General features: G+C 36.0%; 1 protein-coding gene and 1 long non-coding RNA gene across 26 annotated transcripts; one reads left to right on the top strand and one right to left on the bottom strand.

The window, feature by feature from the left end:
* Window positions 1–57,068: 57,068 nt before the first annotated feature.
* On the bottom strand, window positions 57,069–70,646 carry LOC309869504. Of its 4 annotated transcripts, none has more exons than XR_014314210.1 (7): window positions 70,344–70,646; window positions 66,477–66,628; window positions 66,165–66,349; window positions 63,956–64,052; window positions 63,101–63,251; window positions 61,402–61,562; window positions 57,069–59,185 (listed from the first exon to the last, which is right to left on the bottom strand). It is a non-coding gene; the product is annotated as an uncharacterized lncRNA (long non-coding RNA). The 4 variants fall into 4 exon arrangements; XR_014314211.1 differs by lacking the exon at window positions 70,344–70,646 and adding an exon at window positions 69,724–69,811; XR_014314212.1 differs by lacking the exons at window positions 63,956–64,052; window positions 70,344–70,646 and adding an exon at window positions 69,724–69,811.
* Window positions 69,736–265,678, top strand: ZEB1 (zinc finger E-box binding homeobox 1). Of its 22 annotated transcripts, none has more exons than XM_082740771.1 (11): window positions 70,028–70,120; window positions 111,619–111,778; window positions 127,668–127,810; window positions 198,512–198,712; window positions 225,898–225,957; window positions 240,491–240,652; window positions 247,981–248,183; window positions 252,235–252,340; window positions 258,717–260,524; window positions 262,858–263,038; window positions 263,156–265,678. In XM_082740771.1, exons 7-11 carry the CDS (start codon window positions 248,154–248,156, stop codon window positions 263,749–263,751), a joined length of 2,721 nt encoding a protein of 906 aa, XP_082596897.1. In that variant the 5' UTR covers window positions 70,028–70,120; window positions 111,619–111,778; window positions 127,668–127,810; window positions 198,512–198,712; window positions 225,898–225,957; window positions 240,491–240,652; window positions 247,981–248,153; the 3' UTR covers window positions 263,752–265,678. The 22 variants fall into 22 exon arrangements, with proteins under 22 accessions (XP_082596895.1, XP_082596906.1, XP_082596904.1 ...); XM_082740767.1 differs by having other exon boundaries at window positions 70,033–70,120; window positions 225,895–225,957; XM_082740778.1 differs by lacking the exons at window positions 70,028–70,120; window positions 247,981–248,183 and adding an exon at window positions 69,946–69,961 and having other exon boundaries at window positions 225,895–225,957; window positions 240,515–240,652.
* Window positions 265,679–288,358: the final 22,680 nt, after the last annotated feature.

Raw genomic sequence — 288,358 nt, 5'->3', positions numbered from 1 at the left:
GATGTCTTTTTGGTGGGGAAGAGAGCTTTGATTACTAATTTAGTCTTTTTAATGACTATCAGAATATTCATGTTGTAAAATTTTTCATTCTGTTAATTTTTGTGATTCTTTATTTTTTTTTTAAAGATTTTATTTATTTCACAGAGAGAAATTACAAGTACACTGAGAGGCAGGCAGAGAGAGAGAGAGAAGGAAGCAGGCTCCCTGCTGAGCAGAGAGCCCGATGTGGGACTCGATCCCAGGACCCTGAGATCATGACCTGAGCCGAAGGCAGCGGCTTAACCCACTGAGCCACCCAGGCGCCCCTGTGATTCTTTATTTTAAAGAAGTTTTTAATCTAAATATTTAAATTTGGAGCATAAACCTGTTCATAATAAACATTTATGTTTTTTAAAAAATCTTGATCTGTCATTAGTGTTTTAAGTGAGCTGGGGGAAATCAGAGGAGGAGACAAACCATGAGGGACTGTAGACTCTGAGAAACAAACTGAGGGTTTTGGAGGGGTGGGGGGGTGGGGGTTTGAGTGAGCCTGGTGGTGAGTATTAAGGAGGGCACATATTGCATGGAGCACTGGGTGAGGTGCATAAACAATGAACTTTGGAATGCACACACACACATACAAAAATAAAATAAAATTAAATTAAACAAAAAAATAAAGTTAGAGAGAAATCTTTAAAAAATCAGTTTTTTATTGTTTATCTTCTCTAATATTCCCTTATTTTTCACTTAATTAATTTTTATAAAATTACTTCTATTTCTTGCCTTCATTTTACATCTCTCTTCTAGCTTCTTAATCCAATCACTAGCTTATTTAAAAGAATATATATGTGTATAAATATATGTATTTTTTTAATAAAGGTATTTTGATGCTATACATTCAACTTTAAGTGCCATAACTTTAGTGGTTTATCATGTAGTACATTCTTTGTTGCTTAGTGCTACCTGTAATTTCTAGTGTGATTTCCTCTTCAACTTATGTTATTTAAGTTTCCAAGCATATTTTCTCTATCTTTATGTTGCTGATTTCTAACTTAATTTCATTCAGGTTAGAGAATTTCTATGTCAACAATTCTTTAAAAAGCATTATTTCCTTTGTTATTTGGTACATAATTAGTATTTGGAAATACTCTAAAGTTTTTGAAAAGAAAATAAATCTCCTACGGGAAGGGATGTGTAGCCCTCTCTATAAAACTATTAGATCAAGCATATTAATTTTGTGTTTTATGATAGAAAAATGACTCGTCCACACTATTTGTAAGCAAAGGTACACTGTAGTATTGTAGGTGAGAACAAATCATGTAGTGAATATCGAGTAAGTTATGAATGAGGTTGCAGAGCAACAACTCTTAGATGCAACTTATAGGTTTTATTATTTTGTACTATGGTTGGTTACACTTAACAATTTATCTAAACCTTATCTTGAAACTTACACTAAAGCACTAAAACAGAATTCCAAAAGCCATCCGAAGAAAAAATGTGGTTTGAAGTTTCTGAATCTAAATCAGCCTTGGAAATATGTCTCTTCATCTCTAGTATACACAGTGCAAAACTTTATATAGCTTGTGTGGTGGGCAGAAGGAGGACCACCTTGGAGATGTCCATGTGCTAGTCCTAGAAGCTGTGAATATGTTACCTTACATGGCAAAAGGGACTTGGCCGACATGATTAAGTTAAGGATTCTGAGATGAGGAGATTATCCTGATTATCTGGACCAACCCAACGTAATCACAAGTGTTCTTAGAAGTGAAAAAGAAAGACAAGAAAGTCAGAAAGTTTTATAGATGCAGACAGCTGGCTCTGAAGATAGAGGAAGGTGCCACGAACCAAGCAAGGCATGTGGCCTCTAGAAGCAGAAAAATGCATAGAAATGGATTTTCTCCTAGAGTCCATGGCCCTTGATTTTAGCCCAGTGGGAACCATTTTGGTCAGAAATGATTGCTTCCCATTTTCATTCTTATTATAGGTCATCTCAACTTAATATTTTCCACCATATCTTTTGTTTTCCTTAACAATTTTTGTTTGCTCTATTCATTTCTTCTAATGGTTCATTAAAATCTTCAACGAGGATTATAAATTTGTCAATTTATCCATGTGATTTTGTCAATTTTTGGCTTTACATATTTTGATGCTATGTCTTGAGCTAATTCATGATTGGTTTGTTTTTTTGGTGATTATTCCTCTATTATTATGTAATTTCCCATTTTATCCCTTCCAGTGCCTTTTGCCCTAAATTCAATTTGACCTCTATTAATATTGTACTAATATAGTAAATACAGTAGAATTCACTCTTGCCCAGCACACGCTCCTTCAGCATTCATCTCTATGTGTAAAAACCGCTTTCTACAAGAACCTGTGATTTTCTGCTTGAGGGCTTTTTTCCCCGGCCATGGTAGAAAACTTATCCATAAGGCAAGCCGAGAAAGCCAAAGAGCTAATGTCCCCAGAGCCACTGCTCAGCAATGATGGTTACAGAGTTGGTCAATAAACACTCAAGCTTCCTTGTTCCTCAGGTGAGTCGGCTCTGAGGCACATTTTCTCTGTCTCCCAGAGTCCCTCAGGAGACTGTTCTCCAGTTGCCTAAAGTGGTAAGTGGCTGACAACACCTCTTTGATCAATCAGCTTCTTCTTTCCCCTTTCTCATGTCTCCACTTCTCTGCAGATGTTTCTTGAGATGCCCTTTCGGTTAACTACCTTCACTTGAACCCTTGCCTCCAGGCCTGCCATTTAGCTTCCTTTGGCTTATTATGCTTCTAAGTATACATTTTCTCGCTCTTCATTATAAATCCTTTATGTGTTTTAAGGTTCTTTTCTTATGAGAAGCATATAGCTGGCTTAAAAAAAGGAAAGCCCAATCTGGAAATTTTTGTCTGTTAAAATTTTGATCTGGAGGTTGACCAGCTCCTCTCATTGGCTAAATATGGCCTGGAATCTGTTTTTGCATGGCTTGCAAGCTAGGATTTTTTTTTTTTTTTTTTAGGTCTTTAAAAGATTTAAAAGATTGAAGAAACTGTATGTGACCCACAACACCAAATATATTTATTATTTGGTCCTTTACAGAAAAATGTTGCCAGCTGCTGGTTTAATCCACTCATATTTTTTGTGACTGTTGGTATATTGCATGTTATTTCCAACACTGGTAATTTTATTTTATTTTATTTTATTTTAAGATTTTATTTATTTTTAAGAGACAGAGAGAGAAGTGTGAGAGAGATCATGAACTGGGGGAGAGGCAGATAGAGAGAGAGAGGCAGGCTCCCTGATGGGCAGGGAGCCCGATGAGGGGCTCCATTCCAGAACCCTGGGATCACTACCTGAGCTGAAGGCAGATGCTTAACTGACTGGGCCACCCAGGCGCCCCAACAGTGTTAATTTTAATTTATTCTCATTCCCTTTGTAGTTTCCTTTTTTCTTTCTTCTGTTGGATTGATAAAGTTTTCATCTTCCTATTTCTCCCTTCCACTTGTTCAGAATTCTATTCTTTCAGAGATCACCATTAAAATTTAAAAATACGTTCCTACCTCGAATTTCTTTTTAAAGCTAAGTCTAAAGCTGTTCAGCATTTTAACCTTCTCCCACTGAATACTTCATATTGTTATTTAAAGTTTCAATTTTGGGTGTGTGGATGGCTCAGACAGTTGACTGTCAGATTCTTGATTTGAGCTCAGGTCATGATCTCAGGGTTGTGAGATTGAGCCCCACATCAGGCTTTCCACTCAGCACTCTCTCCCTCTCCCTCTGTCCCTCCCTGCTCATACACTCTCTCTTTGTGTCAAAATACACACACACACACACACACACACACACACATTCTTTAATTTAATCTTTTATAACTCTAAAAACTTTTCAAGTAGTCAGTACTTAATAAACTATCTTATTTCTACTGACATCTGTGTTCATCATTATCTTGTATCCATACCTTCCCTCTGGGTTCATTTTTTTCTTTTTAAGTGTATCTTGCAGTGACAGTCTATGATTGGTTGATTCTTTAAATCTTTGTGATTATAAAAATGTCTATTTATCTATTTTTAATAGTTTTGTTAAGGATAAAGTGTTAGATTGATAGTTAATTTCTCTCCGGGTCATAAAGACATTACTGCCTTTTCACATCTATTGTAGTAATGACAATCTTCCATTAGTGCATCCAGTGATCCTCTGCATGGAATCTTTTATTCCTGACAGCTTTTAAGGTTTTTCTCTTTACTCTTGATGTTCTTCAATTTCATTGTTTTATACTTATTTTCATCTTGCCTGCTACTAGTGTGCTTTAAAAAAAAATGATTTATTATAGAGAGAAAGAGAGAGAGAGCCTGTGTCGGGGTGGGAGAGGGAGATTCCACACTGAGCATGGAGCTTGAAGCCAGGTTCAACCCCACAACCCTGAGATCATGACCTGAGTCAAAACCAAGACTCAGACATTTACCAGACTGAGCCACCCAGGCACCCCAACTACCAGTGTACTCTTTTTAAAAAAATTAACATACAATATATTATTTGTTTCATGGTACAGGTCTGTGAATCATCAGTCTTCCACAATTCACAGCACTCACCATAGCACACACCCTCTCCAGTGCCCATCCCCCAGCTGCCCCACCCTTCCAAGCCCCCTCCCCTCCAGAAACCCTCAGTTTGTTTCCTGAGATTAAGAGTCTCTTATGGTTTGTCTCCCTCTCTGGTTTCCTCTTGTTTCTTTTTTCATGAGCGTTCATGCTGTCTTCCAATCCAGGAGGGTCACAGAAATGAAGGAGGAGAGTGTGTGATAAGGAAGGTGGAAGTCGGGCAGGGCCACCAGTCAGAGGACACAAACAGTGCACTTGCTCTGGTCACAGGGGCGGCTAACTGTGGAAAGTCAGGGGAGTAAGAGAACTAGCCAAATGGCTGAGAGCTTATTAACTTGCTCAGATGGATGCTTCGATACCAGCACGTCAGGGTCAGTAAACGGCTATTCCAACGGGAACATGGTACAGAGCACGCATCCCTTTGCTCCCAGTTATATTTGGGTGCCCTAACTTGGCAGAAAAAGGCCTTCACAGTCATCACTCCATTGCTGTCTTACTCCCTGCTCCCTCCAATGAGAACTGATCACGCTTCTCTTTGAATTGGATCTTCCTGTTTCTCATAGGCTGTGGCCAGTCCTCTTCTCCTGTACAGAATGTTTTCCCTCTCTTCCCCTTATGTCTCCTGCCTTTCTCCTACTTTTCCTTTAGGTCTTTGCTTAAACAGGGAAACTCATAGGAAGTGAGATCAGACAGAGACAGCACCTTTCTGATGTGTCTGCACAGCACCTGTTTACCCCCATGTAGCACCTGTCATACAGTTTTGAAACTATCACTTTTCATGGTTATCTCCCCCAACAAGACTATACGGTCCTCAAAGACAAGGGCTGAATATCATTCACAGATGTACCCCAGCACCTAGCACAACGACTGACACACAGAGGGTAGTTTGTAGATGGTTCCGGATGCATGATGAGTAAATGGCTGCAGAATGGATGAATGTGAACAGGTCCAAGAAGGCAGCTGAGTCACGGACAGCCTAAGCAGGCATGGTTATGCAGCTGGTTAAGTCCCAAATGCACCAAAGAAGAGTATGTGTTTGGCTCCAAAGTCAAGCAACTTCGGAGGAGACCAGGAGGTCTTGCTATCACAGCTGAGTTGTATTAAGCAAGGTGAGGTCAAAGGCAAGGTAAAACCATCAAGTAGACAGAGTTGGTCTATGGGAATTCCAGCCTTTTCTTTCTGATGCTTTCACCGATTCCTGCTGTAGCAGTTCCTTATTTAAGCTGACTCCAGACAACAAACTCCTGTCACCTTTTTCCTCCTTTCTACACCACCAGCTCTCTAGACATCTTATCTGTGAAATCCCAGGCACTGATTGGTGAAAGACGCAATCATGAGTATGTTAACCGCAAGATGTTCTCAGAAACACAGGCAGCTACCCATTCTGCTGCTAGTCAGATGGGCGAGAACCTCTGCATTCACTTCACGGAAGATCAGAGAACCTCCTAGGGGGACACAAAATCAGCCTGAGAGAGGCACTGAGGTGTTACGGACAAAGTGCCTGCTCTAATTTCAGTGGTCTGGACCTGATCTTTAATGATGCACAAACCATATGTATACATTTTCGACCAACTGGAATCTATCATTTCTCTTAAGTCAGCTATTCTCTGGGCTTTGTTCCCTGTAAGGGAAGGAAACCTTGAGATATTCTCTCTTTTCAAACCTACATCCTCAGAAATCTATACCAATACTTTAATGAAGGGACTCGATTCTCCTCCAAGAACCACTCTGTGACAAAAGTATGTTTGGGTATAGCCTAATGTACTCATAATATATACAGCCACACAACAGAGCTAGAGTCCTGGTAGCCTGTTATTTACAGTAATTGTAGATTGTGAGTGGACATTTTAAAGAGAAGCTTACAAGTTAGTTGTACTTTCTGGTAGTAATTACCTCCCACAAACATGACTCACTTCGGCAGTTTAAATGCAAGAGTTGGGTGTCCCAAAATCAACAGTCTTATAAATAAATCTCTGAATCATGCACTGAATGCATAAATGCTTAAATATTTCTCCCTGATCTCAAAGACAGCTTTAGATTTAAGATTTTATGCCTTAAAATTCCTGAAGGGGGGAGAAGCACAAAGTTTAGGGAAGTCTCTGCTGTACTGTACCAAAGTTTCTGCACTTTGGAAGTCAAAGTCATCGTCTTTGCAGGAAGAGACAGAAACTCCAGCAACCACAATGTTGGGTGTACGGTTTCTTCAATCCAGGAGAGGAGGCTGCTTTTTGTGCTAATGCAGCCCATTTGTTTCACTCACAGGATAGACTTTTATGGTAATACAGCAACCTTCAAGCTGTTGGGTGGGACAGCCCAGAAGTCTCGGGGGTAATAGAACACGTAACTGAAGAAACGTGGCTGTGTCAACGAGGAATGGCAAAGAAAGAACAATCCGTGCCAGAATGACATATTCCCTTTTTTGGAATGCTCCCTCAAAGGCATTGTGTATCTCAACAAGCTTTGGCTTTCCAATCCATGAAACATATTTTTTTACATTAAAAAAAAAAGCACACTTTGAAAGTATTAGCAGAAATTTCGGCACTGATGTCATCCACCTACTAGATTCATTTTTCGGTTAAGTCCTAAAGTTTTCTTTGGGTCTGTTGGAAATGGAGCTATCTCAGAATTCTCCATCTTTTTCTCACTCTATCCATGTATTTAGCACGTAATGTTAATCACCCACACAGGCCGAAGAGTAAAATCTAGATTCTGAACTCTTACCGCCTGCCTTACTCGTGTCGCTATAGATCCTGTTCTTTATCCCTGTTCAAAACTGCCACGCGGCAGCCGGCCGAGCACTAAATCCTACAGAATGTGCAGTGTCAGAAGAGAACTGCTGCTGTTGAAATTCTTTTTCAGGGTTTTCCTGAACTTGATGTCTATTTTGTTCCTGTTTTCCTCTCTCCAGCTGCTTCTGTTGCATTCCCATCTCTTGGAAAGATTCAGAGAATTACAAGGTTCCTCTGTGGCCAAGGGGAGAGACGCCTGCCAGGATGCTGAACTTCTGGTGAAGGTTACTGAATGCGACAAAATGAACTAAGTACAGTAAATTATAATGTTGGCGCACACAGATGAATAGCCAATGGCGATGGCATTTTGTAGAGAGATCTGATATCACATAATAACACGACTACATCTAGACAGAGAGGAGCAGGGTGAAATACCTCTGGGGCATGCAGCAATTCCGTGGTTATGCAAGGAACAACCCAAAGCTCAGATCATCCCAGAATAATCCTCATGACAAAGAACTGGCATGGGCTGCACGTATTAGAAACACCAGGTATAGCTCAGCATCACAGGCCAGAAACTTACCACCCAGCTCTCATTAAAAGCCCTTTGAACAAGAGGGAAAAACCAGGCCCACACAGTTTATTCTTTTGAATGCAAAAAATGATCACCTTTAATTGACTCTGGATTCATAGCATGACCAAATATGGGGCAAATTCCCTTTATATATCCATAGGGATTCTTACAGTATCCAGGATATTATTTCTGGTACAAGAAAAGTTTAAGTTTGAATGGAAAAAACCTATTTTGGAGGACATTCATCCCATGTCCATTCACAAATCATTTTTTAAAAAAGAGTAATTTACTGCTAAGGACAGAGCTCCAAGGGACCTTAAAAGGCATCTGGGCAGAAGAGATGTGGTCTTGAGGCAAATCATAAAAGACTTGGGGTGAGGGCACAGGATATTCACTGACCCTCCGATCCGAGGCTCCTTGGCCAGAGAACAAGTGAGGTCTTATCCCCATAGACAGTAGTAAATCCTTCATTTTTTAAAAATCACTTTCAAAATAGTACCAAACTGTATGAATTTTCCCTGTAACTAAGAGAATGTACCTTACAAGGATTTGTAATTACATCATTAATATAAAAAAATGTGTTAATCTGATCCTAACAAATAGAAGAGAATGTAAGAACATGCTTCCAGGAATAAGTGGGGTAACTCTTTTTTGCAAATGTTATTGCTACGTTCCGGAATTGGAAAACTGGTTCAGACAAAGATGTTAACTTTTCCCAAATTTTCTTTCTCTCAGGATCTCCTCAAATGCTCTCAGCTTCACCTGCCTGCCTTTGCTTCACTGACCGTCCTGTGTGGGCTTTGCCTGGGCTCTCTCTGGGGTTTCTCTCTGATATGTAGACATGACACGCCGTGGGACTCACTGGGCATTGCTGGGTCATTTTCAAGCTTGAAGTGTATGGAATAGGCTCCCGGGGAGGTGATATTTTAACCAAAGACACATGAGGGCCGGCAGGAAAAAATCTCTCTTCCTCCCCCTGGATTGACTGGTTTGAAGTCCAACTTCCCAGAAGGCAGTACCAATGAGGTTGCACAGTGAGCTGCTCAGAGCAGCAGTGAACTAGGTGACTGACACCTTCTTGCATAGGCTTCCTCTTCTTCCTTGCATCACTGCCTTGTCCCTCACAGTGTCCCTTGCAGTTGCACATCCTAATATGCTTAAGTCCTTTGTCTTGGCTTCTACTTTTTGGAGAAGCTGGATGAAGACAGGCTTTTCCAGGGAAAATACTACTGTGCAATTCATTTGGAAGAATAAACCATTACAAATAGTGTTCAGTTGCTTTATTAAATATAAACAGGATAAAGGACTAGCCTAACAAATATTAATATGTATTATAAATCTGCAATGACTAAATCCGTATGCTTTTCATGTAAGGAGAGCTAGGCAGAAACCTCAGCTAGGTAGAGCAACTCAGAATCAGATGCCTACTGTGTGTCTAGCCTATACCATGCACTGTAAATGAATGATCTCAGTCCTCACCAGGGCCCTGTGTAATAGGTATCATTTAGTCATCATTTGCAAATTAAAAGAAACTCGAGGCCTAAGTACTGTCCCGTACTCACCCAACCAATCACCCAACCAGTATATTGTAGAGATAGGATTTGAAGTTTTTTATAATAGGTACATAGTAATATTTAGTGAAAAAATAAGTATATATATGTATATATATATGTGTGTGTATATATATATATATATATGTAAAATTCATAAATAATAAAAGTTAAAATACATAGATTAAAAAGTTTAGGAGGAAAGCAGTACATATTCTGTTTTGTTTGTTTCCAGCTTGGGATTAAAGACAACTTTTTTCTCTCTATAACTTTTTGTACTGTGGTAGACTCAATGCTACATGATCACACAAAGCATTTTACTCCTGCTGTGGACACACCGGAGGACTACATTTCCCAGCATCCTGCCAGGTATGGTCATGTGACCCATTCTGGCCACTGGGATATGGGCGTTAGGTGTCAACTATTGTCAGGCCTGGCCCTGACAGGCTGCACAGACTCAGGCTCATGGTTCCAAGATCCCAAAGGACTCCAGACCCCCAGAAGGCAGTGGAGCCTCTAAAGGAAAGAGGTTAGATCCTGGTTGCTGCTAGAAGAGTAACCCAACCAGCAGGAATGTGAGATGAAGGAGAAGTCTTCTATTGTGTTCATTTCTCAGAGAGGCTACCAAGCTTCAGGGTTATTTGTGTTAGAGTCATTTTACTTATTATTTTTTGGGGGGTAGCAGCAGAGGGAAAGGGAAAGAGACTATCTTAAAGGGGCTCCCCACTCAGCACGGAGCACAAGTGGGCCTCAGTTGCACAACTCTGAGATCATGACCCGAGCCCAAATCAAGAATTGGAGGCTCAAGTCAGTGAGCCACCCAGGGGTCCCTGTGTAACAGTCATTTTAATTATCTTCATAAATATACATACTTGTCATTTTTAAAAAATTGAAAGTAATTCAAACAAAATACAGCAACATTAGTTATTTTGCCCAAGAATTCCAAATTTAGCTGGTGATTTTTTTTAACTCCCTTAAAATTGTAAGAATTGAATTGCCCATTCAAGGTAGTAATGACAGAAGCACTAGAAACAACAATAATTAACTCACTTTAGATGTAAAACTTCACAAATTTTCATAATTGTACATAGTCATGTAACCACAATCAATATCTGGAAGTTTCAATCACTCCTAAAAGTTCCCCTGTGGTGATCACCTCCCCCAGGATCCTGCCCCTAGGCAACCAGGGACCTATAACACTGTATTTTGCTTAGAGTTTCACACAAATGGAATCACACAGACCTAACATTTTGTGATTGATGTTTTAAAAGATTTAATTTATTTATTTGAGAGAGAGAGTATGAGCAGGGGAAGGGGCAGAGGGAGAGGGAGAAGCAAACTATCTTCCCAGCAACCTGAGGTGGGGGGAGGTCCCAGGATCCTAAGCTGAAAGCAGATGCCTAACCGACTGAGCCACCCAGGCAACCCCATGATTGACGTTCACTTAACCTAATGTTTTTGAGATTCAACCATGTTGTTGCATATATTAATATTCTAACTCCTTTAATTGCTGAGTAATAGCAATTAAATATATTATAAATAATATTATAAATAATAGCAATTATAATTGCTATTATAATATAATATATAATATAATATATTATAAATATATTATATATTAAATATATTATAAATATATTATATATATTAAAATATATAATTAAATATATTATAAATAAATAATATATTAATGTTCTGACCCCTTCTTCCTGCCAGTAATAGAGTGCTCTAAGTTCTAGTTGTGTGCCCACAGCCCAGTTCAAGACTACCTTCTATAGGTGTGGCTGCATAACTAAATTCACTCCAGGGAGAGGTGGGCAGGAAGAGTAAACAGTATATCCAATTTCCAGGCAAGCTGCTCCCAAATGGCAAGTTGCTCATCCTGAATTTCTCCTTCCTGCAAGCTGGAAAATTTGATAACCACAGCAACCTTGGAAGCAACACGGTCAGGGTGGCGGAGCACCCCTATCGCCCTGACTCACCCACCTATGGATTGCTATCAGGGAAATAAATAAATTTCTATCTTACCTAAGCCACCGTAGTTTGGATCTCTTAGTTACAGCAGCCAAGTAATTATTAGTCTGACAAATGTGCTCCCCATGAAGCAGGGGCTATATTTTATTTCTCTTTGTAACCTCATCATGATCTAGCTCAGTGGCTTATATTGAATAAGCTTTCAGTAGCTGTTTACTAGAATAAATATTGAATAAATGAGCAAATGAATTCCATGTTTGTGTAATGTTAGCACTGAGAGAAATATTTAAAATTTCAAAATCCCACATTGCTTTTATTTTTTAAACAACATCAAATGAAAGTATGTTCTGCAAGATTTGGCCTTGACACATCACAATATGCCTAAAGCTAAAGTTGGTAATGTCAAAAGTACAGAAAACAAGATGATTTTCAAAAATGGTACATATATCATAACACTTCAGAGTTTTTTCAGGTTTTAAAGTATTATAGAATTATAAAATAATACAATCAAGGATAAATTATTATGTATCAACCATTTAAAGTAATTTTACATACAAATTTACATTTTCCAAGTGTAATTTTGTTCTCTCCAAGAAAAGCGATCAATTTCCAAATCAGTTGAAACATTGCTATAACAATTAACTAGAAATATGTTTCATAAAGGGTAATCAGTATGAATCTAAGGGCTTGATCTCCCACTGAAACAAAAGTGGCACCTTGCTGACAAAATCTGGTCAAAACAATTCATAAATTTATCCTGCATTTCTTGGAAAAATTAGCTGTGTGAAAAACTATAAATGGTTTAAAATGTTATTTAATTCATCTCTAGTTACTATAATTAACTTAAAGACCTAGGTCAATTTTTTCTTTGTGTTATTTCACAAATACAATTTTTAAAAGACCGTTGCTGTTCATGACTAACCTATTTAGCACCAGTCATTCTTTCTGCTATTAAAGCTTTAGTGAAAAGCTCTCTCTTGCTCTCTTTTTTAAAGATTTATTTATTTGAGAGAGAGAGAACACACACATGAGTAGGGGGAGGGGCAGAAGAGAAGGAGAGAATCTCAGGCAGACTCTCCGCTGAGTTTGGAGCCCAATGGAGGGCTCAGTCCCACACCCTGAGATCATGACCTGAGCCAAAATCAATGTCAGAGGCTTAAGCAACTGAGGCACCCAGGCACCCCCAGGAGCTCTCTTTTTAATGTGAAAGCAACAAAATTTAGTGTAGAGGCTAGATGTTGATATAGAAATACCGAGTTTTAGGGCTTATACTATTGTCAAATGTCAGTGTCTTGTTTATACCAGAGAAGCTAAGCCCGTCCAGCTCTTAGGAAATCCTACAAAGGGTTCCCTTTGCTCTTACTCCACTGGGCTCCAAGGGTGAAGTTTTTCTTAAGGTCAAACTAATCCTTAGCAACTATAATTGTATGTTATTACCATCAATTTACTTAGTAAAATTAAGCACTTGTTAGAGTACATTCTAACCCTAAAAAACAGCAAATCAATCTCCATCCCCAGTAAATAGTGTTTTAAATGTAATGATTGATTAGCATCCTTTTAATCTAATAAACTGTAAATGGTATGTTCTCATTGAACTCACATTGATATCTCAAACTACTTACCCTTCTTTCATTTAGGATAATGAAAAATCACTTAAGGTTATTTACATGGCTGGCATGTAAAGTTAAAGTAGCTATTCATCACTAAAACATTATGTGCAATTAATAAAATGGCATTTCATTGTGCAGGCATATGTCACTTTATTGTGCTTCACACATATTGCTTTTGCTTTTTTTTTTTTTTTTTTTTTTTTAACAAATTGAAGGTCTGTGGAAACCCTGAGAAGAACAAATCTACTGGCGCCATTTTTCCAATACCATCGGCCCACTTTGGAATATTGCAGGAACTACCAAAATGTGTAGTTCCTGCAGTATTCCAAGATTTTTCATTTTTATTCATTTGTTATGGTGATTAGGGATCATATCTTTGTTGTTACTATTGTACTTTTTTTTCGGTGTCACAAAATGTACCCATGGATGATGGCAAAGTAATAACAGTTGTGTGTTCTGGCTGCTCCACCCACTGGCCATCCCCACTCCTCTTTTCCCCTCTCCTCAGGCCTCCCTATTCCCTGAGACACAATAATATTGAAATTTGGCCAATTAATAACCCTACAATGGCTTCTAAGTGTTCAGGTGAAAGGAAGTATCACATGTCTGTCACTTTAAAACTAAAGCTAGAAATGATTACATTTAGTGAGGAAGGCATTATAAAAAAAACTGAGATAGATGGAGAGGAGAAGGGAGTTGGGGGAAATTGGAGGGGAGACAAACCATGAGAGACTGTGGGCTCTAAAAAACAATCTGAGGGTTTTGGAGGGGTGGGGGATGGGAGGTTGGGTGAGCCTGGTGGTGGGTATTAAGGAGGGCATGTATTGCATGGACCACTGGGTGTGGTGCATAAACAATAAATTCTGGAGCACTGAAAAGAAATTTAAAAAATTAAAATTTAAAAAATAACTGAGCTAGGCCAAAATCTAGGCACCAGTTAGTCAAATTGCATGCAAAGGAAAAGTTCTTGATGGGAATTAGAAGTGCTACTCCAGTGAACACCTGAATGAACGATAAGACAGTGAACTAGCTTGATTGTTGACATGGAGAAAATTTGAGTGGCCTGGATAGAAGATCAAACCTCCATAACATTGGGGGGAGGAGTCAAGATGGCGGAGAAGTAGCAGGCCGAGACCACTTCAGCTAGCCGGAGATCAGCTAGATAGCTTATCTAAAGATTGCAAACACCTGCAAATCCATCAGCAGATCAAAGAGAAGAAGAACAGCAATTCTGGAAACAGAAAAAAAACCACTTTCTGAAAGGTAGGACCGGCGGAGAAGTGAATCCAAAGCGACGGGAAGATAGACCCTGGGGGGAGGGGCCGGCTCCCGGCAAGCGGCGGAGCAACCGCGCACAAAATCAGGACTTTTAAAAGTCTGTTCCGCTGAGGGACATCGCTCCAGAGGCTACCCGGGGCAAAGCCCACACGGGGTCAGCGTGGCCTCAGGTCCCGCAGGGTCACAGAAGGATCGGGGGTGTCTGAGTGTCGCAGAGCTTGCGGGTATTGGAACAGGAAAGCCGGCTACAGAGAGCCGACAGTAAGCTCGCAGCTCGGGGTGACCTTGAACCGGTCGCAGGCTCGGTGAGCTCGGAGCGCGGCCGGAGGTCAGCAGACGGGAGTAACTGAGCGCGGTTCTCTGGGCGCGAACTGAGGAGTGCGGCCCTGGGCTCTCGGCTCCTCCGGGCCGGAGACCAGGAGGCCGCCATTTGTATTCCCGTCCTCCGGAACTCTACGGAAAGCGTTCAGGGAACAAAAGCTCTTGAAAGCAAACCCAAGCGGATTACTCACCCCGGCCCCGGGTAAAAGCGGTGCAATCCCGCCTGGGGCAAAGACACTTGAGAATCACTACAACAGGCCCCTCCCCCAGAAGATCAACAAGAAATCCAGCCGAGACCAAGTTCACCTACCAAAGAGTGCGGTTTCAATACCAAGGAGAGCAGCAGAATTCTAGAGGAGGAGAAAGCAAAGCACGGACTCATGGCTTTTTCCCTGTGATTTTTTTTAGTCTTGCGGTTAATTTAATTTTTTTTTTTTTTTTTTTTTTTTTTGCCTTCGGGTAAAATTTTTTTTTTTAACTGTTACCTTTTTCTTTTTTAACGATTTTTTACTAGTTTATCTAATACATATATTTTTTTTCTTTTTTATATTTTTCTTAGGTGTTTTCTTTTTTTAAAAAATTCTTTTTTTTTTCTTTCTCTTTTTTCATTTTTTTTTTATTGTTTCCTTTTTGAACCACTTTTTATCCCCTTTCTCCCCCCTCACGATTTTGGATCTCTTCTAATTTGGTTAAAGCATATTTTCCTGGGGTTGTTGCCACCCTTTTAGTATTTTACTTGCCCCTTCATATACTCTTATCTGGACAAAATGACAAGACGGAAAAATTCACCACAAAAAAAAGAACAAGAGGCAGTACCGAAGGCTAGGGACCTAATCAATACAGACATTGGTAATATGTCAGACCTAGAGTTCAGAATGACAATTCTCAAGGTTCTAGCCGGGCTCGAAAAAGGCATGGAAGATATTAGAGAAACCCTCTCGAGAGATATAAAAGCCCTTTCTGGAGAAATAAAAGAACTAAAATCTAACCAAGTTGAAATCAAAAAAGCTATTAATGAGGTGCAATCAAAAATGGAGGCTCTCACTGCTAGGATAAATGAGGCAGAAGAAAGAATTAGTGATATAGAAGACCAAATGACAGAGAATAAAGAAGCTGAGCAAAAGAGGGACAAACAGCTACTGGACCACGAGGGGAGAATTCGAGAGATAAGTGACACCATAAGACGAAACAACATTAGAATAATTGGGATTCCAGAAGAAGAAGAAAAAGAGAGGGGAGCAGAAGGTATACTAGAGAGAATTATTGGGGAGAATTTCCCCAATATGGCAAAGGGAATAAGCATCAAAATTCAGGAGGTTCAGAGAACGCCCCTCAAAATCAATAAGAATAGGCCCACACCCCGTCACCTAATAGTAAAATTTACAAGTCTCAGTGACAAAGAGAAAATCCTGAAAGCAGCCCGGGAAAAGAAGTCTGTAACATACAATGGTAAAAATATTAGATTGGCAGCTGACTTATCCACAGAGACCTGACAGGCCAGAAAGAGCTGGCATGATATTTTCAGAGCACTAAATGAGAAAAACATGCAGCCCAGAATACTATATCCAGCTAGGCTATCATTGAAAATAGAAGGAGAGATTAAAAGCTTCCAGGACAAACAACAACTGAAAGAATTTGCAAACACCAAACCAGCTCTACAGGAAATCTTGAAAGGGGTCCTCTAAACAAAGAGAGATCCTACAAGTGGTAGATCAGAAAGGAACAGAGACCATATACAGTAACAGCCACCTTACAGGCAATACAATGGCCCTAAATTCATATCTCTCAATAGTTACCCTGAATGTTAATGGGCTAAATGCCCCTGTCAAAAGACACAGGGTATCAGAATGGATAAAAAAACAAAACCCATCTATATGTTGCCTCCAAGAAACTCATTTTAAGCCCGAAGACACCTCCAGATTTAAAGTGAGGGGGTGGAAAAGAATTTACCATGCTAATGGACATCAGAAGAAAGCAGGAGTGGCAATCCTTATATCAGATCAATTAGATTTTAAGCCAAAAACTATAATAAGAGATGAGGAAGGACACTATATCATACTCAAAGGGTCTGTCCAACAAGAAGATTTAACAATTTTAAATATCTATGCCCCCAACGTGGGAGCAGCCAACTATATAAACCAATTAATAACAAAATCAAAGAAACACATCAACAATAATACAATAATAGTAGGGGACTTTAACACTCCCCTCACTGAAATGGACAGATCATCCAAGCAAAAGATCAGCAAGGAAATAAAGGCCTTAAATGACACACTGGACCAGATGGACATCACAGATATATTCAGAACATTTCATCCCAATGCAACAGAATACACATTCTTCTCTAGTGCACATGGAACATTCTCCAGAATAGATCACATCCTCGGTCCTAAATCAGGACTCAACCGGTATCAAAAGATTGGGATCATTCCCTGCATATTTTCAGACCACAATGCTCTAAAGCTAGAACTCAACCACAAAAGGAAGTTTGAAAAGAACCAAAATACATGGAGACTAAACAGCATCCTTCTAAAGAATGAATGGGTCAACCGGGAAATTAAAGAAGAATTGAAAAAAATCATGGAAACAAATGATAATGAAAATACAATGGTTCAAAATCTGTGGGACACAACAAAGGCAGTCCTGAGAGGAAAATATATAGCGGTACAAGCATTTCTCAATAAACAAGAAAGGTCTCAGGTACACAATCTAACCCTACACCTAAAGGAGCTGGAAAAAGAACAAGAAAGAAACCCTAAGCCTAGCAGGAGAAGAGAAATCATAAAGATCAGAGCAGAAATCAATGAAATAGAAACCAAAAAAACAATAGAACAAATCAACGAAAGTAGGAGCTGGTTCTTTGAAAGAATTAATAAAATTGATAAACCCCTGGCCCGACTTATCAAAAATTAAAGAGAAAGGACCCAAATAAATAAAATCATGAATGAAAGAGGAGAGATCACAACTAACACCAAAGAAATACAAACTATTATAAGAACATACTATGAGCAACTCTACGGCAATAAATTTGACAATCTGGAAGAAATGGATGCATTCCTAGAAACATATAAACTACCACAACTGAACCAGGAAGAAATAGAAAGCCTGAACAGACCCATAACCAGTAAGGAGATTGAAACAGTCATTAAAAATCTCCAAACAAACAAAAGCCCAGGGCCAGACGGCTTCCCGGGGGAATTCTACCAAACATTTAAAGAAGAACTAATTCCTATTCTCCTGAAACTGTTCCAAAAAATAGAAATGGAAGGAAAACTTCCAAACTCATTTTATGAGGCCAGCATCACCTTGATCCCAAAACCAGGCAAGGATCCCACCAAAAAAGAGAGCTATAGACCGATATCCTTGATGAACACAGATGCGAAAATACTCAACAAAATACTAGCCAATAGGATTCAACAGTACATTAAAAGGATTATTCACCACGACCAAGTGGGATTTATTCCAGGGCTGCAAGGTTGGTTCAACATCCGCAAATCAGTCAATGTGATACAACACATCAATAAAAGAAAGAACAAGAACCATATGATACTCTCAATAGATGCTGAAAAAGCATTTGACAAAGTACAGCATCCCTTCCTGATCAAAACTCTTCAAAGTGTAGGGACAGAGAGCACATACCTCAATATCATCAAAGCCATCTATGAAAAACCCACCGCAAATATCATTCTCAATGGAGAAAAACTGAAAGCTTTTCCGCTAAGGTCAGGAACACGGCAGGGATGTCCATTATCACCACTGCTATTCAACATAGTACTAGAGGTCCTAGCCTCAGCAATCAGACAACAAAAGGAAATTAAAGGCATCTAAATCGGCAAAGAAGAAGTCAAATTATCACTCTTCACAGATGATATGATACTATATGTGGAAAACCCAAAAGACTCCACTCCAAAACTGCTAGAACTTATACAGGAATTCAGTAAAGTGTCAGGATATAAAATCAATGCACAGAAATCAGTTGCATTTCTCTACACCAACAGCAAGACAGAAGAAATGGAAATTAAGGAGTCAATCCCATTTACAATTGCACCCAAAACCATAAGATACCTAGGAATAAACCTAACCAAAGAGACACAGAATCTATACTCAGGAAACTATAAAGTACTCATGAAAGAAATTGAGGTTAACACAAAGAAATGGAAAAATGTTCCATGCTCCTGGATTGGAAGAATAAATATTGTGAAAATGTCTATGCTACCTAAAGCAATCTACACATTTAGTGCAATTCCTATCAAAGTACCATCCATCTTTTTCAAAGAAATGGAACAAATAATTCTAAAATTTATATGGAACCAGAAAAGACCTCGAATAGCTAAAGGGATATTGAAAAAGAAAGCCAACATTGGTGGCATCACAATCCCGGACTTCAAGCTCTATTACAAAGCTGTCATCATCAAGACAGCATGGTACTGGCACAAAAACAGACCCATAGATCAATGGAACAGAATAGAGAGCCCAGAAATAGACCCTCAAATCTATGGTCAACTCATCTTCGACAAAGCAGGAAAGAATGTCCAATGGAAAAAAGACAGCCTCTTCAATAAATGGTGCTGGGAAAATTGGACAGCCACATGCAGAAAAATGAAATTGGACCATTTCCTTACACCACACACAAAAATAGACTCAAAATGGATGAAGGACCTCAATGTGCGAAAGGAATCCATCAAAATCCTTGAGGAGAACACAGGCAGCAACCTCTTCGACCTCAGCCGCAGCAACATCTTCCTAGGAACAACGCAAAAGGCAAGGGAAGCAAGGGAAAAAATGAACTATTGGGATTTCATCAAGATCAAAAGCTTTTGCACAGCAAAGGAAACAGTTAACAAAATCAAAAGACAACTGACAGAATGGGAGAAGATATTTGCAAACGACATATCAGATAAAGGACTAGTGTCCAGAATCTATAAAGAACTTAGCAAACTGAACACCCAAAGAACAAATAATCCAATCAAGAAATGGGCAGAGGACATGAACAGACATTTCTGCAAAGAAGACATCCAGATGGCCAACAGACACATGAAAAAGTGCTCCATATCACTCGGCATCAGGGAAATACAAATCAAAACCACAATGAGATATCACCTCACACCAGTCAGAATGGCTAAAATCAACAAGTCAGGAAATGACAGATGCTGGCGAGGATGCGGAGAAAGGGGAACCCTCCTACACTGTTGGTGGGAATGCAAGCTGGTGCAACCTCTCTGGAAAACAGCATGGATGTTCCTCAAAATGTTGAAAATAGAACTGCCCTATGACCCAGCAATTGCACTATTGGGTATTTACCCTAAAGATACAAACGTAGTGATCCAAAGGGGCACGTGTATTCGAATGTTTATAGCAGCAATGTCCACAATAGCCAAACTATGGAAAGAACCTAGATGTCCATCAACAGATGAATGGATCAAGAAGATGTGGTATATATACACAATGGAATACTATGCAGCCATCAAAAGAAATGAAATCTTGCCATTTGCGACAACATGGATGGAACTAGAGCGTATCATGCTTAGCGAAATAAGTCAAGCGGAGAAAGACAACTATCATATGATCTCCCTGATATGAGGAAGTGGTGATGCAACATGGGGTCTTAAGTGGGTACGAGAAGAATAAATGAAAGAAGATGGGATTGGGAGGGAGACAAACCATAAGTGACTCTTAATCTCACAAAACAAACTGAGGGTTGCTGGGGGGAGGGGGTTTGGGAGAAGGGGGTGGGATTATGGACATTGGGGAGGGTATGTGTTTTGGTGAGTGCTGTGAAGTGTGTAAACCTGGTGATTCACAGACCTGTACCCCTGGGGATAAAAATATATGTTTATAAAAAATAAAAAATTATATTAAAAAAAAAAAAACCTCCATAACATTAAGCCAAAACCTAATCCAGAGCAAGGGCCCGACTTTATTTAATTCTATGAAGGCTTAGAAAGGTGAAGAAGCTACAGAAGAGAAGTCTGAAGCTAGCAGAGATTGGCTCATGAGGTATAAGGAAAGAAGCCATCTCCATAAAAGAATAGAGCAAGAGGAAGCAGCATGTGCTGATGTAGAAGCTGCAGCAGTTCTCCAGATCTAGCTCAGATCGTTAGTGAGGGGGGCTACACTAAACAACAGATCTTCAATGTAGGTGAAACAGCCTTCTGTTGGGAGACGATGCCAACATAGTACATTACGAGCAAGAGAGAAGTCAATGCCTGACTTCAAACCTTCAAAGGGCAGGCTGCCTCTCTTAGTAGGGTCTAATGTAGCTGGTTGAGGCTAATGCTCATTAATTGTTCTGAAAATCCTAGAGCCCTTAAGGATTACATTAAATCTACTCTGCCTGTGTTCTATAAATGGAACAACAAAGCCTGAATGACAGCACATTTGTTTACAACATGGTTTACTAAATATTTTAAGGCCACTATTGAGACCTTCTGCTCAAAAAAGAAGATTCCTTTCAAAATATTAGTGCTCACTGACAATGCACCTGGTCATCCAAGAACTCTGATGGAGATGGACAAGATTAATGTCTTCATGCTTGCTAACACAACATCCATTCTGCAGTCCATGGATTAAGAAGTAATTTTGATTTCAAGTCTTATTAAGAAATACTTTTCATAAGGCTATAGCTGTCATACATAGTGCTTCCTCTGATGGATTTTGGCAAAGTAAACTGGAAACTGAGTCATGGAAAGAAAACTTTCCTTCTGGAAAGGAGTCCCATTCTAAATGCCATTAAGAATATCTATGGTTCATGGAAATAGGTAAAATATTAACATTAACAGGAATTTGGAAGGAGTTGATTCCAGCCCTCATGGAGGACTATGAGGGATTCAAGACGTCAGTGGAGGCAGTCACCGCAGGTGTGGTGGAAGCAGCAAGAGAACTATGATGAGCAGAAAAGCCTAAAGATGGGACTAAACTGCTCATGATAAAACTTGAACAGATGAGCTGTTGCTTCTTATGGCTGATCCAAAAAAGTGGTTTCTTGAGATGGAATCTGCTCGTGGTAAGGATTCTGTGAAGATGGTTGAAATAACAACAAAAGATTTAGAATATTACGTAAACTAAGTTGATAACGCAGTAGCAGGGTCTGAGAGGATCAACTCTAATTCTGAAAGAAGTTCTACCGTAAATAAAATGCTATCAAACAGCGTCACATGCTATAGAGAACTAGTTCATGAAAGAAAGAGTCAATAATGGGCAAAATTCACTGTTGTTCACCCCTGCCTTCAGCAACCACCACCCTGATCAGTCAGTAGCCATCTACCTCAAGACAAGACCCTCCATGAGCAAAAACATTATGACTTGCTAAAATCTCAGATGATAGTCAGCAATAAATTTTAGCAATTTAGCAATAAATTTAGCCATAAATTTTAGCAATAAATTTAGCAATAAATTTTTAAATTACAGCATGTTCATCAGCTTTTTAGACATATGACTATTGTACACTTAATAGACCACCATCCAGTGTACATGTAACCTTTATATGCACCGGCAAACCAAAAATCTCATTTGACTCACTTTATTGTGACACTAGCTTTATTGCAGAGGTCTGGAACCAAAACCACAGCATCTCCGAGGTATGCCTGGATTCAAAACTAGTTGTTCTAATGTGAATTTTAAGTAGGAACTGAGCTAAATATATTCCCCCATGTAATTTCTCCTCAAAAGCCTTAACAAACTGTTATTTGCAGAAGAATTTCAACAAATAATGATTATTTGCCCTACAATTAAAACTAGAATGGCTGCTTGACATTTAGAACTCAAAGTGGAAAGTTCTTTTTATCCACCCTGCCTACCTTTGGGATTGCACTTATCTTGCTATTTGCCTGTGAGGGACTCAGCTCATTTTCCGACTTAGGGTCACAGAGCCTTGGAAAACTATTGTGTAATTTGAAAAATTACCATTTTACCAAAAGGGGTTTGCCTAAGGACCTCCCTCTATTTGCCTTTGATTCTATTTGCCTCTTGGGTGGGGATGAGGAAGAGGAGTAGTGGCTGGAAGGGATGGGAACAGTGAAGATATGCTGGGAAGGGAGTTATATAAGGTCAAGGTGAAAGCATCTGTCTCCTACATCTTCTAAGACAGTGCTACTCTTGAGCTGGCTGAGAGGGACAGATTGCCCCAGGGGTAGTACACACCACCTGGAACTGACAAAAGAGATTAAGAATGATGATGGGTGGCTGCTGGCTCTCTGACTGCCACTTGCGTATTTTACACAACCAGATGCTTTCTTGGATTGACCAGATTAATTCCAGGCCCAAAGAGCAAAAGAATCATAAAACAGAGTCATAGAATGTGAGAAGTGAAATGAATTGTGGATATTACTGTCCTGATATGTAGAAAACCAAATATTTCCCATGACTTGACCAGATAGCACACAGGGCAGGAATCTGAGCTGAGAATCCAAATGCCAGGCCCCTCAGTCCATATCCTCATATTCTACACACTGTGGTGGTCCCAATCTTCAGACCCTGTCTTCCGTCTGCAATCATGCCTAAAGCAACAGGGCTAGTGGGGAGGTGAGAATGAGACTCACTTTTCTGCCTGGCTCAAGCCTTCTGAGAAAGTTTGTTTTGGACTTTGAAGCATTCTCTTCCTCTTAGCCAAATCTCTTACTTCCTTTCCTCTTTACTGTGCCTTATCTGGGCAACCAAGGGTATGGAGTAGAGAAATCTTGGAGTCCATGAAAAGATGATGCAGAGATTACTGCCACTAAGGGGACTCAAATCAGTCACTGAGGCATGCTATAAAGACTGATAATAAAGTAAGTTAATAAATCTAGGCATTTTTTCATCCCCAAACTCCTCCCCTCAGGAGGGTAAATTCTCACGCCATCACTATGATAGGTCTTTATAAATGGGGCACTGCTGAGGAGCCTGGGTGACTCAGTCAGTTAAGTATCCCACTTCTAACTTCAGCTCAGTTCATGATCTCAGGGTTATAAGACCGAGCCCCGCATCTGCCTCCTCAATGGGCATGAAGCCTGCTTAAGATTCTCTCTCTCTAGGGGCCCCTGGGTGGCTCAGTCAGTTCTGCATATACTTTTAGTTTCAGCTCAGGTCGTGAACTCGTAGTTGTGAGACTGAGCCTTGCAAAGGCCTCTGCACTTAGTGCTGAGTCTGTTTCAGATTCTCTCTCTGCCTCTCTCCCCCTCTCCCCGCCTTGCTTGCTCTCTCCTTAAAATAAATGAACAAATAAAATCTTAAAAAAGAGATTCTCCCTCCGCTTCTGCCATTCCATCCTCCCTCTCTAAAAACATAAAAAATAAATAAATGGTGGGAATGCAAGTTGGTGCAGCTCTTTGAAGAACAGTGTGGAGATTCCTTGAGAAATTAAAAATAGAACTTCCCTATGACCCTGCCATTGCACTCCTGGGTATTTACCCCAAAGATACAGATGTCGTGAAAAGAAGGGCCATTTGTACCCCAATGTTTATAGCAACAATGGTCACGGTCACCAAACTGTGGAAAGAAGCAAGTTGCCCTTCAACGGACGAATGGATAAGGAAGATGTGGTCCATATACACTATGGGGTATTATGCCTCCATCAGAAAGGATGAATACCCAACTTTTGTAGCAACATGGACGGGACTGGAAGAGATTATGCTGAGTGAAATAAGTCAAGCAGAGAGAGTCAATTATCATATGGTTTCACTTATTTGTGGAGCATAACAAATAGCATGGAGGACATAGGGAGATAGGAGAAGGAAGTTGGGGCAAATTGGAAGGGGAGGTGAACCGTGAGAGACTATGGACTCTGAAAAACAGTCTGAGGGGTTTGAAGCGGCGGGGTGTGAGAGGTTGGGGGAACCAGGTGGTGGGTATTATAGAGGTCACGGATTGCATGGAGCACTGGGTGTGGTGCAAAAATAATGAATACTGTTATCCTAAAAATAAAAAATAAATTTAAATAAATAAATAAATAAATAGGGGCACTTCAGGAGCCTCCCTCCTTTTTTTTTTTTTCCTTCACAATTCCCACTGCAGAGTGTTTTCTTGTTGACACCTGCACTGGCCTTACTACCAATAAGTCTGCCCATATTTATCAGTTTGTAAATCATATGAAATATGTCTTTTCTTATTAATAAACGTGCATGGCAGTCAGTCATACTAAAAATGAAATTGTCTTAAAAAATGACATTCTTTGGGACACCTGGGTAGCTCAGTTGGTTAAGCATCTGCCTTTGGCTCAGGTCATGATCCCAGGATGCTAGGATTGAGTCCCGCATCAGGCTCCTTGCTCAGCGGGGAGCCTGCTTCTCTCTCTATCTCTCCCTGCCACTCTACCTGCTTGTGCTCTCTCTCTCTCTCTCTCTCTCTCTCTCTCTCTCTCTCTGACAAATAAATAAATAAAATCTTTTTAAAAAATTAGATTCTTTAGTACCAGTGTTCCAATGACCCACTCAACCTGGTTCATCTATAGTACTCTTCTCCCCTTATGAAATTTTTAGCACTAACTTTTATCTATTGAATGCTTCCTCTGTGCAAGCATGATTTAAAATATTTTTCATGCTGGACTTATTTATATCTTGTAATAAGTGTATGGGGTAGGTTCTGATATTATCTCATTTTACAGATGAGGAAACTGACTTACAGAGTTTAAGTATAATCATTTGTCAAGGGCCACACCTACTAACGAACAGAGCCAGGATCTGAACCAAGGCAGCCTGGTTCCATGCTGTTTCCTATTACCCATGTTACACTACTTCTCTAGAGGTCAGCTAGTCTTCAATAGCTGTGTGTGTGTGTGTGTGTGTGTGTGTATGTGATATGATATAGTCGAAAAGAGCACAGATTTTAAAGCCAACGAAACACTGAGCTTAATTCCAGCTCCTCCTCTATATGTTATTTGCTTTAAACAAGTTCTAAATGACTTCGCTTTCTCACCTATAAAATGAGAATAGAAATGACTACCTCACTGAGTTAAGGAATTAAATAGGACATGCACAGAAAGGGTCTAGGTGTGCATGACTCCTAGCAGGGGCCCAACATAAGTTAGCACCCTCCTTTCCCTCTGGTTCTGACCCAGTTATTTAATCTGATTGTTCTGGTCAGTCTATTCTCATTAATGTAAACCTTAAGACAAGAAGGGTTAGATCACATTATGGACATTATATACAGTACTTCCTTTCAGCCTGATTCTTTGGCTTTCCAGACTCTTACGTGTTTCATTACAGTCAGAAGCATGAAAGCAATCCTCGGGAATTGGATTTTCAATCAGAAAAAGATGATGTAGAATAAGGAAACAGACTAACTGTTATGTAAAATTTGGTACATATTTTTGATTCTTATATTTCTATAGTCTCAGTATCTTAAGCTGTTTTTCCTTTCTAAAACATACGTTCAGGATCACAAGAATAACACAGCCCATCACCTCCTTCAGTGTTCATTCTTTTTTTCATCTGTTTAAAATGTTAAGAGGTTTGACTGGTAAGAAAGGCAATGATCCCTTTCAACCCAAGCTAATTTATATAATTTCTAGTTAAAAAATTGTCTAGTGTAAAGGACTTGTCCAAATGTAACCAGATTTATCAAAAACATACATTTTCCAGCTCCTAAATGAGATGTGAAACCTTTATAGCCAGCTCGGCAGAGCATTCCACACCCCTTGGCACAGGACAGAGCAAGCTCGGTCAGGGTGAGGGCTGGGATCTGGAAGGTGTTCAGCTCTCGCAGCTCTTGACCACAATGTGGGGATATATCAGGAGAGCTTCAAGGGACTGAACTTCATGTGATTGACTGGGGAAAGGTACTTATTGCCTGTACAATCACCAACGGAAACTTTACTTTGGGAAAGTGTCATAGGGAAGATGGATGGTCAACCTGTTTACTTCTTCTAGAGAGGACACCTAGTGTCCTCTCTAGACGGATGCTGCATGTATCCGTTAGCAATGCTCTCAGTGCACTACTGAGTGAGAATCATCAGAGCTTTGATTGAGAAAAACCCTAACCTTTGTATGTTGTCACAGAATTGCATACGTGGAAAATGCCTCATCCCAGTCCCTGCCTCCTTCTAAATGGTATTTAATGTATTGGGGGCAGAGTATTGTCAGTGTGCTTCTCCAGTGTCTCCAAGCAAATACCCTCTACTGTTTGGTGACCCAACACTGATCTTGCACACTATTATGCTTTAGAATGGGTGACTGTATGTAACTGTATCCATAGGAAGAAAAAGAGGACATGGAAGGAAAGATGAAAAGCCTTGACTGAAGTAGAAAACAAAGAGCATGAATTTTAAACCCAGAGAGGGTGGTTGCAGCTCGGTCACTTGCTAGTGTGTCACCTTGTACAAGTAATTTAACCTCTGAGCCTCAATTTCTTCAGCTGTAAAATGGGGATAATACATAAATTGGATCATAAATAGTGCTAAAAATAGTCATCTATTATTACTGCGTGCTTCCTATGTACAGCATTTGGTTCCAGCACTTTATGTATTCATTTAGTATTCAGAACACTTCTAAAGAATAGATTTTATTGCAATCTTGACTTTACAAGGGGGAACTGAGGCACAGTAATTGACCTAGTCATAGCCATTACTATGAATAATCATGGTGTCATACTGTTGGGATTTAAAAGCATTAACCTCTAATAAAGGCAAGTAAAACCAACAGGAATTTCTTCACTTAAAAATATTATATAATCAAGACATACATGGAAAAAACTGAGTAGGAGGTAAGATAAATCACTCTTTAGATTTGTACTTGATTTCCTCCCCCTTTCTTTCTTTCTCCAAAATGGTAGGTCATCATGAAAACCATTTGCAATAAAGGAGAGTTATGAATTAAAGAGCTCTGTAAAAAAAAAAAAAGTGATTAGAATGTGAAATTATTTTCAAGTCCTAGTGAGAACAGAGAAAATGGATGCGGGCAGGAGTAGCCAAAATAATTTTCCAAAATGTTCTCAAACTCAAAAAGAAGAGTTTCTGAATTGAAAGGAGACTAGCACAATGAACAAGAAAACACCAACACCAAGTCACATCATCACGGAAATGTAAGAACATCAGAAGGAAGAGAAGACCCTAAAATCTTCCCAAAAGGACAAACAAGCAAACAGACTGCCTGCAAAGGTGTCAAATCTGACATCAGATTTGGGGAAGCATCAAACTCCCCAACAACACAGAATGGTGAAATCTCTTCAAAAGTTTGAGGCAAAATTATTCCCAATCTAAAACATTACACCAAAATTACCATTTTTTTCAGATATGTTATGAAATTCAAAGAATCACAAATTTTATCTCCTCTTGGGGCACCTGGGTGGCTCAGTCGTTAAGTGTCTGCCTCTGGATCAGGTCATGATCCCAGGGTCCTGGGATCGAGCCCTGCATCGGAATCTCTGCTGGGCAGGAAGCCAGCTTCTCCCTCTCCTACTCTCCCTGCTTGTGTTTCCTCTCTCACTGTGTCTCTTTCTGTCAAATAAATAAATAAAATCTTAAAAAAAAAAAGAATTTTACCTCCTCTCCATATTCTTTTTCAGGAAACTACTAGAGAATCTGTTCAACAAAAAAGAGGAAGTAAATGAAGAAAAAAGAAAACTTGAGATACAGGAAAGAGAGGATGCAGGAGACTAAGGAATTCCCAGGACTTAGTGAAAGAATGTTCCAGAATGACAGCTGTGCAACAGCCCTGGACAGCAGGGCTATATTTCAGCAGGAGGACTGAAAAGCCATTGGAGAGAAATCTCCAGAGAGGGGAAAATGGACTTGATTGATTTGCTGCTGTAAGTTATCTTTTAGTTGTTTGGAAGGTATGTTACAGCACTAGAGAAAAATATATAGTGATAGATACACAGAAACTAAACAAATAACAATATAAGCAAGGTAATTATTAATTCTAGGAAGAATAAAAAGTGCTACAAAAAAGGAAACAAAGTATACTACCCGAATGAGCACAGAAACAATTTATGTAGTTCTATTCATGTAAACAGTAACTATTGATTTAGCCAAAAATTGAAATTTCACTCCATCAGTAAGATGGGAGAGGGGGTATGGAGAGTGTTGGGCACTATAACTATAGCCCCACTTATCAAAGTATCCAGTTGATATTGTCTAGAATTCATAAACCAAGAACTGGATTCAAGTATATTACTTACAATGTTGAGAGCAGATAAAAGAATTTTATCTGCCTCTGCATCATCAGTTTGGTAAGTTGAGGGATAGTGACATTGGGGAGGGTATGTGCTTTGGTGAGTGCTGTGAAGTGTGTAAACCTCGTGATTCACAGACCTGTACCCCTGGGGATAAAAATATATGTTTATAAAAAATAAAAAAATAATAATAATTAAAAAAAAGGTAGAAAAAAAAAGAGGGATAGTGAGAGAGGAGTGTTGTTTTTCAACAAGGCTTTTATTTTATTTTTTTTTAACTGAGATGTAATTGATATATAACATTATATTAGTTCCAAGTGTACGGACTTCAGGTTTTTTAATCCCAAATATGTAAATATGCTCATGTACTACTCACAGATGAAAAAATATTCATTTAAAAAGGACTAATTGTGAGTTGTTAACCTTCATCAAAAATGCTATATTAACTTAAAGAAGCTGCCTTTAGAACCATATTAAATGATTCCAATCTGATGGGTAAAGATTATAATTTTGTTCTTGTAAAAAACAATAAATCCTGAATTTAAGAAGTTAATTTTAGTGCCTCAAACTGATGGAAAAGAAGGAGAAAAATTAAGGATGAGACATATTCAGTAAGAGAAAGAGAAATAAAGAGGAGAAAATGAGAGAAGAGAAAATAAGTTAGGAAAAAAAAAACTTGAAGAGGAAATAACACTGAAAGCCGAGGAACTGTGGAAACGTTTATGTACTTAGTATAAAGTGGGAAAGAAAACAGACTCACAGAGACCTGTGCTGGTCATCCACAAGCACAAACAGAAAGCAATGGGAAGGAAAATATTTAATGAGGGCAAATAAAGCATTTTAAAATTTATTGGTAACTTGATTTGAAACTAATTCCTAGAAAGGTTTATCTTTTTTACTTTTGAGCTTAAGAAAGGAGACTCGTGAAATTACATGAATATTAACAATCCATTAAATACATGAATTATATATTTAATTATAATTAAAGAGAATAGAACCAACACATTTTGAGAGGGAAAAAGAGCATTTCTAAAGTGGCTGAAAGCTCTTCCTTGGTGTGTATGTAACTGGGGATTCCAATGCTGAAGAACAGTCTTCTCTGGAACAGAGGACCATGTAGGGCAAATGAAGATTTGGAAAAGATCTCAGAAGTGTAGGGTTGTTTTTTTCTTCTCTAATTGAAAACAGCTTTAACTTTGAATTAATACCCCTTTCCTTGTATACTTTAATAACTATTTATGCTACATAAATTTCCAAACATTCGGAGTTTCTGGGTAAAGTGATATTTAAAGCCTCATTTCCATGCATCCAATGCATTGTAAAATCTGAATGCCTGTCCAACACTATGGAAACTACAGGTCCCAGGTAGATGGTTCTAAAGCCAAAGTTGCCATTTTGAGGTCACCATTATTTATCATACCAGAATATTGAAGCTCTATCAACTGTGTGGAGAAAAGGAAGAAAAATGCTTTATGTTTTTTGTAAGGGAAATGTAAACATGATCTGCTTATTTTATAATAATTTATACTTATTTATTTTGTAATCATTTCTAGGTATATTCACAAGAATTCTAGGAATAAAAGTAGCCCAGGTCTGCACTATGCGTATCCCTCTTATGTTCTGGGCCTGTCTTCTGAAGAGGAGGAGTAAGGCAAGCCTTATTTAGAGATCTTACTGGCTTCCTACATGCAACTTTTATCTCATCATTGTTCTTTGTCTGCCAGCCAAGTGGCTCATAATTTGTCTCTAAGCAACACCCTTCTGGGGACAAATTACTGCAAAAGGTGCCACATAGATTAATTGTCTTTTGAATATGACTGTAAATGAACATGAATATAGAAAATATATAATTGTTTTTCCTATACCAACAACAAAACAGAAGAAAGGGAAATTAAGGAGTCGATCCCATCTACAATTACACTCTAAAACCATAAGATACCTAGGAATAAACCTAACCAAGGAGGCAAAGAATCTGTACTCAGGAAACTATAAAGTACTCATGAAAGAAATTGAAGAAGACACAAAGAAATGGAAAAACGTTCCATGTTGTTGGATTGGAAGAACAAATATTGTGAAAATGTCTATGCTACCTAAAGCAATCTACACATTTAATGCAATCCCTATCAAAATACCATCAACTTTTTTTAAAGAAATGTAACAAATAACCCTAAAATTTATGTGGACCCAGAAAAAAACCCAAATAGCCAGAGGAATGTTGAAAAAGAAAGCCAAAGTTGGTGGCATCACAATTCCAGACTTCAAGCTCTATTACAAAGTTGTCATCATCAAGGCAGTATGGTACTGGCACAAATACAGACACATAGATCAATGGAACAGAAGAGAGAGCCCAGAAATGGACCCTCATCTCTAGGGTTAACTAATCTTCGACAAAGTAGGAAAGAATGTCCAATGGAAAAATGTGTCTTCAACAAATGGTGTTGGGAAAATTGGACAGCCACGTGCAGAAAAATGAAACTGGACCATTTAATTACACCACACACAAAAATAGACTCAAAATGGATGAAAGACCTCCATGTGAGACAGGAATCCATCATAATCCTTGAGTAGAACACAGGCAGCAACCTCTTTGACCTAAGCCACAGCAACGTCTTCCCAGAAACATCGCCAAGGCAAGGGAAGCAAGGGCAAAAATGAACTATTGGGATTTCATCAAGATCAAAAGCTTTTGCACAGCAAAGGAAACAGTTAACAAAACCAAAAGACAACTGACAGAATGGGAGAAGATATTTTCAAACAACATATCAAAGGGCTAGTATCCAAAATCTATAAAGAACTTACTAACTCAACATCCAAAGAACAACTAATCCAATCAAGAAAATGGGCAGAGGACATGAACAGACATTTATGCAAAGAAGACCAACAGATGGCCAACAGACACATGAAAAAATGCTCAACATCACTCGGCATCAGGGAAATACAAATCAAAATCACAACGAGACACCAGTCAGAATGGCTAAAATTAACAAGTTGGGAAACAACAGATGTTGTAGAGGGTATGGAGAAAAGGGAACCCTCTTACACTGTTGATGTCTATCATCTGTCTATCTATCTATCTACATGTGATGAAATATTACTCAGCCATAAAATATGAAATATTGCCATTTACAATGACAAGGATGGAGCTAGGATATATTACACTAAGTGAATTAAGTCAATCAGAGAAAAACAAATACCATATGATTTCACTCATATGTGGAATTTAAGAAACAAAACAGATGAACATGGGGGGGTTAGGCAAACCAGAAAATACACTCTTAACTATAGAGAACAAACTGAGGGTGGCTGGAGGGGTGGTGGTGGGGGATGGGTTTAATTGGTGATGGGTATTAAGGAGAGCACTTTTGTGGAGCACTGGGTGTTATACATAAGTGATGAATCACTAAATTTTACTCTTTAAACTAACATTACACTATATGTTAGCCAACTGGAATTTAAACAAAAACTTGAAACTACAAAAAAAAAAAAAAAGAGAGGGAAAGAGGGGGCACCTGGGGGGCTCAGTGGGTTAAAGCCTCTGCCTTTGACTCAGGTCATGATCTCAGGGTCCTGGGATCGAGTCCTGCATTGGGCTTTCTGCTCACCAGGGAGCCTGCTTCCTCCTCTCTCTCTCTCTGCCTGCCTCTGCCTACTCGTGATCTCTGTCAAATAAATAAAATCTTTTTAAAAAAGAAGAGACAGAGAGAGAAGTGATATACATACACACACTCATACAATGGAATAGTGAAAAAAGAATGAAATCTTGCCATTTGCAACAACGTGTATGGAGCTAGAAAGTATAATGCTAAGCAAAATAAGTCAGTAGAGAGACAAATACCATGATTTCACTCTTATGTGGAATTTAAGAAACAAATCAAACAAGGAAAGGGAAAAAAAGAGAGAGAAATCAGTAAATATATTCTTCTTCTTCTTCTCCTTCTCCTTCTTCTTCTTCTTCTTCTTTTTTCATAGAGAGAACTTAAGCAGGCTCCATGCCCAGTGCAGAGTCCTACACATGGCTTGATGTCAGGAGTCTGAGATCATGACCTGAGCCGAAGCCAAGAGTTGGACACTTACTGACTGAGCCACCCACATGCCCCAAGGAACAGATTCTTAATTATAGAAAACAAACTGACGGTCACCAGAGGGAGATGGGTGACATAGGTGACGGAGACTAAGGAGTGCAGTTGCTGTGATGAGCACAAGGTGCTGTATGGAAGTTGAATCACTATATTATCTACCTAAAACTAATAAAATACTGAATGTTAAAAAAAAAGTTTTCCTTTAGATAGACAAGTATATACGTATACTCCATGGAATACCTTTCCACATTAGAAAAGTCTCTGATTATAATCAAAAAGCTTGAATTAAATTTTGTAAATTTCAGTTAGCATATAATTTACATTGTTATGACTAAAACCCAAGCCATATTCTTGCTGGAAGTTGGTTCTTACTAAAATACCATTGGTCCTCACGTTCCTAGAGGACTTTCAAGAAATTCAGTCAATCTTATTTTTCCATCATGGAAAACTTCCTTAATAAAATGACAGAAAAAGTAAATTTATTCCACAAATATTTGTTAAGCACCATCTCCTAGGTGCTGGGGATTCAGTAGTAGGCCAAAACATACAGAAAGCCCTACACTAATTAAAAGTACTTTGGGAAAGATGAAAGCACGGAAGGAAAGTCAATGTAAAAGTAAACTTCTTTTTACAGAAATGTGCTGGATTTGGAAAACAGGTTGAAGACTGGTTAATTTATGTGGTTAAAATTCACTAAAGTATAATGAAAGAAATTAAATTATTCAGTAACAACTAAAGTACACATTTAGTTATGGAGGGAACATATATAGTCTTTAGATTTCACTTCCTATATCATGGAGAGCCTACACATAAAGGATTATATTATATCTTAATTCCTATATCATCTCATGGCTCCACTTCAATGTGGCAAAAATCTGTATTTCTGTAACGTGTTTTTTATATACTTTCACTGCTGATGTCTGAGATTAATCAACTACTATTAGCCTCAGGAAGTGCCATATCTATTATATGAGAATTCTCCACTTATTCCCACATAACAGTAGCAACAATAACAACAAAAGGGACAATAGACTCAGAGTTATGACAATTACTCAGATTTTTAAAAGGGGGTAAAGGGGTGGAAAGGGATGAGTAAAGAACTGCGCAATTAACCAGTGAGCTCATATACAGAATTCCTCTTCAGTCTCCCCCTGCTAGGCAGATGACAACAAGGAGAGGGAACAGGTAGGCAGTCAGAGAGTCAAGGTCAGCATGGGAGAAACCCTGACACCATGGCTTTGGGAATCAATATTCCTTCTAAACTCTTCATTAAATGAGAAATAAGACAGCTAATAAAATAAGTTACGCTGTTCTTTTTTTTAAAAGATTTTATTTACTTATTTGACAGACAGAGATCACAAGTAGGCAGAGAAAGAGAGAGAGGGAAGCAGACTCCCTGCTGAACAGAGAGCCCAATGCAGGGCTCGATCCCAGGACCCGAGATCATGACCTGAGCTGAAGGCAGAGGCTTAACCCACTGAGCCACTGAGGCACCCCAAGTTAGGCTGTTCTTAATCAAGGCAGAGAACAGAGGGAATTCTAAATGGCCTACCACTTAAATAAAAGGCCAGTGAGTGAAACACTGGTTCTCAAACTTGAGTGTGCATCAACATCTCCACAAGGGCTTGTTTCTGACACAGATGGGACATGAGGATTTACATTTCCAAGTGATACTGATGCTGAGAGTCCAGGGATCAGACTTTGACCACCATTCTCAAGAGATACACACACAAAAAAGATACAGAAAAGGAGCATCACCTAGTGCCTGGGTGGCTCAGTTGTTAGGTGTCTGCCTTCAGCTCAGGTCATGATCTCAGGGTCCTGGGATCCAGCCCTGCATTGGGCTCTCTGCTCAGCAGGGAGCCTGCTTCTCCCCCACCCCGCCTGCCTCTCTGCCTACTTGTGATCTCTGTCTGTCAAATAAATAAATCTTAAAAAAAAAAAAAAAGAAAGAAACAAAAGGAGGGGCATATGACGGGAAAAATGCTACAATGGCTCCCATTATTTTTGTGCCCCCCTCCTTGAGTACAGGTGGAATCTACACATGTGACAGTGTCACTCTGATGATTCAATTAATAATAAGTTAACTATGAGTAATCAAATAAAAGATTGTCCTGGGTAGGTTTTACCTAATTAGGTAAGCCTTTAAAGAAAAGTGAAGAGTCAGAGACACACGTTTCAGCTGGCCCAGAAGAAAACAACATCTGTACTGTGAACCACCTATGGAGGCCACATATCCCCTATATTTAACTGGATGAGTATTTATTAACTATTATTTGTAAGACCCTAGTGGACTCTTCTATGAATTTTTTAAAAAATCACAGTTCTGTTACTCAACGGGTTCAGTGTCTAATAAGAGGGAATACAAACAATTTTTCTTCAAGGCAGACTATAGTAAAAGTCCTAAGAGATACATAAGCAAAGTGTTAGAGCAGTTTAAAGGAAGAACAAGTCACATCTGTCTGGGAATAGAAATATTTACTAGAGAAAGAGGCATGGGAGAGAGTATTAGGAAATAAGGAAGATTACCATAAACAGAGATATTGGGGGGAAAAAAAGAGCAAAGAGAGGATCTATTCCAAGGAGATGGGCCAAATAAACAAAAGCTTAGAGGTATAAAAAAATACAGGGCATATTTACAGAATTGCAGGTGGTCTACTAGGAGTATAGTATAAGTATCAACAAGGAAGGAGAGGAAGATGAGGCCAGAAAATTAAGTTATAAGGGCTTCTAAATGTTTAAAAGGATCAGTAATGGGAAGAATCAAAATGGGAATCAGTGATGCGAGCCATCTGTAGAAGTCAGTGGGACAAGAATTAACTGGTGACATAGTAAGTCGATGATGTATCAACTTTAAATTCCTTCTTTTCTGCTAAAAGTTTCAAAATTGTTCCAGGGAATTATATTACCTTAATTTTAAATATAAGTATGTGTCTGGGGATATTAAGAATAGAAGTGATATGAGGCTCAGAATTCCATTACACTTAGAAAGATAACCTTCATGACAAACTGGAAATCTCTCATATATTTCTCTAGCTGTTTATATGTACTACAAACAGCTTACCCTAACTTTCATTACTTACTCTTAATGCTAGTTGCGTATCTATATCCCAATATTTTATCCTTTGCCAATCTGGTCTTCATTTAGAGGGATTTTATCTCCTTGGATTTTCCTTTCTAAGGACAGAAAATTCTCATTCTGCTTTTCCAAACAGTCATTAGAAATGTAGCTATCCCTATGAGTCAGTAGAATTCTTTATCTTTCTGATATTGGTCACATGTGTCCCTGTTCTCAATCTCTAGGAGGTATCACATGGAAGAAAAGAGATAATATCCCCTTCCTATAACATACAGAAATTTTCTTACCTTATTTTTAATTTTTAAAAAAGTATTTGAAAGGCCTTGTTTGGATTACAAACACTTTTTTCTTTAAGTAAGAAATTTTTTAGGTATGAATTACTTAAAATATTTTTTTCTTTAAGTAATGTTTATTCTTTATGTAAGAATTACTTCCAGACTCCTTCTAGATTATATATAACTTATCTGACATAAAATGTTTAGTATTTAAATAGTAGTGTTAGTAACTAAACGGCTCAGCAACACACAGAAAATTTGGATCTTGTAAATCATGGATCAATTGAAAAGTTTAATGTGAAAAAATCAACTTCCATTTTAAGGGATACACCTTGGAGTACACCAATGCTCCTCCTGAGGGGAAAAAAAATAGACAAATAGAAAATGAGATGCATAAAACATCTATTTAAATGCATCAGTGACCTACTGAAGCAATGAAAAGGAAGGGAGGCCAAGATTCTGAAGTCTTGAGAAGAAACCACCATGGAAAGAAAAGCTGAGAATCCTTCGCTGCTCTTTCCCCAGGGAAATTTGGCAGTGCTGGATCCTAGAATCAGAACTGGCTACTAACGAGACATACCAGCAGAGTTTTGGGTGGCCTTGCAGTACTGGAGATACAAACTTAGAGATTTATAGGGCTAGTACTCAAGGGAAAAGGACTGCTAAGAGAGTAGCTGAGCTACCCCACAGTATTGCTGCTTCAGCACACATTTTGTTTAGCCAAGTGACCTGCAGGGGCTTCAAACTGACACTAGCCCCTCATGTAACAGCTTTTGATAGTCACAAGCAAATTGTGATCAATTTGATAGACAGATAACAGCTTTTGCAGTCACAAGGAAATAGTGACCCATAATCTCCCCTGCTTCATGGGGACTTCTTCTTTGTGCACCCCATCAGCCTACCAAAACCCCATTCTTTTTGGTTTGAATTGACCAATGTGACCTTAGCTTGGGAACCCCAAAGCACTTGGCCTATAGACCCTAATAAAGACATGTGCCCATGTCCTGCCTCTTTCTTTGCCTGCACCTTTCTTTGACCTCTTGATGTTGCCTATTGATGTGCCATGCACTTTCTCCAAGATCTGTAGATAATAAACTTCTCTATTTCTATTTCAGCTTCTCTTATGGACTTTTGTTGAACCATGGCCCACCATCTGGTACCCTGTGCTCCACTTAACAAATGTTAACTTAACAGAGTCAAAAGAGGGACAGATGAAGCACTGGAATTGGCACATGGTATTTTCCCCAAGATATCTGTTGAATTCTAAAGCTGAATGAGGTGGGGAACTAAGAACTTAAAAACAAAGACCACAAAAATCAGATCTGGGTTTCTGGCTGAGTAGAAAAAAGTAATAAATGTAAGGATTAAACAGAAGAAGATGCACTAGTGAACACATCAGGTCTCCTACTGAGAGCTCAAGAGAGCTATACCCTGGAGAGGTAAATGGAGCCCTATCTCATGTGAACAAAGCTTACTTCAATTGGATTTAGGTGATCAGTCTTCACTCCTGCCTAGCAGAAGAAAAGGTCAAACTGGAGAAAGATTACATGACCTGGAGCCTCTATGATTTTTTTAATACCCAATGTCCAAAATTAATTTAAAAAATTATTTAGCATGCCAAGAAAAGGATCATATAAACAAAACTTAAGAGACGAAAAAGACCTCTATATGACTTGGTGATTGGGTTTAGCAGATAACAACTTTGGAATGACTATGATTAACATGTTCAATGAAATAGAGGAAAAGGAAAAATTACATTAAAATAGTGAAAAGGGCAAGAATTAAAATTAAAAATTCAACACATGGATTTAATAACAGATTATATACAAGGGATTAAAAAGGTAAGTAAACTCAAAGACACATGATTGTGAAATAGCAATACTAAAGAATAAAAAATGAGTGGTGAATACAAAAAGGAATATGAAATATATGTGAAGCATAGTAGAAAAGTCTAACAAAAATGTAATTAGAGTCTTGTGAGGAGTGGAGAGAGAGAGTGAAACTGAAGAAATATTTGAAGAAATAAAGATGACTAGTCCAAAAGATGAAAGACATCAAAATACAGATTAATAAGCTCTGTAAACCTCAAGAAGGATAAAATACAAAGGATAAATATTCCTAGCACATCAGAATAAAACTTCTAAAAAAAAGTTCAAAGCAGCCAGAGAAAATTTTTACTTGAAAAGAATCCACATATTTGTTGGTAACTTGTCCACAATAATAGAAACCATAAAACAATGATATGACTCCTCAAAGTCTTTCAAAATGATAGTAATACACTTTTCCAAAAAACAAAAACTGACACTGAAATAATTTGTTGCCAATAGACCAAAAGAAGGAAAATAATCATAGATAAAAAACCCAATATATTAAAATCATGAAGAGTTAGAGGAAAACTAGACATTTAATTGAATACTGACTCCACAGCATGATGATGGTGGTGATGTCATCATATAGGGTTCAAACTACAGAAAATCTATAATGCATATAATAAAGAAGGCATAAGGGTGTAAACTGAATTAAGAACTTATTAGAGCTAAGGATTATCTGGGAACTGTTAAAAGTAATCATTTATATCAGCTTGTTAGAAATCAAGAACATAAATTATAATCTCTAAGATAATCACTAAAGTTAAACAATGACTAACAAGTAACATATGAAAACAAAATAATAAAAAGCATTAATATAAAGGAGGAAAAAAACCCCATAATATTGGCGGGTCAAATAGAAAACAACAGAAGACAGATTTAAACCCAACAGTGTCAGTAATCACAATAAATGTAAGTGGGTTAAATATTTTAAGAAACTAAGACTGTCACACCAGATAAAAACAATTCAACTACATTCCAAATCTAAGAAACACATTTTGAATATAAAGATACAAACTGAAACTGAAAGTATGAGAAAAGTTGCTTTAGTTATAGTAACACCAGATGAATAGATTTTAAAACAAGAATGATTATCAGAGATAAAGAGGAATTTTAATAACAATAAAGGGATTAATCCCCAGGAAATATACATTTCTAAATCTGTATGCACTCCAAGACAAAGATTCAAAATATATAAGGGAGAAATTAATAGTACTAAAAGAAAAAATGGCCCAAATATAATCATAGCAGGGAGACTAATAAGTTCATCCAAGTAGTTCATAGAGCAAACATGCCAAATCTTAGAAAGGCTATAGAAAATCTGAACACTACAATTAGCAAAGTTGGTCTAATTTATGCATCAAGAAGAAAAGAATTCACATTCTTTTCCAATGTATATGAAATATTTAATAAGCTCTACTATTTTGGGGTCACAAAAATGTCTCAACAAATTTTAAAAGAAAAAATTATTTAGAGTATATTTTTGATCACATTGGAATCCAGCTAGAAATTGATACTAAACCCAACTCCCTGCAAAACAACAACAACAACAATAACACATTATAATCCATTAAACAGCTGTGAAAAGGAGCATTTTATGAGGTGCAATCTCTTCAAAAAATGGATCAAACTTTTTAACTCAACATACTCATGTTTGTAAATAAACTTATAGCATGAAAAACATACATTACAAAACAATTCATGGGGAAAAAAGGAAAATTAGAAAGAAATAGAAAATATTTTGACCTGAATTGTAATGAAAAAATAACATATCAAAACTCAAGGATGCAGTTAAAGCCTTACTTAGTGAAAAATTATGTCTTTAAAAACAGTAATGAGAAGAAAAAATGCTAAAAAGCAATTTTTAAAGTTTCTATATCAAAAGATAGAAAAAGAAGAAGTATACAGACCCTAAGGAAAAATAACAAACACAATGGCAGACATCAACCAAAACTGATGAAAATCTACCAAGACCAAGCTTTGGAAAAAAAAAAAAAAGCATACACAAATTACAATATCAGGAACAAAAAAATAAGCATCACTACAGATCTTACAGACATAAAGAGTATATTAAAGGACTAGCTGGAACAAGTTTATGTCATAAAATTTGACAGTTTTGATGAAATGAACAAATTCTTCTTTAAAAATATAATTTAGCAAAGCTGACCAAAGAATAAATATAAAATCTGAATAGTCATACATGTGAGCACACATGTACATGCACACACATTAAATAATTAAATATATTATTGAACACCTTACCCTGAAGAAAACTCCAAGCCCAGATGGTTTCATTGGTGAAGAATTCCACTAATTGTAAGAAAGACATATCACTAATTAACAAATTCTTCTAAAGACAGAAAAAGTCAGAACGAATCACAACTCTTCAATGACATCAGAATAATCTTTTTTTTTTTTTTTGTATGCATTACAATTCAGGTAACTGTTCATTTAGACACCTTTTTTTTGTAATCACAGAATAACATTTAATTGCAAATCAAGACATGGCATGATATAATGGCCATGTATGTTCCCAAACAGGTTTTACTATTGGGAGAATGGAAATATGACCAGAATAATCTTGATACAAAAACAAGGACATTACAGGAAAATTACAAGTCAATCTCTCTTAAAGATAGATGCAAAATTCCTAAACCACATAATAGCAAGTCAAATCTAGCTGTGTATAAAAATAATAATAGATTATGAATAAGTGGAGTTTTTTACAGGCACAAAAGGGTAATATGACATTTGAAAATCAGTTAATATAATTTACCTCACTAACAGAGAAAAAATGAGGAAAAAGATGGTATGGTCAAAAAAAAATGGTATGGTCATTTCAATAGACACAAAAAAGAACATGATAACATTGAGCAATGCAAGAATTTCACCATGTACCCAGAACAGGGAAAAAGTTTCTCTAATAATGAAGAAGAAAATGGGAAGAAATGACAGTTTGGAACTCAGCTTCCAGATAGAGATATGTTCCAGGGCACTGATTGGGCAATCCAGGATACAGATATCCAGGTGCAGTAATGGCTGCTTCCCCAACAGAAAGGTATTCATTTCCCAAAGTTAACACTCATTAGTGATATAAATTTTTAGCAACAAGGAAAAGAGAATTTCATTAATCTAATAAATGATTATTTACAAAAGCAAAACAAAACTTACAGCAGGTGTAATACTTCATGGTGAATTACTGAAAGCCATCTCCCTGAGACAGAATGAGACAAGCACATCCAAAACTAGCATTTCTACTCAAAACTGTATCAGAGATCCTAGTTAGTACAATATGGCAAGACAAACTTAAAGATATTTGCAACACTATATATGACTAAAAACTAGAATAAAATAAGAACTATGGATTAAAAATAACAAGGCAACTGGTGGAAGCTTACTTAAATAATAATATTTAGAGGATTGAAAAGAAGTAGTTAAGCTTCAGGGTGGCCTTGATCCAGTGGCTCAGTTTCCTTTAGTTTCACCACTCCTACCTTCAGCAGTGTCAACTTTATTTCCAAAGGCTGGCTCTCACTATGGTCAAAAGATGGTTGTCAAGAACTCCATAGCCATATTCTTTCTCACTCAAAGACAGAGAGAGGAGATTAAAACTGAGATTGTTCAAGTATTTTAAGCAAGGGACCTGAGATTTACTCTGACTGGGCTGATGTGGGACACATGTTCATCTCTTATCAAAACCTAGAGAGTGCACTGCATTGATGAATTTAGTTTGATCATATACTCCATCCCTTGGATTTGGGGGTAAATTCAATGTCTCAGATCCATGTGGATTCTCAAAGAGAAATAAGTTGTTCGGAAGGGGGTAATGCAGAGGTGCCCAAACTTCCTCTGTTCACAGTGCCCTTAGTGCCCCACTAATTTTTTCATGGTGTCAAATAACCAACAGGTCTTTTTTATTCCTTTTATTAAGTAGTCAGGAACAAACAACTTAATAATAGTAGTTCATGTAACATCCAACTGTTACAGTGCTTCTCTTGAGAATTTAAAAGATCTCACAGTGCTTCTTTGAGTTCTCCATGGAACAGAACACAGCAGGGCAGTTTGGGAACTATGGTAATAACAGCTGATGGAAAGGCAATCACACATAACCACTGACTTCCTAAGTCAACAATCACCAATTGTTTGGGAACAAAGTATAGAAACTTCCACACAGGAGAAATTTAGAAAGCATAGTTGGTGACACTATCTTAATGAGACAGAACATAAGGAAGAATGATGTAGTTTAGAGAAGGGGGGGGGGGAAGATGATAAAAACATCCCTTCCTGCTCACCACTGGGCCAAGAGCTTTGAAAGATCATGAGAATTGAAACTTCTAGTTGAGTATCTTTAGCTCTCTTCTACACTGGCTTCTTTGCTCTGAACCAAAACAGTTAAACAACTTTGTAGATTTGTGATCAAAGGACAGGCTTAAGCAAGTAAGGATTTTTAGATAGCAAAAACATAGAGGCAAAAATAAGAGAACTTTAATAATCTTTATTATAAAGGCTATGAGTTTAAAAATTAAAGTTAAAAACTTACCTATAACTAACTAGCATAATTCTTACTTTACTGGATCTTTCTGTCACTTGCAAATACATCTTAGATCTCTAAAAACCTGCTCCAAGTGTTTCTGGGCGTTCCTGAGGACTGTCTCACATGAGCTCATTAACAAATGTGGTTAATTTTCACCAAGCAGTTAGAATAAATAAAGGTAATTCATAATTGTGTAGAGTTCTAATCCCTTTTTTCTCTCTGTGTCCCCTCCACGGATTATCACTACATCCTCTGGGCACTGTGGCATCCACTGGGTCTAGCCAGGCCTGCCATGCACCACCACATTTTATGTGCATGACTGGACACTGTTGTGGATGCCTCCTTCTCTAAAGTACATATCTGTATGGTTTTCCATGAGAAAAAGCAGAGATTTAATATTACAAAACAGCCTCCCCCACCGACCTCCGAAAACCTTACAACCACATCAACAGGGCTCCGGTATAACAAGCATGGAATACAACCGAGAGAACTGCAAGACACAGACTCTATTTAAGAAGGAGTTCTTAGGGAAACCTAAAGTCAAGGGAAGAAAAAAATGCATCCAACCAACCAACCAACCAAACTTACACATGAAACCAAAAAACCCCAGAGGCAACTGAAGCCTCTGACACAACTACAGCAAACATAAAACACGGCCCAGCTCCTGGCTAGATTAACGTAACACCTCATACTTCAAACCTGATTACCTCAGTTCCTATTCTCAGACATATCATATATAGCTTTCAGCAAAAAAATTACAAGTCATCTTTTAGGGCATAAGGTTAAGATGACCATTTCACAAGGGATACATGCATAGAAATGTGTGCCCTTGTCTAGTCCCTCTGCCCCAAAGCAGGAGATATCTCCTGACCAAATGACACTGTGTGCTCTTAAGTGGGTGAAGACAAAAAAGATGTGGACACTCAGGCTTCGCAAATTCAGAATCCAGTGAAACTCCACTTCTAGTGAAATAATGAAGGGTATGAACTCTGTAGCCATATTACCGGTTTGAATACTGGTTCTGCTTCATTCCAGTGTCTACTTTGCTTAGCATTTGTACACTTCCTATTCCTACTCTGTGCAATGGTGCTTTTTGTAACATCCAAGTTATAGGGTTGTAAATTAAGTACTTACAAGTGCACCAGAAACTTGCTATGATTGTTCCCGAAATCTAAGTCATTCAGATACCAAATTTCCACCATATCTCCTGTTCTTTCACTATTAACAATCTTGTATTACAGTGAAGAAACATTGTATTTTGATGAATAGTATAGGTAAACAACAGAGAGCTAGAGCACCAATTGTCTGGCTATAAAGAAGAAATTGTATCTGTTCCTTTCTAAATTCAACTTTATTAGAGCACATTAATACAAATAGTGTCCACTGCTTCATTTCTAAGAGGTTTTGATGTCTTCATTTCCTGGTGTTAAACTAAGGATCCCTATCAGCAGTAGGTACAGACTTAAATGATCAACAGTTCTCCAGCAGAAGAAAAACTCAATTCTTAGAACAGCATGACTCAAGGATGATCTCCTTTTAGAGTAAATGTGGCCTCATCCTGAGAAGACAATTTCTAATATAAGGAATCTAAATAAAATATTTTACTTGATTATTACTATTATAAATTTGTGATTTAATTATATTAGAATTCTTGTTTGTGAATAGAGACTATACTTTTAAGTTTTGTTTGTTCATTCTACATTTGACATTCAAATGGTTCTTGTGACTATGGGCTTGGAGTTGGGGAAAATTATCTCCTGTATGTCTTTCCTTCTACTAAAACCCTATACCATTAATGGTTTAGTATATCCTATCTGTCTTGAAAGATTCATTGGTTCCCATTTTGGTGTTTTACCTGAAATTAGTTTTCTTGATATGATGCTCTATCAAGTTCTCAATGACTATTCACAAAAATAAAGTTTGGTTGCATTATTTTCAATGTCAAAAAATATTTATACTCTTGACTCAGCAATTCCTATACATATACTCTCTCAAATAGACACACACACACACACATGCACACACATACACATGCTCTCACACACACACGCATAGTGTTGTAACATTTTTGTAATGACAGAAAAAAATGGGAACAATCTATATATTACAAGAAAGGCCAAGTAATGAATTTTCTCTGTTGGAATATTATGCAACCATTAAAAAGAATTATATAACCAGGTGATGGGTATTAGAGAGGGCACAGATTGCATGGAGCACTGGGTGTGGTGCAAAAACAATGAATACTGTTACACTGAAAAGAAAAAATATTGGATATATATTACACAGATTTAAAAGAATGATGTAGATATTTATGTAATGACATGCAAATATGCAAATATGCTCAAACTATATTGATGAAAAACAAAGTTGCTGAAGAGTATGACCTCAAAGTCTATTAAAAAATCACATTAACATATACATAGAGAATTTATGGAAGGATGCAGAAAACAATGTATTAACATGCTTAATTTTAGGAGACAGGATGGAGGAGGGGAGGAATAAAGGGGAATTTAATTTTCACTCTATAGTCTTTTTAGTTTGAATAACTTAATTTTATAGAAATAAATGAAAGGATTTCAAACATTCATTTTAGGTATAAAAATAAATCACTCAGCATAATCTCTTCCAGTCCCATCCATGTTGCTACAAAAGTTGGAGGCATAATACTGATGGAGGCATAATACTCGTATTCGTCCTTTCTGATGGAGGCATAATACTCCAGTGTCATATGGTTTCACTTTTGTGGAGTGTAACAAAAAGCATGGAGGACATGGGGAGTTAGAGAGAAGGGGGTTGGGGTAAATTGGAAGGGGAGGTGAATCATGAGAGACTATGGACTCTGAAAAACAACTGAGGAGTTTGAAGTGGTGGTGGGGGGGTGGGAGGTCGGGGTACCAGGTGGTGGGTATTATAGAGGGCACGGATTGCATGGAGCACTGGGTGTGGTGAAAAAATAATGATATTGTTATGCTGAAAATAAATAAATGAAAAAAAAAAAGAAAAAAGAATGTAAGCACTAGTTCAATGTATAAATAAAATGTTTTACATAGAAAAAATCACAAAATAACATGTAATTTATGAATACATTTTATATTTTTAAAAACTATATATTTTTCATGTGTTGATAAATGCAGGCATGAACTAATGTCTGAAACCATAGACTATATCTTAATTTGGAATTAAATATTATTTAAAAAGGTATATACTGGGTGCCTGGGTGGCTCAGTGGGTTAAAGCCTCTGTCTTCAGCTCAGGTCATGATCCCAGGGTCCTGGGATCGTGCCCCACATTGGGCTCTCTGCTCAGCAGGGAGCCTGCTTCACCCCCCACCCCCCTGCCTGCCTCTCTGCCTACTTGTGATCTTTGTCTGTCAAATAAATAAATAAAATCTTTAAAAATAAAAAATAAAAAGGTATTTACTTGCTAAAGTGCTCTTGAGATTTTGTCCTCATGCTTACTATCTGAAAATATCCAGTCATTTTTCATGCCAAGATTATGATTTCCCAAGGTGCTATTATATGTATTAGTTCACCTAGTACCTTTCCCCACAACAATAAGGCACTATACAAAAATAAATGATTGACAAACTGGTAAAAATGGCACTTAGGAAGTAATAGTTGCTATACTGCAATGGGTATTTTAAAAAAATCTTTTAAAAATTTATTAAGTATAGGGGCGCCTTGGTGGCTCAGTAGCTTAAAGCCTCTGCCTTTGGCTCAGGTCATGATCCCAGGGTGCTGGGATCGAGTCCCACATCGGGCTCTCCACTCAGCGGGGAGCCTGCTTCCTCCTCTCTCTGTCTCTGCCTGTCTCTTTCCTACTTGTTATCACTGTCTGTCAAATAAAATCTTTAAAAAAAAATTTATTAAGTATAAGGGTGCCTCTGCAGCTCAGTCAGTTAAGCATCCAACTTTTGGTTTGGGTTCAGGTCATGATCTCAGTGTCATGAGATTGAGCCCTGAGTTGGGCTCTGCATTCAGTTGAGAGTCTGCTTGAAAAATTGTCTCCCTCTTCCCCTCCCCACAATTCATTCTCAAATAAAATTTTAAAAAATTAAGTTTAAAAGACATATTAAAGTGAACACAACAAACTCAATGAATTATCACAAAGTGAACACTGCTTTTTGTTTATTTTATTTTATTTTTGTTTTTACCATCACACAGGTCAAGAAATAGAGCATTACTAAACATTCCAAATACCTCTTTTGGTCCTTCTCCATTTAGAAATCCTGCCCCCTCCTAAAAAAATAATCAACGTTCTCATTCTTATCACCATAGTTTTATCTATTTTTGAACTTCATATAAATGGAATAGCAGTGGTTACTTTATTTTCATTGGTTGAATGGGCATTTTACGATGACATTTGTTTATATGCTGGTATGACCATTCTTGTACATGTCTTCTGGTATCTGTGCACATATGTATGCATTTCCAACAAGGAGCAGAATTACAGGTATTTTTTTTTAAAGATTTTGTTTATTTATTTGATAGAGATCACAAGTAGGCAGAGAGGCAGGCAGGCAGGGGGTGGGTGGAAGCAGTCTCCCCCCCTGAGCAGAGAGCGCTATGCAGGGATCGATTCTGGGACCCTGAGATCATGACCTGAGCCGAAGGCAGAGGCTTAACCCACTGAGCCACCCAGGCGCCCTGGAACCTGTTCAGTTTTGGTAGGTAATACAAAACAATTTCTAAATTACCAATACCAATTTACATCCCTACCAGCAGCAATGTGAGTACCCATTGCTCTACATCCTCCCCATCGAGTACTGTCAGGCTCTTCTATTTTAGCCATTCTGCTGGATTTGAAATGCTATCTCCTTGTGGTTTTAATTTCCATTTCTCTGAAGAGTAAAGATGTCACCTTTTCATATCTTTATTGGCCATCTGGATATCCTCTTTTATGAAGTGTCTGTTCTTGTCTCCTGCCCACTTTTCTTTTGGTTATCTTTTTCTTATTGACCTGTAAGAGTTCTTCACATGTTTTGGATATGAGTTCTTTCTTGGTTATACAATTGACAAATACTGTCTTTGACTCTAGTTTTCACTTTTACTCTCTAAATGGTTTCTATGAGTGGAAGTTCTTAATTTTAATGTAGTCTACTGAGTGTGATGTATCAATCATTTCCCCTTTTTAGGTAGTGCCTTCTGTGTTCTATTTAGGAAACCTTTGCCTATCCTAATGCCCTAAAGATAATCTACTATTTTATTTTCTGCAAGATTTAATTTTTATTTCATATTTATGTCTACAATCTACTTGTAGTGGATTTTTGTAAACAAAGGCTCCTGTTTCATCTTTTATCATATAGCCAGTTGACTCACACCAATTATTTTTTTAAATATTTTATTAATTTATTTGACAGAGAGAGATCACAAGTAGGCAGAGAGGCAGGCAGAGAGAGAGGAGGAAGCAGGCTCCCTGCTGAGCAGAGCGCCCCATGCGGGGCTCAAGTCCAGGACCCTGAGATCATGACTTGAGCTGAAGGCAGAGGCTTTAACACACTGAGCCACCCAGGCATCCCGGCTCACTCCAATTATTGAAGATGTCACCTATCATAAACCAAGAGTCCATAGATATATATGCATATATATATGCATGGATACATATGCATAGATACATATTCTCAATTTTTGGTCTTTTTCTCAATCCTTTTGCCAATTCACACTCTTAACTCTTCTATTTTATTAAAAAAGTCATGATATTTGATAAAGGAATTTTTTCATTCTTTTTGTAAAGATTCTTTGCTATTCTTGGTCCTTTTCATTTCAATATAAATTTTAGAATCAGCAGATCTGTTTTCATAAAAACCTGGAATTTTTATTTGGTTTGGTTGAATATATTCATTACATCAAAATCACTGAATTTAGGGAGAATGAACATCTTCACAATAGCAAGTTTTCCAATACATATATATTTATTAAGGTGTTCTATGCTTTCAATAATGTTTTATGGTTGTCTGGGTATGAAAAGCTTTTTATTAAGCTTTTATTAAGTTTATTCCAGGCATTTGGTGCAGAAAGCAATATTCTATATGGTGTCTTCAAATTTTTTTCTTTTTCTAAGTCCTACTTATTTCAGCTATTATTTGTATATCGTATAGTCAGCCTTCTAATACTCTAATTCTAATTAATCCTAAAAATTACCTGAAGATTCTTTTGAATTTTCTTTGACCCAATCGTATAATCTGTAAACAAAGAACTTCACATTTTACTTTCAGATTCTTTGTTTCATGTCTTTTTCTTGCCTATTGCACTAGAAGACAATCATTGATTGGAGGACAGTCATTATAATATTGACGTGCTGATATAGGGCATCATTATCTCCTCGATCTTAAGTGAGAATGTTTCCACCATTTCATTGATAAACATAACGTTTAAGTTTTTGTTTAGGTACTCTTTGTCAGATTAAGTAAACATCCTTCTATTCTTAGTTTGAGGTTTATTTTTTTAAAAGATTTTATTTATTTATTTGACAGACAGAGATCACAAGTAGGTGAGAGGCAGGCAGAGAGAGAGGAGGAAGCAGGCTCCCCGCCAAGCAGAGAGCCCGATGCGGGGTTCGATCCCAGGACCCTGAGATCTCAGGACCCTGAGCTGAAAGCAGAGGCTCAACCCACTGAGCCACCCAGGCGCCCCATTTTGAGTTTTTTTTTTAAATGAAGTTGAATTTTATCAAGTGGTTTTTCTGCATCTATTCAGATACTTTTCTTATTAATATAATTCACTAGCTGATATAATGTTCAGTAAGACTTGCATTCATTTAACAGTCATGTCTTACTACCTATTGGACAAAGACATCTGATAATCCTTGTTACAAAATCACTTGGGCCTTCTCCAGTTTCTTTCTCTTCTCTAAGATTCTGTTTTTCTCACTCACCACTGTATCCCTCCCTAATGTGAGATTTGACATTCGTGTGGTCAAGGTAGATGCCAGCACTTAGTTGGTACTGAGTTAACATTTGTAGACATTAGATGCCTCTAGCTTAGATAATCTGTTATACATCACAGAACTCTGTTAACCTCTTCTTTTTAGTTCCATAATAGTTTAGATTAGATTTTAGGAAATAGCCAAGCAACATGAAGTAATATGTTCAGCATTCCTTTTAATGGGGCATTTAAAAATCAGCATATGATTTAGGTACTATATTTCTATGAAAATATTCTGATTAGGATTTCTGGAGAGTCTCTATAAACTGTTTAGATTCAGGAACAGCATGTGGAATCTGAGAGATCTTGTTTCCAAACCTTGCTCTAGGGCCCAAAACATGCCTGGCATATTCAAGGAACATTGAGGAGGCAGATGTGATTGAACTGGGTGAAGGATGGGGACTGTAGTAGGTAAGGTTGGAGAGCTGGGTGTGGGCAGTTCATGTAGACCTTAAAAACCTTGTAAGGACTTTGGCTTTAATTTATTGAGAAGGGAAGCCATTGGAGGGTTTGAGCAAAGACCACAATCTGACTAGTGTTTTAACAGGAAAACTGTGGCTGGTCCACTGAAACAAGCCAAAGGGTGACAAAGGCAGAAAGAATACTCCGTGAGGGAGAGAATAACAAAAAAACTGATGAAAAGTGGTCAAATTCTGGATGTATTTTAAAAGTAGAAGATACGAAAAGTAGAAGATACGGGGGGAAAAAAAGAGTTCAAGGAGTTTAAAGGAGAGTTATGAAGAACTCCAAGGTTTTCACCTGAGCCTTTAGAAGTATGGAGTTACTCTTGTGTGAAATAAGAAGTTGAGATTGCAGATGACACAGGTTGGGGACACCAGGAGCACAGTTTGGGGCAGTGTTTGCAACGTCTATTGGCCATCCAAATACAGAGGCCAAATAAGCCTGGAGTTCATGGGTTAGGTCCAGGCTAAAGATATTTATTTGGAAACCATTAGCATATAGATAAGAATTAAAGCCAAGAAGAGGGATAAGATCATTTAGGGAAGACATGTAGACTGAGGGAAAGACTTCCATGGACTGACCCTAGCATTTTAATATTTAGAGATTGGGAAGAGGAGAACAAGAAAGACTGAAAAGGACTAGCTCAAGAAGAATTAGAGAAACCAGGCAAGTCCTAAAGCTAAGGACAGGGGATCAACTATGAGTATTTGCTTATCACAAGGTATATAAAGACTAAAAATGAACCACTGGGTGTAATAATATTATAGCACATTGTACTACTGAAGAGAATACGGACACAGAAGAAGGGAGGTAACTTCGTCCCTGAGTAGATGAGAAGTTGTGGGATTCAGTGTGTACATCAAAGGGCTCACTTTGTCTTATTACCAGTTAAAGAGAAAAACAGAAGAAAATCCCAAATTGCAAAAGTGGTATGCTGTCTGAGCAATAAAAAGGTTATCTTCCAGTCCCGTCCATGTCGAATTGCATGGAGCACTGGGTGTGGTGAAAAATAATGAATACTGTTATGCTGAAAATAAAAAATAAATTAAAAAAAAAAAAAAAAAAAAAAAAAAAAAAGGTTATCTTAATAAACCTGTAAAAATCTGGAATGAGATTCTAAATCTCCTTACCTGGGGAATCACTTCAGTCTTTAGGGACACTTGATAAACAATACAGTGATTTTCACCTGGGAATGGGGTAGGACACTTCTGCTGGATAATGTTACATTTCATCCCATTCATTATTCAACATGCAGTTAAACTTGTTTACCAATCCCTTAATAGAGTGCATGCACACGTGCCCACACCAACACCTACCCACCCACCCACCCCAACACCTCCCCCCACTCCAAGAATATTTTTGAACAAGGGAAAAAAACCTTTAAATTTCAAGAATAGTAATTTTTTATTGTCAGTTTCATAAAACAAAATGTGATATGTTATTCTTTTGCAAGCTTAATGACCAACTTGAGAGACCTGAGGCAAAGCCTATGGCAGTTAATGTTCTAGACACTAATATACAGCAAAAGACTAAATGTTTAGCATTTCTAGTTCTGTAATTATTTGAGTATTGAGACTAGAAATTTTCACAAACTTGATTGCTAAAATTTTGGCTTGATCCATAAATTATGTATAAAGTAGTAAAAAGTAGGCTTTGAAATATTAATTTTTACAATACCCATTTTGAGTTTTCAGTCTTAAAAAATCATGAATTATTAAGAATGATTGTTCAAGAGATATGGTTTCACTCAAAAAATTTTTACAGTCCATAGCCTCAGTAAGCGTAACATTAAAAATAAGCCAACTAAAATTTCTGTGCATCCTTTGTCACTTACTTTATTGGAGATCACTGTTTCTGCCCTGGGAGCTGAGGTGAGCTGTGCTATTGGCTGGGGCAGAGAAAGGAACAGTGGAAAAAAGATGCTTTGTCATTTAATGACAAGCATTTACCTAGACAATGCAATGTTTAGATTTGGTAAACTCTATTAAATACTCTTCCAGTTTTCACAACAAAACCAGGTCACTTAACATAGCTTAGAATATGTTGTTTTTTTAAAGAACTGTAGATTCATCTCAGCCCCTTGCACCGTGCTCTCCACCCCACCCCTACTAGTTAGTGACCTTGGTAAAATAACCCTCTCTGAGCCTCAGTCTGGAAAGAAGCTTCCTGACATCGTGTAATAATGAGGATTGAGATTTTAAGCAGTAAAGAGCACAAAGCTCTTTGAACTACTATTGTAGTTTAATAGTAATACATTAGCTTCCTATTTCTAATGATCTTCCAAGAATTGAGAAAAGGAGGCAGAAGTTCCTATATTCATGTGGTCTATGAACTTACATGTCATTGATAACATTGCTGCAATAAACTAAAAAAGCTAAGCAAAAGGTACACGAAGCCTGAGGTCTTTGCCTGCTCCTAACTTAGTAAATCCCTGTGCAAACAGAGGAGATGGATATATTCACCTGTGGTAAAGAAATTATTCCTTTTTTAAAGCATACTCAACTCAAAAAATTATATTATCATTAACAATGATGGAAAGAGTAGAATGTAAATGTTTTGTGACTAATAGTGCACATATGTTCAGTTATTTTGTTTTAAAACAGTAGTGAAATGGTACTTAACAAAATGAAAAACAAAAGTAAGGTAAATGAAGAGAACAGGTGTTAGGGATTCAATTAATGGGACACATCACAGATTTTGTTTATTATAGCACTCATTTAAAAAACTATATATTTCTTTTAGGAGAATTCCACAACTTAATTTCTGCTATGACACCTGCTGTGAACCAAACAAGAATTACTGAGCAGTTAAAATCAAATGGTCATTTACTGGACATATCTTAATGCTTATCTCCACTGACATCCTCAATATACTCACGTGCATCTTTCTGAGAATCCATTACATAGTCCTGGAATTTTATGTTTTGTAATTTAAAAGAGCAACCATGATGTTTTTGCATCTCCAGTCATTCTTATCCTGCTCTATTTTTCCAGAGCAGTAAAACCTCTTCTAACATATAATTTGCTTATTTATTATATTTGTTATTTGTCTCATTTTACTAGAATACAGGTTCTGCTAGGCAGGGATTTTTATCTCTCTGGTTCCTTATCGTAGCCCCAAGAACTTAGACCTGTACCTTGTACAGAGAAGCAAGCAGATCAACAAATATTTGTCAAATAAATGAATAAACAAATTTGTAAGTGTCCCCCTTTAAAAAGATAGGGCACTCTCCCTTGGTTTCAGGCTAGGTTTTTTTTTTTTTTAAAGATTTTATTTATTTATTTGACAGAGAGAGATCTCAAGTAGACAGAGAGGCAGGCAGAGAGAGAGAGAGATAGAGGGAAGCAGGCTCCTTGCTGAGCAGAGAGCCTGATGCGGGACTCGATCCCAGGACCCTGAGATCATGACCTGAGCCGAAGGCAGCGGCTTAACCCACTGAGCCACCCAGGCGCCCCTCAGGCTAGGTTTTTAAGATTAAATAGCACGTTTTGATATCTTTGGTTCAATATTTTATCTCAGTTTTAACAAACCCACACACAGAGTTTTCTAAAAATAATCCAGCAATATTTTCTGTAATGATCTTACCACATTGACCTTCCCCACCAATGAAAGAACAATAATTCTTGCGCCTTAAATTAATAGCTGGTTCCATCCAGAAATTATTTAAAAAATCCTTCTGTTTCTACTGATTTCTTTTGATCTTTCTTAATGACTTAATTCTTTTAAAAAATATTTTATTTACTCATTTGACAGGGAGAGAGAGCACAAGCAAGGGGAGCGGCAAGCAGAGGGAGAAGCAGGCTCCCCGCTGAGCAGGGAGCATGATGAGGGGCTCAGTCCCAGGTCCTCAGGAACATGACCTGAGCCAAAGGCAGACACTTATTAACCCATTGAGCCACTCAGACACCCCATAACTTGAATGATTCTTAAAAGGCATTCCTTCCCTGTTGACATTTTTTGTGGAAAATTATTACCTGTATCTATATTCTTTCCTGTTTTTTTTCTTGAATATTAGATTTTCTCCCAGCTCTCACGTCTATTATCGTTTTCCTCAGATATACAGTTAATATATTTATTTCATTTCATTCTCTAAAATTCTCAATCACTACATTTTGCATGATTCTGTGTAACACTATCTTTATTCTTGTAGAATCAGTCTTGGTTCCGAAACACAACTTAAAACTTTTTAACTTCTAAATTTTTACTTCACTTTAAAAACCATTTTTTGGTAGGCTTCTGAGATTTCTTCCTATTCTGGATTTATTTGTTTTGACTATAGATAGTCTTAGTTTTGAAAAAAAATAGATTGCTAAGATATGAGTGATACATTTTTTTGAAATCTTGCCCTGCTACTTATGTTTCATTCCATGATAACTAGTGACAACTAGAACATCTGTGTTATCTTTAAAAAACATTTCCTCCCCTTACCTCTATTTCTACCATTTGTTAATTTTTCCACTGGTTAATATAAAATGTGCATATTGAAGGAAGGCTACCCTGAGAGTTCTACCAATTAATATTATATCTGGTTGGCAATTTTTTCTGTGCCAGGAGGAACTACGATGGCTATGGGGTCTTGGCTCCATATATTATATTAATGCAAGAACTTCAAAATTATATTTTAAGAGAATCTGTTTGTGGGTAACACGAACAACAATGTAGTATTAGTTTTCTAACTCTTAGCTTTCCCCACTAGAGGTATTCACTCCTCTAGATATATTTTCTTTCCTGTCCCTATAACTCTAAAGAGGTATTGTCATGTGTCCTCACATCCATTAACAATGTAGATTCCTTTCTATCCCAGAGCAACTAAATTCTAATTCAGAATTTGAGTTGTTTTGGAGGGTGGATATCAACTTCTGAGTGCTGTCTTCCTTTTTAGTTTTTGCCTAGTTATGTTAAAGGTGTTTGCTTCAAGAATCAGTCTTTTCTTCTTTGGCTCTCAGAACTCAGGTATACTAATATCATAACACCATATATAATGGTACTAAAATGTGATGGTTAATCCCTGGCAGCTCATTTAAAAAGGGGTACTACTTTTTCAGCTCTTTTGTTTCCTATTGGGTTAAGTTCAGGTTATCAAGTACACTGAAGAAGACTGTCGTCTCTTTCCATATTAGCATCCAATTAGGATTGTCGCCTTTTTTTTGAGAGATTTATTTTAGAGAGAGAGCACATGTGCCCAAGAGAGTGGGGCGAGGGGCAGAAGGCAAGGAAAAGAGAATCCCCAAGCAGATTCTTTGCTGAGTGCAGAGCCTGAACTAGGACTAGATCCCAGGACTCTTGAGATCATGACCTGAGCTGAAATCAAGTCAGCTGCTTAATCAACTGAGCCACGCAGGCCTCCCAGGATCCTCTTCTTATACCAGCCATGGCTGGTAGTTATCTATCATAAAAGATATTTAAAATATATATTTTTTCCAGATATGGCCATCACTATAGCAGGAATTATTAGCCATGGTCTCTATCATAAATGAGTTTATAATATGGAATGAGAGACAAGACACAGAGTAACTGATTATGAAATAAAGCTGGTAAAATTTGTGGTGGGTCATCAGGGCAAATGGGGAGGGATGGCGACTGGGGAATAAGGAAAAAGATGGGAGGGAAAGAGACTGGGAAGTAAGGAAAAAGATCTTCTGAAAGGGTGCAGGAGGGCATGTTTTATGTTCAATAAACAGAGAAAATGAAGTATAGAAAGAATTATATGCCACTCAAAAGTTTTGCATGAGAAAATTTATAGACATATTGAACATATAACAGAATATTCACTAAAAGGAATATTCACAATTCTTTTTCTGAATATTAATTTTATGCTTTAGAATAAAGGTTTATGCTTTAGAATCTTGTCTTTGGACAGCCCTGGATATTTTATGTTTACTGAGCACAACAGAATTTACACATGGAATCTAAATTTGAGTCCCAGTCTATATGAACTGGCTGACTGTAGCCTCTCTATACATAAGAGATGGAAATAATATCTACTAATGTCATAATAAAGCTCAAATAAAACCATAGGTAGTAATTATAAAGGCTCTAAAAGAGTACATTCTCTATTAAAATTGGTGTGTATTAACATACGCAAACTATTTCCTTCTTTTACTTTTTTATCCTAGAATCTAAACAGGGGATATGTGATTCAACATTTTATTCTGAGAAGAGATTTCATTCTTTATCTGGAACATGACAGCAATCATTCTCTAGTTAGATCTAAATGACTGAATTGCAAGGTGAACCGTATTGGTGACTAACTCATTTTCCCTCACCTCCAGCACCCTCTTTTTCCAAGATCAAGCAATTTTCCTGTGTAATGAACTGTATCTGCTATCAAGTGGCCTGAAAATTAAGAGGTCCGAAGCATCTCCCAAGTCCTCATTTCCTATTTGGTATCATGATGTCTTTTACTGCTACATCACTGATCTATGCTTCCCAAGGCTATACAAAGCAGGAATGCAAAAAATGAAGGGAATGACAGAACAATTTTACATATGGGGGGAAAAGCTTCAATCGATTTTGAATTATTCAGGTGATGGTTTTCTAGCTAATGGGTTGTCAAATTCTTTGCATCAAATGCTTTTGTGGGGTTGATAGTCTTTTGGTCAGTCCGCGCTGTCTAGCACTGAAAGGAGAGCAGATGCAACAAGGGCAGGATTTGAAACCAACGTCAACCACCAAAAGTGGATTTTAGTAGTGTGATGCATGACCATAACATACCCGAAGACTGAAGAACTTGATTTCAAGGGAGGACAAAAATATAAGTAAATTAAGTAATAAGGAAAAAAAAAAATCAGGTTGCATTTTCCTCTATAAACACAAAAAATAAAGTAAAATAGGGAAGAACTATAATCAATTTATTCAATCATCTCAAAAAACTAGTATTTTTCTCATAGAGTCAATGTTTTTAGTTTTTTTCTTTAGCAGACAATATCTGAGTAATATCTTCTACTATTCATTTCTGCTATTTATAAAGTTGATGCTGAACATATGATGTTTTATAATCATACATTACTTTTGGCATTTACTAAAAATGTTACCAGTTAGCTAATGAAAATACCCACCAGAAAATTCTTCATCCTACTACGACATTATTTGAAAAACAGTAACATATTTATTGGTGACTTTAACAGATCAAAAGCACAATATCATATGGGTAGATTCAGGAAATAAGTAGAGCTACTAAAGAGAAAAGATATTTATTTAATGACAGTAAAGAATTCACAAAATGACTAGATTCCACAGCTATTTACAACATTAAAATAATGTAAATCGTTAGTTGTAATAGCAAAACACACAGAATAATGTTGACTCTAAATGTGCATGCTTTATATACTATTTTAACTAGGAATAAATTCATCTATAACTATTAAAATATCGTTTCTGAGGGTGAAACAACATAATTATCTATACATATACAGCAACAATGTAAAGCAATATCAAATGTAAGGAATAAAGCAATAATTTGGCTCTTTGTGGACATTTTTATGATCTGTAAAAACACTTCATGAAGCTACCTACAAAGAAAAACTTGCTTAAATTCAATTGCATTTGACAGTTGTTCAAAATCTAAGTAGATAATTTCAAAGACAAAACTGGTCATAAAACCAAAACCAGTCCTTTGCAAACACCTTAAGAAATAAAAAGCAAATATTTTTAAAAACTGTATCAAGGCAGATTTAATGTAATAGTCAAGTATTTGATATACCATGTCAATTCAGACCTGTTTTTGACATTTTAACTCCATCATGGTGTGAACAAGAGGAAGAAGTAAAAAAAAAAAAATTCGTTATTTCTTAAAAAATAATTCATGTTACTCAAATGAGTTATTATCATAGTGGCCGTCATAAAATACAAAAGAGTCAATTATTCAAAATTCATGAGTATTTGACTCCAGAGAGAATTATGTTGATCTAGCAGGTTTGTACAATAAAAATTCAAAATTCTATGTCTTACAGTTTTTAAAATAACTTTCCCATACATGATCTCATGTGACACTCACCAAAACCCTATCAATATGTAGGGAATTTTTGGTGTATGTAGAGAAATTAGATTTGATTTTGCAGAAAAGGAACTCAGGTTCAGAGTCAGAGATGTTAGGGAGGTATATCCAAGGTTATTCCCATAGGAAAGAGTTGAGTGTGGACCCTCAAATCCCATTCATTCATTCATTCTTTTGTTAATAGTGAAAGTATTCTTCCATTCCCTAAGTGCCCTTTGCTACTTGAAGGCAATCTTGATAGAGGAGAGCAAGAAAAGCCACCTGAGATTAAGAACTTACCATAGAAAATCAGCAAAATAGAAAATTGGCCAGAATTGTAAGGTTTAGATATGAATTAAAAGTATAAATATTGGCTAACAGAGATCTGTGATTTTGTCAGACCATGCTATGCCTCTGCCTGTTAGCAGGGCTAAGAATTGACTATGTCTCTACAGCTTTAAATGGAATCACTTTAATATAGAGAGAAATAAACATATCTTTTTTAAGTCACCATTATCTTAGATTTTCTTTTGTAGGCAGCCAAAGTTAATCCTGTTTGATATAGGTATATATAGGAGTTTCTTAATGTTACTGCAAAAAATTATCACAAACTTAGTGGCTTAAAATAACACAGTTATCTTATAGTTCTTAGAAGTCAAAAGTCGAAAATGGGTCTTACCAGGCTAAACTCAAGGTTTTGGTAGGATTAGGTTCCTCCAGAAGGGTCTGGGGGGGATCTTTCTTGGTCTTCTTTGGGGCCACCTACATTCCTTGGGTCATGGCCCCTTCTTCTATCTTCAAAGCCAGCAACACTGGACAGAGAGCGCAACACTGGACAGAGAGAGTCCTTCTCCTGCTGTCAGCTCACTAATTGTATTTCTGCCTCCCTCTTCTCTTTTTAAGGGCATTTTTGATTGAATTAAGTCCACCCATATAATTCAGGGTATCTCCCCATTTCAAGATCAGCAAGATTAATTCCACTTGTTTATCCACTTCTGCAGCCTCATTTGGAATAGGTATTCCTTTTATTTGATGCTCTTATTCTATTGGATCCTCTGTCCCCAAAACACTGTACTTTCATCTGGAGGGGTCTGCATATGCTATAATTTCTGCATTTAACATTCTTCCCTCATTTTCCTGACAAATTCTATCCTTCTCCAAGAAAGACTTACTTGACTCCAGGTTAGTTTAGACGTATCTCCTTTGTATAGTAGATCTCCTGGACATTTATTTAAACAGTATTTTTGTTAATCTGTTTCTTTCTGAACTTCTTGAGGTCAAAAAGTGTATGAAGCATTTATAGCCCCACAAAGCATCTGTCACATAGAATATGCATAAGAGTAGTAGTTGAATAAATGAAGTAGTCAATGGGATCATAATTTTGAGTACTGCAGTCTTTCTACTTTACAACTATCGCCCCTTAGGGAATAACCTTATGCCCAAAAAAAGTTTTAGAAGGATTCTCTAGCCCTTTGTATCCATTATTAAAAATTACCATTATCTATAGTTTTGGATGTGTTCACAATACAAAATTCAAAAAATATGAAGATATGTATGAAGTAAATTTCTCTTTCTTGTGGTTTAGTCTCCCAGAACTCCTCTCTAGAGGCAAACACTGCTATATGTGCCCTCCCACAGAAAATCTATGCACTTACACGTTTGGGTATGCATAATTGTGTGTTTGTGTGTGCACGTAGTAAATGGTAGAAAACTATATACACACTGTTCTTTACCTTTCCTTTCTACCAGACTTTATTTTTAATCTTTAAGAGCTTTTCAGATTAGCTGTTTCATCCTTCCTAAATGATTGCATAGCATTCCTAGAAATTCCTTTGAATTACTTTCCAATTTATTTTGCAGTCAATTACACTTACCCAAGAATTCTAAAATGGTTAACTTTTGCCAGCATATAACAGGAATCTTTGCAGTTAACTGATTACTGCATAAGAGCTAGCAGGAATTTAAAACTTAGAACAATTCTAAGGATGGTTATTTTGTTAGACATTTCTTTAATTTAAAAATCTAGTGATAAACTTAGAAGCTAAATGAAATACAAACTCTTCTTTCAGCAAGGGTATTTTAAATAAACAAATATACAGGGTTTTTTGTTTATTTTTATAATACTAGGCATAAAAGAGCTTGAAGAGGTTGCAAGATCCAGAACTGAAATGATTATTGGTTAAATCCAGTATGGAATTTAATACACACTTATGTGTTTTCCTATGTACATATTCTAAACCATTAGGCAATTCATGTTTACAATCAGTGTAAATAAACTACCAATATCTTTTCTTTTCAAAATTTTAAGTTCTAGTTAGTAACATACAGCACAACACTAGTTTTAGGTGTAGAGTTTAGTGATTCATCACTTCAATATAACACTGGGTACTCATCACAAGTGCCCTCCTTAATACCCAGCACCCATTTAACTCATACTTCAACCTCCCCCCAGCATTCAGTTTGTTCTCAATAATTAAGAGTCTGTTTGCTGGTTTGCCTTATTTTTCTTCCCCTATGCTCATCTCTTCTGTTTCTTAAATTCTACACATGAATGAAATCATATGGTGTTTGTCTTTCTCTGAACAACTTACTTCATTTAGTATAATACTCTCTTAGATCCAACCATGCTGTGCAAATGGCAAGATTTCATTCTTTTTTAATGGGTGAGTAGTATTCCATGACATATACAGATATAGATATATATGCACCCCTTCCACATCTTTATCCATTCATCAGTCAATGGCCATTTAGGCTCTTTCTATAATTTGGCTATTGTTGATAAATTGTTTCTATCAACACTGGGTACACGTATCCCTTAGAATCAGTATTGTGTCCTTTGGGTAAATACCTAGTAGTACAATTGCTGGATTTCAGAGTAGTTCTATTTTTAACTTTTTGAGGAACCTCCCTACTGTGGGAATGCAAAGTTCATCCATTCTAGAAAATAAGCTACAAATTTCGAAAACTTTTTAATCATGGTGAGACAAGCTCATGTATTTCCAGTGGCATCATACATTGGTATGATCCTTTGCAAAAACAAGCTGACAATAGGCTTAAAAAGATACAACCATATTTATTCCTGTTGACTAAATAATTCCAGTTCTGAGACTCTTTCCCCAGGAAATGATCAAAAAACCAAACAAAAACTATACTACAACAGTGTTCATTATTCATAAAACAAAAAATGGAAGTGATTCAAATGTTCAATAATATGTAACTGGTTTAGTAAATTATAGTAAATTTAGTAAATTCCAATTCGAGGAATATTCTAGCCAAGTAAAAAAAATTCAAGTGTAAGGTTATGTGCCTATATAGGAAAAGGTGTGTGGTATGTTAAGTGAAAAGGCAGAATACTAAAATTTAATGTAGTTCTCATACGTGTATGAGAACTAAGCATCACTGCAACTATATAAACTATATAAGTGAAAAAAGCACTGAATAATACTAGTCTTAGGGCAGGAATAGGGACGATTTCTTTTCCTCTAAGTATTGTGTAATTTTATAGTGGGCACATTTAGGTGTCTTTTCATACCTCTTTTGAGTCGATACCACCTTCGTGCACAGTGGTAAGTCCTGAAAGAAAGTTAAGCAGAAGTGTGGAGATGCAGAGGTAAGAGGTGGAGAGGTTCTGTCTATCTAAAGGTAATTCAACTCTTTACTTAGGAGACCTGATTGTTCTCCTATTCTTGGATGCTGTGGGAAAAAAAAAATATCATGAACTTCTATCTGAATTGGTGTCTGCTCCACACAAACCAGGAAATAAAACTAAGACAGATTTTATAGTTCTTCTATAATAATCTTTAACTTGTATTTTAAAAAATGTTCTTGCTATCTAATTACATTGAAAATAGTGTTATTTATGCTAGGGTAATAAGTTTACTTACCATGCAGACAATTCCTTAGATAATATAGTTAATGGAAGCCAACAGTATCTCTACATGATATAACAAATATTCCAACTAATGCTAAACAACAAGTTAATCTCACCTCTTCCTTTTGTCCTTTATTAGAATCGTTCCACCTATGCCTGAACTGACATTTTCAGGGATAAAAATTATATTTTAGCCTTGTGGAACAGAAAGGTGTGGTGAGGGTTATGCTCCAAATATCTGGCTCTGATCTTTGTCTAAAAATTTGCTTTTGCTGTATTACCTATTGTTTACGATTTATCATGTGCCAGGCACCATGTAAAAACACATCACATACAAGATCTCATTTGCTCTTCACAAAAGTGCTTGTGCCAGAATGATTCACAGACGGCAGAAACTTCTGCTCTATTCCATAGTTACTGAGTGTGCTTCCTGTTTGACAGGCATTGTTTTTGGTATCAGAAATACAAAGATGAAAATTTCAGGCTAGGAGAGAAGACAGATGTAAAACATAGTAAAAGTGGTAAATGCTACCATAGTGGTGCATACAAGGTACTCTGAAGGATGTGAGAGAAAGAAAATGAAGTCTGCTTTCTTGGAAGTATATAAGGTAATTTGGAAGACAGCAGAATCGGAACGGGGTGGTGTTAACTTTAGTGCATTAGGGTGTTGTAAACATAATAGAGGGAAAACAGTATTAAAGGATATACTGAAGTCTTTTAAAACATTCACTTATCATATAATTTTGAGGACCTGGCATGTAGCAAGACAGTTTTAGAAGTCCAACCTGAAACAATTTATTACTTAAACATTACAAATATTAAGTATGGTATATGTTGCTTACAATTTAACAATAGTATTATCTATTTGTTAATATAATCTAAAAATGTTATTCTTCACCTGTGCTTCATTTCAGACAGCCTCATCTTGTATGGCTTTTAGTTACGGCTAAGTTATTCCTTTATAAATGATTATAGGAAAAAAACTTGAATTAAAGTTCCCTTGATGAATGCTGTTCTGTTCACTTTTCCTCTGCTCCTCTTGCTATCCCCCCACCATCAGAACACTTATATAATTTGGACACTCTTGACTTTTTAAAAACCCTTTCATGGATTACAATTGCTTTCTGTACAGGGTCCCCAATCCTTAAAATCTTTATGTGATCTGTTTCCTGTTTACCCACTTCTGTAGCCTCATCTGGAATCAGTATTCCTTTTATTTGATGCTCTTCTTCTCTTGGATCTTCTGCCCCCAAAACATCACACTTTCATCTGGAGGGGTCTGCATATGTTGTAACTTCTGCCTTTAACAGCCTTCCCTCATTTTCCCAATAAATTCTATCCTTCTCTAAGAAAGACTTACTTGACTTCAGGCTGGTTGTCTCTCCTTTGTATACTAGATCTCCTGGTATTTATTTAAACAGTCTTTTTGTCGATCTTTTTGTCGATCTGTTTCTTCCTGCACTTCTTGAGGTCAAGAAGTGTATGAAGCATTTATAGCCCCCACATAGCATCTGTCACATAGAATATGCACGAGAACAGCAATTAAATAAATGAACTAATGAATAATTATTAAAACTTCTACATGGCACAATGCTAAATGTTACATTAAAAGTAATGACCAATTACCATAATGTTTTAAAGCTGTTTATAAATTAAAGATGAACAAATAAATCAATAAAAATATTTATCATGAAACTTAAAGCCTGCATACTTTGGTAGGCAGAACAGTGGCCTCCAAAGATGTCTATGCCCTAATTCCCAGAACCTGTGAATATGTTAGATTATGTGGGAATTAAGGTTGCACATGCAATTAAGTTTGTCGATCAGCTGATCCTGAAATGTGGAGATATCCTGAATTATCTGGGTGGATCTAATTTAATCACAAATGCCCTTAAAAATAGAAAGGGGAGACAGAAATATAAAGAACTAGTAAGCTGACAGCAGAAGAACTTGGCCCAATGTTGCTGGCTTTGAAGACAGAGGAAGGAACCATAAGCCAAGGAATGTGGGTAGCCCCTAGAAGCTGGAAAAGGTAAAGAAAGAGCCCCTCCTAGAGCCTTCTGGAGGAAACTAATCCTACCAAAACCTTGAGTTTAGCCTGGTGAAACCCATTTTGGACTTCTGACTTCAAGAACTGTAAGATAATGGATGTTATTTTAAGCCACTAACTTTGTGATAATTTTTTGTCATAACAATAGGAAACTCATATACATACCAGTATCAAACAGGATTAACTTGGGCTGCCTACAACAGGAAATCCAAGATAATGGTGGCTTAAAGAAGATGTTTATTTCTCTCTAAATAAAAGAGATCTGGAAGTAATAAGAAGTCTAGAGTTAGTTATGGTATTCTATCCTGTCAAGGACTCAGGCCCCTTCAATCTTGTTTCTTTACCTTTCTTTATCTTAAGAATCTCTAGCTAGCAGTTCTGATTCAAACCAGCAAGAAGAGAAAGAATGATGAACCATCTCCTTTCGAAGGACAGACTTCCTCGACATTGCACACATCACCTCCACTTATATCTCACTGGCCAGAACTGAGTAGCACAGTAACACCTAGATCTGTGAAAAGACCATTCAAGTGGCCATGGGTAGGAGGGGAGGGTTAATAATGGTATTAAGAAGAAACATACTGGAGACAACCAGCTATCTCTACCTTAATACTGTGGTATTAAGATTTTCTTTTCCCCTTCATGTTTTAATTATATAAAAGCAGTCTCTCTTAGATTTCTTATCACTAGCACAGAGGCCTTCATTCTACAAATAGTTACTGAATAATTATGATGTAATAGACTCGGGAATATTTCTAAGTATTTGTCAGATTTTGCATGTACACACAGTACATGAGTATATACTTAGTCACTGAATGATATATTTATATCATATTCAAACTTTGGTGTTGTGATCAATAGAAATAAAATTCTGGATTGATAAATAAGGGTAAATGTATTTTATTTCTCTATGTATAGTATTGAGGGGCCTGGCAGGAAGCAAATTGCACACTCAAAGGGTAAACAGAAGAGAGTTTGATGAAGAGACTATTTACAGAGATGTGGGCAGGCTTTAGGGGAACCAATAGGGAATAAAGTCCCCAAGGACTCATAATATGAGGACACCATTGCCATCCCTAGGCCTGAAGGGACAAGGGAAGCAGTTGCTGGAACTTGCCAAGACCTGTTGCCATGAGATAGGGTTGTATGACTAGAACCATGGCCTTGGTTCTAGAGGAATGAAGTTACTGCCAAAAGCCACAAACAGGCGGGGGGCAGTATGGGGAAAGGTGAAATAAATATCCTGACCTCTCTCTTTCCTTCCTGTGATCATTTGCCAAGGCCTCCAAATTGGTTGAAACCAAACAGAAACCAGAAGGCAAAGGATCCGTGGTGGTGTGGTCCATAAAAATTAGCCTCTAAGAACATAGAAATGCAGAGAATAGACTTTGAGGGACAAAGAAAAACCAGAATATGAAAAATCAAAGCATTTTACAGAGTTGGGATGACTCAAAATACTTCGAACAAAGTAAGAAAGGAATTGATCCAAATAGGTATGTTAGACCTGGCACAAAGAAAGATGAAGAGAATGATTAAAACATAAACCAGTGGAGAGGGGCAGAGTCTGTGATCTATTTATGTAATTAGGATAAAGAGACTGAGCTAGAAATAGAGGCATATGAAAGAATGAGAAGGGTCTGACCAAGGATCTTAAAGTTGTGGATATATTTCAACACAGGGTGTTTCTTATTGCCAACTTTTTCATGTGAGCTTAACACAATTGTGGGACATTGAAAACCTTTTACTGACTGCTAATATTTAAAAATATATATATACCCCAAGGAATGAAAAGTGGCAGTGACTGTAACTGAGGATCTGTGGACTATAGGTCAATGATATAGCTATACTCTGTCAGAGAACCAGTCAAATGCTTTGAAAAAAAAAAATCAAGATGCCAAGGAAAGACATACATGGAGACAAGAGGGGGGAAAATCAGCAGTAGAAACCAGGTATCAGATCCCTGATAAGGTAAATTCACTGAAATCCAGAATATGCATGTAGCTCTTTAATTTACCTATAGTTGTCAAGTATACAAAAAAAGTGTTAAACATGTTCTAAAAGAAACTATCTTCCATGAAGGCAGCCTTTGAAAACAATCATATTAATTACTGTGATTTTATGGAAAGATTAGTTTTAGTTTTTGGATGTTCATTAACACCCTCCAAACATTTTTTTCTACATTTATTTATACTTACATCTGTCCATATTAGACATGTTCCTGAAAAAAATGCCCCCAAAATAAGAAGCTCTGTGTGTTAACATTTCATTGACTTATCTTAATTGAGTTATACCCAAAAGGAAAAAAACATTTTATGGTGAAATATATAATAAAACCACATGGAGATTTGGGGAAACCATTTGTCCCTATTATTACCTCCTGGAAGACTTTATTAGAAGAGTTGGTGTGGGTCCCAAAGGCAGCTGTTGGTTCTGGATCACTTTGTTGTCATGTTTCCTTCCTGACTCAGCGACTGTAGAATTTGGTCAAACTGCAGCAGTTAAATTACCATTGCCCTCTTTGGTCTCATTGTGAACTCCATGTCCAGAGTCACTTTTGAGCTAAGGAATGAAGGAAAACATTATGGGAGTTCTAAATTCTATACTTTGATGGGTAACCTATGTCAAATTTATTCTTTTTCTTTCAAAGCTCTAAAATTAAAATTACAAGGTAATAGAATTAATTTACCTGATGCAATTAATGTTATCTTCTGATGAAAACAACCAACTTCTTATTTTGATGGAGATTATAAAATCATATTATAAGTTATATTTCCCAAATGTGTTCAGGAAGTGAGGTATGAGAAAATCATATGCTTGATGTAGAACACCATGAAATATCTACATTTTAAATTCAAAAGAATTTTATGTCAAATTTTATCCTAACATACATGAACCGTACTTGGAAAGCAAATAGTAGGTGCAAAGGGTTTATGAAAAATTTATAGAAAAAAATCAGTATTGAATATTCTATCCATTTATTTCCTTATAAATTTTAAAAAGATTGTAATAATTCATTTTTACCAGAATACCTCTTTCAGCACATGTGCACACTAGAATTTCAATCCCAGTGCACACTAGAGGCAGAATATAAACATTTCATTTACACTTAAATTAGAAGTACATATATTGAATAAATATTGTATATGGACACTATAACAACTAAAATCAATGATAAAAGATACATGTTAAACTCTTAATAGTATGCCCGCCATGGTGATGTAAATGAACCTAAATTTTTTACTGAGGTATAATTGACTAAATAAAGGTAAACTTTAATAAAGTTTAATAAATTCTCCCTTTTCTAAACTTATTCTAAAGATTTTTTCCAATTATTTAGTTATATTTAAGAGATAAGAAGCAACCATCACATATGCATAAGGCAAGAATTTATTCTGAGATTTACTTTCATCTGCTTTCCTTTCAGTCTAGATTTCAACAATTTTGGGAATGTTACAGTGAACAAAATGTATTAATCAAATATTCAATTTGTAATATATATCATTAGTCCAGAATTTTACAAAACTGAAATTTTGTATTATAATATTTAGAATATCAATATTTCCTATGTATATTTAAAACACAGGAGTGAGCAGAGTTAATCATTTGGGGACCATTATGGAGACACTAAAATCAAAATCAATTAGTTTCAAAATAAGGCAAGATAAAAATGACAGTATTTAGCTTTTACATCCATGACTTCAACTTTTCCTAGCAACTAATGTGACGAAGGCAGATAAACAATCCTCACTTATATAGGAAAGATCAAGAATATTAATTTAAGAAATATTTCCCTATTGAGCATCTACTATGTAACTAGGTACTCCACTAGGTTCTGAGGGCACAGAAATGAAAAACAAAAAAAGTCTAGCCCAAGCTAACTAAACCAGTAACCATTAAAGCAAGGACGACAGTAACTACCTACTTGTCCCTTTCTCTCTTTGATTTTAAGAGAGGATGAATATTAAAGAAAACTTAGTAGGGAGGTATAGGACAGGCACTTCAGAAAGAGAAAAGGACAGGAAGGACAGGAGCAATACTGCCTAAGTTTAAGAGCAGATAGAATGTGTGCTACACACTTTCTACTTAGAAAGTATTTTTTTTCCCTTTCTGACTGGAAATTAGGGTAGCGATAAAAAAAAAAAGTTGTGTGTGGTGGGAGGAATTGCTGGATTCAGAAGGCAACTGAAGAACACTGTACAGCTTTTAGGAGGTAGGAAAAAATTACTGCTTGAACCAAGCAAAACATGGGCATGGTTCTGGTTCTGACATACACAAATGCAGTTAACATGATATTAAGGAAATTGAGGACTGCCTGTTCTTAAAATGATCATTAAGAGTAATGATTCTGGTTTTGGCATGAGGATGAGTAGATATATAGACATAGTGTATAGCAAAGAATATTTACAGTCACATTTCATGCACTAATAAATAATGCATTCACTTCTCTAAATGCCAAAGAAAATGTGGGAGAGAAAATTTTCATCTATATTCAGGATTAAACTTTCTAATTTTAAATTACCAGACTTCAGATGTAAATTTATTTCAGTTGAAAGGTTTGAAGAGATTATTAATGGATCTTCTAAACTTCTAGAGTGTTTAAAAGATAATTTTAATATAATAATCTTGCCATAGGCATGGCAAAAATTACAAATTTATTGAGCACCTACAATGTGACAGCACTGTGCTGGGTGACTTATTTCTAATACTCTAAGTCACATTTCAGTTTTCTCAATTTCTCTATCAGTAACTTTTAAAAAATATTTTACTTATATATTTTACTGAGACAGGGCGAGAGAGGAAGAAGCACAAGCAGGCTTCCCGCTGAGCGCGGAGCCTTGTGAGGGGCTCAACCCCAGGACCCTAAGATCAGGGCCCCAGCTGAAGGTAGACGCTTAACAACTGAGCCACCCAGGCTTCCCTCCATCAGTAACTTTTACATTGTTAATTTACAGCTAAATTACTTGAAATACAGCTCGTTTATTCTATAAAGCTGGTACCAAAGACATGGCCTCATCTGAACGGGGCAGAGGGATGGCTGGGAGGGAAAGCTAAATCCTACTGAATACGGAAGACCTGACTTTCTTGTTATTTGTAGTGTTATCTATATGGTCTTTCAGAAATCCCCAAACTTGTATAAAGTGAGAGACTTGAGATAAGATCAGCAATCTATCAATTTCAAAGACATTTGTCAGCCCTTGTCTCTTGCCTTAAGGCCCTATTCAGCGATAACTGCCCATTTAGGTAGTAAATCATGGCCCCTTAGTACCTTAACTCTACGTCTCAGCGCCTCCGCTCTCCGTCTACTCTAAGGGGAAAGCAGGGAGGAGGGCCCACAGCTCGGCGGCGGGGCGGGGGAGGCCGAGGTGACAGCAGGTGAGAGCCTGGTGCGGATGAGGAAGTGAGACAGGGGCCGTGTGGGGATTACTCATTCTGCTTCACCGCCGGTGCTGCCTGCAAGAGGAACTTCTCGCCTCTCTTTCGGTCCAGCTGAAGTTTTATCTAATTGAAGCCACTTCCCATCCCTGTTCGCTTGGGGGAAAACCGTGCGTCCGTGTCAGGCAAGGGAGTCAGAACTGCGGGGTCAGGTAGTCTCTCCGTGACGCCGCGTGTCCTCGCCATCAGAGGCCGAGCTTCCCAAATCAGCCCCTACGGTTCCCCGAACCTGCCCTCCCTCTACGCTTGGGAACACTCCCGGGTAGCCCAGAGCACGACCCTCTCCCGCGCCCCAAGATGCGCTGAGAGAACACACGCTGCGTGGGAGCGGAGCCCAACCTTGACCAAGCCGGAGGACAGGTTGCTCCGGTCACTGCGAGGGGGCAGCTCTGAGAGCACCCGGTCCTGAGAGCGATCAGCCAGACCCGTCCGCGCCCCAGGCAGCCGCGGCGGGTGTGGCCAGTTCGAGAAGCACAACGCTGCTGAGCCTCCTACTTTACCTTTCTCACTCCAACTGCCTGCCGCCCTTCAGACCGCGTCTCCACAGTTACCCAACACCCCCCTCCCCCATCCCACGACACCTGAGGGAAACTTTTCCCTCTCCCCTCAATTCAAACTCAGCTGCTTCTACGGTTGCCGCAAACCGTCCTCTCCCTAGCAACGAGGTTCCGGCCGTAGAGCGAGCGGCTCTAGGTGTAAGGAAGGTGATGTCGTAAAGCCGCGAGTGTCGTAAACCAGGTGCGGTGGGGAGGGGGGAGGGGTGGAGGCGGAGGGGTGGGGGGGAAGGGGGAGGGAGGGGGAGGAGGTGACTCGAGCATTTAGACACAAGCGAGAGGATCATGGCGGATGGCCCCAGGTGTAAGCGCAGAAAGCAGGCGAACCCGCGGCGCAATAACGGTGAGTGGCGGAGGGGACCGGGGAGCGGCGGAGTCAGGGGGAGCCGGGCAGCCGGGGCGCCCCCGGGGGTGAGGGGGGCGAGCCGGGCTGGGGGCGGCCGGGGCAGAGACGGGCAAAGTGGAGTGGGAAAGTAGAAAGTAGTGCTCTCTGCCCCCCTCCGCTGCTGCCGCTGCCGGAGCCGCGCCGCGGCCGCTCGCTCTCCCTGAACCGTTATGTCTCTTACCTGGTCTCTCTCCGCCTAGCGGCTCCTGCCGCCCCTGCCGCCTCCTTGGACCGTTAGCCGCCGCATCCCCGGCGCAGGGCGGGCGGCCGGGACGCGGCCGGCCACTTTTCTGGTCCCGGGTGGAGCGGCTGTTGCTTCTTTTCGCACTTTTCCCCACTCTTTTGCCCCTCGGCGCCTCCCCTCTCCCCCTCCTCTCAGCCCCCTCCGCGTTATTCTCCCTCAGCGCGGAGGCCCCCGGGAGCCGAGGAACAAACTTGTGGCCGGCGCTGACCGTGCAAAGTGGCTTCCGCGCGCCGCGGCCCCGGCCGGCGCCGTCGCTCGGGCCCCGCGGCTCCAGCCGGGCCGGGCTGCGGGCGCGCGGCGGGCGGCGGCGGCGGCGGGACGCGGCGGCCGCGGGCTGCGTGTCGTCCGTGCGCGCGTGTGCGCGGGCGCCGGCGGTGCGCGCCGCTGGCGGACCGGGCTCGGCCGGCGGCGGTAAAGTTGTGACCGGCCGGCGAGGCGCGCTCGCGGAATGGGGATTAGCGGAGCGGAGGCGCGGGTCCCTAAGCGCCCCTCCTCCCCCGCGCCTCGGGCCACCGTACCGCGGGCCCCCGGCTGGGGACGCCGAGGCGAGCCCCGCGAGTGAGGTCCACGTTCGGTGGGGAGCTGGTGGGGCGGCAGAGGAGATGGGTCAGGAGCGGGCACCTACTTGCTGCTGTGGGAGATCTGTGGATGGCGGCGAGCTGGGCAGCGGGTGTGTTTGTGGAGTTGTTACCTGGTCTTAGAGACAGGGAAGCACCACAGACAGATCCCCCCTCCCCGGGGGACACTCCTTCTCCGCGCTGGGATGGGGTTCTGTGCGTACACCTCTCATTTTTCTCTTTCGGTTTTTGGGGAAGTTGTTACCTGGGCCGGACGCACGGAGCGCTGAAGCCGGATAATGGAGCTTGGATGGCGCTCTTGGTCTCGGGTGGAAGGAGGGTGGGGGAGGGGGCAGACGGACCGACGGACGCACGGGTCTGCTGCTGTCGCTGCAGCTGCAGTGTTTATTGATTTGTGCTGAAGTGCCGGGGCAATACACACCCCTCTGCCTGGCATGAGAGTTAAAAATAAATAAATAAATAAATAAATAAATAAATAAGAGAAAGAGAGAGACAGCAAGAGAGAGCGAGACCCGAACATGTGGTTGTTGTTGCACAGTCGCCTTTTCCAGTTTGGAGAGACGTTGTAAGTTGATTGTATTTCTGCTTATCTTGGGGGCGATTCTGTGCTTTCTCTCCCTCTTGTTCAGCAGCGAAATGTCTGCTGATTGTTATTGTCTGGACAGTTCCTGTGGCGAGAGGGGCGAGACTTCTCCGCCCGGGGGCGGCGGTAGCGCGGGGCGAGGTCCCCCGCCCGCGCCGGCCCGGTACCTGTTTGTATAATAATGGGCGGCAACGGCCCTGCCGCTGGCTGCAGCCGAGTCTATATAAGGAATTACACGTACATTTCGGACCGAGGGGCTCATTTTGGTTCCTACGTTATTTTTGAAACGAGTTTTTAACTGTAGGGAAATAAATGCACCTATAATGGGAACGCTGTTTCTTCCAGAAAATGAGGAAATGCGTGTTTAAGTAAAAACTCTCTCGCGCTGCCCCCGCCCCACCCCCAGCTCCTGGGCTCCCTTTCTCCCTCCCCTCTGGGATGCGAAACGCGAGGTTTTGTAACCTTTCCTGGCAATTTTAGATTTTGTGTGGGATTTCCTGTCTAGAAGCAGATACGAAGATTTTTAGCTGTTTCAAGATGTTTCCTTCCAGTCGTAAAAATATTTTTAATATATTTGAGCCGACATTAAAATCACTGCCTTCATGATGATTTTAGCAATACAAATAAACATTTGCGTTTTAAAGACGTCTGTTATGATTGATAACTAATATTTGGTATCGTCATTGTGGAGAGATGACTTGTTACAGCAAGGAGCAGAGCATAGGCTATTGCAATTTTAATTTCCTGTTTTAGCGTCAAATAGTGTGCTATATTGAGCTGTTGCCACTGTTGCTGATGTGGCTTTATGAAAGGTAAGTTGCTTCGGAAAGGGCTGCTCGCTTTTTACCTTATTTAAAATGTTCATCGCCAGAGAAAGGGGCTTTTCTTGTTGCTGACGACATGTGTGTGACATGTGAGTCTGAACCACCCAGCGTCTGTGCAGCTGCTGTAAACATGTTTACCTGAACGGGAAAGAATGGATTTTTCTCCTAAAGATCCTGTGATATGATTATTACACTCATAAGGCATATCAACAGATGACTTAAGGGGGAAAAAGCTTTCCTGAAAGGTACTTGAAATCAACAGGAAAAAGAGGTTCTCGATCGCTGCAGCAAATGGCAACTTGTGCAGGTAGAAAAAAGATGGTGTTTAGTTTTCTCCTGCATGTATGTCAGCCCCCTCCTGTCTGCTGCTTTCATTCTCAAGGGAGGGATTTATTTACCATGCTTGCTGTCAGTGTTTTTCCTTTGTGTTTAATATTAGAAAAACAGATTTGGGCTGTTTAGCACAAAATGTCTTGTCTGCAGTATGCATTACTCTCAGAAAACAAAAGGTGTTTAAGATAGCACCGTACTACTACAGGTATCTTCCATTTTCATCACTTTTGGCTCTGTCCTTGTATTTCTTTTTGTTCTCAAATGCATTTCATGCATTGCCGATGATTACAGCCATGCTATTTGATTAAGCCTTATAATTTACAGATTAAAAATGAAGTTATATGCCATTGTGTTGGGAAACCTCAGAATCGGTGCTGGTTAATATTTCTTAGCAACGCAGTCATATTTAAGTTGCAGTTGGTTATTGGAGAGAATTGCATGAAAGATAACTCTTAAATCTTTTTAATGAGGGAATAAATGATGTGTACAGTGGATGATAGCATTAGAGATAGTTTATGTTGTTATTTATATGTAAATAATTTTTTGTTCATTTAAAAATAAGATATGCAGATTTTACTGCTAAGCCTCTAGTGAAACATTTTAATTTCCTTTCTGGAATATATCTGCAGAATAGGATATTAATGAGAGAATCAAGTAATGTAACTTGACAGGGGTAAACCAACTGAGCAAGGCTTGGCCAAAGCATCAAACATTAGGTAGTAACTTCACGGTGATGATGTTAGTTGTGTATAAAGGAGTGGCATTAGAATTACGTAGAATTGATTTTTACCATTTGTAATGTCATGCTTTATTTGTTGTATTTTAAAAATATGTCTTCTAATTTTCCACTTCTGCGTGGTTTTCGTATGTCAGTATGTATGCATTTTGGAGGGGGAGAGAAATGTGTTCTAGTTACTAATGACCACATGCTGATTAATTCACTTTAGATGAAATAGCAGGTACATATTTTTCTGTCATTTGCACCATTTCCACTTGCTGTCTTTGGAAACCACCAGTAGAGGATGCTAACAAAAAATGATTATTGGTATAGTAGCACCGTAAGTCTCTCTATCTCCTGTTGATTGGGACCTCTACATTAATAGGGACCTTTGGTGTAATTCTGGGTCTTCGTGTTGCTTAAAACTAGCATTGGGTAAATCAGGCATAAACATTTTCTGGTTTGCTAAGATGGAAAGAAGTAGAAATGTTTTAACTTGAACGATTTATATATTTGAGCTTTTTGAATACTGAGATTGGTATTGCTATCAATTTAGTCTTGCTTTAGACCACTTATATTACTACTCTTTGTGTTTGTTTTTATGTTGTTAGATTTGGAAAAGAATATGTGATGATTGGCCTGTATTTATCTTGCATATTTACTGTATTTTTAATGTTTTTATTCATTAGAAGATTCCCTGAAAACATGTATTTTAGATATTTAAAGATGTAAACTGTTAAATATGGTTAAGAAAATTGCAATTAATTGTTAATACTTTCTAATTATCTTCCCATAACTTAAACTGTATACATGGATGGGCAAACAACAACTAAAGAAGGTGTTAACCAGCAGCCACTCAGATGTTAATGATTTTTAGATTTTATCTTTTCCTTTCCCTTTTAATTAAGAATAGGTAGTGTAGACATTTTACATTTGTCAATTGTAAATTAAGAAATATGTTAGCTTTGATGTTTTAAATGCAGCAAAAAATTATCTGTGGTTTGATAATTATTGTATATTTGTATTCATGAATTCTTTTCAAAGTGTGTAAATTGGTATTATAACTTTCATGTATAAAAAATTGCATGAGACTTGGTGTATTTAGTAATATTTTTGGTGTGTGTCTACAATTAATATAACTGTAAACTTTTGGAAGACGTTCCTTAGGTCAAATGTTAGAAATATTTCTTTGCCTAATTATTTTTAATGGTGTTTCTAAAAATGCATCAACAGTAGTATCATAATGCAATAGTAATACTGTTTATCTTGAATTAAGTAGGAATTACCTGAATTACCAGGTAAGCCTGTGTGATTTCTTATTTTAGAATGTCATGGTTTTTCAAGAGTGTGTGTGTGTGTGTATGTATGTATAAATATAGTTTTACATTTCCTGACAGATGTTTCTTGAATTTGGTGTTCATTTAATTCTTAGAGCTCCGTAGTAGTAGGTGTGATTCACTCACTACTTTTATGAAATGGGGAAGTTTACCACAAAGCCATAATGTATATGATGGTGACACGGAGCAAACTTGAAGTATCTTATAAACTGAGAGCATCCATCATTTGTTAAGATGAGCTTGTTGTAAAAGCACATGGAATATTACATTATTTTTTCTTTCTTTAGTTTGTAGTATTTTTGAAAGTTTGTACCCTCTGTTTGCAATTTTAGTTGCTTTGAAGCATTTGGTGAGAAGTGAGAAAGTTCTACCAAATTGGAAATGATACTTTAAAAATAACATAATTATATCCCATAATTGTTTTTATTGTTTTTTTCCTCCTTTTTTTTTTTTTTGCTTTCTCCTGTATAAATTACCTTTAAGCATGTGATTAGAGCCATATGTAAACACAGATGCAACATCATGTGGAATTCTATTAACTATTCTCAACTACCTGTATTGAATTGTAGTAGAGAAGAAGAAAAATCTTGTGGATGTTGGAAGAAGATATGCATTAATATGTAAAAGTGCAATTAAAGTTTAGAGGCCTTGATGAAATTGTGGAATAGTATTTGGGATTGGAAAAGGTTTCTTAATGTTTGCAGCATGATCATTAATTTATGGGGAAATGTCTGTTCTTCTCTAATTGAGACAGGAGCTAGAATAAAAGTTCATTGTTAAAAGAAAATCTTAAAAATCTTAAACTAGAAAAGTGCCTGATTAGGAAATAAAAAGTTTTTGAAAACACTTTTTAGAAGCCTATATTTTGTGCATATTACTAGTAAAATATTTAACTGGATGTCAGTTGAAAGAAAATTAATGGATATATATACCTAAAAAACAAGTTTTTAGTAACCCAAGTTAAAATGTAATCTATTAGACATACATTACTTTAGGAAATAAACTTTCCTTTGGATGGGATAGGGTTTTCAGAATTGTATTCCTAGAGGAAGCCTTCTTAAGACATCATTTTTAACTAATACAAATTTTCAGTGTGGTGTATAAGATCATGTCCGGACTTTTAACCTTGAGGTGATTGAACTTGGGCTGAAATACTCTGCCTTACATACTTGTAAAGGCTGTGAATGAAAATCACTGTATCTCTTTACAGTGGGAGGTGGGTTATACTGCTTGTTAACATGGAACTGGGTTGCTTAAAAGATGGCACTATTCTATAACACTTAAGTATAACTGTGTTCTCTAATAAGTAGAATGTCTATTATGATTGTTTTCAGAGAAAAAAATTTTAATATTTAGAACTCAATTCATTAATTTCATTAAAACATATTTTGAAGTATATCATTTAGGTATAGATAAATTGAAAGATTCACTTTTAAAAAGCAAAACAGCCAAATGTAAGTCTACGCTTGTATTATAGCTATAAAATGTTATTATTTTTTCATTCTCTTAAAATTTATCTTTATCTCATTTATTTCTTCAAACACCTTCCTGTTATTTAATCCATGCCTACTATATTTATAGGGATTGTACATATCTGTCCATGTAGACAATTTTATATATTTATTGAGACTTAATACATCGAGTTTGAGTATAAACTATGGCTGTTGGTAGGAGACAATATAGTATGGCAGCCTGCGAACAACTTCATCATCTCTTTTGCAGGAACAGCTACATCTGTGCTGGAATTATTAGTAACAGATGTTTTGTGACCTCTTAATTCCCACCCCCGCTTCCCCATCCATATTTAAAATTAAATGTGAATGGGAGATAAATAAGGGAATGATGTCAATTTCTCATACTTATTGTTGTATTCTAAGAATATTGCAAGTCTTCTGTTTTCCCCTTTAAAATGTAATTTCAAATTTTTAGGTATCTAACTATCTTAATTTGGTTTTTAGATATCTTTAATATTCTCGTTTCAATTTTCTTTTTATACTATTATTTTTTAGATATCTCAGTTACCATTCATGGTTACCAACCTCTGATATATTCTAATTTTCCTTATTCTTAAGGAAAATTATCCCCATTTATCCCCATTTAATCCTCACTTCTAATTGAATGCTTGGCTTTTTGTTAAATGCTCAGAGTATGACTGGTCTGTTAATTTAAAAATTCATTTTTCTCCTGGAATGTTACATGTTTAGCATGGAAGGGATCTTTAGAGACCATATTTTTTTAACTGAAAACTGATACAGATCAGTTGAAGTTTAGGGCCTTCAAGTAGAAATTCTACTAGAGACTTTAACTTACATTTTAGAAGAGGTAATAGTGACTTGTGGTAAATCCTTCAGAAAGTAGATTGAACTTGGGCTGAAATACTCTGCCATACATACTTGTAAAGGCTGTGAATGAAAATCACTGTATCTCTTTAGTGTTTTCTCCTTCCTACCTTGAGAAGCTAAGTTGCTATTCATACTTATTGCTATACCACTTTTCTAAATCTCTTTTGATCTTGTTTTGTTGTTGTTGTTTTTGTGGGGGCAGGGGTAAACAGTTGGGAGAGAGAGAGAGAATAATTCCAATAATTCCATAAGTAAGTATTAGGAAAATAATAATTTTAGAGCTGGAGAGATTTGAAGAATCATTCAAATTTGATTTTGCAGATAAGCAAACCTTCAAGGAGGTAGAATGACTTTGCCAAGCTCCTTCTACTAGTTAGCTTGGACTAGGTTCATAGCTCAGTATTCCTTTTATTAGGCCATTTGAACATGTTTATCTATGATGGCAACAAGGAAGAACTAAATGCCATCAATTTTCAATATCATGGTTAAAACCAAGAGGTATTGTAAAGAATGCTCAATCATCCCAGGAAAAGGAATTTCTTAACCATTTGCATAAATTTACCAAATTTAATAGTTGACATTACTATATCACTTAAAACATTTCAGACAACAAAGTTAGGTTTATATTGTTTTAAAGGCATTCTCTCATTATTTGGATTTATAGTTTTTCCTCTTTATTCTCAATCTCAACTCCTTCCCAACCCTTACTTGCACCCAATCTAGTATGTTTTATATATGTTCCTGGTTATGTCTCTGTCCTTGAAAATAATGTGTGTTTTACATTTGTATAGCTGCTATTTTGCTATGTATTTTATTTTCTTCACTAAGCATTGTTTGATATTTGTTCATGTTGCTCTGTGCCCATCTACTTCTCTGGTTCTGTCTAATATTTCATGGTTTGCATGTAGCACAAATTATCAGTTCGCCTAATGATGGATGCTCAGGTTGGTTCCAACTCTTGAGTAAAATAATGTGATAAACATATTCATACATGTTGCTAATGGCTGTGGAAGAGTTTTTCTGGATATACATATCCAGGTGTGGTATTGCTGTGTAATAGGTTAGTCACATATTTAATATCACCAAATTATGCCAGATTATTTCTGAAATGGCTACAATTTTTACCCTTACCAACATTGTATATGAATTTTTACTTTTTCCCAGTTTTGTCAGCATTTGGTATTGTAGAATGTCTTACATCTTGCTAATTTAACTGTTGTTAAGTGGAATCCTATGGTTTTGTGCTGTGATATGTTTCTCTGTTTACCAGGGTGGTTGATTATGTCTTCATATCCTTGCTAGCTGTTTGAGTTTGCCTTCTCATGTCTGGCCTATTCATACCCTTTGCCCTTCTTTTTGGTTGGGTTTCCATTTTTTCTTGGTTTCCCAGAATCCTCTATCTGAGGTCGTAATCCCTTGGTGGTTTTAGATATGGCAAATATTTTCCCAGTGTGTCAGCATGTGTTGAATTTGAAAGTGGTACACAAATCCTTAATTTTAATGTACTTAAAATTTTTTATTTGTGGGTGGTAGAAGTCCTTCCTGATCCACAAACTGCAAAGATATTTTCCTATGTTTTCTTCTAATAGTACTATAATTTTACCTTTCATATTTAAGACTTTAATGCATCTGGAGTTCATCTTTCTAATATAGAGTTTCTTTCTCTCTCTCTCTCTCGTTCATTCTTATTTCTTTCTTAAGAAAAACAGAGTGGTGAAGAGTGTAGGTTATCCTGTCATTTATTAGCTGAGTCACCTTGACCAAGTTGTTTAGTCTCCCTTTGAATTTCCACATGTGTAAAGTGGGCAGGATAATCTCAGAGCTGGGAATGTTAAATGAGGAGTATAAAGCACTGTGCTTCATATCTGTTTGTTTAAATTTTTATTTACATTATTAGATTAAGTTTGTTTTAAATATATCTTCCATCAGTTGACAATTTCTTATTCTTTTTGTCCAATATTAACTCTGATGTAACTTCAGTCTAAAAGGATGTGGTTATAAAATTTATTCTTTGTTTCTATAGCTTTGACTAGATATTGCTTAGTTGTTCTGGCCTTAAGGACAAGGCTCTTTGTTAAGTCAGTAGTAGAACAATATCCTAATGCTATTTGTGATACGGCTTCTTTCAGCCTGAGGAAGGCTGCCTTGGTGTCTTTAAGGGGCATTATATTGAAGGAGACCTTACCGTATTACTTTTATATGTAGTAAGGAAAATTTCCCCCATGCTGTTCTTTCGAATAACATAAAGAACCCAACCCCAAGGAAGCTAAACTTTATATTCTATATTTGAATACCATAAGCAATGTGCAGTCCACAGATTTTCATACAGATTCATTCATTTAGTTGGGAATATTTTTAAGAAGATGGTGTATGTATTCTTAATACATAATATGTTCTTGTGGCATAGATTGGGGCAATCCTAAGACAAAAGTTGAAATTATACCATTTTGTGTGTGTGTGAATGAACTTTATTGAGGTATAATTTATGTTCATCATTATGCATATACATTTTAATGAGTTTTCACATACTTACATGCATGTGTAACCACCACCACAGTTAAGCTATAGAACATTTCCAACATCCCAGAAAGTTCTCTTGCTCCTCATCTCAGTCAGTCCTCCTCTAGTCTAACCCAAGCAACTAATGATCTGTTTTTGATAAGTAGAGATTAGATTTACTCTTTCTAGAGTTTCTTATAAATGGAATAATACAGTATTTACTCTTTTGCCTGCCTTCTTTTACTCATGTGATGTTTTTAAGATTAATCCCTGTTATTGCTTGTATCAGTAGCTCATTCCTTTTATATTGTTAAGTGGTATTCCGTTGCTTGAATATATCACAATTAGTTTTTCCATTCACCTATAATGGGCAAAATATTTGGGTTGTTTCTGGGTTTGGGTATAGAATAGAGCTGCTATGAATATTAACATACAAACTTTTATGTGGATATATGCTTACATTTCTTTTGGGTAAATACCCAAGATTCAAATTGCCAGGTCATATAATAAGTTCAGGCTTTACTTTGTAAGAAACTGCTGAACTAGTTTCTAAAGTGCTTGTAACATTTTACATTTTACAAGGTATGAAAGTTCTAGTTGTTCCAATCCTTATAAACATTTGTCCATGTTTTTAATTTTAGCTATTCTAATAGTTACATCATGGTATTTTGGTTTTAGTCTGGACTTCACTGTAATGTTGTTTGAGTATATTTTTTATGTACTTACTAGCTATTTGTGTATTTTCTTTTATGAAATGACTGTTCTAATCATTTTCTCATTTTTAATTAGGTTGCTTATATTTTTAATATCAAGATATAAGACTCTTTATTCTGGGTCCAGATTCTTTTTTGGATATAGGTATTTAAAGTATTTTCTTCCTTTCTGTGGCTTATCTTCTGATTTTTTTAATGGTATCTTCAAAGCACAAATGTTTTAAATTTTGGAGAAGTCCAATTTATAATTTTATTCTCTTAGACTTTGTGCTTTTTGTGTTTTAAGAAATCTTTGCCCATCCCAAGATTTTCTTCCCTTGTATTTTTAGAAGTGTATAGCTTTAACATTTAGGCCTGTGATCCATTTCAGGTTAATTTTTTGTCTGTTACCCTGTTTTGATACTTTATCTAGAGGCATGCCTGAGGTAGCCCTGAGTAGTTTGCAAGAGGCTAAAACTTGGTCTTAACTAATCAAAATTCTCTGTGAGAATTTCTGTTGAGTATTTAAAAAAAATATTTTTCAGGACCCAACTAAGAACCAGAGCTCAAGATTGCAGAGAAACACAAATCCTACTTTCCTGGTTTTATACATTTTTTAAAAACTGAGAGCAGTGAAGTGTGTAAACCTGGTGATTCACAGACCTGTACCCCTGGGGTTCAAAATATATGTTTATAAAAAATAAAAAATTAAAATATTAAAAAAAAAACTGAGAGCAGTGGTGTTGTGCTTAGTGTTTTCGGAATTCTTCATGTTTTTGACACATTTTTAATTCACAGAGCCAGATTTGAGTGAAGCTAGAGTTTAAGAAAAAGATGCCCAAAGAGTGTCCAAAGTAAAGTTATCTTCATGATCTCTTATTTCCTACACAGTTTTAATGGGTTTAGCATCATACCAGTTCTTTTTTTACATTCCATAGCTTTTATCTTTATATGGGAATTTGTTCAAACCTGACATTTATCTTGAATTCATTAAGGGACATAATTTTATCCCTTTGAAATGAACATTTCTTTAGCCATCTCTGAGTTTCTTGTATAAGGATTCCATCTTACTGTTCCGCTGAAGCTGCAGTATGAGTAAAGGTCTCCAGTGACCTCCAATCCTGCCAACCTTTCTCAACCTTTATCTTACTTGACTTTTCTACATTTGTTGTTGTTAAATCTCCTGAAATATTTTGCTTCCTTAGCTTCTGTATTTTTACTCTTTTCTTAAATTTTCATTTTTCCATTCTTGTTTCTTAGAGCCTCTTTCTCTTTGACATTGCCCATGGCTGTGTCATTGCCATGGCTCTTCTCACTCAATATACCCTACCTAGAAATCTGACCCAATTCTTATAGTTTTAGCTCCCACCTATATGCTGATGTTTTCAAAGTTTTTATCTCTTGCCCAGAACTAGATTGAGTTCCAGATATGTATACACTTGTCTGTGCAACTTTTCCACATATATATCCCTCAGGACTGTCAAATTCCACAAGCCCAAAGTTGAACTAATTTATTTCCCAGGTCTCACTTTCCTTCTAATTCATGATCTTGTTAGCGCCACTGCCAATATATTACATTTAAGTTAAAACCTAGGATTAACCTTCCCTCTCATAACCTGACATCATCAAATCTGCCAGTCCTATATTCTGAATGTCTTTCAAGTCAGTCTTTTCCTTTCCATTTCTATTTCTGTTGCTTTAGGACCTTCATTTCTCATGCAAACTCTTATACTGGCCTATTGTTTGTCCCTACTCTTTGCCATGCAGGCTGCTGCCAAAATTATCTTTGTGCAAAACAGCTGATTTAATAATTCTTCCAATCAGATGCCTTCCCTGGGTCTTATTAACTTAATGGATGAAACCAGGATTCTTTCCATGACATACAAGATCCAGATTTATTATCATTTCCCTGCTATTTCTTCTGTCTGCTGACCACTTCCCTCCTCCTCCTTTTAACTATAGGTACTTACATCCACAGGCTGTTTTTCCCTCCATGCATTTGAATATTACTTTTGGTCCTTCTACCAGAAATGTATTTCCCCTTTTCCCTACTTCATATTTTCTGCTGTATTTTGAAAGGTGGACAGGAATTTATCTCAGATATTTCTTCTTCAGAAATGCTTTCTCTGATCCCATTCATTCTTCTTAAGTTGGTGATTTTTCATTTAAGTTAAAATATTATCTCCCTCTACCTTTTTTATTCAATAAAAGGTAACTTATGTAACCAAATAAAGCCACTCACCTTAGCCCCCTTTTTACCTTGGCATAAATTATTACTATGCCAATTACCTTGGCATAAATGCTTGATCTTACAGGTTTTTAGCTAAATACTTTACCCCTCATTTTGTTATGGTTAAAGAAAAAAATGTTTATTTCCTTTAAATGATGAGTTGATTACAGATACATTCATTTACTTACTCATATTTATGAGTAAAATGTATATGTCACTGAAATGCTCCCTCATAATTCTTACTTTTAAGATAATATTTTTTCTGATGATTCTATTTCTTTTTATCACCTATTCCTATTCCTTGAAAATCCATCATAACTATCTTGTGTTTTATTTTTGTTTTTAAAGCACTTACTTTTTTATACTCCATTTAGCTCTGTATCTGCCTTGAACATTCTAGATGTTAGTGACATAATTCCTTCTGATCTGGTATCTGTAGGTGTATTTATGGAAAGAGAATTGAACTAGGGGAAAGAAGTCTTACATAAAAGTCTTAGTCTAATATTAAATCTGCCATTAATTGGCCTATGAAATTGGTAAAATAATTTATTTGGCCTAGGTCTGTTCATCTGTAGAATGAATATGATGGATTAATGTGTGCTAGGCAGTGAGACTCTGAAGATAAGAAATGTAGCTTCTTTCTTTAAAGAGCTTACAGTATGCTAAAGGGGGAAGAAAGGAAAACAAAACTTTAGAATATAGTTTGGTAACTGATTCTATCCCAAATGTAGAGGGGATGGCCAAATCTTAAAGGATGTGTGTAGGTTATCTTAGTAAAAATGTGGAATGTATTACTCCAGGTAGGGAAACAGAATGTACAGAAGCATATGAGAGACACATGCACACACACATACATGTGCACATATACATATATTATGGGATCCACAAGTCATAGGTTTGGTTGAACTCTAGGGTGAGTAGAGGAATGGCTAAACATGAGGCTAGAGAATTCGATAGGAAGCAAATGAAAACAACAACAACAAAACAGCTTTATACTGCCATGATTGGATTCTGTCTTGAAAGTGTTGAGGAACTGCCAAAGATCTTAAAGCAGGGAATGACTTGAATATAACTGTATAGTTCATTATCTTATTTTCTTTATGTATTCTAAATGATTAAAAATTCAATAATATACATGTTTTACTAAAAGTAAAAAAAAATAAAAGTAAAAGCTGATTTGTCTTGTTTTCCTGAGTTTTTGCTTATATATACTATAATGCGAATAGGTTCACATAATAATTGCCCTAAAATGGTGCTGCCACCATACTACCATCATCATCAATATAAATAAAAAGCATCCTTTACTAGAAACAAAAGTGGCCTTGGTTAGAGTTGGTTGCTAAAATTTTTGACTTTGGGGAGTATATGTGTTGTAATGAGCACTGGGTATTAGATAAAACTGATGAATCATAGTCCTGTACTCCTGAAACAAACAATATATAATATGTTAATTAATTGAACTTAAATTTATTAAAAATTAACAAAACAAAAAACAAATTCATACATCAAGTTGGCTATGCATTTCTGAACTCTGCACTATTGTGAGGGAATTATGTTTTCATTTTGTTTTTTCTTTCCAAATCGTTAAATCACCACTTATGTGGATGTGTTGTGTACTTATAGTCCCTATGGAATAAGATGGTTCTCTAAATGTGTAAAATTCTTTGAGTTTATTATTTCTTCATAAAATTTTGCGTTATTTCTGATACTTGTTAATGGTTCTGTGTAGAACTCCATCTTATGAACCTGTTATATATATTTTGATATCCATTCTCTATAATGGATATTTAATAAAATACAGTTAGACAGTCCTTGCCATTCTTTTGACTAGCATGATCCCAGTACCTGATTATGATATATGAGGCTAATGAGTAAGCTGGCTATTTTGTTGTTTGCATTGAAATAACTGGACATCCGTGAAACTTCAGATTCCAAATAAAATAAAACTTTATTTTCCTGAGTGTTTCTTGGTGAGTGAGGGAAAATAGCCATAGGCCTGATATATGTTTTTATTATTGAACAAAAAAATTTGAGATTTTGAGGGGAGTTACACTATATGCAACAAGACACACAGATTGAAGGCAGTGCCGTTTTTTAGTCCAAGTGCTGAGGAAATACACTATCATGTTTCAACCTGTAAGTTAATAATTTTATGTAAAAAATAGTGTCTTATTTATACACCATTTCTCTCAGTATTTTACATATGACCTCATTTGTATGTTAAGGGGCTTTTGTGCTGATGTTTTATATGAAATGTTTTTAACCTAAACTGTAAAACTTATCCTAATTCTTCTAGTATCCTTTATACTTATTATACATTATTTATATGCTTAACTTGTCTTATGTATTATGTGTTATAATAGTCAAACTTAATGGTCATAAAGTTCTATGTAATTTCAATTCTATCACATCAAGCTGATTTTTTTTTTTTTTTTTGGTGGGAGGCATCATCCTTTTTTGTTGTTGTTCTCATTAGAGATAGATTTATAGTCTTACTGTACCAATGCAAGAATAGTTCAGGACAGTAAGACAGATTTTGAGTGTTTATTATATTGAGAGTCTTAATATATTAAGCATATGGGGAGGGAAGCAAGGTGCTCGCTATTTTAAGGTCTCATGGCCACACTAACATCCATCTTGTTCATGTTCACCTGGGTTATACAGAGCTTGGGGATTTCCATCTACCCTTACTGTATTTGGTTGAGTCAGCAGTCAGGTAACAGTAATGGTCATACTTCTGCCGTTATTTTATCTGAGTTTCTGATCACCATAGTCTCACAGATGAGAAAAGTGGTTTCGTACTTAGTATTGATAATTACTGACAGGAATGATATTTAATGATAATAATTAATTGAAAATAGTAACTAGAAAAAGAAAAGTGAATCATTTTAGGGAGATGCTGTGTATTTCCGATGTATCTACATTTAGTCTGTGAATTCTCATATATAGTCAATTTTTTGGCTTTTTTTTTAAAAGTAAATTTTGTACTATTTTTGTATTTTATAGAGCATAATAATTTCTGTCCCTGGTTGTGAGACACTGCAAATGTATTCATTTATCTCAATTTTAGTTCTTTTACATTTTTCTAAGCACTAAAGACATGACGTTATAATCGAACATGTTTTCTGCCTCATGTATTTCCTGAGTTTTTTAAGAAGATTTTATTTATTTATTTATTTGAGTGTGTGTGTGTGTGTGTGTTCATGAATGGGGGTTGGGGAGGACAGTGGGTAAAAGTGGGGGACAGAGGGACAAGCAGAAGCTGGGCTGGATCCCAGGAGGCTGAGATTCTGACCTGAACTGAAATCAGATGCTTATTAACTGGCTGAGCCACCCAGGTTCCCCTCCTACATTTCTTGTTTATTGCCCACATTTTAAGACAGTTGAGAAATACATTGCCTTACCTTATATTTTTCTTTTTCTTTTTCTTTCATTCTTTTCTTTTCTTTTTTTTTTTTTTTTTTTTTTTTTGTAGAGAGAGAGTGAGCATGTGAATGGGGCTGGCAGGGATGGGGGCAGAGGGAGAGGAGAAAGAGAATGTTAAGTGGACTCCACTCTCAGTGAGGAGCTCTATGGGAGCTTGATCTCAAGATCGTGAGCTCAATCTCAAGACTGCGAGCTCATGACCTGAGATGAAACCAAGAGTCCCAAGAGTTGGATGCTTAACCTATAGACTGAGTCAGCCAGGTGCCCCTTAAAGTATTTTTAAAATTTTTTTGTTTTTTAAAGTAAGCTCTATACCTAACATGGGACTTGAACTCATAGCCTTGAGATCAAGAGTTGCATGCTTTACCAACTGAACCAGACAAGTACCCCTTATATTTGTCTAACTTCTATGTCTTTTTTTCTTCTACATTTGTAGGTATAACATTTTGTTTCAGAATATTACCCTTTTGTTTATTTATGAGACTTTATCATGTTTATATGTCAGACACTGTTCTAAGCAGCTTAAAAATACTAACTCATTTCATCTGCAATAAAATCCTATGAGGAAGATACTGTTATCCTTACTGTAATGGTGAGGAAATGGAGGCACAGAGAGATTGTTGTCTTGGGTCACGTAGCTAGTAGGTGGAGCCTATATTCAGATGTAGGCATCCTGGCTCCATATCGTGCACTTAACCTCTAAGCTGTAAAAAACCATAGGAAGTATATTGCTAAGAAGAATATGCCATCTTTTTCAATATTCTTTAATAAATAAGGTACTATTTTTAAAGCTTGTTAGCATATATTGCATACAATGATGAAAAGATTATGCAATTCCCTTTCTTTTATCCAAGAATATATATCAACAATTGGTATTTTCAGATACTGCTTTAAAATGAAATTTATATCCATAGATCCATGGGATGAGAAAAGTATATAGGTAAAAGGAGCTGTTAGTCTAATTGCAGATATGACCATATGCATAAATGGTGATAACAGCCTCTCTTTTTTATTCTGAAGGTAAGTTCATAGAGTCATAATTTAAAATCAGAAAATTTAATATATATATATGTATATATATATATATATTTAACAAAGCAATATTCAGGGATGTTGACATGGTATTTTTGGAAAATTCTTATGGTAAATTAGAGTTAAACTGTGAACAGAGAAAGTTAGGCAGTTGTGATTTGTAAAGCTAGTAGTAGTATTCGAAAGTGACACACCAAGGGTAAAGAGAAAAGAATCAGACAAATTCTTGCAACCGTTCTTTACCACTGAGAATATGATGTTAGCTTACAGAAATTTCTTTGTTAAGTTCAAGGGTTTTATAACTACATGAAAGTCTTTTCATGGGTCAACCCCTAACCCTATTCCGAATTGGAGCCTTTACTTCAGAGGCTTTTGAGAGAACTCATCCTATAGCTATATGCTTGTGATACTATGTTGTCTCTAAAAAGTTCACCTTTTTTGTGTATGGCTTTTTGTCAGCCACTTCAGATAACTTAACTTTCAGCAACACGTGGTTTTACCAGTCAATACACATGACTGTTACTGATTTTTCCTTTAGAGTTGAAACTGTATATGTGGCCTAAATATACTTTCAGAGATTCTTCAAAGAGACAGTATTTCCTACTTAATTTACTTTAGCGGCCTGTTTTTATTTTGTAAGATCAAGCACATATATAGCATACTTTAAGCATTAATTTACATTTAAATAAAGAAACCTCTTGCAGTTGAATAAAGGCATTTATTTATTTATTTATATTAACATATAGTGTATTGTTTGTTTCATGGGTACAGGTCTGTGATTCATCAGTCTTACATAATTCACAGCACTCACCATAGCACATACTTCCCCAATGCCCATCACCCACTGCCTCATCCCTCCCTTCTCCCTCCCCTCTAGCAACCCTCAGTTTGTTTCCTGAGATTAAGTCATTTGTTTTTTAAGAACACATATGAATGTACAGCAATTTATAGCTCCAACCATTAGGTAATTTGAGATGCTCACATAGGATTCTGAGTGATTATGACAATGTCCCAACTGCGTCTGTATTTGTTTTGTCCGCTTCTCTACTAGGAAGACAAATATCATATAATATGCGGTATTTTCAGTTATTTTAGATTAATCCATCTTAACATAGTGAGGGAAAGTATATTATATATGATACTACATGAAATAGCCTTTAAGAATTTGGATGATAACTGCCACAAAATGTTTCTCAGAAAGTGAGAAGTATCTTTTGGTTATAACTTTTATAATTCAAACTTGCTGTGTTACTCCATAATTTAATGTAAGAACTATAGGAATTTGTATTCATTTTTTACCTTTAAAAATGGAGTCAGTTTGGTTCTCTAGGATGGGTACATTGTTTAATCCGTGGCTTCAAGTCTCCATGTTGTTACTCCCTTCTCCTACCAAGTATATCCTGCTTTTGGCACAAGAGATCTTCCTTTCAGATGTCAAAACACTTAGGAATACATTTTTCTAAAGATATTTTTTATTTATTTGACAGAGAGAGAGAGAGAGGTCACAAGTAGGCAGAGAGACAGGCAGAGAGAGGGGGGAAGCAGGCTCCCCGCTGAGCAGAGAGCCAGATGCGGGGCTCAAACCCAGGACCCTGGGATCATGACCTGAGCCACAGGCAGAGGCTTTCACCCACTGAGCCACCCAGGTGCCCCAGGAATACACTCTACAAATTATTAACTTATTCTTTTAGTGCATACTTGAAACCATTTGGAGGATAAACTATAGCAATTGAAAAGTCTAGTTTCTGTTGAATGGAGCTGCAGCTAATCTTGAAAACCCACTGATAACATAGCACTTAACATTCAGAAAAGATAAATAAGTCACCTAACTTTTCATTTTCAGTTTTATGTAACTTTACAGTGTGGTACTTGATATTTATTGTTGGTAAGAGGTAAGGTTATATGATGTAACAAACATTTAATAATTGCCTACTGTGTTTCACTATGCTAATTGCTAGGGATACAATGTGGGTAAAACTGAGGTTCTGCACTTACAGAACTTGGAAATGATGGATAGAATCACAAAAACAGATATTTGTAGTACAGTGCAGCCACTGTAATATAGAGAAATGGAAAGAATGGCCAATGAAAAGCAGTACTGGAGGGGCACCTGGGTGGCTCAGTGGGTTAAAGCCTCTGCCTTCAGCTCAGGTCATGATCCCAGGGTCCTGGGTTTGAGCCCCACATCTGGCTCTCTGCTCAGTGGGGAGCCTGCTTCCCCCCTCTCTCTCTGCCTGCCTCTCTGCCTACTTGTGATTTCTGCCTGTCAAATAAATAAATAAATAAATAGAAAAAGAAAAAGAAAGAAAAGCAGTACTGGAAAAGTTAATGTCTGATCTGAATATTAAAGGATCAGAGAAAGAGAAAATAGAAGTGAAGGAAATGTGGGAATGGGACTAGAGGACCAACTGGTGGAGAACAGAAGCAAAGTCACATTGGTAAGAAATAGCATGATTTGTTCTGGAGGTACAAGCATATATGTGTGGGAAGAGTATAAATAAGGGACAGAGAATGATGAAGGGTATGGAACCAAATACTGAAGGGTTTTTAATGCTGTATTTATGAGCTTGAACTTATCTTTCTTTCTAGGCTTGAGGAAGTCATTGAAGACTTTGAAGCAGGGACCTGGTTTGCTCTTAGTTAGGTTTAAATAGAACACTCTGGTAGCTGTTTTGAATGACAAATTTTAAAGGGAAATAATTGGAGACAGGGAAGGCATTTGTGAAGCAGTTGGCTTGACAAGATCTGATGGGGGCTTAAGCTAGGGCTGTGATAATAGAAATGGAGAAAAGGGAACAGATTTCAGACTGTTTACTTTTGTTGTTAGTAAATCATACATTCATTTGGACTTGATACTTGGAAATGGCCAATGAGGGAGAAGCAGACAAATTTAAATCCAGAGTTTCTAGCTGGGGCGACTGCTTGGATGGGGATGTTGCCAAACAGAGAACAAATACATGAGTAAGGGTCAATTTAGAAGCTAAGAAAATCAGGTTTAGATATTTTGAGTTTGAGATGGTAATAAGATAACCTGTGTGGGTGGTCTAACAAGGCAACTGATCTTTTGAATCCAGTGCTGTGGGATGTGACTGGGGGCCCTGGGCTGGAAACCGTGGGGCCATTTATGGAGGGTATATGGGCTGAGAAGAAAATAAAGAAGGCAGTAGATAGGATCTTGGGGAGCATCAGTGTTTTAGAGACCAGCAGAGAGAAAGAAGCCCCATAAAGGAGAGAAGAACCTAACCAGAAACAAATGAAATAATTAGTGAGCCAACCTGTGGATCCAGTTGAGACTAGAAACTATGCATTTTTAATGGAACAAAGTGATAAAGTTGTAATTCACTTAGATGCCCTCTGTAGTAAGTGATGGGAGATTAGAATGTAACATTAGTCTAGGATTGAGATTTTACCAGAGTGTTACAGTGACAAGTTATGAGCCTTGGGAAATTTAAGATGTTGTAGTTAAAGAGCAGTTTAGATGATGAGCTATGACAAATGTTGCATATTACGTGCTGTGCATTATTCTTTATAAACATTAACTCATTTGATCCTGACAACCAGCCTGGTAAAACCTCTGTCCTAGAATATAAATTCCATGAAGGAAGGGAGTTTATTTTATTGTCTCTCTGTATCCTCAGTGCCTGACCTGCAAAATGGGATCAAATACCTGTTGAATAATGAATGAAGATGACATGCATTATTATTTCCATTATACAGATGTGGAAACTGGGTAAGGAGAGGTTAAATAATTTATGCTATTTAGTAACAGTGCTAATGGAAGAGAGTATGAGCCAAGGAGAATGATCTGGTAAAAAACTGGGGGATTCTAGGACACAAAATCTCTATGTGATACAGTAGAAGAGAAGGCATGAGTGATACGGAAGAGGAAGTCTAGTCAGAGAGTAACGTGTTAAAAATTATAATTTGTTGAGGTGGAATTCTGAATGACAACAAATGGTATGGTCCTAGGAATGGAATGGAGTAGATGTTTATTATGGAAATTCTATGGGTATATATATATATAGGTAATAGAAATTTTGACATAGAGGAAGATTATGATACAGTCTTCAACAAATGAAGAGTTATTATATGGAGTTATTATATTATAAATGAAGAGTTATTATATAAATATATAATGAGAAAAGATAGTGGAATGGGTGAATATCACTTGGATAATCTTGTTGGAAAACTTCAAAAAGTACTCAGAACGTAAATATGAATGTTTAAAATTTTGCCTTGTTCTTGCAGCCATACTTAAGGTTGAATTCTGAATGTTACATTTCTCCCTGCAAAAAAAACTGCTTACACTTTTTTGTGGAAAAAGCAGGGGTAAAGAACATAATTTTGTTTGAGTTCCTAGCAGCATGGCTTACTTTTTTTGTTTGGTAGTTGAGTACCCATCTCAAGGATGGTGAAAATAAAATGCACTTATTCTTCTGAATCTCCAGCAACTGCCCAGTGTCTTGTCAATCATTGCCAGTTCCCTTGCTGATCCTTTACCCTCTTCCCCCAAGTCTCTTTTTGAATGCTTTTGTTTCAAGAAGCCCTTGAGAGCTTTCTTTCTATATTATCCTTGTGGCAGAGAAAAAAGTAAAATTTATTTTAGCACTAAATTATAGTTAACATTTTAAGTTGAACATTTTAAGCATGTTTCAATAACCTAAGCAATCAATTCAGGTTCACTTTAAAAAGATTACTCAGTCTCATATTTTGTTTGTTTTAAAAGACTCAAATTTCTTTTTCATATGTTTTAATAGCATTGTAATTTCTGCCCTGAATATTTTCCTTCAAAAAATATGAAAATCCTGTAATTTATTATAAGAGGATATTAAACCTAAAATTGAATTATTTATATCAGTTTAAAGCATAGACTTTGAGTTACAGAATTTTTCATTTTGCAGTTGCATAGTTATATGCTCACCTATCCTCTTGTGTGTGTGTGTGTGTGTGTTTCCCACAAATAAATATCTGAATAGCTATGAGGAAATTCAGCTCTTAGGAAATTCAGAGTTAATCAAACGTTTATATAATGAAAAGGTTGGAAGAGATGATTTCCAGGGTGTCTTCTAGAGCAGATATTCTGTGATTTTGTGGTTCTCTATGCTCTGCCCACTTCAGATCTTAGTAAATAGTCATTGAAATACTGCTAAATGACCTTTGACACAGAACCCATGAATGCCCTAGGTATGATTTCACTTTCACCTACTTTGTAAACTTAAATGCTTGTCAAATTAAATGTGTGTTTAGATCTTTTTGTTGAACATGCCTTGAGGAGGAGAACAAAGCGTGGGGTCAACTTGCCATAATTCCCATGTTTATCTTTTTCTGTTACAGAGATTTGTTGGGGGATGGGGTGACAGTCCTTTCTGAGGAGAAAGTACGAGTGTAGGTGGGCTTGCTGTCTTCTTCATATTTTTCCCTGCAGCCTCACTGGGCCTTGTTGATTTCCATAGGTTCATAAAAGCAGACTAGGTGGGTTACTGGTTGGTACTTGTTTTCATTTGATCCAAGTGGTCTATTATAGACACACTAACTGACAAATTAAATCAAGGTGCTATATTTGGAAGTATCTCACTTTTCCATTGTCAGTAAACTAGATTAGATTATCTCATAGGAGTTAATACCATACGAGGTTTTTCATGTGTTCATGTGCATACTATATATTAAAATATTATTTTTATGTTTTTCTGTATAAATTTTGTAAGTGCCAACTTGTCAACTCTGAAGTATAAAATACTGAAATGTAAGTATACTTAAGTAAATATTTGTATTAAATTTATATTTTAACTATAGTAATAAAAACTGAAAATTCTTGGATTTTACTCTTTTAAACTTTCTCATTTAGGTTCTGATAATCTGTTTGAAAATTAGGAAGATGCTCAGCCTCACATGACTTTTAGTAGCAGACACTACTACATCTCACTGGTTATAATTGATTAGAAGCTGTGAATAGTCCTTAGTTGTTTGAATATAAGAAGGTTGTAGGAGACCATATTACAAAAGAACTAGTTACCTTTACAGTTTCTGTGTTACACCTCAGGCACTTTGTTTCAGAAGAAAAGCTCTATTCAGTGCCTTGGGTGAAAAGACCCTTACCTCCTCGTAGATGAGAGGGCTGTAGGAAATTTCTTGCTAAATTGGACATTTCACCTTATTCAGAGTTATTTTGTACACACTGAGCAGGAGTCATGAAATGGTTGAGAACTTAGCTAATTCCTTTTTTGGGTTACTTTGCTGAATGAATGTTTAGTGATTAAAGCTTATGGCGTTTTCACAGGTTTAATAAAGAAATGTTGAAATTTAAATTAATGAAATGTAATTAAATTACATGGAGGTGATGTCCAGTAGTTTTGATATTTTAGAACATAGAAAGTCATAGTATTTAAAGATTTGACAAGGAGAAGATGTTTTCTACCAGAACTTGTTTTGATCTTAATAATTTGAGGGAGGAGGAAATGAGTTGTGAAGGTGGTTAAGCCCAGATTAACCACTAACATGCTAACTGTACAAGTCCATAGACATTTCACTAAGCCATTTAGTCATTTTTGTTGACCACTCTTTTCATTTACGGAGCTCTGAAGTCACTCTATTTATCTATAAATTCATTTAGCTAAAGTTTAAAGCATACATTATGATAAATGAAAACAATTTTAGGGATTTATATTATAAAATATAAGTTCCATTAAAGCTACTGTAATTAGTAACATTAATTTCACCTTTAGAATTGTTTAAGTCATAGGAAAGTAGAGTGATAGCCTAAAATTTTTTTTTTCTCTTAAGTTTATCACATTCTTTAGCTAATATGGTAGATATGAACCTCGTGTGCTCTAAGTTGTCCAGCTTACAAAACTAATGTACAAAACAACTTTCTGGAAGACTTGAGGTTCCCCAAAAATGTATAAAGGCAAACAAAACAAAATCTTAACACCTTTTATGGGAGATAAACTCTGTCATGCGTTTTGGCACTCATCTGGACTAAGCAGAAGGCTGTAGGAACTAGTAGTCTAAGAGGAAAGTGACCAAAAGGAGGCTGTTAGCAGAGACCTCATTCATTCATAGGAGTCATCGTAACCAGGCTAATCAACTTCCCTAGGTCTTAAGGAGGGTTTTGAAATGCTGGGAAATACAGACTGTCAGAGAAAGATGAAAATGTTTTCTTTTGCTCTAAGTGTCTTATTACTTTTGAAAAGAATTTGAAAAAGACTGAGAGAAATTAAATAAAGATTTTTAAATTGGAGAGGGACTTAAATTCATTAGGTCTAGCCATTTTATAGGAAGGAACTGAGCCTCTCAGTAATGTGATTTGGTATAGATCACATAGTTTGAGTTGAAAGCTACAATTTTCTCACTGGGTTTATTTGGTTCAAAGTGTAAGGGGTTTATAAGAGACCCTGTGACAGAAGAACTACTACTTTACAGTTTGTTCACTGCACCCCATCCACTTTGTTTCTGAAGAAAAAGTGTTCAGTGACTTGTGAGAGAGACTCTGACCTTCCTACAAATGGGAGTTATCAGAAATTTCTTGCCAACTTGGGTGTTTCATCTACTTCAGGGTTATTTTTAGGAACTAGATTTCAGAATCCTAGTTAGACTTAATAACAAGAGAGTATAAGATTTGTTGATACATGGAAACCTTAGGCAAAATAAAGATAGAATGATGGGAATTTATTACTTAAAATTTGAATGGAATAATGCATTTTAAAAAAGATTTTATTTATTTATTTGACAGAGACTACAAGTAGGCAGAGAGGCAGGCAGAGAGAGAGAGAGAGGAGGAAGCAGGCTCCCTGCCAAGGAGAGAACCTGATGTGGGGCTTGATCCCAGGACCCTGGGATCATGAACCGAGCTAAAGGCAGAGGCTTTAGCCCACTGAGCCACCCAGGTGTCCCTGGAATGGTGCATTTTTGAGATGTTTTTCCAGTTGCCCTTAACAATTTATCTTAAACAGGTCTGAGAGTAATGCTGTTTCTTTTGACAAAAAATAAATATATGAAGGAACTTTTGTGTATTTGTTTTCTTTTCTCTTTTTGAGGTAGATAAGTCATTTGAATGTATGTCTTAGTAAGTTGAGAACAAACCACTTGTTGAAGAAATTAATGAATAATAACTAAAAGAAAAAAATCCCCTTAGGGAAAAAAATAGACATTTTTCACTGTCTTTTTGTCTGGTTATAAAAAGAAGCTTTTATAAGCTAAATGAATCTTGTCAACTTTCACAGAAGTCCCATTTGTGTCTTATTTCTGCCACTTATTTATTTATTACAGAATAAATAAATGTGTTATCAGATCTTTGAGTCTTAGATATGAATATCCTTTGCACTTTTTTTTTGCACTGCCTAGTGTGTGATAGATACACAAAATATTTTTCTCTCCTCAGACTGTGCCTCTGCTAGTTCAGCCCCTAAACTCAGGGTTAGATTAGTCAAGATTTATAGACCTTTTAGAATGAGATTTTTGAAAATCCTCTATTGAGGATAATTAGAAGCTTTGGTATTTAGTGCTTTAATAGCTAATACTGCTTTACTAACTTTAAAAACATTTCTCAAATCACTTGGAAAATATTTATTCCAGTTCTTCTAAGTAAAATGCACTTCAGCTTTAGATAAGGAGACTCTTGAAGTTTTATTTGGGGTTTAGGAAATTCATTTTTTTTAAAGATTTTATTTATTTATTTTACAGAGAGAAATCACAAGTAGATGGATAGGCAGGCAGAGAGAGAGAGAGAGAGGGAAGCAGGCTCCCTGCCGAGCAGAGAGCCCGATGCAGGACTCGATCCCAGGACCCTGAGATCATGACCCGAGCCGAAGGCAGCGGCTTAACCCACTGAGCCACCCAGGCGCCCCGGAAATTCATTTTATTTCTAGTCCAAAGTGATAATCAGTGCAAGTTTTTGTTCCCTGTTAAAGCTCTAGAGAAAGAAAATGAATTGTGCACTGCCAATTAAAAAAATAAGGCAAATGTATTTCATAGAGAAAGACCATTTTCTCTCCCTTATAAATATACTCCTTATAAATAAGATTCCTCTCTTATTTCTGTCCATTTTAATGTAATTGAATGAATGTCACTCAATGAAGAGCTAAGGATTTTTTCCTAAGATTTTATTTGGTTATTTGAGAGAAAGCGAGAGACAGAACATGAGCGGGGCAGGCGGCAGAGGGACGGGGACAAGCAGACACTCCCTGCTGAGCAGGGATCTGGTCTCCGGGCTCAGCCCCAGAACCCTAGGATCATGACCTGGGCTGAAGGCAGCTGCTTAACCGACTGAGCCACCCAGGCTCCTGGGAAGGTTTTGCTTAAGAACATTTGCTTTGTATACATTCATAAGTTTTGTAAGTTATCCCCTTCCCCAAACACATAGCACCACTTAACATGGGAAAGTGCCTTTTATAATAGTACTCTAAAATTTTAATAAACATTTCAAATTGTTCCATTATATTTCTTTTAGTGGATATACCATCTCCTCTTATTATTGGATATATATAGATATATATTTATTTATTTGTTTATTTTAAATGTTCTTATTACAAATACCTGACATGAATATTTGTATATAAAACTTACCTGACAATTTATCCTAAGATAGTCCCAGGAGTGGAATTACTGGGCAAACCCTCTAAGCTTCACAGTAGATATTGCTAAAGTGTTTTCCACAAGGCTTTATTAGTTACTCTTCATTATGAATTCCAGGATCCATTTGGGAAGTTGGTGAAGACTGTAGCAAAGAGTACCAGATGGTGTCTGGAGACTTGGTTTCTGATCTCTGCTATGCCACATACTAATTGTGGGTTTCTGATTAATAACATCGTTCCTATAGATCTCAGCCACATTATAAACCTAAATGAATTTTAAGTACTCTCCCAGCTCTGATTCTCATTCTGTGGGAAAAAAAACCAAAAACGAGTTTAAACACGGATCAGTGCTGACATCTGACCAGGTGATTTGTCTGAAAGGAAAACAGAAACAAGGTGAATCAGATGTACCTGGACCAGGGAGGGAGGGAGCTAGGCCAAATGGATGAGACATTTGGTTTACTATTTGGGTATTTTATCTGAAGAAGAATGCAGTCCAGTCAAATTATAGACACTTCTGTTGAGATTTAGGGATTTTCAAACAATTTTAGATGAGAACGAATGTATAAGGAGATTTGTATGTAACTTTTCAAAAGAAGTTATGTTCTATGTGGGTTATAGGTTACAAAATGCCTTAATTCAAGCCTAAAAAAGAAAGGGAGATTGTTAAAGATTCAGACATTCACACAAAAGGCAAAATATTTTAATATTTCTAGAGTATTTTCTTTTGTGGTGAGAAAAGAGCAAAAATTCTACATCATCTTGAATACATGGAGAAAGGTGACAGGTATAAACCTGCTTATTTTTCTTTTCACGAAACAAGTACTTGATCTGTGCCTTTAGTCAAAGACTTAATCTCTATTAATAATTTAGGCAACCAAACATTGTTAATGTTGTGAGGGAAATCCAACTCTAGCTTGGCTATCCTTATCAAGAGCCAGATTACCTTCCAGAGATTTCTATAAAACAGGTCTCAGTGACATTAGCACCAGCAAAAGCAACGGTTCCTTGAACCAGCTTCAGATACTTAATTATTAAGCAGACACGAATAGAAGTAATAATAAAAAGTTTCACAGATGAGAATTTTTGTAATTAGCTTCCTAAATTAAGAATAACAAAAAAGTTTATTAATTCTTAATATCTTATGATGAAAGTTATTAGCTGATTTTTGCTTGTTTTCAAAATTGACACTTCTCATTTGATCTATAAACCTTATGAATTAGAAATATAAATTATTCTGTAAAAACACTATTTATTCAGTTAAAAATGTTTTTAGGTGGAAAAAATTAGCTAAGTTGTGATAGTTTTTAAACCTTTAATTAGTCTTTGAGTTCACTCTTTACAGTTCCCTGATAGATTGTTAGAGTTAGAAATAGTGAGTTCATTGCTTGAGTGAACAAATAATTCATATGGCACAAAAGCAGCTTTTCCTTCATCCCCTGTTCCTTTCTCCCCCATTATATTCACTTTCTCTCTTTTAAAAGGATCCTTTGCTGCCAAAGAGTAACTTTGTGTGAATGTGCAAGGGCTTCGGCATCATTGTAGACTTAGTGTTAGCTGAATATCTGGGATCAATCTAAGAAAATGAAGAATCTGTTTTAAATGTATATTCTGTAGTAGCAAAGATATATAGTAATTATAAATCATTAAACCTTACCCTTATGGTGGAGTTGTCTTGGAAATTTCTTTTAGCAAAAGACAGTTTTCTTTTTGGATATAGTATCTTTCGTAGTGTCTGCCTTAAAATCAAATTGAGTTTTAAAATTGAGTAAATCATTGAATTTCTTCTAGTTTTTCGGAAACCTTTTTAGTAGATTAAATGATATGGAGTTAGCAAAATATGAGTTAATAAAATACGAGTTTTTAAAAAAATTTTTACATGATATTTTAGAATTCTTTATTTTCTAAGGATTATAAGATTATATTAAATATTTATATGAAATTATATTTATTCTACCTTTTATTGTAGCACCAGAGTATGAATCATGCCAGATTATTTTGTCTCTGCTGTTTAAATCATAAGAGACTCAGTGTTATATTGAATCAGAGCAGTTGTCTATCCTAATAATCTCTTTGACAATGACACTGCTGGAGATGATGGTTGTTTTTCATAAATCAACTTCATTCTGATTTTTTGTAAAAAATTCGCATTTGATATCCTTAAGAGATATCTAAAAATATTTCTTGAAATTTGTCTATATTCAACATATTTCATGGTATACCAATACTTTCATATAATAGAAATTTAATGTAAGCTAGTCAAGACTTCTATCCACTGGAAATATTTATAAATATTTGATATTTTGCGACTTCTCCAGTGTGCTAATACTTTAGTTCTTCTTTGAAGAAGTTTCTGAATAAGATAAAATATTATGTTTAGCATAATTCAGTGCTGTATATTTTATTGTATGCTGTTCTTCATATGATGGTAATCTATAATACATAGGCTAATAAATCTGATCTGGATTATCTATTTTGATATAACCAAACTTTGTTGCCTATTTGCCTTTCTTTTCTTTAATTTAAAGTGATGCCATCTTATTTTCTTATTTTAAGACTTAGTAATTCAGTCAATGTTAACTTTATCTGTAAATAGGCATTGTGATTTTACCAAACTTTGTGATTTTAAGCACTGAACCACATCTTTTTTTTTAATTTAAACTAGGTGTAACCCTTAGTAATTCTTTTTTTTTTTAAGATTTCATTTATTTGACAGACAGAGATCACAAATAGGCAGAGAGGCAGATAGAGAGGGAAGCAGGCTCCCCGCTGAGCAGAGAGCCTAATGCGGGGCTTGATCCTGGGACCCTGGGACCCTGGGACCATGACCTGACCTGAAAGCAGAGGCTTTTACCCACTGAGCCACCCAGGTGTCCCACTCTTAGTAATTCTTAAAACTTGGGCTTTACCATTGCTTTTCACGATTTTATTTCATTAGTCACAGAAACCAAATATTATTGGTTTTTATTGGCCACTTAAGTGTTGACACTGGTGGTGTTGAAACATATTTCTAAGGAGAATAGTATTTCACTTATCAATTACTGCATAACAAACCACCCCAAGGTTTAGTGGCTTAAACACCAGTAATATATATTTCTTACCATTTTCAGTGTTGACTGAGTGAATCTTCTGCCTTGTATGGTCTTTGTTGGGATGCTAGGAAAGCAGGGTAGTCTCAAATGGCCCCCACACATGACTGGCAATGGATGCTGGTTGCTGGGCCCTAGTCCTTAGTTCTCCTTAAGGGTACGTCTCTGTGATGTTAATTGGGCTTCCTCACAGTAAGATAGCGGGATTCTATAAAGGAATGTACTGAAACATAAAGGCTGAGATTCTGGAGTTACCCAGAATTACTTCTGTCCATTCTGTTGGTCAAAACAGGTCACAAGACCAGCCCAGATCAAGTAGAGGGGCAATAGGTTTTATTTCTTTGTGGACGAAATCACACTATAAAAGAGCAAATGGGATGGGATATATTGTTGTAGCCAATTTTGGAAACTCAGACTCTATCACAGGGAATATAATTTTTCTTCTGGATTTAGTTGTTTGCCATTCCACATTTCACAAACTGGTATGGTCAGGCATATAGTAATATAAGCTGACTTATATTAGAACTCACTATTTTCTCAGGTAAACATGATAATGTTAACATCACATGATAATTCAGCAGTTAAATGAGATGATTTGTTTGGAAGTACACTGCATAGAAATGGAAATTCAGTTACTCCTCTCCCACCCTTTTTCCATGTTTTCATGTTTGATTAATATACGTATATATTTGTGATGAGAGTACTTAAAAGTATGTTTTTAATGACAAGTAATAATTTAAAGTCTTACCAGTCCTATCAAGGCATATTGATAGCTGGACTCTGAATAAAATTCATAAAGATCATATAATTTATAGGTCTTCTAAGTATCTATTTAATGCAAAATTCTTTATAAGCTGTCTATATGGCCTGTTTTTAGCATAAGGAACTGTTGTCTGTAGAAAAGTTTAAACAAATTGGCTGTCCTTATTTGCCATAGTTCTACATTCTATTCTGCCTTGCAACTTTTCCTAAGCAGTTTTTTTAGGACATCTTCCAGAATTTGTTTATGACCTATGTATAATAAGTCCTTCACATAGGGATTAACAAACTGAATCAGAGAAAGAAGTCTGAAGAGATACATAATTTTCCAGTGGTCATTTATAAGAAGGGCATAGGGATACTATACTTTCTTTGCTCAAGAAAGCGAAGAATTGTTCTTAGTACTAATGGTCAAAAGTTTGATTCTGTTTGAGTCAGCTATTGTTTGTCCCCATCTCAGTAGTCACCAGTGCCATGAACCTGTCATATTGTCAGTACATAGTTTTGGTCACCAGGTGAGCAAGTCCTAGAAAACCAGTACTGCTTGTATAAAAATAAGTGAAAGCCAGTGTCCTGTTTTGCTCTTAAAGACCAGAGTGAAGGGCGCCTGGGTGGCTCAGTGGGTTACGCTGCTGCCTTCAGCTCAGGTCATGATCTCAGGGTCCTGGGATCGAGTCCCGCATGGGGCTCTCTGCTCAGCAGGGAGCCTGCTTCCCTCTATCTCCTTCTCTGCCTGCCTCTCCATCTACTTGTGATCTCTCTCTGTCAAATAAATAAATAAAATCTTAAAAAAAAAAAGACCAGAGTAAAGAGGATATTGATTTGGCTTAAAAAAATATCTACAAAGATACAAATTAAATATCATATTTAATATAACAGGCAATTGAAAGAATGGAGATAAAAAAAGGAAGAAGTTTTGGACAGTAGTAATGTTAGATATTAGAACAGAATTCCAAGGAGAATATTTGAAAGAATTGAGCATATGACCGTATTATGGATTGTGTGGGAAGCACTGAAGGTGAGAATAAGACAAAAGAAATGGAGTCAGTTTTGTCAAGTCTGCCTACTAAAATGGGGAATGTTTCATTTCCTCTAAGAAATTAGTAACATTTAAATCTTGCTTCATCCTAATTTTGAGCACTGACTTTATAAGTGCTTTTTGGGAGACGCTTTTAAGTTTTATGTAAAGTATTATCTTCTGTACGCAACACACAATGGGCACCTTTAAAACTACCTATTTGTGTAACCCTTAATTTGCAGAATATGTTCATGTATATTACTGTATTTGCTTAATTCAAAGAAATCAACAATTGAAAGGCACATTTTTTAACTTAATAACTTTGCCTCTTGTTTTTGGAAAACTGAAATACTTTTGTTGGGGGATGGAGGAGCATTGTATCTAGGGATTATTCTAAATTACTTTTAGCCACAAGCAATGTAGCCACATGCTACTCTTGACCCCTAAAATCTTTAGGATTGATAGCATACTTCTGAGGCACATCTAGCAATTACTTTGGCTTGGCTTGGTTTCCATTTCCTATTTAAACTGGTAGTTTTTTTTTTAAACTAATTATATTATCTATTACTAGAAGTTAAATATCATCCAGAAGAATTTAACATTATGTTAAAACTCAACTGTATATGGTTCTATCAATGCAGATAACTGAGGTGACAGATAAAAGGTATATTCTTGGTTCTGGCAGGGCTCTTCTGATATCTACTCTAGGACTCCTCCTGGTCTAAAAAAAGTTAAATTGAAAAAAATACACATTTTGGAGTTGAAAAAATATAGAGTACTTATTTTTTTCCCTCCTGAAACCTACATAAGGAAGACAGAACAGGTATTGGATAGTGTTATTAAGGTAAAGAATCGGAGTGTTTGAGACTTAAAGTCGCATAATAAGTAGTAGATCTTGGACAGATCTTCAATATTCCTGGGTAAGTGTACTGTCAACTGTACTGTGCTGCCTTTTCAACAAGTTATCAATTAACTTCAATTTCAGGAGATTCACTATTCAACAAATATTTATTAAAAGCTGTTTTTGTATGTCTGACATTATGTTAAATTATATTGTGAGACAGTTGATAAAACAATAAAGATCTGTGGGCTCACAAAACCAAAAACGTTGAAAAAGACTGAAACTCAACAAATAATTACAAGGACATGAATGTTAAGAGAGAGACTAGGGTGATGTGAGAGTACATCAAGAGCAAACCGAACGGCCTGGAATGAGGGCAGTGTTGATGGTCAAGTCAGGCAAGGACAAGAGAAATAACTTTTTGGCTGAAATGCAAAGAATCAGCATGAGTCAAAGAGCATTGCAGGTAGCAGAAATAGTGTCTGCAAAAGCAAAAGAACTGAAAGGATTCCGCTGTTAGCTGAGCATTGAGAAGAAGGAGGAATAAAGATAGAAAATAATGCAGTAAAGAGATGATGTGATCTTGTTCAGGATTTTAGCCTTTATCCTAGAGGCTACTGAGAAGCCTTGAAAGGGTCTTAAGCAGAGGCGTAACATGATTAAATTTTCATTCAAAAAAACATGAATCTGACTGCAGTGAATGTAGAAGCCTCTTGTTATAAGCTATTTCTGCACATGAGGTTGGAGATGATGGATACAGCTGTTGAGTGGAGAGAAGGTGATAGATTTAAAATTTTTGAGATGGATAAAACCTAAGGATTTGACAGAGATACAAAACCAGTATTATTATTGTTTCATTTGTAGAGTTTGAGTGCAAGATCATCTCTAAAGTCCTTTCAATAACTTGTGCTTGATGTTAGGAAGTGATTATATTATATAATTTAGAAAGCATTATTCCTTAAATAATTTGTGAGTTGAGGTAATTCCTATTGTTTATTTAATTCCATTAAATAGTATAGGGAGAGCTTAATTTCAAAAGAGAATTTGGCATCTTAATATATATGGCAAAGCATATAAGTAATTTTGTATATACATGGTGTGTGTGCACATATAAAGCATGTTATTTTGTTTATACCACTCGTTAGTCTACATCAGATTTGAAAGTCAACTAATATTTAGGATTCTTCTATTTGTTGATTGGTTGAAACTCAGATGAAGAATTTAAACCATTCTCTTTCAAGTAACATTCTATTAAGAAACACTTTTTCTGGGGCGCCTGGGTGGCTCACTGGGTTAAAGCCTCTGCCTTCAGCTCAGCTCTATGATCCCGGGGTCCTGGGATTGAGCCCCGCATCGAGCCCCACATCGGGCTCTCTGCTCAGCGGAGAGCCTCCTTCCTCCTCCCTCTCTGCCTGCCTCTCTGCCTACTTGTGATCTCTGTCTGTCAAATAAATAAATTAATTAATTTTAAAAAAAGCTTTTTCTTTATTATGAATAAAAGTTATTGCTGGATCATTTTGTTTTAGAAACAGACTCCTAGTTAAATTAGAAGATTCAAGAAGACAAAGTTTTAGAAACATATTTCCCTGAATGCCTTTAAGAGCTGCTTTATTTTCTTAACTAACAGTTTCTTTTGTATACTTCTGGCTGTTATTAGCTGTTATATCAGGAGTAGTGTAATCAAATACCTATAAGCATTTTTGACTATGAAGAATTAGGCCATTTAGGGAAATATATGGAGACTGGATTTCTAGAAAGTCTGTGCTCATCTCAGTGGGGCAGGGAACAGCTAGTATTCTATTCTGCTTGATTGTGGCCATGTAAGTATTCACACTGATTGTTGCCAAGTTTTTCAGTTTTTCAGCAAGATCCTAAAATACATATCTTTATGCAAATTAGTTGGTAACTAATTCAGATGTTTTAAAAATACTTTAGCTCTGCTGTGCAAAATATGCCTGTGGAATATATTTGGTCCACAGGTCTCTGTTTTAAATCCTCTGCTTTATGGAGGTCTTCTGTATATAGGTAAAAGATCAAATTATTCCTAGGCAAAGTAAATGTCAAATATAAGGGAGGAAAAGAAAGGGAAGAAAAGAAAGAGAAGATACTTTTTATAAAAAGGACGAAACTAACTATCTAGGTATTTTTAGTTTAAACTAAGTTCAAAGAGAAATTCATTGTCCCCAGAATAATTTTATATGCTCAGAACATATTTCTAACAGGTTCAACTATCTGAATATGGATAACTGGGATGGGAGTATGTAGCATATAGGAAGCCAGTGAACTAGAGCGAAGTCTAGTGGTTCTCTCTTAAGCAGTTAAGAGTAAATTACAGCAAAAATAAGAGATGTGACATCAGAAATCAGACTATAGCAATCTGAGTAGATGATGGACCCATAAAAGCATATTTGACTTTTATATTAATGATCAAAAAAAGGCCCAATTGTTTGGCGCACTCTGATGTTTTAAATACTGCCCTCCCAATAACATATATGATACATGATCATTGTAGGCAATTAAGAAAATACACAAAAGTCACATAGAGCACTTTTCTTTAAAATCCAGGAAAGGTAAAAATAGGTTTCATAATTTCCTGAAATAATTTAGAACTTGGTGGTTTTTTTTTTTTTCTAAAAGTTAGTTTCCAAATTCTTCTGATTTTGGCTTAAATAAAAATATTAATTGCCTCATGTAAGAAAACACCTTAAGTAAGACATACGTTGTTAGTTAAGCCAGTGGCTCCTTGACTTCTTCAGGGACACAGTTTGTCTTTCTTTTCTACTCTGTCTCCACAGTATTGCCTTTCTCCCAATGCTGTGGTTATAGAATGGCTACCAGTTGCAGTCAGGATTATGTGTTTCTTCTTTCAGATCCAGAGAGAGAAGATAACTTCACTTTCAAGGGCAATATAGCTTTTTTTTCATTCCCCTAAGCAGTTACCCTTTACCTTCACCCCTGATTGCTTCTCATTGTCCTAAATTTGTCTAATCGAGAAATACCTAAACTAATCACTGGGAAGGGGAGATGGGCTTACCATAATAATGGGTTAAACTCATTGTGGTGTAGGCTCCTAGCTCAGGGTCAGTCAGCTTTCCCTGAGGTGCATTGAACTAGTAGAGAGACTTGGACACTGAATCAAATCATAGATCATTAGGAAGGGGAAAGCAAGGGAAGGGAAGGGGAAAGCAAGGGAAGGCTGGATAAGCCCTCTGCATGGTCCATGGTAGGTACTTTAAGAAGTATGTGTTATCTGGAACTTTAGAAGCACCCCCGGGAAGCCCCACCAATACTGGGTAGAATGAGGTGGGTCTGTGGTGAGTGTGTGCTGTCTCCTGTTCCAGCACCCTCATTAGCTAAACTTTTATAGCTACTGAGGACTTTTTTCTCAAAAATTTTCTTGTCACTTAAGAGACAGTTTTGTAGAATAAACGGTATGGGCCACAAACAGAATAAACAGTTTCTTAAATAAGCTTTCCTTTGAAAAAAATGTATATTCTCCTTCTGCTCTTCAAAGGATTTTTATACCATGGTTTCTGAAATAGGTAGTGTTATCCTTACAAAACAAAAATATGTGTTTTTAACATTTTAAAAATCTTTGTGTAGAAAATGCTAATTATATATTTTTAAGCACCTATCATTTTGGCTAAAGTATTTTTTTTTACTAAAATGTGTAACCAGCTGACCATGTATTTCATTTCTCTCAGTTTTCAGATTTCTAAATATTAGCCAAATATTTAGTATCTGGGTCACATTGTCATTACAAACAAATCTAGGCCAAATGGGTTATGCTTCTCAGTTGCCAGCTTTAGTTTCTCTGTTTGACCAGGCCTGACTTTCTGTTATTTGTTTCCCTTTCAACTACACTTGATTTGTTTCATGGAGTGCTATGTTAGTTCCTTGTGTGGAACTGGGTCTCTTTTGGCTCCCCCAGCCCCAAATCAAGGTAACGGAGCAAATAAATAACTGCGATGTTTTAGAATTATGACAGTGCAGAGAGGGTCACACCTGTTAAATGACCTACTGCAGTGCTAATGATTGTGTGTGACCTTGTTTAAGATGCTAAGGAAACTGTGTCTGAGCATAGAAGCTGTAACATTTCTTAAAGATTCGACCTGTATGCAGATATTGAGAACATCAAAACTCATAAAGACCCTGTGAAAATCTTCAATGTAAATTTGTTCCACTTGTCATACTAGATGTGACAGCATCTTTCTTCAAGTTAAAATGAGAAGTCTTAAGTGTTATGGTATCAGAGATAAGGGAAGAGAGAAGGAAAGTATATTAGAACAACAAATATTTCACCTGCATTTTTAAAGAAGTAAAGGCTGTAAAAGACTATTTTGAAATATTTTTAACTTTGAAAGTAGTATAGTTTATGGCAGTTTTTGTGTTAATTCAGGGCCCATAGTTTTGCTGAAGTTAAGAACTTTGTACCTTTTGGGATTTTTAATGCTGTTTTTCCCTCTAAATTAGTAATGCTTGATTTCACAACTGCTGTATCCTGTTGTGAAAATATAAAATGATAGCATGTATACTTCTTGAAGGTTTCTAGATAAAATAAATTTGTTATGATTAGATACTCAATTAGTATATTTTCCAGATGATAGATGCTTAACTTCTTTTTTTTTTTTTTTGATGCTTAACTTCTTTGATTGTGAAAACATTTCATCTGAACCATTCTTACTGTACAGTATCTTAGAAAGACTAACATATCTTAATGACTCTGGATTGTTGAGGGATATTTGTTAACACAGTGTCTTCAGGGGTACTGAGGTATGTCATAGGGCCATTTGTCTTTAACAATAAGCAATTTTCAGTAACTATTCTTTTGAGTTTTGTTAAATGGTGTTTCTATTTTTCAAAGCTGGATATTGATTCATATGGCTACTAGAATGCAGAGAAGGGTATTTGTGAATTAAGTAAGAGAAAGAAGGTTCTTAATAGGCTTGAAGAGCACTTCAGTGAGGGAATTACTTGGACTTCATGATGTTTACTTTTATTTCACTTGGTGCCTCCCCTCTGTTTAATGAGACTACTCCCTTATAGCCAGCCCCCACCACTTTTTTTTCCCAAAAAGCATGGTACTTGGTATGTGTTCCAGTTATTATAAGAAGATTAGGCTTAGATTTTGGAGCTAGACAAACAATGATGGGGATTGTAATTGGATCATTTAATAGCACCAGAATCTTAGACAAGTTCATAGCTCTAAAATGGGTATGTTATACCAATCTCTCAGGGTTGTGAGGATTTAAAAATAATGGATTTTGAATCTATTGTTGGAGGTACTTTAACAAATGCTAGTTCCCTTTCCTCATGTTTTAAAATAAGTGACCCACTTACTTTGGAAATGATACTTGCTTGGTTTAGTATGATACTATAATGATTAATGAGTCAGTGTCCCTAAAATATGGTAGTTTTTAATATCTTTTAAATTAGAAATAAATGGTATGTGACAATGTATTGTTGATTAATTTGGTTGGTCATATGAATGAAATGAGGTGGAATTTTTTGAAGACAAATGCAAATTCAGAAGCAAGAAATTTTTTAAAATAAAACGTGGGAAACATTTTTTTTTTCAGCTAGTAAGATTAATCATATTGGAATATTTTTCTGGTATCTTCAGAGAGTTCGTAAACTAATGTAATGAGTGCTATTTCTTTAGTGAAAAGGTGAATGTTAACCTGGAAACCATGTAGATAAGTTAAAAACCCCATAGAGTTCTCAAGGCTGTTTTGTATTTACTAGGCCACATCAATGATGTACCCTATTGCAGCATGCTTCAGTAATCTGAAACAATCCTGCCTGGGTGCTCCAGTAAATCATGTATTTACTGTTACGAAGTTTTATAATAATCCATAGCTTTTAGCTAATCCATTTACAGATCAGATCCTGAGGATATCATGCACTTAATAAATATACATCTAGTGCCATTAAGTTTCGATAGTATGGGAGGGGAAAAAAACAAAAAAGCATATAAGGAGCTGTCTCACAATAAATCAAAGATGTGATTTAAAATTTTCTTATGTTCAAGAATGATGTATGAAATTTAAGGTGAGTTCAGGGTAACAAAGCAAGGATTCTCACTTCCAAAGGAAATAAATAAGCTTTATTTTTGAGTTTTGTTCCAAAATACAGTCCTGTGATTGTTTTGGTAGTGGTAGGGTAGAATTAATTTGTTTAGCATCATTGCCTGTTTGAAAGAGTTTTGGTGAGTGGTGAATGATTTTTTAGGTGTTGCCTAACGAGTCCTCTGACTTTTGAGACCAGTTCAACTAAAAGCATGTTGTTTCACTAGAAACATGACTTATGACTTGAGAGACAATGAAATCTCATGAGAGTTAGTAGCCAAATTTTATTCATACAACGAAATCAAAGCAGCCTTTTGACTATTTCTTTTTATATTTCCCATTTATAAATATTCTGAATCTCTCTTTTTGCCCATTTTTACACCGTTGGGATTCATTACATCACCTGAAGCAGTCAAAATAAGACTTTTTATGAGATTAAGAGTCACTTATGGTTTGTCTCCCTCCCAATCCCAAACTGAGGATTGCTGGGGGGAGGGGGTTTGGGAGAAGGGGGTGGGATTATGGACATTGGGGAGGGTATGTGCTTTGGTGAGTGCTGTGAAGTGTGTAAACCTGGTGATTCACAGACCTGTACCCCTGGGGATAAAAATATATGTTTATAAAAAATAAAAATTAAAAATTAAAAAAATAAGACTTTTTATTTCTAATGTTATCTGTGTAGGTGCTTGAATTGCTAGACAGTCCTATGAAAAACTGAATAAAATTGGTTGCCAGTGAAAGAAAAATAGAAGTGATGTCATGGCAAATTCTCAGAAATAGTCTTTTCTATAAAAAGATTTGATATAATTGTATATATTCCTCAAACCCGTGTCCTTAGTCTATAAGTTTGATATAAAACTGAATCTATGCCTTAAAGCTTAATAAAAGGGTTTAATTTAGTCATACAGCTTTACTTCTCTAACTTTATGAATTGGTTCTTTGTGTTTGCTGGGGCTGATGACTTGGATGTTTGAGATTTACTTTGGAGGTTAAAAAGTTGAAATCTTTCTAACAAAATTATATCTCTTGCTGAGTTGCTACTATTTCTTTCCCTGATTATAGTAAAAAAAAATAAAAAGGTATTTGTTCTTGAGAGGTCTTAATTTTGCTCCTGACTACCTATGTGACTTTGCACAAATAATGTCATATTCCTGGAACTGTTTCTTTGTTTATAAAATTAGAGGTAGTGTTAAAATTTAAAACTCTTCTAAATAGATTAGTAGGATATATTTAAGATCTATACAAACACATAAACACATTGACAGGTCCCTTGCTGCTCATGATTACTAGAATATGAAACTTGTTTTTTTTATGTTAGGTGCATTATTGATAATGTTACTCACACTGAGGATATCATTGTGTGCATTTTTGTTTCATGATTTTGTTAATCTGATAGTACTCTTCAGGATTATGTATCTTGTATTAAAAATTAACTTACTTCCATTATGATTGGAATTATTAGGGTGAGTGACATACATAAGCAAGTTGAGAATTGTTTCACTTGAAGACCCATTTTTAAAAAAAATATATCCAGTATTCTGTAATTTCATTTGGCTAAATAATAGATCTTTGACCTTCTTCCAGAGTAAGGACATGACAATGTCTATAGTTGTATTCTGAATTAGTTTTTGCTTTGTGGGTTTCATCGGGCTATATAAGAATAAAGTGGTTGTCTATTTTCTGCTTTAAAAATGTTCTTGTTATAAAGTCTTCTCAGATCAGCATCACATATCACAAACCTATTCAAACAATTTAAGCTGCCCCAGTATGCTTGTTTCTTTCATGGAAATCAAACCATTTATATGCCTTTGTGAGCTGTTTCTCTCCTCCTTACACCTGCATGTTGAGTTGTAGATGATAAACTTGCTGAGAAAGGAATTTAATCTTTTCCTTGTATCTCTTAGTAGCCAGGAAAGAATTCTGTTAGTCACTGAATAGTTTATAAATGTTATTACTATTGAGAATTTTGGATTAAAATTACTGGATAAAATGAGCCTTTTCTAGGATATCAAATTTGGGTCAGTGTGAATAACTCAAAGACGTAGCAATTTTGTTAAATGACGTAAGTCAGTTTACCTTGATTTAACCATAAGTTGATTATTCACCTTATATACTCTCATATACTATTTAGTATCAGGTTATTGGTAGTGGAAAGACTGTCAGGGGGTAGGTTGGATAGATGTGCACATGCTCATACACATGTGCTCTTGTATGTGTATGAGAGATAGTGTGGGCACATGGAATATATGGGAATTAGGGGTACATGTTAAATTTGGCATTCTAATCTGAGTATTACAGAGTTATCTAGTTATGTGCACCTAATTTTAGACTACTGCCATTCAGTAACAACTTCTGATCAATGGTAAATGTGATAATTCAGGAAGATAAGGACGTTTTCCATTCCTTTCAGATTTTCTTTTTAGCTTTATTCTGTTGTATATTTTCCAAATACCTAACTTGTCAAAGATAAAGAATTACTAAAATGGGTCAACTTCTGTTGCTGGCAGAGTTGATTGGAGCTCTGCAGCATATCTTAACAACGTATAGGGACAATTTAATATGCCTAATGTTTGAGAAGCATTAAAATAAACTATAAAACTTAACAATCATAAAGTTTAGTGGTCAAAAGTCATTATAATTAACAGGCTGTATACAAAGATTAGCTATAATAATTGAGAGAAAAAGAGACTAAATTTGGTACAGAAAAGGAGCTGAGTTGTTTTGATACTATAATTAGAAGTTTGTATCCATAAATTTTTTTTTTGTATCCATAGATTTTTGTCTTCTCAGTACAAAGAATGATATTTGTAGGCAGGGTATAACCTTTAACTTCTTGTGGTATGTACTCCTACAAGTAGTTGATGATTTAGTAAATATTTTATGAATGTAGATGATACTATTAAAATGTTTCCAAATATTACAATTAGTTTTAAGGTAGAGTCAGTGTTTGACAGAATATAAATTTTGAGACTCTATAATTTATAGATATATCATTGAATACATGCCATCTTTATTGTGTGTTAATTTGGATTACAAAATAATTGGGGGAATTTTATTTAAAAAAACTGAAGTTCACTTAAAACTGTTCTCTAAAGAGATTAGAATTTTAGAGGGTTTTTTCTTTCTTTTGTCCTAGCATTTCTTCTTAAACATAATGTTTGACTACTTGAAAGGAGATAAATCAAAGTCACTCACTTTATATTCCAGTTTAGAATCATTGCTCATTTTCAGTTGGTGGGTATGGAAACAACTTAATAAAGTTTGGGTAATTTAGTTTCAGTTTAAATTCTCAACTGGCAATTGGCCGAAAACTCCCATCAGAAGACGTGAGCATCCAAATGTCCTTTTGTGATTTGGCTACTGTCTGCTTGACATAGGAAGGCCCTATCAAGAAAAAACTAATGGAGTGATTAACTATCAAAAGAAAATCAATGGTAAGAGTTTTCATTTAAATTATAATATGTGTGTGTATGTGTGTATATAAAACATACCAACATTATTTGAATTAAAATTTTAGAACTTTAAAAATCTAGGACAAATATTTGAATTTATATGTCTGTGACTTACATTTGTAATAAAATAAATGCAAAGAATGGTTTTATAGATGTTTTATATGCTTAATGTTGATAAGAAAAATTAAAATTATGAAAAATCAGTTATATAACTCATATAGTTTAACAGATTCAGATTTTTTGCAGTTCTGTAAAAAACATGCTATTAAAAAATAGCATATTATAAATATTATAAATATTGTTTGAGTGAAGCTTAACATTTTTCAAAAACAAATTTATACCAAACTGAATTAGATGCTTCTTACTAAAGTAAATGTCATAAGTTTTGCAGTAGAATAGTCTGTTGATCTTTGTTTTGTTTTTTACTTCCACTGTAAAATGATTGGGGGGAGCAGGAGGAGAAAAAACACATCATGTAATGAAATTCACTTTAACATTAGGTCTTTAAAACTGTATCATTGCTACTATATCTCTGGAAAATAATAAATGGACAGGATTAGATGTCTGTATAGCTAAAATGAAGTGGAATATCTATCCATAATATAGCACAGTATCAAATTTCGGTGATAAAACCAGACCTTTCACACCTGCCTTACACGGGTTTGCATTGAGAAAATAATTTAAGTTAGATGCTTCAAGTGACCTTAAACCCAATATTTTTATTCTCTTTGTATTGCTTCCTTTATATCCCTTTATTTGGACATCTGTGTCCTATCAGATTTGTGATTAATAATGTTCACTTTGGACAGGAGTGGAAGTAGTAGCTTACAAAGGTTGAAATAAAAAATTGCTGTTTATCAGAGCTTATTTTAGTATCCTCATGGACATAGTAGCTTTGTGATAACTGGATAATGGGTGATAAAGCTCAGATATTAATAATATACTGTGATCCTTGTCAAACTTAAAATCTTTGAGATTGACATAGTTTGAGTAATTTTTCTGCTCAATTAGAGATGTCAAAATGATGGTAACTGAATGTGACCATGTTTTTAACTATTTTCTAGAGCTTAAGTAATAACCATATCAGGAATTGCACATGTGGCAAACACCTAGCACAGCATCTATCATTATGTAAGCATTCAAATATTGACAGTGAACTAAGTACTCTAGACGGCAACATCTGTCCTTCAATCCATCTACCTCGTAATTCCAATTTTTATAGATTGTCTGTTATGTGTCATTCATTCAGCTAGGTACTGAGGATAAAATGGCACTGTTAAAAACAGAGATACTTTCTAACTGCTCTTGAACTTCCACTGTAGATAGTAATTACAGTGTAGAAAAAATTATACAGACAAATGTAAAATTGCAACTGGAACCAGTACTTTGGAAAAGCAGAAGTTGCTATGAGCTATAATTCTTACAGGAGGCTTTAACATTTCAGGATTGAATGCAATGAATGAGGGACCCTGATTTCTTCAGCGGAATTTAAGCTAATTAAAAGATCTCAACCATAAAATAACTGCTCTCCTCTCTTAGCAACTGTTCCATTCTGTTATCAAGCTAGTACAGGGATTTATTTATCACTCCTTTTACATCATTGACTTGTTACATGTGGACATTTCTTAATGGCAGTATGTTTTTTCTTTAATCAACTTTTATCCCTTTTAGAAAGAAAATGTAAAATTTATATTTCTCTTATATATTCTAACACACACATTTACTAAATTTTTGGAAATAAAATGGGAGAACATTTGGAGGCCAAAATGTGTACACTTTTCTCTATGGGACACATGGAATCTCATCTAAGGGAAAGACCCTAGTGATGTTTGAGGAATTATAAAATTGGTTGTTTTTTGTGTTCAATCTGTCAACATTTTTAAAAGCTCTCATTGAAGACTAGCTGTTTTCTAATCATCTGATAGTATAAACAAATTGAATCAGAGAATACAATCTAGTATGCAACTAAAATTTGAAAAACTTAGTTTTACAAAAGCAATGATCTTTCCCTAACTTACTACTAAAATATGTAAGCTATTTAAAATATTGTAAAAATGTCTTTTTCATTGATCTATATGTCTGTTTTTATGCCAGTACCATGCTGTCTTGATGATGACAGCTTTGTAATATAGCAAAATCAAAGTTAAGTCCATTGTTAACTTTTAACTTAAAATTATCATGTTGAATTTCATCTCTACATTGATGTCTAAATTTAGTTTTTTGATTTGATTTGTATTCTCAGTATTCTGATTTGAAGTTCTTCGCTCAAATACCTAGGGAGGTCTGCTTATCAGTGCCGGACACAAGATGTCCTTTCCATACCACCCAGGAGAGTCTTGAGGGAAATGTTCCTTGCTGGGTAATATGCCTTGCAATGCCCATGACATTCCATTTTTTTTTTACAACTCTTTTTTGCTTCTGTGCAGTTTGCTTTGATTGGTCTGTGATGTCAGCCGGACAATTGGGCATTAGCCACACAACAGTATTTTAAAGATGTAGATATTTAAGCATCACAGTTGGAAGATGATACATAACATTTCTTTTACTGAAATGAACGAAAAATAAACCTTGTTTCTAAGCAAACAAAGGTCTACCAGACATTATCAGTTTTTAATTATATAACTTTTAAATATAACAATGTATTATCTGATTGGGTACATTATATAATGGCTTCTGTTTGGAATTTTGGGGCTACTACTGACAAAAGAGGTGATGATTAATGAAGGTGTTTAATTGGAAAGGAAAATTTTAATAAAAGTTAGTGTTTACATTTGTTGGAAGGAAAAGAACATTTTCAGTTCATTATATAAGGAAGAACCTTTTAACTGTGAAAAATAAAATAGAATGCCTTCTAGAATCTATTCTTTTAAGAATCTATGACAGAAATGTATGAAGTAGGAATTCTTGCTGATCTAAGAATCATTAATATTAATATTAATCATTATATAATAATCCATAAGGATTATTATTATTGTTATAGTCCATAAAGATTATTTGGAGAAAATTTGTGGCACCTTAAAATTAACAGTCAGATAATAAATATATAAAATACTATATGAAACAGATGTCACTAGCAATATGCTACTATTTTTGATGGAATCTTTACTAAATAAACTTAAGAGATAAAAGAGCAAATCCAGTTCATTCATTCTATAAATTCTTACTGACAACCTGCTTTATGTCAGGCATGGCACTAGACCTTGCAGGTGTAGTCATGAATAAGACTGATATGACTCTCTTATTTATAGTCTCTCAGGGAAGATAGAAATTAAACAAATAATTATAATAAAGTTTAGTGGCTTGTGACATTATAAAAACAAAACAGTCCTTTTTTAAGGATACCTTGAGAATTCATCTCTAGATGCTAATCATTTAATCAGCTTACTTTCTTCATGAAATGTATTTATTCATTTTGACAGAAAAATTGGATGAAAATTATTTGGGAGTCAGTAGAGACTGAAATAGTCTTGGCTTTTCTGTGGCTTATTTAAAACAAGAAACGATTGTGGAAAGATGAGTACAAAGAAATGTGAATATATATAGAATAAACTTCACATTGTCTCATATATATTATACTATACAGATCATTTAATAAAATTATTAAAGCAGTTTTACATGAAAAATTTCAAAGTTGCAGTGGCTAAGGAGTTGCCCTCTAATCAGACTGGCTGGTTTGAGTAATAACTCTGACACAAGTTTTGCAGTTTAAAGTTGTATAGCTCCTCTGATCTTCAGTTTCCTTTTCCATAAAATGGGGATAATAAAAGTACTTGTCTTATTAAATAATTATTTGATGTGTATAAAATGTCTAGAACAGTGTCTGGTCCGTAGGAAGTGGTTAAGACCCTATATGTTGTTGCACTTAACAATGACAATAACAATAATGAAATAATTTCCTCATGTCAAAATGTCTTACCTAAGTTATGAAGTTGGGCCAACTATAGTAATTTCAAAATGTTGCTTCAAATATATAGGTATTGCACTACAAAGAGCTGTTATTTTTTTTTTACTGCTAAACAAAATCTCAGTAAATTCTCACCCAAGTTTCGGGCTCTCTTTAGCAGCAATACAACAGTCATCCAAACGTCTCCAGAGAGGGCCATCTCCAGGGCCTAGGTTATCTCAGCATTTAACCCAGGAGACTAGGTCCATCCCAAGCATCATGGATCTGATCCTTCTTGTCTAAGAAAGGAAGTAGCAGAGACCTTATTTACCCCATGGGAGATAAGTCCAAACCAGATTAGAGTAAGTTTGGGAAGGAAGTGACTATGTTGATATTAAGTATTTTTTTTTTTCCTGCAGAAATCTAAACAAAGGATTTCTTCCTATAATAGGTCTACAATGTATTTGTAACATTTGTACACTCAGTCATACACTCAAACAAGTAGCACTACTTGTTACTTTGCTTATATTAGAAAACAAATTTTCTGCCATAAAATAGTCCTATATTACATTACTACATCCATATATAATTCGTGAAACTATTTTTTAAATTCATAAAAATATTTTTATGTAGTTTTTACTATATCTTAGTTAGATAACCTAGAAAAATGTTTGTAAGAGTTAAATAATTTTTGCTAAGTAATTCTTGTGGAAAAACAATTTCAGGATAAGATTTACCATGACATTTTCAAGTCTATATATGTAAAATGGAAATTTATATATTTATAAATATAAATGGATTAATTCAACTTATTTATCATAATAAGTGCAAGCAAGTACTCTAATGAATTGTTTTCAGATTGAATGTTTCATTTAAATCTAAAGTATTTCATAACCTAGTTGTTTTCATTTGTAATGAAAATGTTTCTTTCATTGTAAGACACTGAGAGAAAATTCTTTGAATACAAATGTGGTTTCCCTTGACCACAATGAGTTTGAATAGGATCAATCATTAGGTGTCTATTGAAAACTTACTAGCTATCTAGCACTTGCTAGTAATAGTGACATGGTAGTCTAAAAGAATTATTCCACTGCTCTGTTTAGGCTCTAGGAACCATGAAAAGAATAATTAGACATGGAGCAGAAAATCTAAGACCTAGTTCCTGTTCTGCTACTAATGAATAGAGGGATCTTAGATATAGAACCTTTTAAAATTATGAAGCCATCTTAGCATCTCAGTCTCCTCATTATATATGTTATGTGTGTGTATATATATATATATGTATGTGTGTGTTCTGCCTCTATATGTACACATATGTATATATTCATCCTAAATTATTGCACTAAATTGGAATAAAGGGCTAAGACTTTAAGTTTTTTAATGTCCAAATATATAAAGAATTCTGTACTTTTATAAAATATTTCACATGATTCCTTCAAGTGAAATACATTATTGATTTTTACATATACTATTTTAGGGCTTATCAAATATTTTCATATAAATTATGTACTGTTCCAAAAGTTCACAAAGGGAATGTAGAATTTCTTTAGTCTGCCTAATTTCATTTTTTAAAAGATTTTATTTATTTGAGAGAGAATGAGAGAGAGAACGAACAGAGGGAGAGACGGAGAAGCAGACTCCCCACTGAGCAGGGAGCCCGACCTGGGGTTCTTTCCCAGGACTATTGGATCATGACCTGAGCCAAAGCCAGACACTTAACATACTGAGCCATCCAGGTGCCCCAGTCAGCCTGATTTCAAACTGGATTTCCTTGTTAAGTGATTCAGTTTTTTCCTAATAAACAATTTTCAGTACATACCGAATTAATTTTTTATGCCATGATTCATTTTTTTCTTAATAAACATTTTCAGTAGATACCAAATTGTTTTTTTATGCTGTTGACTTACTTTTTATAAGCCAGTTTTAAATAGCTACATCAATCATTATGAACTCTACTATTTGCTATATTGTTAAGGCTTCCCTAGTTTTATAGCATTGTGAATTCTCAGATTAATTTTACTAATTCATTAAAAGAAATACTGAAGCATCTAAAGAGAAAAAGCAAGCATTTCTTATGTGTACACACACACACACACACACACACACTTGCCTACTTTACTGAGTAATCTCACTGACTTCACTCAAACACCATTCACTGCTGCTAAAGAGAAGAGGACTAGTTGAGAGCTGTTCATTGAAGCACAACATTTTTAGGGTTGTAGAGATATATGCCCTGACTGGTTTTGAGTCAGGTGAATGTTGGGTGTAAAATGTTATATGTATATATATCTACTAACCACGAGAACTTATTTAGTGTTTTATGGAACTAATAGATGCTACTATAGTCAGAGTAATTTTTCATATAAGAATAAAAGAATTAAAATTGATACCTTTTTAAGCCTAATAGATTTAGGAACACCTGTATTGTGAGCTATTGCATTTTAAATGTTAAAATGTTATGAGGGTATTGAATGCAAACATTTTTGGGACAAGAATAACATTTAAATTTATGAGTTATTTGGAGGAAATATGAAAGCAATCATATAAAAGCAGACTAGAGTTTTTAAGAAAATAAAATTAACAGAAAAACTTTTCTTTGGAGGATTTGCTTTGGTGTTGTGTGAAAAAAAATTTTATGCATCATTAAGCAATCATTAACACTGTAGAAATGAAATGAAGAACCAGGAAAAATAATCTAATTGCTATTAAAATGACACGTAGACAATCCCATCTTAGGCTGTAGAATTCTTTTTATGAGGGGAAGAGTACCTGACGACTGCAGCTCTTTGATGGAAATGGTGGCTCATGGAAGTCTTTCAGGCTTAAATGTATTTCTGCCACAAACTTTATGCATTAGAAACTCATTTAAATTTTTAAGAAAAGCATATAAGTCCAAATACCCTTATGGATGTTAAACTTTTATCTGTCATTCACTTGACTACCTGAGTACCTGCTTACTAAATGTAAAATATTGTGCTTTTCTACTTTGCACAGCGAGGCTGCGACACACTACCTCCTGTTACTTAGCTGAGACCAGTAAGTCTCATTCAGAGAAGGTCCTATCCCCAAAGGGGTCCTTTGAATATTGGAACAGTTTTTGAAAATGTAGACCCAACTAATATGTACCATTAAATATAAAGCAGCAGCATGAATTTATTGAGGTTTAAAGGAGATAGGAAGATATCAAAATAAAATAATTAACCTTGCATTGACTCACTGTGCCCTACAAATTTAATTTAATTTTAATTGTTTTTTTAGTTAGTTCATGTGCAATGTTACAGTAGTTTCAAGTGTCCAATATAGCGATTCAACAAGTTTATACTATGCTATGCTCAACTCAAGTGTAGTTACCCTCTGTCACCATACAGAGCTGTTGTAATACCATCTACTATAATTATTTCAAATGACAGAAAAATTTTTTTTTTTTTAATGACTGAATGAATTACCTGGGCAGTTACCCTTTCTAGAGACCAAAATGCTAGTATTAGCCAAGGCAAATCCTTTCTGGTTGTAGGGAAACCAGGAAAACAAATTCAGTGAGTTAGAACTTAATCTTAGTTTAATGTCTTTTGTGTATAACAGTGGATTATTTTTTAAGTGTTATTTTATTAAATCCCTCAATAGTTATGTCAGAAATATGCTGTGATCTCTCTTTTACTGATGAGATTTACAGATTCAGAGAGGCTGAGTGACTTTCCCAAGGTCACACAACTAGTGTTCAAAGTAGTTTGTAGGCCAAATAAGGCAAAGTCTAGAGAGTATTCATTGCATTTTACAGTTAGAAGACCATTTGAGCCATTAAAGAGGGCACTTATTGCATGGAGCACTGGGTGTGGTGCAAAAACAATGAATACTGTTACACTGAAAAGAATTTAAAAAAAAGAAAAAAGAAAAAAAAGACCATTTGATGATTCAGTGAAGGCATTAGGCTAACTACAGTTGGTTTAAGGGTGGATAAGGACCTAGAAAATGAATAGAACAGGTATGGGCTAGTTCTGGAGAATTCTGGCTGAGAGGAAGTAGAGGAGGGGACTAGTAGGTAATTTGAGGTGCAAAAGAAAGGTAGAAGGTTTGGATGACAAGGTGGAGATTTTGCAGAAAAACAAAAGCGAAAAAATAATTTTAAAATGAATCTTTTAAAATGTGGTTGTATCTCTTGCCAGTCACAGAATAGTCTGTCCTATCTTTTGCATTCTTGCTTTGTATCGATTGTTAATGTTTGGTATGCAGTATGGTAGTAAACAACAGTTCCATTTTTACATTGACTAAAATATATTTGGCTTATTAGATGATGTTCCCAGGGCCTGGATTTTAAAAACTTACATTGTAAAAATTTCAAACATACACAGGAGAGACTGGTGTAATAAATCCACCCTGTCTGTGGCCCAAATTTAACATTAGCCAAATTTGTCCACATTTGTTTCATCCACTTCCTCCTTTTTTCTTAACTATTTTTTTTAACTATTTTAAAGCAGACCCCATATTTCAACTCTTTTTACTCCTACATTCTTCAGTGCGCATTTCTTTTTTTTTCTTAAAAAAAGACAGTTTTCTTATGTAAACAGAACACCTTTCTGACATCAAACAAAATAACAATAATTGTTTCTCACCTGATATTATCTCCCTATTCAGTTTCCCCTACCTTTGACTCAAAAACATCATGTACCGTCTCATCTGGGTTGTTCATGCAGATTGCACCCAAGATCCATATAGCATTTTGTTGTTAGGACTCTTCTATAATTAAAATGACTTTTCTTCTCCTCCGTCTGTTTACCTCCCTACATCCTTTACCTCCCTCACCTCTTTTCTTCTCTCCTTCTTGTCTTCCTCTTTCTTTCCTTCCTGTTCATGCCTTATTAAAGAAATTGAGTAGCTCTTCCACGTAATATTCCCATTCTGGATTTTTCTGTCAGCTTCCCCAGTTAACTTATTTCCCTAACCTCTAAACTGCCTGCAAAATAGAAGTTAGCTCAAAATACTTAGCTTGAGTTTCAGCTTTTATTTTGGTGAGTAGGGAGGGTAGACAGATAATGTCTACTTGTCATGCTCTTAGTGACGCTGAAATTGGTCTGGTGACAGTCCAGTCTCTCCATTGAGAGGTTTCCATCAACCTCTCCTTTCACTGTTTCATCTCTTGCTGATGGTTCTCTGAATCAATTCTATCATTAGGGTTTACAGGATAATAAATTTTTACACTGCCACCCATTCCACATTTATTGGCGGAAATAAAGAAGAAAATTCTCTGTTAAGAAGAGATTCTATAAAGAAGAAATTCTATAGGAAGAAATTTGTCTCATGAACTATGACTTTTGAATTTCCCTGACATAGTTCATGCTAGAAAGAAACCTGGTGCTTTTGGTATCTCTTAAATGCCTAGCTTAATATTCAAGAATAATTTTAGATAGGAGGAGTATATAGCACTTAAGTACCCATGTAATTGTAGAAATTTTATGGAATAAAAGTATTTCTAGTGTGATTTTCATGAACATTGTCAGTATTTTTCTTAAAGATTTTATTTATTTATTTGACAGAGAGAGAGAGAGAGAGAGAGAGATCACAAATAAGCAGAGAGGCAGGCAGAGAGAGAAGGGGAAATAGGCTCCCTGCTGAAAAGAGAGCCTGATGTGGGTCTCAATCCCAGGACCCTGAGATCATGACCTGAGGCCGAAGGCAGAGGCTTACCCCACTGAGCCACCCAGGTGCCCCAAACATTGTCAGTATTAAGATAACTTTGTATAGTATAGTCAGCATAATTCAGTTTTGATCAGAATGGGATTAGGGACCTCTTCTTTGTTCTTCTTGGTCAGATGTACTGCTTTGTGGTAAGTTATGGATGATAAATTGAGCTTCAAGCAATAGGAAACTTCATTTAGCCGGCAAGGTAAATAGTATCACTTAACAGTAGTAGCATAGGTGGGGATGATTTTATATTGCTATAGTAGTAAATTCAAGAATGAAACAATCACAGTTTTTATTATTGTATTCAGTAGTAACCACTAACTCCATTTATATGTAACACTGTCAATGGACAGAACCTGAAGAAGAAGAAGAAGAAGAGGAAATAAAACCAAAATATTTCATTTTTAGATGACATGACTGATTAGGAAAATCTATTAGCAGTCAGCTTTAAAACCATTTATGAAAAAATAAAAATTTAATAAAGTACAGAATACAATGTATCTTAATGTAGGTAATAATGAAAATAATGGGAAAAGACCCAACTCAGAATTATAACAAATCAAAATACAATACCTAGCAATAAATTTGAGAAAGATGTTAGACCTTTAGAAAGAAACCATTAACATACTTAAAAATACTTTAAGATCAAATAAATGGAGAGAAACTTTCTGAATCATGAGAATATTGGCAAATTGTCTATAAGTAATTTATAGATTTCTGGGTATACTTTTAACTTTCAAAATTCCTACCAGTTTATTTTAATTTTTTTTTTTTAAGATTTATTGACTTATTTAGAGAGAGCACAGCTGGAGAAGGAAAGGGAGAGGGATAGATGATTTTCAGCAGACTCCCCATTGAGCTTCACACAGGCCTCAATCTCGGGACTCTGAGATCATGACCTGGGCTGAAATCAAGTTGGAAGCTTAACTGACTGTGCCACCCAGGCGCCCCCCCTAAGTGATTTATTTTATAGTGATTCTACAATAAGGTTAAGTCTCACCCTTACTATGCATCAAAAACCTTTTAAAGCAACAATGTCTAGAACAATGGAGTGATGCAGGAATAGATAGGTAACTTAGGTAATACAAGAGACCTCTCTGCTTCTTGGCAATTTAAATAGAAACTTTTCTTGACCCTGACTTCCAGGTCAGTGCGAGGTAAGGGAATGCCTTCCATCCTGTGACTTACAGGATAAGATATCTGTGCCTGACTGATGCACCCTCATGTTTCTTGCTGCTGCTTGCATGCCTCCCTGATTTCTGCCAGTGCCAATACAGATGTGAAATCAGCTCCTTTTTAACTAGTTTCCAAAACTAAATAGCAGGACTGTCCATATCCATGCCCTACTTCTACTCATACACTTACCTAAACTAATACATTTTCTTTCTTTCTTCCTTTTTTTTTTTTTTAAAGATTCTATTTATCCACTTGACAGAGATCACAAGTAGGCAGAGAGGCAGGCAGAGAGAGAGAGGTGGAAGCAGGCTCCCTGCTGAGCAGAGAGCCTGATGCGGGGCTCGATTCCAGGACCCTTAGGATCATGACCCGAGCCGAAGGCAGAGGCTTTAATCCACTGAGCCACACAGGCGCCCCAATAAAGTTGCTTTCTTAAGGGGAATTCTGAAGATTAAGCCTTTTTTCCATTTTTAAAATGTGAATCACTGCAGCATTATTAGGAATCCAAAATTAGTCCCATCTAACTGAACATATGATAAAATATTCTTTCCTATAGGAGAGACCACTTAAAGGATTTACTCAATAGTATTAAATAGTAGTCTTCAGTAGACCAAAAAAATTTCATCCATACTTTATACAACCATAGGAAATTTTTTAAAGCATAGAATATACCTTTACATCTCATATTTGATGCATTAATGCACTCACCAAGGTGTAAAGATGTACTTGAATATCTAAAAAAAGTTGCTTGACTGAAATACTATAATTAAAAGGATCACAGGAGATTATAGGAAATCTCTAGATCAAAATTTACAAAGAAAATGATAATAGCTTTAACAATTTTATATTGTTGCAGAATTTGCTAATTTAGACATCAAGATCCTAGGGTATAAGTGAGAAGAAATATGACAGGTTAAGAATATGAAGTTAAATATGAATATTTACAAGGGAAATGAATAAATGGATATATGAATAAATACAAGTGAAAATATCTACCCTTATTCTAAAATTACAAGTAAAATGACTTTGTTTTTTCATTGTATTAAAGGAACTAAATTCTTTAAAAAGAAATCTAATACTGGCAAGGTAATAGTGATACCAAACTCTTTTAAAAGGTAATAACCAGGAGTATATGCTGAGAGTCACAATAATGCTCGGATAGTTCCCTCATAGGAATTTAGCAAATAAATACTGTGCTAATTGTAAGTCATAGATACAGAAAAAAATGCTTAGAGTCTAATTATAGAACATCAATGTAAAATATCATGTTGTCTTTAAATAATTATTTTTGAAGACTCTAGAACAATTGTCCAATAGAACTTTCTGTGTTGATGAAAAGTTCTATAATTTGCACAGTCCAATATGGTATCTATTAGCCACATGTAGCTACTGAGCACATGAAATGTGGCCTGGGCAACTAAGGAACTGAATGTTAATTTTTATTTAACATTTTTTATATTGAAATACATAGGGCTAGTGGCCGTGTTATTAGACAGTGCAGTTCTAGAAATATGAAGAAATGTTAGCTGAAAATAAATTAGTAAGTGTATATGACATGATTACAAGTATGTAAATGCATCTATGTATATAAGGAAAATGATATTAACAATTCAGATATCTGTGTTAGGATTAAAGGAAATGGGTGATTTTTTTTTAAATGCTGATTAAAATATCATGTGAAAATAGTACACTACTCCAGCACTGTGCGACTCAATATGGTAGCCACTATCCTGATGTGGCAATTTTCATTTGAATTAATTTAAGTAAAATTAAAAACTCAGTTCCTCAGTCACACTAGCCACATTTCAAATGTTTAGTAGCACACATGGCTAATGTTTACCATTTAGGCAGAGGAGATTATAGAACATTTCTACAATTGCAAAAATTCTATTGTATATTTCTATGGAACAGATAAAAAGAATATATTGCAACAAGTCATATGATTATTTATTAGTAATTTCTAAGGGCCCAAATGAATTAAAACTGGAAAGTGGATTTAGTGAAAAAGCATAAGGACCAGTATCATAAGACCCTATAGTTGTAACTTAGATCAGCGCTCCATAAAATATGGGCTGTAAACTAGTGCTGGTTATACCAGTCCATGATTAAATGCTTACCCTTAATTTCATACTTATTTAGAAACTTTTGTAGCAATGTGATATTTGTCTATCATCCAAGCCTATCAGCTATCTTATTTTATTGAACTGATGGAGTTATTAATGAAGCTGCCTGTAGAGTTCTATGTAGTATGAGCTGAGTTATTAGTTGGGAGCAATAGTAGTCCATGAGTGGAAATAAAAAGAGTTCTTTACTACAAATACCACGTGATCTCATTCATATGTGACATTTAAGAAACAAGGCAGATGAACATAGAGGAAGAGAAAGAGAAAAAGAGAAGGAAGCAAACCATAGAGACTCTTAAGGATAGAGAACAAATAAGGTTGCTGGAGGGTAGTTGGGTGGGAAATGGGCTAAACGGGGATAGGTATTAAGGAGGGCACGTCTTTGTTTTTGTTGTTTTTAAAGTTTTTATTTATTATTTGATAGAGAGAGACACAGTGAGAGAGGGAACACAAGCAGCAGGAGTGGGAGAGGGAGACGCAGGCTTCTGTCCAAGCAGGGAGCCCAATGCAGGGCTCCATCCCTGGACCTTGGGATCATGGCCTGAGCTGAAGGCAGACAGTTAATGACTGAGCCACCCAGGTGCCCTAAAGAGGGCACTTCTTGTGATGAGCACTGGGTGTTTTGTGCAACTGATGAATCACTAAATTCTCCTGAAATCAGTGATACACTATAGGTTAAGTAACTAAAATTTAGTATAAATTTGAAAAAAAATTAACAAAACTCTTAATTACTGTAGGCAGTATGAGAAACATTGGTCAAGATAAAAAAGAGAATGTAGAGGGCTCAGGGAAATTTTGTAAGGAACCTAAAGTAGCTATTAGTATAGCTTAACATATACTTGCAAGTGAAATTAAAAATTGAACACTAAATCTCTGAATGTGATAAACTTAACTTCATCTCTCCTGCTAGTAGAAATAAAACAAAAGATTCATTCTTCAACAGTGTGAATAAAGATTTTAAAGGAGCTCTTTCTAGTCAGTGCCTCTATTTTGGGTGTCCTATTTTCCTCCTGGGGATGGAGGGATTTAACCAGTTAGCAGAATCTTTTCCTTTTAGCAAAATTTCCAACTTTGTGTTTTCCTCTACCCCTTCTAAACTCCCTTTGGCATGCTGTTACACTTAGTGCTTTGTACCTCTTTTCATCTCTTCTTCACAAAGTTAGTTTCAGAGGCTTGCAAAATGTCCCAAAGGAGAAAATTGCTTTAGACTAAGTGAGCTTCTCACGTTTTGTTTAAAAATTTTGTTTTTTTTCACACTTAAGCTTGATTGATTCCCTGATACAAGATACTCAATTGAATTATTTGTAAAATGTGAAGAGCTTTTTACTACTATAATAAAGGTATAATCTGTCAGCTAAAGCGTTGTAATGATAGAGGGTAGGCATAATCCTAGATTTACTACCCATTTTCGTATTGTGGCTTTGGCTCTACATTAAATGGCTGCCTATTCCCCTGAAATGAAATGCCCCATATGGGCTGTCCAGTTTGTTTTGAGGACCAATTCCACACTTGTGGAATTTGTGAAGTGGAAGCAAATACTTATTATATAATAGTTCTTCTGATTTTAATGACATTGCATTTTGGATTGAAAAACATATACATATTCAGGGGCACCTGGGTGGCACAGTGGGTTAAGCCTCTGCCTTCGGCTCAGGTCATGATCTCAGGGTCCTGGGGTTGAGCCCTGCATCAGGCTCTCTGCTCAGCAGGGAGCCTGCTTCCCTTCCTCTCTCTGTCTGCCTGCCTCTCTGCCTACTTGTGATCTCTGTCTGTCAAATAAATAAATAAAATCTTTAAAAAAAATTAAACATAAACATATTCAGTCCTTCATCAATATGATTGATTAATCTGTTACTGATTTTAGCATTTCTTCTTTTTCTCCCTAACTTATCAAATCTGAAAACGGTTAGAAAACACTTGAAGGAAATCAGCTGTTTTCAATAGCAGTCTGTAAATTACAGAAAAAAATAAATGAACAGTGTTTAGCATTTCTTGTTTAATTTTGTATTTTTTGAGATTGAAGAAACTGTACATATTTATTTAAAGTATATATAAATATCATACTGATAGAATGGCATCTTCTGATTTCACTTTAATATTATGATTTGCTTTACTTAGGCAGAATTATAGATCATCATATCATCACTTGGCTTATATAGCATCTTCAAAAGATGAAAAATAATATTAATGTATTAAAATGTGTTACTTCTATTAATATTATTTGATATTTGGTAATATTATTTTTCTGGTAATATTATTTTTAAGATACAATGTATGATTTCCTGATCTGAACAAAGTATTCCATTTCTTTTTAGGATTTGGGTGGTAATAATAGATTTATAGCATTTTCTCATAAATATGTTAAGATACAGCATTTTAAAAACATGATACTCTTAGTGTGTAATTAGAGGTTTATATTACTAATACTATTTTTAAATAACACACTTAAGTCTCCTTATAATACTTTTAGTCTTCTAATTGTTTTATTTTATGCAAATTTTGACCTTGAGAATATTGACTAATGGGTTAATATTCTTTCTATTCAAATTTTTTTAGTGCTTACTATGTTTTAGGAACTATTTAAGGCTCTTCAGAGAATCAATGTGGGGGAAAAAATACCCCTTTCCTTTGGAAGCTTACATTCTAGCAGTTCTTCAGTGAATTTAGCTTTACTGATTTTTCTAAGGGAATTTACGAGTATGACCATTAGGCAACCCAGGATTTCTCTGTATTTTTTCTCAACTTCCCAACTGATAATTCAGTGCTGGGGTAGAAGTTAAACTAGCCACTTAAAGTTTTGGGTTCAAGGAATAGTGTTTGGAGCATGCAATATTCTTTAGGGAAGATACTCTTTTTCTGAAAGAAGAGAATGTGATTTGGGAATACTCATGATTTTATCTAATTTCTTTTTTTTTTTTTCAGAACCTACATTTTGCAATATATAGGTAGATAAACTTGAACTAGATGGTATGATCTCAGTATAATATTTTACTCTTCTCTCCTCCTTCAGGAAAATCTTTAACTTCCACCACAAGAAGATTAAAAAGAGGTCCCTCCTGCACCAAGAAAGATCTGCAGATCTTTTTCAGTGTTCTTGGAGGTGTGGGGTGTGAGAACTTGATCAGTTTGTGTCAACCACCTTGTTCTCTAAAGGTAAGCACCGTGTAGTGAGTGCACACTCATGGGCCCAAGCTCCTAAAGCAGGTCTGGTTTTGGAATGCTCCATTGAGGGTTTGAGGCCATCAGATTTCCTCATAGAAGGATGGCCTAGGCAGTCACTTGTGGGCAAGACATCACACACATTCATCAAGAGATGGCTTTCCTTGTTTAGAAGTGAAGCATTTCCTAGAGATGTATGGGTGGTTTTTTTTTTTTTTTTTTAAATCCCAATTATAGTGAAACTTGTCTTCTGGATCAGCCTGCATTTGAATCAGTTTAATAACTGCTGTGGTTGATAGCTTATCAAGAACTCTTCTTGAATGTCTCAGTGACAGTGTTTAAGCAGTCTGATTACTTAATAGCTTAAAATGAGATAAACCACTCTGAAGAGTTGCTTTTCATGATCTTTGTGAAGCTGTCTCTTAACTTTACTTCAGAGAAAGTCCCTTAAACCATTTTTTAATCGGTATTAAGCTTCAGAAAGTATGGAAGCAAATACCTTCTTAATCTTTAATAGGTATATGATCATAAAATTGCTATGTCATCTCCTAATTTTTAAAAAATTACTTAAAATGAGCAGGTTTTTATCCCTATCTTAAAGCTTTTTCCTATCTTTAGGAAATGAAGAAATATACATTGTTGGTTCTATGAGGGAAACCTCATAAAGGATAAATAATGTCTCACCTTTACTTCTAAACTCCAGTATCAGAAAAGCTTATTGTTCTGTTGTACAATGTATTGATACCTCCCAAAAAGACCAATCCTAAATTATATTGTCATTGGAAAAGCATTCATTGACCATGAAAAAGAACAGGAGCATGTTGATTTTGAAAATGCCAAGATTAAAAGTAGGTTAGCATTAAATAACAATAATTTGGACTGCCACCAAGAGACTAAATGTCTAACAAAACATTCACATTATAGTCACCAGGATACTATGGTATTGACAATGAGGATTTGAAGTGCTGCTGAAGAAATTAATTGGTCCACATCTAGTTTCATTCATCTTTTTTTTTTTCTTAAAGCTCCTAAACTGATCTTGAAAACTTAGCTCTAAAAGATATGAATGATTCATGAAGCATTAAATTTGGGAGAAATCTGCTGATTTTTGTCTGGTAGCCTTGTCTTTGGTTTATGATAAATTTTATTGTCTTTTCAAAATACTTTTTCTTCCTATATCTGTATCATAAAAGATATTAAGGAGGAAAAAACTTTTGTATTTGCTGTTAGTATGGGGAAAAATGTAGCTGAGACCTTTTTCGAAAAAACCTTGTGAACCGGGTCTTGCTTATTGTAACTGAAGACAACTTTAAAAGATTTAAATCTTCATAGTAGATATGATATAGGTTATATAATAAAGACATAGAGATTTACTGAGTCTTTAGAGATAATCTCGCTATATAATTCTTTGGAATTTTTATTTGTGAGAGCATGTTAAATATTTTTAACCTTTATAATAGCATGGACAGAATAGATAAATGCATTAACTTTTTGAGCCAGTTGAGAAAAAAAATTGAATTAAAAGCCAAACCAACTGAAAATGTAAGGTGGGATATAAGACTAACTACCTAGATTTTTATTTGGTACCTAACGTATTATTTTAGCTGAATTTTTAAAATCAAAACCATCCCCATTTTTTAAAAATGAGCTCTGTCTTACAATAGTATTGATGATATATTTTGCAAAAAGAAAAATTTATTTCACCATGTTAGAACTAGTGTTCTAATTTCAAAGCAGTTATGTAGTATGAATTTTAAAATGGGGACCGCTGAGATCTTGCCTTTTGTATCTAGAGTATGAAAAATAAGATCTTTTTGTAACAATTCTTATTAATAACTTATGTCACCTCCATTCATGTTAGGCAGTAAAATAAACTATTGTTCTTTGATTTTGACGGTATATAGGAGTGAAAACTCAACATATTGGCACTAAGGAATTCATCTCTTGGAATTGGAACTAGGATCTGGGAAGATTTTATTTTTACGTATATATATACATATCTATGTATATATATACACACATACTTAATCATACACACATACACATCTTAATATTTAATTCTTCTTTTGAATTATGTAAGAATGATTTGTCAAAGAATAGGTTTCTGATTTGTCTCTCACTAGTCTTAGATGCCATGTTTTGTTTTTGTTTTAAGGATTCAAAGCTAATCTATGGAAATAGTCCCTTCTAGAAATTTAGTTTCTTTGGTATGATCATGCTCCCTATCTACTCTAATAGCTAAATGAAGGTGAGAAGAACAGCTGTATGTTCAACAGTATTGATTTTTTTAGAGAAGGAACAAGGAAATTCTAGCCCAGCCCTTTCCTTGGAGCCATCTAGACAGCACTGGTCAGTAAAAATATAATACAAGCTACAAATATAAGCTACATATATAATTTTAAGTTTATTTTGTAACCACATTTAAAAAGGAAAAAAAATAGGCAAATTAATTTTAATACTATTTAAATTAACCTAATGTATCTAAAATATTATTTCAACATGCAATCAGTATAAAGATTTATGAGATGTTTTATTTTTATTCAATGAAATATTCAAAATCCGATGTGTATTTTACACTTAACAGAAAATTTTGTATTGAACTGGCCACATTTCAAGTGCTCAGTAGCTACACATAGCAGTAGCTACTGTATTAGACAGTGCAGATCTTCACCAAGAATGGAGCTCCCATTTTAGCATCATCCATGGTGAATTCCATTGGGTAACTCTGTAAGCTCCCCTGGTCTAGAGTTTCCAGATTTTAACAGAACACAAAAAATTAAGAACAAAAACAAAATAGGATGCCCATTTTAATTTAAATTTCAAGCAAATAACAAGTAATTATTTAGTGTAATTTTGACTCATGTTATACTTGGTACGTACTTAGAAAAAAATTATTTGAAATACAGTTTTAACTGGAAGTCCTATATTTTATATGGCAATCCTACCCTGTTTTAACTGTGCAGAAGACATCATCAGGCTTCCCAAATAATTGTAAGATTAGAGCATAGAGAATCTCTTCGTCTGCAGAGGATTTTGATCCCACTCCCAAATCAATAGGCAAACCAGAAAATATCTATAGCTCGTTTCCTCCTAATTCCCTAAAATGTTTAAGACAGAAGATGGGCTTGTATCACAGAGGCTTGGTCCTTACAAATTTAAACATTTTAAATCTAGAGTATTACATTAAGCTGTAAGGTTTATGAAATTTTATGACTTGCATGATTTGATTAGTTACTTGAGTTTTATAAAATAGAAATTGTCTAACATCATATTGTTAGTATCACATCTTAAGAAAAACATTTCACCCTTGGTGACAGTCTCGGCAGTTTTCAGGGTCTTGGCTATTTCATATTATTCTCCTACCTTCAGTTACCACTGCAGCTGTCACATCGTCTCAAGTTGGCAAGCATTAACACAAAACATTAGGTCGCTAAATGTCAGGATAAAGGCTTTACTTTACATGGCAAGTATTTAAGTACTTGTAATTCTGGGCTCTAATGTTGATCACTGGAACCCTGCCCCAGTTCTTAAACCAGTATCTCATTCATCCTGAGGGCTGCTTTTCCAGGAGAACAGCTTTGGGTTCATATTTTTTTAACATGTTTAATGTTCAAGTTTTAGCACCGTTTTAAAACATGTAACAATTTCTTTAGTAGTAGATCTATTCCTCTTAACCTCTAGAAAAGAGACCATTTATAATTCGTGTTCTCTAAGGACAGTAATTACACCAGCTCCACACTCCCTCTCAAGAGGAACACGTGCCTTCATGAGATGAATGACGTCAGGTGTCAGGTCGACTTCATCACCAGCCAGGCAGGTAGATCAGCCGCCAGTGCGGTTGGGCAGTTAAGCAGTTCAGTTTCAGCCATGGCGCATTCCAAATCCATTCGTGCTTAGGAGAATGTACCCAAGAGTGTGGATGTGTTTATAATTACTGCATTTCCTTCAGAGAACAAGAATTACAGGTAAGGTTTTTTGTTGTTGTTGTTGGTTTTTTGTTTTTTTTTTTGTGTGTGTGATCCAAAAATTAATTTTAGATAAGAAATTTAAGGATTTGAAAGGATTATTCTTTTCCTGAAACAGTCACCTAAAACATCTCAAATATAGCCTATATTATATAATAGTTTTCTTCCTCACTCTAAGAAGGAATTGAACCTGGAAAGGAGGGGAGTGGGAAGAGACAACTTATTGTCATTTGAAAGCTGTGAATATCACACATTTCCATGTCTAGAAATATCCTAGGTTTATGTAAGAATCTTACTTTGCCTAACTTCTAAGGTCTAAGGTATGAATTATTTTGTCAAATTAACACCTACATCTATATATAGATAAGGTGTTCAGCCTTTGTGAGCTAATATCTTTAGCAGCAATGAGTAAATTAATGAATTGTGTTTGGGTTTTCACTTTTATTCTCAAGACTGACTTCTTCTGGTTTAAAGGTTTTAACCTTGTTTCTGATAACAGAATTTAAAGCTGTGGCAAAACACCTTAAAATGTAGCTCCTTTCTTACCCCATGATGTTTGGATGAGCTTTAAAGGGTCTGTGAATCCCCTAAAATTATACTAAAATTTTGTATGTATGTGTTTTTTTTGCTGGGAAGTGTGTACATAATTTTTATTCTGTTCTTAAAGGGCTTTGCAACAAAAAATTTGGTTAACAACCACTGATCAAGTCTAACATCATCACTTAACTGATAAACTGAATTTCAAAGAATATGTTATTTGCTTTTACTCATTTGAAATTTAATACTTGTAAAAACTAAAATTTATTTCTAAAATAAAGTTGTACTTGTTGTTAGAAGGAAAAGCTTTACCTTGAGAAGACCAGCCTAAATGGGGGCAGTTAATTTGCTACTAGTTTCTTCCATTCTGCCCTTTGACTGAAATCTTTACCAGTTGTTAACATAAAAATGGCCACTCAATAAAGTATGAGACTGAGTGCTAAATTCTTGAAGATCAGTTAAGGAAAAATGAATTCTCTATTATAATTTGACTCCTACTTTTTTTCTCTTTTCAAATTCTTTATTCAGAGAGTAACTAAAACTCAAGAAATTAGGTGAAAAATGTTGTTTTGAGGGTATTAAAAAAGCTGTTAATTGCTTTAGTAAACATCACACTGGGCATTGTTGGGACTCCTTCTGGTCTGGACCCTAGTTAAAGAAATTCTACAGTAGACTGTACATACCTTACATACATACTTTACATGTATTTCAGTGATACAGTACTTTAAGGTTATTCTTTTTTTTTATCAGAAGATAAGTTTTTGTTATTACAGTATACTTTAGAAGTAGTAAGTAATCAAATTCCATATTAAGGAAACTCATACATCTTTCTTGAAATAAAGGAAATACTTTTTTTTTTTAAATTTTTTGCTGGTACTGGCTAGGAAAGTCTGCCTAATTCAAGATTTAATGAATTTAGAAGGAATTAGAAGGAAATTAGAAATTGAATGTTAGAAGAAAAAGAAATTGGTAGATGATCGACAGAAAGCACTTATTTCCCAAAAGGAGCAGAAAAGAGTAAGACAACTTAGGACACTTCCTAAATTTTTTATTTAAATTTAATTATACTTAAAGATTCTGAAATACATAATATAAAGTTCATTATAGAAAATGGCATTGATTTCTGAAACACAGTTTTGGACATGATCACTCAAGATGATTATCTATCACTTATGCTCTCCTGCCTTTGTAGAAGGTAACTTTTGAAGTGAGCCAGTTTTTTTTCTCATCCAGGAAGAACAGTATGTATATGCTACCCAATAGGCCACCTCTGTTACTTTCTGTGGGTAATTCTAACAAATAAAAACTATTTTTTTTACTTTTGATTCATCAGATCATTTTATGTTTAAATAGAAAAGCTTACATTCTTCTTAGGACATCTACAAATATTTAGAAATAGTTGGGTTTTTTAATTTGAGGTAGACCAATTTTAAATATTCTCTGCATTCAAAGAAATTGAAATAATTGACTACTCACTCAGCTCATTAATCAGTGGTGGGGCTTTGGTTTACATGGTAGATAAAACTAATGCAACATCTGAACATAGAGGAGTAGAAATTTATTTGCAGTCAATTTCATATCAATTTTATTAACATAGATTATTGTTTAAAATAGAAGTTTCAAATAAACCGGAACTATTAAAAGTGGCTCCTCTGTTGCCCACATGCATAGCTTATATCTTTCTGTGTATAAACAGTTTAGCGTTTAACTCTTATTTCTTTTCAGTTCATGTATCAAAAATGTTTTAATAGCAATTTCAGTTTCTATTGCATACAGAGACTTTGAAATTTTGCCACAACTACTTTCCATGTTCTTGTCTAGGACATAAATTTATTCAGTCAGTCATATAGAGAATTACGAGAATAGAATGGTAAATGAAACACATTCCCTCATGAAACACATATGCTCCTAGAAACTATAGTTTACTAAAGATGTGTGATGGAGTGGTGCAAAGGGAAGACAGAGGGGATTCTAACCTAAGCCAGGGGTCAGAGAAGGCTTCCTTGCCAGAATGAAATTTTGACTGAACCTGAGGCATTATTAGGAGTTAGTCAAACAAAATGGGAAGGCAGAATAAACATATGTGAAAGCCCTGAAGGTAGAAACAAGAAACACTGAAGAGAGAAGACTTAGGAGAGAGGGAGAGATGAGACTGCCCAGCAAAGTATCTTTAAAGTCATTATCAGATATTTGACCTTCGGACTTTAGCTTCAGAGCCAGTGGGAAGACATTGAACATTGTATTTTATTTTTTCTAAAACTTTTAATGAAAGCCTAATAACAAAATTAGAAAAGTGAGCATATTATATCACTCCGTGAATTTTCACAAGCGAATTCTTCACTCCTGTGTGACCATCACCCAGATGAAGAAACAGAACACCGTCAGCAACCCAGAAGTTCCCTTTCATCTTTCTTTTCAGTCAGTCTTGCCCCCTTCCAACCACCAAGGATAACTCTCACCTGACTTCGTATTGCAGAATTGACTTCTTATCGCCTGTATTGTACTTCGTATAAACGGGGCTTACAGTATGTGCTCATTTCTTACCAGTGAAAGAAGCCAGACATGACGTTCTGATTTTGAGTGTGGTTGTTAATCAGTCTTGTGGCTGAATGCTGCATCAACTGAATACCAAGAGATTTGCCACTTCTGCCCAATGAAGAGTAGAAAGGTATGAAGTGAGGTATGAAGTCAATTTCACAGGAAGTCTAGGGGAGAGATAATAAAGTTTGAGCTGGTGTGGTAACAGTGGGGATGAAGAGAAGTGGGCACATTAGAGAGAGATTTAGGAGTTAGAATTTATAGGGCATGAGGATTAATTCAGTGAGGGGATGAGGAATACAAAGGCACCAAGGATGACTCATGGCTTTCTGACCTGAGCAGAAGTGGATGGTGCTGCCCTTTAAGTCCAAATACCAGAGAGGAATGGATTGTTGAGTGAGTTTTAGTGATAGGAGTGGATAATGAGTTCAGCATCCATGTATTTGAGGTACCTGTGAAACATCGCACCGGTCTGCTTTGTACTGAATGAGCGCGTGACTTGACATTCATTAATAACAGTGTGCTAACAAAGAACTCCTGTATGTGGGGGAAGTTGTAAATCTTGTCTTCTCGCTGTCTGTTCTTCACCTATAAATCTCATCAGATGCTCTTTCTAATGTTTGTAGGAGTGGTTTTGGCACATCGTTGTTTTTTTTTTTTTTTCATATATTTGTATGTTTAGTATATTTCTCGTAAAGTATTGCTAACTTAATATGCATGCAGAGGCATACCTTCCCATATGCGTGGTAGGAAAGGCATTGTAATGCTTCCATACTTTAAAAATTGTGCTTTTATCATTACAGTCTTGAATTATTGTACCATAGTCACACTTTAAAGTGAGTTTATTTATATGAGATGATTAACCTACTTTCTTGGCAAGACTTAAAAAGTGATTGCAGGTGAAAATGAGGTAAAACCTGAAGCCCAAGTACAAGCCTAGGTAAAGAGCCCCAGAGAAAGCCCTAGGTGTCAGCGAGGAGAATGAAAGCCATGATTTTAAAGGGATGAGATACTGAAGGGGTTGGATGGGAACTAGATAGAAACTTTGCCTCCTTTTTACAGTGCTGCCTGGGACTGGTGCCCTTGGGAAATTTTATGGGAGGAGGGATAATAGGTATGGCACTGAATTAAGCAAATGCTTAGCACATAGTAGACTTGACAATTTACCCAGTTCACACCACTCAATTGTGATTTAGTGTTCTATTTAGCCCACAAAATTTGAACTAAAATCAAGGCATTTTATCGTATCCATGGGGGGGAAAAAAAAAGTCAGTAATCAGTCATGATGATGATTTTCAGTTTATGGAGTTTTCCCTAGCTTTAGGCTCTGTCACTTATCAGGTAGTAGTGTTTTCAAAATTAAATACTCTACTTCCTTTTGTGGAGTTGGGTTTTTTTTTTTTTTTTTGGTATGTTTTAAAATTTTTGCCAAATCAGCATTTATATAGTGAAATCAAACGAGTACATTCTGAAGCCATTGGAGTTATTCAACATATATTTATGAAAAAATCCAATATTTGTAATAGTTTTATAGCATAGGATGATGATGATGCAAAGAAATATTTCTGCCTTCTGTTACTGGCACTATGGTTGGGAGACTCAGAACATACAAAAACAATGTGATAATACAAATTATTATTGGATTAACTGAATAGTGTTGTAAAAACAATGAATTCAGGGGAAAGAAGTTATAGGCTATGGTACCAGAGAAGAAATGGTGGAGGTTGTAGAATTTAATTTGGGTTCCAGTGGCTCAATGGGATTTGAATAGTTGTGTAAGAGCCCTGCAGCAAGGGAGCCATCACGAGAAAAGTGCAGAAACAAATATGGCAGATATTCGGCACAGTGAGAAACTGGCCAGACTGCACCAAAGAGCACAAGCTGGCATGTGGAGAGAGAGAAATGTTTCATTAAAATTTGACCATGTTGTAAGAGGCTTTGTATTACTCAAAAATCCACCAGATCTAAGAGCGTGGATTATTGTCTTGATTTTTAGATTATCTGTAAGTTTAATTTTACTTGTCATTAGGTGATAATTATTAGGTTTTACTTGTCATCATGTGGTAATTACTTAGATTTTTATCTTTTTAGGAACCTCATGATTACCTATAGGAGCAAAGTGATTGTGCTTTTTACATTCAGGGAATCTTTACTTGGGGTCTGTGGATTGGTTTCAGGAAGTCTGGATCTCTCTAAAATTAAGACAGAAGTTTGGATATATCTCTTTTTTGCAGGAAGAACACATTACCTTTATCAGAGGCTTAAAGGATCTGACAATCCAAAAAAGGTTAATAAAACAGCTTTTACTCTCTGACTTAAAATATTTTTAATCTAATTCCTTTGCATATACATATTTTAATATAGGAAATTAAACAGGGGAATTGAAACTTTGAATATTATTGGACATTTTTCTTTTACTAATTATAGGTACAATATCAGAGATAGTGGCTATTTTATAAATTTCATGGCTTTCAGTAAAAGAATTACTAAGTTGCTTTTTTAGATATAAGCATATTGTTAAGCATGCTATTTCCAGTAGAACTTACTTCCTGTTTTGGGGGGAAAAAATATATATATCTCCTTTCTATAGAATGTAAAACATTTTAAATAAATATCCATTTTAATCCTGAGATATGACTCACCTGGATCCTGGCTAAACTTATATACAACAGTTTAAAGCAGGAATCAAACCAATTAGAGCGAATGGGCCGGATCAAGTCTTCAGCCTATTTTTATATGGCCCACAAGCTAAGAACTGTTTTTGTATTTTAAAATCACTTCAAAAAAAAGGATTGTAATCACTTACAATTGTCAAAAAGAAGATGATGAAGGGGCGCCTGGGTGGCTCAGTGGGTTAAAGCCTCTGCTTTCCGCTCAGGTCATGGTCTGGGGTCCTGGGATCGAGCCCTGCATCGGGCTCTCTGCTCAGCAGGGAGCCTGCTTCCTCCTCTCTCTCTCTGCCTGCCTCTTTGCCTACTTGTGATCTGTCTGTCAAATAAATAAATAAAATCTTTAAAAAAAAAAAAAGAATCATCACAGCAGAATAGAATGTATGAAAAAAAAAAAAAAGAACATGATGAATACTGAACAGAGACGTGTGTAGCCCTCAAACCTAAAATATTTACTATTTGGCCTTTGGCTTTCTTGCCAGCGCTTGGTTTAAAAGTAGTTCAGTTTTTAAGCTCTTCCAAATACATATGTTATGCTACAAGGGGATACATTTTTGGAGTTGGGCATATATTTGTATAATTCTAGCAGTCTTCATTAGGTAAAATAATCCATTTATTTTTCTTAACAGGGTATTTAACTAGTAGTTCAGCTTTATAAATTCTTCAGTGAAAGCATATAAAAAAATGTGGACTTAATGATCCATTTCAGAGAACTATGTGAATGTAAAAGTAGATTTTGTTCCTCACAAATACATAGTGCAGCAACTCCAATATAGATCAATTGATAAATACTAAAATATGATATTCAACTTAACATAAAAATACCTAAAGCATGTATATTGTATAAAGGCAAAAGAAGATATACATTTAACTCATAAAGTGTTGGACAGGGCAGTTACTACAAAGTATATTATTCATTGATTTATTCAACATTTATACTTATATCTGGAACTGTTAGATATATTTTTTTACTTTTTAATTATTAATGTATGGGATACTGTGATTCTAGCTTTTAGATAAATATTGAAAAATTCTTATTAATGGGAAATAATTATGTATCATAACTAAGTCTCAAACAGTTAGGGCAAGTCTAACTTCCCTCTCCTGCATTATTATTTTTCCTTCACTACCAGATCTTTTTCATCAACATACAAGTAATACTAGATTTTTTCATCCCATCTTATAAAAACTTCTTATTTCCACTTCTCCCTCTGTTGCTTTCCTATATCTTTCTGTTTGTAGCTCATTTCTTTGAAAGAGTTGTCTGTACTCTGAATTTATTTTCGGTAACCCCTGCCAGGGCATCAGAATTGCCCTTGTTTCCGACCCCTATGCTGCTCACTTCTCTGTCCTCATCTTACTTGACCTACCTGGCAGCAGCACTGAACATACTCCTTGTTTGGCTTGCAACTACTCCACTCTCCTTATTTCTCCTCCTACTTCTCTGGTTGCTACTTTCAACCTCTTGCTGATTCCTTCTTACTTTCCAATGTCTAAACTGGTAGTGCTCCAACATTTGAAATTTGGACCTCTTTTCCCCCCACATTTACTTCCTTGATGACCTCATCTAGTACCATGGCTTTAGATGACCATTCATTTGTTGACAAAGATAAGTCATTTAGTGTTCTCAAAATGTAACGTGGTAAATTGAATTCCTTATCTCCCCTGCTCTCACCAAAACTTCCTCCCAAGTTTTCCCCATCTCAATGAATAATAGCTGCATTCTTTTGATCAATCTTAGTGTCATCCTTGATTCCTAGCTTTCTTTTACCCCATATCTAATAATTCCCCATATTTCTGTCATCATATTCTCTTGTCTGTACCCTTCATATATACTCAAAATTAAGAACCGATCACCATTTCCACTGCTGTATCTATGATCCAAGTCATCTTCACATCTGCCCTTGATTTATTTCAATCAATTCTTAATACAGCAATAATTATATTAAAATATAAGTCATGCTATATCACTCCTTGATGAAAAACCATATTTTCATCTCTATGAAAATAAAAGCCAGAGACCAAGAAATGGCCTACCAAGCTCTAGCTCTTGGGCCCCTTTTACTCCCAGACATCAACTACTTTTCTTCCCCTACTCACTCTGCTCTTCTCTCCCCACCTCACTCTGCTCTAGTTAGACTGACCTCTTTGCTGTTCTTGGAATGCATCAGGCAAGTTCTTGCTTTGGAAGATTTGCACTGTCTATTCTCTGCCTCTAATGCTTTTCCCTATTTTCTGTATAGCTCATTTCTGCCTCAATTTGGGATTTTTCTTCAAGTCAATTGACTTTCCTTAGACACTCCATCTAAAAGTGCGAAATTCCCCCATTCCACCCCAATTCTCCTTCCCCCTTTATGTTTCTTTCCTTGTAAGTCTTTTTGCCATCTTCCATCCCATATTTTACTTACTTTTCCTGTTCATTTTCTTCCACCTTCCACTAGAATAAAAAGGCAAGGTTTTTGTTCACTTTGTTTACTGCTCTATCCTCAGCATATAGATGTATGGCGCCTGGCTCATGTATTTCACTGTTAATATTTGTTGAATGAATGAGTGAATGAATGTGGTTGAAAATAGTCAACACAAAAAAATTTAAAATAATTCAGGGATTTGGAGAGTCTCTGGATCCTTTAATAAGTGCTCAAACATTACAGTAGACAGCATGAATGGAACTAAGGTATTAGAAATATGAATGTTTATACTGATATTATAACATATAGAACTTGCTTCTTTGAACAAAGCCTTGGTTTTGACCATTTACCCATTTACCTATCCAGTTTTGTTTTGTTTTGTTTTGGTGGGGGAGGGAGGGAAGGAGCGCATGCGCCAGGGGTGGGAGTGGCGGTGGGGGGTCAGTGGAAGAGGGAAAGAGAGAATATTAAGTAAGCTCCATGCCCAACACAGAGCCTGACATAGAGCTCGGTCTCTCGACTCTGAGATAATGACCTGAGGTGAAATCGAGAGTCAAATACTTAACCAACAGAGCCATCTGGGTGCCCATTACTTACCCAATTTTATAAGTATAGAATGCTGAAAAAATAAGTGCTATTTGAAATTAAATATGACACCTTAAGTATGCTATAATATGGGTATTTATAAAAGGAAGTTTTTGTCAGGTTTTCAGGGTGGCTCAGATGGTTAAGCATCTGCATTCAGCTCAGGTTGTGATCCCCGACCCCTGGGATTGAGCCCCTCATTGGGTTCCCAGCTCAGTGGAGAGTCTGCTTCTCTCTTTGCCTCTCACCACTGCTTGTTGTCTCTCTCTCAGTCTCTCCCTTTCCCAAATGAATAAATAAAATCTTTTATTTTTTTTTAATCTTTCTGTCATTAAAAGTATTGGTCACTTAGTGCAAGTTGAGAGGGTTTTTTTTAAGCTTTTAAAACTTTTATTTTGAAGTAATTTAGATTTATAGAAGAGTTGCAAAAATAGTACAAAGACTATACTCTTCAGGACCCTTGTTTTATGTTTTATAAGTTTGCAAGCTTCGAAAAGCATAAGATGAATACTAATTCATACTGCCAATGTAGCTTTTGTTAAGGTTACTGCTTTTTAAAAAAAAAAATATTTTATTTATTTATTTGACAGACAGAGATCACAAGCAGGCAGAGAGGCAGGCAGAGAGAGAGGAGGAAGCAGGCTCCCTGCCGAGCAGAGAGCCCGATGTGAGGCTCGATCCCAGGACCCTGAGATCATGACCTGAGCTGAAGGCAGAGGCTTTTACCCACTGAGCCACCCAGGTGCCCCAAGGTTACTGCTTTTTAAAATAATTTTTTTGAAGTAACTGTTAAAAAGTACCAAATAGCTACTGTTTTCAAATTTCCATATTTTCTGTCATGACTACATGCATAACTATTTTAAATAATTGTAGTCATATATGTATTTGATTTTGATTGTAAATTATAACATCCATTTTCCATGTTTTATTGTAGTCTACATTTTTTAGCTTTCTGAACAACTGATAATAGACCATATTGTGGATGTTCATTATTAATAAACCATTATCCTTTTGGAGGTTGTCATCCAGCATGGTGGCAATAAGAATGGAAAAGAAAGTAGGAGCATGAGTGGTAAGATTTGTTTCCCAATAAATGTAGGATAAAGAGGATGTAAAAATAAATATTTCTCTAGTATTGCTCTTAAGTATCCTGATTAGCTAAATAATAATAATCCTAAGAAAAAGAGTGGAAGATCAGGAAGAATTCTGTGAGTGGAAAGAGAGGGTATTCTTGAAATGACGTGCTTAGTACTGTACTCAGTGTCAGGAAAGTCTGATTAATCACCTGGGACCCTAGATGGACATTTACTTCTCGAGCTTTCAGTTTTGTCATCTGCAAAATAAGTATTGGGCTACTAGATGATTGCTGAAGTCTCTTCCAACTTTTGGACAATTGCTGTGTCTTCTGTTTTATTTGAACTTCATTTCTGTTTCTTCTCACTATTTTCTAGTGACCTTTCACGAAAGCTTTGGTTTATAATGAAAAGAGCATGAAATACTCAATCCTGAGTCTATTGGAGATTAAACTTCCCTTAATACTGAAACACTTGACTTGACACAGGAAGTACAGAACTGCTGTTTCACTTATCTTTCTCAGCCAGAAGCAACTTCTCATAGATCAAAATTTAGAACAAGAAATATTGGATTAAGGCCAGACTCAGAAAAAGCACTATGGAATTTTCTTTAATACATTCTTGGGGGTTCTTATTGTTATTAGCTATCAGAAATCCCGGTAAATTATTCAGAAAAAAAGTAATGCAATCAAATATAATATCACATAAGTATATGTATAAAATAAGTATTGTAAGTGTAATCTAGGGGAAGCAATATCCCATAGTGGAAAGATTAGACTTTGGAATTAGGTTGGGTTCAATTATCAGTTAGCTATGTCACCGTAGACAAATTGCAATGAAGAGCTTAATTTTGGAGGATGATTTAGTTTCTTTCCATGTAAAATTGAAATAGTAGCACTGAGTTTGCAGAATTGTCATAAGGATTAGGGAGAATATTTATGAAGTACTAAGTATAAAGCTGATATTCAGTGAATAGTAACCCTTATCAATTACCAGTTATGTGTATTTACTTAACACTTTTTCAAAACTTTACCTATATGAAACACTTATTCTATACTTCTATCCTGTAATTAGGATCATATGTGTTGTGTGTTGGGGGGAGTGAGACCTTGGGATTTCTAAAATTCAACTTATTAACAGTTTTAATGATTTGTCAGAACTAAAGAATTATTTTAAAATTCTCACTCTGCAGCTTCAGTATATTCAAGTCTCAGATGGAATAAAGTTTCTATTTAAAGAAATGTTTGTTTCCTTATAAATGCTCATCTTGTACTGCTCTTATAAGAGCTCTTGTTAGATTGAGATCATAATTCAATAGAATCACTGGAAGTACACTTTTAGGGGGTTGGGTCATATAATGCAGAATGTTTTGTGATAGGAATCAGGAGGGCTAATTTTCTTTTCCTTAAAGATTATTGGTTATATTTTATAATGTTATACAAAGTATGACCATACTATATACAAATTTATTATTTCTAATGCCAGAGCCAAAGAATTGACCCGGGAACTTAACTGGAGGAAGGATCTTATGGTTCTCTGTGGCCTCTTTCAGGAACTTTATTTGTTTGGGAATCTAAAGAAAGTAGTTGTGTTTCACTGACTTGATAGTATACTTTTTAAAGGAAGCCCAGAAAATTAATTATTCAAATATATGTAGAGAAAGAAAGAGTAGTAAGTGAGGGAACAAGGTTCATATAGACCAATCATGAGCTTCAAAACTAAGAAAGGATAGATGAAAATGACTTTATGGTTTGTCAAGAAAGATTTTAGTCAGGTATGCAAAATAGGATAAGGTGAAAAATCAGAAAGAAATTTTTAAATATCCCTAATACTTGGAATATATATTTTATGACAGGAGAAGGAAGATTATTTACCTTCAAGAAAAAAGACATGTTGAATTCTGAAGAAGCATGGACATGCAGATATTATTAATGCTAAGTCATATGCTATCAGAAGACCTAGTTTATGCTGGAAGTGATGAAACGTCACAAGTTAGCTATGTTTTCAGACCAGTTGTCCTTAAGGAACAGGCATATGTTTTCTTTCTTTTATGTTGTATTCTTCTTACGTTGTGTATTGTACCTGTCGTGAGTTCAGTAGGTGTTGTGCACTTAAGATTTCTCAATTCCTCAACTATAATAAATAGTTATAAATAAAACTATAATAATAGTTTCTCAACTATTATATAGTTGCTACTTATAGCATTTTTGTGGTTCTTTTTAACCTGTTGTTGACCAAAAAATTACATTCAATCATAATTTCTCATATGGTTTTTTATATTATTGCTAGAAAGAGTAGATTTAATATATTTGTAAATTTCTGTGTTTCTTCTAAGCTGCCCTTAAACTATACATTTGGTCTAGGGATACTTTATAAATAAAAAATACATGAAATTTGGATCATTTAATTTCAAATATCTTATGATACATTTTGAAGACATATTAAGCCACTGGTTCTTAAACTTTAGCTGCATTAGAATCACCTGGAGAACTTGTTTAAATAAAGATTGATGGGTTCCCCCCTTTATTTCTGATTTAGTAGGTCTGGGCACGGACCCCAGAATTTCCAAGAAGTTTCTAACAAGCCCCCAGATGGAGCTGATGCTATTGTTCTAGGGACCATAATTTGAAAACCCCTACATTTAATAAATGGGTAACTTTACTTGACCCCTCCTCTAACCAATTAAAAATTAGTATTGTTGAATTACATGCATTTAAGCTAGTTTTGTGACTCTTTTTTTTTTTTAATTTTATTTATTTGACAGACAGAGATCACAAGTAGGCAAAGAGGCAGGCAGAGAGAGAGGAAGGGAAGCAGGTTCCCTGCTAAGCAGAGAGCCCGATGCGGGGCTCCATCCCAGGACCCTGAGATCATGACCTGAGCTGCAGGCAGAGGCTTTAACCCACTGAGCCACCCAGGTGCCCCGGGTGACTCTTTTTTTTACCAGTTTAAGCATAGAGGCAAAAAATGACCTTGTTCCTGGTAGTTAGTAACTAACTGCTTAGTTGGTTTAACTAACTTAGCAGGTAGGTAAATTAACGGCTAAACACAGAAATCACTCCTTTGTGAGAAGGATTTGTGAGAAGAATTATTTGTGTAAAATTTTGGTAACTTTCCTTCCATTTCTTACATTTAAAGATAGCATTATTTCTGAAAAAGTTCTTAAAAAAAAAGTCTTCATACTAGTAATCTACTAACTAGAGCTGACAAAATAATAGAAACAACGTCTTAGAGAATCTTGTTTACACTACTTCCTTTACAAGATAGTTGATATTGCAGTTATTAAAGATGGCTTGTTAGTATATTAATTACATTTTATATCTATCTTTGCTTTTACAAAACTTATCTACATATTTCAAAAAAGTATTTTAAAACTATGTACTTCTTAATATCTTTTATGCTTTTGCTTTAAATGAAAACATGATGCTAATATGGTAAAACTGTCATGTTTTTGCAGAAACCCTATTTTATTTTCTGAAATAATAAAAGCAGTTTTTAAAATAGGTAGAGAAAATATGAAAGGCACATTGCTGCTGAAAATTCACATAGTTTTTAAAGGGAAAACTATTAAGTGTTGACTAAGAACAGACTGGCCTATATTTATTAAATTTCTTCTTAAGTTATGAATGATTCACTGTATTATCCTTCTGGACATTTAAATCACATTCTGTTTAATATCAGGAACAGTGTGTTTGAAATACATTTTATGATTGCAATTATATTTAAAGAGTGTATCTTAATAAAATCAGTCATTGCTTTTCTGCTCATTACCCTTCCTTTTCTATAACCTTTTAATTTTTTACTCTTAAAGTGTCATTATACTGATTCTTTTTCTTGCTTTAGAAATGTAAATGATTATTTATTTGTTAACAATAAATTCAAGCTTCTTCTTACCTGCTTTTATACATTAATTACTTACCTATATACAGCATTTACCTATGTAAGCAAGTATTAACCTACTAAAAAAGTTGCCAACTTTGTAGCCTTAAAGTCATTTTTTAAAATCTTGTTACCTGATGATACTCAAGTTAATAGCAAAATGTAACCTCCTACTTGAGAGAATTTGTTTTTACCTTTGAAGGAAAAAAAACCATATTTGGTCATATTTTAAGTATACTTTCTGCTCACTTTCATATTATTATGTAGTTTGTATTTTGTGTTTGTATAGTTTTCTAGCAAGTTTATCTTTTTGTGGATTTATTATATACTATTCTTAACCTGTAAGGACTGGGTTACAATTAATATATCTCAAAGACCATTGAGACATGATGTGTTAAACTGAGGACCTTGCCTTTCATCATGTTCAGCCTGAGTCTCTCCTTTTATCACTCAGTCTGAAGAATCTGAAGATAGTGGTGGTATCAGAGAGTGAATGAGATCTCTTGTCAATTAGCCATGTGGTAGCTAAGAGGTGAAGGCAAATGTGGCTAACTTTAGAGGAAATAAGTTTTCCACTGGGTGAGGGGGTGGAACAAAGGCCACATAGGAAGAGGAATACAGACAGCTTTGTGGGCATGTGATTTGGGTAGTCATACAGGGCTCAGCAGCATGTGGTAGAATGCTCTCCTGGTACCATCTTTAAATTTTTAATAATTCGCAAACAGGGGTCCTCCTTATATTTTCATTTCTCACTAGATTTCCCAAATGGTGTAGCTAATTGTGCAAAGAAGAAGAGATTTCTTGTCTCATTGGTTTTTCCTTCCTTTTCCTAGCCAGAATGGGAATGATTTTTAAAAGTATGACTTACAGGGGCGCCTGGGTGGCTCAGTGGGTTAAAGCCTCTGCCTTCAGCTCAGGTCATGGTCCCAGCGTCCTGGGATCAAGCCCTGCATCGGGATCTCTACTCTGCGGAGAGCCTGCTTCCTCCTCTCTCTGCCTGCCTCCTTGCCTGCTTGTGACCTCTCTCTCTGTGTCAAATAAATAAAATCTTAAAAAATCTTAAAAGTATGACTTACAGATAATGAAATGTGGAAAATTAGCCTAATTTGAAAGTGATTATGTATGTACTCAGATCTGTATTTTATTCACTTACCAAAGAATTGGGTAAGGAGAAGTAGGAGCTTATTAAATTTTTTAATAAAAATATCAAATGTGATAAACTTCTAATAGAGACTTTACTAAGTAAATATATAGTATGTACAGCTCGAGAAGTAAGAATAATTGAAACTACAAAATTTTATTTCTGATTTAATCTACTATATGTTCATTCAGTCCACAGTAGTGTTTTCTTCTGCCACAGAGCCTGAGGCTTTATATTCAGTACAGTCCTTTATTACTTGGTAATTATTTCCCCCTAATATTATTATAGCTAGCATGGTAGTTTTTTCTTGCCTTTACAGTACTTGTAAACTTTATTTTCAAAAGATTTTAGAAACTAAAATTTAGAAATTCAAAAATCCCAAATAGTGTTTAGGGAATTTTTAAGGAGTCCTGTCTTGTTTGTTACTTTTATTTGATAGTTACATAGTACTTATCTATTGTTGACATCACACCAAGACTTTTTCCAGATCTCTTTCTTGCTTCAGCCTGTTAATTTCATTTACTGCATAACAAAGCTAAAATGTAAAACCATACTTTTTTACATTCTTTCATGAGAGAGTTCTTTTATTCTAATAACATATGAAATAATGGGTGGAGTAGGGGATTGCATGAGTTCATAAGGATCTTTGTAAGCAAGCCAGTATAAGATTTTCTGCTATATACCATTGTACTTTACAGGTCTCAGCCAAAATTCGTTATATTGAAACCACATGGTATAGAAGGAGACTTTATCTTTCAGGAGCAAAATTGTGAGAAAGATAGGACTATGGAGAAATAACTAACAACACTATTTGTTTCTCTGCTATATGTGCTCACTTTTATAAAGCATCTAACAATATAATAGAGAACTAATTTTTGAAACTAGAGAGGGGAATATCAACATTTTCATTATGAGATGACTCCTTGGGGAATTTCTGTTTTGAAATTAATAAAATGTTTTTCTTACATAATTTTAAGGACTCCTTGGCTTGATTTGAGTTCTCCTTGGCTTCAGTCCAAAATATTTTAACTGCCTTGGTTTCTTAAGTGTTCCAAAAAAGCTCTCATGAAGCATCAGGCTGAAGATTTAAGCAAGGAGTACTGTCAGTCTAGTAAGGGTGTTCAAACTCTTTTACATCCTGGAAGTATGTCCAAAGGAGAGAGCCCCAAAGCCTGAGATTTACCCTGCAGTTTCCCCAGTTGTAGGAGGACATATTTTTTTTTAATTTTTTATTTTTTATAAACATATATTTTTATCCCCAGGGGTACAGGTCTGTGAATCACCAGGTTTACACACTTCACAGCACTCACCAAAGCACATACCCTCCCCAATGTCCATAATCCCACCCCCTTCTCCCAAACCCCCTCCCCCCAGCAACCCTCAGTTTGTTTTGTGAGATTAAGAGTCACTTATGGTTTGTCTCCCTCCCAATCCCATCTTGTTTCATTGATTCTTCTCCTACCCACTTAAGCCCCCATGTTGCATCACCACTTCCTCATATCAGGGAGATCATATGATAGTTGTCTTTCTCTGCTTGAGTTATTTCGCTAAGCATGATACGCTCTAGTTCCATCCATGTTGTCGCAAATGGCAAGATTTCATTTCTTTTGATGGCTGCATAGTATTCCATTGTGTATATATACCACATCTTCTTGATCCATTCATCTGTTGATGGACATGTAGGAGGACATTTTTAAAGAGTAATCTAGTTAATAATTTTAATAGCCATAGATTCTTGAGTGATTTTATTTTACCTTTTCTTATCCAGAATTATACAATTACATAGAAAATAAACTACATAGAAACATTAGTTCTGCATCTAGTTTAGCATGACATTCTGTAATTTAGTAACTATAAAAATGAAGTCCAATATAATGTCCATTCATCAGAAGCCTAAAACTTAACATTGTCAACACAGCCCTTTAGCAGTATGTAAGCAACTGAACAAATAGCATAAGTCAGAGAATATATTGATAAATTAGTGAGTGCATTTTGGGCTTCACAGATAATAAACCCTTCTTTCTGTTGGAATAGTCTAGCAAAAACTGCATCTTTTTCTTTAGCCTAAAAAGCTTTACAGAGAAGGTATAATTTTATGTGGATGATGAGAGAAATTGCTTTTGACAAGCTGCAGTTTAAAAAACAAGTGAATGTGTGATTTCAGGTACAGAAGTAGGAAAGCATCAGCTTCAAGAATCAGTGGCCATAATAGACTTGTGGTGGTGTAGAACTGGAAAGCAAAACCTTCTGGACAAAAGGACTGAACATATTTGTCAAAAAAGAAGAAAGGGACAAACAAATACAAGAGATGAGTAAAAGCTGATGCAGAGTGAAGCTGATGTGCCCAGTTGTTCACTAATAGGCATTTCAGTGGTTTTTTTTTTCCCCAGAATAAAAAGTTTGAAAGAGACAAAATATTTACAGTTTGATTTTATAGCGTGAACATTTTTATAATTTTATGACAATTAAAATAAGCTTGATGTTCATAAACATAAAAAGATAAAATGTCTTGGTCTCTGTGTCAGCATGTGCCTCCAGCTTCCCAGAAAAACGCTCTTTTGGTTGTCTGCTACTGCATGGAAGTGCTTCCATTGCTACAGTCTCCTTACCCTCCCCACCCTCAACCCCCACCCTCCAACCCTCCACCCCAAGCCAGCTCCTGGCCCAGACCTGCCCCCACTTTCTTTCCCTTTTAATAGCATTTCTAAGGAGTAACAAAGTCCTATTTTCTCTCCTTCCTCTACTTTTTTTGATCCTAAATATAATTTTTGTAAATCGAGTAATCTCTCTGTAGCTTGGTTTTCTGAAATGTAACATGGGGCTAATAAAATTTTATTTCCACTTTCAGAATTAAATGAGTTAATGTTTGAAAGCACCCAACATAGTACCTGGCACATAACAGTTGTCCGTTAGTTCAACAAAAGTTATTTGTTTTTCTTCTCTTCTCAAATGTTAATAATAGCTCTACTGGAAAAATAATACAGTAATTTAGGGAAAGATTTTAAATGAACCATGATGTTTGCTAAAATTTTGGTTTGTATGTGTACAGTGGATTATGTATACATTTGTTCTCACTAGATAGGTTATTGAATATTTTTACTTTAATTTTCTTTTTTTAAGATTTTATTTATTTATTTAACAAGCAGAGATCACAAGTAGGCAGAGAGGCGGGTGGAGAGAGTAGGAGGGAAGCAGGCTCCCTGCCGAGCAGAGAGCCCCATGCGGGACTCGATCCCAGGACTCTGGGATCATGACCTGAGCCGAAGGCAGAGGCTTAACCTACTGAGTCACCCAGGCACCCCTAGTTTTTTGTTTGTTTGTTTTAAAGATTATTTATTTGGGAGAAAGAGAATGAGAGAGATCAGAGTGGGTGGGGGGGCAGAGGGAGAAGACGACTTCCTGCTGAGCAGGAAGCCCAATAGGGAACTCAGTCCTGGGACTTCAGGATTGTAACCTGAGACAAGGCAGTCATTTAGCCAACTGATCCACCCAGGCACCCAGTTTTGTTGTTTTAAAGGGTTAATTGGGACATAGCAGAATGTAGCATCATCTTGTAAACAACCCATAAAATCGTAATTATTTTAAATTAAGTAGACTGTGGATTCTGAGAAACAAACTGAGGGTCATGGGGGGGAGGGAGGTGGCGGGATGGGTGAGCCTGATGGTGAGTATTAAGGAGGGCAGGGATTGCAGGAAGCACTGGGTGTGGTACATAAACAATGAATCTTGGAACATGAAAAAAATAAAATTAAGATGTTAATAAATAAATAAATAAATGAAATATCTGATTTCCTAAAAATAAATAAAAGAAGTTTGAAATTTAGTAAGAAGGCTCGTTACATGAGACACATTTTGAAAATTAGTAAGGGGGTTGTTAGACACATTATTTTCAGTTTAGTTATGAAATTATTTGCTTCTCAAACTAAGGCTACCTCTATAATTCCATCTCTCTACCAATGACTGTGTGATTTTAGAAGTTGTGATTTAATTTTTTTCACATTTGTACCTGTAATGACTCATTTTATATTATCTAATGATGATATCCCTGACATGTACAGCATTGTATTGGACACTTTATAAAATTTATATGAAACCTTTTATGTGTCAAAAGTATCTCCTTTTCTGCCTTTAAAGATCTCTTAGTAAAGTAAAATTGAGTCCTCATTTATTATAAATAGCAGCATTGTCGACTAAACCTTTAGATATATTAAATAAGGAACACCCCTCAAAGAATGATAAAAGCATTGTTCATACATTATAATGCACTGATGAAAGATTGAAACTGAAACTTAACATGAGCAGATCAGCTTTATTCAAACAAGATTATTGAGAAGCAGGAATCATAGGTTTCATCTAAGCCAAGTTTTATCAGTTATATACTTTGTTTCTCACTCAGGATCATTTTTGTTATCCCCTTAGTCCAGCTCCTTATCCTTACTTTACAAAGATTTTTGACCTGGTACACATTGCTGTTGGTGAAATACAATGTCCTAAAGTCTGTCCTTGCAATACAAAGTTTATGTTTCTGAAATAATTAGCTGTTCAAAAGGGAGAACAAGATTTCTGTGAAAAGGTAGAACAGTCCTAAAAAATAGATTTATTTTTACTTTGTTCATTTAATTCTGGAAACTTCAATGTCAAAAAATTCTTAACCATTGGTGTAACACATGTGTATAAGCCAAATTACATTTCTGAGAAGTAATGTTAGGAACATTTCACCCATATATGTTGTATAAATTAAGTGTACCTTAATAATTCTGACTGCTGCTGCTGCCGCCGCTGCTAGTGCTGGTATGACTCTACTACTGCTAGTATAGAAGAAGGTCTCTCGGGCAGTGACTATGGGTGGTCGGTCACATCTCTTTTAAAGTCTTTTTATGTATCCTTAATTTTTAAATTTTTAATTAAATATTTTACTGAGCTTGTTTATACCATCAGTTATCTTTCATTTACATAATTCATTTTTGACATTAATAGAGCCATTTATAATTTACTCTCAACAATTTGACATACTTTGATGATTCTGTAAATACCGTTCGAGTAATTCTGAGTTTGGAAAAGTGAAAAATACGTGTGAATGTAAAACCTGTATTTGGGATATTTTTTGCCTTTTTTGCATTCTACAGGATAATTTAGAAACACTAAAATGATTGGTTATTTTGTTTTGAAACCCTTTATAAAATCATTTTAGTAATAAATGTTAATTTCTCTTCCACTGTGAGCAATAACAAGAAAGTTATTCAGAATTACTTGGTGATTTAACATACCGAAGTTTGACACTCAAAAATTTGAGAGGGCTTCAGAACATGAGATAGTGAATTGTTTTTTCTTGTTTGTTTTTTTAATTTATTTTCAGCTTAACAGCATTCATTATTTTTGCACCACACCCAGTGCTCCACGCAATCCATGCCCTTAAAAGAGAATATTTTTTTTAATTAAATTTATTTATTTTCAGCATAACAGTATTCATTATTTTTCACCACACCCGGTGCTCCATGCAATCCGTGCCCTCTATAATACCCACCACCTGGTACACCAACCTCCCACCCCTCCGCCACTTCAACCCCCTCAGATTGTTTTTCAGAGTCCATAGTCTGAGAGATGAGATGGTTCACCTCCCCTTCCAATTTCCCCCAACTCCCTTCTCCTCTCTAACTCCCCATGTTCTCCATGCTATTTGTTATGCTCCACAAATAAGTGAAACCATATGATAATTTGCTCTCTCTGTTTGACTTATTTCACTCAGCATAATCTCTTCGAGTCCCGTCCATGTTGCTACAAAAGTTGGGTATTCATCCTTTCTGATGGAGGCATAATGCTCCATAGTGTATATGGACCACATTTTCCTTATCCATTCGTCCGTTGAAGGGCATCTTGGTTCTTTCCATAGTTTGGCGACCGTGGCCATTGCTGCTATAAACATTGGAGTACAGATGGCCCTTCTTTTCACAACATCTGTATCTTTGAGGTAAATACCCAGGAGTGCAATTGCAGGGTCATAGGGAAGTTCTATTTTTAATTTCTTGAGGAATCTCCACACTGTTCTCCAAAGAGGCTGCACCAACTTGCATTCCCACCAACAGTGGAGGAGGGTTCCCCTTTCTCCACATCCCCTCCAACACATGTTGTTTCCTGTCTTAATTTTGGCCATTCTAACTGGTGTAAGGTGATATCTCAATGTGGTTTTAATTTGAATCTCCCTGAGGGCTGGTGATGATGAACATTTTTTCATGTGTCTGATAGCCATTTGTATGTCTTCATTGGAGAAGTCTCTGTTCATATCTTCTGCCCATTTTTTGATATGATTGCCTGTTTTGTGTGTGTTGAGTTTGAAGAGTTCATTATAGATCATGATTCTTTATATGGAAAACCCAAAAGATTCCACCCCCAAACTACTAGAATTCATACAGCAATTCAGCAATGTGGCAGGATACAAAGTCAATGTGCAGAAATCAGCGGCTTTCTTATACTAACAAAGAAAATACAGAAAGGGAAATTAGAGAATCGATTCCATTTACTATAGCACCAAGAACCATAAGATACCTGGGAATAAACCTTACCAAAGAGGTAAAGGATCTGTACTTGAGGAACTACAGAACACTCATGAAAGAAATTGAAGAAGACACAAAAAGATGGAAGACCATTCCATGCTCTTGGATCAGAAGAATAAACGTTAAAATGTCTATACTGCCTAGAGCAATCTATACTTTTAATGCCATTCCGATCAAAATTCCACCAGTATTCTTCAAAGAGCTGGAGTAAATAATCCAGAAATTTATATGGAATCAGAAGAGACCCTGAATCACTAAGGAAGTTTGAAAAACAACAATAAAACTGGGGGCATCACGTTACCTGATTTCAAGCTTTATTACAAAGCTGTGGTCACCAAGACAGCATGGTACTGGCATAAAAACAGACTCATAGACCAGTGGAACAGAGTAGAGAACCCAGATATGGACCTTCAACTCTATGCTTAATTAATCTTCAACAAAACAGGAAAAAATATACAGTGGGAAAAAAGACAGTCTCTTCAATAAATGGTGCTGGAAAAACTGGGCAGCTATATGTAGAAGAATGAAACTCGACCATTCTCTTACACAGTACACAAAGATAAACTCAAAATGGATAAAAGACCTCAATGTGAGACAGGAATCCATCAGAATCCTAGAGGAGAACATAGGCAGTAATCTCTTTGATATCAGCCACAGCAACTTCTTTCAAGATATGTCTCCAAAGGCAAAGGAAACAAAAGTGAAAATAAACTTTGGGGACTTCATCAAAATCAAAAGCTTCTGCACAGCAAAGGAAACAGTCAAAAAAACAAAGAGGCAACCCACGGAATGGGAGAAGATATTTGCAAATGACAGTACAGACAAAAGGTTGATATCCAGGATCTATAATGAACTCCTCAAACTCAACACACACAAAGCAGGAGATAGTGAATTGTTAATCAATGCTGACTTACTGGTAATAATCTTAGGTGTAAATGGTAATGTCTTGTTGGTTTCCTACCCTATCTTATAGCTGGTATAAAAATGTGTTGAAGTGTTTGAAATTATTTCTTCTGCTATAGTTTAGGACCTCTGCAGAAGTGTGTCCATCTGAGGAGTGTGTTTCCCCCCCGGATTTTTAATATAGATATTATTTACTATTAACGCATAGTTATAAAGACCACTTTGGCTAAATATTTTTTATTTTGGTTGGTTATAATTTAATATTTCATATATTTGGGAAAGAAGAGAGACAGTTAATTTTAAGTGTATTTATAAGTGATATCTTAATATCTATCTTTTTGTGATGTAGACTTCTAAGCTGAAATTGGTATTATTAAATATATTGACTATTTTTATATTTTACTACTATAGTATAAAATAAAATGGCCTCTGCCATCACATGCAGGCTAGCCACTAGCCTCCATTGCCCAGCTCCCACTGTAGTCTTGGTTTTCATTGCTATCCATGCACTGGTTATCAACCCCCACAGCTGTGTACTCACTCTGCTGGCACTACCCCTACATAAGTGCTCATAGCAGGCCATCACCACACATATGGCCCCCATAGCTGCATTCAGTTCCTGCCACCACCCTGGCTCCACTACTGAGCATGTTCCTGGAGATGACCCCTACAGCAGAACAACTATACTCGTCTGCCCTTGCCCTTCCTGCCACATTCATACCTGTAGCTGGCCCTCACTATCAGCTACAATCAGCCCAATCACACTCTCTCTTAGACCTGGAAGCATTGCTGAGGACCCCACTAGCCCTCTCAACCACTACTAAACCCCACAGTCATTGCTACCCACGACCATGAATGGACACTAGTTGCCATGCTACTAGGTCCCTCCTGACACCTGCAGCTGCTGACACTCCTGTACTTGGTGCCCCATGAACAACTAGACCTGGTGCAACAGTGCTCTTACACACAGCCCTTCAAGTGACACCCACCCACCACCCCTCCCCTCCTCACTACAGGTGAAAGTCTTTCCTTATGGAAGCTAATTCCTAAAATCTGGAAAATGTGACAGACACCAATGCAAGGAAATAAAGAACACCAAAAATCAGGGAAACAAGGCACCACCAAACACACACAATAAATGTCTAATAAACTACCCCCAAAGAAATGGAAATTCACAAATTACCTGAAAAAGAATGCAGAATAACTGTCATAAGGAAACTCTGCATGCCAGAAGTGAACATAGGTAAACAATTTAATGAAATCAGACAGATAATATGAAAACAAAAAGAGAAGTTCAACAAGAGATAGGGAAAGTATTAAAAAACAAATTATGGAGCTGAAACATGCAATGCTTAGACTGGAAATGCAATTCAGAGTTTCAGCAACAGACTTGATCAAGCAGAAGAAAGAATCAATGAATATGAATACAGGTCATTTGAAATTATCCAGTCAAAGGAAAAGAGTGAAAAAAGCTTACAAAAGTTATTAGACACTATTAAATGAACCAATACACATATTATGGGAGTCTTAGAAGGTGATGAGACAGAGAAGGAGGCAGAGAGCTTATTTAAAGAAATAATAACTTGAGAACTTTCCAAATCTGGAAAGTGAAATGGATATCCAGATTCATGAAGGCTGTAGGACCCCAAATAGATTGAACACAAAGAAGTCTACACCAAGAAACATTACAACTAAGCTGCCAAAATCAAAGACAAAGGGAGAATTTTGAGAAGACCTAAGAAAATAGTGACTCATCACATACAAAGGAACACCACCACACACACACTGCACCACCAATAAGACTATCAGTGGATTTCTTAATAAAAATCTTGCAGGCCAGGAAAAAGTGGGATGATATAACTCAAAGTGCTGAAAGAACTGCCAACCAAGAGAACTGTACCGAGCAAAGCTATCCTTTAAAATGAAGAGGAGATGAAGTCATTTCCATATAAACAATAACTGAAGACAGTTTGTCACTAGGCTACTTTACAAGAAATCCTTAAGTGAGTTCCTCAGATGGAATTGAAACATGCTAAACAGGAATATTAAAACATGTTAACATATAAATTTCACTGATAAAAGTAAGTATATAGACAAATGCAGATAATATAACACTCTATTGATGGTATACAAATTATCTGACATAAAAATGAAAAGACAAAGTATTAAGAATAACTATAACCACAAAAATTGGATAACAAATTCACAGTATAAAAAGAAGTAAACTCTTAATTAAAGAACACAAAATGTGTGAGGGGCAAAAGCATAAAATTGTTGTATGCAGTTGAATTTAAATTGTTATCAAATTAAAATAAATCATTATAAGTAAAAGAAACTTTATATGAGCCTAGTGGTAATGACAAAGGAAAAACTTGTAGTAGTACACAAAAGATAATGAGAAAGGAATCAAACCAAGTCACTAGCAAAAAAAAATTGTAAAAGAAGACCACAGGAAGGGAATAAAAATAACTGCAAAACAAAAAGCAATAAAATGGAAATAATTACATCTTTACATTATCAATAATTACTTGAAGTATTAATGAATCAAACTCCCCATTGAAAAGGGATAGAGTGGCCGACTGGATTTTTTTTAAGGAAAAATAAGAAAACAAGATCTAATGATAAGCTGATTACAGGATACTCACTTTAGGTATCATGGGCTGAAAGTGAAGGTACAGAAAAGAATATTCTATAGAAATGGCAACCAAGAGACAAGGCTGGCAATAACAGACAAACAAACTTTAAGTCAGAAATTGTCTCTGGAGACAAAGAAGGTCATTATATAATGATAAAGAGAAGTTCTAACAGATAAACAGGTAGATATATACCCAATATCAGAGCACCTAAATATTGATAGATCTAAAGGGAAAAACTGACAACAATAGAATAATATAATAGTAGGAGACTTAAGTATCCCACTTTCAACAATGGGTAGAACATCCAGGCAGAAAATCAATAAGGAAATAGCTGACTTAAACAACACTAGAGACCAAATGAACCTAACAGACATATACAGAACTTTCCACCAAATAACAGCAGAATATACATTCTTCTCAAGTGCACAGAGAACATCCTCTGGGATAGATCGCATAGGTACAGAACAAATCTTAACAAATTAAAGAAGACTGAAATCATATCTTCTCAGACCCACAGGGGAATGAAGCTAGAAATCAGAAAAAGAAAGGAAATAGAAAAATTCACTATCAGATAGAAACCAAACAACATACTCTTGAGCAACGATTGAGTGAAAGAGGAAGTTGAAAGAGAATTTTAGAGCTAACTTTAGACAAAAAAGAAAGTGAAAATATGATTTACCAAGACCTGGGATCAGCAAAAGCAACAGTGAGAGGGAAATTTATAGCAATAAATGCCAGCATTTTAAAAAGAAAACTCACGAACAACCTACCATTACATTCAATTTAAGAAACTAAAGAATAAATAGCACCCAAAATTAGTGGAAGGAATGAAATAATAAATATTAGAAGTAGAAATAGATAATAGAAAAATAATGCCAAAATCAACAAAACTAAGAGTTGTTTTTTTGAAAAGATAAAATTGACACAACCTTAGCTAATTCAAGGAAAGAAAAGAGAAGACTCAAACTCAGATACAAAGAGGAGACATTACAACAAATGACCCAGAAACAAAAAGGATCAAAGAGCCTATTAAGATAATTATATGCCAATGATTAGATAACGTGGAAGAAATCAGTATATTCCTAGAGGCATACAGCCTGTCAAGACTTAATAAAGAAGTAATAGAAAGTCTGCACAGACCTATAATAAAGAGATTAAGTAAGTAATAGAAAACCTTCCATAAAGAAAAGACCAGGACCAGATGGCTTCATTGGGGGACTTTTAACAGACACAAAAAGATGCACTAATACCAGTCCTTTAACATTTCTAAAAAATGAAGTAAATGAATACTCCTAAACTCATTTTCAGACCAGCTTTACCCTGATTCCAAAGCCAGACAAAGACAATGCAAGACAAAAACAAACAAACAAACAAAAAAACAAAAAACTATAAGGCAGTATCTCTGATGAACATAGATGCAAAAATCTTCAATAAAATATTAGCAGCAGCTCATTAAAAGGATCACACACCATGGCCAAGTGGGATTTATCCCTGGGATGCATGGATGATTCTACCCATGAAAATCAATGTAGTGTAACCCACATTAATAGAATGAAAGACAAAAAAGCACATGATAATCTCAATAAATGTAGAAAAAACATTCAAATCTTTTTATAAAATATCTCCACGAAGTATGTATAGAAGGAACATACTTAAACACAGTAAAGGCCATATATGAAAAAAACAAGACTAACACCATAATCAATGGGAAAAATTTGGGAACCTTTTTATTCAGAAGATTCAGAAGAAGGCAGAGATGCCCACTCTTACCACAACCAGCAACATAGTATTTAAAAAAGCCATTAGAACTAGTAATGTAGTAAATTTGAAGGATGTAAAATCAACATCAACATACTCCAACAAGGAGTTATCTGAAAAAGAAATTTTGAAAACAGTCCCATTCACATTAGCTAAGCAGAAAATGAAATGCTTAGGAATTAACCAAAGCGGCAAAGACTTAGACACTGAAAATTATACAGCCCTGATGAAGAAAATTAAAAGACACTAATAAATGGATCCCATATTAATGGACTGGAAAGATTAATATTGTTAACATGTCCATATTGTCCAAAGTGATCTACAAATCTATTTTTTAAAAGATTATTTATTTGAGAGAGTGCACATGAGCACAAGTGTAGTGGGGTGGCATAGAGAGACGAATCTCAATCAGACTCCCTGCTGAGTGTGGAGCTGAAAGCAGGGCTCCATCTGATGACACTGAGACCATGACCTAAGCAGAAATCAAGAGCCACCCAGGTGTTCCCCAAAGTGATTTTTTTAATGCAATCCCTATCCAAATCCCAAAGACAATTTTTTACAGAAACAGAAAAACAATCTTAAAATATATATGGAACCATAACCCCAAACAGTCAAAGCAATCTTGAATAAGAAGGCATCTAGAAGAGGCATCACACTTCCTGATTTCAAATTACATTATGAAATTATAGTAATCAGAACAGTACTGACATTAAAACAGACATGTAGATCAATGGAACAATATCAAGTAAGAAATAAGGCTACGCAGGTATAGTCAACTGACCTTTGACAAGGGTTCCCTTAACACACAACAGGGAAAGGGTAATCAACTGGGTGTTGGGAAAACTGGTTATCTACATGTAAAAGAATTAAATTGGACTCCTATTTTATACCATTCACAAAAATCAACCCCAAATGGATTAAAATTTAAATGGAAGATCCAAAGCTGTCAAACTTCTAGAATAAATCACAAGGGAAATACTTCTTTATGTTGGTCTTAGCGATTTTTTTCTAAATGACACCAAAAACACAGTCAACAGAAACAAAAAAAAGACAGATGTAACTATATCAAACTAAAGAGCTTCTGTACAGCAAAGGGCAATAATCAATAAAGTGAAAAGGCAGCCTACAAAGTGGGAATAATGGTTGCACATTATATAATAAGAAAGTAATACCTAAAATATATAAGGAATTCCTACAACTCAATACCAAAATACAAATAACCCAATATAAAATGGCCCAAAGAACCTAATAGGCATTTCTCGAAGGGAATTCAGGTGGCTAAAAGGTATACAAAAATGTTCCCATCATCTCTAATTATCAGGGAAATGCAAATCAAAACCACATGTTATCACCTATCAGGATGACTATTATCAAAAATATGAATAACAAACATGGGCAAGGGTATGGGTGGAAAGGAAACCCTTGTACACTGTTGGGATTATAACAGTATAGCCAATGAAAAGAGTATGGAGATTGCTCAAGAAATTGTCACTGTATGATCTAACAATCCCATTTCTGAGTATATACCAAAGGAAATAAAATCAGGATCTTGAAGAGATCTCATGCATTCCCAAGTTAGGTACAACATTATTCACAGTGATCAAAACATGGTAACAACCTAAAATGTCCTTTGACAGGTGAATGGATAACAAAAAAATACATATATATACAGAAACACAAAGGAATATTATTCAGGCATTAAAAAAATAAGGAAATCCTGCCACTTGCAATAAAGCTGGAGGACGTTATGCTAAGTGAAATAAGCAAGACACAGAAATATTACATGATCTTACTTCTATGGGGCATCTAAAATAGTCAAACTCATTGAAGTAGAGAGTAGAATGATGTGCCAGGGGCTGGGGGAATGGGGAAATGGAATGATGTTGATCAAAGGAAACAAGGTTTTAGTTATGCAAGACAAATTCTAGAGATCTAATATACAACATGATATTGAGGTATGTGCCCTCTATCCCTACACTTTGAAGAGTTTTGATCAGGAAGGGATGCTGTACTTGTCAAATGCTTTTTCAGCATCTATTGAGAGTATCATATGGTTCTTGTTCTTTCTTTTATTGAGGTGTTGTATCACATTGACTGATTTGCGAATGTTGAACCAACCTTGCATCCCTGGAATAAATCCGACTTGGTCATGGTGAATAATCTTTTTAATGTACTGTTGAATCCTATTAGCTAGTATTTTGTTGAGTATTTTCGCATCTGTGTTCATCAAGGATATTGGTCTATAGCTCTCTTTTTTGATGGTATCCTTGTCTGGTTTGGGGATCAAGGTGATGCTGGCCTCATAAAATGAGTTTGGAAGTTTTCCTTCCATTTCTATTTTTTGGAACAGTTGCAGGAGAATAGGAATTAGTTCTTCTTTAAATGTTTGGTAGAATTCCCCCGGGAAGCCGTCTGGCCCTGGGCTTTTGTTTGTTTGGAGATTTTTAATGACTGTTTTAATCTCCTTACTGGTTATCGGTCTGTTCAGGCTTTCTACTTCTTCCTGGTTCAGTTGTGGTCGTTTATATGTTTCTAGGAATGCATCCATTTCTTCCAGATTGTCAAATTTATTGGCATAGAGTTGCTCATAGTATGTTCTTATAATAGTTTGTATTTCTTTGGTGTTAGTTGTGATCTCTCCTCTTTCATTCATGATTTTATTTATTTGGGTCTTTTCTCTTTTCTTTTTGATAAGTCGGGCCAGGGGTTTATCAATTTTATTAATTCTTTCAAAGAACCAGCTCCTAGTTTCGTTGATTTGTTCTATTGTTTTTTTGGTTTCTATTTCATTGATTTCTGCTCTGATCTTTATGATTTCTCTTCTCCTGCTGGGCTTAGGGTTTCTTTCTTGTTCTTTCTCCAGCTCCTTTAGGTGTAGGGTTAGGTTGTGTACCTGAGACCTTTCTTGTTTCTTGAGAAAGGCTTGTACCGCTATATATTTTCCTCTCAGGACTGCCTTTGTTGTGTCCCACAGATTTTGAACCATTGTATTTTCATTATCATTTGTTTCCATGATTTTTTTCAATTCTTCTTTAATTTCCCGGTTGACCCATTCATTCTTTAGAAGGATGCTATTTAGTCTCCATGTATTTGGGTTCTTTTCAAACTTCGTTTTGTGGTTGAGTTCTAGCTTTAGAGCATTGTGGTCTGAAAATATAAAGGGAATGATCCCAATCTTTTGATACCGGTTGAGTCCTGATTTAGGACCGAGGATGTGATCTATTCTGGAGAATGTTCCATGTGCACTAGAGAAGAATGTGTATTCTGTTGCTTTGGGATGAAATGTTCTGAATATACCTGTGATGTCCATCTGGTCCAGTGTGTCGTTTAAGGCCGTTATTTTCTTGCTGATCTTTTGCTTGGATGATCTGTCCATTTCAGTGAGGGGAGTGTTAAAGTCCCCTACTATTATTGTATTATTGTTGATATGTTTCTTTGATTTTGTTATTAATTGGTTTATATAGTTGGCTGCTCCCACGTTGGGGGCATAGATATTTAAAATTGTTAAATCTTCTTGTTAGACAGACCCTTTGTGTATGATATAGTGTCCTTCCTCATCTCTTATTATAGTCTTTGGCTTAAAATCTAATTGATCTGATATAAGGATTGCCACTCCTGCTTTCTTCTGATGTCCATTAGCATGGTAAATTCTTTTCCACCCCCTCACTTTAAATCTGTAGGTGTCTTCGGGCTTAAAATGAGTTTCTTGGAGGCAACATATAGATGGGTTTTGTTTTTTTATCCATTCTGATACCCTGTGTCTTTTGACAGGGGCATTTAGCCCATTAACATCAGGGTAACTATTGAGAGATATGAATTTAGTGCCATTGTATTGCCTGTAAGGTGACTGTTACTCTATATGGTCTCTGTTCCTTTCTGATCTACCACTTGTAGGCTCTCTCTTTGCTTAGAGGACCCCTTTCAATATTTCCTATAGAGCTGGTTTGGTGTTTGCAAATTCTTTCAGTTTTTGTTTGTCCTGGAAGCTTTTAATCTCTCCTTCTATTTTCAGTGATAGCCTAGCTGGATAAAGTATTCTTGGCTGCATGTTTTTCTCGTTTAGTGCTCTGAAAATATCACAACATGATAATGATAGTTAATAGTACCATATTATATACCTGAAATTTACGAAAAAGCTATATCTTAAATCTCCCCACACACAAAATGGCAACTATATAGAGGTAATGATATATTAATTAGCTTGATAATGGTCCTCCTCTCCCAATTGTATATGTGTATCAAAGCATCAAGTTGAAAACCGTGAGTATTCATAATTTTATATGTCAAAGGTATCTCAGTAGAGCTGTCAAAAAATAAAAAATTTAGGGAAAATATTTTTTAAGAAATGAAATTCCAAGTTCTTTCTGACTCTCATATGGTGGTGTGGTAATATATATTTTCTAATCTTTATCATAGGCTTACAGTTATCTACATGATGGTAATGCACCAGACTGATTAAAATGGAAAACAAGAAATTGAAAATACTGAATTTGAATCCTCCTTGAACTCTTTAGTCATTTTTCCTCAAAGATTTTGAAGTAAATTTTAAAATATGTTATTTGACTAAAGATTCAAAACACCTTGTAAACTAAGAGATGCTACAGATATACCTAAGTCTTACTTTGAGAGCAGCAAAAAGAAATACAGAAATACATAGAGAGTGAATCCACTGCACATTGTATAGCTCATCCAAGGACTTGACCACTTGGGCACATATTTACCAAATATAATGATTCTGTGAAGCAAACATTTTCTTGATTGTACCACAGCAACCTAAAAGTTTATATTTGTGGCTTCACTCTGATTATTGAAACCAATTCCAGTGCATACATTTGGACTGTTAGAGTATTTACAAAACCATTATTGTCCAATTCTACAGCTGCTATACTAGTTCTGGCTCTCATCTTTTTACACCTGGTTTACTTTATCTTCCATGCTGGAACCAAGCCTCAGTCTTGCCCTGCTCAAATTTATGTAAGCAATGTCCTTATGTTTTCCAGTCCCTGTTAGAGTTTTAGCAGTCCCAAATTGGTTACCAAATCAAAACTAATCTCAACCTAGAATTTAAAGTTTTCCATATTGTACTTATTCTTGCTCTTCAACACAGTTTCTTCATGGTAACATTTATTCTTCTTAGCATGGTATCCTGCTTCTTGTCTTGGTACCTCATCATTTCTCTTTATGGATAGCATCTTCCACCATTACAACTTAAAACAACAGTCAAAAACACCTTGCTAGGTTTGGGTTTTAGGTTGATTTAGTCATCTAATCTGGGTCATTCTTTTTACTCTGGATCCTGAAAGCATCACCAGGAAGTTGAGTATTCTAGTTAATAAATGCCTTATCACATATTATTCATAAGTTATCAAAGCTAAGCTCTCTTTATTCAAATTCATGTTATAAGAAAATATACTGCAATATATTTAATGCTTCTTTGAAGATATAGAAGGCATTTCACTTAGAAATTTTGATGCATAGGAATGGTTAGTAGAAATGTCTAATTTTTGGGAGGGGTGTAAACCTGCAGTTTTGTGTTTTTTTTAATTTTTTATTTTTTATAAACATATAATATATTTTTATCCCCAGGGGTACAGGTCTGTGAGAAATGTCTAATTTTTACTTTCTTTCATATTTGGTAATGTTTTATCTATTTGAAGATATTGCAAATATTTTACATGTTTTATATTTTTAATCAGGCAGTAAGTGTCTCTATTCCCCTACTCTGAACGCCAAATATAGGACTTTGTATTTCCTAGGTTTTCATAAAATTCTTGATTCATTCTGTCAGAAAATACTTACTAAAAATCTTCTATGTGCCAGGATGTAGAACTTTAGTACTATAGCCATGGAAGGACAGTCTTTGCTCTTAGCTTGCTTATAGACTAGGGGAAGGGATAGATAAATAGATGACATCCCTAATACAGTGTAAGTTCTCTAATAGTATGTGGTACCATTTTAGTTTGGAGGGTGTCAAACAAGCTTTTCCAGTAGAAGCAGTTAATATCAAAGAGGGAATTAAGAAACTTAAGTCCCTCATATTCTTCAGGTCCCCCAAAATGCACCAGATGAAATTTATGATCCCAGTAGCAATGTGTTTTTGTTATGCAAATATAGTTCTAAGACAAATCTCCAGTTTTCTTTCCCTTCAGAGTACCACCACTAAGCCCTCTTATATAGAAATTTGGAGCCACCTCTGACAGAAAGGGATGGCCAAGTGAGATAAATAGAAAGTCATCCTGAAGGAGAAAAGGAACAAGATATTCCTCAAATGGGAACATGAACAAAGGCCAGTGGTGGAGAGCAAGGTGAGTTGGGGGCAGTAGTTCTCCAAGGCTAGAGTTTAGATTTAGTTGGAGGGCTTAGTAAAGGAAAATGGCCATAGATGAGTTGTAGAAGTAGACAGGACATAGGTCGTGAAGGGCTTTAAAGGCTTCATGATTCATGATTCTTGGAAGACCAATGGGAAGACACTGAAAGGTTTTAGGTGAAAGAAAAATTATAGGATCCTCTTTGTCACAGTTTTCTAAGCCCAATTTAGATTCCTAGTTTACTTTGCATGCTATTTAGTAATCAGATTTTTAAAAATGGTACTCTATACTCTCTTACTCTTAAAAAATATTCTTTATAAAAAACATTTGGAATCCTTACCTCAGTGATTTTAAGACTTGTTTTCCTAGCATTGGAATTCTTAAGAATTTTAAAATTCCACACAGTAGTTCAGTGTTCAAAAAGAGTAATATTAAAAGGATAATTACTTTGTTTTTACTTCTGGTGCAGTTTATTGTTTATTTTGTTGTTTTTTGGTGAAGTGGTGTAGTGGTGGGATCATAGATGTCTTGGTTGCTTGCCTCTGTACTTCACTGAGGTTAGGGATTATATTCTAGAGTGACTTTATTACCAGGTGATGCTCCATAGTAGCAGTAGCTTTTTCATAGTTTATGGTTGGTAGTCTCCTAGCCCTTTGCTTTTTAAAAAAAAAAAAAAATTTAAATTAACATATAATGTATGGTTGCTCCAGGGATATAGGTCTGCGACTCATCAGGCTTATACATTTTACCGCCCTTACCATAGCACATACTCTCCCCAGTGTCCCTAACACAGCCACCCTAGGCCTTTGCTTTTACTTATTCAACAAATATGTATGAAATATTCTTAGAACTAGTGATATTTCTCTGGGAAAAATAGACAAAATCCTGGACCTAATGGAGCTTCAGTGTAATGGATGAGATGGATATTAAAAAGTAATCATACAATGTAATTGTAAGATATACAATAAATGCTGTGTAGAGGGGTAATTTATATCGAGAGATCATTGAAGAAGTGATATTTAGAGATTCAAGCTGGGATCTGAGGGATGAGTAGGAGGTAAGCAAAGACAGAGGGTTCTAGGCAGGGGGTATAACAAACATGCATGAATGCTCTGAGGTGATAAGGTGAGTAGCAAAAGATAAAAGCTGGAGAAGAAGGTAGAGCCCAGGTTATGGAAAGACAAGTTAAAGTCTTTGCCTTTATCCTCAGTATAATGAGAAACTACTAAAAAGTTTTCAACAGGGGAATGAAATAAGATGATTGGCTGATGTGTGGAAGTACGCTAAGAGGTAGATTGGATACAGAGATATCAGCTAAGAAACTATTGCAGGAGTCTTATCCTAGAATCTGGCACACTAGTAGAGTATTAGCTGATATTTGTGGATTAGCTAGATGACAACTCTACCCCTGTCTCTGTTGTGACATCTCAAATTATTCATACTTTAATAGAATTAACTTGAAAATTTTCAAGAAGTCGCAAAGAGTAGTACCAATTTATACTGTTTCCTCATAAAATTTCGTATTTTTAATCTTTAATCAATGTGAAGTAAATTCATTCATTCATTCATTCAGCAAACATTGAGTACTTAAAATATGCCAGATACTGGTTGGGGGCTGAGGACAAAGAATCGGTGAATAAAATAGGCATTGCATCTGCCATCAAGTGACTTCTAGTCTGATTAACCAAATAAAAGCAAAGCAATCCCTATGAAATGATGTGGCATGAAATTTGTCGGTTTATCCCAGCCTCAGCATCAGGAATGCTGATGAACCATGTGACCTTTTTATCAATTAAACTGTGTATTTTCCTTACTTGCTTCTGGTTCTAATTTATACTACTAGGTTTCTACTTTATCTTTGCTGAAAATTCAGCCCCTCATAAATCCTAACACATATTTCAAAGACCTGACAACCTAAAGATTGAATCCCAACCCTCCTTTACTCTTACAGAAGCTGGGACCTTGCTTAATGGATTACCCTTCTATTGCTACATAACAAATCACCACAAATTTAGTGGGTTAAACAACACGTATTTATTATCTCACATTTTCTGTGGATCAAGGGTCCAAGCATAGCTTAACTGAGTCCTCTGCTCAAAACTGCAAAGCATCAGTCATTCTGTATTCTCATATGTAGCTCAGTGTCCTCTTCCAAGCTCATTTAGATTGTTGACAGAATTCATTTCCTTATGCTTGTAGGAAGGCTGCCACCTCCATAGGCAATTCACAACATGGCTCTTTGCTCCTTCGAGGACAGCAGGAGAAAGAGTGAATCTCTGCTATTTGGAGTCTCTGAGTTCAGGGAGGCCTTTGGCCTCTTTTAAAGCTTTTGCCTGATTAAGTCAAGGCCATGCAAGATAATCTGATACACACAAAGTCAACTGATTAGACTGGCAATATAGCTGCAAAGTCCCTTCACATTTGTCATATAACCTAATATTATAATGGGAGTAGTATCCCATCATATTCACAGCTCCCGTCCACACTCAGGATGGGACTATTCTGCCTGTCTCACTTGCCTCTTTTTAAAAATCTCCTACATCTCTTGGCTTCCAACAAGGCATGTTCTTCTTAGTCTCTCTGTGCCTTTGATGCTTTCTTTTCTACTCTGTCTCCATTTCATAAATGTTAAGGTTCCTCAGAACATCCCATTAACCATCCACACTGTTTCTTGACTCTATATCTATTGTTTTCCACTGGCCAAGGACCAATTTCCTACTGAAAATAATAATAAGAGCAAATTCTTGCCGAAGAGCACAGACTGATCAGATAATGAATAAAACAAAAGCAATCTATTATTCTGCCATTCTTGGATCCATTTGGGGAGAAAGGAGATGACTCCTTGCTTAAGGGAGCACTATTGTTTTAGCTTCAGATATTCAAGGTAGGGGAAGTTGTTCATGAATGGTGAAGAAAATCCCAAGAATGGTTGGGAAAACTTCACCAGATCAGAGGATAGGCAATTGTGTCAGCTGATTCTATAAAATGTAGCTGCAATAGTATAGGGTGAGTATTGTCTTGTTATGCCAGGATACCTTAGAAGAATATGAGTGTGGTTATGGCTTTCATTGAGAGCGTCCAGATACAAATGAATTGGACAGCAGTGTGTTAATTCACCCACCAGTGATTTCAAAGTATATTGCTAAAAACAACTAAATTCTTTGACATCAACCATAGAATGATTTTTCTAGATATGTCTCCTCTGGCAAGGGAAACAATAGCAAAATTGAACTATTACCAAAAAGTTCACCAAAATAAAGAGCTTTTACATAGAAAAAATCAGCAAAACAAAAAGGCAACCTAACAGATGAATACATTTTAATATATTGATATATTTTAATGATATTCAAATGATATATTTTAATAAGGAGCTAATATTCAAATTATATAAAGAATTTTAAGATTTTATTTATTTATTTGACAGAGGAGAGTACAAGCAGGGGGAGCAGCAGGCAGGGGGAGGAGCAGGGAGCCTGATGTAGGGCTCGATCCCGTGATCTGAGCCAAAGTTGCCTTTGGCTGACTGAGCCATCCAGATGCCATATATAAAGAACTTCTACAACCCACCACTAAAAAAGCCAAATAATCAAACTAAAAATGGGCAAAGGACCTGAATAGGCATTTTTCCAAATAAGACATAGAGACGGCAAACACACACATGAAAAGATGCTCAACATCACTAACCATCAGGGAAATACAAATTCAAACAACAATGGAATATAACTGTACACCTGTCATAATGGCTAAAATGAGAAGCTCATGAAGTAGCAAGTGTTGCTGAGGATGTAGATAAAAAGGAAGCCTTGTGCACTGTTCATAGAAATGCAAATTGGTTTAGCCACTGTGGAGAACTGTATAGAAGTTCCTCAAGAATTAAAACTAAAGGGGCATCTGGGTGGCTCAGTGGGTTAAGCCTCTGCCTTCGACTCAGGTCATGATCTCAGGGTCCTGGGATCGAGCCCCACATCAGGCTCTCTGTTCAGCAAGGAGCCTGCTTCCCCTTCTCTCTCTGCGTGCTTGTGAGCTCTCTCTCTCTCTGTCAAATAAATAAATAAAGTATTTTTAAAAAAGAATTAAAAATAGAATTACCTCATGATCCAGTAATTCCACTACAAGGTATTTACCAAAAGAAAACAAAAACACTAATTTGAAAAGATATATACACCCTTGTGTTTATTGTAACATTATTTATTAATAGTCAAGATATGGAAGCAACCCAAGTGTCTGTTGATAGATGAATGGATAAAGAAGATGTGATACACACACACACGCGCGCGCACACACACACACACACACACACACACACAGCAATATAAAAAAGTGAAATCTTGTCATTTGCAACAACATAGTTAGACCTAGAGGGTATAATTCCAAATGGAATAAGTCAGTCAGAGAAAGACAAAAACTATATGATTTTACTCATATGTGGAATTTAAGAAACAAAACAAATGAACAAAGAAACAAAAAATCAGACTCTTAAATACAGAGAACACACTGGTGATTGCCATAGGGGAGGTAGGTGGGGAGATGGGTTTGAAAAACAATTTCTTAAATAAACTCAGCCCCCAGTGTGGGGCTTGAAATCATGATGCTCTTGTTCTACCAACTGAGCCAGCTAGGCACCCTGAAAAAAAATTAATAAAAAAGTAAAAATGAATACATTCTTACAATTTAACTGTAGCATTTGCACTTGAATTTCACATCTGTCCTCTAACAAAATTGAGTATTGTGCATTGAACTTAAGGTCTTCATTCCTCTGCAGTTTTCTTAATTTAGGAATAGCTGGGTGGAATTTACTTGGAAGAAGCAATGCCTTTCCTCTTTCTGAAATGACCTTCATCTATTTTCTTATATGATTGGTTTATTGTTAAAAAGGGTTTTGAAGGGGCAGGGGGTGGGAAGTTGGGGTACCAGGTGGTGGGTATTATAGAGGGCACGGATTGCATGGAGCACTGGGTGTGGTGCAAAAATAATGAATACTGTTTTGCTGAAAATAAATTAAAAATAAATTATTTTTAAAAAAAATAAACACTTAAGGTTCAAGGCTTTAAAAAAAAAAAACCAGTTTAGCGGGGTGCATGGATGGCTCAGTCGGTTGAGTGCCTGATTCTTGACTTTGGCTCAGGTCATGAACTCAAGATCATAAGACTGAGTCCCACATTGGGCTCCATGCTCATAGGGAGTCTGCTTGAGATTCTCCTTCTCCTTCTGCCCCTCCCCACTCTTCACTTTCACTCTCTGTCACTCTCTCAAATAAATAATCTTTTTTTGAAAAAGTTTAGACATTATCTCCCTCTTAGAGCATTTTCATTTTAGAAACCTGCCCCCCAGTGCCCATCCTAGAGAAAGTTAATCGTTTTCTCTGTTTTATTCCAGATTTATATCAATTACACCTATCATAATGTATTACAACTTACTTAATTACATGTTTGTCCACCCTACTAGTTAGATCCTTGCTGGTAGAAATTGACATATTCATATTCTTTCTTTCCTTTTTTTTTTTTTTTACAATTTTATTTATTTATTTAGAGAGAGAGCATGCAGGGGGGGAGGGGCAAGGGGAGAAAGAATCTCAAGCAGATTCTAAACATGCAGCCTGATGCACGGCTGGATCCCACAACCCTGACACTATGACCTGAATGGAAATCAAGAGTTGGACACCAAACTGACTGAGCCACCCAGGGGTCCCAACATTATAGTCATTTTCTTAACTCTAGTACCTGAAACAACCAATGCTCTGTACGTGTTTTAAATAAAGAAATGAATCAGTACTTGCACTCATCCAAATCATAATATTTTCATCCACTTGACTTCAAATGACCAGATCTGATTCCCTCAGCTACAGACACTGATCCTGATAAACCTTTTCTTACTTTGCTCCATGGCTATAAATATGAAGTACTAGCCATCTGTTCTGTAGCTAGTTTGGAGTTCTTTGGCCTGGAGTTCTTTGCCTTCCCCCACCCCTTACCACCACCAATCATCATGTTTTAAAGTCATAAGACCAGACTTCTAAAAAGATATTACAGCTGGGACAAAGCCTTTTTGTCTTGAAGCCCTATAAGTTACTCCAGAAAGTATAGGAAAAGAAAGTGCTTGGCAAAGTATAACAAATAGCCAAGGATCTTCGTTATAATTCTTCACATCTGAGTGAACTTCTGAGTGTATGAAAGAGAAAAATAGGAGCTGTCATTCCAGCATCCTTAGGTTTGGGGTATGGAGTAAGGAAGACCTTCAGAAATCTCTCTTTGAAATGTACATTACATTTTTAAGGCTGTAGATGCTGAATAATTTTAAGATAATATAATATTAGGGCTACTAAGGAAACTAATTTTACAGTCATAATTAACAGAGAGCTTAATCAGAGGTAGTCATCATATTGTCATCTCCACTGAAGATCTTTATATATTTGACTGTTGAAAAGCAGCATTAAAGATGATATAGTAGCATCTCTAGAAATATGGCCTTGGAAGAACACAACTTCCTATTAGAAATGTCTTTGTAATATGAGAATTCTATAAAATATTGATGACTATAGTGTAGAAGTATAGAATTAAGAGAATGATACAGATAACAATGTTTCTTTGATTTCAGAAACCTTATGCAGCTCTTCTGGAATATGGCAGAAATTAGTTTCATGGTTTTCTATAGTCATCATTTTCTGTTAGTACTTACCTAGTCAGAAGATATCTAACTAAAGTAACTAAAAGTTGTTGTTTAAGAAAGAACCTTTTGTGGATGGAAAACAGAGCCTACAAGGTTACTAACTTCGTACTGTGCAAGAAATGATGCTTTTAAGCTAACAGCTCTAAAGCCAGGTGAAGGTAATAAATGATTCAGTACAAATTGGGACATGTGAGTGATTTTATAAAAGATTTTAAAACATGTTATTATTATGCATGATTTTCCAACGTTTTTCTGTTTTCAAATTATTCTCATAACAGAAATCTATGCAGTAGGCATATTCACACAAGGTTGTGTTACCATATAATGTGACTGCATAAGGTCAGATTTTAAGAAACTAAAGGGTCACAGACACCTCATTTATCTCTTGGTTCCCCAAATGTAATGTTTTATCTTTTGTTATCTCTAAACAGGTTCACTGATAGGAAGAAATGGAAAATGGGGAAAAGTTGGTTATGTAGGATTTTTAGTCTGAAAACTTAATAGGAAATATTAAAATAGTTAATTAAAATCTGATTGTATTTACTTATTAACAAATGTTCTTAAGGCTCAGTCTTTTGATACTATTAGTTCTGTTTTATGAATATTTATTTATTTTTATTAACATGTATTATATGCCCCAGCAGTACAGGTCTGTGAATCATCAGACTTACACATTTCACAGCATGCACCATAGCACATAACCTCCCCAATGTCCATAACCCAGCTACCCTATCCCTAGGCCCCCATCCCAGCAACCCTCAGTTTGTTTCCTGAGATTAAGTCTTTTATGGTTTGTCTCCCTCCCAATCCCATCTTGTTTTGTTTTTTCCCCTCTTTAACCCCCAGGCCCCTATCCTGCCTCTCAAATTCTTCCTATCAGAGAAATCATATGATAATTGTCTTTCTCTGATTGACTTATTTCACTTAGCATAATACCTTCTAGTTCCATCCACATCATTGCAAATGGCAAGATTTCATTTTGATGGCTGCATAATATTCCATTATATATATATATATATATATATATATATATATATATATATATATATATATAATTTTCTTTATCCATTCATCTGTTGATGGACATCTAGGTTCTTTCCTAGTTTGGCTATTGTGGACCCTGCTGCTATAAACATTCGGGTGCACATGACCCCTCGGATTGCTACATTTGTGATACTATTAGTTCTTAAATGAGGAATTTTCACTCTCAGTTCAACAGGTTATCTTTGAAGGTGCCATAGTGGTAGAAAACCACTCTGGAATCACGGGGATAATTTAGATTTTTCTAGAGATTCTGTAATGATCAATTATTTATAAAAGACCTGTTACACAAAACCAAATGGTTTCTTTTTTTGTTGTTTTATTGTCTGTTGTATTGTCCCTGTTATACTTTGTTTTAACTTATTATTTTAGATCTTTGCCTTCTAAGTGGTACTTTATCCCCTTATTCTCAACTTTAGCTTAATTTTTTTTTTTTAGAAAGATACTCTGCCACTCTGGTAAAACATTTTGCATCTTTTCTAACATATTTACATAAATTTATGTTGAAGAAATGCATTCAGATTATCAGCTAAATGGGTTAATTAAGAGCCAGCGGCATTATCAGTGATACTACACATTTTTCCTTATAGAATGGTCTTTTCATCATGACTTTGCATGGCATTGTTTCAGATAAATCAACAAATTGATTATTATATTTTTCTTTTATTATACCATGGGTAATGTCTCATAATGAATGAATGAAATTTATTGGACAGGGATTCTTTTTAGGCTGCTGTGTTTAAATAATGCTACAATTGAGTTACTCCACTGAATCCACATAGAGTGTGTACTTGACATAGTTAATAAAAGATTGTGTTAGCTTTCCTTATATTGAACATTTGAGAAATACAGTTCTGTTGTGCATTAGGATTTGAATTCCTTATGTACAAGAATATTTACTACCTTCTTTGTTTCATTTCAGAATGACCTTATTTAAAAATGTATGAGGCTATTTATAATCGACTCTGTGGCAGTGATTAAAGAGGTGTGAATAATAGGTTATTGGAACTTGACAGCTCCTGGTTTGCTAAACTAGTGGTAGAACATTTATGCTGCTCAAATGTACTTTATTTTTCTAAGGTGGGAATTTCTCTTTTGACATGTGGGTTATTGGCATAATATATTCCATAGGTTTTTCTCTTTAAAGTGGTTTACCAAATCATAGTATTTTATTGATTTATCTTATGTTTCATATTTTCTTCAACTTAATGAATCAACATTTTATGCTTAATAATTATAACCTGAGTATGGGTTATTAATCAAACATCCGATAATAGACCGAAGATTGGTCCCTTAGCAGAGCATTGGCCTACTATCTGAAGCTTTCCTATAAGACAAATGCAATCAAGATTTTATTGTTTTTTTAAATTAAATTTATTTATTTTCAGCATAACAGTATTCATTATTTTTTCACCACACCCGGTGCTCCATGCAATCTGTGCCCTCTATAATACCCACCACCTGGTACCCCAACCTCCCACCCATCCTCCAATTCAAACCCCTCAGATTGTTTTTCAGAGTCCATAGTCTCTCATGATTCACCTCCCCCTCCAATTTCCCCCAACTCCCTTCTCCTCTCTAACTCCCCATGTCCTCCATGCTATTTGTTATGCTGGAAGGGATTATGCTGAGTGAAATAAGATTTTATTGTTTTAATGGAAAAACTCTTTCTTACTGAAAATTTGAAAATGTTTAGTTGGTTGATACTCAGCAGTTGTTACTTTGGGGGAGATGTTAGTACTTCTGAAGATATTTGGGATAGCACATTATAGCCAAAGGGGGAAAAAAAGAGTTGTATACTTAACATTTCAGCAAACCATTATTGATTTTAAATATCAAGACCAGAAAAACATTAAATTAGTTGAATTTGGATTAGATAATATTTTTATTTAAGAATAAAAGGGAATGTAGTAAAGTATTTTAAAATTTTGAGTAAATAAATAATTAACCCAGTGATTTTTCACTGTTATTGTAGATTCAGAGCACTTTGTCAGGTGCCTTCTAAACTACACCAAAGATTTATTACTAAAATCCATTTTAGCATTATCACTCCATCATCCCTAACCAGCCTGAAGGTTAGGTTTCAAAAAGAATAAGATTGGTGAAACTGAAGCAGAAAAAGTCAAGCTTCACAGAAAACAAAGGTTAGGGAAATAACAATAAAAACCATGAGAGACTATGGACTCTGAAAAACAATCTGAGGGTTTTGAAGGGGTGGGGGGTGGGAGGTTGGGGTACTAGGTGGTGGGTATTATAAAGGGCACGAATTGCATGGAGCACTGGGTGTGGTGAAAAATAATGAATACTGTTATGCTGAAAATAAAAAATAAATTAAAAAAAAAATAAAATAAAAAAAAAAAAAAAAAAATTACCCTGTATATATTTCACTACAAGTCTGACCTAAAAAAAAACCTTAAAAAATGCAAAATAGGGGCACCTGGGTGGCTCAGTGGGTTCAAGCCTCTGCCTTCCGCTCAGGTCATGATCTCAGGGTTCTGGGATTGAGCCCCATGTTGGGCTCTCTGCTCAGCAAGGAGCCTGCTTTCTCCTCTCCCTCTGACTGCCTCTCTGCGTACTTGTGATCTCTGTCTGTCAAATAAATAAATAAAATCTTTTTTAAAAATGCAAAATAGGGGCGCCTGGGTGGGTCAGTGGGTTAAGCTGCTACCTTCGGCTTGGGTCATGATCTCGGGGTCCTGGGATCGAGTCCCGCGTCGGGCTCTCTGCTCGGCGGGGGGACTGCTTCCTCCTCTCTCTCTGCCTGCCTCTACCTGCTTGTCATCTCTCTCTGTCAAATAAATAAATGAAATCTTTTTTAAAAATGCAAAATAAACCCCATCTCTCAGCAAGACAAACTTCCTAAGCTCTTGCTTCAACCCACTGTCCTCAATTGTGATCTGTACCATCAGAGTCTCCCACAAATTTTGAATTGTCCCCATTTTTAAGGTTTTTAATCTGTCTGGTTTGAAACTTACTTTTTTACTTTATTTTCCCTTGCTTTATTATTTTCCAAGCCTGAAAAATTATTGTGAAGCAGTTTGTACTTTTATGGAACTTAAGAGCATATTTTTCTAAAACTGAACATCTTCCCATCTGTTGAGAAACTGGAATACAAATGTTTACCAAAGAGTGGAAAAACTGGTCTAAATTGCCAAACAGAATTGTATGTGCATATATATAAATAGCCCAAAGGTTTGGTGAATATTTAATGTGATGATGTATTCAAAGCACCCAGCAAGAGACTTATATTTATTCCTGGAGTACCCTGGTACTTTGAAGAGAATGCCAGAGACATTTTTACTTCTTACTTTCCTAATTATTTTCTGTGTGGATTTGAATGGTCTGCCTAATTTCTTCAAATTTCATATGACTTTTTCTTAAAAAGTGATAACACCAGCTCTTACCTTTCAGTCTTACAGTATTGTTCTGAGGGTGTTCTGGTTAAAGTGCTTTGCAATTTGTAAAATGCAATAGAGTTGTAAAGTTTGAAGATGTTCTTTTACTCCTCATGAACTTGAAGATTCAAGGTGAATACAAGACAAGTGACCAAGAGAAAACATGATTCTCCACCCCTCCCCGACCTAGTGTGACTCAGGTTGCCAGCTGTTCTGAGTTAAGAGATATTTGGGAAAAACAGGTTAGTTTGGGGAGTTCCATATGGATATTCATTGACTTCAAGTTCATTTTGGTCTTCTGAAATGCTTTTCTTGAAAGACAGTTTTATGTTTGTAACTTCACTCCAGAATAGAACACTGTGATAGAACACTTTGATTAGAGAGTCAGTCTTACTTTATAGATCTGTAGTAGTGCCGAAAAACTTGGTGTTGATTAGGTTTTACAACTGGGGACGTCCTGTGTTCTGACCTTTCAAGTGTGCAAGCTAATCCCACCCGTATCCTGTTTGTGAGTAATTGGATGGGTGCCTGGAAATTCTAGTGCCAATTATATAGCACCTTCTTCATTAGAAATTTCTAGTTGGAGTGTTTATTTACCTTCTCCCTAAACAAACACCTCCTGTAGGTGAGTCCCTTTGCTCAAAAAGGCAAGATTACATAATAAGCTAGATCCTTAGTTATGTTTCCGTAGTCACTTTTTGCATAGCATTTCCAGTTGATGTGGATGGAAGACATATCTGAAGTACAAATATAAGGCTGTAGGCTTTCTGTATAATTGAGGAAATGGGTTTTAAATTGTACACCTCTTCCCATAAAAATAGAAGAGATCCTTCTGGGAAGAGAAAGAATTTCTTAATTATCTTCTTATCTAAATCATTAAGAATAGGAAAATACCATTTACATCATTGCAGTCTCTATTTCTATTCCATTCTCTTTACAGAGTATCAAATGTATGGTTAAAAGATACATATAGATGTGTGCAACCTTGTCTTAAGTCAGTAAAGAATTCTATTGCTACATCTCAAGAGGATAAATGCGATCCCGCTGCCATTTACTACAACATTGTGATTAAGGGCACAAGCTCTGAAATCAATATCCTGACTATGAATACTAAATCCATCACTTACTAAATAATTCTAATTGGTATGGTGGAAATTCTCACCCATCATTAGTATATTAATAAAGACTGTTTTGGTTGTATTAGAAACACAACTCAGTTAGGCATAACCTGAAAGAAGGAAGAGAACCAGGAATGGATTTTATGGATTGATCCTGTGCTTCAAACTATATCATCAAGACTCAGTCACAATCTCTTTCTTTCTCAATCTCTCTTTCTCTGTCTTTTTCTCTAATTCTTTCTCTCCCCATCTCCCATCTGAGTTATAAAAAACTTGAACTGGTTCTTTCAAGTCAATGACTGTCAGGAACCATAGACTGAATTTTTACTGAAGGGGGAGGAGTCTCATAAGATTCTGAGATCCTGTTTTTGTGTTCTTAGTATGCAGTGGTGCATATGATTTTGAAGTCTAAATATTTTAATTTTCTTATTTATATTTCTAAATAATATTTGAAAAAATAATACACTGTTTAAACTTATTATATCAAATACAGTTTACTAGAATAAATCAAGGTGAAATGCTTATAAATATAGTTGTGTCCTAAGGAAACTATGTGTGTACAGTGTATAGGGCATTATTTAATCACTGTGAAATTTACTCTGCTAAGCAGTTTACATAAATTACCTGATTTGGTCCTTTAAACAATCTTATAAGTGGTTTTTATTATCATTTTATATGTAAGGAAGCCAAGGAAAGAAACTTGCCCCAAAACAACCAACCATTGAGTATTTGACCCATAATTTGAACTTATATAAGCCTGACTGCAAAACCTCTGTTACATGGTCAGATTATACATTTACAGCTTTTATTAATAAATTTGCCTCCTTATGCAAACTAAGTAAATACTGCCTTTTAATATAGTATCTTGCTACTGTTAATAGACATGACTTGAACTTATTAAAATTGTTTTTTCAGTTTAATAACTACTTAGTCATATGACTTTCATCTATATTTTCTAGTATTTAAATGTTAAAATTTTTAACCACCCTGAACTATAAAATCATTTTACTTTTTAAAAAATTTCTGCCACTGAAAATATAGCCTAAAAATTTTACCCTTGACTGTAGATTGTTACTTGGAAAATAAATTATTACATAGGCACACAGCCAGTCTGTATGGAAAGCAGAACAGTTTATGAAAATATGTTAGCTCTTATTTAGATAGTAAGACTTACTAGTGACAGAAACAATGTTTAGAAGGAACTTCTATAACAAGACAAAATTGAGAACAGAAACTTTAAAATTTAGTATAATATAAAGTGTACAGTTCACAAAAATATTTAAATAGCAACTATTTTATTTGCTTTTATTGAAAGAATAAATTCCTACGATTCAATTTATGATACATATTCTTCTGTGTGGAGTAGCCCTAAAGGTGTAAGGCTTCTCATTTCCCACTCCTTGTTAGATCAGTTTTATAGATCATATTTTTGCTTCTCTCATCCAAAAAACAGACTTAAGAAATATTTTATTCTTTCTCCAAAAGAATCTGTGGGGGTATATGGAGAGAGTGATGCATAGTCCTAAATTAGTAGAGGGCTTGTGTGTATGTACAAGCCACTAATCTCTCACCTAGTTCCAGGTACATGTCTTGGTTGTTGAATAGAAAAGTACCTGGCCAGAAGCCCACATATCTGTCCTGTTATTCTCCTTCCTATAAATGTGGTTTTGCTTGCCAGGAGCATTCCTCAAACTACACTGGAGACAAGCCGCATTCATTACACTATAAATCTCTAAATACTGTACAAGGAGTAATAGAGGGCAACTAGAACATTACAGGCCTGCCCTAGCTTTTTGGTATCCCAAAGTCCTTTTCAGTTCTGAGATGTAAAAATCTCCCAAAATGTATTTAAACAAAATTTAATTTAATTTAAATGCTAATTTTAACAAGCTTTTACAAAGTCCATTCACTGCTTTTAGTAGGAATAAAGACTGTCAAATTAAAATAATAGGTGCTAAAATTTCAGAAAGTTAGAATCCTACAAAGCTATGAAGGAAATAAAATCAAACTCTAAACCCCAGGTGATACTAACTTATTCAAAACAAATTTAGTTATTGCTTACAGATTTAATGTAACTTCTAAAACATTGCTTTCAGCCACATGTATGGAAGTCTTTAGAAAGCTTGCAAGTCATAATTAATAGTCCATAATTATGAACTATAAGTCTTACTTCATATAACCAGTAGGTAATAAGAGGAAAGATTGTCTTTAATCCTCATTTATGAAAAGGTGAACTCAAGCAATGTAAACATTAAATTGTTGATAGAATAGTTTATTTAATCACATGAGAACAGAAAAAGTAGAGACTATCCATAAATTTGGATATCCTATCCATAAATTTGGATAGGAATATAGTGAAATATGAAAGATAATAATCATAATTACATGGTAACTGTCATATAAAACTCTGAATAGATACTTATTCAGTTAATAAATACTCAGTTTAGCAGGTATCTTATTCAGCATATTTATTCCTAGTAATATGTATCTGAAGCATCTTATGGGCTATAACATCATATATATATACATAACAATTTCATTATCATATGTAGATATAGATATCAGTGTTCTAGTCTTAGCCCTCAAAAGGTGCATTTATTCTTTTTAAGAAGTTAGAACAGGTAGGATAAAATATTGTAGGATTACACCAGTGATATTTAGTAAGATTCTAATTAATTTTCCCCCAAATATAGATCAGCACTGTCTAGTAGGACTTTCTGTGGAATTAGAAATGTTCTATATCTATTATATCTCAAAGCCACTAGCCACATGTGATAATTGAGTGCATGAAATGTGTCTAGCATAAATGAGGACCCAAACTTCATATCTTATTTGTAATTTTGATTAACTTCAGTGCAAATAGACATGTGTGACTAGTGGCTATCTTATTAAACAGCATGATTCTGAAAACTTTTTGATTTCGTGATCCCTTTACACTCTTTAAAAATGTTGATGACCCCAAAGTGCTTTTGGTTATGTGGGTTATATTTATCAATATTTACTATATTCACAATTTAAAGTGGAAAAAAATTAAAATATTTGTTAATTAATCCTCAATAATAAACGCAGCTGGGTTTTCATATTTGCTTCAATCTTTATAATTTTTATGGTTGAAATATATTAAAACTTCACCTCACATAGATATGTATGTGGAATTAGCCTTTTCAGATAATTTGGAGTATTATTTGATGACTGCACCAAAACTGACCAAGTAGCATGTCTCAAAGTCTAGTTGTAATGCAGAATATGAAACTGTATCTTGAATTTCATAGTCTGTTACACTGAAATCCATCAGTCTCTCTTGAACTTTAAATGGATCTTTTTTACCCACTCATGAATTTGTAGTTCCTGCATTAGTCATTTCAAATATATTGGTTCACTTAGTTGTATTGATCTTTCAGGTGTGGACCCATTGCATCTTACCCTATAAAAACAAACAAACAAACAAACAAACCACCAATACTAGCATCATTTTTTTCGGAAGTGTCTTGCAAATTGAGAAGCTGTAAAGCTCACAATGACAGTTGCATATTTTCCAGAATTCTAATTTATACCTGAAAGCCCAAATTTTATTATTGGCAACACATGCGGTCTTTTGTTTTCCTTGAAGTGGCAGGCTTATTACTTGGCTTATTTTTTAGAAAATGTCTTCCAAATATTCAGGACTGAAAAATGATAACTCAGTCATTGTTCTTTCAAGTAAAATTGGTGTACCATGAGAAAAACAGCTAGTTCCTGACATTTCAAAACAACTGCATGCTTTGATACCCAGCAGAAGTGGTTTATCCCTACATCCTGTTTAAAGACATATGCTGTACTAAGAGGTCATGATTTAATAGAATAGCTTCTGCTATTTTATTGGGGACATCCTTAAATGAAATTGGCAATTTTTAAAATGTTTTTTTACTGGGAATGAGCATCAGGGAAGGATGCAGGATGCATATGGTTTGTTGCTATGGACCTCAATCATGCTAAAGTACTAACGGTTCTACCCACCATTGCCTTTTCATCAATGCAAATGTCAAGAGTCAAGAAGGCAAATAATGTAATGCCTTAGTATTAATATAAAAACAATTTCAGGGCGCCTGGGTGGCTCAGTGGGTTAAGCCGCTGCCTTCGGCTCAGGTCATGATCTCAGGGTCCTGGGATCGAGGCCCGCATCGGGCTGTCTGCTCAGCAAGGAGCCTGCTTCCTCCTCTCTCTTTCTCTGCCTGCCTCTCTGCCTGCTTGTGATCTCTCTCTGTCAAATAAATAAATAAAATCTTAAAACAAAAAAAAAACCAACAATTTTGACCTTGTCATTACAAGCATGAAGGGAGGAAAGAAATTGCTGTTAACCTAGAATAAACTGGGGAAGTCTTCATGATATTCATGACTCTGCATTTGTGATATTCATGCTCTACTATTTTCCTTCTCTTTTACCAGCTTTGTCCTATAAAAATTGTTTATTAAATTATTTAAAATTGTTTAATTATATTTGTATTTTACTTTTCAATCATTTATTGATTCAAGATTTTTTTAAATAAAGATTTATGTATTTATTTATTTGACAGAGACCACAAGCAGGCAGAGAGGCTGGCAGAGAGAGAGAGGAGGAAGCAGGCTTCCCGCTGAGCAGAGAGCCCAACACAGGGCTCGATCCCAGGACCCTGGGATCATGGCCCAAGCCAAAGTCAGAGGCTTTAACCCACTGAGCCACCCAGGTGCCCCTTGATTCAAGTATTTTATTGAGTACCTACTTTGTAGAAGTTATTTATATCGTTGAGAAATGGGAAATACATAGTGTTTATGATAAAAACATCTACTGTGCCCCTTATTTGTAGAGCACTTGTTTTGTGCTAGGCACTCTGTTTATGTGTATGCTTTTAAATTAATTAAATTCATCTTCATGGCAACTTCAGGAGATTTTTATAGAAGGTCCACTGGATTTTGTGCCAGGCTCACAACTTTTTGTGAACTAGACAAATTAGTTAGCTTCTTTGGGTTTCAGTTTTCTCAGTGTAAAATATGGAACAGACATTTATCTTCAGACCCTTAACAGGTTTAAAATTCCTTAAATTAATATACATTTTATAGCAAGGTAATCCTTTATCAACACATTATTAGAATATTCCACACACTTTTTATTAGGAATCATGAAAACAATTACAAAATTATTAACATAAACATTTTGGAAACTTTTACTATCCCTTTCACTTTAAAATTTATTTATTCAATACCTCTTGAACACCACTTAATCCTTTATTAACATATTATAACATGCTCACACTTGACTAAGGACTTAATGATAAGCATGTGAACATAATGGGCACTATTGCTGGGAGGTGTAAAAAATTATACAGGAGCACAAAGTTTAGGACAAGAGTCAGAAAAAGTCAAGAAGGCATCCCCAAAGCAGTAGTGTCTTAACTTGTTCATTAACTCAACAAATACCTTAAGTGCCTTTGATGTTTGGAATTTAGACTACTGGAGTGAACAAGACAGTGTCCTTGCCCCCATGAAACTTACATTTTAGTAGGGAAGTATGGTAGGTAGAATAATGGCCTCCCAAAGATGTCCCATATCCTAATTCCCAGAACCTATAAATATATTACATGGCAAAGGAGAATTTTAAAGTAGCAGAAGAAACTAAGGCTGCTAATCAGCTAACCTTAAAATAGTGAGATTATTTTGTGTTCTCTGGTTAAGCCCAATGGAAGAGTCCTTAAAAGTGCAAGCAGGGGACAGAAGAAGGGTCAGTGTCAGGCTAATGTGATGTAAGAAAATTCTCAACTGGCCCCTGCTGGCTTTGAAGATAGAAGGGGGCCGCATGCCAAGGAATGTGTTCGGCCTCTAGAAGCTGGAAGAAGCAAGAAAACAGGTTCCCCTGGGGCTGCCAGAAAGAACACTGCTCTACCAACACCTTGATTTAAGCCCAGTGAGACCTTTCTTGGACATCTGACCTTAAGAACTGTAAAATCACAAGTATGTGTTATTTTAAACCTCTTAAGTTTGTGGTAAGTTGTTACAGCAGCAACAAAAACTAATCTAGAGAGAAAATAAACAAGTAACTAAACAAGATAATTACAGATTGGATGCTTTGAAGGAAATAAACAGGGTGATGTGAGAAATAAAGGGTGGAGCATGTATGATCAGGTGGCCATACTTCAAAGACCCTAGGACATTGGAGTAGAGACATGAGGGAAAGAAAGAGCCAGCCCTGCAAAGAACTGGGAACAGCATTCTAGTCAGAGGGAAAGATAAGCAAAGAATGAAAAGAGTGGGAATGTAGAAGAGTAGTGGAGAAGAAGGCAAGGGCCCAAGCTTGTGAACCCTTGCAAGCCATGATACAACACTGAAAAGCCATCGAAAGTTTTGAAGAAGTAGAGTGACATATTCTGCTTTGTGGCTTGAAAAGGTCACTCTGGCTGCTATGTGGTAAATGGAGACAAGAGAACCTAGGATAGGGAACATGACAGTTTGAAAAAGAGTAGTGGCAGTGGAGATGGTTAGATACAACCAACAGGATTTTTTGATGGGTTGGAAATGAATTTTGAAAGATGAGTAGCAATTTGGTAGTAGAGGGAAAAGGGCAGAGGGAAAGCATGGAAGTCCAGGAATGTCTAGGGAAAAGAATATATTGGGCACACTGTTAGGAGATACAGATATTCGAGGCCCTAATGTTCAGTCTAGAGCCCTTTATTTGCTATCCATAGGAGTTCGGAATTCATAATATATGCAATGGAGAGCTGTAAACATTTTAAATTAGGAGAGTAAAACAGTCTCTGAACTTTGATTTTATGTATCTTCCATTGTCATTCTGATACAAAGATGAATAGTAAGGATATTTAAATTTTTATTTTCTTAAGATTCTGAGTTCAGAAAGATTTGGTTAACTTCTTGTCAATGAAGTCTTTAATAATCCATTGTAACATCTCTTCCATTTAGTTTTTGAGGATTTTTTGCTCATTTTTTGACTATAATCTGCTTGCTTCAGAGAAACAGTGTAAGTAGGTTCAGAGCAAAGTCTTTAGAGCCTCGTGGCCTGGGTTGGAATCCTGAATCCAGTACTAACTGGTCTCCTTTTGCCAAGTTATACAACCTCCAAGTCTCAGTTTCTTTATCTCTAAAACGAGGGTAGTAATTCTTCATGTGTCCCTTATAAGGATTAGGCAACTGAATGCAAGTACATTAAGGGCAGGGCTGGAGCAGCATGCAAAACTACATAAGCAGCATTGATTGATTGAACTTTTCTTTCTGCTAGTAATAGAAATTTGATGAAACAGTTTCTTCAAAATACTTTTAAAATACCCTTTCTGTGTTTCTGCATAGGGGTCTAGAGATTTCATTTATCTGTATTTTTCCAAGATGCCCACTTCTTTCACCACTAAGTCCATTTACTCTCTAAGAAAAAATTTATATGAAAATGTAAGTGGGGGTGAGTTCACATGGTCTTCTAGTTTATTGGATATTATTTATTTTCTGAATAGGTTGTATTCACAGATGATTATCATTTTAACTGTTTTTCAGATAAATCAGGCAAAGCAAAACACAAGGAATTCTTTGGTACCTCAGTTCAAATCCATTTAATTTTCCAACAACATATTTCAAATTTTAAAAAAGTAAATTTTATATCTTTGGAACATTAGCAGGGCATAAAAAATAGATACAGTGGAGTAGAGAATCCTCTAGTATTTATGATTTATATCACTCTTAATTTAGCACAGAATTATTTATTGTCATAATTCTGTCTATAATATTTAATGTACATTACTCATTTTATAACTAGTGCACGTATCTCAGAAGCAGAGACTGTAAGTACTCTATGTCTTCATTCTGTCTTCTCGAGCACTTAGGTCAGAGGAACTAAATTATTCATTCTAATGTGATAATTCGCAAGTTTGTAACATGTGATGCTTAGAAGGTTTTAGGAAAACTAAACTCTGTTTTTAGTGCTTCATTAAGAAATAACTTCCAATTCAGGTTTTATTAGCATGATCCTTGTTCTTCCATGTCTGTCTAGCCAGTAGAGGAGTAGAAGGACTTTAGACTCAGGGAATTAGCATACATGTATTAAAATTTGGCCCTTTCCAAGGAAAGCTTCCTATGAGGAGGTGCGCTGGATGGATACCATTAAGCCTTACTTGGATTATTGTTTACTGCCACTCCCATGGAAACAAGGAAGTTAGGTCCCCTGACTGCATCCTTATAGTTCATGGCCTGTTTCTTTTCACTTACCCTATTATTTTCCCATTGTGAACACTGGTATCTAGCACATAACCTACGGTTTTAAATTATACACACTAATTATATTACTAGCTTAAAGGAATCATAGAAAACCAAATGAAATGAATTCAAATAAAATTCTTCTCCTCTTCCTTCATCTTATTTTTCATAACCAGTTCACCTCTGAATCAATGACTCCCAAAACCAGAATCTCAAAACCAATCTCTGCTGCGATAGGTAAATGACAAAACGTTTCTTAAAACTTCCTTGTAAAGTAAGAAAAACTTAAAATCAAGCTAAATCCTGTAGCAGAAGCTATGAAACATATGAGTGGATGGGTATGTTGCTCTAACCTGTATTTGGAGGAGGGTATTGGTTGCCCTTGACGGGAAATTCCATGCTCCCCGCAATGCCATCCTCCAGGACATCTGTGCAGAGTGTGTGTAGCTGCTCTCAGCACTGGCAAGAAGGAACAGAATTCACTTATATTGGCCTGCACTTAATCTCTTTTTTGCAAGTGTTACCTTCCTTTTAATTTTACATAACTTCACACTTTATGTAGCTATGAATAGAAAAGGTGAGTGTTATTCATACTTTAAAGCAGACCTCTGTCTTTCATACATAAAAAATAGAGATTGTTCCCTAATAAGAACTTAAAATAGTTTTATTTCAAAACCCACAAGATAAAGGTTTACAGCATAGCATTTGTTTTTTTCCTCCTTAAATGTCATTTTAAAACTTTTATTTTTAAAATTTCATTTTAGTATGTTGATTGCTGTTTCTGATTATACCTCCTGTCTACTGTTATCAAAATTCAAATAACAAAAGCATTAATAAAATATTTCCACCAATCCCAGTTCAATTTTCCAAAGTTTACCATTGGCAATGGTATGCTGAGTATTATTTCAGCCTTTTTCCTTGCACATTCAAAATATATCTTTAAAAATTTTGCCTATGATTTTATTTATTTGAGAGAGAATAAGAGAGAGCATGAGAGGAGAGAGGGTCAGAGGGAGAAACAGACTCTCTGCTGAGCAGGGAGCCCAATATGGGACTTGATCCTGGGACTCCAGGATCATGACCTGAACTAAAGGCAGTCACTTAACCAACTGAACCACCCAGACACCCTTAAATTTTTTTAAAGTAATATATACACTTGAAGAATATAGAAGACACAAAATAGAAAAAACAAGTCACTCTTTCATTACTTTATTTTTTCATTTCATTCATTATTCAGGTGCATATATACACATACTGTTGTGTCTTCATTTTCTGCAAGAATGGAATCAAACTATTTTGGAGGACTTCTCTCTATATCAGTGCAAAGGGATCTATCCTGGGTGGCTATTTAGGGTTTTTGTCATTAAAAACAAGTTTGTAGATAAACATATGTATCAATATTTACATACATGTATAAGTTAATTTATAGGGTGAATGCCAAGAAATTTCTGGTTCAACAGGTAATTTTTGATAAAAATTAATTAAAAATAAAATTTTGTTTTGATAAACAACAGGTTAACACAACAGCATGTAAATATATACTCATTTCCTTAACTCTTGCATGTATCCTGTGTTATGGAGAAATTTTTCTAATTTATTAAACATTTATTGAGCAGTTAATACTTAATGGACAGTGTTCTACATACAAGGGGCACAGCAGTAAACAAAACAAAACAAAAATAATCCAGGCAATATGGAATTTATACTCCAGTGAAAGACAATAAAAAATAATAAAATCTTATGGAAGTTGGTGATAAGTATTTTAAGAAGAAATAAATCACAGAAGAGGGTGGGATACGTTCTTGATTGAAGGAGGTCTATAAATTTAAATGGAGTGTTCATAGAAGACCTTACTAAGCAGGTAAAATTAAGCCATGCTCCAAGAACATTCTAAGGGGAACAACAAGAAGTACAAAAGCTTTGAGGCAAGAGGCCAGTGTATGTGGAATGGAGTGAGCAAGTTTAAAGTAGAAGATGAGAGATAATGGATGAATGGGAGTGAGCTCATGAAGGACCTTGATCGTCGTGAGGTGGGATGCCATTAGATGGTTTGAGTAGGGGAATAAGTTTCTTTAATGATCTAGAAGAATTGTATTGGCTGCTGTGTTGATACTGCACTATAGGAAGGCAAAAGTGAAGGTCAAGAGACCTGATGGAGGGGGGCCAGTAGCAACACTAGGTGAAAGTTGGTGGCTTAGAACAGGGAGGTGGTGGTGGGGAGTTAGTGGTAAGGGGATCAGTTGCCAAATTTTAAGGTATTTCTCTCTAGATTAGATGTGGGTTATGAGAGGATGAGGGTGGGGAAAAGAGTCAAAATTGACACCAAGTGTTTTAGCCTGAGCAACTTGAAGAATAGAAGTATCATTTGCTGAAATGGAGAAAACTGAGTGGATCAAGAATTGGGTTTGGGGGGGCACCTGGGTGGCTCAGTGGGTTAAAGCCTCTGCTTTTGGCTCAGGTCATGATCCCAGAGTCCTGGGATCGAGCCCCGCATCAGGCTCTCTACTCAGCACGGAGCCTGCTTCCCTTCCTCTCTCTCTGCCTGTCAAATTAATAAATAAAATCTTTAAAAAAAAAAAAAGAATTGTGTTTTGGATATGGCATGTTTGCGAAGATATCCAAGTGGAGATGTCAAGTAGGCAGTTGGGTTTAGAGTGCAAAAAAGTCTGGGCTTGGATATAAAGCAGGGAGCCCTCAAATGGATTTTAGAGCCATGAGACAGATTGAAGTCTGGGAGTGGAGGAAAGAAATGGAAAGGTAGCAGTCAGTGAGTTAGGGAAATCAAGGAAGTCAGGAGAAGAGATTGGTTTGAAAAGGAGAGATTTTATGTCAACTGCTGTTAGTAGGTCAGATAAAATGAGGATTGATCATTGTCATTGCCTTTAACGATCATTCATAATCATGACAAGAAGAGTTTTGTGACCAGAGTGAGTTTAAGAGAGTATAGGAAAAAAACAAATTGGAGACAAGTGTAGGTAACTTTTTCAAGAAGCTTTGCAGTAAAAGGGCCTGAGGTATAGAATTTGGAATTGTATAGACTTAATCAAAATAGAGGTTTATAATCCCACCCCCTTCTCCCTGTGATGTGTGTAAACCTGGTGATTCACAGACCTGTACCCCTGGGGATAAAAATATATGTTTATAAAAAAAATAAAAAATTAAAATACAAAAAAAAAAATAGAGGTTTAGCCTGAATAGGATTTTTAAATGCGAGAAAGGCAGGAGAGTTAAGAATGTATAGAAAGAGTGACTATAATGATATTTTATTAAATTAGGTATTTCTTTAATTAGTGAGGTTGGACATCTTATTACATGTTTATTGTCCATTCATTTGTGTATGTGAATTTTCTTTGCATATTACTGGGTGATTCTTTTGTTTTCCCCATAGATATTTAAGAATTCTCTTAAAAAAATCAGTCTTTGGTAACATGTATTACAGTTATTATTTACAGTTTGTCGTTCATCTTTTGATTTGATTTTTTTTCTATATATAGTCATGGGGTTTGTATCATGCTTATAACAGCCCTACTTATTACAAGATTGTAAAAGGATTTGCCTATATTTTCTTCTATTACTTATCACTGTGACAGTCCTATTAGGGACATACTGTTACTATCCCCACCTTAGAAATGAGGAAGCTGAGGCGTGACATTAGGAAACAGGCCCAAGATGGCATGGATAGTCCATGGTGAAGCTGTGGTTTGAACCAGGCAAGCTCATTCCAGAGATTGTGTTCCTACCTCTCCTTGTAAATGTTTGAATCATTTGGCCTAAATTACTTAAGATTTTAAAATACCATATTAATATTTGGATCAGAATTTTATTGAATGTATAGACTATGTTAGGTAGAACTGACAACTTTATAATACTAAACCATTCTACCCAAATACAAGGTTTATCTTTTCTTCTTTTTTTAAAAAAATTTATTTTTTATTTATTTTCAGCATAACAGTATTCATTATTTTTGCACCATACCCAATGCTCCATGCAATCCATGCCCTCTCTAATACCCACCACAGGGCTCCCCCAACCTCCCACACCCCCGCCACTTCAAACCCCTCAGATTGTTTTTCAGAGTACATAGTCTCTCATGGTTCACCTCCCCTTCCAATTTCCCCCAACTCCCTTCTCCTCTCTAACTCCCCATGTTCTCCATGCTATTTGTTATGCTCCACAAAAGAGTGAAACCATATGATAATTGACTCTCTCTGCTTGACTTATTTCATTCAGCATAATCTCTTCGAGTCCCGTCTATGTTGCTACAAAAGTTGGGTATTCATCCTTTCTGATGGAGGCATAATACTCCATAGTGTATATAAACCACATCTTCCTTATCCATTTGTTCATTGAAGGGCATCTTAGTTCTTTCCACAGTTTGGCGACTATAAACATTGGGGTACAGATGGCCCTTTTATTCACAACATCTGTATCTTTGGGGTAAATACCCAGTAGTGCAATTGCAGGGTCATAGGGAAGTTCTATTTTTAATTTTTTGAGGAAATCTCCACACTGTTCTCCAAAGAGGCTGCACCAACTTGCATTCCCACCAACAGTGGAAGAGGGTTCCCCTTTCTCCACATCCCCTCCAACACATGTTGTTTCCTGTCTTGCTAATTTTGGCCATTCTAACTGGTGTAAGGTGATATCTCAATGTGGTTTTAATTTGAATCTCCCTGATGGCTGGTGATGATGAACATTTTTTCATGTGTCTGATAGCCATTTGTATGTCTTCATTGGAGAAGTGTCCATATCTTCTGCCCATTTTTTAATATGATTATCTGTTTTGTGTGTGTTGAGTTTGAGGAGTTCTTTATAGATCCTAGATATGAACCTTTTGTCTGTACTGTCATTTGCAAATATCTTCTCCCATTCCGTGGGTTGCATCTTTTCATTCATTCAGATCTTCTTTTTTGTTTTTATTTAAATTCCAGTTAGTTAATATGCAGTATAATATTAGTTTCAGGTGTAAGTACAGTGATTCAACAGTTCCTGGTGCTCATCACAGCAAGTACACTTCTTACTCTCCATCGCCTATGTCACCCATCCCCCTACCTCCCTCCTCTTTGGTAATGATCACTTGTTCCTTATAGTTAAGAGTTTCTTGGTCTGCCTCTTTTTTTCCCTTGGCTTATTTATTTTGTTTCTTTTCTTTTTGTTTGTTTGTTTGTTTTGTTTTGTTTCTTAAATTCCACATAAGAGTGAAATCATATGGTATTTGTCTTTTTCTGACTTATGTCGCTTAGCATAATACTCTCTAGCTCCATTCACATCATTGACAATGGCAAGATTTTATTTTTTTTTTTATGGTCAAGTAATATCCCAATGTGTATGTGTATGTGTATATGTGTATGTATGTATACATACACATACATACACACACTGGGATTTATAACCCTCAATAGAATGCTAAAATTTTCTTTATATAGGTTCTCCTGTTTCTTTTCTTTCTTTCTTTTTTTCTTTTCTTTTTTTCTTTTTGCCTTCATGGGTTATCTTTTGTTGGATAGAGTTGACAGAGATTGGTTGAGTTTTTCTTCTGTTACAGTTTTTAGCAGGTTATTTTTGGTTTATTGGGAAGCTATTGATTTTTTTCTATTGAATTTGTAATTATTCATTTACCAGATTTCTAATTGCTAGTAGTTTTTTGCAGTGATTTTTCTTGATTTTTTCCAGAAACATCCACAGATCCCTTGCAAATAATAATTTTGCTTTCTCTTTTCCAATATTTGTGCTTTTTCCTTTTGTTGTTTTTAAAAATTAGCTTATTCTTTTAAGATACTGTCAATAATGATAACAGTAAACATCTTTATCTTATAAATGCTTCTGATACACAGTCATTTATCATAATACTGACTTCAGTTTTATTTTTATGAGAAAGTATCAGCAGGGAATAGTGAATTTTATCAAATGCCTTTCATGGTCTATAGAAGAAGTCATTCATATTCTTTCCCTTTTACTATGTTAAGATGGTGGACTTGTATATTTCCTAATGTTGAATAATGCTTGCTTTATTTATCGCCTAATGTACCACTGGATTTAATATCTTATTTAACATTTTTACATCAGTGAGACTGAGTTTATGAGTGTTGTGCATGCGTGTGCACATGCACACCAGTATGCTCTTAGATTTTAGTTGACTCTTAAAAAGCTGGCTTCACAGAAAGATTTTAGCCTCTTTACATTTTACCCTCTCTTGAAAAAGCAGCAGAATTATTAGTCCTTTGAAGATCTGAAGAAATTCATCTGGGAAAACACCTGGCAATTTTTGGGTGGTTAACTCTTTGATGTCTTCCTAAATTTATTCTAGTATCTGTCTATATTTGCCATCTCTTGTACAATTTTATAAATTCTATAAAATAATAAATGTAGTTATAATCATTAATATTTTCCTAGAAAGTTATTTCATCCAAATTTTTAAAATTTATTTACTTAGATTTATACAAAATATTCCTAAATTAAGTGTCTTAAATTCCTTTATAGCTACAATTACTTCTCTGTCTGTGTTTATCTTGAATCCTTGTGCTTCTCAATTTTTTCTAGGATTACATGGGTTAGTGATTTATCTATTTTATTGATGCTTCAAAGATCTGGCTTTTGGATTGATTTATCAATGATATGTCTTCTCTATATTTTGACTCAATAATTTCTGCATTTTATTTTTAGTTCAGTCTTGACACTTTACTTGGATTTTGTCATCCTGCCTATATTCCACAAGTAACAAGTCCTATAAGTTAAAAAGCATCCTTTTTATAAATGCATATTTTCCTATGAAGGAAATATTACTTATTGATAATTTCATGTGAATTCTTTTCATCTAGATACTTTACACACACACACACACACACACACACACACACACACACACGAAAACCAGCTGTCGATGGGACTGATTTTAGTTTATCTGCCAAAGAGCTTTGCTATTTAACTGTTTCATCTATCTTTTTGTGAATTGTACTTCTACTGACTGAAATTAGCTATCTGAATGAGCAGGAGCTTTGATAAGTCAGGGAAAGGAGAGGTAATTTGGGATGACTCTCGTTGGGGTATATAGACAGAGGACCTGTGGAGAATGAGAAAGAGGCCAGAATAAAAACTGAGAGAACAACCAGAGATAAATCCCAGGAATACTTAGTAATGATTGTGTAATGAGAAAGGGGAGAAAATAAGAACTAGGATTCTGTACATGAGGGCAATCCTCTCCCCCCTCCCTTCACCTCTCAGCTGTCATTCTATGAATAACTTGTATCTAAAGGCACCAAAAACCACCAGCCTTTTGCAGGGGTAAATGTCAGAATTACTGACTTTTGGGGCACGAAAGTGGCTCAGTCAGTTAAGCGTCTGCCTTTGGCTCAGGTCAGGGTCCTGAGGTTAATAGAGCCCCACGTCAGGCTCCTAGCTCAGCCAGGAGCCTGCTTCTCCCTCTCCCTCTGCCGGCCGCTCCCCAGGCTTGTGCTCTCTCTCTCTCTCTCACTGTCTCTCTCTCTTTGTCAAATAAATAAAATCTTTAAAAAAATCACTAACTTTCAGTGGAGTTAGATTTTTAAAATTATTTTGAAAATGTAAAGACAGTCTGTAATCATTGTTCAATTTAATAGGCACCCTAGATTAAAGATTTTACCTAGAGAGAGAGATTATAAAACTTTCCCCTAGATTTGCTGAACTGATAGTATTTATTTAAACCTAACATTAGGTTCAGGGGTACCTGGGTGGTGCAGTCAGTTAAGCAACCAAGTGGTGATTTTGGCTTAGATCACGATCTCATGGGTTGGAAGATCCCCATGTCTGGTTCTGTGTGCTCACTGTCATGCTCAGCAGGGAGTCTGCTCCCTCTGCCCCTCATTTCTCCCTCCCCCCACCACATGCACATGCACACGCGCGTGCTCTCTGTCTCTAAAATAAATAAATAAACCTAACATGGTCATTGTGTTTGGAGCACTCTAAAATCATTATGATGCCTATTTTTAAAAGACTTAAGTTGTAGCTCTATAATATACATATTGCATATTATATTACTTACATGGTACATTAAATATGCATAATAGGTCATAACATTTATTATACAGTAAAATGCATATACATTAATATTATCTATAGGTTAGATCAAAGGCCAGATTAACAAATATTTACTGGGTATGGTATTCATGGACACATAAGCTCCTTTTTCCCGGAGTAATACTATTTGCAGAAGTTTTCTCCCCTTAGGATTGTCACATAACCTCCCTTTTTCATTTTGTGTACTAATTTCCAGTTCTTTGGTTATCCACTACAGTTTTGTCATCTTCCTGAATCATCAGTAACACTTAAGTATATTGACTTTTCACTCAGAAAAAAAGAAGTGTGTCCCCACATCCAATTCAACAAGTAATTCTATACCTACTATGTGGAAGGCAGTGTGCCAGGGACTCTTCAGGATAAGAAAAATGTGTCAAGTGATGTTGTTATGACTTTGTCCCAATTGATGTTAAAGAATAATGGAAATCCTTGTTAAGTGTCTCCAGATATTATTTTCATATTTTATAGCATTCATACCTAAATTGTGTTATTCTCAGCATAGTGCTAATGTTATTACTTACTTGAGTCTATTACTCATCTTTTTTTGTCCATTACTCTTGAGAACATGATTCAAAATGTATGTTCTTCTGGGTGTTTCTTAAATTATGGCACTGGGTTAGTCTGATGGATATGGAGCAATTTGTTAGAAGTACAGTAGTCTGTTATTTTGTAAGGATCAATCTTATGTCTTTTCCTAAGAGGGATTTTATCTTTCTTTTCTACCATGCAGAGGAATGTGTGTGTTTGATAGGAATGAGTGAGACATAGTTAATAAGCATGTATTAATGGCATGATGTAAGCATAACTTCTCCCTCTAGGAAAAATAAAAAGCCTTTTTATGCCTGAAAGTATGTTGACATGTGGCCTTAGCCTGTGGCTTTCATCAACACATGCCATGGTTATCACCTGATGAGAATCAAAGACCTGCGGGTTAAATATGTCTTCCCCCCCATTCCACCCCCGCTGCCCTTCCTCCTCCTTTTGCCCTGTGAAGCCTAACCTGCTATTCAGAGCTATAATAAATAGTGCTTGGCAGGATTCTTATTACTAAAGCATTTAGATGATCTTGCCCTTAATGACTGAAGTTGAGATTGGTTGCTCTTTTTTTTGAACTGATTCATCTAATTTATTTAATTCTTTATTATAATTGTACATTACTTAAGAAACAGATGTTTACATGGGATTTTAATTAGTGCAGTTGATACCGTACTACACATAATCAGGTGCTAAAAATAACATGCTATGTGAAAGCCTTTCAAAATTTTATTGACTATAATGATGATATTACCCTATGGTATACTGTCAGTTATATTATAATGAGATTCTGATGGTTTAAATTTTTTAGTCATTTGGAAATGTTTTAGTAGAATATTGTTAAGTATGGAATTCCAGAGCCCCAGAATAGACTAAACACAAAAATACAAATTTAAAAATATTTCTCATTAGTGCAACAATTTTCAGTCAGGAGGTTTTATACGTAAGTAGTTAAAGAATATGAGCTGTGGGATTGGGCACACAAGGATTTCAATCCAGCTCCATAACTTCATAGCTAAACAACCTCAAACAGGTTACTCAGCTACTCTTGTTTTGGTTTGGGGGGGTTAATTTTTGTTCTATAAAAAGGGAAATATAACAATACCTACTTCTTAGGAATTGTAAAGATTCAGTGGGATGATGATGATGATAAAATAATAATAATGGCATACACTTCTATAGTCTTTACTGCCAGACACTGATCTAAGCACATTTTTAAATCATTAGATCCTCACAACCACCTTATTCAGTGGATACTGTTATATCTGGGATTAGATTTTAGCAAGTACTACCAACAAGAACTACCAGCAAGAAGTTACTGTGTCCTTAACCAACTTCTAGTGAAAATAGATGCATTGAAAATGTTACCATTTTTCTATAGAAATTTCAATTCATATTGTGTTTTGTAAATTACATTTAAAGATTTTAAAAACTTTACTTTTTCTGTTTTCCTTTATCTTTGTTTTCTTGGAATTCTTCATTTTAATTAAAACTCAGAAACAGGAGATGATAATCACCTGTTTGTTAAGAAGGTACCACTCTTTAGGTAAACTATATTTTTTTTAGCCAAAGTTTTAAAAATATAAAGGTATAGAGATCGATAAGCAGACAGTTAAGATAATGGACATTTTCACTGGCTACTGGAATTTTTCAGGACCTGATTACTATTTATGCTTTTCATACTGGGGCTCTATTTTTTAAATTAGCCCTGTAGAGCCACAAAAGGGGAGATCCAGAAACACAGAAAGCTTTACTTTTTTTCTAAGTTACACTAATCAATATAAGCAATTTTCACTGCTTTTTCTCTCAGCCAAGTAACTGTGAAGCAGAAGACAGTAAGAAGACTTGGAAAAGAGTTATTGGTCTTTTTCCCATCAACCGATAAAATCTAGTGGATTGTTTTATTTTTCAAGTTCTATGCCACTTATTCAAAACATGCTTTGGGAAAATTCCCGAGATAACTATAAAATATATTCAGTCTTTTTGGCTTGACGTATTTAGCTTAAAATCTTCCATACCACAATGGAAGCTCATACTGGAGGTCAGAGTCCTAGAAAGTGATGGGTATTCTTGAAGAGTACTTTGGGCGACAGTGACCCAGGCAGAATAAAACAGGGTGAAAGAACTCTGGGTAAAAAGAACCTAGTGCAGCTCAGGGTAGAAGGAACTTAGTGAAAACTATGAAGCATGCAAGCAAATACTGGAACGAAAATACATGTATGTCTTGAAGACTAATTCTGTAGGGTACTTTTTAAGCCTCAAATACTCCAAATGTAAATGTAGGGTTCGACGAGCTATAGCTAACAAAATTGGTAATGATAAAACTGAACTGCAGGATTACATCATTAGAAGGCAAGAATAGCACCAATATAAAACTGTGGCCAACTCAAGATACTGAAGAATCACTAAACCTCTTCACAAAATAGTCAGAATTTCAACTATCCATACACACCCAACTATGGTGAGAGCTATGGAACAACCTTTGAGAATCATTCCCTTTATCTACACTTAAAATTGCACAATTTACTCTGCTCATTGTATGTGACTGGAATACATGAATTCCCCATGTTTCCATATCTGTCTGCTTTTAACAAGTTTTCCATTTGACTCAGGACTTCCATCTCTTCTAATATACCTAACAAATGTATTTAAAGAATGACCAAAGATCTGTTCACAAGAAAATTTGTTGCTAATGCTTAAAAAACACTTAGAAACATAAATGTTATCAATATAGGTTATTGGTTAAATTCTATCTGTACAATGAAATGATGTGCAACCAGTGAGAGGAAAAGGAGAAATCTTCACATATACTGAAATAGAAAAATTTCTAAGATATGTTATTAAGTGTCAAAAAACTAGGTGGCAAACAGTATAATGTGATCCCATATGTGTGTATTTAAAGATGTATGTTTATATAGAGAAATGATATTAAATATGACATGTGAATACATTGAGGTTCACATTATAATTAAATAGGATAAGGTATGTAAAATGATTAGTATCATGCCTACCTTGTGCATAGACAAATTAAAATTTGCTGTTATTGTTGCTTTAAAGAGTGAGTCAAGGAAGGGAAATTTGGTGGGAGGGCTTTTACTAATTTTACATGTTTTATATTTTTTTTGTACTAAACCTGTATTACCTTTATAGTAACATTAAAAAATAGTTTGCTCTTGGGAAAAGATTTGGAAAAAAATGTATTCACATTAAAGTATTTATAATACAACAAAACTTAATATTTTTCTTCTGGCACAAGATATTGAAGGATTTCTAATGTGGGCAAAAGGGTAGCTCCTGTACTCTTTTGAACAGAGAGGTCTTCCTAAGGTCTATAAAAGCAGTTTTGGAGATTTTTGCTTATTCATTCTCACTGTGACATATACATCCATATTTCTGATTGTATTTCTTTCTTCCTTTTCTCAGGCATGTAGTATATATTTATACAGGAAGGAGTATATACATATATCACTTAAACATTTAGGTTATTATCTTCTTTCAAGAATGGTTGGAAATTTTGAGGGAGAAATGGAAAGAATAACTGAAAATAGTTATTGCTTAGTTATCTCAATGAAGCACATTCCTTTTTTCTCCCTTTCAACCTTTGCTTAGCAAATAGGAATCACCTTGCAAATAATTGAAAAGAGATATTCCAGTGACCATACCCAATGGTGTACTGAATAATTTATCCCAGTAGAGTGATTATTACAAGGACTATAAAGAAAAAATATTGACTATACTGTATTATTTATTTTAGAGAATTTTATTTGCAGCTATTACTCAAATAATACTCAAATAATAATAGTTCTGCAAACAGTGGTCATTCCAAATACTTATTTATCTTCATAATGCTAATGTTAAGTTTTATTGAAATTCATTAAAAATATGGAAAGGATGCCCATCTGAAAACTTCTGAAAGTCAGTTATATTTTTCCAAAATTATAGACTTACATATAAACATTAGTTAAATCACGCCTTCCTTATGCCTTCCTTTCTTAAATCACGCCTTCCTTAAATCACGCCTTCCTTCCTTGGCTAAGTTGATTTGATAGATTTTTTCTTTTTTTAGGAGATATACATTTTATTTAACACCCTTTTAAAAAGAATGGGGGGCATCTGGGTGGATCAGTCGGCCAAGTGTCTGCCTTTGGCTCAGGTCCTGCCTTGGGGTCCTGGGGTTGAGCCCCACATCAGGATCCCCAGATTTGATAGATTCTTTCTAAATTCATGCAGGATTAATATGAAATGTATGGACTGAATTGGTATCTTGAAAATAGTCTTTTTTGTGGTTAACTTGAGGAGGTTTTGTTGTCTAGGAGAGATGAACTCTTTTCTTAACTGTGGAATGCTTTAAAGATTTGTGGCTCTAATTGTGCATAAGCAGTACCATATAGAATAAAGCCATTATGACTGTAGAGGATATTTAATGTAGTGTTTAAGAGCACAGGAGATAGAAATAGACAATAGGGTTCAAATCCTGGACTTCCCACTTCTTAGCTATATGATCTTGGACAAGTTACTTACCTTCTTATGTCTTGGTTTCCATTTCTGCTTTTAGTGTTATGTGTAGTGGATGGTAGATAGATACTCTATTTCATAAGGTTGCTATAAGGTAATGAGTTACTATTTATAGAGTACTCCTATTAAGTCTTTTTTTAAATTTCTTTTTACTGAGGTATAAAAACCGATTTTTGCAGTAGTTGTTTTTGATTATTTGTTTCTTGTTTGTATTACAGTTACAAATTATAATACTGTGGTAGAAACAAATTCAGATTCAGATGATGAAGACAAACTCCATATTGTGGAAGAAGAAAGTATTACAGATGCAGCAGATTGTGAAGGTGGTGTGCCCGAAGATGACCTGCCAACAGACCAGACAGTATTACCGGGGAGCAGTGAAAGAGAAGGCAGTGCTAAGAGCTGCTGGGAGGATGATGGTAAGTTTAATTTTTTCATAATATTCTAATCTCTTGATTCTTTAAAAATATATATATATATTAACTGAAAAGATAAATTTGGTGAAAAGTTTGAAATGATCTGTGAATTTGCCTATTAATTAATTGAAGGTGGTAGCCCACTTAACCAAAAAGTAGATTGTGAAACAGAATAGTAGTTACACTGATTATTTGTACAATGCATATAATATATTGCATTTTAGTCATTTTTTAACCAGAATCAAGCTTTCCATATTCTGTTGATACAATTGAACCTACCTGTAATTTCATATTGTAACTTCAAATGAAGACTCTACTTATAAACCTAGATTATATTTTAATACAGTAAAATTATGACACAACTCAACAAAAATCCCCGAACAGATAAATCTCAGGAGTACTTTTAATGTTTGAAAGCTTCTTCCTCCTCCTCCCTGTTCTTCATCCTTTCCCCTTCCCTGCCTTCTCCCATATATCAGAATGCTATAAATCTTCACTCAAGTAAAATTTTTACTTTTATTGATCTCAAGCATGGTTGAGTGGAAGGATTAGTGAAAGTCTTTCTAGGATGAGAGAGTCTCTCTACTTATTAATACTGAATATTTAAAATTCTTCCTTATCTGTCAAATGAATAAATTGAGCTATAGCCTTTTCTTCTAGATCAAAAATTCCTCCTCTCTTCTTTTCCTAATAAAACTAAATTATTGAGCCTGTCTTGGTGGGATTTAAACAACAGTGGTATAAAAACAGAAGAATGTGAAGAAAGCAGGTATTATGAATTAGAGGGATTGGGGATTAGGAATAAGGGCATCAGCAAAGGCAAAGAGAAGCATGTGCAAGTGATCACATTCAAAGTTAGTCAAATGCAGCCTCCCCAACAAGTGGTTAGATTTGGGGAGGTCATCTAAATAGAATATCAAAACTCAGTTTAGGCAGTCTGGGGAAATGAGTCAGGTTTGCAGGTCAGAGAATCTAGATACAAAAATGTGGAAGCTTAGATAAAATGTGGAAGCTTAAATAAAATGTGGATCTGATGATAGGCCCCCTATAGCAGTAGTTGAGATTTCTACAATAGGACAAATTTATAGCTAACAAAGAACTTTCAAAATCATTTATCTGCCCCCTCATTTTATAGCCTTGTTCATTGGTTCATTAAGCAAATTTTGCAGGAATGAATTTGCAAAAAAGTTGAATAAAAAGGTTCAAAAAAGTTGAATAAAACTGTCTCTATATGAAAAGTACTTATACTTTAATGAGTGAAAAGGATAAATAGTAATTCATTACAGTTTGATGTAGGTGTAAATTTAGAGTTCTGTGGAAACATTAAGCAGGAAAATCCAAATCAGAGAGAGGAAGAGAAGTCCTAAAAGAATTTCTGAGTCAAACAGAACTGGTCTTGAGTTATAAAGGACCAGTGGAGGTTGATTAGGTAAAGGAGAAGTAAAAGAAGGTGTTTCCAACAGAAGCAGCAATATAGATGAAGCCATAGAAGTTTGAACAAGCAGTGTTTACAGAAAATCAGAGAAATAAACAAGGAAAAGACTATGTAGGACACTGTGTACTAAGCCAAGGAATTTGAACTTTTACCTTAAAAGCTATGAGAACATCATTGATACATACTTTAGAAATAAGTCTGGTAGCAATATGGAAAATGAGTTTGGAGGGAGAGAGTATAGACAGATAGTGCCTTCAGTAAAGAGACTACAAAAACCAAAAATATAAGATTTGATTTGTTATTACATGGAAGGTAACAGATGTAAGGACTGACAATTCACAGGCTTCTAGAAAGTAGAACCCAGAGAAATTAAATTATTTATTTATTGTCACAGTTCATTAACAGCAGAGGTGTTAACTTATTAAACTATAATATTGAGCTCAAAACTTTTGGAAGCAAGGGTTGTCATATATATTTCCTGTCTGGGGTCAGCATTGATCCATTGGTGTAATTGATCCAAAGTATTAATATGGAAACAAGAAGGTAATGATTTTTCTGGAAAAAGGGGAGATAAGAGAAAGAGGGAAATAGAGGGAAAAAGAAAGATGAAAAACCAGTGAAGAAGTTCTGTTTCTGAAAATATGTTGCGATAAGTTATTTGAACTGTCTTAGCTGTATGACCTAAGTCTTATATGTCTTAGCTATATGATCTATGCTATCTGAAAATAACAAATTATGCAAGATTTTAAAATAAATAAATTCTCTTGAAAGCTTTAAAAGAGCTAACTAAATAGTAGACATTAATGGATCAAAATCTAAGTGAGGACAGGAACCCATAAGGGTAACCAGAGCACAGTATAGAAGACTCTGGCCTTAAGGACATTTGCCTACCCAGGTTAACATAAGACATGGTTTTTCAGGCCTCTGAATAAAAACAAAGCCTGGGACCACCTAAGAGCTTAATAGCAGATCCTCCCCTAGTATGAATTACATATTAACAATATGATGGACTATGGTGAACTAAAAGCAAACCCTCTACCATCCCTACCATCCTTAGGAGTTAGCAAACAAAATTGCCTTGGCCGGGGGGTTGGGGAAATAGAAGACTGTCTCTGCCAAGGAGTAACCACCATCTGTCTTGCACTGATTTATATTTTAAATTCACATTACTATATGGCCTGATAAGTCTCAAGCCATAACTGAGTTTTTCTAATTGCCAATATTTAATTTAATTTTATTTTAAGCAACTTCATTTTTTTACTTAAATTTAATTAATCGACATAAAGTACATCTTTAGTTTCAGATGTAAAATTCAGTTAATTATCAGTTATATATAGCACCCAGTGCTCATTACATCACATGCCCTCCTTAATGCCCATCACCCAGTTACCCCATCCCCATACCTCCCTCCCCTTCAGCAACCCTCAGTTTGTTTCCTGTATTTAAGAATGTCTCATGGTTTGTTTACGTCTCTGATTTCTTTCCAGTCAATTTTCTCTCCCTTCCCCTTTGATTCTCTGCACTGTTTCTTATATTCCACATAAGTGAGTTTAAAGTAGAATTGCTGTGAGTACTCATTGGCACCAAGAAGAAGCAAATCCAAATCTTTTGGAGGAACATACCTTTATCCTAGCACTACAGAAATCTCCCAAATAAATTAGCAAGAAGAGAGCAACATGAGTGACAATTACCAGAAACAAAAGGAAGTAGAAATTTACCCATAAAGACTTTAATTAGTAAAGTTATCAGATACGGATATAAAATTACTGTCATTTTTTAAGAAAAATGAACAAATTTGAAACTACGTGCTCTGAGAGAATAAAATATAAACCAGCATATTTTAAGAAGAACGAAGTAGAACTTCTAAAAATGAAAAATTATAGAAATTCAGATTCAAAGGATGGATTTTAATAACAAAGTAAACAGAATTAAAGAATTGGAAAATGGGGGGAATTATACTAAATACAACTCAGAAAGACAGATTAAAAATACAAAAAACAGGATAAGAAACATGAAGGATAAAATGACAAGGTCCAATGTATGTCTTGATTCAAGGAGAAGAAAGAAGAGGGAAGCAAGAATATTTGAAGAGATAATGGCTGAGATCTTTTTCAAAATTGACAAAGCACACCAGACCACAGACTCAAGAAAACTGAGAAATCTCAAGAAGTATAAATAAATCTACCCCCTGACATTATGGTGAAATTGCAGAACAACCAAAACAAAAAGAAAACTCTTAAAAGTAAATTCAGAAAAGAGATTTTGTTTGAGAGAGTGATAGACCGCTGAATTTTCAGTAACCACAATGGAATCCAGATAGTAAAAAGATGCCTGCAAATATAGACTTCTGTACTTAGCAAAAGTATCTCCTAAAGAAAGGGGAAATAAAGTAATCATTTCAGGCAAGTTTGAAAAAAGGAAATTTGTTATCAGTAGACTCTTACTACAAAAGCAAATTTTTTTTTAATTTTTTATTTTTTATAAACATATAAAAGCAAATTTTAAGGAATGTATTTTACGCATGAGGAAAGAGATCCTTGATGGAAGATCTGAGATGTAAGAACAGAGAAAATTACAAATGGAAAAAATAGATACAATAGGTACATCATATTTCCTATGAAAATACTTTAAAAAGTGGATGTGACTAAATTAATTTCAGATAATATAAACTTTTAAAGCTTAAAAGCATTATTATAGATAATAGGATCACTTTAAAATAATGAAGGATTAAATTCCCTAATAAAATGCTATTTTAAGTGTGTTTGTACCTAATAATAAGGCTTAATTAAATATAGGGAAAGAAAAATAGGCAATCTACAAGGAGAGAAATACAAATCTAGTCACTGTGGAAGATTTAACACACCATGGTTAGTCATTGATGGAATAATCACACAAAACCAATGAGAATATAGAAGGTCTGAAAGTATGCCTAAGGTGTATAATCTGTACACAATAATCACAAAATATTTTTCAACTACATGGAATATTTATAAAAAGCAGTTTTTAGAGGGAAATTTAGAACCTTAAGTACATATTTTAATAAAGGTTCTGGCTAAAAGTCAATGGGCTAACCATCTATTTGAAGAACTTAAAGAACAGCAAACTGAAATTTCGAAAGTAAAAACAAAAAAATAATGTAAAATTGAAAATAAAACTAGAATAAAAAAAGGTCAACATAGGCAAAACTCTATTCTTTGAAAACTATTAAAAAACTTTTGACAAGACTGACCAAGAAAAAAGGAGAGAGAATATATAAATAGATGAAATCAAGAATCGAAGAGGATGGGACTCATTCGTGGCTCGGTTGGTTAAGCTTCTGCCTTCAGTTCAGGTGGTGATCGCAGGGTCCTGGGATCAAGTTATGCATCAGACCCCTTGCTCAGCAGGGAGCCTGCTGCTCTCCCTGCTTTTGCATTCTCTCTCTCTCACTCTCCCCCGCCCTCTCTCTCTGACAAATAAATAAAAACTTTAAAAAAAAGAATGAAAGGGGACATAATTAAGATACTACAGACATTGACAAGGTTAAAGGAAGTATTGTGAGCAACTGCATTCTAATAAATTTGAAAATATGGGCAAGATACTAGAAATTCTTAACCAAACTGGCTGGGGAATAATTAGAAAACATGAATAGTCTAAAACCTCTAAATTGAAATGGTAGTCAAAAATATTCCCATAGGAGCGCCTGGGTGGCTCAGTGGGTTAAAGCCTCTGCCTTGAGCTCAGGTCATGATCCCATTGTCCTGGGATCGAGCCCCACGTCGGGCTCTCTGCTCAAAGGGGAGCCTGCTTCCCCCTCTCTCTCTGCCTACCTCTCTGCCTACTTGTGATCTCTGTCTGTCAAATAAATAAATAAAATCTTATTTAAAAAATATTCCCATAAAGAGGTGGTGAAGATATGGAACAACTGAAACTCTTGTAAATTGCTTATTTTAAGATCAAGGTGATGCTGGCCTCATAAAATGAGTTTGGAAGTTTTCCTTCCATTTCTATTTTTTGGAACAGTTTCAGGAGAATAGGAATTAGTTCTTCTTTAAATGTTTGGTAGAATTCCCCCGGGAAGCCGTCTGGCCCTGGGCTTTTGTTTGGAGATTTTTAATGACTGTTTCAATCTCCTTACTGGTTATCGGTCTGTTCAGGCTTTCTATTTCTTCCTGGTTCAGTTGTGGTAGTTTATATGTTTCAGGAATGCATCCATTTCTTCCAGATTGTCAAATTTGTTGGCATAGAGTTGCTCATAGAATGTTCTTATAATTGTTTGTATTTCTTTGGTGTTAGTTGTGATCTCTCCTCTTTCATTCATGATTTTATTTATTTGGGTCGTTTCTCTTTTCTTTTTGATAAGTCTGGCCAGGGGTTTATCAATTTTATTAATTCTTTCAAAGAATCAGCTCTTAGTTTCATTGATTTGTTCTATTGTTTTTTTGGTTTCTATTTCATTGATTTCTGCTCTGATCTTTATGATTTCTCTTCTCCTGCTGGGCTTAGGGTTTCTTTCTTGTTCTTTCTCTAGCTCCTTTAGGTGTAGGGTTAGATTGTGTACCTGAGACCTTTCTTGTTTCTTGAGAAAGGCTTGTACCGCTATATATTTTCCTCTCAGGACTGCCTTTGTTGTGTCCCACAGATTTTGAACCGTTGTATTTTCATTATCATTTGTTTCCATGATTTTTTTCAATTCTTCTTTAATTTCCCAGTTGACCCATTCATTCTTTAGAAGGATGCTGTTTAGTCTCCATGTATTTGGGTTCTTTCCAAACTTCCTCTTGTGGTTGAGTTCTAACTTCAGAGCATTGTGGTCTGAAAATATAAAGGGAATGATCCCAATCTTTTGATACTGGTTGAGTCCTGATTTAGGACCGAGGATGTGATCTATTCTGGAGAATGTTCCATGTGCACTAGAGAAGAATGTGTATTCTGTTGCTTTGGGATGAAATGTTCTGAATATATCTGTGATGTCCATCTGGTCCACTGTGTCCTTTAAGGCCTTTATTTCCTTGTTGATCTTTTGCTTGGATAATCTGTCCATTTCAGTGAGGGGAGTGTTAAAGTCCCCTACTATTATTGTATTATTGTTGATGTGTTTCTTTGATTTTGTTATTAATTGGTTTATATCATTGGCTGCTCCCACATTGGGGGCATAGACATTTAAAATTGTTAGATCTTCTTGTTGGACAGACCCTTTGAGTATGATATAGTGTCCTTCCTCACCTCTTATTATAGTCTTTGGCTTAAAATCTAATTGATCTGATATAAGATTTGCCACCCTGCTTTCTTCTGATGTCCATTAGCATGGTAAATTCTTTTCTACTCCCTCACTTTAAATCTGGAGGTGTCTTCGGGCTTAAAATGAGTTTCTTGTAGGCAACATATAGATGGGTTTTATTTTTTTATCCATTCTGATACCCTATGTCTTTTGATTGGGGCATTTAGCCCATTAACATCAGGGTAACTATTGAGACATATGAATTTAGTGCCATTGTATTGCCTGTAAGGTGACTGTTACTCTATATGGTCTCTGTTCCTTTCAGATCTACCACTTGTAGGCTCTCTCTTTGCTTAGAGGACCCCTTTCAATATTTCCTGTAGAGCTGGTTTGGTGCTTGCAAATTCTTTCAGTTTTTGTTTGTCCTGGAAGCTTTTAATCTTTCCTTCTAGTTTCAATGATAGCCTAGCTGGATATAGTATTCTTGGCTGCATGTTTTTCTCGTTTAGTGCTCTGAATATATCATGCCCGCTCTTTCTGGCCTGCCAGGTCTCTGTGGATAAGTCTGCTGTCAGTCTAATATTTTTACCATTGTATGTTACAGACTTCTTTTCCCGGGCTGCTTTCAGGATTTTCTCTTTGTCACTGAGACTTGTAAATTTTACTATTAGGTGAAGGGGTGTGGGCCTATTCTTATTGATTTTGAGGGGCGTTCTCTGAACCTCCTGAATTTTGATGCTCGTTCCCTTTGCCATATTGGGGAAATTCTCCCCAATAATTCTCTCCAGTATACCTTCTGCTCCCCTCTCTCTTTCTTCTTCTTCTGGAATCCCAATTATTCTAATGTTGTTTCATCTTATGGTGTCACTTATCTCTCGAATTCTCCCCTCGTGGTCCAGTAGCTGTTTGTCCCTCTTTTGCTCAGCTTCTTTATTCTCTGTCATTTGGTCTTCTATATCACTAATTCTTTCTTCTGCCTCATGTATCCTAGCAGCAAGAGCCTCCATTTTTGATTGCACCTCATTAATAGCTTTTTTTATTTCAACTTGGTTAGATTTTAGTTCTTTTATTTCTCCAGAAAGGGCTTTTATATTTCTCGAGAGGGTTTCTCTAATATCTTCCATGCCTTTTTCGAGCATGGCTAGAACCTTGAGAATTGTCATTCTGAACTCTAGATTTGACCTATTACCAATGTCTGTATTGATTAGGTCCCTAGCATTAGGTACTGCCTCTTGTTCTTTCTTTTGTGGTGAATTTTTCTGCCTTGTCATTTTGTCCAGATAAGAGTATATGAAGGAGCAAGGAAAATACTAAAAGGGTGGCAACAACCCCAGGAAAATATGCTTTAACCAAATTAGAAGAGAACCCAAATCATGAGGAGGGAGAAAGGGGATAAAAAGAGGTTCAAAAAGAAACAAAGAAAAAAACAAAAGAAAAGAATTTAAAAAAGAAAACGAATAAAGAAAAGTATAAAAAAGAAAAAATATATATATTAGATAAACTAGTTAAAAAACGTTAAAAAAGAAAAGGGCAAAAGTTAAAAAAATTTAGCAGAAGAAGAGAAAAAAAATGAAATTAACTGCAAGACTAAAAAATCACAGGGAGAAAGCCATGCGTTCCGTGCTTTGCTTTCTCCTCCTCTGGAATTCTGCTGCTCTCCTTGGTATGGAAACCGCACTCCTTGGTAGGTGAACTTGGTCTTGGCTGGATTTCTTGTTGATCTTCTGGGGGAGGGGCCTGGTGTAGTGATTCTCAAGTGTCTTTGCCCCAGGCGGAATTACACCGCCCTTATCAGGGGCTGGGCTGAGTAATCCGCTGGTGTTTGCTTTCAGGAGCTTTTGTTCCCTGAGTGCTTTCCGTAGAGTTCCAGAGGATGGGAATACAAATGGCGGCCTCCTGGTCTCCAGCCCCGAGTAGCCCGGGGCCCCACTCCTCAGTGCACCCTCAGAGAACAGCGTCCAGTAACTCCCGTCTGCCTAACCTTGGGCTGCGCTACGAACTCACTGAGCTTGCAGCTGGTTCAAGGTAACCCCGAGCTGTGAGCTTACTGTTGGCTCTGTCTCTGTAGCCGGCTTTCACGTTCCAATACCCGCAAGCTCTGCGACACTCAGACACCCCCGATCCTTCTGTGACCTTGCGGGACCTGAGGCTACGCTGACCCCGCGTGGGCTTCGCCTCGGTTTAGCCTCTGGAGCAATGTCCCTCAGCGGAACAGACTTTTAAAAGTCCTGATTTTGTGCTCCGTTGCTCCGCCGCTTGCGGGGAGCCGGCCCCTCCCCATGGGGTCTATCTTCCCGTTGCTTTGGATTCACTTCTCCACCAGTCCTACCTTTTAGAAAGTGGTTGTTTTTCTGTTTCTAGAATTGCTGTTCTTCTTCTCTTCGATCTGCCGATGGATTTGCAGGTGTTTGCAATCTTTAGATAAGCTATCTAGCTGATCTCCTGCTAGCTGAAGTAGTCTCAGCCTGCTGCTTCTCCGCCATCTTGACTCCTTCCCCTACATTGCTTATTTTAAGTGCTATGTCACTCTGGAGAACAGGTTGGCATTTACCATAAAATTAAATATAAACTAAACTATATGACCCCATAGTCCCACTCCTGAGTATTTTTTCTAGGGAAATCAAAACTTAGGTTTACCCAAGAACTTGTACACTAACTCTTAAAGAAGCTTTGTCCATAATTGCCAAAAACTGGGAATAACCCATTGTCCTTCAACAAGTGAAAGGATAAGGAAACTATCGTATCCATATAATGGTCTTCTTAGCAGTAAAAATGAACAAACTATTTAAATAACAAGTTAGATGAATCTCAGAGTCATTATGCTGAGTGAAAGAAGCCAGTCTCAAACGATTACATATTACCTGACTCCATATATATGACATCTTCAAAAAAACAAAGTATATGTGGGGTAACAAATCAGTGGTTACCAGGGGCTGGAGCTTGGGACAGAGTGACTGTAAAGGGATAGCATTAGGGAATTTGGGGGCATGGTGTAACTCTTCTATGTCCTGATTTTGGTGGTGCTTATGTGAACCTATACATGTATTAAAATTTAAAGAACCATACACCAAAAGAAAAAACAATAAAATTTTCTGTATGATAACTTATGTATCAGTATTTGTGTGTATATATAGCATATATGTATATATATATATATATATATCATATATGTATATATTATAAAATTTATGTTTTTTTCTGTCCTACAAAGAAAACTGTAGTGCAGATGGCATCACTGGTAAGGTTTTCTAAGCATTCAAAAGAAACTAATAATTGCAGTTTTAGACAACTCTTTCAAAGCCTAGTGTAAGAGGGAAGATTCCTCAGCTCTTTAAATGAGGCTACCATAACCTCAATACCAAAAACAAAATAAGTATTAGAGAGTAAAATTATGGACTCACTCAGTTGTAGAAAGATAGAGTAATTCCAAGCAAAGTATTAGTTATTCCAAATATTATATATATACATACATACATACATACATACATATGGGGAAGCAAGGTCAGAATAACACTTAAACCAATTGAAAAATAACACTTTACTGGACTAAATGAGAACTATCAAATGTTCATCTCAACAGACAGAAAAACATTAAGTAAAATTTAGTACATATAGATAGTATCATAAAAGCCAGAAACCTAGGAATAGAGGGTACTTGCTTGTTCTAATAAAGTATATTTCTTTAAAATCTATCACATTATATTTAATGACAAAATGTTGAAAATGCTTTTTTGCAATCAAGAACAAGGTAATGATTTCTTCTATCACTTTTCATCAGTCTTATTAAAATTGATACCCAGTACAATAAAACAAGAAAATAAATCAATAAATATAGGTATTAGAAAGGGGAAAAAAGCAAAACTCTCATTATTTACAGATGATATAGCTGTATATAAAAAGGAATCATACTAAGTTATTAGAACTAATAAGGGAATTTGGCAAGTTTTTGGATACAAATAATAAAAGTCAAAGTCATCTTTATACATCAGTAAGAGCTATAAAAGAGAACAGATGTGTAAAACCACATGAAAAAATTATAAACTCTTATTAGAGGTATTAGGAAATTTCTCAATAAGTGGAGATATAAATTTTGTTCATACATTAGAAGACTCAATTTTTTTAAATCTAAACTCCAGACTTTATTTGGATTTCACTGGTTTTTTCATTAACGTCCTCTTTGTTAAGGATCCTCTCCAGCCTACTGTATAGTATTTAGTTATTTCTCCTCAGTTTCAGGAGACAGCCTTTCATTGTTTCTCATGTTCTTGACAGTTTTAAGGAATACTGATGAGGTGTTTGGGGTTTAGGTTTGTCTGTTATTTTTTTCACAATTATATGAGAGTGTGGGATTTTGGAAAGAATAACACAGTGCTAAAGTATCCTTCTCATCAACTTAATATCAGTGGGTCTCAAGCCATCACTTTGATTTTTTTCCTATTAATTTCATGAACTTTATTTTATATGCAGCCATATGCAAAGTAGTAAAATTGGACCACTGTCTTACATTGCACATAAAAATTAACTCAAAGTAGATTGAAGACTTAATCTAAGGCTAGAAATCATAAAACTGCTAGAAGAAAACATAGGTGGTAAACTCTCTGACATTAATCTCATTGATACGTTGTATTTGGGTCTGATTCTAGCAATGACAACAAAAGCAAAAAATTAAAAAAAAAAAACAAATGGAATTGAATTACATGAAACTAAACCAAAAAGTTTCTGCACCATGAAGGAACTCATTGACAAAATAAAAAGGCAACCTGCTTGGAAGGGAGAAGATATTTGCAAATCATATATTCATATATTCCAAAGTCTATAAAACATTCAAACAACTCAATAACAACAAAAAAGCAGTCCAGTTAAAAATTCAGAGTATCTCAAGAGTCATTTTTCCAAAGATGGGCCAACAGGCCCATGAAATGATGCTCAACAGTACTAATCATCATGGAAATATAAATCAAAACCACAATATCACCTTATACACGTGTCAAAATGGCTGTTATCAAAAAAATAGATAAAAAGTGTTAGAATGTGTCTTCTTTCATGAGTGTTCTGTAGTTCCTTGAGTACAGATCCTTTACCTCTTTGGTTAGGTTTATTCCCAGGTATCTTATGGTTCTTGGTGCTGTTGTAAATGTAATTGATTCTCTAATTTCCCTTTCTATATTTTCATTGTTAGCATATAAGAAAGTAACTGATTTCTGTATATTGATTTTATATCCTACCACATTACTGAATTGCTATATGAGTTCTAGTAGTTTGGGGTGGAGCTTTTGGATTTTCCATATAAAGTATCATGTCATCTGCAAAGAGAGAGAGTTTGACTTCTTTTTTGCCAATTTGAATACCTTTTATCCATGCTCATTGATTGGAAGAAAAAACATTGTTAAAATGTCTGTACTGCCTAGAGCAATCTATACTTACAATGCCATCCTGATCAAATCCCACTGGCATTTTTCAAAGAGCTGGGAAAACAATCCTAAAATTTGTATGGAACCAGAACAGACCCCGAATTGCTAAGGAAATGTTGAAAAAGAAAAACAAAACTGGGAGCGTCATGTTGCCTAATTTCAGGCTTTACTACAAAGCTTTGATCACCAAGACAGCATGGTACTGGCACAAAAACAGTGAAACAGAGTAGAGAGCCCAGATATGGATCTCAATGCTATGGTCAACTAATCTTCCACAAAGCCGGAAAAAATATACAGTGGAAAAAAGGCAGTCTCTTGAATAAATGGTGCTGGGAAAATTGGACAACTGTTTAGAAAAATGAAACTCGACCTTTCTCTTACACCATACACAAAGATGAACTTGAAATGGATAAAAGACCTGAACATGAGGCAGGAATCTATCAAAATCCTAGAGGAGAACACAGGCAGTAACCTCTTTGACATTGGCCACAGCAACTTCTTTCAAGACATGTCTCCAAAGGCAAAGGAAACAAAAGTGAAAATGAACTTTTGGGTCTCCATCAAGATCAAATTTCTGCACAGCAAAAGAAACAATCAACAAAACAAAGAGGCAACCCACAGAATGGGAGAAGATATTCGCAAATGACACTACAGACAAATGGCTGAAATCCAAGATCTATAAAGAACTCAAACTCAACACACACAAAACAGATAATCACATCAAAAAATGGGCAGAAGATATGAACAGACACTTCTGCAAAGAAGACATACAAATGGCTAACAGACACATGAGAAAATGTTCATCGTCATTAGCCATCAGGGAGATTCAAATCAAAACCACATTGAGATACCACCTTACACCAGTCAGAATGGCCAAAATCAACAAGACAGTAAACAACAAGTGTTGGAGAGGATGTGGAGAAAGGGGAACCCTCTTACACTGTTGGTAGGAATGTAAGTTGGTGCAGCCACTTTGGAAAACCATGTGGAGATTCCTTAAGAAATTAATAATAGAGCTACCCTACAACCCAGAAATCACACTACTGGGTATTTACCCCAAAGATACAGATATAGAGAAAAGAAGGGCCATTTGTACCCCAGTGTTTATAGCAGCAATGGCCACAGTCACCAAACTATGGGAAAAGCCAGATATCCTTCAACAGATGAATGGATGAGGAAGATATGATCCATATATACAAAGTAGTATTATGCCTCCATCAGAAAGGATGAATACCCAACTGTTGTATCAACATGGACGGGACTGGAGGAGATTATGCTGAGTGAAATAAGTCAAGCAGAAAGAGTCAATTATCATATGGTTTCACTTACTTGTGGAGCATAAGGAATAACATGGAGGACATTGGGAGATGAAGAGGAGAAGTGAGTTGGGGGAAATCAGAGGGGGAGACCAACCATGAGAGACTGTGGACTCTGAGAAACAAACTGAGGGTTTTGGAGGGGAGGGTGGTAGGGTTGGGGTAGTCTGGTGGTGGGTGTTAAGGAGGGCACATATTGCATGGAGCACTGGGTGTGGTGCATAAACAATGAATCTTGGAACACTGAAAAAAAAATTAAAATTAAATTAACAACTGTTAGAATGTGAAGAAAAGGGGCCCTCATGCATTGTTGGTGAGAATATAAGTTGGTATAGACACGATAGAAAACAGCATGGAAGTTCCTCAGAAATTTAAAAATAGAACTTTCATATAAACCAGCAATTCAATTTCTGGATATTTATATGAGAAAATGGAAAACACTAATTTGAAAAGATATATGTACCAATATGTTCACTGCAGCATTATTTATAATAGCAAAGATATTGAGATAATGTAAATGTCCATTGATGGATGAATGGATAAGGATAATGTGTGTGGGATGATATCTATATATAATAGAATACTACTTAGCCATAAAAATTGATGAAATCTTGCCATTTGTGACAATATAGATGGACCTCCAGAGATTATGCTAAGTGAAATAAGTCAGACCAAGAAAGACAAACACCATATGATTTCACTTATATCTGGAATCTAAAAACAAATGAAAAACAAAAATTCTAGATATCAGAAAATTCGGTGGCTGCCAGAGGGGAGGGTGGTGGTGGGTCAAAATTAGTGAAAGAGGTGAAGATGTAAACTTCCAGTTATAATGTAAATAACTCATAGGGATGTAATGTACAACATGGGGACTATAGTTAATAATGTATTGCAATTTTGAAAATTCCTAAGAAAGCAAATCTAAAAAGTTATCAAAAGAAAAAAGTTGTAAATTTGTAGGTGACACATGGTAAATAATCTTAATGTGGCGATCATTTCTCAATGTATACAAATGTCAAATCATTATGTTGTGCACCTAAACTTAATACAGTGTGGTGTCATTATACTTAAAAAAAATGGAGAAAGATACAGTCTCTTCGTTGAAATAGAAAATATAAAAAAGCACCAAATAGATAATTTAGAACTGAAAAAGATAATAAATAAAATTTTAGAACTCAGTATATAGACAGTAGCAGCATGGAAGGACAGTTGAAACAATCAATGAAATTGGATATAGAACAATAGAATTTAACTTACCTGGTTTGAACAAAAGAAAGGAAATAGGCTAGAAAAACAGAGCAGGGTCTGAGCAACCTGTTTAGATCTAATGTTTATGACATCAGAATTCCAGGAGGAAAGAATGAGGAGAGGATGGGAAAATATTCAAAGAATTAATAGCTAGAATTTTCCAAAATTAGGAAAATGACATAAACCTGTACCACAAACAGGATAAATCCAAAGAAATCCTTGCCAAGACACATCAGAGTCAAACTCCCAAAAACTAAAGACAAAGAAAAAAATCTTAAAAGCAAACAAAGAAAAGGGATATTTTTATGTATATGGGAAAAATATTTGAATGAAAGTAATTTCTCATAAGAAACTCTGGAGGCCAGGCAGAAATGGGACACGTCAAACGCTGAAAGAAAAGAACTGTCAACTCTGATTTCTGTATCCAGAGAAAATAAAAACTGGAGAAGAGATGAGGACATTTTCACATGAGGGAACACTAAGAATTTGTCCCCAGCAAATCTACCCTATACAAATAGTTAAGAAAACCTCTCTAAACAAAAAGGAAATGGTGAAAGAAGGAATCTTGGAATACCAGGAAGAAAGAACCCCACAAAGAGTAAAAATGTGGATATATACAACATAATTTCCTTCTAGATTTTTCTTAATTGTATATGATGATGAAGCAAAAAATATTGTAATATGGGTAAATAAAATTAATGAAACATGCAGTGAACATTAATACTTATTATGATTTGTATAATAATTATAATTTGTTTTGTATACAACCTACCTAAAGAGTTATATATAATGAACTTTTATGATACAGTTGATATCCAAGTCATAGGATATTTAGAAGTACACATTAATTCCTACTTTAACATAACTATTTTCATTTGAGTCATTATTATTCAACCTGCATTCTTTTTTTCTTTTTTTTCTTTTTTTTATTTTAAATTTTTCAATTTATTTATTTTCAGAAAAACAGTATTCATTATTTTTTCACCACACCCAGTGCCCCATGCAATCCGTGCCCTCTATAATACCTCCCACCTGGTACCCCAACTTCCCACACCCCCGCCACTTCAATCCCCTCAGATTGTTTTTCAGAGTCCAACATGCATTATTTTAAAGAGAATATTCTCAGACACTAAAAATTACTTAAAATTTCTATAAAGAAAAAAATCCTTCAGTTGAAGATACATTTCTTTTATAAATAAACTACATTTTTAAACCCATCGAAGCACTAATTTTTAAAGTTTTAACTCACCTAATTTAAAAAAATGAAAGGTTTATGTGTGTCATACCATGTTCAAAACAGTCTTGCCTAACCATATGGAGCAAATCAGTAAACAACAGAACTGTGTTCCTTTCATAAACAATTTCAACCAAAGTAAGAAATTAATGTCAGCCACCAAAAGTCACAAATCAAGATAATTCTCACATTCCATCAGTTAAAGAGTATCCTTTTTGTCTGTGAGACGTTAAAATATCCTTGAGAAAATGCACACAACAGATCTACAACACTGCCCAGTGATACAATGCAACAAGACTTTTTGCTAGAATACTGATTGAAAATCCTCAGTAAATTCATTTAAATTCACAAATATCAAGGTTAGTAACTCTTAATAGTTCATTTAGTTGGTTACCATTAAGTCATGCATTTAACTAAAAGTTTATGTAGTGGGGCTTCAGATCCGAACAGAGTACTTCTACCTTTGAATTGTTTTCTGGCTCCTCAAGATGATCCCTGTGGCTGAATTTGAAAAGTTCGTCTATCAAATTGTGGGTGGTTGACCAAACCAACCTGCTCCTAAAGCAGGAAAAGAAAACTTGAGTTACCAAGAAAGGAACTTTAAAGGGCAGTCAGCCAGCTTGATAGAGCTCTACTGTTTTCACAGTTACTTTCAGATAAGCCATCTGCACTGCTCTTCCTAAGTTTTTTCTTAAGCATCCATTCATAAACTACTACCCAATGTGAAAAGCAAAACAATGAGAAAAGTGCAGGGTGATCATATCACTACTAAAACTTCAAGAAGACAGCAATATGTAAGATTTCCTGCTATTGAAAAAAAGAGATTAGCACTGTTTTTGCTTACAAACTAGCTGCAACTTGGGTTTTTGGAAGACAAATTGCTCAGTGAAGTGTTTCCTTTATAGTTACTCAGGGGTGACCAAGTGAAGCAAAGGCCCTTTACTGTCAGTTAATGGAAGCCACACCATTTATGTCAGTGAGTTACTCTAAAACTGAAGAAAAGGGAGAAACAATAGAGAAGAAAGTGGTCACTGACATTTAGCCATGCTAGAGACTAGCATGTGAAACTGATACAGATCTGTAGCATAGTGTAAATCAACAATCCAAAGTATATTTGAAAACGTAATGTGTCATTGAAATTTTAACTGTGTAATAAATACCTTTAAAAAGCTATTCTTAGCTATGAATGAAATCTCAAGTTAGATTGAGTTCTTAGAAGGAATATATAGAAGAAGCAATATTTTTATTGTAGATAGTAAGTACACTGGGACATGTACACTTTCAAAAATAAATAAAACTAGGTTAATTAAGTCCCGTTGTGTGTGGGGAAGATAGTATAACTTGGCAGTGCTCTAACATATCTATATCTTTTAACTAATCTGATAATATAAAAATGTTTATTACATTTGTTATTCCTTGTTCTTTTAACTGATGAGCTGAGAAAATGATCCCAATAATGACTTAAACATTTTTCAGACTTGACGTTTTTAAAACTCTATAGAAATTTGCACATTTACAAAAATGCCAAGGAAATGAAAACTTCTTTACAATAAAAATAGCAAAAGGCTTATTTAGGCACAGGTTATAACAAAATACTATAAGTAATCTTATGCAAAGAATACATCAATCACTATATAACTCAGCATTGAATCATTTTATAATTATCTCTCAAGAGGCAGTTTCACCTACTCTTTGGAACCTTTTTCAACCATAGCTAGTGTGTAATGTAGAAAAAGCTCAGCACGTGGTTTCTAGTCTTCATTATATCACTATGTCTCTTGAGTTCCACTTCTGCTTCTATAAAATGAAAAGACAGGCCCACATGACCACAGAGATATTTTTTAGTTGTACTTATGAGAGAATCGAATTTCATTTGTACTAAATATATATCTCTAATATTTAATTACCTCTAAATATCTAAGTACTAAGAGATGACACTAATGAAGGAATTTTGGGTTTTCCCACAATGGTGAACCTCAGTTGTACACTCTGTTCTCTTTAAAATCCTGGTCAAACAAACTTGCTACCTCGATCACAATATGTACAGTTCTTTCATCATTAGCTTTATAGTATATATTTAGAATGTTGTTTTCCAAAGTTACTTAGGTTATTTATTGTCTTTCCCATCCCCTTCAATATGTTTTATAACTCATTTATAATATAGTTAGGGTCATCTGTCATCGCTTGTATTTCATTGTCCATTGCTGAGTGACTTTAATTATTTTTGTATGAATGGAAAACATTTTCATGGTTATAAATTGAACTATACAAAAAGGTATGCTCAGAGATGTGTCAGCCTCCCATGCCTACTACCCCATCCACATATTCCGTCTAGTAAATAAATTTGTTTCTTAAAAGCTATGTTTTATTCTGAAACTACTTTATGTATATACTGGAATTGAAAATATAAGCAGATATATTTAAGATAATGAGACCAAAATTTCTCACTATCAGAGAGAGAAGTTACAAACAAGGAAATTGAGAAGGCTATAATAAATCTATGGCTTTCTGTTGGAATCAGAGATGTCAATATGAACTCATGGTTCTTAATACATATATAAATATATGTAGAAAAATATAGATGGACTTTATGCCGGTATTAGTATACATACATATATTTCCTAGCTCTATTTGCTGAAAATACATGAAACAATGATACCTAGTATCAGTGAACATGCCTCGTGCTCAGACTTGGGATTCAAATACCATTCTCCAATAAAAAGTACCCAAGGTCATTTGCAAAAATGACTGATTCTGAAACCAAGGTAGGGAAAATATAAGCTAATCCCAGAACAACAAGTAAGAAAATGTTTTAAAAATAAATCACCCTGTGAAAAGAGACCAAAGAGCCAACCTGAGGGAGATCCCATTGGCCAAATCTCGGACAATTTTAGCAACAAAATAAATAATGATAGTACTGGATTATAATCAATAGAATAAAATAAATATCCATACATCCATACTTATATAAATATTTTAATAAATGGGGGAGAAGAAACAGTTCATTCTTATAGTAGGATTTCAGTTATAAATTGAGAAGTAATTAAGGAAGTGGAAAATCACTGTTAGGCAGACACTATGGTAATAATTGATGCAGGCAAGAACCATCAGTGGGGCGCCTGTATGGCTCAGTTGGTTAAGTGTCCGACTCTTGGTTTTGGCTCTGATCATGATCTCGTGGGTCGTGAAATCAAGCTCAAGAGAGTCTGCTTGAAGATTCTCTCCCTCTACCCTTACCCCACTCAGGAATACACACTCTCTCTCTCTCTCTCTCTCTCTGTCTCTCTCTCCCTCCCTCCCTCCAATAAATACATAAATTGTTTAAAAAAAAAAACCATCAATGAATGCTAAAATATGTGGGTAAAAGTATATGAAGAAAAAGGATATTTGCATAATATCAAAGTATTTCCTCACTGAATAGTTATTAATCTTAAAGAAATATAAATATATATTATATATACAAATATATATATAAATATAAAAACAAAGAAAAATAAACCTGACGGACACTTTCTTAACCAGGTGATCAAGGTTAATGTCCCAGTAATAAGATACAGTGACATTATACACCACTAGTGAGATATATTAACAAAGGCATATCACTTCAGTGGTATTCTTGCTGACAATGTATTTCCTCATCTAATCATTAGAAAACATTAGGGAAATCAAATTGAGGGGCACACTACAAAACCAGTGATCAGTACTCTTCAATAGTGTTAAGGTCTTAAAAAAAAAAAAAAAAGCAAAGACTAAAGCAACTTCTCAGAGACATGATTGGATTGTGAAATTCTGGAGGAGGCTATAGAGACCTGACAACTAAATGCACTCTGGGTCAATAATTGATTTCTGAACCAGAAAAGGAAAGGGAATTAGTGGGAAAACTGTCATAAGTCAAATAAGGTCTGTCTGTTAGTTAATAGTGTTATATTAACATTAATATGATGGTTTCCATAATAGTACTGTGATTATGTAAGATGTTCTCATTAAAGAAAGCTTGTTTGGAGGGTTTACTAGAAGTCTGTGCTAGTTGTACAACTTTTCTGTAAGTCTAAAACTATTTTTAAATTAAAAAGCTTTTAAAAATCCTGATCAGAAAAAAAGCAAAACCCCTTTCCTTCCTTCTTTTTTCTCAAGATTGCTTTGGCTAAATAGGACCTTTTAAGATTGTTTTTTCTTATTTCTGTAAAAAAAAAAATCCCATTGGAATGTTGGTATGAATATCATTGAATCTAGAGTGGCTCTGGGTAGTATGGACATTTTAACAATATTAATCCTTCCAATTCATGAACATAGAATCTCTTTCCATTTATTTGAATCATATTCAGTTTCTTATCAGTGTCTTACAGTTTTCAGTGTATACATTTTCACCTCCTTGGTTAAATTTACTCCTAAGCATTTTTTTATGCTCTTATATGTGAGATTGTTTTATTCCGCTGTCAGATAGTTCATTGTTGGTATATAGAATAGCAGCTGATTTTTTATGTCAATTTTTTTACACTGCATAGGCCTTTGATTTTTCACATTACTGTTTTGTAGTTTCAAAAACAGATTATATGCATCTTTTGTTAAATTTATACCTATGTATTTCTTTTTTAAAGGGAGAAACTATTGTGAATGTTTTGTTTTTAATTTAGTTTCCATTTGTTCATTTCTATTAATATAGCAAGCAATATAATAATTAGTGATAATCCCTAATCCCCATTATTCCTGATGTTAGTAGTTTGTGACTTCCCTCTGTTTGTTTGTCAGTCTTACTAATGGTTTGTTAATTTTATTATCTTTTCAAAGAACTAGCTTTATTTTTCATTGTTTTTCTCTTTTTTGTCTTTAATGTTATTGATTTCTGCTCTTTATTCCTTTCCTCTGCTTGCTCTGGATTTATTTTATTCCTTTTTATGTTTTTTTTTTTAACACAGAAGTTTAGAATTTTAATTTGAGAAATTTTGTGTAACGTAAGAATTTAGTACTATAAATTTTCCCTTAAATATTCTTATGTACATCCCATAAATATTGATGTGTTGTTTTTATCATTTTTCTCTTTGACCCATGGATTCTTTAGAAATATGTTAATTAATTCCCAGAGTATTTGGAGATTTTCTTATCTTTATGCTATTGATATCTAGTTTAAATGTATTATGGTCAGAAAACAAACTTTGTATGATTTCATTTCTTTTAGGTTGTTAAGTTTTATTTATGATCTTGGAGAGATATATATAGTCTGTCTTTGTTAGTGTTCTGTGTGTGTTTGAAAAGAATATGTAGTCTGATGGGATTGGGAGGGAGACAAACCATAAGTGACTCTTAATCTCACAAAACAAACTGAGGGTTGCTGGGGGGAGGGGGTTTGGGAGAAGGGGGTGGGATTATGGACATTTGGGAGGGTATGTGCTTTGGTGAGTGCTGTGAAGTGTGTAAACCTGGTGATTCACAGACCTGTATCCCTGGGGATAAAAATTTATGTTTATAAAAAATTAAAAAAAAAAAAAGAATATGTAGTCTGCTGTTGTTTGCTGGAATAGTCTACAAATGTCAGTTGGATGGAGTAATTGATAGTGTTGCTTAGTTCATTTATATCCTTGCTGATTTTCAGCTTTTTTTTTGTTGTTCTGTTTTGTCAATTAATGTGAGAAGAGTATTGAAGTCTCCAGTTATACACATGGATTTTTCTCTACTTTCTGTTCTGTTGGTCACATATTTTGAGTATGTGAATATGAATATTTTGAAGCTGTGTTGTTAGATGCCTAGTCTTTTAGATTGTTATGTCCTCTTGGTAAATCGGCTATCTTATTATATCATGTTTCTCAAGGTTTCTGGTAATTTTCTTAGCTCCAGAGTCATCTTTATCTGATGTAAAATAGTCACTCTAGATTTCTTTCCCAACTTTTTACTTTTAGCCTCTCTCATTATTTTTGAAATAATTTTTTTTGGTAGACTGCTATAAATGATTTTTTTAAAATCTATTCTAACAATCTCTATTCCTTACATTTTCTCATTTAAACCATTTACACATAATGTAAGTTTTGATGTCTGGAGTTAGGTCTACCATTGTATTATTTGCTTTCTGTTTCTTCCCTCTGTTTTTAATTTCTTCTGTTTCTCCTTTCTTCTCTTCTTTTGAATGATTTGGATATTTTTTAGTATTCAATTTTCATTTATTTCTTTCATTTGTTACTATATCTTCTTGTATTGATTTTTTAGTAGTTGCTCTGTAGATTCGAGTGTACATACTTAACATCTCATAATCTACTTGGAATATTTTACCAAAGTGAAATATAGAAACTTTACCCCCATATGAGTTCCATTACCTTCCCTCCTTTATGTTATAGTTTTCATGTATACTACATCATTTCTTGTGTCCTCTTTCAGTTCTAATATTTCAAATTTTCCTCTAATATCATTTCCCTTTCTTTCTGAAGACCTTCCTTTAGCAATATGTTGGGTTTCCTGATAGCATACTCTATTCACGTTCCTTCATCTGAGAATATCTTTATTTTACCTTTGTTTCCAAAGTATATTTTCACTTGGGGTTGACAGGATTTTTTTTTCTTTTAGCACTTTAAGAATGTCCAAGTTCCTTATGAAATCCCTCATTTCTGATGATAAATCTTCCTTTTAAGTCCTTGTTCACTTATAGTTGTGTATCATTTTCTTTGTCTCTTTTCAGTATTTTTTTAACTTTAGTTTTTAGAGTTTGATTGATGGTCTAAGCCCATATTTAGGGGGCTTTGTCCTATTTGAGATTTAGCTAACTTCTTTAATCTATTGGTTTGTGTTTTTTTATTTAAATCTGGGAAGTTTTAGATACTATTCCTTCAACTATTTTTTCTGCACTATACTGTTTTTTCTCCTTCTGGAACTCTAATGACAGAATGTTAGATATTTTAATATTGTCCTACACATCTCTGAGACTCTATTTTTTTAAAATATTTTCACTTTATTGTCCAAATTTCCCTTTACCTACCATCCAGTTCACTGATCTTTCTTCTTTCATCTCCATTTCACTATTGGGGCCATGCAGTGTTTCTTTTTTTTAATTAATGAAATACTTCTTATTTTTATTTTCTTTTTTAATTTTTTTTAAAGATTTCATTTATTTGACAGAGAGATCACAAGTAGGCAGAGAGGCAGGCAGAGAGAGAGGAGGAAGCAGGCTCCCTGCCGAGCAGAGAGCCCGATGTGGGGCTCAATCCCAGGACCCTGGGATCATGACCTGAGCCGAAGGCAGAGGCTTTAACCCACTGAGCCACCCAGGTTCCCCAATCCAGTGATTTTTTTTTTCCTAAAAAATTTGTTACTAATTTTTAGTTCTAAATTTCCTTTTGTTTTCTATCTACATCCTCTTTTTGCTGATAAGGATTAGCCTAGACTTTTTATCTTTCCATTCTTTTCAAGTGTTCTTCCTTAGCTCTTAGGTACTTTCCTAATAGCTGCTTAAAGCCTTTGTTTGATAGTTGCAACATCTGTATCTTAGTGAACAACATCTTGCCATCTTTTGATTATCTTTTTCTTATAGAAGTTGAGATTTTCCTGGTTCTTCATATGCTAAGTAATTTTGGATTATATCCTGGATATTATTTTATGAGACTCTTGGTCTTATTTAAATCCTGTGGAGTATTTTGATATTTTTGGTTTAGCAGGCAACTTATCCAGTTGCTATCAGGCTGTACTTCCTAAATAATTTCTGTGGGTTATGGTTCCAATGTCAGTTCAGTTGTCAAAGACTTTACAGTGCTTTTTGGATCTGTGCCCTACAGTGGCCATTCTGGGACATGATTAATGATCTTATCCTTACTTCAGTTCTCAAAGCATGTGGTCAGATCCGCACATGGGAAGTTTGGATATGAACCCAGAACTTCACAAGCAGCTTATTCAGTTGATTTCCAGTGTTCCTCCCTTTCCATGATCTCCCTAGTACTTGCAGTTCCCTGGGACTTCCCAAAAATCTGGGACTTCCTTCGTTATACTTTGCCAGATTCTTCCCACAACTATGCTGCAAGAAGATGGGGAGAAAGAACTTGATGGAAGTTTGTACCATCTCTTGGGGCCACTGTTCCTCCGAGTGAATAAGAAGGTTCCCCTTTCTTGGAATTTTAGGTGCCTTTATGTTCTTGCTGTCAACATGATCTCAGCAGCTACCTTAGGACTGGGACACAAGAGAATCGAGGGGGAAAAAATTATTTCTCCCTTCTTTGAGTATTTCCTGTTCTGTGTGCCTAAACTAGAGGGTTCTTCCTAGAGTTTTTCTCTGCCATACCCCAGTGCCCACTTCTAAATCTAGGCTTCCTTGAATCTATGCCAGGGGGTAGGAGAAATTACTTCCTCAGTGATTCAGTGGTACTTTGAATTCTTATCATTTCTTCTTCCCCAGTCTTCCTGCTATGATTTACCTTGAGAATCTTCAAGTAACTCCTCCATGAATTCTCCCCAGGTTTTTTTTAGCTGCATTTAGTGGAACACAGAGGGTGGTTTATGTTCATTCTATCTTAACCAAATCTGATCTCAGTTATATGTATATAAATATATATATATTTATATATTTTTTTACCTTTTTTAACCTTAATTTTTGTTATCAGCCATTGACTGACTTGTCAAATAAACTTTAAATTTTGAGATAAATATAGATTTGCAAATAATTCACAAGTAGTTCTAGATTCATAAATAATTCAAAGATCCTGCTGTATACCCTTTACTCCGTTTTCACCAATGGTAACAGCTTGCAAAACTGTAGTATAGTATCATAGCCAGAATATCAATATTGATATAGACAAAATACAGAACACTTCCATCGCCACTGAGCTCCCTCCTTGCCTTTTATATACCCACCCTCCCCTCCCCTCTGCCCCAGTCCTAACCCCTCACAACCACACATATCTTTCCATTTTTATAATTTTGTTATTTCAAGAATGTTATATAAATGGAATCATACAGTATGTAATCTTTTGTATTTATGTTTTCACTTTCCATAATTTCTTGAGAGATTCATCTAAGGTGTTGGAAGTATCAATAAATTGTCCCTTTTTATAGCTGAGTAGTATTTCATCACTATTTTTTCAGCTATATTTTGCCACTATTTGAAAAAACAAAGTCTTATTACTTGAGTGTTTTTCCTCATTTATATATTTGGTTTGGAATTTAGACTAACAGAAAAAGCCTTAGAACCTTTCCAGTTTACCTTTCTAAGTTACGTTACGGTTGGTCAATCACGATGTGTTGACATTAGTTAAGTCTTGCAGGAGAGAAAAATCTCACACACAAGAAGGTCCTATTACTTCCCACTTATATTTTCTAAGCTATAAGTAAAATCAGAACACATGAGGGAGAAGGCATCTTGGCCAGTATTTAGCTGTTCCAATACTGCACCCTCAAGCTGCTCTATGGGTGAAAAAGAAAAGAGCCTGTTGCTGGCAACACCCCGTAGTGGAAGAATTGTGTTCATGCTGCAGACCAGCATTAGGATATTTTCTGTTTTTATTAGGCAATACGATTTTAGTTGTTCAATGAAAATTCTAGCCGCAGTGATGAGGGAAAGAATGGAGACTTCCAGTTTTTAAATCACAGTAAAAAAGTCTGGGACCAAATTATGAATTATATTAAATGCTCATCTAAGGAGCCTAGATTTTGATCCTGAGCAGAAATGAAGAAATCATTTCATTGAATTGAAGACAGATTTTTATTTAACTATAGTAACTATAAGTAAATAATTATTGTCTAAAATATCATTTTAGCTTTTAATATCACTGTCACTTTCAACTTAGTAAGTAATACTGACTGTCTTAATTTTTTCATTTGGGGAGAAAAAAAGAGCATAGATCGATAAACAATAAATAACTATATTACTATCCTATAATTATCCAACTGTCATACTGTTTATTATTTGAGTTTAAGTAGATGCTTCAGAGAGAGGAAAAAAAGATGTTGGAGATTTTCAAATACTTAGGCAACATTGATGTTTGTCCTACTATACTTTAGCAGAGGTTTTTTAATTGTCATTTTGCTGATGGCAAATATAAAATGAGAGTTATTTATCAGACACTAATTTCTTTATTACCTACTGTAGATAGTGTTTTTCATGCTGATCTAAAGAGGTTTATGCACATTTTAACTATTTTTCACATAGTGATCATCTTTAAGTACTAATATAAAAGTTAATGAGTAAAAAAAATCTGCTGAATAAACCCACCTGATAATCCAAGGCACTTACAGAAATACATGCTTAAATGTGAGCAAAGATTTTACTTGATTAGTGTTCTAGTTCTCAATTCAATTACCAAACTTAGGGGAAATCTAAATCAAGATTTTTTGACTGGCACATTCAATGGGATTTGATTGGGGTGCAGATTAACGACATGATGTGATGTTTTAGCATGACTTTATAAGTATTCTGATCATAATTACGTATACTCTGCTGCTAGTTTTTTTAAAAGCAGGTTTTAACTTCTTCATGTTCTTTATATAGCACATGTCTTAATAAACTATTATAATAAAATGTACCTGAATATACAAAACTGACTTTCTGCTTGCTAAAATAATATGCTTATTTACTCTGATCTTATTCTGTATAGAATACTGCTGTCAGCTCACTATAAATCTAGGTGGCAAAGGAGGACAACTGACAACTAAAAATGTTTACCACTACTATTATTACTATGATTTACCAGTAGTTAGAATAATGAATAGAGTGAAAGAGAAAGTATAGTGCCCTCGGTGTTTACTCTGGACACAGTGAAGTTTAGTACAGTCTTCTCTCTAGTTAGCTGTCCGGTCGTCTGGTCACAGAAAAAGGCAGAGGAGGAAGTAGATTTTACAGGCTTTCAGACCTGAATTCAAATTCCACTTCCACCATTGAATAACAGTGTCCTTGGGCTCTTTAACCTCTTCAGGCCTCAGGTTTTTGGTTGCCTTTTTTTTTTTTAACTTATAAAATAAGTAGTTATGAATGTTAAAGGAAGTAAGTTGATAAAGCATCTAGCACAGTGCCTAAAATATAGAAACTTGTGCTTTGCAGAAGATATTTTAAAAAGGAGTCCTGCTACCCAGAGGTAAAACTCTTCTCAAAAAAAAAATAAATAAAAAACCAGGATGCGTATAATTCTAATATATGTGTAATTCCGGGATTACATATAAATCTTCACTAATTTTGCTTCTCTATCATACCTTTGTGAGTTTGGTAAAACTACCTGCTTAATCTTTTTTTAAAAAGTTCACTTTTGAAGGACACTTTACTTCTAAAAAGAAAAAAATCCAAATTAAATATAATCTAAAAGCTCCTCCTCAGATTTCTAGATGTTAAAAATGTTTGTACCTCATGGATCTATTTTAATCCTGTGTTCTTTGATTTTAGCAGGAAAGGAAGGACAAGAAATCCTGGGGCCTGAAGCTCAGACAGATGAAGCGGGATGTGCAGGTACGCGCTCGTCATTTTCTTTCATACTGTAGCCTTTGAACGTCTTTTGTGTCACTGGTTTTTGCATTTTTGAGTCGTGAATTTAGTCTGTTTCTTCCTCTTTTATCTTGACCTCCTTTGGTGCTTCAGTACCCAGGCATATAGGGCACTATGAAAAGTTAGAAGTTTATATTCTTTACATACAGGGTAAATTTACAGATTCATCTAACAGCATATTTTCCATTCTATAAGGATGACAAGTACAATCTACAGATAATCCCAGAAAAAGTGTTTAAATGATAATGTGAATTTATATCAAATTTTTTACCCAAGCTATAGGAATGTAGATTTAACTATTTTGAGTTTCATTATTAGTTACCAGGATCTGCGTTGAGTTGCCCACAAGAGAGAAAGCAGAAGGGAGTAGAATAAGCAAATATCATGAGTTATCTATAAACCAGATGAGAATCCTGAATATTGATGAGCTGAGTGAATATGTCACAGCAAACAAGAGAATTAAAAATTTTTCTTATAATTTCTGTGATTTTTGAAAAAGGCTAAGATGAAGTTAAATTATAATAAACAAGGAGTCTTGCTTCTAAGTGACTAAAAGTACATACTCCCTGAGACTTTAAGTTATTCCTCTATAATGGATTCAAATCAGATTTAAGAAGCAAAATTTAAGTGGAGGACTTAAATCAAGATCTTATGTATGATAAGAGCAGGCACTTACTATCGTGTCACATAGGTCAGCTAGAGCTCTTAGAAAACTTTAGAGATGAAAGTTCTAAGTTATTAAAACATATCTCAAAATACTGTACTTCAAACTAGTATAATTGTATTTTATATCATATAAAATACATATGCATTTTATTTTATATCACATAATCATAAGTTAGAAATTTCTATCATATCATTTTTTTTCTTTTTTTTTTAATTATTATTTTTTTAATATAATTTTTATTTTTTATAAACATATATTTTTATCCCCAGGGGTACAGGTCTGTGAATCACCAGGTTTACACACTTCACAGCACTCACCAAAACACATACCCTCCCCAATGTCCATAATCCTATCATATCATTTTAATCAAATTTTGTTTTTCCTTTTTTGGTTTAAAACTTCTAGTTTCTTTTTCTCTTTTATGCAGTGCATTTTAAGAATATTCCATAGAGTCCTATATATTATCTTCCTTTATGTCAGATGAGTATATTTCATAGTATTATGTCAAATATAAATTTTCATCTATAATATAAACAAGCACTCCTATCCTTGTCAGTCAGTTCTGTAAAATAGAGAGTAAATCTTCATTCTGTAATTAAAGATGCATTCCAAATTATTTAAATAATAATGGGATATGTGATGATTTATGGTACTGCTGCCTAAGATTTTATATTCTGCCTTTAACTTGGTTGGTTGTAACATGAATGAATAATGTATTCAAACATGTTGTTATCAAATATTTGTCATGCTAACTTATACATTATATAAAATATTTAAACTCAATATTTATTAGGAAAAGAGTCTTAATGAACACAAAAGAATGCTATTTATTACTGTTTTACCTGATGTTAGATGATTTACGTTACAGAAGATCATTTGCCCTTTTATGCAAATGCTATAAAAAAATTCACAATTCCACGTGTCAGTATTTTACCTTATGCTCTGCTCTTCACTACAAAAATAAATTCTTTCATTTAGTACTGGGTAGTATTTAAATTCGCTTAACCACCTCCCCCCAAAAAATCTCAAAGGTAAAGTAACCTTGTATTAACTTAAATTGTTGCTGAATTGTGAGGTTCCCCACCCAGTGGAAGATGATCCCTGCTGCATTATTTCCTGGGAACATGGGGAGTTGGGAGTATGCAAACATTTTAATAAAGCCCTGATAAGTATAGTTTTAAGGGAAGAAGGATAGAAATTGGAAGGTTGAGGCTTTTGAACATTTAAACTTAAAAATTATGTTCTGCCTTTGCTTTTGTTACTTCCTTGACTTCTAGGGAATAATGTGCTGACAAAGTAAATAAAACCTTATACAAAGGCCACCAACAGTATTTCAGAACTTTGTCAGAGCCTTTCTTCTGCTGCTTCCTTTCACAATTCATGAAGTTAAGAGAACTGTAGTCTCAGCTTAGTATTCAGAGTGAAAAATTCATCCAAAACGTCCTTTGTTCCTTCTGAGCATCCCTTTTTTGTTTATATAGTTAATAGTTTTATGAGGTTTGAAAAATGGAACGTAAAGATAGGAAGAAGCCTAAGCACAGCTGAGCAGAAATACCATCAAATGCATTTCACATTTGAGAGTGGCTCTGGTCATGATTCCAGTGGAAATAAAATACAGCTATATCATTTTTAATCTTTCTATTAAATGTTTGTGTCTCTCTCCCTTTGCTCTAATCATAACCCTGTAATTCTACGCTTTCACAAATGGTTATGGCCAAATAGGCCTATGGTCCAGAGTAATTTTATATTTGATAGTAAGTTCTGAGTTTTGTCATATCTAAAGAAAGCCAAATTATTATTATGTTTCTATGTATTTACTCCTCTCTCTACTACTTAAATATGTAAGCTTTATTAGTCTTAAGACAAGAAATTTTGTTTTATAATTGACCCTTTTACAGTATGCACTTCCTGACACTTTACATGTAAAACTGCAGGATTTCTGGTCTCAGCTTGAAGTTGTTTGGGCTAGATGCAGTCTCATGAAGACAGTGTAGTTTAGTTGAAAAGAACCCAGAATTTGATACCACACCTAATACCAAACCTTCTAATCTAATAGTAATAATTTAATTCTCAAAAATACCCTTAAAATATACTATTATTTTCCTCTAAACTTTATATTAAATAAACTGATGATGTACCATTTCACATATTTCTTAATGTACATTTAGAATTTTTCATCTTAAGTGTAAGTAGTTACAATCGAATTTCTGGCATATTAAAAATGACATTTTTGGTGGGTAACTGGGTGGCTTGGTCAAATGTCTGCCTTTGGCTCAAGTCATGATCCCAGCATCCCGGGATCAAGTCCCACATGGAGCTTCCTGTGCAGCAGGGAGGAGGCTACTTCTCCCACTGTCTGCCATTCCCCCTGCTTATGCTCCCACGGGCACGCAAGTGCATGCGCAGTCTCTCTCTCTCTCTCAAGTAAATAAACAAAAGCTTTATAAATAAATAAATAAATAAATAATAAAAATGACATTTTTAACATCACCCTTACATGTAAGTCATAACACTTTAATACCTGTTAGTCATTCAATTTTTTGAAATGCGAATAAGCTCTTCGTTAATGAGTCAGAAATGTTATATCATAATCTTTACTCCTTGAACTCATATTTCTGTTCTACATAATCAATAGAATTTGATGATAACAGAGAATATATTTCCCATTTGAAGGTATTTCTGATCAGTTATCTTTCTTTATAAGAAAAGCATGTATATAAATTGAAATTTAGGTTTCTTTTTAATTTCTAGGGATAAGGCTCTTAAGATTTTTTTAATTTATGGATTGATTTATCATATAATTATCAGTACTGCACAGCTGATCACAACATAAATATATTACAAGTTTTAACAAATAATTATTACAAAAAATTGTTACTGGAAATGAGATTGAAGGAGCTGAAGTATTCTTTTTTTTTTAAGATTTTATTTATTCATTTGACAGAGGGAGAGAGAGAGAAAGGAGGGAAAGCAGGCTCTGCATTGAGCAGAGAGCCCTATGCGTGACTCGATCCCAGGATCCTGAGACCGTGACCTGAGCTGAAGGCAGAGGCTTAACCCACTGAGCCATCCAGGCACCCCAGGAGCTGAAGTGTTCTTTGATTAGTTCAGTTATCAATAGTTTAATGTTACTTATTTATTTTTGTAAAATATTTATTTGAAAGAGAGAGCATGGGATGGAGGGAGTCAGAGGGACAAGTAGACTCCCCACTGAACAGGGAACTCAATGTTGAACTCAGTCCCAGGACCCTGAGATCATGATCCCAGCCAAAAGCAGCTGCTTACCTGACTCAGCCCCAATATTACTTATTTCTAGAGGAAAAGAGTTCAGCATTAATTCTGTTTGTGTTTTGTTTAGCACTCAGATAACCTTCTCATAAATAAAAAGGTGAAATACATTTTTGTGATAACTGATTTACTTTGGTTCTTTAAACACCCTTAGAATGATGTGCAAAGAGTTATATATCAATAAAAATCTTTTTATTGTTTTGTTAACTGACAAATCTATTAAATGCTCCTTCAATTCTGTTGAAAACAAAAATTCAGGGCTGCCTAATGGCTCAAGAATTTGTTTTCCAGTCATTAGACTCCTTCACTCCCTGATTTTCTGGGACATATACCAAAAAACTTTGCCCACACTTCTCAAAGTACTGATGCTACCTGTTCTTGGCTTTTGTTATTTCTTCCCCTCAGGTAGAGGCACCTTGATAAATAAATTCCAAAATAGTTAGGGAAATTGAAATATTGTTGATTTCAGTACCTTTGCCAATACATTTTGTATAAAAATCCTTTTATCCTGCCACAGGAGATAATAATATTCTCACTAATGCCTTAGAGCTTCAAACTTAGTTCATTCAGTTTGTGGAAATTTTACACCTAGTAATCTAACTAGCAAAGCCAGGTATTACTGTTATACCAATCAGCCTCATCAGACTTTCTGTCAAAAAAAAAAAAAAGGTGTGTTTTCATTTTTCCAATTCAAATAATTTTGCCAGTACACAATTTGAGAGATTTTATAAAAAGTTCCTTTTTGAAAAAAAAAATAAATTATAAGTAATGAGGAATATACAAAGTACAAGTAAACATATCTTTTAGAGGGCATGGATTGCAAGCACTGGGTATGGTGAAAAAATAATGAATACTGTAATGCTGAAAATTAAAAAAATAAAAATAAATAGATTATTTACTTAGCTATAGAGAACAAACTGATGGTTACCAGAGGGGAGGTGGGTAGAGATTTAATAGGTGAAGGTGGTTAAGGAGAGCTCTTGTAAGGAGCACCAGGTGTTGCGTGGAATTGTTGAATCGCTATATTGTACACCTGAAACTAATATTACGCCCTTTGTTAACTAGACTGGAATTAAAATTTCAAACTTAATAATTATCTTAAAAATAGATTATTCAATAGTGAGGTGAAGATTATTTATATCTAATACAAATTTTTTAGTTATAAAGATTTTTGTCTCCAAATGAGTAGTACATTTAAAACCAGTCAATACATAGGTAAGCATGTAACTTACTGAAGATGCAAGGTTCATGTATAAAATACAGACTATATAATTCTGCAAAATGTATACGATTTAAAAACTCATTATTCTAGCATCTAACCTATACACACAATCATATGTACACCTACATACATACATAATAGGATATAGGAAAAATATAAACTTTTTATAAGTGATGACTATAATAGAAATAATATAATTTGATAAAAATATTTGAAACATCTTGTAACCTGTATATGGAATATATATAGAATATATATTTTATATATATAATGTATGTGGAAGCAATAATCACATAAAATATAAATTTCACTTGTGAGTTTTATCTAGAGTAACTTGAAATTTTGAAGTTGCATTGAAAAGACTCAGTGACACTGACTTGTAGTTATTTAGTGTTTAGTTATTAAAAAATGCTTATTGGGGAGGAGTCAAGATGGCAGAGAAGTAGCAGGCTGAGACTACTTCAGCTAGCCGGAGATCAGCTAGATAGCTTATCTAAAGATTGTAAACACCTGAAAATCCATCGGCAGATCGAAGAGAAGAAGAACAGCAATTCTGGAAACAGAAAAACAACCACTTTCTGAAAGGTAGGACCGGCGGAGAAGTGAATCCAAAGCGACGGGAAGATAGACCCCGGGGGAAGGGGCCGGCTCCCGGCAAGAGGTGGAGCAACGGCGCACAAAATCAGGACTTTTAAAAGTCTGTTCCGCTGAGGGACATCGCTCCAGAGGCTAAACCGGGGCGAAGCCCACGTGGGGTCAGCGTGGCCTCAGGTCCCGCAGGGTCACAGAAGGATCGGGGGTGTCTGAGTGTCGCAGAGCTTGCGGGTATTGGAACGTGAAAGCCGACTGCAGAGACAGAGCCGACAGTAAGCTCACAGCTCGGTGTTACCTTGAACCTGCCACAGGCTCGGTGAGCTCGGAGTGCGGCCGGAGGTCAGGCACACGGGAGTAACTGGGCGCTGTTCTCTGAGGGCGCACTGAGGAGTGGGGCCCTGGGCTCTCGGCTCCTCCGGGCCAGAGACCAGGAGGCCACCATTTGTATTCCCGTCCTCCGGAACTCTACGGAAAGCGCTCAGGGAACAAAAGCTCCTGAAAGCAAACCCGAGCGCATTACTTACCCCGGCCCCTGGTAAGGGCGGTGCAATTCGGCCTGGGGCAAAGACACTTGAGAATCACTACAACAGGCCCCTTTCCCAGAAGATCAACAAGAAATCCAGCCAAGACCAAGTTCACCTACCAAGGAGTGCGGTTTCAATACCAAGGAGAGCAGCAGAATTCCAGAGGAGGAGAAAGCAAAGCACGGAACTCATGGCTTTTTCCCTGTGATTTTTTTTAGTCTTGCAGTTAATTTAATTTTTTTCTTTTTCATTTTTTGTTTTTTTTCTCGCCTTCTGGTAAAATTTTTTTTAACTTTTACCTTTTTCTTTTTTAACATTTTTTAACTAGTTTAATATATATATTTTTCTTTTTTATATTTTTCTTACTTGTTTTCTTTTTTTTTAATTCTTTTCTTTTTTTTTTTCATTTTTCTTTTTTTTTCTTTCTTCCTATTTGAACCTCTTTTTATCACCTTTCTCCCTCCTCATGATTTGGGATCTCCTCTAATTTGGTTAAAGCATATTTTCCAGGGGTTGTTGCCACACTTTTAGTATTTTCCTTGCTTCTTCATATACTCTTATCTGGACAAAATGACAAGACGGAAAAATTCAACACAAAAAAGGAACAAGAGGCAGTACCGAAGGATAGGGACCTAATCAATACAGACATTGGTAATATGTCAGATCTAGAGTTCAGAATGACAATTCTCAAGGTTCTAGCCATGCTCGAAAAAGGCATGGAAGATATTAGAGAAACCCTCTTGAGAAATATAAAAGCCCTTTCTGGAGAAATAAAAGAACTAAAATCTAACCAAGTTGAAATCAAAAAAGCTATTAATGAGGTGCAATCAAAAATGGAGGCTCTTGCTGCTAGGATTAATGAGGCAGAAGAAAGAATTAGTGATATAGAAGACCAAATGACAGAGAATAAAGAAGCTGAGCAAAAGAGGGACAAACAGCTATGGGACCACGAGGGGAGAATTCAAGAGATAAGTGACACCATAAGACGAAACAACATTAGAATAATTGGGATTCCAGAAGAAGAAGAAAGAGAGACGGGAGCAGAAGGTATACTGGAGAGAATTATTGGGGAGAATTTCCCCAATATAGCAAAGGGAAAGAGCATCAAAATTCAGGAGGTTCAGAGAACGCCCCTCAAAATCAATAAGAATAGGCCCACACCCCGTCACCTAATAGTAAAATTTACAAGTCTCAGTGACAAAGAGAAAATCCTGAAAGCAGCCTGGGAAAAGAAGTCTGTAACATACAAGGGTAAAAATATTAGATTGGCAGCTGACTTATCCACAGAGACTGGCAGGCCAGAAAGAGCTGGCATGATATTTTCAGAGCACTAAACGAGAAAAACATGCAGCCAAGAATACTATATCCAGCTAGGCTATCATTGAAAATAGAAGGAGAGATTAAAAGCTTCCAGGACAAACAAAAACTGAAAGAATTTGCAAACACCAAACCAGCTCTACAGGAAATATTGAAAGGGGTCCTCTAAGCAAAGAGAGAGCCTACAAGTGGTAGATCTGAAAGGAACAGAGACCATATAGAGTAACAGTCACCTTACAGGCAATACAATGGCACTAAATTCATATGTCTCAATAGTTACCCTGATGTTAATGGGCTAAATGCCCCTGTCAAAAGACACAGGGTATCAGAATGGATAAAAAAACAAAACCCATCTATATGTTGCCTCCAAGAAACTCATTTTAAGCCCGAAGACACCACCAGATCTAAAATGAGGGGGTGGAAAAGAATTTACCATGCTAATGGACATCAGATAAAGCAGGAGTGGCAATCCTTATATCAGATCAATTAGATTTTAAGCCAAAGACTATAATAAGAGATGAGGAAAGACACTATATCATACACAAAGGGTCTGTCCAACAAGAAGATTTAACAATTTTAAATATCTATGCCCCAAACGTGGGAGCAGCCAATGATATAAACCAATTAATAACAAAATCAAAGAAACATATCAACAATAATACAATAATAGTAGGGGACTTTAACACTCCCCTCACTGAAATGGACAAATCATCCAAGCAAAAGATCAGCAAGAAAATAACGGCCTTAAACGACACACTGGACCAGATGGACATCACAGGTATATTCAGAACATTTCATCCCAAAGCAACAGAATACACATTCTTCTCTAGTGCACATGGAACATTCTCCAGAATAGATCACATCCTCGGTCCTAAATCAGGACTCAACTGGTATCAAAAGATTGGGATCATTCCCTTTATATTTTCAGACCACAATGCTCTAAAGCTAGAACTCAACCACAAAAGGAAGTTTGGAAAGAACCCAAATACATGGAGACTAAACAGCATCCTTCTAAAGAATGAGTGGGTCAACCGGGAAATTAAAGAAGAATTGAAAAAAATCATGGAAACAAATGATAATGAAAATACAACGGTTCAAAATCTGTGGGACACAACAAAGGCAGTCCTGAGAGGAAAATATATAGCGGTACAAGCCTTTCTCAAGAAACAAGAAAGGTCTCAGGTACACAACCTAACCCTACACCTAAAGGAGCTGGAGAAAGAACAAGAAAGAAACCCTAAGCCCAGCAGGAGAAGAGAAATCATAAAGATCAGAGCAGAAATCAATGAAATAGAAACCAAAAAAACAATAGAACAAATCAACGAAACTAGGAGCTGGTTCTTTGAAAGAATTAATAAAATTGATAAACCCCTGGCCCGACTTATCAAAAAGAAAAGAGAAACGACCCAAATAAATAAAATCATGAATGAAAGAGGAGAGATCACAACTAACACCAAAGAAATACAAACAATTATAAGAACATTCTATGAGCAACTCTATGCCAACAAATTTGACAATCTGGAAGAAATGGATGCATTCCTGAAACATATAAACTACCACAACTGAACCAGGAAGAAATAGAAAGCCTGAACAGACCCATAACCAGTAAGGAGATTGAAACAGTCATTAAAAATCTCCAAACAAACAAAAGCCCAGGGCCAGACGGCTTCCCGGGGGAATTCTACCAAACATTTAAAGAAGAACTAATTCCTATTCTCCTGAAACTGTTCCAAAAAATAGAAGTGGAAGGAAAACTTCTAAACTCATTTTATGAGGCCAGCATCACCTTGATCCCCAAACTAGACAAGGATCCCATCAAAAAAGAGAGCTATAGACCAATATCCTGGATGAACACAGATGCAAAAATACTCAACAAAATACTAGCCAATAGGATTCAACAGTACATTAAAAAGATTATTCACCACGACCAAGTGGGATTTATTCCAGGGCTGCAAGGTTGGTTCAACATCTGCAAATCAGTCAATGTGATACAACACATCAATAAAAGAAAGAACAAGAACCATATGATACTCTCAGTAGATGCTGAAAAAGCATTTGACAAAGGACAGCATCCCTTCCTGATCAAAACTCTTCAAAGTATAAGGATAGAGGGCACATACCTCAATATCATCAAAGCCATCTATGAAAAACCCACCGCAAATATCATTCTCAATGGAGAAAAACTGAAAGCTTTTCCACTAAGGTCAGGAACACGGCAGGGATGTCCATTATCACCACTGCTATTCAACATAGTACTAGAGGTCCTAGCCTCAGCAATCAGACAACAAAAGGAAATTAAAGGCATCCAAATCGGCAAAGAAGAAGTCAAATTATCACTCTTCGCAGATGATATGATACTATATGTGGAAAACCCAAAAGACTCCACTCCAAAACTGCTAGAACTTATACAGGAATTCAGTAAAGTGTCAGGATATAAAATCAATGCACAGAAATCAGTTGCATTTCTCTACACCAATAGCAAGACAGAAGAAAGAGAAATTAAGGAGTCAATCCCCTTTACAATTGCACCCAAAACCATAAGATACCTAGGAATAAACCTAACCAAAGAGGCACAGAATCTATACTCAGAAAACTATAAAGTACTCATGAAAGAAATTGAGGAAGACACAAAGAAATGGAAAAATGTTCCATGCTCCTGGATTGGAAGAATAAATATTGTGAAAATGTCTATGCTACCTAAAGCAATCTACACATTTAATGCAATTCCTATCAAAGTACCATCCATCTTTTTCAAAGAAATGGAACAAATAATGCTAAAATTTATATGGAACCAGAAATGACCTCGAATAGCCAAAGGGATATTGAAAAAGAAAGCCAACGTTGGTGGCATCACAATTCCGCACTTCAAGCTCTATTACAAAGCTGTCATCATCAAGACAGCATGGTACTGGCACAAAAACAGACACATAGATCAAAGGAACAGAATAGAGAGCCCAGAAATAGACCCTCAACTCTATGGTCAACTAATCTTCGACAAAGCAGGAAAGAATGTCCAATGGAAAACAGACAGCCTCTTCAATAAATGGTGCTGGGAAAATTGGACCATTTCCTTACACCACACACAAAAATAGACTCAAAATGGATGAAGGACCTTAATGTGCGAAAGGAATCCATCAAAATCCTTGAGGAGAACACAGGCAGCAACCTCTTGACCTCAGCCGCAGCAACATCTTCCTAGGAACAACGCCAAAGGCAAGGGAAGCAAGGGCAAAAATGAACTATTGGGATTTCATCAAGATCAAAAGCTTTTGCATAGCAAAGGAAACAGTTAACAAAATCAAAAGACAACTGACAGAATGGGAGAAGATATTTGCAAATGACATATCACATAAAGGACTAGTGTCCAGAATCTATAAAGAACTTAGCAAACTCAACACCCAAAGAACAAATAATCCAATCAAGAAATGGGCAGAGGATATGAACAGACATTTCTTTTTTTTTTTTTTTTAAAGATTTTATTTATTTATTTGACAGAGAGAAATCACAAGTAGATGGAGAGGCAGGAAGAGAGAGAGAGAGGGAAGCAGGCCCTCCGCTGAGCAGAGAGCCCGATGCGGGACTCGATCCCAGGACTCCGAGATCATGACCTGAGCCGAAGGCAGCGGCTTAACCCACTGAGCCACCCAGGCGCCCTGAACAGACATTTCTGCAATGAAGACATCCAGATGGCCAACAGACACATGAAAAAGTGCTCCATATCACTCGGCATCAGGGAAATACAAATCAAAACCACAATGAGATATCACCTCACACCAGTCAGAATGGCTAAAATCAACAAGTCAGGAAATGACAGATGCTGGCGAGGATGCGGAGAAAGGGGAACCCTCCTACACTGTTGGTGGGAATGCAAGCTGGTGCAGCCACTCTGGAAAACAGCATGGAGGTTCCTCAAAATGTTGAAAATAGAACTGCCCTATGACCCAGCAATTGCACTATTGGGTATTTACCCTATAGATACAAACATAGTGATCCAAAGGGGCACGTGCACCCGAATGTTTATAGCAGCAATGTCCACAATAGCCAAACTATGGAAAGAACCTAGATGTCCATCAACAGATGAATGGGTCAAGAAGATGTGGTATATATACACAATGGAATACTATGCAGCCATCAAAAGAAATGAAATCTTGCCATTTGCGACAACATGGATGGAACTAGAGCGTATCATGCTTAGCGAAATAAGTCAAGCAGAGAAAGACAACTATCATATGATCTCCCTGATATGAGGAAGTGGTGATGCAACATGGGGGCTTAAGTGGGTAGGAGAAGAATCAATGAAACAAGATGGGATTGGGAGGGAGACAAACCATAAGTGACTCTTAATTTCACAAAACAAACTGAGGGTTGGTGGGGGGAGGGGGTTTGGGAGAAGGGGGTGGGATTATGGACATTGGGGAGGGTATGTGCTTGGGTGAGTGCTGTGAAGTGTGTAAACCTGGTGATTCACAGACCTGTACCCCTGGGGATAAAAATATATGTTTATAAAAAATAAAAAATTTTTAAAAAATGCTTATTTTTCCAGCTAATGACAGACTGTAGGAATGATTTTTGAGAATATTCTTTGATTTACTCTGACCAGCTTCCTGTAGAGCAATGAAATTTTTAATAATAGTTAGGCAATAGAATAGATGAGGCCATTAAAAGAAAACTACTCTCACTCCCTCTGATTATATTATTATATAGGTAATTTCAGAGCTTCCTAACTACAGCCAAAATATCCCCATAACAGAAAATTGCCATGATTTAACCCCAGATAGAAATCCATATAAACAGAAAAAACTGAAAGGCCTGTCTTAATTAATCAATAAGAAAGTTTTCCCAGGATGCCTGGGTGGCTTGGTCAGTTAAGCCTTCAGCTCAGGTCATGATCCTGAAGTCCTGGGATCTAGGGCCCCCACCCTCACTGCCGGCTGCCTGCTCCCCCAGGAGTCTGCTTCTCCCTCTCCCTCTGCCGCTCCCCTTGCTCCTTCTCTCTCTCTCTCTCTTTTTCTTTCTCTCTCAAGTAAATAAATAAATCTTTAAAAAAATATATGCTAAAGAAAGAAAGGGAGGGAGGGAGGGAGAGAGGAACAAAGGAAGGAAGGAAGGAAGTTGGCTTCCCCCCATCAGTATTTTGAATTTTTTTCCTTTGGCAACCTGGAGGTTTTTACACTCCAAGGCAATGCACAGGATGAGTGTACTGGGATATGACTTTTTCTCTTCTTCCTTTTTTTTTTTTTTTTGAAGATTTTATTTATTTATTTGAAAGAAAGAGCAGGAATCCCAAGAGGGGCTTGATCCCAGCACACTGAGATCATGACCTGAGCAGAAGGCAGACACTTAACCGACTGAGCTACCCAGGCACCCCCCTCTTCTTCCTTTTTAAAAAGATAGATTTATTTATGTATTTATCTATCTATCTATCTATCTATCTATTTATCTATTTATTTAAGAGAGAGCTAGAGACAGCAGCAGCATCAGTGGGGGTGGGGTGAGGGAAGAAGAAGGAGAAGGAGAGGAGCAAGCAGACTCCCAGCTGAGCACAGAAGCTGATGCAGGGCTCAGTCTCACATTTCTGACATCACGACCTGAGCCACTGAGCCACCCAGGCACTCCATCTCTTCTTCCTTTTAAGGAAGTCTTAGAAAGTCTGGAAAGGGGAGAGTAGCGAGAACCTTCCAGATTCTAAGAAAGAATATACACGAAATTTGAGGATTTGGAAATAGACTCCCTTAATACCCACAGTACCAGCTTACCTCTTCAAGAGTTTTCACTTCCCCCTGGATCCAGTAACCCAGTGCTAAATAATTGATAGCTATTGGCTATATTAGAAAGGAGGGGGAAATGGTGGGTCACCATTATTATTATGTCATTGGTTCTAAGGTTTTAAACAGCAGCTGACCTGAGGACTTTACTTACTACCACTATGTGGGAGATTTAGCAAGATTGTTTCAATAACTAGCACACAAAAACATGCCCACACCTCAGCATTTTAATTTGGCCCAATTTTAGTCTGCTGGGAAATGCTATTTTACAGATTAGAAGTGACAGTTCAGCCTGAAGCGTATAAGAAGTCAGCCACGAGACAGCCATACAACCCATTGCAGTTACCAGCAGCATGGAGTAGACACTGTCCTCTGGAGCCAGTGGAGGAAATGGAGGGAAACCATGGTGCAGCAATACTGCTTTAGGAACTCGAAGCACTCTGGGTTTCCTTCTCAAAGTGGCAGTATTCCATTATCTCTTGAAACTTTCTAACCAGAAGAAAAAATGCCTCTGCCCCTAGCCCACTGTTAAACATTTACTGAAGCAGAAATAAAGGAAAAGTAGCCTTGTTTATTATATATGAGTACTAGAGGAGATAAGCAGTTTTATGGATTTGATACTCCTAAATCTTAGTAGATATTTTTCCAGCTATAGAGAACTATTAACACTGTTGTCTAGGAAATCAGATACCTGTACTGAACTTCAAAGTGGTTTAAATTGAGCATGATTCGGATTTACAACTCTAAGTAAATATATAATAGGTTCCTAGGAAGGACTAAGGTTTGAGAACTAAGGTTTTCTCCCTTTTTTCCTTGATTTATCCTTGATTGAGAAATTAAGAATTCAGTCAACTATATTACCTTTTCTGTGTCCTATCAGTCACATAGACTAGAAGTACACTCTAAAGTTTGAGAGATATTGTGAAAATTCAAGACTGTTGTAAAGCTTTCTTAAAGACTTCTTAATAATAGACAACAGAATGAGTAAATTTTGTTTTTAATTTTGGGCAAATATTTCCTACAAATTCAAGAACAATAGTGTGTTCTCTTAAGGTAAATAATTTCTTATTTAGAAAAGCTTTGTAACAACTTGGCAGTATAAAGTATGCATTTCTTTTAGTAAAAGATGATGAATGTGACTCAGATGCAGAAAATGAACAAAACCATGATCCTAATGTTGAAGAGTTCCTGCAACAACAAGACACTGCTGTCATTTACCCCGAGGCACCTGAAGAGGACCAGAGGCAGGGCACCCCAGAAGCCAGTGGTCATGATGACAATGGTAAGTAGAGCTTCACAGTTGATTTTGTTTTCATCTTTACAGGATTATCATTTCCATAGCTTACAGTGGGAACCTACTCTACTCTAGGGAACATTTCTGATATCTGACATTTTTGGCAGATGCCCATAGAAAATAATCTCTTTAATAAAAGGAACACGTGTATGATAACAGCATAGTATTAAATTTGTGGCATCTCACTACTGGTAAGGCCACTGCAATGAAGTGCTTAGAACAATGCCTGGATGTTGATTTCCATTCACTCACAGGGCAAGTATTAGAAATAGGAGCTAGGATGACCTTTAACTGCCTCTTGATTTTTTTCCACTGTTCTGACAATCATGCTCTAGTCTATTCTGATATGAACAGCCTGTGTATGAAGAGTGGTAAAATGTAGTTCTAATATTTCATACTCTCCTAAAAGGAAATAGACTACCATTCCCTCCTTCCATGCTAGAAACAGATGACAATTGCATGCAAATATTCCTATAAGAAATTTTATGCAAGATCTGCACCAAGAACTAAGACGTCACTTGGAATGTTTGGGGATATTTAAAGTATTTAAGATCCTATATCTGGTTTGATTTTTCTGGGGTTCCCAGTTTAATGGATAGATATAACTTAATATTTAAATAATCAACTTTTTAAAAAGACATTTTTAGAAAAGCCTAAAGTTCACCAAAAAGTGAGACAGAAGTACAGGTATTTCCCATGTACCCCTTGCCCCCAGTGTAGCATAACTATTCCCATTATTAACATCGCTCACCAGAAAACACCCAAAGTCTATCATCTCCTTAAGGGTTCATTCTTGGTGGTGTACATTTTGTGGGTTTGGACAAATATGTGATGACATGTATCCATCATTATAATATCTCATAGAGTATTTTCATTGCCCTAAACACCCTCTATATTTTGCCTATTCATCTTTCCCCACCTCCCCCCATCCCTGGAAACCAAAGATCTTTTTGTGTCTCCATAGCCTTTTCCAGAATGTCATATAGTTGGAATTACACAGCATGTAACCTTTTAATTTGGCTTTTCTCACTTAGTAATATGCACTTAAGTTTCCTCCATGTATTTTCATGGCTCATTTCTTTTAAGTGCTGAATAATAATTCCGTTGTCTGGATGTACCGTAGTTTATTTACCTGTTCACCTACTGAAGGACATGCAAGTTTTGGCAATTACAAATAAAGTTGCCGTGCACATCCATGTGCAGATTTTTGTGTAGATGTAAATTTTCCAACTCCTTTGGGTAAATACCAAGAAGTATATATGCTGGGTCCTCTAGTAAGAGTATGTTTACTTTTATAAGAAAGTTTCTGTAGCTCGACATCCTCGCTTGCAGTTTGTGGTGTCAGTGTTCTGGATTTTGGCCATTCTGATAGGTGTGTGGTGGTATTTTGTTTTAATTAGCATTTCCCTGATAATGTATGATGGGAAGAGTCTATTTGCCATCTGTATATCTTCTTTGGTGAGGTGTCTGCTAAGGCCTTTGGACTATTTTTTAATCAAGTTACTGATTTTTTATTGTTGAGTTTTAAGAGTCCTTTGTATATTTTGGCTAGTAGTCCTTTATCTGATGTGTCTTTTGCAAATATTTTTCCCAGTATGGCACTTGTCTTCTAATCCTCTTGAAATCATCTTTCACGGAAGCAGAAGTTTTCATTTTCATGAAGTCCTGCTTGTCAATTCTTTCTTTCCTTGGTGTTATATCTAAAAAAGGCATTGTCATAGGTAGGGTCATCTAGTTTTTCCCTGTTATCTTCTAGGAGCTTTATAGTTTTACATTTTACAGTTAGGTTTGTAATCCGTTTTGAGTTAATTTTGGGAAGGGTGTAGGGTCTGTGTCTAGATTCAGGACATTATGCATGTCCTGAATGTTCAGTTGTTCCATTACGTTTTTTTTAAAATTTGGTGTTTAAATTCATTTTAGTTAACATATAATGTTATTATTATTTCCGGGGTAGAATTTAGTGATTGAGTAGTTCCACATAACACCCAGTGGTCATTCTATCAAGTGCTCTCCTTAATGCCCATTACCCTGTTACCCCATCTACCCATCCACCTCCCGCCCAGCAACCCTCTGTTTGTTTCTAGAGCTAAGAGTCCCTTATGCTTTGCCTCCCTCTCTGTTTCAATCTTATTTTATTTTTCCTTCCCTTACCCTGTGTTCATCTATTTTGTTTCTTAAATTCCACATATGTGAAATCATGGTATTTGTCTTTCTCTGACTGCCTTGTTTTGCTTAACATAATACCCTCTATTTCCATCCATGACATTGCAAATGACAAGATTTCACTCTTCTTGATGGCTGAGTCATAGTCCATTGTATTTATATACACCGTATCTTCTTTATCCTTTTGTCTGTCAGTAGTCATCTGGGCTTGTTCCATAGTTTAGCTATTGGGGACATTGCTGCTATAAACATTGGGGTGCAGGTGTCCCTTCAAATCACTATTTTTGTATCCTTTGGGTAGATACCTAGTAGTGCAATTGCTGGGCCATGGGTAGTTCTATCTTTAACTTTTTGAAGAACCTCCATCCTGTTTTCCAGAGTGGCTGCAACAGTTTGCATTCCCACCCACAGTGTAAGAGGGTTCTCTTTCTCCACATCCTCGCCAACATCTGTTTTTTCCCGACTTGATAATTTTAGCCATTCTGACTGGTGTGAGGTGGTATCTCATTGTGGTTTGGATTTGTATTTCCTTGATGCCAAGTGATATTGAGCATTTTTTCATGCATCTGTTAGCCACTTGTATGTCTTCTTTCGAGAAATGTCTGCTCATGTCTTCTGCCCATTTCTTGTCTGGATTTTTTTGTTTTTTGGGTATTGAGTTTGGTAAATTTCTTATCGAATTTGGATACTAGCCCTTTATCTGGTATGTCATTTGCAAATATCTTCTCCCATTCTGTAGGTTGCCTTTTAGTTTTGTTGATTTTGTTTTCCTTTGCTGGTGCTAAAGCTTCTTATCTTGACGAAGTCCCAGTAGTTCATTTTTGCTTTTGTTTCCTGTTCCATTACTGTTGTTGAAAAGACTATCTTTACTCCATTGTATTGCCTCTGCTCCTTTGTCAAAGACCAGTTGACTTTATTTATAAAGATATTTCTGGCTCTCTGTTCCTCTGATCCATTTCTATATTCTCACACCAATACCACACTGTTTTGATTACTATAGCTTTATAATAAGTCTTAAAGTCAGATAGTGTCAGTCCTCCAACTTTATTTTTCACCTTCCATATTGTATTGGCTATTCTGTGTCTTTTGCCTCTCCATATAAACTTTAGAATGTTTGTCAGTATCCATAGAAGGACTTTCCAGATTTGAGTTGGAATTCCACTAAATCAAATTGGGAATAACTGGCATCTTGACAATAATAAGTCTTCCTATCCTCAAACAATGAATATCTCTCCATTTATTTACTTCTTTGATTTTGTTCGTCGGAGTTTTATAGTTTTCCTTGTATAAATCTTATACATACTTTGTTAGATTTATACATAAGTATTCAGCTTTTTTGGTGCTAAGTTAGTGTTATTTATCAATCCACTTTTAAATTTCTGAAGGAAATTGAGAATGGTGTAGAAAACAAAATAGATTCCATTGCAAAGAATCACCTGTACCTTCCTTAAATCAGGAATCAATTATGAAAAATGCAGAAATAGAAGTTTCACCTCAGAATCGATAGGATTTTCTGTAACTAAATCAGTGACAAAGGAAATAGAAGTAGGACACTCTAGAATTGATTCCTCCAGTGTGCCAAAAGGATGCATTTTTGAAGACAATTATTATTACAAAGATTATTACCCCTGGGGACACAGCATTACAGTTATATGAATAGTGTTGTGTTGATCTATTTGCATATTTGGTGAGTCTATAATTATAGGCACTCTAAACTTCTGTAGGTCCCTACCATTTGTACTTTGATTTCTCAGGGTTTTGGTTTTTTCTTTTTGTTTTTTTAAGATTTTATTTATTTAGTTAGTTTAGAGAGAGAACAGGTGGGGGCAGGCAGAGGAAGGAAGAGAGAATCCCAAGCAGAGTCTATGCTGAGTGTGGCGCCTGATGTGGAGCTCATAGTTACAACCTTGAGATCATGACCTGAGCTGAAACCAAGAGTCAGACTCAACCAACTGAACCACCCAGGTGCCCCAGTTTTTTTTTTTTCCTTAAAGGAAATTTGTTAAATTTCACCTGAGGAACCCATAGGTTAAATAAATAAGAAAAGGAAATTTAAACATTTTAATATACATATGTAAATCTTTTATGTAACAGAAAGTTCTTTAAGAATCCTCATGAAAGGAGCACCTGGGTGGCTCGGTGGGTTAGGCCTCTGCCTTCGGCTCCGGTCACAATCTCAGGGTCCTGGGATCGAGCCCCGCATCCGGCTCTCTGCTCAGCAGGGAGCCTACTTCCCCACCCTCCTCTCTCTCTCTGCCTGCTGCTCTGCCTACTTGTGATCTCTGCCTGTCAAATAAATAAATAAAATCTTTAAAAAAATGTTTTATTGCACAGATCAAATAAAGTTAAACTTCGTAAAGTCCATTGTTATAATCAACACAGTAAAATCCTATAAAAATTGGGGCCCTAATCATTCTGAATTAGTAAAACATTTGAATTCTAGAATCTGTTTTTAATTCAGATAGTCATTACTTTCAGGTATACAGCTAATAAAATATTTCATAGTAGACATTCTGTCACACCAGTAACATCAGATTATCCTCAGAAGCCCTCAGTTTTTTAAGTGTTGGTGGATTCAACACGCTCTCTGTACTTCATAAATTGTCAGAGGGCAAACTTTATTCTGGAAGGCTGAAGTATCACAAACTCTGAATCAGTGGTGCACAATTAAAGGAGATTTTGCAAATATTTTATATCCAGTACTACTATCAGTCTGAAATGTCATGCTACTGAGCAAAGGAGGTTTAGGATACAAAAATTAAGGTTTTTTTTAAAGCATATTCATAGTCACAGATACATAGGAAATTATAGACTGCTCAAAAAATAGACATAGTTTGGATTTCTTTCTAAAGTTATTTATAAGAATTCTAAAAAGAAAAATTTTTTCCTTATGTGATAAGCCTTCTTTGCTTAAAAAAGTGATTCTTTTAAATAAACAAACATCCAATATTTTTCAAAAATAGGAACAGAAATTTTCATTTAACTCTCAAGCCTGTTAGTTCTATAATTTGCTATTATGTCAGATATTCAGGTTTACTTTTTGTTGTTTTATGCTAGTATCCTAAAAGAATAAATTCTTATCTCCTTGTGTGAGAAATTCAATATAGATTGATTTATGAAAATAATAACTTGCTGGTAGAATATTATGAGCACCCTGTCATATTACAAAATTACTAGTATTTTGTTTATTAATGATGAAGGCAAAAAAGAAAATAGAACATAATGAGAACAGACAGCTGTATTACATTTGGATTATAAGCAGCTTAAGTAATAGAATCACATGTCGATTGTGGTGCCAATAATAAAGCACCTGCAATGGCTCACTTGGACTTCTGCCACTGTAACCAGCTAAAATCAATAGGACGGATTAGGTACTCTGGCAAGGACAGTGTCCCAAATGTTGATTTCCTACTTACCTTTACAAATAGGAAATTAATACCAGACAAAACATAACGTGATTTCCAAAACAATTTCATGTGGCTAATCTAATCCCATTAGAAGTAGGTCATTTTAGAGACATCGCCAGCAGAAAATTCTCTGATTCCAGTTGCCTTGCTGGCTGATAATAAAGACACCATCATAAAGTTTGGGGGATTTGGTTGTTTGATTTTATTCATATGGGATCAGGTGCTCAGTCTATTACACGCAGGCTGGTTCTCAAGCAAAACTTTTAATTTATATTGATTTGGATTTCAATAAAGGTAATATACGTTTATGAGGGATTTTGAGATTGTAATATAATTTTCTTTGGTAGTCTTTTTCTTTTTATCTTTTTTTTTAAAGATTTTATTTATTTATTTATTTATTTGTCAGAGAGAGAAAGAGTATGCACAAGCAGGCAGAGTGGCAGGCAGAGGTGGAGAGAGAAGTAGGCTCCCTGCTGAGCAAGGAGCCCGATGTGGGACTCAATCCCAGGATCCTGACCTGAGCTGAAGGCAGCAGCTTAACCGACTGAGCCACCCAGGCGTCCCAAGTCTTTTTCAATAAGAAATTCAAATGAGGGTAGAGATATGATTTACAATAAGTTTTATCTTTTAGGAACTCTTTTTTTTTTTTTAAAGAAATAAACCAAATATGGAAAAGCACTCTTAGTTAAATAATATTAATTGGCAAAATAGTATTACGTTTTAGGATTGTCGGGCTTAGATGGCTCCATGTGTAAAAATATGGTTCATTCAGGAGCACTTGGGTGTCTCAGTTGGTTAAGTGTCCAACTCTTGGTTTTGGCTCAGGTCATGATCTCATAGGTCCTGGGATCGAGCCCCACATCAACCCACGTGACAGTCTCCATGCTCAGCAAGGAGTCTGCTTGAAGATTCTCTCCCTTTACCCTTCCCCCCACTCACACACCCCTCTGTCTCAAATAAATAAATCTTAAAAAACTATATGGTTCACTCAGTGAACTCCAGTTTTTCTGTATTTCCTTTATTTTCTGAATCCTATCCTATACTTATCCATATAAAATTCTACAGAAAATGTATCCATGTAATTCAGTAAGGAAAAGAACATAAAGAAGCATGCGTGGGAGGTCTTTGTGGGACAGACCTAGATCTGGCTCCTGTTACTCATTTCCCCCAGCACTTGTTCTTGTGGTCTGACCTCTGTCATATGGGCTACACCTAACTGCAGGGGTGTCTTGAAAACATAATCTAATTATATACTACTCATGTGTGATGGCAATAACTTTATAGAGTATCATTTCCAAATTAGAAAGAAAGCATTAAATAATTAATGATACATCATTACCAATGGAAAGATTCTATTATGGTGTACAAGTCCCCTTCAATATGTATATATTTATAAAAGTAATGTATATTTCTAATTTTGTTTATATTTTCTTTGTCTAATTAACCCTACAAAAAGAAGGGAAGATTTGTGGTTTAGTGGAAAAGACATGAGAGTTTAAAGTCAGACAGCACATGTTTGAATCCTGACTTCATCATTTACTGGCCAAGTGACTTTTAAGTTATTTAACCTTTCTGAGCATCCTGTTTTCTCTTTTATGAAATAGAGATAGTATCATTGTATTATTTTAAGGATCAAATATAAAGTAGGTAGTATAATATCTGGCACAAAGCATAGGGACTCAGTGACAGCTTTGGTAATTTTTTTTGGATGTTTTAAATTCAAAATATATTATCTTTCTTATACAGGAACACCAGATGCATTCTCCCAGTTACTCACCTGCCCGTATTGTGATAGAGGCTATAAACGTTTTACCTCTCTGAAAGAACACATTAAATATCGCCATGAAAAGAATGAAGATAATTTTAGTTGCTCCCTGTGCAGTTACACCTTTGCGTACAGAACCCAACTTGAACGTCACATGACATCACATAAATCAGGAAGAGATCAAGTAAGTGAAAGCAACCATTCGTACAAGGCAAGGGTTTTAATATACTTAAAAGGATGTAGTAGAAAGCATCTTATCTACAGCCTTACAAGAATAAGTGATTATTTGAATTATCTGGTCATTTCTGAGTTATAAAGTACATGTGAACATTATTGTTGAGGTCCCTAAGTTTTTTTATTCTTTTTCAGATAAGGTCCTTTTTTGTAAATTTAATTATTTTGCTTATACCGTAACAAATATTTCCCTGAAGTTTAAAACTAGATTTCAAAGTGCATTCTACCAAAATGCTCAGTGTAGGAAAAATAAATACTGGTTTCATAAACCATATGACTAAGTACTGACCAAATTGAGAGGAAAGTCAAATAATAAAAGTTAATTTTCTGGGAACCAAAGACTACTTTATTTATTCTCAGTATAAGTTACTGTGTTCTATTTACTGTAGGAAGGGAAGTTGCCTCCTTTAAGAATCTGAAGTTTAGATTCTAAACATTCTTATATTGAAGACTCATTTTTCACATGGTTTGTTCTATCCCTATGTCATGTTGCCTCAATTTCTAGTGTATAAAATAAGACTATTCTTCTAGAAGTTAACGTTTGAACGGTTGGCTTTGTACTTAAGGATTAAAGGCCAAGAAGCTCTTGCCAATTGCCCTTCTTTTGTAAGATCCTGATAAGTATCAACTCTAAACAATCAGATTAATATCAACATGACGCTAACTTTAAAAATCAGAAATGTTCAGCTGCACAGTGTATTTTAAGTGTATGTGTTATTGTTGTGGCACATGTCCAGTTTCTTGTATCAAAGTATTATGACTATCTATAAATGCAAATCTGTGAGAATTCTGCCCTATGTATGTACCTCATATAGTCCTGTATCTCACAGAGCACAAGTTAGACCCTTTCTAAGATGATGGCTAAACCAAACAAAAAAATTACAGCAGAAACAAAATCTTCAAGCAGGGTCAACCTATCTTCTCAGGACCTTGACAACAACACTCACAAAATCACAAAATAAAGGGGGAGAAGGATGGCAATCAGGAAGTATAGAACCACGATTTCCTTAGATAGGTTAGTGGGTAAGTCCATGAGGGAACACTTGAAGTTGGCAAGAATACCAAAAGAAGGAAGAAATTGATACAGAGAAGGAACTCCTGAAGACAAAGACCATCTGTCCCTATGCAACTCTTATTAGGGATGATGCTTTTTCCATCTGACTACAGTACAGCCAAGCTTTGGGAAAAGAGCCCGATTTGTGTGACATTTGGGGAGCAGGCACCAACTGCACCTGTTGTCCCCAAATCCTGTCTCAGAAATGATCTGCAAAGCGCAGGTCGAGCTAATGGTGAAAACAAGAGATGCCATTATAGAAAGAAATCATAAGATCAACAATGAGCATAAGAGCCAATTTTGTGGTGATTTTTCAGATGAGTGAAAGGCAGTAGGTTTTATATAAAGTATGTGATCAGGCAAAAGTCAGAAAGGAGCTGTGGTTAATATGGGGACCAAAAATGTGAGGAAATATGATCGGGATGTCTTAGAAACAATTTAGGTTATGGGGCAGCAAACTTGAGTTTGAAAACCATGCCATGGCTTAAAGATAAGCATTTCCATGTATTATTAATTTATTCATTAAACAAACATCTGTGTTTCTATTACGTCAGAACCTGTTCTGTGTTCAGAACCTGCTCAGTGTTAAAAGGCACAATAGTGAAAAAGATAGGCAAAGATCAAGAAAGTAGGGAGCATATATTAGCAGATGATGTAAAATATAAGAAAAGAGATAGTATGAAGAAAAAAAAAAGCAGAAGGTAGAAAGTGAAGAAAGCTGCTATTTTTTTAAGGAGAGAGAGACCTTTCTAAGAATGGACATCTGAACAAAGACCCAAAGGAAAGGAAGCAGCCAATCATAGGATGATTAGGGTAGGTTGTTCCAGTCAAAGGGAACAGAGGGAAACATGAAAAGGCCTTGAGGCAGAAGCCTGCCCAGTATCCCCAAAGGATAGCAAGGAAGCCAGTATGAATAAAGGGGAGAAAGATAGGTGAGGCCAGGAAGTATTTGGGGCTGGATGATGTACCCCATTGTATAGACCCTGGTAGAGACTTTTTATTTTATTCTACAGTGTGACAGGGAAACCTTTGAAGGTTACTGAATTTTGTCTTTATTTTTTGATTTTTATTTTTAAGGGAACACTGGCTGTTGGGTGGAAAGTAGATCAAGAAAGATAAGAATGGAAGCAGGGAGACCATTTGGAAGCTATTGCTATAATCCAGGCCTAATGTGGTAGTGGCTTTGAAATCACTGGTAGTGACTGACAGGACACTGATGAATGTTAGATACAGAGTATATTCAGGTGGCTTGCTGATGGAGTGAGTAAGGGAGTTAAAGAGAGGAATCAAGGATTACTTCATAGTTTGGGGCTGAAGCAATAATCAGATAAGTGATGGTGTCCTTCACAAAGACAGGAAACACCAGAGGAAGGCCTGACTCTCAAAAGGGAAATTAAGAGCTCGGTGTTAATCATGTTAAGTTTCACATGCCCATTTCTTTCTGACTGGTGGTATCAAGGACTCAATTGGTTCTCAGAGTCTGGAGTTAAGGGGAGGGGTCTAGAGATACACCGTTGGGAGTTTTCACCATATATTTGGTGCCTACAGCCATCGGTTTGGATGAAGCAGGATACATAGTAAGTACTCATTCTCTTTCCTTCCTGTATGGAAAACAAAAGAAGGGAGATTCCAGCTAGAGGAGCATGAAGCAAGTCGTACTTGAGTTAAGCCTTTGAAGTATGGCTAGAATCTTAATAATCAAAATTATAGGGAAACATAACCAAGAAATAAGAAATAGTATAAACTAAAGCAAGGAGATAGAGAAGAGTAGTCTATATACAAAAAACTGAGACTCACTGAGTGACTGAGGCATGAACTTCTTCCAGGGAACTGGTAAAGAATCAGCCTGGAAACTCAGGTAACCTCAGAATGTATAGACTCAGAATCTGTATTCAGGGGTTCATGGGGGGAGCCTTTGGAGGGTTATGAGCAATTTATGGTTTATGAGGTTTATGATAGAACTCAGTTCAAGCAGTGCTTTTGTACAATTAATCTAATGAACAAAAAAAAAAAATCAGAAACAGACTCAAACACAGAGAACATACTGGTGGTTGCCAAAGGAGAGGGAGGGAGGTGGGCACACTGGGTAAAAGGGAGTGGGAGGTCCAGGCTTCCAGTTATAGAATGAATAAATCATGGGGATGAAAGGTACAGCATTGAGAAGCTAGTCAAAGGCATTGTGATAGTGTTCTATGGTGACAGATGGTAGACACTTGTGATGAGCATAGCGTAACATAGGGACTTATTGACTCACTATGTTCTATGCTGAAACTAATGTAACACTGTATATCAATTAGACCTGACTGGGAAACATTTCATAATAATAAATAAATTTAATGATGGATAAAGAAAAGTAAATAAATAAGTAATGGAAACTTTACTTTCTGGAAAAGTAAAATCTAAAGTAAAAAAAAAAAAATACAACTTTTTTTAAATTTTTTACTCTGGAATAAAAAAATACAATACCTGGGAAAAAAAATCTAAGAGTGCAAAATATCTTTGAAATACATAAAAGTGAGAATTTGATAAACCAGACAGAAAGCTGTTATAATACTCCATGTTTGGATGAAAAGATGGAGGTATTTTTTAAAATTCATCAGATTAAAGTACATTTTGGAAGTACCAAGCATCTAAGAGATAGGATAAACTACTGGAAAAAGCCAGGCTACAGAAGGGATAATCTCTAGTTTCTAGTAATGTATATACTCAATAAAGCATGATTCTAATGCTCTAAATTAGCAAGTGGAGATTTTTCTTTATGTCCAAATTCTGATCCTACTATCACCCTTCTTTTTGGTGCAGTATTCCAAGTGTTAGATTTTTGTGACTGACTCAATTTGAAGCCTTTGAGAAGCAGAATTCATCAAAATGCTTTTAGCAGATTGGCTATTCTTTTACGTCCAAAGCTTTTTTGCCTTGTAATTAAAATATCAATTCTTTCCTACAGAGACATGTGACACAATCTGGTGGTAATCGTAAATTCAAGTGCACTGAATGTGGAAAAGCTTTCAAATACAAACATCATCTAAAAGAGCACTTAAGAATCCACAGTGGTAAATATTTCTTTTCTGTCTACACCTTGAATATTATAGCATACATGGTAATAAATAAATCTGTTGTATCGTGATCTACACACATGGTCAGAAACTTTGCTTTTCTTGTAGAATGAAGACTAACCTGGAGAAATTTTTTATTTATAAATCATACTTTATTGGAATCTTGATCTTTAACTAAAGCATAATAAGCTAATATAATATGACATACTTCTCCAATTTTTTTAATCAGAATATATATTATATATATTATATATTTTTTTTAATATAGAATAAGAAGTGCAACCTCCTTGAGCTTTCTGATGAATACTAATTCCATTGCCTCTTTTGCACAGTTAACAAGGGAGTGAAAAAGGATATAGAGGTACAATTTGTACAAGAAAGTAAAGAGGCCAAGATGGTCTTTACCTGAAAGAAATAGAAGTGAGTCAGGGTGATGCAGAGTCACCCTGAAAATTTTAAGGAAAAATTTAAAGCATCGAAAATTTTAAAGAAAATATGTTTACCTACCATTTCACCTTTCTATTCCACATCCTTTTCTAAATTTTACTTACAAAATGATGTTATCTGAGAAAAATATGTCTGTTTTAGAAACTTAGAAACAAAAAGAGCTGTATTTGCAGGTCTTAGGGCTTTACTTCAAAAGCTATAACAAAAACTCCATAGCTTCTCACATTGCACTGTGACATCCATTCATCTGATTAATTTTGGTATGTTATTTTAGATTTATTTTATTTTTTTAAAGATTTTATTTATTTATTTGACAGGCAGAGATCACAAGTAGGCAGAGAAGCAGACAGAGAGGAGGAAGCAGGCTCCCCACTGAGCAGAGAGCCCGATGTGGGGCTCGATCCCAGGACCCTGGGATCATGACCTGAGCTGAAGGCAGAGGCTTTAACCCACTGAGCCACCCAGGCACCCCTTGTTATTTTAGATTTATTAAATAGTAGTGAAAAATAACTCTTTTCTAATTAATGAGAAATGATGGCTGTCTGCACGTGACTTATTTTGTGGAAATGATTGTATTGACATTTACATCTTATAAACATCCTACAAAAGAGTACAACGGGTGGCTTTGTGAAGGGTGACTAGTAATATCTGTGTTTTATTTTCGAACTACATTTCTAGCCGCTTCACTGTCTTATTTGTTGAGGGCTAATAAGGTTAAAGTTACCAATTTGTTTAAACCAAGATTCTTGCAAAAACATTTATTTATTTGCACACTTAAATGTTCCTGGAAATGAGAAGTTGTCTTTTGCAGTTTGCCACAAAATCCTATTTCTTTTCTTAGCTCCTGGGCTATCAAAAAAATTTTCATCAAGAATATATTTTTAATGACCTGCTTTCTTATTACAGATGATTTGAAGTTGTTGATAGAGATAGAGCTAGTTCAAGAGCATTTTCTTAAATGTTGAGATTGGAGTAGAGGAGGGAAAATAAAATTTAGAGTAAGATTCATGTACAAAATGAGTCATATGGTCCTATTGCAGTTTTAGAGGCTGTGGATCTGTCAGAGCTGCAGAGGGTACAGAATTGGGAAGCATGCATCACTCCAGGGATTGCAATGCAAGGCAGAAACAGGAAGTTGGTATTGCAAAATTCTGCGTTGATATTCAAAAATCCATCTCAGTCAAGTAGTAGGTAGGAAGCTACTGTCTATAGTACAGACAGAAAGTGTGCAAGAGCTCCAAGCTTGTTAGCAGTACACTGCTGCTGCTGCTGCTGAAGTAGCCGGTGCGAATCAGGTCACATCACGGAACACAGGGCGTCACCTTCCTCTGCACTGTCCATCCATTATGTATTTACATGATAGTCTTGTCCTTAAGGATATGTAATGTGAAACTGTATACCTCTAATACAGCAAGAAATTTTAATTTTAAAATGTATTAGGAAAATAAAGTTAAGGAAGTAACACAGGCATGAAGTAAACGTGAAGTAAAATGTATATACTGTGAAATGCCAAGCACATGCTGGAAGCAGACCACACATTAGACACTTAAGGTTTAGGAAATCAGAAAACTGTGATCAATAACCATGACCCAGATTGTCTGCAAGTAAAAGGAATTAGTTGCTAGGAAAAGTACAACTCTTCCCACTACGAAGACCATAGAAAAACAAAATGCATTTTATATCATTTTCCAAAGTATCCTTAAAATAGTACAGCAGAAAAATTGATAGAGTTTTCTTTTTAAAGTAAGATTCTCCATGGACGCTTGGGTGGCTCAGTCAGTTAAGTGGCTTAAATGATCAGGTCAGGATCCCAGCGTCCTGGGATCAAGTCCCTCACCAGGCTCCTTATTCATCAGGGAGTCTGCTTCTCCCTCTGCCTTCTTCTCCCCCTGCTTGTGGTCTCTCTCCCTCTCTCTCTGACAATTAAACAAAAACCTTAAAAAAAATAAAAATAAAATAAGAGTCTCCAGTAGGAAGCCAGTGCTATTTCACCAAAATGCAATTCAGAAAAAGTATTTCTCCAGAGTAGCTGCTCTTATGGCCTGGTTTATTCCAAAGGAAGATTTCTTGAGTCGGGGCTTCTCAGTGTCATCCCAGGATGGTACCAGTCTATAAGCTTTTTTGAGACTGGTTCTTGAAGTGCTATGTACAGAAATCACAAGTAATTTAGAAACTAGCAGATGAAGAAAAAACTGTGACAATTTTATTATATTTTATACAATATTGATCTTACAGTAGATTGGAAATTTAAAACAAAAAAAAAAAAAAAATGGAGGGGGGCGGATAAAAATGTCCTTCACTGCAGATTTGAAAGAGCTGTTTAGAGTCTCAAATAATGGATGAGCTTCATATCCTTCAAGAAACCTCTGTAATCTTTCTTTGTTAGCTCACTTTCTAATAAGGGTCTTCAAATTATACTCCATAAAATTACCTGGACTGTTGCTATCTTCTGACACCACTAAAATGAGCCGTATGCAGAGTCATGTGTTTTAGCCATCATCTGAATTTCTCATGTGGGACTTGAGCTATGATGAGGAGCAGGTCACCTCACCTCCACTCAGAGGTGAGACAAAAAAGGCTCCTGCTCCTCCCCAGAAAATAACCTGAGTTTGTTCCATGGCCCTATGAACTTTAGCCTGGAAAGTTTTTACATCAGATGCAACCAAACGTCCACCTCAGCCATTACAAAAAAGAAATCGGTCTTCATAGGACATCAGACTTCTTACAGCACAACTTCACCTCATTCAACAGTTGCTAGACAGACAGATTAGGCGAGGTACTCTATGTATAAACCATTAAGCTATGAAGTTAGAAACAAGGGGTTTTCCAACAAACTTAGTAGATTTGGCTATAGAACAACTGCTCCACTTCTTTCTGGTAATGATAAAATACCAGGTAATCCCCAACCATAATACTGACAACTAGCATTTATTGCATACTTAACTGTGGACAGCCCCATTCTAGTTATTTGTGTACATTAACTCATACAGTCTCAACGATAGCCCTCTGAGGTAGATGCTATTATTTCCTCCCTTTCTACTGATGAGAAAATGGAGGTTCAGAGAGCTTAATTAACCTATCCAGAATCACTCAGCTAGTCCATGGAAAAGCCAGGGCCTCGGTGTAGGTATCCTGACTCCAAAGCTGTTGCCTTAGCCACTGTGCTCCTCTGTCTCCCTGTTTGTAAAGATAAAAATAATCTGTGGGGCCCCTGGGTGACTTGGTCAGTTAAGTGTATGCCTGCTTCCTGCTCAGCAGGGAGTCTGCTTCTCCCTCTCCCTCTGCCCCTCCCCACCACTCCTGCTGTCTCTCTCTCCCTCTCTCAAATAAATAAAATCTTTTTTAAAAATAATCTATATCATAGATTCTTATTTTCCAAGTGTCTCTAACAAGAGAACAAACATATAGCTCATCTAAAAATGTTATGCAAGAATTTAAAATGTTAAAATAGAAATACTAGAACACATCCATTGTTTTACACCCCTCCCTCAGAAATTTACCTGGTACATTTGAGTATTGAATCATATTTCAGGCATCCCCTTGGAAAGATACTGATAAGCTGGAGAATTTCCAGAGATGAGTTAACAAGTGGGTAAGTGGGAAGGGTTCTAAAAACTATGTCCAATAAGGAATCTTTGAGGGACCTGGGTATATTTAAGAAGGGAAGTGTAAGGATATGGATGACAGCTCTTCACCAGCTTGAAAGCCTGGCTTTTAGCAAAGTTAGGCTTGCTCTGTGTGGCATCAGAGCACAGGCTAGGGCAGGAAATTGGGCCTAATAAAAGGTGAATTCTGGCTTAGTACTCAACCTGTATATCCATAGAATTACTTTTTAAAAGAATCACTAACATCTATTGAGACCACACAGAGTTTTGCTGTATTATGCCATGTAACTGCTACAACAATCCAGTAAGGATGTATCTACATTTATTTATACACCAAAACACTGAGACTCGGAAGATTAAGAAAATAGTAAGAGGCACTTGGGGGACTCAGTCATTTGAGCATCTAACTCTTGTTTTCAGCTCAGGTCATGATCTCAGAGTCATGAGATTGAACCCCGCTTTGGGCTCCATATGCTCCCCGCGAGTCTGCTTACGATTCTCTCTCTTTCTCCTTCTTCTCTACCCCCACTCCTGCCCCCACTTCTCTCATAATAAATAAGTAAATAAGTTTTTTAAAAAACTCATGGCAGAACCAGGTTTTGAACCCAAATTCATGCTTCCCGGCAGAACCAAACTCGACCATCTTCCATAGGGCTGTCCAGCAGGTAATAACCTACTTTTAATAAAGGAACTTAAGCAAGAGGCTAGCTAAAGTCCAGGATGATATAAAATGAACTCTTACTGTACAAGAGGGCCTCTTAGATCCCTTCCAGTTCTAATATCCGATTATACTTGGAGAAAATATAACTCACCTTTTAAAAATTGTGCAATACTGAAATTACATTAGAAGAACTTACATTCTCACTGCTTTCATTTTCATTCTTAAAAAGAACAGAGGAAAGAAAGAGCTTTATCTTGATATTGAGTAGATAAATAGTATCACCATATTCCATAAGTTTGCAATTAGCCATCCATTCATCCAAAAAAGGCTTGTTCCGCATTTTTGTAACCTAAACTTCAATGGATAGAAGGCATAAATGGCACACAAGACTCAAGTTCCCACCTTATTGAAACTGATAGTCTTTAACCTATAAATTATAAATGAATGAATTATAAATATAAATTAAAATTAAGATGTGAAATTAGGGTTGTCTGAAAGTATTCCACTTGGCTCCATGCTTCTCAAAATTTTCTACCGAAGTATCCCTAATAGCTGACAAGGATAAATGCCTTCTCTCCCAGGTCTAGGGAAGCAACTTGACATACGCCTCTACAAGCAAGGAGCTTCTTTGACATTGTGGATTTTTCCTAACAAGTCACATGAATTTTGTCTTTTTCTCCATGGTATAATCTGTGTTTTAATATTAAAATGTTTTAAATTACTGTAACCACTCTCACTAAAACTGAAACTACAAGAAAGCTTTACATACCCACTAGAACATTGCCTTCTAGCTCCAGGAGTGCATACCTCCCAGTTTAACAAGCCAAGACTGATAGCAATACCTCATATGGAAAGTTTTCTGCCCACTGAAAAAGATGTTTTCAAGGAAACCTTAAAAGCTTTTGGGTATGGGAAGGAAGTATTCATACTTGTTAAGTCTTATATAAAGGAGATTTTATTTACTTTTCTTTCCTGTAACATTAATTTATCCTGCAGATGGTTAAGTATAGTGAAATGTAGAAAAATTACATAGGTAGGTAAAATAGGATAAGAAAAAAAAAATTAACTTGAATGAGTAGATGTACATTTGACCCTTGAACAATGCAGGGTATGGGAGCCGGCCTTTCATGCGGTCAAAACTCTACATATAACTTTTGACTCCCCAAAAACTTAACTACTAATAGCCTACTGATGACCATAAGCCTTACCTATAACAGAAAGTCAATTCATACATGTTTTTATGTTATATGTATTACATACTGCATTCTTACAATACAGTAAGCAAGAGAAAAGGGTATTCAGACTCATAAGGAAAAGAAAATACATTTACAGTACTGTAGGATATTTATCAAAAAACTTCTATGGGTTAAGTTAACCCATACAGTTCAAACCCATGTTATTCAAGGGTCAACTGTAATTCTTTTTAGCATTTGAGAATTATTTGAAGTTTTAAAGGTTAGCAGGAATATTATACACATGTGCTAAGAAGATGCCCTTATGGGCTAGCACGTGTACTACAGATGAGGGTTTTGCTAGTCTTTATAACATTTCTGTCAGTTTTGAACTTACAATCAATATTCTAAATTGAAACTGTTTAAGGACAATGTGGACACATAACTTGTATGTAATAATTCAGTGAATATAATTTTTTGTTGTTCAGGAGAGAAGCCATATGAATGCCCAAACTGCAAGAAACGTTTTTCCCATTCTGGTTCCTATAGCTCACACATAAGCAGTAAGAAATGCATCAGCTTGATGCCTGTGAATGGGCGACCAAGAACAGGACTCAAGACACCTCAGTGTTCCTCACCATCTCTTTCGGCATCACCGGGCAGTCCCACGCGACCACAGATACGGCAGAAGTTAGAGAATAAGCCCCTTCAAGAGCAACTTTCTATAAACCAAATTAAAACTGAACCTGTGGATTATGAATTCAAACCCATAGTGGTTGCTTCAGGAATCAACTGTTCAGCCCCTTTACAGAATGGGGTTTTTAGTGGTGGTGGCCCTTTACAGGCGACCAGTTCTCCTCAGGGTGTGGTACAAGCTGTTGTTCTGCCAACAGTTGGTTTGGTGTCTCCCATAAGTATCAATTTAAGTGATATTCAGAATGTACTTAAAGTGGCAGTGGATGGTAATGTAATAAGGCAAGTTTTGGAGAATAATCAAGCCAATCTTGCATCCAAAGAACAAGAAACAATCAGTGCTTCATCCATACAGCAAGGTGGCCATTCTGTTATTTCCGCCATCAGTCTTCCTTTGGTTGATCAAGATGGAACAACCAAAATCATCATTAACTACAGTCTTGAGCAGCCTAGCCAACTTCAGGTTGTTCCTCAGAATTTAAAAAAAGAAAATCCAGTCCCCACAAACAGCTGCAAAAGTGAAAAGTTACCAGAAGATCTTACTGTTAAATCAGAGAAGGACAAAAGCTTTGAAGGAGGAGCGAACGATAGCACTTGCCTTCTGTGTGACGAATGTCCAGGAGATATTAATGCACTTCCAGAATTAAAGCACTATGACCTAAAGCAGCCTACTCAGCCTCCTCCACTCCCTGCCCCAGAAGCTGAGAAGCCCGAGTCCTCTGTTTCATCTGGTGGAGATGGCAATCTGTCTCCCAGTCAGCCACCTTTAAAGAACCTTTTGTCTCTTCTGAAAGCTTATTATGCTTTGAACGCACAACCAAGTGCAGAAGAGCTCTCAAAGATTGCTGACTCAGTAAACCTACCCCTGGATGTAGTAAAAAAGTGGTTTGAAAAGATGCAGGCTGGACAGATTTCAGTGCAGTCTTCTGAACCATCTTCTCCTGAACCCGGCAAAGGAAATATCCCTGCAAAGAATGATGAGCAGCCTCAATCTACAAATACAAGTGAGCCCCCGGACAGCACAGTAAATCTACAAAGTCCCCTGAAGATGACTAACTCTCCAGTTTTACCAGCGGGATCCACCGTCAATGGTTCCAGAAGTAGTCCATCATCCCCATCACCTCTAAACCTTTCCTCCTCCAGAAACACACAGGGTTACTTGTACACAGCAGAAGCCGCACAGGAAGAGCCACAAGTAGAACCTCTTGATCTTTCACTACCAAAGCAACAGGGAGAATTATTAGAAAGGTCAACGATCACTAGTGTTTACCAGAACAGTGTTTATTCTGTCCAGGAAGAACCCTTGAACTTGTCTTGCGCAAAAAAGGAGCCACAAAAGGACAGTTGTGTTACAGACTCAGAACCAGTTGTAAATGTAATCCCACCAAGTGCCAACCCCATAAATATTGCTATACCTACAGTCACTGCCCAATTACCAACGATCGTGGCCATTGCTGACCAGAACAGTGTTCCATGCTTGCGAGCACTAGCTGCCAATAAGCAGACTATTCTGATTCCCCAGGTGGCTTACACGTACTCGACTACGGTCAGCCCTGCGGTCCAGGAACCACCCTTGAAAGTGATCCAGCCAAATGGGAATCAGGTAAAGAAAAGGACCCTATGCCAAAGCTATTTGCTAACATGCTAGTTTGACTTCTTTGGGTGAAATTTTTCGAATAAAACCAGTCTATTTGGAGCCAAGCGCGTTGTTAAAAGTTTTTTTGAAAGGAAATAGATTTGCCTTAACTTTCGTAGCATCACACCTTCAGTTTCTTACTAATCCCAAGTATGGTTATCAACTACCATTGTGCTATTCTCCTGGGGAAATGAGAAGTCTTAGCTAAAGACTTGACTATCTGAAGCTTGAGACATTAAAGAAAAATTGGAATATTCACCAATTAAATTTCTGTTTCTAGAGTTATATAACCCAAATGAGTAACAGCTTCTGCTGTATCATCAATACATGGAAATACATTCCCATTCACAGACCCATCACACTAGCAAAACTGAGCTATTACTTTTTATGTGTTAGCACCTATATTTATTAAAGGCTTTGATTAAACAAGAATTAAGTATACAAAGAGCTCATCTAGTGAATTTGCTGACCACTTTACGAGCTGTAAACTAATACAGCTTTCAGTCATAATTTATATACATGAGTCCATATATCCATTTTCCTCCTTACCTTCCCCCAAAAACCGATGATGTAGTTTTATTTATTTATTTATTTTTATTGTGCAATGTCTCTGGGGTACATTTTTATTAATTTTTTATTTTTTATAAACATATATTTTTATCCCCAGGGGTACAGGTCTGTGAATCACCAGGTTTACACACTTCACAGCACTCACCAAAGCACATACCCTCCCCAATGTCCATAATCCCACCCCCTTCTCCCAAACCCCCTCCCCCCAGCAACCCTCAGTTTGTTTTGTGAGATTAAGAGTCACTTATGGTTTGTCTCCCTCCCAATCCCATCTTGTTTCATTGATTCTTCTCCTACCCACTTAAGCCCCCATGTTGCATCACCACTTCCTCATATCAGGGAGATCATATGATAGTTGTCTTTCTCTGCTTGACTTATTTCGCTAAGCATGATATGCTCTAGTTCCATCCATGTTGTCGCAAATGGCAAGATTTCATTTCTTCTGATGGCTGCATAGTATTCCATTGTGCGATGATGTAGTTTTAGATAGAACCATTTTTGTGACTGTTGTGTGGCTCATTCTCCAGACTTTTTTTTTAGGTCACTAGCCTTGATGTCCTCAGTTTTTTTCATTGGTTTCTTATTGAATCACCCAGATACTAGAGATAAATTTGATCTTTCATCCAAATATTTGCTGTAGGTAGGTGCAGCTGAAATAATTATAATATCCTGTTCAAATCTATATCTGCTGCTTTCTTCCCCCTTAAATATCACTACTGATTGGGTCACCTGTAGTGAATTCATCTAGACTCTCAGTGTACACAGCACTGTGCACACCTTTGAATAATAAAGGAGGACACACCAACATTTCACTTAATCATAAGACCACATCCCATAGCAATGAAAGTAGTCAAGTTGCTTTAGCACAAACTGGCAGCTCACAGACCACCCAGGCAAATGGCTGCACCTCTCCCACTTTGCAAATCATATAAAATGCTGTGAAAAGCCTTTGAGCTTTTAGACAGTTTGTGGGTTTAGAAGCAATGGAATGGAAAACTTTAGGAAAGACATAAGGATCTTGAGGGACCCAATTCCTCTACCAGTAACTGTTTACTTACATGAGAGCTTCCTACACAATATTACCACCCTGAGGCTGCCTAAAATGTTTTTATACCACTGAAATTCTGAAGATTGATTTTGTCTAGCAGGTATTCTTGTTTCAAAATATAGACCCCCTGCATTGTTTTGCCATCTTGTTCCTTAGAAAAGTGGTAGAGAAAAGCCCTCTCTTTTCGAAGAAACCACAGAGGTCAGTTTGTAGACCTCTGAAGTTCTGGAGGATACAACTGAAAGACCACCTTTTAAAAATAGAATCTTCATTTTTGCACAGTAAAACCCAGAAAGAAAAAAATGAAGGTAAATGAGGCAGTTAGAAATTGGTGATGATGTAGCAAACTTCTAAGTTAAAAATGTGTGCAAATTTCTCATTAAATCACGATTCACTTGAAACCAGGTAAATTTTGTTACTGTACATTTTACATTCTTTCATCAGTTGATCACTTGTTTTTATCATCATTATGACTGTATTGCCCCAACCTCACTTTTTTTCTGTATCAACCCCCACATAGCATCTAGCCTTCCACCCTTGGACCCTGTCTGCAGTGATGAGCTTGCTTTCCTCGAGCTATTGAAAGTATAAATCAAATTAGTTTTTTTTAACCTGTATTTTTTACATGTGTCTCTTGTTTACCTTTTAATCTGAAATTAAATGTTCTTCTTTTTTTCTATAGGATGAAAGGCAAGACACTAGTTCAGAAGGAGTATCAAATGTAGAAGACCAGAATGACTCTGATTCTACACCACCCAAAAAGAAAATGCGGAAGACAGAAAATGGAATGTATGCTTGTGATTTGTGTGATAAGATATTCCAAAAGAGTAGCTCACTATTGAGACATAAATACGAACACACAGGTATGTCGATGAATCTGACAACTTTTGAAAAATGACTCTGTAACCCTTTCCACAAACCAAAGTGCTTCCAAAAGCCTTGTGAGGATTTTGTGTCATGGCTGTATTCTTATTTTGCAGGTAAGAGACCGCACGAGTGTGGGATCTGTAAAAAGGCATTTAAACACAAACATCATTTGATTGAACACATGCGGTTGCATTCTGGAGAAAAGCCCTATCAATGTGACAAATGTGGGAAGCGTTTCTCACACTCTGGGTCTTATTCTCAACACATGAATCATCGCTACTCCTACTGCAAGCGAGAGGCCGAGGAGCGGGATAGCACGGAGCAGGAAGAGGCGGGACCGGAAGTCTTGGCCAGCGAGCATGCTGGGGCCCGGGCATCTCCCTCGCAGGCCGACTCTGACGAGAGAGAGAGTCTGACGAGGGAAGAGGATGAAGACAGTGAAAAAGAGGAAGAGGAGGAGGAGGACAAAGAGATGGAAGAACTGCAGGAAGAGAAAGAATGTGAAAAACCGCAAGGGGAGGAGGAAGAGGAGGAGGAGGAAGACGAGATGGAGGAGGAGGAGGGGGAAGAGGCAGAGAATGAGGGAGAAGAGGCAAAAACTGAAGGTCTGAGGAAGGAAGATGAAGCTGTAAATCAAGCGAGCAGCTTAGAACAAAAAGTGAGCAAGAAGAGTGAGCAGGTGTCTGAAGAAAAAACAAATGAAGCCTAATAGTTTTTCTAGAAGGAAAATACATTCTAATTGGTAATGAAGTTTGTTCTATATTATACATGCTTTTCATGGAAACACAGTAACCTGTATACTGTGGTTTCTGTTCACTACTGTGTAAAGTAAAAATTTAAAAAAAATACAAAATACAAAAAAAAAAAAAAAAAACCACACAAAAAAAAATCCGGGTGTGCCTGATCTCAGACCTAGTAATTTTTCATGCATTTTTCAAAGTTAGGAAGAAGTTTGTAACACGAAGCAGATTAGAAAACTTTAATGACTCGGAAAGCAAAGATTTAACAGGTTAAAGGAAACTGATTAATTAGATAAGCATCTGGCATTGTTTCTTTTTGTCAGTATTAATTATCACTCTTAACGTTGGTTTATTCTTAAGCTGTACAATTGGGAGAAATTTTATAATTTTTTATTGGTAAACATATGCTAAATCCGCTTCAGTATTTTATTATGTTTTTTAAAATGTGAGAACTTCTGCACTACAAAATTCCCTTCACAGAGAAGTATAATGCAGTTCCAAACCATGCTAACTACCTTTTATAAATTCAATCTAGAAGGTAGTAATTTCTAATATTTAGACATCATAGTGGAGTATTATCATTTCAAGTGTATTGTTAGCCTTAAGAAAGCAGCCGATAGAAGAACTGAAGTTTCTTACTCATGTGATTTAAAATGGAGTTCAGAAGATTGTCTTTGAGTTCTGATTGCAGGGACTAACAGTGTTAATCCTGGGAAGGGTAGCAGAGTCGTCAGAATCAGTGTTCGTAATTGTGTTTGAGTATGTGGTGACAAATATGAAGGATATGATATGAAGCTTTGTATCTCCTTTGGCCTTAAGCAAGACCTGTGTGCTGTAAGTGCCATTTATCAGTATTTTCAAGGCCCTAACCCGCCTTCGTTTGATGCGTGGCCTACAATAACTAGCATTTGTTGATTTGTTTATTGTATCAAAATTCCAAATAAAACTTAAAACCACTGACTCTGTCAGAGAAACCTAAACACTGGGACATTTCATCCTTTAATTCCTCAGTATTCATTTTATGTTAATTGACTTTCAAAATTTCTCTACAGAAATGAAAGGGAAATTTTCTAATCTGCTCTATCCATGTACTTGCATTTCAGACATGGACATGCCATTGTTATTTGGCTCATAACTGTTTCCAAATGTTAGTTATTATGGACCCAGTTTATTAACAACATTAGCTGATTTTTACCTATCAGTATTATTTTATTTCTTTTAGTTTATAGATCTGTGCAACATTTTTGTACTGTATGTCTTCAAACCTGGCAGTATTAATACCCTTCTTACTGACATGTACTTTTAGTTTTAGAAAACTTTTATATTTATGTGTCTTATTTTTATATTTCTTTATTTATTACACAGTGTAGTGTATAATACTGTAGTTTGTATTAATACAATAATATATTTTAGTATGAAAATTTGGAAAGTTGATAAGATTTAAAGTAGAGATGCAATTGGTTCTCTTGCATTGAGATTTGATTTAACAGTGTTACGTTAACATTTATACTTGCCTTGGACTGTAGAACAGAACTTAAACGGGAATGTATTAGTTTTACAACTACAATCAAGTCATTTTACCTTTACCCAGTTTTTAATATAAAACTCTTAAATTTTGAAATTCACTGTGTGACTAATAGCATGATGCTCTGCAGTTTTATTAAGAGATTAGCCTAACCATCAAACTCTCATCTCCTTAGTAAGCCAAATTAGGATAACCTCATATAAACAGTGTTGGGAACAATGTTTAACATTTTGTGCCAATTTGTTCCTGTATTCATGTATGTAAGTTACAAATCTGATTCTTCATTTTTAAGTTCCTTGTTACACCATGGTCATTTTCTAGTTTTTTACCAGACTCCCCCATATCACAATAAAATGCATCAAGAAGCCTGACCTACTGTCATTCTGTTCTTCATTAGCGAGGTTTTCTTTGGAAATCTCTCTGTGAAATGAGATATTGCACAGTCATCTTGCACTCAGTTTATCTTGGGCTGAATGTGGGTAACAAACTAAACGTTTTAGACATTCACCACTAAACCATGGACTTCCCTGTGGCCAAATGTTTCTGGGAAGATCAGAGTTGGCAACTAAAGGCTTCCTCAGAGGTTGTTCCATTTCTCTGAAACCCTGACCGCACCCCCTCATGATCTTGTGACTTCTCATCCTCAGGTCACTTCAGGAAATCCTGGGTGTAGATGCCTTTCCTCTGTACGTTCCTTGTACCTTTCTTGCCATAGCTCTTACACAGTTATTTACATTCCCTCCCTACTAGGAACATGAACCGTATCTGCCAGAGTCACTCTAACACCCCCAACGCCTAGCAGAGTGCCTGGCACTAGAGGTACAAGAGATTTTATTGAAAGAAAATGTTATTTGCATGTTAACTGAGCTCAGCTATGTCTTTACTACTCTTTTGCCTCTAATCCAAGAATATGCATATTAAATTATTCCAGCAATCTTTTTCTTACTCAGGTCTTATTAAACATTTGACATTATAGACAGTAAATTATGCCACCCTTTTCAATAGAATGCCTTATGATTCTGATGAGAGAGTTTATCTCTAGGTGTCTTTCTGATGCTTACCCTCCTGGTACATGACACAGGCATTCAAGGCCTATGGAAATGACTGCTTCTAGTATGAATGATGCGACCAATTCCAGAGGACTCTATTTTAGGACTCACTTCTGTTTCTATGACCCCACATTCCTAAGTACTCATTAATGTCATGTTGCTTCATTTCTTCTGTCACCGAGAATAGTTAACCAATGAACAAACTCACCATGTAGGGTTGGGAACTAAGAATAAGTAACCTTTCCTAGAAGGCATTTATATAGCAATCTCTGTAATAAGAGGCTCAAAGAAGACAATGCTTGATACATATGAATAAATGGCTAACAAAGGAAGCTAGCCGTTATCAGAGAAGTTGTGGAAAGGAAGACAAGTGAACACTTCCCAGTATTTACTTAAATCACATAACAACAATAGGGCTGTATGTTATTTACTTGTGCATTGCAAAGGTGCTTCACTACTATTACCAAAATTAATCTTCACAAAATATATATATAAACCATGTTCCTATGAACACACACACACATACACATTAGTAGCAGAATAAGGATTTAAACACAGGACTATCTGGCTCTAAATCCATGTTCTTAACTGGCCTGTATCACATCTCATATAAGAATAGCTTACACTATGTTTAAACTCAAACCCAGCCTTAAAGAATATGAGAAGAAAATGTCAGCAAAACCAATATGCTTTCCATAACAGGATGAAAAAGGAAAAGAGGGGCATAAGATTTTTCAAGTCTGTGTGCAAACTTAAAATTAACCTTGAAAACATGAAGCTACAGTAACTTATATTTCTCCTCTTAAGATCAAGGGAGGATGTATCAGGAGAATCACAATATGGACTTTGTCTCTGAACCTTCTGCTTTAATGAACAAATACATTCCAGTCAACACAGCAGAATATACATTTTTTTTCCAGTAGCACATGGGACATTCATAAAAAGAAACCATATTATGGGCTGTAAAACAACTCTCAAATTCAAAAGAATTGTCAGTGGATTGAGCTGCTGCCTTCGGCTCCGGTCATGATCTCAGGGTCCTGGGATCGAGTCCTGCATCGGGCTCTCTGCTCAGCGGGGAGCCTGCTTCCCTCTCTCTCTCTCTCTGCCTGCCTCTCTGCCTACTTGTGATTTATCTCTGTCAAATAAATAAATAAAATCTTTTAAAAATAAATAAATAAATAAGAATTGCAAATAAAATGTTTTCTCAGACTGTAAATAAACTAGAAATCCGTAACAGATTTTTATATCTATAAAATCCCCCCAAATTATTGGAAATAAGACACACACATTTTTAAGTAACCCATGGGTTAAAAAAACAATTATAAAATAGAGTGAACTAAATGAAAATGAAAATTTTCATTTCACTATATCAAAACTTTTAGTATGCAGCAAAAACAGTGCATATAAGAAAATTTATAGTATTAAATGCTTATATGAAAAAAAAATCGAGGGTTCAAGTATCTAATCTTCTACCTTAAGAACTAGAAAAAGAATAAAATTAACCCAAACCAAGCAGAAAGGGAGCAATAATAAAAGACAAATTAATGGCATAGGAAACAGAAAAATCATAAATCAGTGAAAAAAATAATGTAATCAGAATCTGATTCTTCAAAAGGATTAATAAATTGATAAATCCCCAGCCAAGTAAAAAAAGGAGACACAAATTGCCAATATCAAGAATGAGAGAGAAGACATCTTTGCACATCCTACAGACTAAGGATAAGAATAAAACATGAACTTTATCCCAATGAATTTGACAACTTTGATGACAATTTCTTGAAAGATCCAAAATACCAAAACTTACTAACGAAGAAATAGCCTCAATAGTCCAATGTCAAAGAAGTTAAATTTCTAGTTGAAAATCTCCCCCACAAAGCATGATACACTCTAGTTCCATCCATGTTGTCGCAAAGGGTTTGGGAGAAGGGGGTGGGATTATGGACATTGGGGAGGGTATGTGCTTTGGTGAGTGCTGTGAAGTGTGTAAACCTGGTGATTCACAGACCTGTACCCCTGGGGATAAAAATATATGTTTATAAAAAATAAAAAATTAAAAATAAATAAATAAAATCTTTAAAAAAATAAAAAAGAAAAGAAAAAGAAAAAAAGAAAATCTCCCCCACAAAGGCTCCAGGCTCAGACTGCTTCATTGGTGAATTCTACCTAACACCGAAGGAAGATATCGTACCAATTCTACATGAACTCAGTGAGAAACTTTCAAAAGGAGAAAACATTAGTCTGTGAAACCAGCATTAACCTGATATCAAAACCAGGAAATGACATTACAAGAAACAAAAACTACACACCAATATCTCATGAATATTGATGCAAAAATCCTTAACAAAATATTAGGCAATCAATTTGAAGAGTGCATCAAAAGGAAAATATCTCATGACCAAGTAAGACTTATCCCAGGATTGCAAGGTTGATTTGGAATTGAATTCAAAATTCATTTAATATAAGGCATCATATTTCATCAAATTTACAAAAAAAAAAGAAAGCTTATATAATCATCTCAACAGGCATAAAAGAAGCATCTGACAAAGCTCAACATCAAGTCATAAAAATTCTCAGCAATCTAGGAATAGAGGATATTTTCTAAACCTAATAAAAGTCATCTTACAAGCAACCTATAGTTAATACCATACTCAATTACAAAAAATTAATTCTTTCTCCTTAAATTATGAACAAGGCACGAATGTCTGCTCTCACTGTTTAATTAAACATTACACCAGAGTTTACATCAGGTGCAACATAACAAGAAAAATAAAAGGCACACAGGTGGGGGAAAAAAGTAAAACTGTATCTGCAGAGAGCTTGGTTGTCTATGAGGAAAACAAGGAATTTGCAAAAAACCAACTAGAAATGGTGAGAGCAAGTTTACAGGATACAAAGTCATTATATAAAACTCAATATTCTACTACTTTGTAGTAATAAAAATGGAAATAAAATTTTTAAAAAACAGTACAATCAAAAAAATGAAATATTTATGGATAATTTAACAAAATTCATGCACACACCAAAAAAAAAAAAAAACCCTGTGCCCTGAAAACTATAAAACATTACTGAAAAAATCTAAAGATGCAAAGAAATTAGGAGACGTTTCTTCTTTGTGGGTTAGAAAATTCAATATATTATGGTGTTAATCCTCCCCAGATTTATCTCCTGATTCAATACAATTTCAGTGGAAATCCCAGCCATATAATGGTAGAAATGAACATGCAAAAGACTTCAAGTAGGCAAAACAATTTTTAAAAGGAATACAGTTGGAAGACTTACACTACCTGATTTCTAGAGTTACTATAAAGCTAGAGTGACTATAAAGTAGTCAACACAGAATATTATTGGTATGAGAATAAACATATAAATTGAGAAAACAGGATTGAGAGTTGAGAAGAGACCCACACGTTGACAGTCAATCAGTTACTGCCAAAGATGCCAAGATAACCTATCTTTTCAAAATATAGTACTGATATACATATGCAGGAAAATGAACTTGATCTCTATCTCATATACACAGAATTGTTTTAAAATGGACCTAAACATAAGAGCTAAAATTGTAAATCTTGAAACAAATTCTTTGTAACCCTGGGTTAAGAAAAGGTTTCCAAAATAAGACACAAGAAAGATGAATGAATCATAAAGAAAAAGCTGACAAATAGAACTTCATAAAAATTGTAAACTTTTGCCCTGTAAAAGACACTGTTAAGAAAATCAAAAGAGAAGACATAGATTGGGAGAAAATATTTGCAAACATGTATCTATACACCCAAGGGAGATGAAAACATACATCCACACAAAAACCTGTATACCATGTTTATAGCAACATTGTTTATGATAGCTTAAAACTGGAAACAAACCCATTGTCAATCAACTGATGAATGGATAAATATGGTGTACCCATAGAATTAAATATTATTTGACAATAAAAGGAATGAAGTATTGATGCATGCTACAACATGGATTCACCTTGAGGACTTTATGCTAAGTGAAAGAAGCTAGTCACAAAATACTACATGCTCTCTTATTGCACTCTAAGAAATGTCCAACATAGTAAAATAGGTTAGTGGTTGTCTATGGCTAGAAGTGGAGAGAGAAGGATAGTGACTGCTAATGGTATGGGTTTCTTTTTGGGATAATGAAAGTGTTCTAAATTAGATTATGGTGATATTTCCACAAGTCTGTGAATATACTAAGGACTATGGAACTGTACACTTCAAATGGGTAACTTTATGGTACATGAATTACATCTCAATAAAACTGTTAAAAATATGTGTATGTAATGTTGAATATATAAAGAACTATACAACTTAATAATAAGACAACAACCCAATTCTTTTAAGTAAGCAAAATATTTGAAAAGATAACTTTACCAAGGAAGGTCTAGGGATGAGAAATCACCACAAGGAACAATGATCAACGTCATTAGTGACTAAAGAAAGGCAAATCAAAACCACAATCTGTTGTGTGCTGTGAAGTGTGTAAACCTGGTGATTCACAGACCTGTACCCCTGGGGATAAAAATATATGTTTATAAAAAATAAAAAATTATATAAAAAAAAAAAAGAAAATGCATTGAGCAGTAAGGGAAGGGCAGCTCACAACCATAGGAAAGGTGCCCTGTGTTTTTGTTTTGTTTTGTTTTGTTTTGTTTTACAAACAGATACCATTTCCCCTCCCCATGGAACTTTTCAAATTTACTTTGCTCTAACAACCACAAATACTTAGGACATTATGAACACAAGATGGGCATTAAAGGATAAAAATAAACAAAAATTTAAGTTAAAAAAAAAACACAATCTGTATCATTACACACTCAATAGAAGGCTAACATTCATAATTGCTAAAATACAGTAATACCAAATGTTGGCCAATATATAGAGCAACCAGAATTTCCAGGCATTGATAGTGGGAATTTAAAATAGTACCAACCACTTTTAAAAATATTTTGTCAGTGTTTTCTAAAGTTAAACGATGCTTAACATACCTAGAAATTCTGTCCTTAATATTTACCCAAGATAAATGAAAACTTATGTTCAAAGACTCGTATTAAGATGTTCATAGCAGTTTTATTCATGAGAGCTGCACCAGTGGTAACCCTAATGTCTATAAAACAGTGAATTAATAACAATTGAAGTATTTTCATACAATGGAATACCACTCAGCAATAAATAACAACAAACTCATAACAACATGGATGAATTGCAAAAGCAGATAAGTATAATGTGACTGTTGGCTACAAAGGTATATATATTTGTAAAAATTATAAAAATTATCTTTTCTGATATCAACCTCATATAACCTCTATTTCCTTTATTAATTAAAAGAAGATAAAAACAACAGGTAATTTGCACTGGTTTTGTGTTCTAAGTATGTATTTAGGTGGTGTTGCCTTTGTTTTGGGGCAGTGACTCAATATTTCTGTTATTGGATTGAGTTTCTTTTTCTTTTAAGTCTTCCAATACTGGAAGGTAGAAAGAAATATCTCTGAAAAGGCAGACATATTCAAGTTAACTTACAAGTTAAATCTTCTTCCAAGTCATCTGGATCTTCAGCAAATGTTATTTTCTATTTTTTATTGGGCTTGTATGTTCCTTTTTATCATCAAATATACCACATGAAATACAAAATTACCCTTTTAACCACTTTCAAGTGTACAGTTCAGTGACATTCACAGTGTTGTGTGGCCATCACTGTTATCTATTTTTCAACACCCTGAAACATTAAACAATAACCCCCACCACCCCATTTTCCCCAACCCCTGTTAACCTTTCATTATATTTTTTTATTTCTATGAATTTGTTGATTCTAGAAACCTCATATAATTGGAATCATACAATATTTGTCCTTTTGTGTCTGGCTTGTTTCACTTACTATAAAGTCCTCAAAGTCCATCCTTGCTATAGATTGTATCAGAATTTCATTTCCTTTTAAACCTAATATATTCTATTGTATGTTTATGCCACATGTTTATCAACTCCTCTGTTGATCGACATTGGGTTGTTTCCACCTTTGATTATTATGAATAATGCTTCTATGAACATTGGTTTACAAGTATCAAGATCCCTGCTTTCAATTCTTCGGGCTGTATACCTAAAGGGGAACTTGCTGGATCATATGGTGATTCTATGTTAAACCTTTTGAGGAGTTGCCCAGTTGTCTTCCACAGTGGAAGACATTTTGTGTTCTGCTAGGCTTGCACAAGCATTCCAATTGCTCCACACCCTTGCCCACATTTCTTTCTGTTTTGTTTTATTTATTTAAATATATATATATATATATATATATATATATATATAATATATGTATATATATATGCATGTATATATATATATATTAACCATTCTAATGGGCATGAGATGGTATCTATGGTGGTTTTGATTTGCACTGACTCTTGACTTCCCTGCCCTTACCAACAACATACTTCTCCCCCAGCCATCCTCATCCCAGTAAAAACCACTGTCACCCACCCAGAGGCTCAGGCCACATTTTAGAATCAAGGCATTCTGATGCCTGAGAATCAAGGCATGAAGGAGGGAGCCTCTTTCCTGTGGAATGTTTCACTACATTTTATGAATAAAGAATCTCCCCTTTGAAAATGAAGACAGCAGTTTTTATTTTTCTGATTGCTATAAGCATCATTATTTTGGTTACAGACAAACATTTAGCAAGGTAAAAACAAGGTAAAAATCAAGACCTATGAGAAGGAACAGCTGTCTTTTAATTCACTCAGTATTTTTCTTCTTTTATTTCTTTATTATTAATTTCAGGGGTAGAACTCAGTGATTCATCAGTTGGATACAACACCCAATTGTCACCCTATCAAGTGCCCTCCTTAAAATCCATCACCCAGTTACCTCACCCCACTACCCATCTCCCCACCAGCAACCTTCAGTTTCTTTCCCATGGTTAAGAGTCTCTTACGGTTTGTCTTCCTCTCTATTTCTATCTTATTTTTGTTACCTTCCCTTCCCCATGTTCATCTGTTTTGCTTCTTAAATTCCACATACGAATGAAATCATATAGTATTTGTCTTTCTCTGACTAATTTATTTTGCTTAACACAATACCCTGTAGTTCAATCATGTCATTGCAAATGGCAAGATTTCATTCTTTTTGATGACCAATATTCCACATGTGGTATATATATATATACCACATCTTTAGGAAGCAACCGATGTTGGTGAGTATGCAAAAGAAAGGGAATCCTCTTAAACTGGTGGTGGGAATGCCAGCTGGTGCAACCACTCTGGAAAACAGTATAGTGGTCCCTCAAGAAAGTTAAAAAATAGAACTATTCTATGATCCAGAAATGCACTACTAGGAAATTTACCCAAAGGATACAAACATAGGGATTTGAAGGAGTACCTGTACCCCAGTATTTATAGCAGCAATGTCCACAATAGCCAAACTGTGGAAAGAGCCCAGATGTCTATCAATAGATAAGTGGTTAATTCACTCAGTTTGTAATGAAATTGAGTTGGAAGGCAGTATGCACAATATTAAGGACAGACCAGATTGCCATGTTCACATCCCAACTTGGACAGTGATACACCTAACAGCTCCATGATCCTTGGCAAGTTACCTAATATCTCAGAGCCTATTTCCTTCCTGGTAAAATGGAGATGGTGTTAAAAGAACCCACTTTATAAAGTTCTTGTGGTGATTACATGAATTCATACCCTGAGAGCTAGTGATCATCTATGTTGATCATCTATGTTGAGGTATGTTTGTGAGGGAGAAGCATGTGTGGAATACCTTGTATGTACAGGATATGATCATACACAAGTCCATCCAGGAGAACACATGGAAGCCTATGGAGCATAGGGTCCCTCCTTTCTCCCCCCATGCTTCTCTATCATTTGGGTCTTTTTCTCCATTCTTACAATCAAATCTCATTGTTACATCTTATCCTATCACAAAGAAACCTTTGGTTTCTCCCAGTTGAATAGACCTAGGTTTAACTCTCAGAATATGAGAAATCACTACTCAGATTCTTTATTCATAAAATGTAGTGAATATGCTCTGTCATGAGAATTAAATGAGAAAATGTGTACAAGTGTTTTGAGCATGTGCTTCACACAGTAGATGCTTAATAAATGGATTTCCTCTTTTGACTGTTCATCTTCACATGCTGCCCTATTATCTTCCTTAAGGACAACTCTGATTCCATGTCTGACCCATTCCTGTTTGACCATCTTAACTGAATGCATGAATAAATAAGGAAGCAAGAACAGGGAATACAGCACAGCAGGGAAACATTTTTCCAAGTATGCTCTCTGTGATATTAGTGCATGTTGTTGGGGGCAGGGGAGGAATTCCATGGTCAAATAAGTTTAGGAAGTGCTGAGCTGAAAAAATTAACAGATGTCTTTAATGTATGACTTCTCAGAGCATTTAAGGTGCTACTTTTGTTTTGTGACTCTCCAAAGAGCAGAGTCCTTATGATCCCAAGATTGGTGTTCTGAGGTTGGGAAACATAATTATGAAGAGCACATAAATTTTCCAGAAGACATGGGGCAAATGAGCTGATTCTCAAAGAATTGCAAGGATTTCAGTAGACCAAGATGGAAGAAAGAAAAAGAAAGTTCCAGACAGCTGTTCATAAACTACAGAGACAGGAAGGTACAGAGAAAAGCATGAAAATTGCTTATCTCTAAGGTTCCTATAAGAGCCTGAAGGATGACAAGGCCAGGAAGGAAGGTTGTGAGAGAGTTGCATTGCAGACTGGGATACTTGGCCTTTATCATATGATGCTATGAAGGTTTCAGCACCCAGACCTGAAGGAATAAATGGTGACAACGAATCACTGGTTTTAATTATAAAAGCATGCTACATGTGTAATGGTTTGCCAAGGAGAAGTCCATATGCTGCAAAACCAAATGAAGCAATCTCAAGTTTTATAACCAAAGCGATTTGTTTGTCACATTACTAAATCTATAGTCATAATAAGGCTTCTGTCATGCTTAATGTTCTAGCTTGCAATAAGTGTCATGGGAAAGAATCTATTAAAACCCCATTAGGATGAACAAATTATTTTTTTCAACTTCTTCAGAACAGAAGCTATAAATCACTTCCTCTAAATTTCTTGGCTCAGAATTGCAGCCTACATGCCCATGTTTGGGGCAGCTGAAGTTTGTATCTTTTAAGCAAACCTGAAGCTTATTCACTTCCACTTCAACAAACTGAGGATTTTGGAGGGGAGGGAGCAGGGGGTTGAGTGAGCCAGAGGTGTTGGGTGAGCCCTCCAGGTTATGGAGGGCATGTATTGCATGGAGCACTGGGTGTGGTACATAAACAATGAATGCTGGAACACCGAAAAGAAATAAAATAAAATAAAATAAAATAAAATAAAATAAAATAAAATAAAATAAAATAAAATAAAATAAAAAAGAAATATTTAGTGCTTGTGGATATCATCTTTCAACCAAAAATGGCACGATGTAGACACAAGTGCCGATGCAGGTATACCATTTCCTCCCTAAATCAAGGCCATCATCTGCATTGCTGCTGAGTTTGGCTCTTAAGAAAGACTGGTTGTTGCAGATCGGAAATTTCCTAATCAGCACCTTTCCACTCAAATTAAATGAAAAACATATTAATCTTTGTTATTAAATAATGGGAAAATTGAACAAATTTTGGTCCAGATCTAACATTTTCCCTTGGATTATATCATCATCCCAAAGAACCATTTTTTTTTTCTTGTGATAAGAACTTTTTAAGACTTATTTCTCTTAACAAACTGATGGATGCCAGCAGGGAGGTGGGTGGGGGGGTGAGATAAATGCTGGGATTAAAGAGTGTACTTGTGATGAGTGCCAGGTGATGTATGAAATTGGTGAATCACTATATTGTACACCTGAAACTCATAAAACACAGGGCATTAACTATACTGGAATTTAAAATTCCATTACAAAATAATTTCATAAAAAATAAAATTGAGTGTTTATTCATGCACATGCACAAAAAGATTTATTCTCTTAGCCACTTTCAAATATATAGTACAGTATTATTAAATATAACCATATACCGTACATTACATCTCCATTACATTTATTTTATAAGTTTGTACCTTTTGACTTCCTTCATCTAAAGAATTATTTCAAATTTAATTTTTTTCTATTTTAAACTGCAACATTTTGAGTTTTAATTATTTCAAATCAATGTAGGAACAATTTCAAACTCTTCCAAAGACAATATTTGTAATGGCACTTGCAGTAAGGGAGAAGTATTTCCTGAGGGTACGCTCACTTATTAAAATCTGTCTCCGTAGTTTTTCTCCGGATGCAAATAAGATTTATATCTTGCAATTTGTCTTTTATTTTTTTCCAGCTGTAATTCATACCCTTTTAGTTAATAACCTAGTGCTCATTCTCAACACTACTCTATCTAAACATACAACCAACCCCAGTGTTAGAGACTTGACTAGAGGAATTCCTGGATGTATTTATTTTTCTTTCTCTTCAGTCAGTCACACTGGCTCCCTGCGCTAGGACCTTTGTTCATGCTGCACTCTCCTCCCCCTCCCACCATATAAAATGCCATTCTTTCTCCTCCTCACCGGATGAAGTGTCATCATTTACAAAGAGAAAATTTCCTTGTCAGCCATCAAGTCAGTGCTCCTTGTATCACTTCCCATAGCCATTCTCCACTTCTTAGAACCTACCACAGGTGTAACTTTTGTGTTTATGTGATCATTTGATAGTAGCCTGATTTCCCCTAGATCCTAATCCCCCTGAGATAAAGGGATCTGGACTTTTTCTTCTATCATATATGACATGAAATTGCATTTAACTTACTTTAAAACCTTTAATATGACCCCCAAGAAGTTGTCTGGTTTGGAAAAGTCCCAAAGAAAATTGAAAAGAGGACAAGAATTACCAAAAATTGGGAAAGGTTTTGCTGATTTTTAAAGAAAATTGAATCTGCTTTGGCCAATACAAACAAATTAGATGAATCTGCCTAATCAGAGAAACATACCTCTGGCACAACTATCTAAGATAAAAGGAGATGATGTAAATCAAATCCTGAATTAAAGGAAGATTAACTATGACACAACAGAGACAAAACAGAAGTAAAAATCTTAAGAACCCAACTGTTAACAAGTGTAGAAAATCTAGACGAAATGAATAAATGCTGGAAAGATATAAAATATTAAAAAAAAAAAAGGTGCAAGAAGAAAGAAATATTGAGTAGACCAGTAATTATTAGGGAAATTAAGGTTTCTAAAAGGTACCCAGACCTAGATGGTATTGCCATGGATTGAATGTTTGTATCCTCCCAAAATTCATGTGTTGAAGCCTAATCCCCAGTGTGATGGTATTTAGAGACGGGGTCTTTGGAAGGTGGTTAGATCATGAGGGTGGAGCCTTCATGATGAGATTAGTGTCCTTAAAAAAAAGACTCCCAGAGAGCTCCCTTACTCTCTTTCTTCGATGGGGAAAGTACAGGATGAAAATGGCTCTTCGTGAACCAGGTAGCAGATCTTCATCAGACAGCGAATCTATTGGCACCTTGATCTTGGACTTCCCAGCCTCCAGCACTATGAGAAATAAGTGTTTGTTGTTTATGTCACCCAGTATATGATATTTAAGAATTAAGACAGGTATTATGCGTGCATTCTACCAAAGGAATAGATAATCCCTCTGGTCGGCTTGATTTTAATATTTTATAATGAGAGCACAAGAAAAATAACTGTTCTTTCTTTCCATGAACCTGAACAAAATATTAGCTAACCAATGAGTATTGGCAATGTGACAGCATCAATAAAAGGTTATCCTGGAAATTTAGGCATGAGTTAGCATCAGGAAAGCAGCCACCTTACTGGCTATTATTTTTTTTTAATTTTTTATTTTTTATAAACATATATTTTTATCTCCAGGGGTACAGGTCTGTGAATTGCCAGGTTTACACACTTCATAGCACTCACCAAAGCACATACCCTCCCCAATGTCCATAACCCCACCCCCCTTCTCTCAACCCCCCTCCCCCCAGCAACCCTCAGTTTGTTTTGTGAGACTGGCTATTATTTTAACACTATTTGCAGGTAAGTACTAGGTAACATTCAACACCCATCAATGATTTTTATTCAAAAAAGAACTCAAAAAGCTATGAATGTAAGAATCTCTGGGATCTGGGTGGCCCAGTGGGTTGAACCTCTGCCTTTGGCTCAGGTCATGATCCCAGGGTCCTGGGATCAAGCCCCGCATCCGGCTCTCTGCTCAGCCAGGAGCCTGCTTCCTCCTCTCTCTCTGCCTGCCTCTCTGCCTACATGTGATCTCTGTCTGTCAAATAAATAAATAAAGTTTTAAAAAAAGAATATCTTCTTATTTTGACAAAATCTAAGTAAAAAAAGAAGACATATTTACTCAACAAAAACATCTAACTTAAGAGGAAAGCTTAAACATTCCCCTAAGGATTGGAAATGGCCACCATCATCCTTACTACCTAATATAAATTCTCAGGTACTGGTAATCATTCTGAGACCTAAATAAATAAATAAATAAATAAAAGAAATAAGAACTAAAAGAATCCAAAAAGGAGAGATAAAAGAGTCTTTATTTGCAAATTTGATAATCTACATAGAAAACCCAACAAGACCATTAGATAAATCATAATAAGAAGAGTTTACCAATATTGTAAGGTAAAATATCAACTACCAAAAAAGAATTTTGTTCTTCAACTATGATAGCCAACCTAAAATAGAAAAGAAGATAGAATTCACAATAGTTACAAAGACTATAATGTACATAGGAATTAAAGTAGTAAATAATATTAAAAATATATTATTAATTTTACAAAAGAAAATCCAAATAAATGATGAGATATACAATGCTCATGGATGGATGAGTTAACATTAAAATCACTTGTTCTCTAATTAATCTATAAATTGAATGCCTGATAAAATTCCAGCTGGATTATTTGAGGGGTTCAAAAATTCTACTATAAATTATTTACAGAAAAATTAAAATGCACAGAAAGAAAAGGAAGAACAAAAAGTTAAGAAATCCACCCTATTGGACACTGACACAATCCAAAACAACTAATAAAACTTTGGCAGTGGTAGAGATACATGCTCATAGACAAAGGGAACAGAAAAGTGGCTCCGAAGCAAATACAACTGATCCTCATTAATGGTGGATCCCATATTCTTAAATCTGCCCACTCACTAAAATCTATTTGTAACCCCAAAATCAATATTCTCAATGTCTCAGTGGTCATTTGAGTACTGGATGTACATGTTCATAGCCATGGCAAACAAGGCAATGCTCTGTCTTCTCATTTCAGCCTTCATATTCTAAGCAAATGTCCTGTGGTCTATCCAGTGCCACATTTTTCACATTTCTGTGGAAATTTGGTTGATACCAATGTTTAAAATGGTCCATAGGTGTAGTGCTGAAGTACTATCTAGTGGTCCTAAGCAAGAAAGTTGTGTTGTGTTTTATGAAATATATATATATATGTACATATACATACATGTGTATATATATATATACGTGTGTGTATATGTATATATATATTCAGGTGTGTATATATATATACACAAGTGTTGTATATATATATATACACAGGTGTGTGTATATATATCTATATAGATATCTTTTTGATAAATTTTTTTCAGGTATTTGTGAGGATGCTCTTGGCCATGATGATTTCAATGTTAAGGACCCAACAATATAATATGTCCACAAAAAAGGCAAGGAAATTTGCTAAACTGTACATGAGGCCTCTCAGGAATGTATTACAGTAACAGCCAGACTACATGATGAAGTGATGGTGAGTGGGAAGGCAGTTATATTTGTGAACTCACTAGATGATCACCTATAAGAAAATCATGGTAGACAGCACTATTGTGAGACATTAAAGCCAAAGACGTTTACTATTACATTTTACCCAGGGGCAGAGGATGCTGAATCCTTCTTGACTGGTACTGGATGACTTGCAAGTTTCAAAAAGCAATACCGTCTGAAAAATGTTGAACATGCAGGAGGGAAGGTTCGCAGACCAAGAGGCTGCAGAGGAATTTTTAAAATACCTGCTAAGTATTATGCAGGAAGAGTTCTTTGTGGAAAAGCAGGTTCTCAACACAGACGAGATCATCCTGTTTTATGAGGATATTAGCAAATGAACCTATAGAATGTGAGTGGCCTCCAAAGCCCCTGGTTGTAAATCATTCAAAGATAGCAAATTTAATTATTTGTGAGAAATAGATCTTAAACAAGTTGTTTCTAAACAGAAATACCTACACAACAAGGTTCTGTGTGCATGGGTTGTTGAAACCCTTGTGATCAGAGGCACAAAGAAACATGACCTTGTATTTCCCTAGGAACAATGGTTCCCCATTCACCGATTTTGTATCAGTTTAATACTATTCACTAATTCAGCAGCAGAGGATAACTACAGTGAGTAATGAGAATCTGACTGTGTGTGTGTGTTGTTATATTAATGAACAGGGAGTCCGTTAGCCTGAGGTGGATCTGATGCCTTAGTACCCTACTTAGGGAACCAACACCTAAGCCTATAAATACCTCAAGATTATGAAACTGAAATGCTAGGGATGACCAATCACAAAAAGCCAACTAGTCTTTAAGCTACAACCAATCAAATAATTTCCATTCTTTGCTTCTGAACCTATGCCCTTCTCCCAGCTCCTATCAGGACCCTAACCTTTTTGGCTTTGTGCTGCCCTATTCAAATCGACTTTTGCTCAAATAAATCAAAAATTTTAACATGCCTTATTTTCTATTAACAGTGTGTAGGTGTGTGCGTTTGATATAAAATAAACTTGGCACCACAAGTGAATGGGAAGAGGGCAGATGATTTAGGAGGTGGAGCTGAGTAAATTGAACCACCACATGGAAAGATAAAACTAAATTCCTATTTATATGATTTGTAAAAATTGATCCAGAGGAATTAAAGACAACTGAATTTTGTGGGGAAAAACTAGAAGGCTAATAGAAGAAAATGCAGGAGAGCATCTCTGACTAAGGGACAGAAAAGGACTTCTTCAACAAGGCCCCAAAAGAATGAAGCATAAAGTAAAAGAATTAAAATATTTGACTACAAAGAACTGAAGATTTCTTTATTGTAAGAGATAACCTAACCAGATTTAATTAACCTATAACAGACTAGGAAAAGATATTTTCTTTATCTAAGACAACACTAGGGAAATAATGTCTGGAATATGTAAGAAATCCCCGGAAATCAACAAGAAAAAAACAGCTGAAAATCCTATAGAAGATATGGTTCATATATTCAATGGAGTATTATGCCTCCATTAGAAAGGATGAATACCCAACTTTTGTAGCAACATGGACAGGTCTGGAGGATATTATGCTGAGTGAAATAAGTCAAGCAGAGAGAGTCAATTATCATACGGTTTCACGTACTTTTGGAACATAAGGAATAACCTGGAGGACATTGGGAGAAGGAGAGGAGAAGTGAGTTGGGGGAAGTCCGGAGGGAGAAACAAACCATGAGAGACTGTGGACTCTGAGAAACAAACTGAGGGTTTTGGAGGGGAGGGTGGTGGGGGGTTGGGGTAGCCTTGTGGTGGGTATTAAGGAGGGCACGTATTACATGGAGCATTGGGTGTGGTGCATAACAAATGAATTTTGGAACACTGAAAAAATTTTTTTAAATTTCAATTTAAATTTAAAAAAAGAAAAGCCTATAGAAAACTTTGGAAATGGGTATGAATGGGCACTTTATAAATGGGAAATCCAAGTGACTAGAAAAAATATAAAGAGATGCACAAACTCACAATCAAAAAAATGCAAATATAAACACAAAGAGCATTCATCAGACGAGGGGGATAAAGTCAAAACGGGTCAAATCAAATGAGACTAAGAACATGAAAAAAAGTGCAAAAACAGAAATACTCATATACTGCTAATGGGAAGGTAAGCCAGCCCAGCCAACCTGCCTATATGCAGTCAGGTTAGGTATGCCCATATTACTGATCTTGCAGTCCCACCTCTGAGAAATTCCCGTAGACGGCTTTCCTGATGGTGGGTAGGAAGGAGTTCACAGCATCGTTTATGGTCTCAAGGAGCTCAGAAATCTCTGTTGATTTCTATGAGAATAAGCGAAAAACTATGTGGAAGTCATATTTCTTAATGCTGTGTAGTTTAGAAGCTACAAAATCAATCTGCCTACCACAATGGGAGGAGGTATTAAAAACAGGGTTGAGTGGCCAAAAAAAAAAAAAAAAAAGGAAAAAGAGAGAAAATCAGAAATACATACAGTATCATATATTTCATAAAGGCGCATTTATACGGTGGCTCTAAAACCTGAAAACATGAATAATATTTTATTGTTATGCATGTTGACTATGCACCTTGTTATGTTATGCGCCTTGACTATTTTTCCTAGAGTATAATACAGGCACAAGTTTATTTAGTATAAATCAGAGGCACAAGTCATCAAAACCAGCATAGGATAGACATATGTGCAGGGATGGTAAATGCTGGGATGATGCATTCCTTGAGATTCTGCCTTGAACGATGCATTTGTTAACGAGGGGTCACACACCGAGCATACCATGCATTATTGATATCAATAAACCATTTATCATGTACATTTAATGACATGTCCAGACCTCATAGACATGGGATGTCTGTGGGCATATCAAACACAGGAATGTACATGCCTAAGACAAATGCAAGATTGGGAGTTAGATGGAGGACGAAAGAAGAAAAAGTCTAACGAGACGTTTTCGCATGGACTGAGGAGAAAAGTAGGCTGTAAACTGAAGGTGATCAACTCAACCCTTTGTCTGTCAGCCTAAAACCTGGATGCAGCCAAGTGTGACAGTTTTGCTGGAAGAGGACTTGCCCTGTCACTCCTGGACACAAGATTGAGCCCTTTGGTTTTCACATGGGTTTTTTTGGTTTTACATATTTTGTTTTTGTTTTTTGTTTTTTAATGATTGCTACTACACACTTCAGAAGGAAACACAGGCAAAAATATTTATGATGTTGGGATAGATTAAAATGTCTTCAAGGTGATACCAAAAGGCCAATCCAAAAACAAAAGAATGGGTAAATGGGATTTGGTCAAAATTAAAGCTTTTGCTCTTTAAAAGGCATCACTAAGAAAATGAGAGGACAAAACATGAACTGGGAGAAAATACTTGCAAATCGTGTATCTGATAAAGGTCTGATGCAGAAAATATTCAAAGAACTCAAAACTCACAAAACCACCCAACTGGAAAGTATAGAGAATGTATCCAAACAGATGTTTTCTTAGAGGAAATATATAGATGGCAAGTGAGCAGACGCAAGCAACATCACAAGGCATTAGGAAGATCAAAGTCATGACAAGGGCTCCGGGCATCGGGGCCTCTGCAACACAGGGCCCAAAAGAGCTACTGTGGATTGGAAATGAAATCATGCAGTGACCAACCACCACACTCAGGGGTGTAATGAGGGCTTTGCTTGTGCTGAGGCAGGTTTCCAGCCTTGCCACAGGTGACCCATGTCCATCTGTGTTTGGCCTGACCCGGCCTGGCTCCATGGGGGACGGGGATCTTCTATTCATGCCTCGGAAGCTTTGGGGCAGATTGCTGCCCCCAGCAGCCCCGTCCACTAGGATGGCTGTGGCCGGACCACCCTGTAATGGGGTCCACTTAACACCAAAGGCTGTGGGGAGTCCCAGCAGGAACTGGATCAAGAGGCACCGGGATTCAGAACTCCAAGGTGGGCACCAGGTAGGGACAGCATGACCTTCAACAGGCTGCTCAGTCTCTCCTGACCTCAGTGTCCTCATCCGTGCTCTGGTCTTTATGAGGAAACAAGATGAGGAAACTCATCCGTGCTCTGGTCTTTATGAGGAAACAAGGACCTGTATCTGAAAGCAATTAAAATTAGTACATGACAAGAATATAAACTATTTTCTGAGGTCCCTTCCAGACCCAAGCTCTATGTTTCTGCAAAATCCAGACTCAGAAAGTCCAGTGGCTTGGTGACTCACCAGAGGAAGAGCAGGCAGCACAGCAGGAGGAAGAAGCTGGGTGTCCACAGGCCATCTTCCCACTGACACAAGCACATGGCCACCCCAGTGGCTGACATGGCACTGTGGAGAAATGGAAGCATATCACAGAGTCTGACAGTCCTCAGTGTCTGAGACCCATCCTTAAGGAGCTGGGGATATTTTCCTGTTGGCTCATTGACCCCTCAGGTCCAAATCCATCACTGGATTCCATCTCCCTGGTCCAGCAACACCAGAAAACAGTCCATCATGGCTGCCATCATCCCAGCACTGAGGGACGCGGCATCACCATGGAGAGCCTGAGGCCAGGCAAGCCAAGAATGGGAGGCTCTGAGGAGGCCATCGCAGGGGTCTGGCTGAGCTCCAGCTGAGGAGGCAGGGCCAGTGAAGGACAGACACTGTGTCATCCTCAATGGCCATTCTCTCCATAAAGTCAGCAGTGGAAAAGGGAGTGCCTTCAGGTGGAGAAGAGAGACTTCTAAAAGGGATTGAGGCCGAGGGTGTGGTTAACGAGAGAAGACATGGAGGCTATGGACACCTACCCAGATCCCCCTTGCCAGGCTGCAACTCAAGAAGGCCCAGAAAGTTCTTAACCCCAGGAAAGAGACACTCATTCTTGTTTTCATTTACATGGACCTTTTCCCTTGAGCTCTCTGACTGAGTTAACTCAATCTGTCCAGTCATGACTTCTCGAAGCACTTGCCGTGAGTTTGGTCATATCTTTAGGTTGAAAGGAATCGTGTGGTTATTCAGTTTTGGGTACTGACCTTTTTTCTAGCCACGTCCCTGAAGGCTGCCTACTTTCACAAAGCCGCTGGAGGTCGATGACTAAAAGGGGAACTCGGCTGCCCAGGGTTTGTGTCTCCATTTCTTTCAATCATTTCCCCTCTGGGGCAAACCTAGGAAAAAAAAAAAAAAAAAAAAAAACCAGTGGCTGGGGCTGGTTGGGGAACAGAAATGCCAGAGGCCCCAGGCGGCTCACAATCCTCTGATCTCTCAGCCTCCTTCACTCAGTTCTGAGATTTATCCAGAAAAAGCACTTTCCTGTCCGTCTGTGGAATGATTATATAAATGTAACATTTCATCTACATCAGCTCCTGGAGGCTTTGGCATCAGATTGACTTTAATGCTGAAGGAACAGAACGCAATCCATTTAGGGGACCAGGAACATCTCAAAAATATCCTTTCTTCCCGTTCCAGCTGCGCCATGATGACATTTACACAAAATGAGATAAGATAATAACATTTTTTGAGAACCCTGATTCTCCGGCTCTGTGCCACAGAATGAAATTAGCTCAATTTAATTACACATAACGAATGGCTGTGCTCATCTCCGGAGTGTGCAGCAATCCCCAGAGTCCTTTGTGGGCTCCCGGCCTCCACCCACCCCCAAGAGACCATCTGGGGGTCTCCCCCAACCCCACCAAGTCTCCCTTAGGGCCATCCCCAAAAGGGAAGGAGCTGTGATCCAGGCGTCCTCTGCTGTTTGTTTATCTTGGTGACGGTTGCTAGGGCCGGCTGATGGCTTGTGCTGATGATCGCCTGGAGCAGAACTGTGATGTTACAGAAATAAAAGGGCCCCAGAGAGTTTCCAGGGTGCAGGGCTCCAGCCCACTGCCCCAGGGCCACAGCTGTTCCCCTGGGACAACCCACAGGCTTCTCATCCCTCAGGGCCTCGCCCCAGGAAGCCAGGGGGGTAAACACACAGCTAATGCCCCCAAGTCCTCCAAATCTGGGGGTGGGGGGGGATGCAATGTCCTGGGGACCCCTTCTGCTTGAACTGCAGCCGCTCTTGGATACCCGATCACAAAAGATGTTGGGCTCTTGGGCGCAGTTATTTCTGGCCCCTGGCCTGTCTGCGAGCTTACGGTGTCTCTACATTTGCCCAGCGCTATTTATCTAGCACTTTCTGGGGCAGCGCCTGATAGGTGCCTGGAGTTCAGAAATAAGGAGACACAGTCCCTGCCCTTCAGGGAGCTCAGACTCCAATGACCGGAAAGAACAAGATACATGCTGCTCCCGCCCCACAACGACCCAGGACTATCCTGGAAGGTTTTGCTCCCTTCCTCTTCCAAATTCAGAACATCTTTAGATACAACAGCTTTCTGAGTTGCTCAGCAAAACATACAAGACAGCTTCTGGCCTTTGGTTTCACCCTGACGGGCACAAAGTCAGCACTTCCCAAAATGTGAGAAAAACAACAGCTAAATATAAGCTCCGGAGGAATGAAGGGTGGGTCTGTGGGAATGAGGTGTCCCGAGGCAGCGCAAGTCACAGACAGAAAAAGATGAGACACCAAAGATTTGGGTCTGGCTTGCAGTCCCAGCCCTGCCGGCGGGGACACCCCGGCTGAGCAAGGCTGACCATCTTGCCAGCAACCCACTAGAGCAGACAGGCCCAAGCGAGGAAGGCAGGTTCTTGAATTGCAGCTACGGAGAGAGAATGACTGATTTGTCTGTGCACAGTGACAGCAGTCATTTCACTAGAAGACACGAGATGCGCAGGACCCCTCGAGAGGAGACAAAGTGCCCTCCTCTCTCCAGCTGCGTGGGCCATTTTCTCTTGCTGGCTGTGAGTAAAATTGCTCAGATAATGGTCCGTTTGTGCCATTTGTCGGGGTGGGGGGAGGGGTGGGCAGGTGCATGGGGAGGGTGCATTGCCTTCTTCCAGGAGGTAGGAACCTCGGAAGTGGAGATTCCAGGAATCCAGGAAGCAAAGTGACTTCTAGACGGGGGTGGTGGCTGCCTGCCAGGGGCTGATCTGACATTGTTACGCACGAACCCTCCCGGGCCCTAGGCTGAACCCCCCCCACCAGCAGGAAAACAGGATGCCCTGCAAAGTGCTGAGCATGGACAAGAATTAGCCGCTCTTCCCCAACATCCTTCCCCTTTCCCTGCTGAGACAGAAGGAATACAGGTGGGGGTGAACACCAGGCTTCTGTGAAGGGGAAATGGGGGCCCCCGTGGCACTGGAGGGGAAGGCAAGGGTTTGGAGGGGGGGGGGCGGTGAGTCAGTTCCGGGCTCAGCAGTTCACCAGCTAGAGGTCTTCCATTCTCAGTCCCTAATCTGTAAATGGGGCTGAAGGCTCCAGACATGCCAGCCCTCTCTGTGCCTTGGCCAGCTGGGAGACGGGTGATGCTTGTCACCCTGTCCGGCCCCACACGTCCCCTGTGTGTAGATGGAGCAGGAAGAGAAGAGCAGGAACAGCTCCTGCTTCTTCGCCCTTCTTCACCCTGTGGCTGGCCCCCAGCTGCCCCAAACCCTGCAAAGCCCTCCCCCGCCCTCCCCTGCCTTTGTGCACCCACAAATCGCAAGCCTGTGTGGCCACCCCGTGAGCATCTCAAAGGTGCAAATTGGAACCAACAAAGACACCCCAAGTGAAAATAACCCAGAGATGCTGGCCAAGTGCAGGACTGTAGGTGAAGGGAATGGCTTAGGGGTCCTGGCCATGGGTTCTAGTCCCCAGACCCTCCCTTACCTTCCTCAGTGAACTTGGCCAAGACATGCTTTCCTTGAGCCTCAGTTTCCTTGTCTGGACCATAGGGAGTAGGCTTTGTAAGCACAGCCTGTGAAAGACGGCTTTTTTGGTCAGGGTTGCAGGCTTCATACCGTGTGTGCCTGTGGGGCTGGGATGTCCCCGAGGCACCGCCACCCCAGACTGGTCACAGGGCTGCGAGGGTTCATGTCCCTGTAGGACGCCCAGACCCATTCCCCTCCCCCTATTAATCTTCATTACAGTCCTTCCCAGGCCAGGGCGGCTCTATTCCATAGGCACTGTGATTCCTCCCGCTTCTCGGCAAAAGTAGAGGGGCCCTCCTTGCTTCTTCCCCAAGAGCAGGTAGAAGGAAGCACTTTTCCAGCCACTAGACCAGGCAACAACCTGTTCCTGGAAATCATGCTATCTGCTCTCCATCCTTCTCCCTCTCTCTCCAACTGCAAGGAGGAAGGCCGTCCAGGGCCCCATCATTCTCATCTGCAACCCACCAGCCTGCAAATGACTGAAGTCTTT

The sequence above is a fragment of the Mustela nivalis genome, assembly GCF_964662115.1.
Source record: "Mustela nivalis genome assembly, chromosome: 7".
NCBI classification, from domain to species: domain Eukaryota; kingdom Metazoa; phylum Chordata; class Mammalia; order Carnivora; family Mustelidae; genus Mustela; species Mustela nivalis.
The sequence above is the reverse complement of the archived record's forward strand: the minus strand, read 5'-3'. Positions and strand labels throughout refer to the sequence as shown.

Excerpts from the sequence above, each read along its gene's own strand:
- ZEB1 (XM_082740759.1), top strand. The coding sequence starts at position 70,063 with ATGGCGGATGGCCCCAGGTGTAAGCGCAGAAAGCAGGCGAACCCGCGG. Across the intron at positions 248,184-252,234 it reads ATAAATCAGGAAGAGATCAA|AGACATGTGACACAATCTGG; the intron begins GTAAGTGAAAGC and ends TCTTTCCTACAG. Across the intron at positions 260,525-262,857 it reads TCCAGCCAAATGGGAATCAG|GATGAAAGGCAAGACACTAG; the intron begins GTAAAGAAAAGG and ends TTTTTTCTATAG.